The sequence below is a fragment of the Sinohyriopsis cumingii genome, chromosome 5 (genome assembly GCF_028554795.1).
Source record: "Sinohyriopsis cumingii isolate HCF-2022 chromosome 5, ASM2855479v2, whole genome shotgun sequence".
Classification (NCBI taxonomy): domain Eukaryota; kingdom Metazoa; phylum Mollusca; class Bivalvia; order Unionida; family Unionidae; genus Sinohyriopsis; species Sinohyriopsis cumingii.
The window spans coordinates 50,726,041-50,969,594 of record NC_142965.1 but is presented as its reverse complement, the minus strand read 5'-3'; the positions used below and the strand labels follow the sequence as shown (position 1 = coordinate 50,969,594).

The window sequence follows — 243,554 nt, the reverse complement described above, 5'->3', positions numbered from 1 at the left end:
TATTTTTGTCAGTACCTTCCTAGTTTGTAAATAATTATTTTGAGATATTCTTTTTTATTTTGTTATAAACTATACTTTGCATTTACAATGCACAGAAAGCAGCAAGTCTGAGCTACTTTATATTTTGTGGTTACTTACTTCCTGTTTTTATTGCCCACCCACACCCATGGTGGAAGCATATAGTATTACTCATGTCTCATATCCCTCATGAATTTCATTTGGCTTAGTATCCTTTAAAAAAAACTTCATTGATTAAAACCCTATCTGGCATGCAGTTTTGAAGTGTAAAAACCTAAGACAGTTTCTATTTTAACCAAATTGTATGGAGTTATTGCCCTTGTTTTGCTTGGAACTTGGCTCTCCTTAGAGAGGGCATCTGTGTCACAAGGTAAATATTTAAAGTTTGCTTAGTTTTTTTATGTGCATTCTAAACAGTCTCATTACATGGCATCAAGATACAGAACTTGGGAGTTTAAGGTTGATCTAGCGAGTAATTATCAACCACTCCATAAAAGTACTGAAAACACTGATGGCTTGGAGAATGAAGCAGTACCAATTTACACCAGAACTCAAATCCAGAGATATTGCTATTTAGGGTCTGTTTTACTATCATAAACATATTGTAATAAATAATCTGTGTAATACTTTATAAATATTCATTTTACATCACTAGAAGCTTTATATAAAATGTGAAACATTATTTGAGAAACTATGGACATTTCTATTTCAAAGAATTTTGTACTACTGTTTAATGTATTACCATCAGTTGAAGCTGATCCAGGAGAAACAACTATTAACAGGTTAAATAATTTACCGGAATTTGAATTACCTCCCTTGACGAAAAGTTGCTATAAAGTACCAGTGTATCCGTACTTTTACTAATTTTCATAAGACCATAAAGTTTGTTACTATTATCAATAAACAAATTAAATTTGGTAAAGATTAGACACTATACTATACTATATGCATGAAGGAGTTGAAATCCCTCCAAACCTTAAAAAACTTTTAAAATATCAGTTTTGAACAGCTGTCAGAAAGAAAACTCCATTTCAGACTCCAACTCCAATTTTGATTTCCAAGTAAGAATCAGGAAGCCATGGATATACCCAATTTTTAATGACAAACATTGCACAGATTGTCATTAAGAATAAAATAATTCTGACACAGCTGCAAGTAATAAAGTTATTTTCCCTGAAATCAGGCAAAGAAATCGTATGTTAGAAATCGTATTTTATTATTATAGAAATTATATCAATTTAAGGTTTGTTCTCGTTTTAATCTAAAAACAGATTACTGTCATTAATCCATACATCCAAACATGAAAAAATTACTGTTCTCCCTGTCCAAATAGTTGGTGTGCAAATGAAAATTATCTTTCTCCCAAATATCTTGTCTGGAAAATTTTGTATCATCTTCTGACACACCCAATATGAAAGTCGTCAGTGTCAGTTTAACACAGGCTGGGTAAACTGGGATGCATCATGTCCTTGCTCGCAAATAAAGAACACTTACTTGATAATGTTTTGTGCGTTTTCTTTCACAAATAAAGAAAACTGGTTGCAGTTCTGGTAAACATACTTCCACTGGAGAGTGTTCACAAATGTCTAGTTGTGTTGGATATTTCCAACTGAGCTCTTTTGGTCAAAGTGATATCTCATCTCTCTCTTTGCACATATGCCCCTGGAGTAAAAAACAAGATTCCCTCAAAGGGACTGATGCTTTACTGTTCAAATATTTTATTTAACATGAATTCAAGATCATTTCTTTTTAACTGCAGAGCGTTTAAACCATCTCATAATCTTGAGCTGCAAGATTTTCACGTTAGCCACTATATCAGTTGCAATAACAACAGTTTGTCTGTTAATATAACTATCCATTCAGGTGAAATAGTAGTAAAATGTTCAAGATAGCTGTTGTGTAATATAAATCCTAAGGCACCATTTTTATCTAGGACCAATAAGACATCAAAAGAAGTCTTCTGGTAAAAAAAACCACGACTTTATGTTCATCAGAATTGGCAATGGTGTTCAAGATGGGTGCTGTGGTGGCCATATTGGACATCAAATTGGTAACATTTGCATTTAGGGCTAACTGGACATAAAATATTTTAGTAAAAAGTCTTGTTGATATAAACAACCATTTAGAAGGAGATTTTCAAGATGGCTGCTTTGGTGGCCATATTGAACATCAGAGCAGCCTCATTTTCATTGAAGACCAACTAGGTGTCCTAAGTAGTCTTAGTGAAGAGCCATGCTGATGTCTGTCAATTCAGGATTAGTAACAGGAACAAGATTTTCATGATAACTAAAGTGACAGACATGTCTGAGTGACACCATTTTCATTTAGGACCAACTAGACTTCGGGATGAATATGTGTCTAGAGTTTCATGACAATCTCCAATAAGTTGAAGACAATGTTCAACAGACCAGCCATTAAGCTCTTCTTTTCTATGACCAGTAGAGAGAGGTGAATAGAACCAATGGGCCTCTGTCCCAAACATTTGATGAAAGTAGAAAAGGAATAGTTTAATTCTTAATGAAGTATATACTGAAAATAAACTTTTTTTGATCCTCTATGCATACTAGTTCAGTACTAGATACTGTTTTGACAAGGCAACAATTTGCAAGCATACTGGGGCCCCTTGGAGAAAAAAATTTCAGCTAGTTTTAAGATTTTAAAAATAACTGGCAAAGCCAAAGAAACTCTATAATTTTTGTAATCAAAGTAAATGGCTTCCCTCTGTTGTCTATTCAACTACACATTTTTGAGTATGAGCAAAATATACATTAATTTACATTCCAACTTTATCCTTGAGCTTATAAAGCAGAACTGAGTTTTTATCAACTCCAAATGATGCAAGGGAAAGCCATGGCAATATTTATTCTGAATATAGATTAGTAAGCAAATGTTTAGATTTTACAAGTTTATATTTCAAATTATTGATAGAATTAATAGAATAGCCTTGTCTTCTGCTGACAATGTAAATGGCAGCAATTGAAGATATGATGAAATAATCCCCGATTCAAGACAAATATGTGGAGTTCAAGAATTATTTGTCGATAGATAGTGCAAAAAACAAAATTTGACCGATGTCATTAAAGCATGAAACATGGGTTACAGTACCCTATTTTTGTGACAAGTTTAGTACTCTGTAGAATGTTTCCTCTAAGTTTGATGGATGTAGGTATAATGGTACATATACAGGGTGTGATACGGTATAACAGACATATACAGGGTGTGATAATCTTATTTGTTCATGACAAAAATTCAAAAACTTAACCCAAGATAATAAAATGTGAAATGTAGACCACAATGATCTTTTGTTGTAAAAGTGTCGAACTATTAGATACATTAAATCATCTGGTTTAAATATTATAACATGAACAGAGCTTGAGTAATAACTTGCAAGAAAAAAATGAACCAAAGTCAGTGAAGCATGAAATACGAGTCAGTTAACTAATTTGTGGCGAAGGCACAGTACTCATCAAGATGCATCAGCTCACCAGGTTTCATGATTATAGGTATAACAAATTGTGTGCTGTGTAAAAAGCCAAACAAAATGCAAAAACTTTTCCAAGAATGCACATGCAATATACAAAGTTAGCCCCCTCCCCAATGGAAAACCCACTCCAAACTTCTGACTGGGACCATGGAATAAAGAATGCTCGAGATCCAGTGAGGCTGTGTATATGTACATACTTTCCTTTGTGCACAGGCTGATGCTAATGCTAGGGGTAGTAAAGAAACTCCTCTATTTCATATAGGTGAGCTAAGAACAGCACGTTATTGTGGAGATATTTTGACTGGGTGATCTTGTACATTTTGATCTTTATGCGCTGCGTATGTTTGCCAGAAAGGTCACAATTTGAACACTATAGTGATGAGAAAAAAGAAGCTGTAAAACATTGTTAAGCCGTCTTTTATTGTCTCAAATGGCAAAATTAAGGTCAATATGTTAAAAGCTGATAAAATGTCACAAAATATTTTGTGGCCTCAATAAGAAATAAAATGAGTATTTATCATATGTTCAAATTTTGTTCAAATTCATCTCTTATGAAAAGGACATCAGGTAACAAAAGTACTGGAAAAAAAGAATTACTGGCCCCAAGTATTTTACCCATTTTAAAAATGTTAGAGTTGGAAATTGTACAGGATTTACCAAATTTTGCATTCTCAGCTTTTACTCCATAATACATTACTGCAGACTATGCACAAGAAACTTCTTGGAATATTTGCTTTTCAAATATATTCACTGAGATGGCACTTTAGCATCTTATAACCTACCTCTGTAATTGTAATTACACTCTAACCAGTCCAATAAAGCAAGTTTTACATCATTTCCATTTGGTGAAAAAACAAAAAAATGCAGAACAAAAACATTCTTTCTATCTTGAGTGTCATTAATGTTTTTGCAAACACTGTATCATCTAATGATAAATAAATGCAACAGACAATTCTACTGGCCGATTAAGAGATATTAACCTGTTATGTACATTTGATTTAATTCTATCTGATTTAATTGTTCGTTAAGTTTTAAAATCTTTTTATTTATTTTTTTAAATTTCATTATATATCAAAATAATGTAGTTTTGTTTGTTAGGAACTTAATACTTTTTTTAAAAAATAGTTTGACCTTGACTGTTCATTTTAGCAAACACCAGGTGTTGACCTAGACCGTGACCTTGATTCAAAATTAGTGGCAACCACGTAAATAAGTTCTATTTTTATTTTAAAATGATTGGTTGTTGTCAAGGTCATGATGAGACTACGTGGTTTAAGATGTAAACAATTTTGTTTATTTTATTTGTTAGAGTAAAATGATTGGGTCTTATCAAGGACATACAGGTGCTACGTGATTTTTTTATATACAAACATGACCACATGACCCTTATCTGGGGCTTAAATTAAAGTTTAAAACCATCGTATTAGATAAGTAAACACAGTTGGGCTTTTTCTTTACACTGAAAAGTGTTGTGTCATTTGGAGTTATTTCAAATTGCTTGGATTAAAAAAGATTTTAAAAATCTCCTGGAAAGTACATGTGCTCATGTGAGATTCTTGAACAAAGACAGCTGTTATAAAAAATTTATTCAGATTTCCAAAACCGGAGTGATATTTCTTGTTTCTATAAGGAACTGTAGAAGTTAACACTACAGGTTACAGCATACATCGTCTTCCATCTTGGATTCTTTGTTGGGACTCGAGCTTGAAATCAGCAGAACATTTTGTAATTAGGACTTCTAAAATTTTATTCATGGATTATTCTTGGATTATTTTTGGATTTGGTTCTTAAAACCGTAAGTTCATATTTTTTCAATTTTACAGAATTTTTCCAGGGAAATAAATTGTTATATTTTTTAAAGATTGTTATTTTCACTCTTTCTTGTGTTACTGTTTATTCGAGCCTAAATACGTAACATAAGAACCAATAAAACGAATACTTTGACAAAAAGAAAACATGGCCATTATTAATGCAAATTTAATTAAACCATTCCAAGTGCTTTAACCATTTTTATAAAAATGTGCAGAAGTTTTCACTGCAAACTTAGTCACAACATATTTAGGTCTCACTTGTAAGTAACAAATAATTGATGGTACACTATATGTACCCCCCCTCCACCACCAAATACAGCATCACCTCAAACACACATGAATTTCATAAGTTATCTTTTCTGCACTGAATAAAGTCAATTTATGCTAAAAAACCAATACTTTTTATATCTGAATTTTTTATACGATGTTTATAAAACTCTGTAAATAGGCTTGTATCATCACGCTCTCTGTCAAGTACACTTACACGTGATATTCAGGCATCCTGATAATGTAATCATACATCTGATTAACCTGTCAACATGCCAGCAACTATACTTCTGATCATATTTAGATAAAACTTGCTAAATATTCTATAATGAAAATATTACAACAATTTGATCATGAGCAAAATTTAACACTATAACTGGGGAAGAAATATTACACTAAAGACAAATACCAAATGCAATTACATGCATTCATCAATAAAAAAGTTTACCAGAACTGCCAGACGGACACCTGTTTAATTTGGATATAAGGACATTACTGACAAATGTTAGAGTACTAGGGTTTGGTTCAAATCTGGGGGATGGTTGGCAGCAATTTTGCTAGGTCTTTTGGGCAGCTAATTTTTGGCCTCATTTCCAATGCCAAAATTCATGTATATTTTCTCAATTTCGACAGAACAATTTCCAATGGCAAGGTGGTGCAGTGATAGCTCAGTGGTTAGCATACCGGATTCACAACTGAAAGGGTGCGGGTTTAAATCCTACCAATGAACCAGCCTGGATCAGCTACTATGGCATGTCCTTGGGCAAGGAACTTGACTCCAATTGCCTCAACACTAAATAAACCATCTTCCTGTGCAGTCAATTACCAAACCTAATGTAGAGAAGTTAGGTTGTGGAGTATTACTAAGCACACTATCCTATCTAAAATTTTAACAAAACAGTCCTTGCCAAACCTAAGACATGATACATAGTTAATATTTTTCTTCATCATGTACTTCTCATGCAAAATTCTCGAAAGTGATAAAGATCAATACATACTAGAAACAGTAGATATATACAAAACTAAAAGGGGCTCCAGGTGGCAGAGTGATCAAAAGTGTTTGCCTTTACCAATCACTGCCATCTCACCTCTACTCATGTGGGTTCGAGTCTCACACTCAGGAAATGTGGGTATGTAATAAAGTTTTGCCAGTACCTTCCTATGGGTCAGTGGATTTTAATGGGATTTTCCCAGGTTCTTCCTCCACCAGTTATACTGGCTGCCATGCATAGCCCATCTTGTACTGAGAAATGGTGTTCACCAAAAACAACAAAAATATTATCTTACAATATTTTGTAACAAATAACAAAGAATAACAATGCTAGTATTCTGATTATTCTTCTTGTTATCAATTCATACTTCATGCTTAAATATTGTGAAATAATGCAACGGAAATATGAAATGGAAGACAGTGATCGAATAAATTATCAAAAAAATTATACTGAAGTGTTTTGCAACGAAAAACAAATAAAAATCAAAGATGGAGTGATAATAGAAAAATAGACTGATAAACAAAGCAAATGTATGCAGATATAAATGTATCATCAAGACACAAATGAAGCAAATGTATGATTTAGACATTAAAAGAAGCAAATGTATCATCTAGATATAAATGGAGCAAATGTATCATCTAGACATTAAATGAAGCAAATGTATAATCCAGACATAAATGGAGCAAATGTATCATCTAGACATAAATGGAGCAAATGTATCATCTAGACATAAATGGAGCAAATGTATAATCCAGACATAAATGGAGCAAATGTATCATCTAGACATAAATGGAGCAAATGTATCATCTAGACATAAATGGAGCAAATGTATCATCTAGACATAAATGGAGCAAATGTAACATCTAGACATAAATGAAGTAAATGTATCATCTAGACATAAATGGAGCAAATGTATCATCTAGACATAAACGGAGCAAATGTATAATCCAGACATAAATGGAGCAAATGTATGATTTAGACATTAAAAGAAGCAAATGTATCATCTAGATATAAATGGAGCAAATGTATCGTCTAGACATTAAATGAAGCAAATGTATAATCCAGACATAAATGGAGCAAATGTATCATCTAGACATAAATGGAGCAAATGTATCATCTAGACATAAATGGAGCAAATGTATCATCTAGACATAAATGGAGCAAATGTAACATCTAGACATAAATGAAGTAAATGTATCATCTAGACATAAATGGAGCAAATGTATCATCTAGACATAAACGGAGCAAATGTATCATCTAGATATAAATGAAGTAAATGTATCATCTAGACATAAATGGAGCAAATGTATCATCTAGACATAAATGGAGCAAATGTATCATCTAGACATAAATGGAGCAAATGTATCATCTAGACATAAATGAAGTAAATGTATCATCTAGATATAAATGGAGCAAATGTATCATCTAGATATTATAATAAGGGTCTTATGATGGGGCTGTTGCTCTACTAACATAAAGGAATTTTTAGGAATTCCTGCCAAGTCCCTTTCTTCACTATTTTTTTTACTCCAGAGTACTGAAACCATTCCCATTATAGTTTAGAAATTCCAACATACTAAATGTGGAAACAAAAATATTTTCTTACATGCTTATGCTAACATGTTCATGAAATAACCCAAAACATTGTACATAAATCTTTGTCATGGCCTTTGACCCTGAACCCAGATAGAAGATCATGGAACTTGTCTCAGTTGACATGATATACCCCACATGCTAAATTTTGTTAAATCTACAGTAATTATACTTTGGATGAAAAGAAAATTTGCTGTAATGGCATCGTTCAATATATTCTTCAGATATATTGACACACTGAGTTTAATACAAATCTATACATACTTGTTGATGCTTTGTTCACAGTCTTGTGTTATCAAAATATTAACTGCAATGCAACTAAATACAATTGTGATTAAAATTCACTGTGTTCACAAGTTTGGTGAAATACAAAAGTGTAAGCCAGGGATTCTGAGGTGATTCCATGGTCCATTAGGTCTGGTTTCCAAAACTCCTTCACAAAAGTGTGGACACAACAGTGGTCGGATCCATTCCATTTTCATTCAGAAATATTGCTAGAAATGCTTCAACGAAAACTCCATATATCACTATTTATGCAAAAGGCATAGTGATAACTACAATTCTAATAAGGCCACTATGGTGCCATGTTGGAAGGCATATGAGTCTCATTTTTATTCAGAACCAGCTATAGTGTTTAAGTAAAAAGCCAAATATGTTGATATGATCATCCATTCAGAGGAAATAGTAATATGAAGACTTCCAGGATGACCATCATGGAAGGTTTTTGTTGATTGCATAATACCAAATCCTAACCTTCACCCTGTCATCAACTCCAACAAAGGAATAACTATGCTTCAACACTTTCAAGGTAGACAAAAACATGAGGCCCAAGAGGGTCTGTGATATCTCATGTAGCTGAAATCTGCCTTGAGAGGTTTTCTTCCAATTTGGTTCAATTCAGATGTTATAATAATTGTTTCGTGGTTGCTCTATTTTTTTTATCAAGATCTATAATTGATGGTAATCAGCATCATTTGTCTCATTTGAAAGCAGGCATGAGAGAATATTTCTTTGACCAACTTGTTCCGTGTAAATGATACTTTAAGTACTATTTTTCCTGCAGAATTTATTGTTCATGGATTTATGTAACACAGTCAATACTGACAGTTTCTATCTCAAATTAATTTGTTTCCAGTCAATATTCAAATGCTACAATTTCAAGAATTTTAGAAACTGACCAAAATGATGACACTGAGAAGTTATTTTGTTAAGATAAGAGTCTCTGATATTGTTTAAGTTTGAATATTTTCTTTCCATCCTTCAAAAAGTTTCCTCAGAAAGAATTTATACAAATGATTTTTTTTCATTCTGTAAACTGTAGTATGGAATTTCATCCAACAAGGGTAGCTTTAAAATAAATGGTTAATTGATGACAAGCTAGATTGTTATCTTGAAAATACATAATTTAACTTGCATTTCTGGTAAAGTCCAAGAGTAAAGTTTTATTTTATCTGGCTCTCAAAAAAGGTGGAAAGATGACAATAAAAGTTAGTTTTTGTTGCTAATATTTTTATTTTCTTTTTAGTCATGCCCTAGGACACACAATATAGTTAAAAAAGCACATAGAGTGTGGGATTGATGTTATATGTATGGTACAGACCCCGAGTCAACCATTTATTACTGGGTTTCTGATATTTCCAGGAGGCACGTTTTCACATCTCTATTGCCATCTGCTTTGTAGCGATAGATTGTTTAAACAAACTGGAAAACATAATTACCTAACTGACTGGAATAATTAACACCTTATGTCCAATCTTTGACATGTCCTGTTAGCCAATGGTTCCTCGAGTTCATTTGTTGGTCATGTCAAGTAAACAAAATCCCTGTTTGTAAGGTACAGTACTAGCCCCTCTGCACTGCCAAATGACCTTAATGACCTTTGTGGCCAAATGACCTTAATGCTCTTTGTGGCTAAATGACCTTACTGATCTTTGTGGCCAAATGACCTTACTAATCTTTGTGACCAAGTGAGACTGGGACCAGTATTTGTGTTCAGTTTTGACTAAGAGTGGCTCCTACTGCCCATGAATTCTACAGCTAAACTATATAGCTATATTCCGTCAAGGTTCAAACTACACAAAAGCAGGATAGGAGAATTTTGTCACAGAAGCACAGCTGTATGTAGTCAAAAAGCAAACATCCTTGTCAGTGTATAACAATTTTAAGAACTGATATGGTACAACTTAAATAACTGTTCTGAAACGCCCCGATTTTAAACTTGCAAAATGTTTACACAAAATAGGCCAACAACTTCATGCCAAGGCATTTTGATGTAGTCTTTTGACTCTGACTCATGACTAATGACTAACTGAACAAAGATGGTGTTCTTTTCATTCCTTCTAAAGACATCTCTACATTCTACACTGTCCAATTCAATATTTCATTATACTTGTAGACTTGAAACTCTTTGTGCTTATTGACTCCCTTGAATTTGTAAAGCTATTACTGTATCTTTTGTCCTCTGGAACACTTCCACTAAAATGGCAAATGACATTTCCTTCTTTGTGTGTCAGCATCAGATCAGGTGTTGTTTTTATATTTTCTTTCAAATAAAGACACATCAAATTTGCGTTTGCAGCCAGCGTAGTTCATGTAGCGGATCTTCCCGAATACCTCTCTCTCCGCCCAGCCCTGGTCATGGATACCGCAGATTGACCACATGCATCCTGCAAAGACAAGACCAGGTGCACAAAAACATGAACAAAAGAACCAAGTTCAAGAAACACAAATGCACTCCCCCAGAAACTAAAAGCAAAAACATTAAAACAGCTGAATGTACAGACAAATGGTCTGACAAACAAGGGTAATACAATATGCTCCTACAACATTCAAAGTCAGACATTCCAATCTACTGGGATGTATATACCATTATTTCCTTGTGCAGGATAATTAACAAAATGCTAGAAGAGTTCAGTATAATGAAGTAACCCTCATATAAGGACCCTCTCAAGATAAAAGTATCTCTCCCCATTAGACTTGTCAATGATTTCAAGCAATACTTCAATGACATTATTTGATAAATGTTTACAGAGGACAACTCAAATTATTATGGAAACAAAATTGGTAACAAATGGAAACACTACAACATTATAATATGTGCCTTAAAGCAAGCATATCAAATGGGGCAAATAGCTGAATACTTGATGGATTTAAGAAATAAAGGTCAGGCTAGATAAAAAATTATTTTCATCCATTCTATCAATTTTGCTACACATCTTTTTTAAAGAAATCAGCATGAATGCTAGAATACACACACTGGGACTAGAATACAATACAGACACTGGGACCAGAATACAATACAGACACTGGGACTAGAATACAATACAGACACTGGGACTAGAATACAATACAGACACTGGGGCCAGAATACAATACAGACACTGGGACTAGAATACAATACAGACACTGGGACTAGAATACAATACAGACACTGGGACTAGAATACAATACAGACACTGGGACTAGAATACAATACAGACACTGGGACTAGAATACAATATAGACACTGGGACTAGAAGACAATACAGACACTGGGACTAGAATACAATACAGACACTGGGGCCAGAATACAATACAGACACTGGGACTAGAATACAATACAGACACTGGGACTAGAATACAATACAGACACTGGGACTAGAATACAATACAGACACTGGGGCCAGAATACAATACAGACACTGGGACTAGAATACAATACAGACACTGGGACTAGAATACAATACAGACACTGGGACTAGAATACAATACAGACACTGGGACTGTAGATGTTCTCAAGCTGACTCGAGCTTACAGTACCATATTACTATTTTTTTAACAACAGAGATCCAATGCTTAATAAAAAAAACAAAGGTAATTTTTACATTTTTCATTGCAAACAATGCAGACAAAACAAAATTTTTGCAAGCATTAAAGCATCAGATATTAAAATTACCCATACTCTGACTTTCCTCTTTAAAAAGCCATTTTCTCCCATGAAGCCACCATTTCTGAAGAGGAAATCCACATTTTCGAAGGACTTTGCTTAGTGACTTTAGTTAACCAAGAGTTGTACAGCATGATAAATTGAAAGTGGAAATTGAGGCACATTTCCCATTAGATAGCAACATTATAAATGTACGACTTCAGCATACCCATTCTCCTGTCAGCTCTATAACTGTGCATTATCCCCAGTGTTGTAGTATAATATCACGATAGAGTAATGCCAGAGATGTTGCAGTACGTGTGTCATAATAATATTGCCACTGATGTTGCAATGCAATATGCATCACAAGACAGTATTGCAATTGATACTGAAATGCAATTTCTATCATGATACAGTACTGCCACTAATGTTGCAATACAATGTGTCATAAAACACATATTACACCAGAACTGTGCTAATTTTATGTGGGCCATATAATGAGCTTAACTTTTCATTACAATTTAATTACTACCTTAGCATATGCTGTACAACCAGTTGAATCAGTAAATAATGTATTTCAATGACAAATCAAGTCATAATATGACACATTAGTTTGTAAATCCAATAGCTTTGTAGACTTGCAAGTGTCTAATTTTACAAAAGAATTTACTAGACTGAAAATGTAAATAAGCAGAATATGCCTGTGCACCATGTAAGCAAGTGTGGTGGTCAGAATGAGACGTGATGGAAGTAATGACAAATCCTCAACAAAGACACATTGCTTTTTAAAAGAAAATATTAACAAAAAATTTCTATACAAGATGAGCTTAAAGCCTTTTTATGAATGGGCACAAGGCAATTAGGAATCCCAAGAGATTAAGAAAATCCCAGAATTAACCTTGGTAAACCCAGAAATTCACACATATATAAAACGTAAACACTGCCATCCATTTCTATATGCCAAAGAAACACTAAACTGTGTAAAGAAAATAAAAACACCAATCAAACACAACCAATTTGTATGATAAAATAACATAAAAGAAAAAAGACAAGTGGCAACAGATGAAGATAAATAATGAATTTTGTTTTGAAGGGAGAGAACTCATATATATCGCATGTTGATAGTTTACAACGAAGATTTATTTATTTATATTTGTCTCCTAATTCACAGCACCATTAATTATTTTTTATAGTGTGTGTACATTCTATGTGGTTTTAAATTAACAGCTAATATATCTTTCACTGAAATTATTATGCAGGGGAGCAGAAAAGGACAGATTCTGAGTATGAATTCCTGACATCAATCCAGAATAACAACAGAAAATTTAAGAATCTGAAATTAAAGTATTGTGCCATGCCAGATTCTACCTTCAGCATTCATGATGGGTGTTAGAGACAAAAAAGAAATCCCTGAATGCAGCATGGATGGATAACAAAATCCAGAAAGTTGAAACTCTGAATTGGGAAGAATTCAATATTTTATACAAAGAAAAATATCCTTGGTGTAGGTGATTCCATTTTCTTACATGAAATCACAAATACAAAATATTGTTCTGTTTTGTTTTCTCTTCAATTCAAAACCTCAAACATAACCCTAAAAGGACACTGACAGATAAACAACTACAATATATTTTGCACAACTGACATGAAATATCACGAGTCTGTGGCATGCTATCATTTTTGTTAAGTATCTTAGTCTTACATGAATATAATGTGGTATCAGTTAATTTTCTCACAGCTGGTAGCAATCAGCTTATTTATAAATTTATACGGACAAACCTTAAAAAGTGGGTGATAATGATGTTTAAATGTTTGTGTTAATCAGAACAGCAACAGAGCTTGTATCGTTGCTTACAATTCCTACATGAACTACATAATATTCTACAAGGAAGGACACTTCTCTCTTCCTGCATGGCCTATTTAAGAATCAACGCTGATATTTCAAGCCACACACTTTGTGTATCATATAAATTGGTAACCATATATGACTCTGCATGCCTATCCCAAGTTTGACTTACTATCATACCTTTAATGAATGCCAGACCATTTCATAGCTACTAAATCCCGAGTACAAAAATACTGATTTTCAGGAACAAATACTGATTTTTAAAACTTTAATGCACATTTACCTATGTATAAAATCTACAACCATAAGTAAAGTGTGTGTTTTCGATTTTTAACATAGCTTTAACAATGTTTCAGTCATATCACTACAATGTCTGCAGTGTGACGGTTTATAGTGATGTCTAGCACTAAGGCATCGTGCCGCAGCATGATGTCCCAGCCAGTCACATTATCCTGACACCAGGCCGACCAGTCCTAACACTAATCTCTTAATGCTGAATGCCAAACGAGGCAGCTGTTAGTACCATTTTTGTAGGAACAGTACCCGTACTTAATTATTTAATGTCAAAGCTGCATGTGTTGCACTCTTGCATCTTCTGAATGGAGAACCCTGTTCCAATCGGGTGCCCATTTAGAAGATGCAAGAGTACAACACACACTCAGATACAGGCTGTTTATATGATCCTTTTCCACACCTTGTTTTTTCTTCAATCATTATCAATTCCAATGTACCATCTTTGATTGATGATCTGAATTATGTGATTTTCTTTCTGAACTGTTTTTTTTTTTTTTCGTTTTAGCACATGAGTAATTCTTTGCGATCTTACTGTCTGGAAAACATGTGTGAAACAAATCGCCAACAACACTATAGTACCTGAAAGAGGAAGGTTCATTTCTAAATGAAATTTAGTAAACCCAACTTCAATCGAATTACATCAAGGTTCTCTCCAGTATTTATATAAGTTGCAAGTTCAGGCTGAGTTGTTGATGATGATGCAGCAAGTTGGTGTTAATTAACTTTCTCATGCTGTTTTATGTCATGGGCACCTCCATGCCAAGTAGCAAAATCACAATACACAATTTGCAAAATGTAAAGTTTTCTCCTGTACTATATGGTTTCACAAATCTACACAAGATGGCACAATTGTCATTCCAGTTGTTTTTTTTTCTCTCCTGTAGAAAATTCTGAATCTTCTTTCTTTTTTGACTTGTTCAGAAGCTGAATATTATGAAGATGATATAAAGTGATATATTCCTATATACAAGCAATACATTTCTGTCAGAACAGAACTGAGTGCCCGTCCTAAATAGAAAATTGCAATGAAATAGTTAATAATTTCTTTAATTAAAAAATGGAATTTTAACAAGAAAAATGTACATGTGTATTCAGATCCAAAATAAAGTACAAATACAGGAAAGATGGGACACTTGGCAGCTATGCCATTTTCCCATGCTATTGCTTGACATGGACATGATCACACCCACCTAATATGCAAGTGCAATGCACTGTTGCAATTCTGCTCCCTTATTTGTCAACTGAATATCAGATTATCAGGTGCAGTATGTCATTTTCAGTCAATCAGTGATTGCCATGTCGAGCAAAAGTGTGGAAAAATGGTCCATTTTGCAAACTTATTCCAGCCTTAATCAACCCATGGCAAATGGTTGGTGTCATAATTTTACTCCAGGCAGTTACAACCCATTTGCAAACTTCCATGTGCATATGGTTGCTCATACGAAATTATGTTACGGTTTGTCTGGGATAAAAGCGGCTGCAGGGTTTTCTAAATAGTTTTTACACATTTAATACATTTCTGAAGGGTATATGCAAGAACAGGTTATAGCCATGGGCAGGGCAAATGCGTGAAAATATAGTAAAGATTAATGCTTATGACTTATGACAGCACAATTTTTTAAATATGGTTTAAAATCCCAATTCTTTCTTGCACTCTATGCTAAACAATGAGGAATACTTTGGCCTGAGAGGCAAACAAGATTGTGCGTGTGTGTGCATATTTGTGTGATTTGGATTTTTAATGTGCATTTAACAATTTTTCAGTCATATCACTACGATATCTGCAGTGTGGCAGTTTATGGTGATGTCTAGCAATGGGGCATCATGCCGCAGACATGTAGCATGATGTCCCATCCAGTCACATTATCCTGACACCAGGCCGACCAGTCCTAACACTAACCTCTTAATGCTGAGCACAAAGTGAGGCAGCTATTAGTACCATTTTTATAAGTCTTTGTTATGACTTAGCTGGGGTTCAAACCCAGAACCTCCCACACCTGAGGCAGACTTTGTAATCACTTAGGCCACTGGAGCAGTCAGAAGAAACAAGACCATACAAACCTTTTGCAGATTCATAGGTCTCAGAAATGCTTAATCACTCATATCTGGATCCAATTTTTTTATCTGGGATGCAGAAGTCACTTACACAGGGGTCCTCTGTACGCATGCAATAGCTGGATGGCAAATTCAAAGGCTTTCCAGTCCAGTCCTGCTGCTGAGTGGGAAATTAAGTTGATCAATTGATCATTTTAGCTGTGCTGATATTTACAATTAGAGAATTCAGTGGCTGAAAAACCTCCAAGATTGACATGTTGCCACTGTAAGAGTACATCAAAAGAATATGACACAATAGCTGGGTGGTAAGTTCAAAGACTTTGACTAGCTGCTGAGTGGTGGAAAAATATGCTGATATTTACAATGACTGAATTCAGAGGCAGAAAGATCCAGTGATGTACAATTGTATAAGAGTATATAAAATGAACAACTTTAAGTTTCGTTATTGTGTTCATATCCAAGTGTAGCCAAATAAGTAATGCATGTGACCTTGAAAACAAGATACAATGAAACTGACAAAATGCTGTTTACAAATTTGGATAAGTATTTTGGGGTTAAACAGCAAATCGATGAAGATTGTAAGGAGATTCAGAAGAGTGCTAAAGTTGCAAGACTGATAGTTCACTTGGAACACTAGCCAAATGTAAGAAAGCATGTGATGCCTTGCTTAGTGCTTAGAATAAGACCTTTCCTTGGCCTGACATAATTCAGTCTCACTCTAATGGACAAACAAGAGCTATATATCAGTGGTATAAAGAATTTAGAAAATTAAACTCAATGGCAACCACTGGTTCTTCTCATCTGGAAATTTAGCTACTTCAGATATGCCCAATATGCTCTGGTAGGGGAATGCAACTTTTGCTGGTGGGACTCCTATTTTTTTATAAAAAAAACTCCTAGTTTTAAAATCATAGCGAGACCTCTGTCGTTCATTTTACTAAAAATGAAATCTTCTGGAAGAAAATGTGTGTAATATAATAGTAAGAATAATGCTGTTTCTTGATTCATATTTTAATCATCTTTGAGTATACTCACCTTTTGCAATTAATGTTCAATGGCATTTTACTTTTCTTACGGGTGATGTTCATCTATTCTCTATTATTACGAAAGTGACATAAACTTTGTGATACAGCATTTAACAAATATTGGTATTTTATACCTATAAAATAAATTTTGCAGTTGTTGTGAAATAATTTTGTTCTGTTATTTGTTTTATATCAGAGTACAAGACTATAAGTGTACCCAAAAAACAGGGACTAACTACATATCCTGCCAAAGATGTCTGAGCTGAAAGATAATGTAAGCTATTCAGTTCATCTCTACAAATTATACAAATTACAATTCTGAAGCTCTGCCAAAAGAGCTAACATAGCTATGAGGTACTGAACTTGTATATTAAATATATATTTCACTCAGATCACCTACAAGTGTGTTGCAACACATATTTATTTTGGTGGCAAGAATTGTTACCTGAGGAGGAAACTTCATGCAGCTCAAGAACTGATATCTGAGGAGGAATCTACACACAGCACAAGAACTGATATCTAAGTAGGTAACTACACACAGCTCAAGAAGTGGAATCTTGAGAGGAAACAACACACCTCAATAACTGATACATGAGGAGTAAACTACACACAGCTCAATAATTGTTATCTGAGGAGGAATTACACACAGGTCAAGAAATTTTATCTGAGGAGGAAATTTCACACAACTCAATAACTGGAATCTGAGAAGGAATCACAGAGGTCAAGAACTGTTCTCTGAGGAGGAAACTGCACACAGCTCAAGAAGTGGTACCTGAGGAAGAATCACACACAGCTCAATAACTGTTATCTGAGGAGTAAACTACACACAGCTCAATAATTGTTATCTGTGGAGTAAACTACACACAGCTCAATAATTGATATCTGATGTTGAAGCTACAGGTAACTCAATAAATGATATCTGATGTGGGAGCTACAGGTAACTCAATAATTGATATCTGATGTGAAAGCTGAAGGTAACTAAATAACTGATATCTGATGTGAAAGCTAAAGGTAACTCAATAATTGGTATATTATGTGGAAGCTACAGGTAACTCAAGCATATAATATACAATGTAATTCAAAACAACTATCAGCACTACCTCTAGACAACACTAACACAAGAAAACCAAAGATATGATAGACAACATTGTAACTACCAAAAACCATCAGATATACAACACTTAATTAAAGACAACCAACAGCACACAATAGACAATGCTGTAAATCAAGACAACCAACAACACACAATGGACAATGCTGTAAATCAAGACAACCAACAGCACACAACAGACAATGCTGTAAATCAAGACAACCAACAACACACAATAGACAATGCTGTAAATCAAGACAACCAACAGCACACAACAGACAATGCTGTAAATCAAGACAACCAACAGCACACAATATACAATGTTGCAAATCACGAAAACCATGGACAAAAATGTACATCACGAAAACTACAAGCATATGCTACACAACACTGTTAACTCAAGAAAACTATCATGTGATAGACAACACTGTAAATCATAAGAACCATCATCATGTGAAAGATAACACCACCTCAGAAAACCATCCGCATATGATAGACAACAATAACTTGAGAAAATCATTAGTATATCATCGACAAGGTACATAATTAAAAACAAACATTAGCATATAATAGACAACACTGTAAATATGAAAACCATCAGCATGTTTCAGACAAAACTGTATATCATGAAAACCAAAAGCATGTGATAGACAACACTGTAAATCAGGGGTCTCAAACATGTGGTTTGCATGCAGCATGCCAAGCCATATCCTGTGGCCCACAAAATGATTGGTGTCACAAGGTGTCATAAGAGATAACAAAGGTGGTGCAGCCCTTACACCATCGAAAATGACCTCAAGTGGCCCTGTGGGTGGTTTGAGTTCGATACCCCTGCTGTTAATCGTGAAAACCATCAGCATGTGATAGATAACACTAACTCATTAAATATCAGCATGTGATAGACAACATTGTAAATCATGAAAACCATCAACATGTTTCAAACAAAACTTTAAATCATGAAAACCACAAGTGTGTGATAGACAACACTAACTCATTAAATATCAGCATGTGATAGACGACATTGCAAATCATGAAAACCATCAACATGTTTCACACAATGCTGTAAATCATGAAAACTACAAGTGTGTGATAGACAACACTAACTCATTAAACCATAAACATGTGATAACCAACGCTAACTCATAAAACCATCACCATGTGACAAACAACACTGTAACTCAAGGAAACCACTATCATGTGATAGACAATGCTAACTCATTAAACCATAAGTATGTTTCAGACAACACTGAAAATCATGAAAACCATCAGCATGTGACAGACAACACTGTACCTCAAGAAAAGCATTATCATGTGATAGATCACACTAACTCCAAAAACCATCAGCATGTGACAGACAACACTAAATTCATTAAACCATCAGCATGTGACAGACAACACTAACTCAAGGAAACCATCAGCATGTGATAGCCAACACTGTAACAAATGAAAACTAACAACATATGACAGACAGCAGTCAAATTGTAAAGGTTGACAGGTCAGCATTTGTACCCAGGACGTGTATCTTCCTGCAGGATTGGGTAGGTAAAATAGGCCCAGTGAAATCTGCTGCATATTGCAAGAAGCTTCTAATTTAGGTATAGCTTGCATTATCTGTTTATCATCAGCAGCATCTGGTATGATGCTTTACTTATTTATTCCATTCACTCATTTATTCATTCATACCCACCTACCTACCTACGATAGGCAAACCTAATTTTAGAAAGTTTGATAAACCCTGATCTTACTTATAGTGAAACTCTAAAATCTGGCTCTTAACAACTCTTAAGGTGTACATACCAACATTAAGGCGTACATACCAACATTAAGGTGTACATAGCAACACTAAGGTATAAATACCAACACTAAGGTGTACATACCAACACTAAGGTGTACATAGCAACACTAAGGTGTACATACCAACATTAAGGTGTACATACCAACATTAAGGCGTACATACCAACATTAAGGTGTACATAGCAACACTAAGGTGTACATACCAACATTAAGGTGTACATACCAACATTAAGGTGTACATACCAACATTAAGGTGTACATACCAACATATCCATTTGGATCACGTCCATCTAAGCTGTACTTATCATTCAGATAGATGGATATTTCTAAAGCTTCCTGAGGTGTTTTGGTCCATTCCAAGATTTTCTTGGCCCAGTACATTCGAAGGAATCCATGCATCTTCCCCTCCAAAACCATCTGAATCTGTGAACATATATTTCTCTTGTTAATTTTTAAGTGGTAGAATTCATTATTGTTAGCAGACTATACCCAACTGATCATGAAAAAAAAGTATAAAATGTTATAAAACAAGTGGCCCAAGTAGTCCTGTTATTGCTCACCAATAGAAACACAACCCTGGCAACAAACTCAACATAAGATTCTCTCATAATTATGTGAACATCTTGCTCATAACAGAACTTCTTGAACAGTTGTTGTTGTTGTTGTTGTGGGGTTTAACGCCATTTTTCAGCATATGATAGGCTATATACATGGCGGGCAGTATTAATGGTGGAGGAAGAACCCGGGAAAACGCCGGGCAGAACCACCGACCCACGAGAAGCTACTGGCAAGCTTTCTCACACACCCACATTGGCCGAATCCTAGACTCAAACCCACACAGACAGAGGTGAGATGGCAGTGATCCGTGACGGAGGAACTCCTTGAACAGACACACAGAACTATTAAAAAAAGCCTGATCAAAATCTGATCATACTCAAATAGACTTGATATCATGTTGGCAGGCTCTGCCAATCAGATGTAAAATCATCGAATTCCAATGCATGGATCCCAATCATAACTGTAGTCCATTGAGATCTTGATCATATAATGTAAACCAAGTTATCAAGTTTGATCAAAATCTTATCAAACATAGTCTTTAGAATGGTTTTTAAAAAAACCAATTAATCTGGGCAATCAAATGCAAGATAACCTCATTAGTAAACACAGGTCTCACTCATAATAAAACTCTCAAAATTGGGTAAGAGTAGAAAAAGCTCAGTGAATCAAGATCATAGCATCATATATGCATAGGTTTCATGAACACCTTGATGACATAAGCCTATTTACCATGTTTGAGAAAATTTGGTCAAAAATGAGCAGCTAGAGTGTTGAGTGCTGTCAGTCAATCAGTGCAAGATCACACCATTAATATGTAAAGATCTCACTCGTAATTGTACTTATTCTACAGTTTGACAACATAAGCAGGGATCGTCCTGGGCTTCGCCAATGTCGCAAATTGCGATTTTTTTTCCTTACTGGCGACAAAAATATTCCATCTGGCGATTTTTTTGGTGACATACTTTATGGTTATTTAATTTGTACATACAATCATGGATTTGGACTGAATAAATTTAAAGCCAGAACGAAAGGAAGCCACAAACTTGACTAAGCAATGCATTGGAATCAATCTGTTACACAAACGATCCTTTGTTCTTATTGACAACCCTATCTTTACAGTGCATTGTTACATCATAATCTGCTTACGCTGACATCTGGGCTGAGTACTGTATGCTGCAATACAGTCAATCATGCTACCGCACTATACCTACAACTGACCGACTTCTGAAGACGCGAATAGAACAGATACAATTAATTGTATGGCTAATCCTTCTGGGTTTTTTTATACATATACCAATACAATAGTTTTGCTGAACCTTCATAGAAAACTGATAACCTTTGAAGTACCGACTACTGTGTATAAATACAAAGCAAATGGAAAAAATCTCAATCACAATTACATCTGTCGCCAATGCAGCATTTTACTCATTGATCTTTTCCCTTTGCCATCAGTCCCGTGTTACGGCTGCAGAGACTTAAACTCCGCAACAAGAAATAGCAAAAAAAAAAAACAGTTTTGCATAATTAATAATAATTATTTATTTCTCAAAACACAGGAGTGAAAGAATCCCTAAATTGGGTGTGAATTTAGGCTTATATATATGGTCCAATATTGCCAGGTGTTGACTCGTGTAAGTTTCATTCGTGGGAATGGAGATCCTATTTTTCTTGTCGAGAAAATTTATACAGCATTCAGTGATCATTCTTGGGATTTAGGAAGCAATTCGCTACAAGCTTTGTGAAGCTAGCCATAAAGGGGGAGGGGGGGGCTGCTGAGAGACTACTGGTGTCACCTGTCAGCACTGAGGACTGTGAACGTGGATTCAGTAAGATGAACCTCATAAAAACTGACATCAGAAATAAGCTCTGCATCTCATCTCTCGAGAATTTAATGAGAATCAGCATGTACAGATGTGAAAAATTAGACTTTGAAACTGCATTCAACAAGTGGGCAGCCCTAAAATCACGACGGATCTTCATGTAACACTTTGTAACATTTTGTTAATGCTTGTTGTAATTAAAGTATTAACTAATCCATCTTTTGTAATTTTCATTGCCTGTTACATTGATAGACTAAATTAACACTTGGAAAAATGTACACTACTTTTTTTGGCGACACTTTTTGAAAATTTGCGACAAAATATTGAGGTTGGCGATTTTTTGGGCGACAGCTTTTTAAAAGCCAGGACCATCCCTGCATAAGCCAACATATTAAGTTTAATAAAAACTGGTACTGAAATACAGTCCATTGATTAATAACAAGATCAGTTTATCAAATGTCAGGTCACCATATTACAATGTATAGATCTCTGTCATTATCAAATTGGTGCCATATCTAGGAGTTAGGCCCACATTCCAAGTTTGATCAATTACCAGATGGGAAATATGGGCCTGAGTGTCAACAAGCTCAACCAATTTCATCAGTATGCAAGCATCTCATTCTATTATATCAAACTCATCTGAAATCTTGATATTGGCAAGCCAATTTTCGAAGTCTGATCGATTATCAGATGGGAAATATGGGCCAGAGTGTTAACAAGCTCAACCAATTTCATCACTAAGCAAACATCTCATTCTTTATTTAACTCATCTGAAAGCTTGATTACAGCAAGCACTGTTTCCAAATTTGATTAAAAAAATCAGACCAGACAGAAGACCTCCAAAGTGGAAACATGCATTTATTTATGGATACACGACATTCAATGTGCTGAATCATAACTCATTTGGCCTTGGGGCTTTAAGCCCATATTCCAAATCTGATCCATAATCTCACAAAGAATATGGGCCAGTGTGGCTAAACCAATTAGATGCAAATCACCTCTTGTATACACAAGGATCTTGCTGTTTATCAAACCAGTTTGAGATCTTGATTGATACAAGTCCATGTTATGAGTTTAATTTAAAGTGAATCCGATGTAAGACCTGACGAGTGGAAACGAGCACTTATTGATATGGGTCATATCATAACTCACCTGGTCTTATGGTAAGGCAAGTTGAAAGTATTGAACACCCAACAATTATAAAATATTTACACCCTACAATTACCTTCTATTGGCATTGCTGTTACTATACATATGTCAAAGTCACAGAATACTGTATGCTAAAAATAGAACACATTTTACCTAGCTGATTCCATACCAACAGCATGCCTATGAAATTTCAAGCAGTTAGTATATATTCAGTTCAATGTAAATTTTGAAAATATTACTTTTCTTGTATATATCCATTATCCATGAAAAGGTTTTAGAGCACTGTCTTATCATATAACTGTAAAATTATGTTTCACTTAAAAAAATTGTATATGCTTTTTAAAAAGCATGAAAGAATTCATTCACCACCTTGTAAATGTATGTATGAACTCTGACCTCGACAAACTAAAAAAGTACAGGTTTCTTGTCCCTCTCTGTATCACTTAATTATTCGAACTTGATACATTATCAAAATCAATGCTGCCTACATCAACATTGGAGCCAATATCTGACATACAGAAACCTTCATTGTCATAACTCTCATCATCTGTACTCTAGAAACTGTCAAACGAAGTCCATGATTTTCCTTTTAATTAGCGAGAATCTGACCCAGTTACTATTTGTGAAAAGATGACATTATCTTAAACAGTACTATGTGATGTGACATACTGACTATTTTTCTTGATGCTTATAGTTTCTAATAGGGGGCATTCCCCTCTGATGGTGCAACGAAAACCACCTCAAACATGCCAATGTTTACTGCAGACACTAAACTGTGCTTGCATGGCGATAGTACACATTCAAACAGATATCAAATGTAGGCATGCACACAAAACTGAATGAAAACATTGAAATACACTTCCAGTGAAATGCAGTAGAGGTGTCCAAAAGTGTTAATGTGAGGAAAAGGCCTAATACTGTCTGTAGTAGCCCTTATCGATATAGCGATGAATGAAGTAAAAATGTTACAATTACAGAATTAACATATCTTCTTATGTATATAACATGTGACCAATAGTAATCGGCATACATGAAAATATGTTGTTGCATAATGGAAACATGCACATAATTTTTGCTAAATAAGTGGCAAAAGAGTGTAATCTGGGTTTAGAAAGTGTAACCTATATATTACATGCCTTATTTGAAGTAAACTGTATGAAAAATATACATTTATTTTTGCTATAAACCAGGATCTGCAGCAGGTCAAAAGGTCAAACATTTTGGCAAAAATGGGCAAAATCCATGTGGATTAGAACCAGAATACAAACACAAAACATAGTGACAAATTATTTATACTCAACACTCAACTACTCCAAATGTCTAACTTCCACTGAATGATTGTGAAGTCCACATATTCTTTTGTGCTCAATCCAAGTGATGTATTACATAACTCTCATATTCTTTTCAATTTTGTAAAGTGGCATTTATTTGTCCTATTTCTGATTGGACATGTTTTTAACTTTAAGATCCACCTGCTCTAAAACTTTTCATTCACAAGACACACCATAAAATCTTGTTTTGCTAAACATCTGGCACCCATTTTCTTTAAAGGTACAGACTGGTCTGCTACCTAACTTGATTATCAATATATTGTTGTTGTTGTAGGGTTTAATGTCATTTTTCAGCCCCAGATAGGCTATACATGGCGGCCAGTATAAATGGCGGAGGAAGAACCAGAGAAAACCCCGGAAAGAATCAACGACCCACAGGAAGGTACTGACAAGCTTTCTCACATACCTACATTGGCCAAACCCAAGACATGAATCCATGCAGACAGAGGTGAGATGGCAGTGATACGTAACAGCAAGTGCTTTAGACCACTCGGCCACTCAGGGCACTGATTATCAATATAACTAATCTGCAAGACAATCTTTGAAAATAAAGAAACCTATGTTTTCATGGAAATGGGCATGGCTTTACAATGAGATCAGGGTATGAGTATGGGTTTACAGAGACATCAGGGGATGGGTTTACAGAGATGCCAGATCATGGCTTTACACTGAGATGCCAGGGCATGGGTTTATACTGATATGCCAGGGCATGGCTTTACACTGAGATGCCAGGGCTTGGGTTTACACTGAGATGACAGGGCATGGGTTTGCACTGAAAACCAGGGCATAGATTTATACTGAGATGCCAGGGCATGGGTTTATACAGAGATGTCAAGGCATGGGTTTACACTGAGAAGCCACAGCATGGGTTTACACTGCGATGCCAGGGCATGGGTTTGTACAGAGATGCCAAGGCATGGGTTTACACTGAGAAGCCGCGGCATGGGTTTACACTGCAATGCCAGGGCATGAGTTTACATTGATATGCAAACCCATGAGAATGCTTCTCAGGAATCCTAGCATAATTTTTCTGGAATTAAGGCCACACATCCAAAACTGATGAAACATTCTTAATAAAGTAACAAACTTCTAAACAAATTTATTGCATCTTCATATAAGCTTATAAATAGCTGTATCAAGTCAATAACAAGTATGGTCCAATGAGGAAAACTATTCATTCCACCAGTCCATGCCATGAAGTACCTTGACATTTTTGGCAAAACAATAAAAGTTAGCTTTCTTGATGAATTATCTCCATCTTTCATCGATTTTGTTCTTTTTATTTTCTCCATCTCTGCCAATATTTTTCATCTATTACAATCGAATCAACTGGTTTCTTGAAATTTACTTTGCTTTTACATTGACCAGGAGCTGAAAATAAGGCCCTGGAAACACTCGGTCCTGAAAAGTGGCATGTCCTAGACTTTTTGTGGCAGGTCCTCAAACTATAGTCCGTGGTCGTCTGCCTGTATTTATCTATTTTCTATTTTCTGACACATTTTAAGTGAAATGTTTTGATCATACACTTGGTACTTTACTGACTGTTACCATTTTTTAAAACAACTGTTATACAGTTAGACATGAAAAAACTGAATTTCTAAAGCTCTTATTGTTGTTGCTGTAGTTGTTGTTGTTGGGTTTAACGCCATTTTTCAGCACACTATAGGCGATACATGGCGGCCAGTATTAATGGTGGAGGAAGAACCCGGAAAAATCCCAGAAAGAACCACCGACCCATGAGAAGCTACTGGCAAGATTTCTTACATACCCACATTGGCTGAATCAGAGACTCGAAAAAACTCTTATTGTTGTTGTTCGTCGAAAAGACTCTTACTGAATCATCATAGCAGGCACATGCATTTATTTATGTAGGCAGCAAAGAAATGCTAATAAGAAAACCCACTTTACTTCTGCAATTTGAAAACATAATGTAACTAACTCATGTTGTTTGAAAACCGTGGCCCCTTCCCCACCATTTCAATTCTCATTATCCAATCAGCATGCTCAGCCAATGATAACATACATCAACATAAAGAAGATGTTTCAGATTTGTTTGCCATGTATGATTTAAATACTTTTAATTACTTATCATTTAATAACCATTTTCAAGCAAAGTTTCCCTGTTGCTTCTACTTGTATCAAATATGACAGCTACACTTCCAGTGTGTCACACACTTCTGATTTGTAGTTATTATCTTTAAAAGTTCTGAGTAAACAATTATCACCAACCAGAACTAACCCTAGTTTATTCACTATGACACACTGGAATTATTGGCATTCAAGCTCAATAGAAATAGATACAAAGCAACAGAGTACTTAAATCATTCATGGGGAACAAGTGTATGTTTTTATTCCGAATGTGCAAACAAGATAAAAAAATTAACACAGATTCCAAACCACATGAGTTTTAGTCCCCTTGTTATTTTTGAAAAAGGAGAGTGGGTGTTTTTAATGAATTTCATTTTTCAAACAAAGAAACAAGTGTCTGTGTCTGCAGCTCGAGCCCAACAGACAGCTGATGTTACACGCAGGATGGGACGTTACTGACAAGGAGGTAACATATACTGATAACGACGAAGTGATGAACGACGAAGACGAATAATAATTTTGCGTCTACATGAGGCACAATGGGATGGATTTTGTTGTTAGTCATCTTCAGTCGCATACTCTGACTTGTTCTAGACAACATTTTCCTTCTACAAGGAAATTGAACTATTTCTTCTATTTTACATAAGAGTCATGCCTTCCAAATTCAACTGAAGACTATGGAAATGATAATGTTTTAAAAGAATTGATGCAGTGCAAAACAAAGGGCACAGTGACCAAAATCAGCCCAGAACCTGATCAAATGGAGCAGGCTGAAATGGCCTTAAAGGTGGAAGAAAAAAATAAATCACTGACACCCAACAGTTAGTCTGTTTGAAAGAACAGGATGAGAACAGGATATAAACAGATAATAGGTCTATGTTTGTCTCTAATCTGTATTCCATAAATACAACCAATATGTCAAGGCTTACAACACCATCTACTGAGAGCCTTTCTAAAGATTATTAAGGCCACTAAGTTTATGTGTGTGTATTGATAATGTTATCATGAATCATTTCGATACATGGCACAGGTGCATCCTTTCACCCCTAATTATTATATACACATGAAAACATTACCTGTGCAGAATTCCAGAGGTCATCATGGGTCTTGGCCTTCTCCAACTGTTCTCTGGTGTACAGGTAAGGCCGCTTGTCCTTTTCATGGTCCTTCAGGGTCTTCCGGGCCCAATCATATGCACCTGGGCACAAAAAAATAGCTTATCGTGACTTGCCCAAAGTTTAAGGAACAGAATTGGGAATGGAAATGCAAACAGATTTTCTACCTAATTCTGACCCTAAATCAATATGACTCGTCCCATATACCTTAAGTTCAAGCCTTCCACAAACTTTGTTCAAGATATGTTGTCTTCGTGTTATTATCTGACCAATCAGAATGCTCTTTACAATGATTGTCAAATAATATATGGAACAAATACTATTACAAGTGTTGTACATTGTACAGTTAAATTATTGTGGAATGGGGTTAGCTTATCTAAAAACCAGATCTAACATGATTTAATTAAAAAAAAGGAAAACATCAAGGAAAATTGGATTCAGTCAAGGAAAAATGAGGAATTCTGCTTTCAAAAAATAATAATCAGATATATAGTTATTATAAGCTGATTTGTTTTCTCTGTTAACTTTACATTGTCAGAATCGTGCAATATTTTATGATACTGCACACCTTCATACTGCACACACGTGTGCCCAATAGTGTATTAGAAACTACTTTGTAAACAAATCATGTACACTCGTGTAGCAGACACTTTACGTTTTGGTTGATTAAATTTGTTTCTGAATGAACTAAAGCAGATGTTTTGTGGACTGCCACATTTTGTAGAAATGACAAAAATACCAAAATCTATTCATTCCAGATCAAATGGAAAAGTTGTTGCAATGCACATTCATTCACAATATGACTCCAAATTTCAATTTTAAGTAGACCAAAATGCCATTTTCTTTTGAAAGGTATGTCTAGCATGTAACTAAGTTCAAATTTATCTGGGTGGAGTTAAGTGCGTATCAATAATGTTGTTGGTGTGTAATGATGAATCTGCGCTTGTGTATTTAGTTTGGAATACAGCATACATTCAGTTACTTTGTTTCCTGAAATGTATTTTTGTTTACATAATTTAGCCTTAGGTAGAATAAGAAAATGAGCATATAATAAAAAGGTTACTGCATTTGTATGGGAAAATACAAACTCGTTTTGTCAGATGGATATACTGCACTCCCAAGGTTGTGCAGTATTTCCATCCGAAAAACTTGTTCATATTTTCCCATACAAAAGCAGTAATTTATAATTACTTGACACTTTTTGGTCACTAAATTGGTCAATGTGAGACAAAAATAGAATCATTACTCTGGATCCTGGAACAATATATGACATTCTTCTATCCAAATATACATATTTATTGAGTAGAATTTCAAAGGAACAATTGGCATGGCTCCTGCAAAATATTTTATTTTGACAGATCTATTTATTAATATTTGGGGAAATTATCACTATCGTAATATTAACACACTATTTAGGGAAATTGTTCCAAGCATAACATTGACAGATTTTCAAAACTACAAAAGAATGCAGCATGAATTATTGAAAACCATTTGATGCACCAAGCAAACCTCTCTTCCATGAACTGAAATGACTAGATTGATCTAGATGAAAGGACTTAAGTGTACATGTCTCTTCAAAGAACTTCTCTGCAATATCTAGTTATATCATGAATCCTTAATCTGTTATCAGTAATAAATACTGGTTCGACCCCTTTCATTGGATTCATTAGGCGGTAGCAGCAAGCCGCAAGTTTATCCCTCATTTGCCACTTATTTCTGAGCAAGCTATTTTATTATTTAGGAAAATGTATTTACACAGCATTTCTGTCACCGATCATAACATTGCCACATTTGCAATCCTCTCACTTAAGATCATCATTTTATATATAAAAAAACTGTTATATCATTGGAGATATCTGTTTAAATTTCCCTTGCACCTTCTGGCTGTAGGCATCGGATCTGTCTTTTACATCAAAACCAACAAGATTCTCTCAAGTTTGTCAAGAGAATCAACACTCAACCTGCACCAAAGCTTTGATTTGATAAATTCTGGTACGAAAATCTGTCCACACACTCCACACTTGCCACTGGAAGTATCTGTGAAATTTCTATCAAATAAATCACATTCAGGTATGTCCTTTCATTGTAATGAGCTTGGTCAGTTGCTGACATTCCTCTATAATTGTAATCCTCTTGAGTTGTTTTACATAATGTACCAGAGAATCCCTAACTCATTACTTTATTAGCACTGATGTGACTCTTCTCTCCTGGTTGACTGGGGGGGCCACGAGTGGCTGAGTGGTCTAAAGCGCTCTCTGTTACGGATCACTGCCATCTCACCTCTGTCTGCGTCGGGTTCGAATCTAGGATTCGGCCAATGTGGGTATGTGAGAAAGCTTGCCAGTAGCTTCTCATGGGTCAGTGGATCTTCCCGGGGTTTACCCGGGTTCTTCCTCCACCATTAATATTGGCCGCCATGCATAGCCTATCGTGTGCTGAAAGATGGCATTAAACCCCATAAAAACAAAAAACAAAATCTTGGTTGACTGTAATGAGCAATCAGTGGACTCCAGATGATCATAACCATGCTATTGTTATGTCCTTTATATTTCAGGAAAAGTGTGCAGCAAAAACACACTGAATGCATTCAAATCATAAAGCCAAGAATCTATTAAACACATCTGCATGAATAATCCATATACACAGTTAAACTTTGGATTGTAAGTCATTGTTGTGAGACAAGCACTACAGTTCGATCCTTTTCAAGTGACCAATGTTGCACGTGGCTGTGCAAAAACATTCTGCAGAAGAACGAAAAATGGCATGTATCTCTTAAGTCCACAACTTAGAGATTTCACAAATCACCAACATGTTGGTTTATGGCACTCTATGGCAAATCCTGTCAATAAATAACCGCTACGGGTAAAAGCTTTCATACTTTATGACATGGTGATTAGTGCTATCTCAAGCAGTGAAAATGTAATTACTGTCTCAACGAAATAGGTATAAGCCTACCAGTTTAAAATAAATAATTAAGAATAAGAAACATGCATCTTTACGAAGAAGCTGTTTTTTTTAAATCTATGATACTAATGTTCCCTAAGGATTAAGCTGCCTTTCTTTGGCTAGCTGACTGTGAGCAGTATAGCCTTCAGACACAGAGACACCTTTAATGATTGCCTGAGCAAGAAACATGTAAACTAGACAAAGTTACCTTTGAATTAACTTTACTTAGCAAGATCTTTACAAAGAGCCTGACAAAGAAATGATCTGTAAAAATAGATATAATGACCTCTGAATTTTACATCGTTAGGGTGTGTATTTGAGTTTAATGTATACACAAATGAAAGTCAATCTGATACAATGATTTTTGGGATATTCTATGACCAATCTCATTGTTTTGAGTCTGTGCCAGTTAAAAGGTGAAATGAGACATGAACACATGAATGCACATACACACAAACTTGAAAGCAGCAACTTTCAATCTCTGTGAGACACTCCTGTATAGGTATGGATGTGATATTGGTAATACTACAGTAAATGATTTAGTTACTAGGATATTTGTTATATTTTCATGCAAAGTAAAGTGTGTGTGAGTCTGTGATTTGGATTTTTAACTTAACATTTTTCCAGTCATATCGATACAATGTCTGCAGTGTGGCAGTTTAAAGTGATGTCTAGTACAGCGGCATCATGTCGGAGACATGGAGCATGATGTCCCACCCAGTCGCATTATCCTGACATCAGGATGACATGTCCTAACACTAACCTCTAAATGCTGAGTGCCAAGCAAGGCAGATGTTAGTACCATATTTATAAGTCTTTGATATGACTCGGCCCCGGTTTAAACCTGAACCTCCTGCATCTGAGGTGGATACTCTAACCACTTAGGCCATTGGAACAGTCCATGCAAAATAAAACAAACAGTGAAATGACTATGACAAGCAATGCATTATATCAGATGGAGCAGCACGAAATGTCCAAAAAGGTCACTACCAACCAGCAGGTCACCTGTTTCAAAGTAATTTGCTTATTCTGTCAAGGATGAGAATGGCATGAAAGCAGTTTATAAATCAAAGTCTGTCTGCAATCTGTTACACAACTCTTCAGCATACTGGAATATGACCAATATGTCCACACATCCGAAATGGCATCAAACTAACACTGTCATTCCTTCTAAAGATAACAAGACCTTCAAAATGATATGTTTAATGATCACGTACTGTATCATAGATCATGCACGGAATTAAGTATCAATGTGTGGCCCAAGCACATCACTCCTATTTTTTACTTTCAAATATTAACCTAATCGTTAAAGCAGTGTGAATTTTTTTTTAAGAAGTGGATCCTCTCTCAATATCAGCTGTTTGTAAATGCAACAACCCACTACAATTTCTTAAAGTTCTAATAAAATTGAGAAATGGTCTTCAGAATATCAACAAAAAAAATTATCCACGATTTATGCATTCTGTTCCTTATCCACGATTCATGGATGCTATTCCTTATCCACAATTCATGCATGATGTTCCTTATCCACGATTTATGCATGCTGTTCCTTATCCATGATTTATGCATGCTGTTCCTTATCCACAACTCATATATGCTGCTCCTTATCCACAATTCATGCATGATGTTCCCTATTCACAATTTATGCATGCTGTTCCTTATCCATGATTTATGCATGCTGTTCCTTATCCACAATTCATATATGCTGCTCCTTATCCACAATTCATGTATGCTGTTCCTAAGTTATTTCTATCCAAGGCATTACACTTTTTGCATCGCTTAAATAACTAAGTACCAATTATTTAAGTATCACTGCTTCCTGCATCATCTACAGTGTCTGAACATCAGACCTTCCGTCTCCACTAGTTTTGCCCTTAGCAGACAATTTTTCCTCACCCTCTCTTATTAAAGAAATTCACTGCCATTAAACTCTAGAAATTTCCATTATGGCAGATCAATGGATCAATCTGCTATGCACCTCAATGACTCAATTTAACAGAAGCCCCTTGACAGTTCTGAAAAACTGATCTCAATCACAAAGGTGCCTGCATTTAATTTTACCTAATTATAGATTGATTGCGATGGACAAAAGAAAAAAAGATGATGATATGACAAACCTTTCCATTTCTGAACTTTCAAAAATCATCATGCACTGGCAGACCTGCCAACCCTGATGAGTCCGTCTCAGTAAGGCAGTTGATTTTTTTCCATAAGATTGACCCGTTTTCAGTAAGGTGTAACAAAATATCGAATAAATGCCATTGTAAAGCTGGAAAACATAATTAAAAGTTTGATGCAGCGATAATACACATTATGTTCAACAGAAAATGTTATAAAGTACACGCAGACTTTATTTACCACTAGTACAGTTGCACAAACTTTAGTTCCAAACCCTATGGAGCTCAAAGGCTTGTTGCTATCTCTCAACCTGACATAATTCTTGGAAATTCTTTTATCATTACACATGATGACGGCAATCATATCTCCCATCACGAGACATACTCAAATTGGCATGTGATGTCCTATAAACGTAACTGTGTCCTTTCTAGCTTTTATTCACAAGAATCTGAATACTCCTTTTTATTCTTCTGTGTTGATTATTAACACTTTTCAAGAAGCTTATTTTCCCTTTCATCTCAAACATGCATTGCTTTCTGGACGCCATTTAAAATTTTTTAGATAATCAACAGTTTTGACCACTCAGACACTTCACATGAACAAATAGGTGAAGTTTAAAGTGTCTGGGGTACTGTTGTAAAGTTAGTCTGGTTCCCTGACTAATTTCACTAATTCTAAGATGAAATCCGGATCCAAATCAAACAGGGACGAACTAATTATCCGGATTGTTCAGCAACGATCATTTTTCTGTAGTTTTTGCTTGTATCCCTCGAGTCCGCATTTTAAGGGTAATTTTTATAAGACTTACATCAAAATCAAAACAGTTGGCAGGTCTGCCATGGGTACAACAATGATGGGAACCATGGATAATATGTGTGATCTTTCCCATCTGATTTTGACTACTGATCATTTCTGCAAAAAACCCATGATCCAGAGGGCATTTATTGAGGCAAGTGCATTATTTTATAAAGCGGAATATCGTTTGCGTACTAAACCATGAATATAAGTGGTTTGACATATATGAATTTGAAATGTCCCAAATGTAAAACACGCGAGTCCTTTACGTTACATATTTGTGAACCATAAATTTTACATACACATCTCAGGATTCTGATACACATATCAGTTGTATTTCATATGTGATTCATAACGTATGGTATGTTTAAAGCATGCGTTGCTACAAACGTTGATCATGTTGAGCATATATATTTCAAACAATCTGATGAACGCTTTTAACACACACTAAACATATTTAACAGATGGTTGCTTTTGCTTCAGAGCTCTTCACAATAAAGTTCTAAAATTAATTTGGCTGTTTCTGCCACTTTTATATAGAAAGTGATACCTATCTCTACTGTATGCTGGTGGGACAAATAATCCATGTTAATTACAGAAATCTATAACTTGAAACTGCATTTTAAGTTCCTATACACAAGTGTAACAAGACGTATCCACAAGGTGCCCTCACTTATATGAAAATTCCAAAAGAAATACCATATGGTCCAGCTCTCTTAACTTTTACAGTACGCATGATCCAACATCACCAATTTAAACACAACACGTGCTACTCTGTTTTGATGGTAACATAAAAAATACAATGCAGAAAATTCTACATATAAAAAAGGTACTACTAAGCAACTTGTTTGACGTGTACGAAGTTTGGCTGAAATGCTCTAACTTTAACATTCTGAGATTTATCAAAATGCAAATCAAAATGTTTCTGATTTTTACTCTGTAAACCTAAATGTTTATGCACAGAGAGGCTAACATATTGATAGCTATATCCCAACATATTACACACTTGGGGTAGGGTTTTGTGGTATGTGGGTGGGGGATAAAAATGAAGTGCAGGTATAAATTTTCCCTACCTTCCACTTTATCATAGTTCTCATTGTAGTAGCAGAAGTTGTCTGCAAGTTCTCTCCTCACAACTGCCTCTTCAACAAATGCCTCAACTCCATCCTTGAAGCGCCCTCTGTACATGCGCACAATCAAAATGCACCTCTGTACTGATATCTGACCTAACAAGCAAATAATATAAATATTTTAGGACATTTATATACATGAGGACTGTGAATAGCACATTATATGTTTGACACAATTTTAATAGTCTTCTGCATAGATAATTTGTGCAAAAACATGCTCTTTTTCAGCCTGTGTCCTTGACCTTTGCCATTTTGACCAAAAATGAATAGACTTCTTCCTCAGTCTAAGTGCATGCTAAGCACAAAGTATGGGCTAGGTCAGTAATATCAAACTAACATTACTGTGCATAAATCTTTAGTCTTCTTTCAATGACCTTGACCTTTGGCCTTTTCACCATCAAATTAACAGCCTTCTTTGAATTCGTTTGCATGCATGGTTTCTACTGCCCATGATAATTATTTCTGAGGACTTCATTAAGTTTTTAATAAGTATATTTTCTTAAAGAAATTTAACTTTATCCACATGTTACTCTGTGTATAAGTGGATTACACTGTAAAAGAAAACTTTAACTGTACCACTAATGCAAAGGGATGCTATTACATCTGATATAAACCAGTGTCGTGTGCTTTTGATCAACTCAATTTTATTCTATTTTAATTACTTGGGGATGGGGTAGACATTTAAATAAACTTCTGAGTTTAAAAAAACCATAGAGTTGATTCAGTTTGTTATTTCCTGTATTGTCTCAGATAAATTCAATGGTTTTTTCAACAAACTCAATGATTTTGCATGGATAAAACTACCTTTTTCAAGATTCAAAATGTTTTACAAGGCAACAAGGATTTTGGAAGGAAATGTCTCAAATTCATGGATTTTTCAAGGTGGTACAAACCATGGCAAAGAAATTAATGTTCAATGCTTGTCAAAGATAAAAAAAAATTCCTTACCAAGATTCACAGACTGCGGAAGTATCCCATTGTTTTAACACAAGAATTGATATTGTAGAATCTTTAAATTTGTTATGATAGCAACCACAAATTTATGAAAAATGGCACCATACAAAAATATGACCTTGAAAACAACATCTGAGTTCTGACTATTGACTTATTTACTGCTCAAAATTAATCTGCAGATTTAAAAGTCACCATGTTCATGAGCCCAACAAAGCCGAAGAAGAGTCCCTAGAAGGGGCTAATGCTCTTTGGCCAAAGAGAATATCTAGGAATCCAAGACAAAACTACTTCTTCCAAGATAAAACTATTTCTTCTCTTTAACTGCTGAAACCTCTCTGATATTCTTGTATTCACTATGTTGATATGATCATCCCATAAGGAGTATCAATAACAAGATTTAAAGATGGCCACCACAGCAGCCATACTGGATGTATAAATATCATCATATTCATTTAGGAACAACAAGTTATCATAATACATTTTGGGGAGGAAACCCCATGTCAGTATGACCAACCAATTACATGCCTGCCAACCCCTAGACAGGTATAAGTGTAATCTGTGCATAAAAAGTGTACTTTACATCTCTTAATTACAATAAACGTATCAACCTGGATCTGCAGCTGGTTAAAGTTCTCATCTCAAATCTGAAAATCCACGTGGATTTGTCCATGTGCCTAACTTTCAAATGAGAGATCATAAAGTCAACTCAACAAATGCTGCAACAAGGAAGATGACTGCAAAACTTTAGCGTATTACATCACTTGCCTCGCACATGCTTGTATGAATTTCTAAAACACTTTTTATTTGTCCTTTATCTGATATGACATGTTTCAAGTTTAAAAAGATCCCTATCCATTAATATTTTTCAATCATTTAACGTGCATGAGTCACACTGAAAAGTCTGCTTCTCTTAACCTCTTCCATCATTATTTATTTACAGCATAGACTGGTTCTCTAATAAATTCTCTTTATAATATAAATGAATTTGCAAGACATGTTTTCAAACTGAAGAGACTCATCTGAATTATTAGCAATTGGTCATTTACAGCTGCTATAAATAGAACATGATAGTATTTGGACAGTATATGTTGGTCTATGATGGACAAGTGTACTTTTACCCTATTATTATGCAGAAGCCTTCTTTTATAGATTATCTAAAATATATTATGTGTGGGACTGATTTTTTAAATGGTATTTTTGGTGTGGTTTTAATGGCACTTTCAACACTCTTGGCTATATCATGCCAAGGTAATGGGAGCTAAGTGTCTTTCCCAAGAATACAGAGAGGCAGCCAACCCTGGGTCAAGTAGGTCTGGTTTTCAGGCAGCCAACCCTGGGTCAAGCAGGTCTGGTTTTCAGGCAGCCAACCATGGGTCAAGCAGGTCTGGTTTTCAGGCAACCAACCCTGGGTCAAGTAGATCTGGTTTTCAGGCATCTAACCCTGGGTCAAGCAGAACTGGTTTTTGGGCAGCTAACCCTGGAGTCAAGTAGGTCTGGTTTTCAGGCAGCCAACCATAGGTCAAGTAAATCTTTTTTTCAGGCAGCCAACACTGGGTCAATTAGGTATGGTTTACGGGCAGCCAACCATAGGTCAAGTAGGTCTGGTTTTCAGGCAGCCAACCATAGGTCAAGTAGATCTTTTTTTCGGGCAGCCAACCCTGGGTCAAATAGGTATAGTTTTTGGGCTGCCAACCCTGGGTCAATTAGATCTGGTTTTCAGGCAGCCAACCCTGGGTCAAGTAGGCATGGTTTATGGACAGCCAACCCTGGGTCAAGTAGGTCTGGTTTTCAGGCAGCCAACCATAGATCAAGTAGGTCTTTTTTTCAGGCAGCCAACCCTGGGTCAAGTAGGTCTGGTTTTCAGGCAGCCAACCATTGATCAAGTAGATCTTTTTTCAGGCAGCCAACCCTGGTCCAAGTAGGTATGGTTTTCAGGCAGCCAACCCTGGGTCAAGTAGGTCTGGTTTTCAGGCAGCCAACCTTGGGTAAAGCAGGTCTGGTTTTCAGGCAGCCAACATTAGGTCAAGTAGGTTTTTTTTTCAGGCAGCCTACCCTGGGTCAAAAAGGTCTAGTTTTTGGGCAGCCAACCCTGGTTAAGTAGGTCTGGTTTTCAGGCAGCCAACCCTGGGTCAAGTAGGTATGGTTTTCGGGCAGCCAACCATTGATCAAGTAGATCTTTTTTCAGACAGCCAACCCTGGGTCAAGTAGGTATAATTTTCGGACATCCAATGCTGGGTCAAATAGGTATAGTGTTTGGGCAGCCAACTCTGGGTCAAGTAGGTCTGGTTTTCAGGCATGTTCACAACAGCATAGATATGCTGGTCACTAGTTCATCAAAATTTTATTCTGGAACCAATTTCAAGAGGTGTTATAGTAAACACTCAATGACACCATTCATTCAAAAGGCTTAATTATTTTCTTCTGAGATAGCTTCCATTCAGGTCCAGAAACATATTGTTAAGTTTTTGAAAACAACAGGTTGATAAAACCTGCTGTTCATTAGATGAAGTAGAAAAAAACAACTGTCAAGATGGCTAACAAGGCAGTCCATTTGGCAGTTACATTTTAATATAGGACAAAGTATGCATTTCAAGAAGGGTTTAGTGAAAACCCTTGACAATTTGGACAATATTAAGAACAAGCAGCCATAATCAAATTTTCAAGATGGCCACCAGACATTTTATGAAGTCACACTGGCACCATTTTCAATTAAAAATAACTACATATTGCAAGACAAGTTTTAATGAAAACCACCATATCAATATGGAAAGAGATGAGATTGTGTGTGTGTGTGTGTGTATTAGATATTTTTAATGTAGCTTTAAAAATTTTAGTCATAGCGCTAGGATGTCTATAGTGCTGTAGTTTATAGCTGTCTAGCACTGGGGAACTGTGCCACAAACATGTAGCATCATGTCCCACCCAGACACATTATCCTGACACCAGGCAGACCAGTCCTAACACTAACCTCTTAATGCTGCGTGCCAAGCGAGGCAGCTGCAAGTACCATTTTTTTGTAAGCCTTTGGTATGATTCAGCCAGGGTTAGAATCCATGACCTCCTGCATCTGAGGTGGACGCTCTAACCAGTTAGGCCACCGGAGTGGTCTCATCATGTCAGTTAAATGCTAGACAACAGGTCATTGTTTTTCTGGTTCAAATGAACTTAACAAAATGGTAAGCAATTACTATAATACACATACCTTTCTCTCCCCAGCATCCTGCCCTACCCAATCATGGAAATGAGTCTACAGTAACCAAAGTACATAACTGTTCTGGAAAAAGTGAGTACAATGATTGGTCGATTTATTATTTTTTTGTTTTTGTTTTTAAAATCAGGCTGGATTCAAATCAATGAAGCCTGTTTTCAAAGATTAACATGAGTGAACCAGTAAGCGTTTTTATACCTTTATTGTCTTCAGCTTACAGTATGATACTGATGACAAATTTGATTACCAAAGTGTATCCATGGTGACAGGTTGCTAACAGCATTCTTGTTTGGATTGTTCCTATCACTAGCAAAGTACTTCAGTCTTTCTTGGCAGAATGACTCCAGCATGAGTAATCCACCAATGGTTCCAGGTTTTGCCCACGTCACTTCTGAAATACTGCGATCCACCTGCAGACTGGCCTCAGCTGCCTTCCAATCCAAGGGCTGTATACAAATCATATTGTATTGTATTCTGATGAGCCAACAGAAAAAGGTGACATTCTAATGTTATGACAAAACAGGTGACCTTAAATGATCCCTATCTTTTCAAAGCACATCAAAGAACTAGCAAGGCAAATGTTGTTAAAGAATGTTCATACCAACCTTTATTTCTGTGACACTGATGATGTAGCTGATGAAGGCATTTAAATGTACTGCTTGCTGTTTCAAGTGAGACAAACCTTGATTGCTGCAGTTGTTTACTCAAATATAAATGAATGTTTTACACTCAAAAAGATGGAAAACATTTACTGTATTTCTCATGTTTACTTCATTCTGAATTGCTTGCATCAAAGACCCTGTTCTGCCAGCAGGGGAAATGAAGCCTGGAGATCAAAGAAATCAGCACAGAATCTGATCTGTCAGTGCATGAGGATGAAAATCAGAAGCCTGGAGATCATACAACATGGCACAGACTATGATCTTCCAACACATCATAAGCAAGAAATCAGGGGCCTGGAAATGATAAAACTCAGCACAGACTCTGATCTGCCAGCACATCATGAGATAGGAGATCAGGGACCTGGTGATCATATAACTTGGCACAGACTCTGATCTGCCAGCATATCATGAGACAGGAGATCAGGGACCTGGTGATCATACAACCTGGCACAGACTCTGATCTGCCAGCACATCATGAGATGGGAGACCAGGGACCTGGTGATCACACAACTGGGCACAGACTCTGATCTGCCAGCACATCATGAGACAGGAGATCAGGGAACTGGAGATCAAACATTTCAGTACAAACTGTCTAACTTGCCAGCACATTATGAAATGGGTGACCAGGGGCATGGTGATCACAAAACTCAACTAGAGTCTGAGACAGAGTTTCCACTCCCAGTAAATCAGAAACAAGCTTTATAAAAGTAACATCATCCCTTACTGGTCAAATCAAAATCACAAGCCTAGTACTAGTATTGCACACAATAAGGGAAAATGCTATACATAGCTATGAAAACTAACTATTGTAAATCACATGAATTTTTATCAATATCTTTATGAATATTTCTACATGAGAGATTAAAATTAATTAATGTATGTATAAAAGATAACAGAAGAAACAAACTGATAAAGCTATTCTCAAAAAAAAATTCATTTTGTTTTCTTGAAGCCACTATTTTGGGTTAAAGTTAAAGCAACTGATTGTGCAGAAATCCCCCCTCACACAAGTTTTCATAGTAAAGAAATTATTTATTTTGCTAGCAGCCAATAGAATTCAGATGTGTATTCTTGTTAACATTTTCGTTAGTTCAAATGGAAAAAGGGAAACAAGATTTCAGCATTTCAAAATGTTATTCAAATAACTGGTCACTCATCATACCTCTGACTTGGATTTTGCCTTGTGTGGATGGGATATCACAGGGGGAAATTCTGTCAGATACTGGGATAATTTGTCATGAATTTTATTCCTGATGGTCCTTGCACCATACTCCAACTTTGGAGAAGTTTCCCAACAGGGTACAATATTGTGTGCATCCACCTGTAATGAAAATCCACATCCTGAAAGGCTACTCAAATTATTTTAATATCCTGAAAGGCTACCCAAATTAGTTTAATATCCTGAAGGGCTAATCAAATTATTTTAATATCCTGAAAGGCTACTCAAATTATTTTAATATCCTGAAAGGCTACTCAAATTATTTTAATAACCTGAAAGGCTACTAGACCTGCCAACCCTAACAAGACCTTCTCAGTAAGGTAGTCTATCATTTTCCATAAGACCGGTTTTCAGTAAGGTGTAAGAAAATGTAATGTACTACTATTGTCAATCTGGAAAACATGCATTTAACAGTCCAAAAGAAGTCTGATTCAAGACTGAAGAACCAATGGTAAACATTGTGTTCAACTCAAACATCTGAAAAGTTTATTTTAACCTTAATTACCTCCAATAGTTTCATAAGCTGCAGTTCCAAACCCTATGGAGCTCAATGGCTTCTTGATATTTCTCAACTTGACATAATCCTTTTTTTTAAAAAGTTACAGCAATCCTCTTTCCCACTATCTGACATACTCAAATCAACACCCAATGTCCACAAACATAACTGTTGCCCTTCCTGCTTTTTTTACCCAATAAGCTTAATATTCAATTTTATTCTGAACTATTAAAACTTTTTAAACCCCTTTCATCCTGACCACTCACTTGTTGGACACCATTTACAAACAGAAAAAAAAGAAAAAGCTTGATCATGTAGATGTTTTACATCACAAAATATATGCAGTTTAATGCATCTGAGGTACTTTTGTAAAGCTAGTCTGATTCCCTGAACAATTCCACTGAATATAACATGAAATCTGGATCTGAATCAAACACGGACAAGCCAGCATTCAGATTTAACAGTAAATAATGGCATATCCATAATTTGTGCTTTTAGTCCTTATTAAATAATATAAGTCCATATTTTACGGCTAATTTCCATACAAATTAAAGCAAAGTCATAAGAATTGGCAAGTCTGGGTTACTCAAATCATAATAATATCCTGAAAAGTTACTCAAATTTTTATAATATATTATTTCCCCACATATCCTGGAATCCTGCCTATTATCTGAACTATGTTATCAAACTTTACTAAATATTTCTAGTGACATCATCATGGCTCTAGAATAGAAAATCTGTTTTGCTTCAAATGTGTAAAGGCAACATTCCAATTTGGCAGAACATTTTAAAGCAGGAACCCGAGTATAATACTGAGATTATACATCTACTGTATTTTGTTTTGGGGGGGTACAAATTTTTGTAAAATCCTAAGGAGGCTGTCAAAAGCCCAATCCCAAAACAAATGGATTTCAAAATAATTATGGGATTTTATGAATGTTTGTACTTCTAAAAACAAACACACACCTATGAATAGTATTGTGTAAAAATGAAGAAAACCTTTAAAATTATAAGCTGGAATTTAAAGTTTCCCAGTAAAGGCACCATTCCTGTACATTAGTTTTTACTGATTCTTTCTGGGGTCTTCATGCATTTCCAATCATTCAATGTATATTATGAAGTCCTATGAACAAATAAGCCTCTTTTACAAGATGTTCATTTACCAATTGATTGACAGTTAATTAATGACATGTAATACTTTTTCTGATCTGCCAGCATGTCATGAGCAGGAAATCAGGGGCCTGGAAATGATAAAACTCATACAACCATAGTTTGACTGATACAAAAAATATAGAATGTAAAGATCAGAAAAATGGAAAGCAGACAAGCTAACAAAATATTCCCTTTGTTTTTATTTGTATGGCTTTACTGTTATGTATATTTAATTGTTTGTTTGTTAGCTTTTTTAATTTTTTTTTTCATTACATGATATTGTCATGTAACATGGTATGCTGGACTTGACCTTGTCCAAATTCGAGTTCATTTCTGCTTGACCTGATTGACTTTTTTTAAATTTCATTTTATGTAAACAACTAATACACAGCTAAATTATTCTCTCTCTGTATGGGTTTGATATCAGGATCATTATTGATAGAAGAAGTAAATATGTTTATTAGGGTCTAAGTTTAGTAATTTCCTGAGTGTAATCCAGGATCATTCTAGAATGTTATTTTCCATTAAGTAATGCTTTTCTTTAATATAGAAAATGCTAATTGTGACCTGAAGTCAAGTAGACAACTACATTATCTTGTAACTGTGAGGACTTGGTCATTTATGCTTTAACATCTAGCACTTTCAAGTTGTATTATGTTGTGTCCAGATGCAATCAATTATATTTCTTCAAATTATTGAATTCAAGTGCTTATTTTCTCTGGATTTATAAAAGTGCTTGAATAGAGACATTCACTGGAATTTATAGTGAATTCAAACCTGGAATTATATTTATGTGATTCAAGAAAAGACTGTTGGCACATCAACACACTAAGAGCTATAACAGACATGTCATCACCTTTGGTTTGGATTTATTCTCAGCTTTTACAGATTTTTATTCAGGACTTTAAATTACTAGAATCTGTGTCTGTAATTCTTCGATTATTTGAGCTTTTAATTTGCATTATACTAAGTTTTTTTCTAATTTTCACTTTGTATTAAGCTGAAATAAATTATTTGTTAAATTTTACAAAGCTTGTTGTCTTTCACTCTTTTCTGTTACTTATCTGAAGAGCAGAGACTCATAACACTGCATTTAAGAGAAAGAAAGAAACAATCAAATTAAGTTTTTATATGTGTTCCTATTTACGATATTAACAGAACACAACACTTTCCAGATGCTTTCTTGTATTTAGTGAGCAAAATTTTTCTGCTCTATTTCTTTTTCAAGGTCCTTCAGTGTCTCTTGTTTCACTTTTGCTGTCTTTCTGTGAGAACTGGATACAGTTAACAGGCTTAGGTTATTGTTTTCTTCAGCATTTCCAGTATTTTCATCTGCCAATCTGAGCAAGTGTTGCATGTCATCAATTATTTTTTTAACAAGGTCATCCAGCTGAGGATCTTTTCTATTTTTGCTCCTCTCACTTTCCTCCCACTTTTTCTTCTCATCATCCAGGTATAGTCTAGCATTTGAACCATAACTGTAAACATTTCCTTAGTGGCCTCACAATTTGTGACTTTAATACATCATTTGATGATGTATATGAAGCTAATGTTGACACAGGCGTCATCGAAACTTTAGATGACACTGAGGCTGAATTTAAATAAAATTAGAGATTGTGTTGTTCTGATCATATTCAATTATTTTACAATTCTGCATATGCTTCTTGATGGTGGAATGCTTTTTGAGGACACCTTCCCCTACATTTGCAATATCTATAATCAAATATCTCATGTATATATTTAGCTTCATAAAAATAAATAAATAAAGAAAATTCATACATAAATAAATAAAAGTATTGGTCTGTAAGGACAACACTCACTTGACCATAAATCTCAATTCAAAGAACAAAGGACGTAATAATATATAGATTGCTTGTTCATAGGTTACGTGTTTAGGCTCGAATAAACAGTTACACAAGAGTGAAAACAATAAGCATTGAAATATTGAACAAATAATTTATTTTCCTGGAAAAATACTGTAAAAATGAACAAATAAAAACTTACGGTTTTAATACTTTAATCCAAAAATAATCCATAAATTTTTTTTAGAAGTCCTAATAATGAAATGTTCAAGTGAATTCAAGTTCGAGTCCCAACAAAGAATCCAAGATGGAAGGCGATGACGTATGCTGTATCTAGTACAGTGTTGTTGTCTACAGTACCTTGTAGAAACACAAGAAATATCACTCCGGTGTTGGAAATCCGAATAAAATTTTTAAGAAATGCCTTTGTTCAAGAATTCTGCGTGAGCACACTTATTTCCAGGAAAAAAGAATTAATCCTTTTGAGTCCAAATAATTCGAATAAACATTAAAATAACTCCAAACTGACACAACAAAAGATCACCTTGACGCTAAGTGTTTTAAGCCCAGACTGCGAGATTTTTCTCTAAGCATCACTATTAAAACTAAGTAATGCCTGAATTATGAAACAGAGGGTCATGTAATCATGTTAACATATGAAAAATCATGTAGCCCCAATATGACCTTGATAAAAACCAATCATTTTACTCCAAGAATAAAATTTTAAAAAGTTGCTTACTTTATTAAAAACTATGTACAAGTCAGCCTTAATATCCCCACAATAAAAACAAATTTTTAAAAAAAGAACTTGATCATGTGACTGTTACTAATTTTGAATTAAGGTTGGGAACCAGGTCAGCCTCAGGTGTTTACAATTAGAGTTAGGTCAAACAGATTTTCTGAAAAAAATTCCAAATTAAGTAAACAAGATTATATTATAAAAGAATGTACAATAAAAATCAATTTTTAAAGCTGACAAACAAACAATAAAATTACAATAAATATGAAGTAAATCAGATATATGTAACATTGTAAAATAAATTAGAAATGAATATAATTATTTTGAAGAGAGAAAGTAATTTAAAATTCCTTAAATAATTATTACTTTCTGCTTAAATAAACTTTAAACAAAAATTTACTATCCAAAATATTGCTTCAAGTTACATAACTATAATAAACTAAACAAAACAAAATAAGAAAATAAATGAAACTCACAATAACTGTTATGTGACTAGTTTGGAAGCTGTTGGCTGCTGGCAGCCATAATGCCTTATAGACTTCTGATGAAACCCACAACCAACAATTAACCCACAACCAACCCACAACCAACAATTAACCCACAACCAACAATTAACCCACAACCAACAATTAGCCCACAAAACCCACAACCAACAATTAACCCACAACTAACAATTACCCACAAAACCCACAACCAACAATTAACCCACGAAACCCACAACCAACAGTTAACCCACAGAAACCACAAAGTTTGTTGGAATATTCAAACAAACATGAGCTCAACTGCATCAGTACATTTAGTCAATGTTCACAATGATTATACTATTTTACACATTACTACATGTACATTGGGAATGTATTACCACCCCACCCACCCCTGCCAATAAAATCTCTTTGTTTTTCGTGGCACATACCATGCTTACGCTGTTGCTCACAGAAATGGTTCGGAACATGTGTTAAGTTATGCACTCTTACAATATTACAAAGGCAGACCGCATGGCAAGGGAAGTTAATATGTGTTCGTAAAAAGAATAATTTAAAAAATCAAAAAATCAAACTTAAATGCAATGACACATACAAATATTAAACAATGGAGGCTATAAACACATTGAGTATGTATCATGGTTAACAATAAATAGTCATTAGTCAAATTATCAAGGATGCCAGCTGCTGGCATTGATACTCCCTATTTTCGGTAAATCAAAACATGTACACTACCACAGCTAACAATTATTCGAAGAAGTAAACAAAACACAGAATCATAGAAAATATTATACGTTAACTCTTTTGAGAAATTCACTGGAAATGCATGGATTAAAAATGAAAAACTGAGGCCAAATTGGGCGGCTTGTATGAGTAGTGTTTACCGTATATGTGCATGTATATTTCACTCTATAAATGCAGGTTATTACAGTACACTTTCCAAACATTTGTGATGATCACTCCATCATCGACTCCACAAATGAACAATCCTTGCTTGGTGGAAAAATGTGGTGAAGCAAAGGAGTGGATGTGAGTTAATAACACCATGTAACAGGGACATTATGACAATGTGACCATGGGAAGCAAGCATTATGCACAATATCCGATTACTTCCTATTAATGGCAGAACGGCTAGCAGATGATGGAAAATGACTTCAAAACAACATTTTCCCACCTTATTTTCTTTTCAGACAAAATCTTTAAAATTCAAGGACTTTCAAAAACCTTATACTGGGTGTAAAAATGAATGACTTTCAAGGACTTTTATGAGGTGTTCATTTTTTTAAGCAATTTTTTATGACCCTTAACGACCATGCAAACCCTGCAATCATTATATAAGAACTTTCAGGAACAATCCACCATCAAAGAACTTCAAACATGTTGAGTCCTAAATGTTACTCCAAACTTGGAAATCTTACTTATAATGTACAAATGCAGCAGGAGGCCCCAAGTGGCAGTGTGGTAAAAAGCGCTCACTTTTATCAATCACTGCAATCTCATTTCTGTCCACATGGGTTTGAAGTCTCAGGCTCAGCCAAGATGGATACATGAGAAAGCTTTCCAGGAGCTTACCAAGGGTCAGTGGTTCTTACTGGGGTTTTCCTAGGTTCTTCCTCCACCAAAATACTGGCTGCCATGTATAGCCTATTCTGCACTAAGCGAGACTGTCAAACAAAAACAAATGCACAAATCTGACTAAGCTCAATATTTGGAACACAGTAAAGTTTTAAGAAAATGGGGTCAAGTCTCTGGATCCAGATGTGACCGGATGTGAGTTCCATAACTTTTCAAACAAAACTTTAACTTTTGACTATGATGCAACTGGGCAATTTAAAATCTATAATAGAATGACCCCAAAATTTCAGTTAAATGTAACAAATGATGTTGAAGATATACAACTTTCAAAACTTTGCACAAAACCATAAACTTTTCACAAAACTTAAACACTGTTTATAATGATCAAGCATACTTTCTACTAAAAAGCAGGTGATATGTGCAAGACAGGAACTCCTAGCAAATCAGAAATAAACTTTTGACCTGTGATAATATTACATTAAAAGCTCAATTGATTTGTAACAAGTAATGAATCAGATAAACAGCTTACTAAAAATGTAACATTGTTTACAATAATGAATAAAGCTTTCGGCTTAGGCATTTGAGACAAGGCAGGATGTCCTGGCATAGAAAGCATAATTTTTTAGACCAATAGGAATTTTACTCAAACATGTCAGATGAATGTGAAGAAATGTGATTCTCAAAACGTTAAAACTGTTTTCTACAACGAAGCAATTCTCCTACATAAGCAGGCAAGACAGGAAGAATAGAAACTCCTTGCATAAATATTAGACCCATTGTGATAATATCACAGAATCTGATATGAATGGAGTAAATGACATACAGAATATGTGACTTTTAACAACTTCAACATTGTTAACACTGCTACCACTAGAGAAGTAACAACCATGCTTACTCTGGTTTGATAAAAATAATACTGCCAAAATTAAGTGTGCTCCAAGTATCTATTTCTTCTACAATAGGTGTATTAGATGAATGCAATCATCAAAATAGGGGCCCCAAGAGGCTGAGTGGTCTAAAGCGCTCACCGTTAAAGAGCACTGCCATCTCACCTCTGCATGGGTTCAAGTCTTGGGCTTGACCAATGTGGGTACGTGAGAAAGAATGCCAGTAGCTTCTCATGGGATGGTAATTTTTTCCTAGATTTTCCCGGATCCTTCCTCCACCATTTATACTGGCCGCCATGTATAGCCTATCTCGCGCTGAAAAATGGTGTTAAACCCAATAACAACAACAACAATTATCAAAATAAATTTTAAAAATATGGTGTACTTATTGAAGTTCAAACTATAATACCCACCTCCCACTTTTGTTCATTTTCATTTCTGCAGCAATGTAGCATTATGTAAATAGCTGTTTATGTATTCTGTATCTGCTTGTGTATGTTTATGTGCATGTGTGTAAACATATTTGCTTGCATGTGTGTTTATGTGCATGTGTGTAAACATATTTGCTTGTGTGTGTGTGTTCATGTGCATGTGTGTAAACATATTATTTGCTTGCATATAATATCTACATAACAGTGGACCTCAAGGTGGATCAGTTTACATTTGTAACTGAATCATGCTCTAAAAATAAAGTCTTTCTTAATATTTTTTAATAAACTGTGACACATAATTGAACTTTAAATGGTTATATCCACTTTCCATTATATAACTTACCTGACAAAAAGGAACAGATTTTGGCAGGGCATCACCAACATCTTTGACCCATTGTAGAGGCAATCTCATGGGAGAGAAATCTGTCACAACCCCTCCAATTTTATTTTTCTTCACATAGTCTGGTAGAACGTCTTTGGCATATCCAATCAATAAATTAAAGGAAATGCCCAAACTCCTGCATTCCTGGAAATATATAACCAAAATTTATCAACTGCAAACCCAGAAAATGCAATGAAAGAAGAGAAATGTTTCTCCAATACCCTAGCGAATGTTGCCTAACATTTATTACAGCTCCAGATCAGACCACTACTTTATCATGATTGTGAATTAAACTCTGAAGAAGTCAGCAACATATTTTGTATGCCACACTCTACAGAAAGATATCAAAATCCTTGGCATCAACGGAGTTCACCCAGCCCAAGAACTGTTTTGCTAGGACTTTTAAGATATTTTCAAGGACATCTGAAAGTTTTCAAAGAGTAATGATTATTGAAGAAGAAAATAAAAGACCTGACATTGATGAGAGCTCCAACATAGCTACATGATTATCAATATAAAATTTATGTGCAGTGAATGAAATTATGCTAAAAGCAAGATGCATGTATATGATAGATTTTAAATTTGTTTATGTACATGTGCACAGCATCAGACAAGTTCAAAACAGGAAATTTTAATTTATTTTCCTCCAAAAATATTTACCCCCATCACATTAACAATGGGAATTACTTATGTTACCTCCTAAATCCAATCCTCCCAAAGACTTGAAAATGTCTATATTAGCATAGATAAAGGGAAATAACCCTTTCAGATTACCTCCCTTTAACATGTTAGGTTGCACTCCACATACAGGATGTCATCCATTTCAGTTTGAGCATTGTCTGATTGTTGTTGTTGTTGTGGGGTTTAACGCCATTTTTCAGCACGATAGGCTATACATGGTGGCCAGTATTAATGGTGGAGGAAGAACCCGGAAAACCCCGGAAAGAACCACCGACCCACGAGAAGCTACTGGCAAGCTTTCTCACATGCCCACATTGGCTGAATCTTTGACTCGAACCGCCGCAGACAGAGGTGAGATGGCAGTGATCCGTAACGAAGAGCGCTTTAGACCACTCGGCCACTCGGGGCCCCGAGCATTGTCTGAGACAGGATGCTTGTTGTTGATGTTTTGGGGTTTAGCACCATTTCTCTGCAAGATAAGCAATATAGGGTGACCAGTGTAAGAGGTGGAGGAAGAAACTGGGCAACCCATATATGCATATAACACTGCTTACTAAATAATATATTTATTCCGTATTAGTTTTTTTTGGAACACATATGCTCTATGATATGTGTCTTCATTCCTTCTTTTAATTTAAAGATGGTAATCAATGTTTATATATAAGGTACATTAATGCCATGTGTTGGCTCATGTAAGTTTCATTGGTGGGAATGGAGATACTAGTTTGCTTGTCAAGAAAAAATCTACAGCACTCAGTGATCATTCATGGGACTTAGGAAGCAGTTCACTACAAGCAAAGCATTAAAGTGCAGCAAAAATAAATTTTTTAACTCTTGGTTGATGGAGATGTACTTTGTGACGCTAGCCATAAAATGGGGGGGGGGGGCATGTAATTATACATCACTTATCTTATATTGCAAAGTATGATCATAGGGTTTTAGTATTTAAATGTCATTAACTAAAGTTCCTTACAAAACTATTATTTGAAAAATAATATACATGACATAGATTTGCTTAATACCTGAATTTTCTATTAAAAAATGAGGGGGGGGGAGGGAGAGAGACTGTAGATGTCAGGAAAGTAGATATTTTACATTTGATAATGCATTTATTTCAGGTGATAACAGTAATACCTATACACTAAGGTGATGCGGGATGCAAAGACCATGAAAGTAGTGCAAAGCTGTCATGTATGGCTGTATTGCTTGTTGGCAATAACTATCCCATCTTTTTCAATTTTCATTGCCTATTACATTAATAGACTCTGGCTCAGCCAATGTGTGTATGTGAGAAAGCTTGCCGGTAGCTCTCGTGGGTCAATGGTTCTTTCCGGAGTTTTTCCCGGAGTTCTTCCTCCACCATTAATACAGGCCGCCATGTATAACCTGTCTCTTGTGCTGAAAAATGGTGTTAAACCCTATAACAACAACAACATTAAAAAGACCTGGAAAAATACTGACTACTTGTTCTGGTGACATTTTTTGAAAATTGGTGACAAAATATTGAGGTTGGAGATTTTTTGGGCGACACCTTTTTAAAAGCCAGTACCGTCCCTGAATGTTACTATATAGTCTTCAGGTAACTTATAATAAATGGGCTTTTAAGCATACATGATAATCTACATGATCATGAAGCTGCTGCACTACAGACATTGGCTCCATGCAAACTGACCTCTATCCCAGTCTGAATGATGCAAATTAGGACCATCAAATGATATGCCAGTAGTAAACTGGCATAATCTAAAAAAACCGATACACCCAGAGGTCTTGCTAGGATTTTAAAGCTAGGAGTCCAGGACCCCTTTTTTTGGGAAAACTAGGAGACCCAACAGCAGAAGTTGCAGTCCACTAATGGAAGCATATTGGGCATACCTGAAGTGACTAAATATCCAGATGAGAAGAACAAGTCATTGTCACTGAGTTTAATTTTCTAACTTCTCCACACCACTGACATATAGCTCTTGTCTGTCCATTGGAGTGTGAGTGAATTATGTCAGAACAAGGAAAGGTCTTATTCCAAGCACTAAGCTAGGTCACACACTTTCTTGCAACTGGCTAGTGTTCCATGCAAAACTAACAGTTCTAGCAACTGAAGCACTCTTCTGAATTTTATTACAATCTTCATCAGTTTGCTGTTTAACGCCAATATAGCATTTTGTCTAACTCTCAACATGTCTTTATTTCAAGGCCATGTGCACTAATTATTCGACATTTCATTGGTAATGATCACAATAATGAAAGCTAAAGTTGTTCATCTGATGTACAGTAGTCCCCCTCTTGAACGGCCCCCCTGACCAGCGGCCACCTGCTCCTTATGGCCAGAATCCGTTTGCACCGACAAGTTTGTGTTCAAAAGTATCCCTCACGAAAGGCCACCCGGCTAACATGACCAGCAGCAAGCATATTAGAGCAATAATATAAAATTTACCCCTCACAAGCGGACACATTTTATTTTGATATGTATCCAGAACCAGTATTTTATTCATAACGTGTGTTAAGTAATCCGATTTCTGTTTCCCGATGTCAGATTTTCATTACTGAAAGAAATGTTGACTAAAGTACATGTACCACTAAGGTTAATATTATATCATTTACGCCTCATGAGAAGCCACATTTATTCCATAAAGCCGAAAAAGACTCAAATTTTAATCCATACAAAAGGGTAAGTACATGTAGTCCAATTAGCCTTACTGCTTTGTTATCACAAGATGTCCGGTTTAGTCACTTCAGTAATTGTTAAGATTACAATTATTGAACAGTAGTAACAGCTGAGAAGTGGCAGCATCGAAGTACAACACACAAGTCAGCAGGAAAATGGTTTGATAGCCTTTATGGCTTCCCTTAGTAAGATGTTCACTTTGATAATTAGTGGCTATTACTACTGACAATAATTGTCAAAATTACAAATCCTAACGGCCGCGAAGTCAAATCTGCGAGATGTTAAATGGTACATATCAAAGCCGTTTTGGCTTCTATCACTTAGTGTAAAGAAATGTATAAAAACAATAGGGTACCAGACTGCGACTAACGAATCACGTGACAAGATCACTTCCTTTAAAAACACAAGGCAATTTGTTTAGATGCATAAAAAATTGTTTTATCAGTATTGTAGTTGACAACATGAATAACTTACTGCAAAAAGATCAACATGTCATCCAGGAAAAGTAAAATTCTCAGTTTAGAAGAGAAAGTGAAAGTAATTCAACTGACCGAGAGTTTCAGGGGGGTCGAGGATCCTTGCAGAAAACTAATGTCGGAAAGACTCAGATAAACAATATCGTGAAAGATAAGGAAACAATTCTGCAGAAGTGGGAAGGTGAAATGGACAGAGAAAGGAAGATCATTTGAGCCAGGAGATGTTTGTACCCTGATTTGAATGACAAGAAAAAGCAACAATTTTGTCAGTTGAATTGGGATATGATGACTTTACCGCAAGTAAAGGATGGTTGCACAGATTTCAAGTGCGACACAATATTAAGTGTTCTGTCCCTAGTGGAGAATCGGCTGATGTTAATAATGAAGTTGTCGAAGATTGGAACAAAAGACTAAATGATATATGCAGGGGATATGACAGCAAGGATATTTTTAATTGCGACGAGACTGGTTTGTTTTTTAGACTGTTATGAACAGAGTGACAGATGATGTGATCTGTAACATAATTATAAAGAAGTTTTAAAACTATATCAATGGTTATTCATAACATTCTTTTGAAAGTGTTGTTGTTGTGGGGTTTAACGCCATTTTTCAGCACACGATAGGCTATACATGGCGGCCAGTATTAATGGTGGAGGAAGAACCCAGAAAACCCCGGAAAGAACCACCGACCCACGAGAAGCTACTGGCAAGCTTTCTCACATGCCCACTTTGGCTGAATCTTAGACTCGAACCGCCACAGACAGAGGTGAGATGGCAATGATCCGTAACGAAGAGCGCTTTAGACCACTTGGCCACTCCGGGCCCCTTTTTGAAAGTGATGAAACAGTTTGTTTTGCATTTATTTCACAACATGCATGTGATATTTTAATGAAAATATTAAATGTTTTAGAATTAAATGTACTTGTGACTTTCTTCATATGTATTTACTATTCGCATTTGTCATCCCCCTCTAGAAAGGCCACCCTCGTTATAAGGCCACTTCCCTGCTGCAGTAGGGGTGGCCTTATAAGAGGGGAACTACTGTACTCCTAAATAAATGTACATCTCTGGGTCTTTCTGCCTCCTAATTCAGTCATTGTAAATATCACCACATTTTCCCACCACTAAGCAGCTAGTTGAAGTCTTTGAACTTGCCACCAAGCTATTGGGTCATGTTCTTCTAATGTATTCTTACAATGACAACACACACATCTGGAGGTCTTTCAGCCACTGAATTTTCTCATCGTAAATATCAGCACAGCTAAGATGATCGACTGATCAACGCATTTTCCTCTTCAGCAGGTGGTTGAAGCAATACTGCCAAGCCTTTGAATTTGCTGTCCAGCTATTGCATGCATACAGGGGACTCCTACATAAGTGATTTTCTGTGTCCCAGATAAAAAAAACTGCATCCAAACACACTTGATTAAGCATTTCCGAAACCTCTGACACCTAAAATATAAATCCAGTCTTGCATTAACTCACTGTAGGCCAAGTACATGACACAACAACCACTCTTCTTCAGTCCTGAAGGGTCATGAAGATGACCCCAGAATGAACAGAATAAAGAAGAAAGTGACTTCATGACAAAGGACTAACTCCCCTTTATCAACAGCCTGTTCCTAGCAACAAAAATAAGTCATAAAAAAACTTGAAACCACCAAACGTGAAACTGATGAAGTCAACCAGTAAGTAATAATGTCAGTGATTCTGCCTGACGTGACTGGGTAGTAGGTCTTTTACTGTGAGTCCTTAAACATGCATCTCTTTCTGGACACCAATTTTAATAAATTCCATGATCACCAGTTTGATCATGCAGATGCTTAGCATGAACAAATATGTGCAGTTTAAAGCATCTGATGTGCTGCTGTAAAGTTAGTCTGGTTCCCTGACCAATTTCACTACTTCTACTATGAAACCTGGATCCAAATCAAACACAGATAAAAAAACAATTCCAGATTTTTCGGTAATGATCCTTTTTCTGTAGTTTTTGCTTGTATGCCCTAAGTCTGTATAATAAGGGTAAATTTCATAAGACCAGGGCTCGAAATTAGCGGGATTTCCTGTTGGACTAGTAACATTTATAATGTTAATAGTCCAATGGGCTAGTAAGTCTCGGTTATCAATAGTCAGTGTTTATTTATGCCATTCCCTAATAAAAACTTGACTTAGCAGATGTTCTGTAGAATCAAAGCAGTGGCCATTGTAAACACAGTCATAAAATATTACCATGAGAAGATGAAGTCAATTTCTGCATAGAAAAGGTGCGTTTCTATAAAAAGAATCCATCCGATTTTGTGCATTTCACTTAACAGCGCAAATTATGGTCACGTCATTAACAACGGAAGTTAGGTAATTGATCCTAATTAATCTAATAACGAATTAAATGAAAAAATGATGTGGTATCACATTATTCACTAGACCACAGTAATAAACTACAATGCTGTATACCACACAAAAGAACACGGCAAAAACTATTCAAAGAAATTAGTTTGCACGTTTTTTTGTTTAAGGTTCTTTTTTTTGTGCTCGCTACCCAAATGCTCCAACAGTCACAAACAGGAAACTACATATTTTACATTTCCATCGAAATAATTATAAGAATTAGATCAATTTATTACGATAACATTATTGACACATCCTTTCCATACAACTACTTTTCTATGATGGTAAGAATAGTTTTTATATTTTTCCCTTACAAGAATGAACAAATAATTGAATACACATGGAGATATCCAAGCAGAATGCCGTACATTTGTTGGGAATTAAAATCTCTGAGCATGGGCATCTAAGAATTGAACATTTTCCGCATTATCATTAATTTCAACAATATACTGAGGTTCGATTAATTAGGAACAATTACCAAACTTATGACTTATGATACCATAATTGGAGCTGTTAAATGCAATGTGCCGCGTGTCAGATGGCTTCGTTTGATGGGAACACACCTTTTCCAAGCTGAAACTAACACTATCTTCTGATGCTAATATTTTATAACAGTGTTTACAATAGCCACTGCTGTGATCATGCAGAACATCCGCTGAAGTTAAGTCTTTGTTAGGGAGAGGCCATTTAATTGTGGGAGGGGGCAAGGACAGGTGTTTTGAAATGTGTTTCTTGCTCTGACTTTCTTATATAAAGGACACTGTGCCATTCCTTTTCTTGCTTTAAATAATGTGCATCAGCTATACAATAATATCTCGTATTTCAAAACCAGGCACAATTCCCTACTTATAAGACAGGCAAAATGTGGCATTTGATAGAAGGTGTTCAGCCACTGGAAAAAAGCAAAAGTTGAATGAGAATGATGAGGAATAATTCTTATGATAGGGAAAAGCATAATGGAAAATTTCAGAAGAAATGGACAGGGAATGGCTGAATTATGACAAGGAAAGGAACATTATGTGGTGTAACAAGTGTACGCAATTTGCAAAAACAAACACACAGAAAACATCCAGTTTTGTTGCGGGTTGTTCGAACTTTAAAACTGAATATGAACAGGACTAGTAAAGATCTGGCAGGACTAGTAAATTTCTCAATATACTAGTCCTTCTGGCTACAAAGAAATTTGTGTTAAATTCGCGCTCTGAAGACTTACAGCAAAATCGTAAGAGTTGGCAGGTCTGAATAAGGAATAATGTCAGTGATTTTGCCTGACATGATTGGGCAGTAGGTCTTGTACAAAAGGTGAACCAGAAAGGCTCTGACAGTGGCTGGTTCATCGGATGCCTTGTTTAGCCACACCAGAATCTCTGAGACAGTGAATAAGCCTAACCTTGTATTCTGTCCATGTTAGAATATGGTGATCACCAGGTATACAAGTGTTATCCTAGATCCAAGACAGACACCAAAAGAGCTGCTAGTGTACCTATATTGCAGAATTCTCACAAATAAGAATCAAAAGTAAAGCAACTTTTAAAATTCAATAGGTGAATAGAATGTTCAAGTTACCTCATTAAAACTGATACAACATATCCACAAGCCAACATCCAGGGCTGCTCTAATTTTAGATCGGGCCCTGATTATTCTAATTGAAGTGGCCATCAGGCTTTTTGAAGAATTTTGTTAAAAGACTAGTAAAAATAATATTTATCCCCATGTATGCCCCCGACCCTTATGAAGATCATCTACCTAGTATCCTACTTCTATTGGAAGTAAACTTAGTGTGCAAAACCAAGCATGTGACCTATGAATGGGAAATATATTGCCTGGGTTTAACTAACAGTAGTAGGGCAAAATACTGTTATTAAAGGGGACCAACATGCAAAACTGAAATTCGAGCAAACTTCATATATAATTTACTATATGTATAAGGTTCATTTTCTGAAAATGTTTACCTTTTATTCTTACTCGTTACGAAGAAATTTAAGAAAAACCGATCATCTCTCCCGATCCGTCTTGAATAGAACAACGCGCTTCCCTCCCCCTGTAAAAATAGCAGGTGTGACGTCATTTGAGACACTGTACACACTGGCATTGTTGATCATGAATTATGGAGAACTCGCCCTGGTTTTTAAGGCTTTTTTATTGTTGTTTTTCTTCAACTAAATAACTTATTAAATCTATAAAATTTGCAACTTTTCAACTTTTCCATTTTATCAACTCTGCTTCTGTACTTAACAAAAAAGAAGCGGATCTATCCCTTTTGCTCTGCTATTCAAATCATTATATGCATTTTAAATGGAAAAATAGAGCGGATGTAAGCATGATGTGACATCTGCAGTTTTATACATGAAAGGGCTCCAACCTAATAACTAAAGTCATCCTGAGACGACTTTATGGCATGGATCTCTATAACCCAAAATCGACTGAATTCTTACCGTCATTAATCCAAAGGGTCATAGTATCATCTCCCTAACTGAACAATTTAATCTGATTTTTCATTGAGATTTGCTAACCATTGACGAATGATACTTGAACTCTATAAAAACCATCGCTGACGCCTACTCAGGAAATCTGGTCGCTATTGAGTTCAACATCATGGCTAATGCACAGAATTCGGACGGTTTCTGAAAGCTATCACGTACTACGCCCCTCATTTAGCTTATTTCTTCTTTTTTGTCAGTGTTCATAATTTTATTATTTCTCAATGAAACTAACTATTTAAAGTTCAACGAGAAGTTTAAAAAATATTTCACTACTAAATTGCCGATGCACAATAATCATGATTACGTTATTTTATTATATATAACAATACCATGATCACGCGTACTAACGGGATTTTGTTACTTTAAATGCTTATTTGAACTGCTCAACGTACTTGGGACATAATGAGAAGATCATCTTTAAAAACAAATTTAAATGTCACATTTAATCCGAATCAGCTTCGAAGTTTGGAGAATCAGCCAGATATATGGGCCGAATCAGTCAGAGATTTGTACCTAATCAGCCTGGTCCGAGCTTGAGAGTAATTACCACATTAATGAATAATGTTACTATAATAGATTTATCAATCAAGAAAGTTAACAATAACATTTGTTTAAAAAATTGTTTAAAATATTGTATCGTGGTGTTCTGGTGTGTGTAGTTATAAGAAATCTAACAAGTTTATATGAACACACAGACTTTCAATTATAAGTGATTTATTTTTCTATTATCGACATTACACAAAAAAAGATGAATGCAGAATGGGAAGGAGGGGTTTATTATATAACGAGTGGAAAACAGTCTTAAACATAAGTGTGGAAGAAAAAATGCACATTCATCCGATGCAGTTACATACAAAATCAAACGTGCATAATAAATTGATGTTGGAAACATTGAATGAAAAAGCGTAAACATTTCTTTAATGTTATTTCATTTGGTAGATAATTTCTTACTTTTCAAAGATGGAGAAAGAAAAAAAAAGAGTAAAATAATTAAGGATTGTTCCAGAACTGATATTATTCGCGCAATTTAGAGCTGCACATTGAACCATCTTGTTTCTATTTAACACTTCACTGCACAAATTGAATACAACTCTTATATGTTAATCGTCTCAAATGACGTCACATCCTGCTGGTATTGAAGGGAGCTAATAAATTTGCGGCAGGTTCTTTCCATTTGATCTCGGAATACAGGACAATATTGTGTATGAAATGTTTGTGCAAATACAATAGACGCAAAGAAACAAATAGCCGGGATGGATTATATACACAAACTACTATATATCCTTCTATTTACAATAAAATTGTGCAGGTCCGGGTTTTCGTCCCCTTTAAAGCCATCTACTGCACATACCATTTAACAGTTGAGATCTACCACTTTTGACAATTAACATGTATTTTTAAATTGAAGAAAAAAAATACTTTTATGCATTCTATCAATGCACAATAGAAACCAGCCAGGTGGTGGGTACAGAAACTGTTCCCCCAGTCATTACAACCAGTACAATGATGCATGGCTAAGTAATGAGATTAATGATAGCATGTATACACAACAAGGTGTTAACTGATTATAGCAATGTTGTAATCTGGAGAGTGAAGGCCAAATGTCGAATGGTTATTGAGGTATCATAAGAAAGGAAGGGATCAAATGTTTATGATGAACAATAAATAATGGCTTTTGAGTCTTTGATTAAAAATCATCCATCCTCTGGCAAAGGTGAGATAAAAATGAAAAAAAAATGATTTGGGCAGAAACACTTGAGTAAAATATTTTGATTCTTTTTGTCTTATTTGCTTACTATTGCATTGTTGAACACGTTAAAAGTTAAAAGTTTAATGAATAATAACTGAGCTGCTCATGCATACACTAGTGTGATGCAAAACTGCATAAACACATTAGGCAGCGACTATGAGTAGCATCGAAATTGTGTAAAAAGAAACTACAAAGCAGGACATTCTTAAAAAGGATACTGAACATCAACACTGCTGATCCACCAGTATGAGTGTGTGTGTGTGTGTGTGTGTGACTTGGATTTTTAATGTAGCGTTAACAATTTTTCAGTCATAATGCGAAAATGTCTGCAGTGTGGCAGTTTATAGTGATGTCCAGCACTGGGACATCATGCTGCAGACATGTAGCATGATGTCCCACCCAGTCACATTATCCTGACACCAGGCCGACCAGTCCTAACACTAACCTCTTAATGCTGAGTGCCAAGCAAGGGAGCTGTTAGTACCATTTTTGTAAGTCTTTGGTATGACTCGGCTGGGGATTGAACCCACAACCTCCCGCATCCATGGCAGATGCTCTAACCACTAGGCCACCAGAGTGGTTGAGTACACTGAGAGAAACTGGAAAGTGGTTAACATCGTGACTTGGAGAAAAATAAAACTGCTCTACATGAAATATGTGAAGTCCTGAAGAAAAAAAACTCAGTTTAATAAAATATTTTTATATTTCTTTTCACATCTGAATTACAGCAATTGCAATGTTGTGTGAAAAAAAAATAACAAAAAAAATGGGCCAATTTGGGCACATGGAAATTGTGAGTCCAGGCTAGTGGAATCTGATTCAGGGCTTGTGATTTTCTTTAAAGTCACCAGTCCTGGTCCCATGTCTGAAAAAATTTCTCAGAGTGCTCAAAATAATGCTGACAGCAAGCCGACCACTCCTACTTTCCTATATATCCTTCAGCACAAAAGCTATAATGACTTGCCTTGTAATCAAACCTACCTCATCCACTTCCTCAAGGCCTTCAAAAATAAAGCTGAAAGGCCTGATGGCATAATGGTTACTGCCTCCAACTCTTTAAGGCCTTTAATCATGAAGCAGTAATGCCTTACCTCCTCCACCTCCTGAAGGCCTTTCAGCATGAATCCATAGTGCCTGATGTTGGCATCCAGGAACTTGGGAACAAGGCAAAAGCAGACATGCAGTGGCACCTGCATCTTCAAGGCAAGCTTCTGGGCATACAAGAAGGCCCAATTATCTGCACACAAAAATAAAGTTACATCTTATACTTTTGTCTCTGCTACTGAACAGACATTTCATTAACTATGGTATTCTTTATAGTGAGAAACACAGGAGTGTAGCTTCACCAGGTCTTATGATAATTCTTTTTAATAATGATTTACAATATCAAATGCTTTGAAAAACTTTCATCACTTGGAAGTTTGCACAGCATTAATATGAGATGAAAGTTCAGGCTTGGATGCTTCAAATAATGCAAATTAGGTTTACATGAGGAAAAAAAGTAAACTTTCTAAGCTAACCATGACCAGACCCGATCTCTACTTTCCAGTAACGCAATACTGCATAGCTAAATTTCTAATAGTGTGAAAGCTTTTACTGAATGACTCACAATAGTAAGTAAAAGACTACCTGTATATATGGCAGGGTTATTACAAGGCATTAATAAATACTCCATGCAATGCAATATCATTTCCTTCCCACAATCAAAGTCTGACAAATTTATTTTGTGTCATGTTATAACAGTGTGATACAAAATGGTGTTGTGTCATGTCAACTGCACCGGCTCCCTGTGGTTCAGCCATTTCATATTACATGTACATGAAGATCACAGATGGCAAGCATGGAGAGAAAATAAACGATACAAGATTCAAACTACAATGCAGATAGTTGTCTTTTTTATTTTGCTGCCTTTTAAAGCACAATAAATACACATTGGCTATGTCAAGCAGAGGAAACAGGACTATATTGCCTTTCACATGGACAACTGAGGGAACTGACCTGGACTGGAATAGGTAGGTAATGAACCCATGCACCTAGCATTACGAGTCCAACATTTCTCCAACTGAGCTACTGTAAGTAAAAATTCCAGCACATTTAAACCAACCAAATACTTTAACAATCTAGTACACAAAGTTTCAATAAAATCACCCAAATCACGAACAAATTTAAATTCCAAAATTCTTTTCTTCAAAGATTCTCTTTTGAAAATTTGTCAAGCAATTTCCTCCAAATTGGGCAAATGGAAAAAAAAGGACAACCTTACTGGGCACCTGCCTCAACTACATATCCAGTCTACAAAGTTTCTTTACAATCCTCCAAGCAGGTTGAAAAAAGGCATAACAGAAAGATGCATTCATGGGGCAAATGACATTATCATCCAAACGTCACAAAGATGCCAGAACAATTGCTGCTGGGCAAATAAATTTATTGAAACTAATCCATTTTTTTTTAAATAAAGACTCCTCACCTCTTTTGGTCAAACCTGCCTTTCACTTAGCAATGTAAAAATGTTAACACTGAGGTTAAACTAGTGTGCAGATGGACATGGAGATGCACGAAAGTAATTGTGGTGTTGACCTTCCACAAAGTTAGTCCAGTGGGTAATATACCAGTTTTTGCATGCTTTTCTGCTAGAGATTTAATATTTTGAATTGTTTCTCCCTTTTAAAGTCTGTATTTTTTTTAACAAAGCATGGATGCATTTAAAATATTTATTTCATGCCCATATGTCATGTTAACATACCTTGCACTCGCTGGTCTCTGGCCATCCAGTACACTATGCCATCACATGCATCTGGAAACTCTTCACACCTAGATATAATTCTGACCCGTTTCTTGTTATACTTAAACTCTTCCACCGACTTGCAGACATTCAAGCGAGCATTCTTAATCTTTGACAAAAAGTCTTGTTCTGTGTCTTGGGCTTCATCTCCTTTCAATTTTTTATTTTCTGCACATGGTTCGCCTACACCCTTTCGTTTGCTACCCTTTCCGTCAGCCATGATGATTCCAGTCCTCAGGTTCTTTTTCAGGATGTCAGAAAGAAGATGACACCGTCTGTACCTAACTGTTTGTTTATAACAAATATTATAGAATGTAGGTAGACTTTCTGTGAAAAGCTTAAAGACTTGGTCGAAAAGTGCCTCCAGCTCAACATAAAAACTGTAAACAAAACAAAAAAGGACTATATGATTACCAGTAGAATACAGCATGCAGGTAGAATTTGAACAAATTTTTTATATCAAATGAAAGGAAAACAAGAGAAATATGAACTGCACATTATACACCTGCCATACCATTAATAGCCCTCTATATGGGCATTAACACAGCATGGTCGACTCTGGAGATTATTGACCAACAGGTCTCAATGACCTGGGCTCTTGGTCAAGGTACACTAAAAGCCTGAACTAAATTTACTGACCAGAAACCATTATCTCTTATTGGACTCACTATATACATATATGCTTATAAGACAGGTTCAACTGCAGACAACACAGACCCTGATTTGCTATCACATAATGATAACTCACCATGCAGAGCAGGGTCTGTGTTGTTTGTTCAACTGATTACTCTTAATGAACTGCATAGACCAGATCTGCTGATGCATTACACAATGACAGATATGGGTCTGTGCAGTTTGCAGTTGGACTTTGGGGAATGTACCCAATAGCTGGCAGAAGAGACCAAGGGTCACAATGGTGAGGATGGAACGGTCCAACTTGATTTATGTATTGGTCTGTCAGAAACCTCCGAGCAATTTCCTCAATTGAAGAAGAATGAGAAAGGAGGAGGTCTGGATGAGGCTGAGCTCCCGAGATTTTTTCCATACTGGAAAGGCTCTTTTTGGACTGTGCAGCGAGTTTTGGGAACAAGTCAGTGGGTAAAAGGTGATAGACTTCATTTATTACCTTGTCGAAAGACCATACTTCCCCTTCCACATCTAACAAAGATGAAGAAGCAGGCGTACATGCAGGTGTCACTTGTGCTTCCTCCATGTTGAACTCATTAGAGTCTACTACAAAGGAAATAGCATCATCGAGGACACTGAGCTGGAGAGTGTGTAGGAATCACTAAATCAAAAGGAGGTGAAGAGGGTATAGGAACACTCTGCACAATGTCCCGTACTGCAGCACGGTGAGTAGGGGCTAAAGGAGTGGCAAGAACTGGAAAGAGACGAGAACATCTGTCATTCTTGGAAGAAGTCACACCTCTAGCCTTCCAAATGGTTTCCACCCAATGATGAGGTGATGGCAAGACATGAGCCACAGCATCACCTCTGTTATGAGAGCAAGATCCAAAAGCCCAAGGGCCCTGAGGTGTAGGGACCCACATCCAAGAGGGATTCACTGGCATAACAGTAAAGGTGGGAATTCTAATTCGATGACCTATCCTAGTCTGAGCCCTCTGGTTGTTCTCCCAATGTTCATAATGAGGTGGTAGAGGGTGGAGATTGGGGGAACTCAGTGTAAACCCTATTCCCATACTGTGAGGCCTTAGTGTGATGATCAGAGGATAGAGGATCATCAACTGATGCATCCCTAAGGGAGGTGTATTGCTGATCCCTCTTAGTGGAAGGGTGCGACACATTACCTTGGACAGGGTGGTGGTAGTGCATCTCCTCCTCAATGGTAGGCAGCAACACGCTATAAGCATATACCATAGCATGTCGCTACCAAAGGAGGTAGTGACATGCTATGGAACAGGCAGTGCATCTCCTCAATGGGAGGCAGCAACACACCAAAAGACGAGTGATGCATCTCCTCCACAATGCAAGGCAGCACCATACTAGGAGGTGAACAGTGAATCTCCTCCACAATGGGAATAAAACTGAATGGATAACACAAATAGGTATAACTACTAAGAGGCCAGGTCGGAATTACAGTCAGAAAAAAAAACAATCCAACAGGCAATTTTTCTCTGGTGCTTGGCACACATCTGATCACATCAATGTCCTTGAAAAAGATAAGCTAGCTGTGCTTGTTTTGTACATAACATAGCAGGGACAAAAGAGCTGTGATAAGAATTGCATCATACTGACAATTCTTCACTCTAAAGGTGGATGTAATCACATCAAACAGACGGTAAGTTTTTCCAGCATGAAAAAGAATGCTAAACAATAGCCATGGGTAAGCTACTGCTGCTATTAAAACTGAACTACTTCATTGTGCATGGATGTAAAAAGGCATCCAAGTCAGTACCGTATGACTAAAGCAATCTGTGCAACGGTGTCAATACTGGGTTCCAATATGTGATATGTTCTTTAATATTTCACCTACAGTTCCAACATGAACTAACATGGAACAATCTAGGCAGTGCCAATTGGTCAGGCAATAAGACAGACCCTATCCCCCAATCATGCATATCACAGCCACTGTCCTACATTGTAACACTATATATGGGGCGGCACTTTTTTTCACCAAGGAACAATCAAATTGCACCAACGATGTCCAATAAAAGTATTTTTATTTGTCTGGCATGTGAATTAATACTTACAAATTGAAAATTGGTAATTTTTATATAATTAATTGAAATAAAAAATTAAAAATTGGTAATTTTTATATAACTAATTCAAATTAAAAATTGGTAATTTTTATACAATTAATTGAAATTATTATAAAGTTTGGTTATTTAGATTTATATTCATGATTCTATACATTAAATTGTTGTTGCATAAATTTATAGGATTTGGAATGTTTAATTTTCTTTTAGGTTTTCTTTTATATATTGTTTGTCTTTATAATATTCTGTAGTTTTTATGTCCAGAAGAACTCGTAATTTGTCAACCATCCAGGTACCCCGAGTCATCGGTTAACCGACGAATCAGGGTGTCTGGGTGATTTGTCAATTTATTTTAGCTCTTTACTTGTAAGATTGACAATTTCGAAATTATATCTATATATGTTAAGGAAATAAAGGCAAATTAACTTAAATTAACTACTTTCATCTTGAAAGGTGCAATCTAATGTGTTAATAAATATGTGCAAGTTTATCTAATAAAGAATTCCAAACTTGTATTGTTTTTAAAAATTATGGAACTTATCAAAGAGAACTTTAGCAGAAACATGTCTTCACTCCAACATGTTATGATCCTGAATGTCATAATAGGTACTTAAACAGACAGATCTTGTCATGTTTTTACATGGTTGTGCATGACCTTAACCTAGTTATAATTACGTTATGGCTTTGAGGTGATGACAAATGATTTAATTATAATTGCTAATCTAAATTTTTTTTGTATGCTTATCAAAGAAATCTACTATATGATGAAAGAAAAAGTGTTATTTTCTTCTGTTTTAACTTTTTCTGTTACTTGAGAGAATATAAACCTAAATTAGATAACAACTAAGAAAATTTTCACAATTGTTTTACATTCGCAAGGATAACAAATGTATGTTTTACCTGTGATAGTTATACTATAAGAACTTGTAGCTCGATTTAACAGTTATTAAAGCAAAGCAGGGCTTCCACATCTGAATATGTCCCAATCTAAAAGGCACTGAAATGCAAACGCTTAATGATTTATATTTCAATTATATCTGTAAATGCGATCATTTTCTCATTCTACCTTATGATCGCAAGTTCATATCAGTAACCAATAACATAAACCAATCTTTTTTTTTAATTAGACAAAAATATCCACTATATGTTGCTTGTTCCATTAGATTAGTCATCCCCCTTTTAAGATTTGCACAATTTGTAAGAAGTTGCCCTTGTTTGTTATTGAGAAATCTCTCCACTTGTTAGGACAAGTCACCCAAAACAGGAATGCGAATGTCTGATTTCTAGATTTATGAAACATTTTTCGTTTTAATTTTTACATTTAATATCACTGCCAACGAATATGAAATAATTTTATTGGCTTTCATGTCTGAAAGTGTTTTGTTGTCTTCTGTATAGTAATTTGTTTGATTACAAACGAAGAGTAGCTTCCAGTGGCAGCTCTTTCGTGCATTATTCTTCCCATAAATGAAATACAAGACTATGTATGAAATACTTTCTTTTCCCCTGAAGGTTTAAAAATGGTGCCTAGTATAGTTTTTTGTGTTCTTTAGAGTCTTGGGGTATTTTATACCAGTCGTGATGTTTAGTCTGACTGGTCAATGCTATCAGTTAAAGCCGCGAGTTATCACCCAACTCTATAATTGTTTCAATCAATTATTTAAAAATGCCCTATTTTCACATTATGAAGTATTACTTAACACTCGAAACTACTAAAACTAATGTTATTAGACATTATTGGTGCAATTTTTTTATGTGTTCTGTGATGTTCTGCATTATTCTCTAGTACAAAGACATGTCTTAAATGGGGTGAGTGGGCAGCTGGACAGTATTGCTGTCCTTCCATCTGCTACATTGGGAACTGGAGGAACCATAGAATCTTGATCGTCAGACTAAAGTTTCTTGATGACATCCTCTATTTTGGTCACGCTTTTATCTGGCAAATTCCTATATGCTTTGTTGATCGAAATCAGTGAAGGAATCAGGTCGCTAAAGAATTGCACTCACAACAGTAGCTGCTTAAATGAATCCGACTCCTGTGTGGAAACTGTTTGCTGCCATACACTTCAACCAACCAGTTCTTAAATACGTGTTAAAAAAATAACAAAAAGAGGTGGAAAACAGTCTATTTGACTACTATCAATTTTAAAGACAAGCCATCAAAACTGTGCTGGAATGCTGTATTATCACGGTACCTAATGTTGTTATCAGAACGTATTAAAACTGTTTTGCTATTATTACTTACTTATAATTTGTAAAGTTTCTATGACTTTCCCTCTATCTAACCCTGTAAAAGAAATTTGTCAATCAAAGTGCATAAGTGTAAATAAAACAGCACATGGTGGCTGACCCAGATTAATGTACCATGGGGAACAACTCTATATTATTGCAGTATTTGCCTAACTTAGCTATTGTAGCACACACATTTTAATAAACATAAATTACAACTTACCTACAAGAAGGAATGTTCATGCTTGCACTGCCAGAATATTTCCACAAAAAACAAAAGGATCCAATGATTAAATCGAACACATAGATGTAATTAATGTTGAAATCCATGAACAACAACATTGACAATTTTTTTAAAAACCAAATATTATTTGACATTTTATGAATTTTAAATGCAATGTGGGATAAGAAATATAACAACATATAAAATTATTAATACTATTGTTATTACTATTATTTAAGTGCTACTGATTTAAAGAAAATTTAACTTATCGTTTTCCTATTTATATTTGATAAATATGATCACAAGCAACATTTTGTCAATTTGGTCCATATTAACTACCATGGAATAAAATTCCAACCTTGTTAGGATATTTATGTCACCTTTGGTATATGACCTAGAATCATCAAACTTGAGACGACACACTGAGTATATTTTGTAATCAAATCCAATGCAGGTATAGTAACATCGGCAGGAGTTTTGTATATGACAATCAACAGAATTATATGTACTTTACAAAAACAAATTGATGTTCATTGTTTGTCAATTTAAAGATTTTTAAAAATCTTGATATTTTAGAGGAAATTGAGCTATAACATGTTTGCATTCTTACTAGCTGTAGCTTTACATCTGTAAGCAACTGCTAAACAGCACATGTCCAAAATTAATCAGGAAATCTTGTTTGCCACAATAACATAGAGCCCACAATAATTCACACACGATTTTGGTATTCTACAAAAAAGCTGCAAATTTGAAAGGGGGGTTTGGGGGTCCTCCTCCAATGGGGTCTCAAGGGGCAGTGCCCTGAATCCAGGCATCCAGGGGGCCCCCAGCCAAAAATGCATATTACTATCATAAAATATTGCTCATAGTGTAACTTGTGAACATAATTTATAACAAAAAAATCATTTGAAAAACTAACAAACTTACCAAAAAATTTCAAATTGACTTGAACAATTTCATAATATTTATTGTCACATGAATTTGTTTTCCAATACTATTGGTGCTTAAGTTATTTCATGTGCATTTCAGTGTTCACATCATAATTTAATCACAATAATTGCTCAATTTTTGCAGCAAATATATTATACTTCTCTCATTTCATAACAAATCTGTAAAATAAACATGCAAGTACATCAACTATGTACAAATAATAACATACATTCACTTGTCTTTTTCTCCAATGAACACAACCTGTTGATATGCCAGTTGAGCTCTTTTTGCAGCTTTGGCAAAGATTTCTTTAGCCTTCCTTTTTGACTGACACTTTTAAACAGAATATTCTAGTGATAACTGCCTCCTTTCAAATGTTAAGCATTGCAGTATTTTATATTTGTCAATGTCGAATTCGGTATGTGTTGTGTGTCAATACTGGTGACGAAAACCTTACATGCACAGAATAGCCAGACAGCAGTGTATACTCCAGCGCTGTATTATTAACTTACTGCAGGCTCTAGATTATCGCTGTGAATGGGATTTTCCACTTAATTTTGGACACGCACTGTCTAGCAGTTGTTCCCAGATGTAAAGCTGTAGCCAGTAAGGACACAAATATCTTACAGCACAATAACCATTAAGGATGCAAGTATCTTATTATATAGCACAATCTTCTCTAAAATGTCAAAAAAATTTACGAGTTTACGATGAGAAAGAAAGAGCATCACTCTTTTGCAAAGTGCATGCAATTCCATTGATTATCATAAACAAAAGACAAGTCGACCTTGGCTATGATTACAAAATATATTCAGTGTATTGTCAATGTTTCATGATTATAGGTCATATAATGATGGTGACATACATGTCCTTACAAGGTCAATGTTGCAATTTCATTCCATGGTAGCCAATATGGACCAAAATTTACAAAATGTTGCTCATCATACTTCTCGTATGCAAATAAGAATATAATAGCAGTTAAACTCTTTTGAAATCAGTAATACTTCAATAATCATAATAATATTAATAGTATTTTATATAATTTTTTTGCCTACATTGCATTTAAAATTCACATAAAGTTAAATATTGTTTTTCATTTGCAATTTTTTTTATTCATGGATTTCCACTTTAATTATATTAATGTTATTAATGTGTTCGATTTGATCATTGCATCCCTGTGTTTATTGTGGAAATATTCTGCCAGTATAAGCGTGGACATTCCTTCTCATAGGTAAGTTGCAATTTATGTTGATTATAATACCTGCGTGCTTCTCGTGGGTCGGTGGTTCTTTCCGGGGTTTTCTCTGGTTCTTCCTCCACCATTAATACTGGCCGCCATGTATAGCCTATCATGTGCTGCAAAATGGCGTTAAACCCCACAACAACAACAACAACAACACCCTGCGTGCTATCACCATAGTCAAGTCAGGCAAATACTGCGATAATATAGAACTGTTCCCCAATGGTACGTTAATCCGGGTCAGCCATTATATGCCGTTTTATTTACATTTACGTGATTCAATTGACAAAGATTTTTTAGAGGAATAAAAAGAGGGAGAGTCACAGAAACTTTACAAATTATAAGTAAGCAGCAATAGCAACACAGTTTAATATGTACCAACAAGAACGTTTAAGTACCGCGATAATACAACGTTCCGTGCTATAACGTTATGTAACTTCGGAGCGCCTAAACTTCAGTTTTTACATTTTCTTATTAATCCATCCTTCCTATTACAAAACTATTTAAACTAAATTCTAACATATTTATGACATTCACTCTCCCTTTTAACTAATTCCGTCCTTGCTGATTGTCATTAACAACATCAACATATGCCGATATGAAATTGTTACACAACTTACATTTCGCGGGAAGTACTATCGGCACTTTCGGCACTTATCGTCGTAAATTTAATTACGTAAATTTCCTAACTGGTTCTCGACCACTTCTAGAAAGCCATATACTATTCCTTTCACCACTTGAGACGAGTACAATTCACTGTGTATACATTTTATCTAGATTGCATAAAATAAACTAACCGTAGAAAATCGTGCACAGATAAGAACGTTTTTCCGGTGAAACAGGAAGTTTAAGCGAATAATTTTCCATTGTTTAAACAATAACAGTGAATCCCCACTGCATGTATGGAAAATGAGAAAATGTTTAAAATCGAAACGAAATCTCTCACGCGATCGAGAGAGAGAGAGAGAATTAATGTATAGTATGTACGTTTTATCAATGATATAACACGAAAGGTATACATTTTTCATTAAAAGAAAAGAAGGCTTGCCGAGTTTCCTTTTAATGAAACATTTATACAACGATGGTATATCATTGATACTGCGTACATACTATGAATATATTTTATTTATATCACATACAATTACACATATTTGCCCTTTGCACGGAGTTAAGATTGACCACAGGCAACTGTGTATTGACCGAGTGAATGAACTCCTCACATCCCTGCCGAGTGTGTCCGCTACAAAATGTAGTTTTGTGCATTTTGTAGCTATTCACAATCACCTTTGCATATTGATATGTTGATTATGATATAAGCGGAATCCAAGCGAAAATCCTCTACGCTCGTCTTTTCATAGATTTTCGCCCGTATCTTGCTACGATGATCCAGAGAGAGAGAGAGAGAGACAGAGACAGATGCGGAATTTGGTCATTTTTCATGTTTAATTAATATCATTAATCGATTTGTATAACATTATAATAGGTTTAAAAAGCAACAACAACATCAATATAGCATTAAATAAATTACAGTATGTGTGCCTTGTAACCGTAATTTCCAGTATAGTTACAGTATATTGTCGACAGGATATTGCAACTTTGTATCATTGATTATATAAACACTGTAAATAAATCCCAAGAAAAGTTTTTGATATGGTTCGTCGTAACGGTATGTGTACACTTTCCTTGGGGTTATGTTTTGAGCCAATAGAATAAACAAATTCGATATGTATTATGTGTGTGTCTGTGTGTGTATATATTTCACATTGTTTGTCATAAAAGTATGATGAAATTACATTGTATCATGTATATTTTAGCCACGACATTGTCAATTTATTCCATAATTCCAATAATTTGCCTTGCACTCACTGACAATACATGCTAGTCCGCCGTTTGCACTCTTATGGTCAGCGAGCGCGATGCAGTCAGATTGGCCATTGGTCACATGGGCTTTTTCTATAAATAAGCACTACGTACGTATACTCGAGAGCATCAGTGATCAGCGTTATCATGTCCAGCGTTCGGAGCAAACGGGAGTAAAGCATCGGGGGGCCGCTGTACTCATTTCATCTATTCTATAATGTCTCAAACTATGTTAGATAAACATAGTCAAGTTGCAATGGCAAGTACTTAATGATACAATACAATTAAATAATGCATTATAGATTCAGCTAATAACAAACGGTGGGCATTGTTTTAATTTATACCGTTAATTTTGTATAAAGACACATTTTGCATAAATGTATATTTTTTTTAAAAAAGGCATGAACATATTCCGACCAGTATATATATTTTTCAGCGTTCGTAATTTACAGAACATTAAATGATACATTATGAATTTGTCCAAAAGGTCAATGTAAAAGTACGGGGACATTTTTGGACGCGGTCAACCTAAAGGTGTGATCCTGTCCAAACAGTATTTAATGTCGCGCGCTGTCATGTCACAAAAAGGCTACGCATGTGCCCCCCACCCCAAATTCCTACTACCCAATATTGGGGCTATTAAACTTGACGTGCTCTTTTCTTGACCCAGTTTCGAGCCTGGCCGCCATTGTAAAAGTCCACAGCGATCAAACATTTTCGTCTTGAAGTTAATTTAGTAGATCTACTGTGCTTGTCATTAGATAATCATGATTGAATAGACTTTGGTAAAACTTCATTAGTACTAAATTAAAGAATAACAATTAATATTTAATTTAAGATGTGTAAATGTGCCTAAATGACCACATCGACATATGCTCTGAATAATTGTTCACAAGTACCATATGTATTTTAGGTGTAGACTGGATATAGTGTATCAAGCAGTGTATACATACATACATACATACATACATACATACATACATACATACATACATACATAAAGTACGAATGAATAATCTTTCCGGTAACAAGATTATATAGTCTTCCACTTAACAGGTCACAATTAACATTTCTATTTTAAAAAAATACCTAATGGATAATAACCTTCTTGAAAGTTCTTAATGTTTGCAAAATAAAATGGTAGTTATTATTCGAAAGTCTGTTGCTAAAATTATAATATATAGCCTGGACAAAATTAGGTACAAAAGGCAAATTGAAGGAGAATTCCAATAACGTAGATCCAGACCCAAATCAACATGTTAACTTCATTCAATAATGATCCTGATATTGTTGTTGTTGTTGTTGGGTTTAACGTCATTTTTCAGCACACGATAGGCTATCTATGGCGGCCAGTATTAATGGTGGAGGAAGAACCCGGGAAAACCCCAGGAAGAACCACCGACCCACGAGAAGCTACTGGCAATCTTTCTCACGATCCTGATATTAAATCCATGCACATAGAGAATATTTTAGTTATGTATTAGTTGTTTATAGAATGAAAACAAAATCAATAATTCAGGTCAGGTAGAAAATAAACTTGATTTTGGATTAGATTAAGTCCAACATACAATGTTACATTACAATAGCATATAATGAAATTTAGAAGAAAAAAAATTAAAAAATAGCAAACAATGCAAAATTAAATATACAGAAGAAGGGTAAATATTCCACGTATATCTCGATGTGTGAGGGCAACATTGGCACTCTAAGTAATGTCTATTTGATGAAGCAAACAAAGTAAGTGCTAAATCACTCATATTTTACACTATCATTTTTGCTATGATGTACTAAATGACACTAATTAATTCATATTAAAGTCTCTCAATGTTACTGGCAATAATTGCATGTAACTTTGTTCCCTTAAAATACAAAAAATTTAGAGTTACACGGATATATTTTGTTTCGACATTTGGGGAAACGAACATATGTACAAACGTATATCTGCCTTTGCAAAACGTTGTATGGTGTGCTAAATATTTTGTGCATGAAGTGTCAGGACTTTAAATATCCCGCTGAGTTCCAAAAGAAAAACTCATGGTTGGATGACATGTGCAAAGTGTAAAAACGAACGAAATGTTGAAAGGAATTTCATGATTAGGAAAGAAGATTCAGTTTGCAAATGCAGTAAAATTGTGCAAAACCGCTATTTAAGGTCAAAGATACACAATCATTTGGTTAAACAAAAATATGGTTAACTGATGTAACTTTTGAATAAAGTATATGGAAATTATAAAGACTTTTTATACTACTGACGTAAAATATAAAGCAACATACGAAGAAGTATAACACTCAAATTTTGTCAAAATGTCACTATATAATTAGGCAAAACATATATAATAACAATCGAAAGAGTCCAATGAGAAAATGTTGTCCAAACGTTCAGCTATATAAATACAAAGATTTTTCACATATTGAAAGTATGAAACGACAAAACTCTCTGACCAGGCAAAATCACCAAATTTTGACATTCTCTGGCTCTAACCAACCCACAATTCGAATGCATACAAATGTTTCATAGACTATTGAGAATTAAGCTATCTCGACATTAAAAATGCCTGTATTATTGAAAAGTGTAAATGTAAATTCGAATACCATCAAGAAATTGATGCCTATATTACTTTAGGGTAGCTTCACCCTTTATGTTGCAGTGGCGCTCTCTGTTCTATCGATAAAGTTCATTATTTTACTGTCGTGTTTGGTTCATTAGGCAGTTGTGCTTTCGCATTAATAACGTAAATGTCTATTTATTATAATTTATGTTCTTTCTTTAACTGGTTCATTTTCTGTTTTATTAACTTATCTTGCATGTTTCGTTTATGCCTAATAAATTTTATTTGCATCTTTACTCTTTTGCATGATTAGGAATTCACAACCATTTTTCGCCATCGTTGCATTATTTTATTTTTTTAAAATTTATTTAATTATTTTTTGTTATTGTTGCTTTAGTTCAATTTTTTTGGGAGTGGGGACAGATATTCATAATTATGCTAATACAATGTGGCACGACCGCTCCGGTGGCCTAGTAAGACTATGCTATATTCGTTTCATTTGAAAACTTTTTTCCAAAATGTACGATCACAGTGATGTCACAGTAACTACTTCATTATTCACGAAGTAACCCAAATAAAGAGGAAGTGCCAGTAAATGAACTAAGTTCTTTATTTTTTAGACGCAAAATGACTATTTACAAGGGTAACCTCCAGAAAAGTGGAGATAAAGAGAAGGGGGGTGAATTTGAGGTCGTAATTGAACCACTGGTAAGTGAAATCCTTGCTCTGAGCTTTTACGTTTTAAATACTGGTTTTGTTTAATCCAGTATCGTTTGGTTAACAATCATCAATAGTACGGAAAGGTTAGTCCTACAGTGTAAGACGTATCACATGTTATTTTTGTTTAAGTGCTATCTCCCAGAACAAAAATATCGGGTGATGTGTCTTATGTTGTAGGACTACAGAAAGGTTAGCTATTTTGTGCCTTTAATTTGAGGCGTAATCGGAAGCGTTATTGCTCTCAGCAGCCATATTTTGACAAATGATAACGGTTATCCAAAGCCTTTGGCAAAGGTGCTCGATGCGAGCTTGATGTTGAGAAAAAAAAAAAACAATAGTTTGAAGTAAAAAAAATCATACAGAGTGACGAAAATACTTTAGATTACCCATGTGACCCGTTCTGACACAGGTCCCTCTCTATCTTACTATATAAGAAGGAAAATACGTAACTTCGAAATACTTGATTCCACCCATGACCCTCGATTTCCTTCTGATATTTCCGTCTTTAAAGGCACATTATCATACTGTATGGCTTGTTTTACTCCTGTGATATTTTTCTATTCATCAGGCCATCATTGACTTTTCTGTGTTGTACCTAACTGAAATTATGGGCTCCGAAACGTGCGATTTTCGCAAATTTTGCCTGCAGGGACAACGCTATGCTCATGTGATAACTGGTGGAAAGAGCTACATATCCCATGTTTGCGATTCAACAATACATCCCGTCTTTAATTACAGAACAGTGGTAGATGTAGCTATGATGTCGTAGCCTCAGCTTGATTTGTTGTGGTTGAGGCTACGAACTGATCCCATATCATGTAATGGAGTAAAAAAAAATCATCACTAAAGACAGAATATAAATAATGTAGAAAACTACGACATAAGTATAATGATGTTGAGAAAGAAGTTTGGCTTATTTTGAATTTACTAAGCCCTTACACGATAAAATAAATTGGCATGGTTACACTAACCTCATCGTCTGCCATGACAGATATCACGAGACTCTCACCATAACCCCATTTCTATATAAGGCTTGCCAGACCATATTTGGATATTCTACGTTATGTTATTATCAATCAAGTGGCGAATAATGGCTTCTAGGTGGAATTTCAAAAATACAGATAAACCGTATTTATTTTTAATGTGCAGAATTTCTGACTCAAACCAAGTCGTATTTTTAAAGCCTCAATATCCTTATATGGCACACTGACAAACGAGGCTAAGAATGGAAGTAATCATTATTTGAACTAATATGTGAATGATCTAAATGAAAATATAGGATAAGAAAGGTAAATGAGATTTTACAACTATTTCTACAATGATTTGCGATACTTCTGGTATTAAATAAGAGGACTACTCAATTTATTTCATTATATGCAAGGAAAGTGTTCAAATTGTTGATATTAGGCTAAAAAAGCACCAGTGTGAATCACATCCAGCTTGCTCCATTGACACATCTATGCTCATGTTAGTACCCTGTCCACGAGGTAGGAGTAGGGGTACTAATATTTGTACTATGGTAGATGCAAAAGTAAGTTTTTACTTACCATTAACTTGATTCAACTTCAGGAATCCTGTTTCATGGAAGAATTCGACATTGTCTTCTTCACTACACATATACCGCATACAAGCAGCTCTCCTTTTAAAAAACATGTTCACACTATGGGGCACACATGTCAATGGCAAAATGTGATTGGCTCAAAAGGTTATATTCTTAAATAACATCCATGCATCAGAGAACCATTTCACGATGTAGGCTATTTGTACCCAGGCAGAAATAGGTAATAATATGATCGCATCATGTTACGAATCATTTGAATGTGTTAAATTAATGAGAGGATACATTAAAGTATAACCTTTTGAGCCAATCATATATCGGTATTGACCTTTGTGCCGCATAGTGTACATGTTTTGAAAATGAGAGTCACATGTATACAATGTATGTGCATTGAAGAAGACAATGTCTAATTCTTCCATGGAACAGGATTCCTAAAGTTGAATTGAGTTATTGGTAAGTAAAAACTTACTCGTACATCTACCACTGTTCTGTAATTAAGGAAGGGATGTATTGTAGAGTCGCAAACATGGTACATGTAGCTCTTTCCACCAGTTGTCACATGAGCATGGCATTGTCCCAGCAGACAAAATTAGCAAAAATTGCAAGTTTCTGAGCCCATAACTTCAGTTGGGTACAATGCAGAAAAGTCAGTGATGGCTTGGTGAATAGAAAAAAATATCTCAGGAGTAAAACAAGCCACAGAGTATAATCATATGCCTTTAAAGACAGAAATAGTAGAAGGAAATTGAGGGTCATGGGTGGAACCAAGTACACCGCTCCCTCGATAACTCGCCCCCAGATAACTCACGATTCCGCTTATAACGCGGTGTCGGTCTTGGCTCCTGATTTTTTCCAAAGAAAATGTATTTAAAATATCTTTAAAATATGCTGAACATAAAAAAAATTACGATAAGAATTGATAAATTAAACCTTGATACATTGCTCGTTTTATCATCGAAAATGGTGATTAATGCCCGTAAAAATATAATCCATATTTTGAAATTTGCAAGTTCTAAAGAAGAATTAATTTCAGAGATCTCGAAAACGCTTAATTATGCGTATTTGGACGCCAATTTTTGATCTGGGACGCAGAAAATCACTGAGGCGGGAGTCCTCCGTACGCATGTAATTGGTGCACGGGAAAATTCAAAGATTTGCCAGTCCTGTTTCAGCCACCTGCTTTGTGGGAAAATGTGTTGATCAGTTAACTGTGCTGATATTTACAATGACAGAATTCAGTGACTGAAAGACTCTTTGATGTACTGTTGCCATTTTATAAGAGTACATTTGCCATTTTATAAGAGTACATTAAAACAAAAAGAATATGATGCAACAACTAGGCAGCTAGTTCAAAGGCTTTGACTGGCGTCCAAGTGAGAAAATGTACTGATATTTAGTGATTGAATTCAGAGGCAGAAAGACCCAGTTTTAAAATCCTAGCGAGACCTCTGTTTAAAGATATATATTATGTAAGTTTTTATGATAAATACTTGTCAGTATACTGTATGTAAACAGTCTGGTGAAATAGCGATCAATGAAAACTTCTGGTAAATGCTAACAGGTGGCAACAGAGAATGAAATAAACACCAATTAAACGTCTTCTGTGTGAAAGTCACGTTCTAATCCTTTAATTCCGTTTCAGTGTAAACATTATAATCAAACATAATCTGTTCATTGAAAACATGAAAAGAGCCAATCGACCGTCACATCGAAACCTGTGAGTACTTCTGTGAGAACCTAATTACATGTACATACCGGCTTTGTTTTGATCAACAACTTGGGGAAGTTTTGTTGCATTAAAAAAAATCAGTTACAAGTGACCTCGGGTGCTGGATTAAGGGTCTTGGAGCTGCCTTTGACGTAAAGCAAAACAGTAACAGAGACAACGACGATCATAGTGACTTCGAATGTTTCAGTGAAACTGATGTCATTAATGCCGAGGCTGTTTGGGAGAAATTCGTACAGACTCATGGTCCTGAGAAGGGCGTTTCTCTTGATGATATGGAGGAGTGGATTTGTGCTGACAATGATTGCCCCACAGCCGAATACATGTCAGATAAACTATAATTATTTCTATAGCAAACAAATTTGCAGCAGAAGACGATTCTAACTGGAGTAACACAAGTGTTGAAAGTGATGCAGACGCAGATGTTGCACCCCCCACCCCTCTGCACAGGAAGTAATCAAATATTTTGATATTGCCATAAGGTGGCTGGAGACTCAAAATGTTGACTACGTAAAGCTCATGCAGTTGAAAAATCTGAGGGATTTTGCTCGGTGACAGAGAAACCAAGGAGTAACACACACAAAAAAAATAACTGATTTTTTTCAAAAAGTGAATTGATATTTGTCAAGCGTGGCACAAACGGCAAGTATTAACTTGTTCTAATTTATGTTGTTTTAAATTTGTAGACCAATTAAATATGTTAGTACTGATTAACCCTTGTTTGTTTTTTGTTTTCCATTTTACTTCTATCGCATTCAAATCTATCTATCGTTCGATCGACACTGTTTCTCGAAAGAGTCGATCTTTTGTATCTAAAAAAAACGTCTAATTTGGATTAAACAATAAAACTAGAATGTATCCAACTCAGCATAAAAATTAGTGACGTAGTACACAATGTGTGAAGTGGTACACATGTTAAGCAAACGGAAACCACGTGGAATAATGTTTTCGGTGATTGCCTCTATATACTGTAATTTATCCTGAAATTAATGTTGTCCTATGAGGAAATAATAAAGTACACCGTTATGAAGAGATATTTATTAACAGTTAATCTCAGAACGATTATAAAGTGAGTATTCAACAGTATAATCTGCCTACCCCCCCCCCCCCTTTCTCCGTTATGTCGTCAATCACTTTATTGGTTTTGGGCTTATTTTATCGGTCCCTCGATAACTTGCGCCTCACTTATAGTGCGGTCGATGTTTCTGGACCCTGATGTGCGCGAGTTATCGAGGGAGTGGTGTATTTGGAAGTTACATACCTTCTCTCTTATATAGTATGACTGAGAGGGACCTATGTCAGAACGGGTCATGAGGGTAATCTAAGGTATTTTTGCCACTCTGTATGATTTTTTTCCTTCAGATTGTTGTTGTTTTTTTTCTTCTCAACATCAAGTTTGTGTCGAGCACCTGTGGAGTTATCCTTTGAATGCATTATGATTGTTACTTGGAGCTTGTGACATTTATATCCATAGTGCATCCGACCTCACCCATGTGTACACACCAGCAAGATACTTATGCTCCTCTTCTGACAATCGTATACTCATTATTCCCACTATGAAAACAAAGTCATATGGACAGTGTTCTTTTGCATACCAGGGCCCAGCAACGTGGAATGAATTGCCCACTGAACTTAGACACAAAGACACAGTGATCACATTCAAGGGGGCTCTCAAAACTCACTTATTTCGACTGCAAGAACAAACTTAAAGCCTAATGATTCCTACCTTAACCCTTTACCTCACAGAGCATAGTTACAAAGTGCAGCGTGCTATAAATAGAACACCTGTTACCTAGTTGACTCCATACGCATACGGTTGCCTGTGAAATGTTAGGCAATGTAGTGTATGTTACGTTTAACAGCAATTTTAACCATTTTACATTTTTGGTACACATCTATTATGTGTGGAAAAATTTAAGAGTAAAGTCTGATTGTTATAGCTGTGTAACTATTTTTCACAGAAGAATTTTTTATGTGCTTTAAAATCTTGAGAGAACTCGTTCACCGTCATGTCAGTGAGGCCATGTGACCAACTGTAGCTGCCATTTCTCATACTCGAAATTTACAAGTTTTTCGTCTGCATCTACATCACTAAGTCATCTGAATTTGACAATTTATAAAAACTATTGCTGCCTACATCAATATCAGAGCCTTTACCTAGGTTATTGAATCTTTCATAGTTGTCATTCTAATCATGAAAATTTCATAAGTACTGAATGAAATCCGTGACCACAATTATGGAGAGTGGAGATTACGATCCAGTTACTTTAAATAGCAGATATCAACCAGTGCATAAAAGTGACCATGTGATCTGACGTAATTGTCATTAGCAGAAATGAATGTAGTATCTAATAGGGGTTTTTCCCAGAAGGTGGCGCTACGAAAACCAGCTCAAAATGGCTTATGTTTACAGCCGACGTCAAAAGGCGCTTCCATGTGACTTTTGTAGAGGCGTCAAAAGGCGCTTCGATGCGAATGGTGTAGAGGCGTCAAAAGACTCTTGCATGAGGTAAAGGGTTAAATATTCTCAGCATGTTTTTTTTTTTTAATGTTTTCTAATTTCATGGTGTTTGTTTTTGTAATCATATTATATGTTTTTTATCTTATAGGTGTTGTCTAATGTTGTAAAGTGCTTAAAGCTTCTGAAGATTAGGCACTATACAAAGTCCTCATTATTATTATTATTATTATTATTATTAGTGTAATACGTTTCAGCCATGTCAGAAAGAAAAGGCAGATAAGAACTTTTTGGTCTTGACGTCAATCTAGGTAGTTATGATATGGTGCTTGTACTTAAATCCACCTTGTGCTAAAAATAGACGGTAACATCATTGTGCCCAGCTGCCGCCATACTGTTTTCGGACAAAGCACAGAGAGACGCTTAGTAACATGTAGTAAATCGCGACATATATGTAATGTTTTCATATATTCAACTATAATATGTGAGCATGTACAGTAATAATTTTGTACATTTTATTTCTTTATCATCCGTTTGTAGTTTTCAAATCTTCGTTTAGTAAAACTCTCCTATGTACATATTATATATGTATTTGTGTGTGTGTGTGATTTAGATTTTTTTAACGTAGCTTTAAAAAAAATTAAGTCATATCGCTACAATGTCTGCATTGTGGCAGTTTATAGTGATGCCTAGCACTGGGGCATCATGCCGCAGACATGTAGCATGATGTCCCACCCTGTCACATTATCCTGACACTGGGGCCGACCAATCCTAACACTAACCTCTTAATGTTGAGCGCCTGTTAGTACCATTTTTATAAGCTTTTGTATGACTCGGCCGGGGATTGAAACCCACGACCTCCCGCATCTGAGGCGGACGCTCTAACCATTAGGCCACCTGAGTGGTATGTATGTATGTATGTATGTATGTGTTCCAAATGAATGTGTTGAAACCAATAATATTTATTTATATGTACTTTGTTTTCTTTTCAGTTAGTGTTTGTGTGTAAAATATGTATTATTTTAAGGTTGGCTGTCATTAGGGACAGCAGTTTTTGTGTTGTTGTTTCCATGAATACATTGCAGAAAATTATACCTCCCGACAAAATTTAATTGTATATATCTTTTAATTAAGGAAATGTGTTACCCACGTAGTATAAATATAATCAACCAGTCCTGCTTTTTTCTGCACCATAACTTGGACGAACATAACGCATTCTTATTTGTTCTAAACTGTCATTCAAAATTAAGATTTGTTTGTAAAACAGTTAACATAAATTTACTCTCTTCTTTTCTTAACTTTGTTATAGATTAACACATCAGAATCAGAAAAGGTTAATAAAAAAATCACAAATGCATAATACCAACAAAACAAACAAACAAACAAATAATACCCCAAAACACACATTGATGCATTGCTTTTAAATATATGGAATATCTATGCAACATTTCTAGATTGTACAAGCATATCACATCAAATAAGCAGAGTGTAATTTTATGCGCTAAACAAAACGTAAGAAATGGTCACTTAGTATATACACCCCTCTCTATTTAAAACATGAATCACATATAAGAATACTTCATCGACATTATTTAATGGGGGGGGTGTTGGCAGTTCCCTTGGAAAATGTAATTGTATATAGCTTTTAATTAAGGAAGTGTATTATTCACATAGTATAAATATAATCAACCAGTACTGTTCCCTTAAACAACATAACTCTAATGAACATAATGTATTCTTATATGTTCTAAACTATCATTCAAAATTAAGATTTGTTTGTAAAACGGACATTGAAATAAACATATAAATTTTCTCTCCTCTTTTCTTAGCTTTGTTACTGATTAACACATCGGAATCAGAAACGGTTAATAAAATCACTAATGCATAATACAACCCCCCCCCCAAAAAAAAACCCAAAGAAAACATCGATACATTGTTTTTAAACTTATGGAATACATATTAAACATTTCTAGATTCTTCATGCATAATATTACATCAACTAAGCAGAGTGTAATTTTGTGCGCTAAACAAAATATAAGAAATGGTCACTTTCCTATATACATCCCTCTCTGTGTGTGTTTAAACATGAATCAAATATAAGAATACTTCATCGGCTTTATTTAATGGGGTGGGGTGGGGTTGGCAGTTCCTTTGGAATTTTCATCTCAGAATATTCAGGGTATCTCTATCGGTGATGAAATGCAAGCCATTTGTGTATTATAGTGTTCTAGAAAGATTCATCAAATTTGATTATATGATTTATAGTCTGCAGGCTTAAGCACCACTGTAACAAAATATTGGAATGCACATCTGTATTCAGATGAACAAATTTAACGTCTGGTCCATGGTTTTCAGCAAGAACAATAATACGAACAGTATCACAGAAAAGAACACTGAATGCCATTACACTGGTTTGCCTTGTCCGAATCACTATTTTTAGAAACTGATATCACTGCGTGTGACGTTTCACAGCGGTAAAATGTACAAGTGCCATTGAAAAGAGGGTGGAATTGACATTTATAGACTTGGCAAGTTATTATCCCATTGGTTTTATCAGTTTATGCACAATACTCACTTACAAGATGTTTACAGTGAAGGTTCAGATACTACTAGTGGAGCACTGGGAAAACTCATCCCAGGTGTCAGGAGAAGTTGCCCCACTGTGCCAGGAGATGTCACCCCAAGGATCATTGATACTAATTCTGAGATGTTGCCACATGGTTGTTACCGCTTTACTTATTGTTGTTTCTCTTCAACTTAATAACTTATACTTTTCCATTTGATCAACTCCGCTTCTTTACTTAAGGAAATAGGCTAATGTGGGTATGTGAGAAAGCTTGCCAGTAGCTTCTCGTGGGTCGGTGGTTCTTTCCGGGTTTTTTCCGGATTCTTCCTCCACCATTAATACTGGCCACCATGTATAGCCTATCGTGTGCTGAAAAATGGCATTAAACCCTACAGCAACAACAACAACTTAAGGAAATAAAAGTGTTCTCTGTCCCTTTTCACTCTGCTCTTCAAATCATTAGATGTATTTTATTTGGAAAATAGAGCAGATGTAAGCATGATGTGCCGTTTTTGGAGTTTTATATATGAAAGGGTTCCAACAACAAAAGCAATCCTGAGATGACTTTATTGCAAGGACCTCTATAACCCGAAATTGACTGAATTGGTGCTGACCAGAAGTCAATAAGCCAAAGGGTTATAGTATCATCTCTCTACTTGAACAATTTAATTTCATGGTGATTTGCTAACCCTTGACAAATGTTACTTGAACTTGAGAAAAAGCATCATTGACTCCTACTCAGGAAATGCGGTCGCTACAGAGTTCAACATCAAGGCTCATGCACAGAATTTAGTTTCTGAAAGCTCGCCTGCACTGCGCCCATCTTTGAGTTTGTTCTTTTTGGTCAGTGTTCATAATTTTATTATTTCTCAATAAAATAAACTATTTAAAGTTTGCACAAAGTAGAACAAGAAGTTTGAAAAAATATTTTACTACTAAATTGCCGATGCAAAATAAACAGGATTACGTTACAGTGGTACCTTGGGTTACGAACTTAATTCGTTCCAGAACTCGGTTCGTAACCCGAAACGTTCGTAACCCGAAACATTGAAATCAGTGAAATAGAGACAATCCGTTTCAAGATGAAAGAATTGTTCTTTTTTATTAACATCCGGTCGTTTACCTGACAAAATGCAAAGAATACGTGTACTTCACGTATTAAATAAAGAGAAAGAAAACAACCAAATAAATTAAATGTAAAATAAAAAAAGATTCAGTCCATCTTTCTTACCAAGAAAACGATCATGGGAAATTTGTCACTTTGTTTGCTATTCTGAATCATTAGTTTCAGGAGTTTCTTGGCAGCCAACTGGGAATCTTTCTGCACCAAGAAACTATCAAGGGAAATTTGTCGCTTCCTTTGCTGGAGAATCTTTCTGAAGTGGGCCATCGCGTTATCATTCATCAGGTTTACTGCCCTGTTAGCAACAAGTTTGTTTGGATGATGGTTCACAATGAAGTCTTCGACGTCTGCCCACTTGCTGCAAATTTCCTTAATCCTGGCAGTTGAAACGGTCACTGGCTCCTCATCATCGGACGACTGCTCCTCCTTTAATGTCTTTAGCTGTTCATTCTGAAGATCCACAAGCTCATCTGTAGTGAGCTCTCCACTGTGGTCCTCAGTCAGTTCCTCCAAGTCGTTGCCATCGACTTCCAGGCCCATTTTTTTGCCCAAAGACACAATCTCATCCACTAAGCTGTTGCGTCTGCCTCTAATCCTTCAAACTCTTCTCTCTCTGGTACACACAATGGCCAAACTTTCTTCCAGGCAGACTTCAAGGTACGGGTGGAGACATCATTCCAGACCTTGTCAATGAGGTTGATGCAGTGGAGGATGTTGAAGTGGTCTTTCCAGTAATCTCTCAGAGTCAATTCGGTGTCATTAGTGACCTGAAAACACCTTGAGAAGAGCTCCTTTGTGTACAGTTTCTTGATGTTGGAGATCACTTGCTGGTCCATGGGTTGAAGCAGAGGAGTGGTGTTGGGAGTTAGTACTGCGTGGCCTTCGTTTGTACTGTACGCGATCGTTTGTCTCCAACGTTAAACCTTGCTCTCTCTCTCTCTCGCCTTCGTTTGTAACCCGAGGCACTGTTCGTTACCCGAGACAAAAAATTTTCGAAGTTGTTGTTCGTTACCCGAGACAAAAAATTTTCGAAGTTGTTGTTCGTAACCCGAGGTACCAGTGTATTTCATTATTCATAACAACCCCATTATCACCAGTACTAACGGGATTTTGTTGCCTTAAATGCATATTGAACTGCTTGACATACTTAGGACATAATGAGAGAATCATTTTTAAAAACAAATTCAAATGTCACATTTAAATCCTGGACTAAACTGAATAATATTTCACATGGCCTGAATCAGCTTGGAAGTTTGGCCGAATCAGTCATTAATTTGTACAGAATCAGCCTGGTGCGAGTTTGAGAGTAAATACCACATTAATGAATAATGCTTAGTATAATAGATATACTAATCAAGAAAGTTAACAGTAACATTTGTTGAAAAAATTTATTGTGGTGTTCCGGAATGTGTTGTTATAAGAAATCTAACTAATTTATAAAACCACACAGACTTTCAGTTATAAGTGATATATTTTTGTATTATGGACATTACACAAACAAGATGAATGCAGAATGGGAAGGAAGGGTTCATTATACGTGTGGAAAACAGTCTTAAATGTAAATGTGGAAGAAAAATGCATATTCATCCAATGCAGTTCCATACAAAATCAAATTTGCATAATAAATTGACGTTAGAAATATTTAATGACAAAGCGTAAACATGTCTTTAATGTTGTTTCATTTAGTAGATAATTTCTTACTTTTCAAAGATGGCAAAAAAAGAGTAAAAACAAATTGAAGATTGTTCCAGTACCCAATGTAAATATTAGAGTTCAACAACGATATACAGTAAGGATTAAAAAATGGATACTTTTTGCTACCAATATTGAAACAGTTTTGCTGTATAACTGTCAGATATGTGCATTGATGGAAAACAACTGCAATAGTTCCCATATTATTCAGTACCAAGCGTTGTATCATCTAAGAGATTAAAAAAACATTCAGATACATGCTAAACATATTCATTGAAGGAAGAGGTATTCAACTATTTAACAATCTGAACCCTCTACTTACTCAAAAATGATGGTAACTCCTTAATTGTACGATCAAATTAATTACATTTATTTGAACATCGATGAATTTAAATCAGTTGCACACAGGACTTACATAGATTTTATCAAAATGGTTTTAGAACAAAAATGTTTATATCAGAGTTAAAAACAACGACGACTTGTGCTTTTTGTATGCAATTGAAACAGTTCTAAACACTTCCGTAAATGAACCTCTGATATCAACAATTTTAATTTTTAAACAAGTGTTCATGTTGTTTTCATAGATGTCTGATGAAATTATAGAATAATCTGATATATGATGTGACAGCCGGGGCTACATGAAATTCTTACCATCTTGGACACCACACAGATGATTATTATCTCGTTTTTGGTAACTTTTAGACAAACAAGTCTGATATAATACCTCACAAGGGTGATAGTTTTAAACAGAATCAGCAACAGCAAATAGTGATTCCAAAATGTTTGGTAATATTAGTCTGACATATACAGGGCTTAAATAAACACTTGAGATGAAAAACGTTCTTGTTGTGGTATATTTGAATTTCAGTGCAAATGTTAATCACGATGAATTGTAATCTCAATTAGTTAATTGAACAATTCAAAATGCGATTAAGTAAAGCGGTAACCACCATTTGGCAACATCTTTGTTGCTAACAGTATTGTTGTAAGGTATACATTTCTATCTTTTAAACAATTTATTTATTTACAAGATAAATATTAAATAGGTTTTCTGGGTTACAAGTTTTGGGGCGACTTCTCCAACCACCCAGATACGTTGGGGCGAGTTCTCCATGTAACCTCTGATATTGGGGGGGGGGTGCATGTGTGAGGTGAAAAGCAAATTAATTTTTTAGTACAGGACAGGGCCTGGAAATTTTGCTATGACCAGGTCCTGGTCCTGACCCATATGAGCCACAGACAGGTCCAGAAACCAAGTCAGATGAACATATTTACTACATTACATTAATGGGGGCCCCGATTGGTCTAAAGCGCTCTTCGTTACGGATCACTGCCATCTCACCTCTGTCTGCGGCGGTTCGAGTCTAAGATTCAGCCAATGTGGGTATGTGAGAAAGCTTGCCAGTAGCTTCTCGTGGGTCGGTGGTTCTTTCTGGAGTTTTCCCGGGTTCTTCCTCCACCATTAATACTGGCCGCCATGTATAGCCTATCTTGTGCTGAAAAATGGCGTTAAACCCCACAACAACAACAACATTACATTAATGTTAATGAAAGACAAAAATAATCAACAGACTTAAAGGAAACAGAAAATTCAGATAACAACTTTTGTATTGGTACCTTTGTGGAACAAACTATGGAGTTGATAAAAGCTGTACAGCTGTATGTGTAGACGTAATTTTGTCCCAAAACTAAGTTATTCTTTTGCTTAATGTTACAAGCTAACTCCAAGTCAGATATAGTTGTTCTAGTTCTAATCACCCTATATGCAGTATCCATTGTTTTTATGTGATGTCACAAAACGTGTGTACTTCCATATCTGCCATTTTGATCCCCCAGCCATGCACACCAGCACCTAACAACATTGTTCTTCCCACATAATTGTGAAGGTACATCTCATTTTGTGCCTAAGGAGAAACAAGTAGAAACATGTGATGATTTTCAATTTTTATAAGCTGAAATCAGTCACTGATTATCATTCAGGTTAAAAAGCCAATCGTTAATATATAGTTTCATATTTCTAAAAGCATTTCAAGAATAATTGGTTTTGACATTCGTCACAAAGTCATGTTCCATTATGCACATGTCTTTGTAATACACTGAAGATGAAACATATTTTAATGGTTATCACTTTCATTCATATTATTTTACGTCCATCATCTCCACCATAAATACAGTGTTGACAGTACTAATTAAAATCGATTTGTCAGCTGTCTTTGGCACATGCACTTGTTTTCTCAGAAGTATTTGTACTTAAAATTTCTGGCATAATAAACATGTTAAATTTTATTTCCATAACTGATATTGTATCCCAAAGATCACTGTATAGAAATAACTCTTTCAAAATAACAAGCTTAGGGACATTATATAAAATATTTTTAAAAAGTGTCAACATTGTCTGTCTATAAAAATTTGTACTGCATAGCAATATGTACAATTAAGGTCAACTTCACTTTTGTCTTTCGATATAAGCCAGGGACATTCCAGTTTTATTTTTATTTTGGTGCTACTGGGGCACTTAATTTCAACTATAATATATGTGTCATTTCGATTATGTAAATATCCTTATCGACCATTAAATCAGCTTCTTATCTTGAATATATGTGATGACTAATTTTAATAAAGGTTTGTAAGGGGCTCAGAATGGCAGAGCAAGGTGCGAGCGTGTTGCATTGTGGGTATTTGTGTAGACAATTGACATCTGTGAAAACATCCAATTGAAAAGACGTGCCTTTTCTTCATATCTGCAAACAGTTTTTTAAAGACAAGAGCAATAAGGGTCTTGCTAAGGACAGGGGGAGGTTGATTTACTTGCAGTAACCTTTCCGGTAGTTAATATTGTTTCATGTGCTATGAGTGGTCAGTTTTAATATTGGATGTGCCTTTGAATAGGGTACTGTAATAATTTACTGACTCTGGGTATGCCATCGTGCTAAATTTAATATAATGACTTTTTTCCATCATGCTCAACCATGGTCAAGTCTTTTTCCAATGATCCTAGTAAGTCAGAATACAGTTAGTTTGGGATTATGGTTTGCATCCTTTTTGGACCTGTGATGTTTGAGGTCCTGCAGTGCAACACATCTTGTAGCAGTCAGACTTGGTGTGGTTGATTCTTTCTCTCTGATAGTAGATCCATACTTAAATGAATTCCTAGTCAATACTGCTATAGACATGGTATCGGATACATGCCAACCATTACGCTTTTGGTGTAATCATTCCGCTTTGTTTCATTAAATTACGCCTTGTATCTGTATTCGGATTACGCGTTTTGTGTATATCCCCCTCCCAAAAAAATTAATTTGTTTTCTCATGCAAGCGCCTTTAGACGCTTATACTCCATTTGCATACAGGCACCTTTGGATGCCTCTACACCATTCCCATGGGAGCGCCTTTTGATGCTGTCAGATCACGTGGTCGCTGTTTATGCTCTGGTCGAAATCTGCTATTTAAAGTAACTGGGTCGTATTTTACACTCTCCAACATGGAGGTCTCGGATTTCATTCAGTACTTACTCAAGTTTTCACAGTTAGAATCACAACTATGAAAGCTTCAATAACTTAGGAAAAGGCTTTGATATTTATATAGGCAGCAATTAGTTTTTTTTATAAATTATCAAATTCAGATGACTTAGTGATGTAGACACAGACAAATTTCGAGTATGAGAAATGGCAGCTACAGTTGGTCACGCAGCTTCACTAACTTGACGGTGAACAAATTCTCTCAAGATTTTAAAGCACATAAAAAATTTCCGTGAAAAATAATTGCACAGCTATAACGATCAGACTTTACTCTTAAATTTCTCCATACATAATAGATGTGTACTAAAAATGTAAAATGGTTAAAAAAAACGTGCTGTTAAACGTAACATACACTGCACTGCTTAACAGTATGCATGGCAGTGCTGTCCAACCTGCAGCCTGCTACATAGTTGTTGCTTTTCAGTTTTCTGCTGTGGCCCATGGTGTCAAAAGGTTGGACAGCACTGATGTATGTAGTACTAATATTAGTGCCCTTACTCCTACCTCGTGGACAGGGTACTAACATAAGCATATACGTGTCAATGGATCAAGCCGGGTGTGATTCACATCTGGTGCTCTTTTAGCCTAATATCAACAATTTGAACATATTCCTTGCATATAATCCAATAAATTGAGTAGTCCTCTTATTTAATACTGGAAGTATCGAAAATCATTGTAGAAATAGTTGTAAAATCTCATTTACATTTTTTATCCGATATTTTTGTTTAGATCATCCACCATATTAGTTCAAGTAATGATTACTTCAGTTCTCAGCCTCATTTGTTTGTGTGCCACATAAGGACATTGAGGCCTTATTTGAAAACGTAAACAAATCGTAGTAAAAATTTGGCGTGGTTTGAGTCAGAAATTCTGCATATTTAAAGTAAATATGGTTTATCGTCAGCTTTGAAATTCCACCAAGAAGTCATTATTCCCCACTTGATTGATAATAACAGTGTAGAATATCCAAATATGGTCTGACAAGCCTTATGTAGAAAAGGGATCATGGCGAGAGTCTTGCGTTATCAATCATAGCGGACACAGTGAGGTTAGTGTAACCATGCCAGTTTATTTTATCATGTAACAGGTGTTCTATTTATAGTACACTGCACTGTGTAACTTTGCTACATGTGTATCGAAGAGCTAAAAAGCCTTGTACTCTTTTTTGAGTCTGTAAGAGACTTTGACAACGAAAAGGGCAAAGTTAGAGTGCTCTTTTTCATTACCAGAATTTACAGTAGATTCCACTGGAGAAAACATTTTTTTATTTGCTTGATAATTCTTTGAATAAACATAACTGTGAGAGATTGTTCAGTATTGTTAACATAAATAAAACTGGAATTCAGATCAAGGCTCAGTACCCAGCAGTTAGTGCTCTACTAGTGTGCAAAACATTCATAGTCTCACAAAGTGTTTTGAAATGCACTATGAGAGTCTATTGCTTTTTTAATGCTCAAAGTGTTTTATACGAAAACTTGAAGCAGTAATTGATGTTAAAAGTCCAGAGGGATAAATAATTCATTTTGTACATGTACTCATTGAAATTTTATCATGTTATATGTGGATTACTCATTTTTCTGCTTGGATTACTCTTTTTGTCCACTTGGATTACACTTTTTCCTTTACAGGGGTTGGCATGTATGCTATCCGCATATTCCATGCAAAATTTGATGATTTTTAAGAACATGTTACACCACCATGGATTTAATTCTGCTTGCATCAAGAGACATATGATTCTTTTAGGATGACTTAAGGATTAAAAAGCACAGTTTCTTAAATTTTTAGGAACAAGTAAGAAATATTAATGGTCTATAATTGCTAACAAATTACAGGTCCAAAGCTGACAAAAAATTTAGTTCTAGACCACTGACACCATAATTTTCAGGCCCTGCATTGGGTTTGAGAGTATGCAAGCCAGATCAATATTTTGGTGGCGCTCACCAGATAATATGTACTTTTGAGAGAGTGACGTATGTAAGGTGAAGTAGTTCGCATTTAAAACATGCACAGTGGAGAGAACGTTTGCATACCTCTATGCTACATTAATGTAATGTGGATGATATTTCTTTTGGATATTGTACTTTTGGAAATTTTACATGATTTAAGCACACTGCTAACTAAAATGACTGCTCCCTTGTGTTAAAAAATCAGTCTGAATTAGTCTAAAGTACACTATACATAGCAGCTATTAAAATAGGGAAAATGAATTTTGCCAGACTAGACAATACCAGCTTCTGAAAGTGCAATGAATGAATTACCAAATATATAAAATGTAAAAAAAGTTATCGGCTCTTTTTTATACAATTGACCTCTGAAGTTCAGGAAGTGAAAATGACCAAGTAGAGCTAGCACTTTTTTGAAAGGTGCACATTTGAAGTAAGGCCAAGCTGTATACTCTATAACCCATAGTACACCCATCAATCATACACCAAAATAAAGGGAATTAAAGGTTCTTTGCATTATACCTAAGATATACAAGGTCTTTTTTAAATAGCCAGTATAACCAGTGAGGAAAGCCGGGGACATTCTTTCTCTTTAAATTCCTAACCCTATGCAAAATGCGAAACTGTATAGCACCACCTTTATGAGGTCAAGTTTTTGATATATCCTTCTGACCCTACAAAATGACCCGATTACAAGTCGGTAATTCCAGCTGGTACATGCAAATGATGTAATGTATAGAGTTCTCAATTTTACCAAATACTGGTGAATCAAGTATTTATAATTCATATCTGTGACAGCACTATTTCAGGACTAAATAATTAGCTCAGATCGGTTCTTCTTGGAATATATTGGTTTTTTTTATTGTATCCTGGACTCCTCGCTTTTTTTCACAATTAAACACTTTTACTTTCAACTTTTCAGAAATAAACTTTTTTTAGGCATGCTGGTTATGTTGGTAGCTCCTTTTGAATAGTGGATTTGAATTTTTTTTTCCCAACAGAAATGCAGTTCAGTTAATTGTTTAAACCCTGAAACTGACTTAGATAAAAAGAGAATTTTGTTTAAAGGCAGTGCCAATACCCCTTTGCTCTACGAAAAGAATCAATATTATCCCATTTTCATATTATTTATTGGGGCCTCGTGTGGCTGAGTGGTCCTAGGCACATATCTTTTATAGATCACTCACATATTACCTCAGTCATTTTATGTGGTTTTACTCTCAAATTGGCCAGTGTTGGTATGTAAGAAATCTTGCCTGTAGCTTTTTGTGAGTTATTCCTCCATCAGACATGCTGGCGGCCTTGTATATCCTATAATGTGCTAAAAAGTGGGGTTAAAACCACAAAAACCAATCATTTTACTTATCCAACATAACCTTTGTCAGCAGGCTACATAATTGCTACTGTGCATGCTTTTAAAAATAAACTTGTCATACTTATATTAATTAGTGTGTTTTCAGTGATGTGCTTGATATGTTGTTAGATAAAAACAATCTTTTAAATTGTATATTTGCATCTTTCAGTTGTATTTTTGTATAAGCTGATGTTACATTTTGGCACTGCAGTTTTAAATGTATATTGTTTTGCTGTAAATATGTACTATCTTTGTACTTGTTTGAATTATGAAATAGTTTTGATATGTAGATTGTTGTATTGTCGTTTGATCTACTGTAACCATTGACACTGTAGTAATGTGTGTATATGTATATGTACTTTCTGTGTACCTGTCTGTTGAATTATGAAATACTTTTGTTGTATCAGCTGTTGTGCAGTCTTTGATTTTGCTTTTACCTTTATCGCTGTAATGTTTATCATTGTATTATTTCACTGTAAATATGTAGTGTCTGTGCACTTGTGTTGAATTATGAAATACTTTTGTTATGTCAGTAAATTAGGCTGTACACTGCTAATGTTTTGTGTAGTTTTACCAGCATTAAAGGTCACCGGCCACTTATATTGTACAAACGTGTGATATTATTATAGTTATAAACAAAACACATTGGTTATATATGCACACCATAAAAATGTTTAATTAGACTTAAAACTCCGCTTTATAAAATCAAAAAAATTATTCGTCAAGCTCCATAAATAATCGTTAGTTTCCGCGTACCAAAACTGGATATGACGTACATTTATCCCTTCTATTCAACCTAGCCATTCAAGTGCTTAATTTCCCCACGTAAATGTCTATGTGATATAGCGTACTATCATGCTTTTGTACAGCAAATATGGTGCTAACAAATATATGCATCTACACAAAAACATTCTCAGTTTAAGTCTTCCGGTCAAATTATCAATAATCATTTATAAAACAAAAATATGTAACAGATAATATTCTACATAATACGTATACATTTTGCTAAAGGTAGTGTACATGAGACATTATAACAAATGTACTTAATTTTAGGTTTCATGTTGTAACACAGCTGCATACAATACATACTAGATTACACAGAGAGAGAATAATGTTGAGCATTTTGTCAGTATTTAGTTGCCGCAATATGAAGCTTTTCCCAGTTAATTTTATTGTTTGTTTTTATTTTCAAGTTGTCTTAGTGTTTTTTCGCGTAAATTGAAAGCTTGTCATTACTGGTCAATATCGTCAATCATATTTGCTCCATTATTCCGTACAAATTAAAAAGGAAATAATTTTGTGTTTGATTTGTGCCCCCCCCCCCGACTCATGGTACAAAATAAATTGATAAACATACACTTGTTTGAAAATAAAATTAAAGAAATTAACCTTGCATTGTTATCATATATTCCTTCTTTTTTCATCATGCGAAAATTATTTTTAAAAAATATATATCCACGAACTCCGTATATGTAGCGGATGCCGGCTTGCTTATGCATCCTTAGTGTAGTGTGTATCACTTATCTCAAAAAACAATCGCAGATGAGATGAAAGTATCACCCGATTGCTTGAAGGCACCTGCCATTTACGCATGATAAGTTACTTATTGCAGTCCGACCCAGATTGTATTGTACCCATGTTAACTATAAGTCGGTATCTCGCAAATAAAAAAAATCATTATTTTAAAATACATTCAGTGTGAGTGCAAATGATAATCTTTTTGCTAGCATGGGTAACAAAAGTATTATTAAAGTAAGTTATTATTGTGTATAATATTTGCCCTGCAAACATCAATTATGATTACATATGGCAAACAAATAGAAGCCCGGGTGATAAACACAACTGGCATGGATCAATAAACTCATTGTTTAAACTTACTGACAGGATATCAAATACATAGGTTATTTTATTACAATGCAAACCAACCCCATAAACTTGACTTTGGTATCTTTTTAGTGTGCCGATTTTTTCTTCTGAAGTCGGCTGACAAAAGGAAGTCAAGTTTGGTTCCTTTGGATTCTTTAAGTGTGCCGATTTCTTTTATCTTCTTTTATTATAAAGTCTGCTGACACAGGGAAGCCAGCATTGATTCTTTTTACCTGTATTAATGGGAATTTTCAAAATAAATTGAAACAATGGAACAGTTTTGAAAGCGACACAATCTAGTGCATCGTGCATGCATACCGATATAAGGCTGAACAGTAAATTAGTTTTCATTAGTTTCATCGAAAATATTCCCTATCCATAGTTTATAGTGTTTTATTTTTCAACAAGAAGAAGCATGTACTTCGTCTTGTAGGGATAAATGTTCGTCATTTCCGGTTGTGTCCTCTATAGGTGGGAAATCGTAACTAAGGGGAAGTAACAGCGTTGTGTACTTCTATTTCGAGTAATTAAATTATTTCTTCTTTGCACTTGATAATTTTTTTGGGGTTTTTTTGTGCGAGTATAACTATTTTTAATCATGTAATGCAAATCTGATATAAATAGGAAAATGTTGGAGTATGGCCGGTGACCTTTAACTAAAACTTAATTTGTATCATAGTGCCTTTTGCTACATAATATTGGCATGATCACTGCAGCCGAGTTAACATGTACTTATTTAAACAAGAAGTATGTCACGCCTGAGGACTACACAGAGAAGGTAATTGAGGTCCAGTACGTGAACAGTGCGCGTGACTCATTGCCAGTGGCTATCATTGACCTCGATTCACCATACGTGAAGGGGGAAATTGAAGCTGCGTGCTTGGATGGACTATCACATGATGTCATACTGGGATATCATTATGTGTTGCCACAACTGAACCCCAAAACCTGCACACTGATGCTAATGAGTGCTGAGGAAACCAGGTCCAAGAGCTGATAGATGAAACCAATGGCGATCAAAGTTACGTCAACTTCAGTGAGTAACATACTTCCAGCCAATGAGGAAGCTGCAGCAGGAAGAGGCAACTCTGGCACAGTTATATAAAAACGCTGCAGATGGAACGGAGAAAAAAATTCTGAATGACACAGCGAAGTTCGTATACAAGAAAGGGATCTTGTATAGCCATTCCAGGAAAGGACATGAACACTTCAAGCAAGTCGTCGTGCCAAAGGAGAAGCGAGATGAAGTGTTGAAACTCGTGCATGAAAGTCTCATGGTAGGACACATGAGAATTGCTAAGATGCATGATCATCTTGTCAAGGAATTCTACTGGCCAGGGATCCAAGGAGATGTTTAGCGGTTCTGTCTCTCCTGTGACAAGTGCCAGAGAATGGCACCGAAAACAGATCATCGACCCGTTCCTTTGGGGAGTACACCCCTTATCAATGAACTGTTTCGACATGTCACAAAAGATTTGATCAGACTGATAAAACCCGCATCGGCACAAAGAAATCAGTATATTTCAATGGTTGTAGATTATGCTGCATGCTATCCAGAGGTTGTTGCGTCGTGTACAGCAGCCAGAAACTCTCTGCTAACAAGAAGAATACCATATCGGAGAGTGAATGCCTCGGAATCATATTCGGATATCACAGTTTGAGCGGTACTTACACAGGCGGAAGTTCATATTGGAAATCGACCACCAACCTTTCCCCTTTCTTGCGCAAGTGTTTGAGAAGGGGTTAACCCCATGCAATGCAGTTTTCTTGGGCTATCAAGGTTGTGTGTCATTCCCATGCATACAGTGCCCTTGGGCTACAGAGATGGTGGGTGTCGATTATGTTTTTATAAACTACAGACCTTATTGGGTCTCCTTCAGCCATGTGAAAATTCTCAGTACTAGAGTTTTGTTTGGTTGGTAGTGGAGTAAAGATATTTTTTGTATGGTCAGGACTCCATTATTGCAGTTTTAATGCATCCAAAGCTAAGAAGAGAATGTACATATATATACACAGTTTACACACAAATCCTGGCATCCCTGCTGGCCTTATATTAGTTTATTCATGTCAGGATGTGGGTCAGCCAGGGTAATAGAGGTATCCATATCAAGTTACTATAATAATGGTGAGTTTCTTGTATTCTGTACTGTATTTATCCCAATTGGAACTCAGGTCAGTGATAGTAATGGAGCTATCCACATTAAATTATCATTGTGATGTTTTTGTTTTATTATATTCCATGCCATATGCATACATGCCAGTGAGGGTAATTCAGCTATCCATATCAAGTCATCTTACTGATGGTGGTGTTTATATTTCATACTGTATTTATATATGTCAGGACACACAATACTAGTAATGGATCTGTCCATATCAAATTGTCATACTGATCTCTTTTTTTTTAAATATTCAGTATTTATCCCTGCTAGAACACAGATCAGGTTGATTAATAGTCATCCATGTCAATTTATTGTACATGTACTAATTTTGTGTTTTAGTAAGAGTCATAATGTACCAGAAATTCTGGGAAAATGCATATGAATGGTTAAGCTTGCGCCAGGAAAGGCTGTGATGTTTTGCACATTCTCCACTGAGTATTCAAAGAATGGGTTTAAAAGATGTAAATTGTCCTAGGAAACACACCAGTGATGGTGCTCCTTAATTCAGTAGACATGAGGATTATAGCCCAAGAGATTCCATCAAACTGGCATGCCAAGAAAGAAGGCCAGAGACTGGGCCTTATGGATGGATCTAGGTTTGATGTTGCATCAGAATCAGGAAATGAATATGTTTTCAACCTTCAGTGGGTCTTGTTTTTATGATATAATTATTAATTTGAGTTGATATTGTTGAATAATAGATGTAAAGTTTGAAACTGAACTGGTTTCTGTTTGATTTTAGCAGGATCAGTAAGTCTTTGATTATAGTGGACAAGTGGGTTTGTGAAAACTAATTTCAAATCCTGTTGTCAGGCACAGATCATTGAAAGTAATGCGATATCTGAATAAGTTATGCTGTTGTGTGGCCTTATTATTATTATGCTCATGCACCAAACTCCAGGAGCATTGAATCTTATTTTCCTTTGAATACTGTTGTAGGTCAGGGTCTTTGCTGTTCTACTTAAGAATGACTGCTATGTGAAATGTTGGAGTATTAAATATTTTAAAAAGGAATATTTTACATACTGTATATACACATTTATAAGTCCTGTCCAACTGCAAACTGCACAGACCCAGATCTGCTGTAGCTTAATGTGCTGGCAGATCTGGTTCTGTGCAGTTTGTAAGGAGTAATCAGTAGAAGAAACAACATAGACCCTGATCTGAAGGTGCATTATGCAGTTTGACTTATGAGTGAGTATATATGGTAGCTTAGGGTCCATTGAAGCCAAACATTTTTAAATAGGTGTAGTTTTATGTTTTGTATTCTCACTACCAGTACCCTACTGAAATATTTATCCCAGGGAAAATTCATTATGTAGAAAAGTTTGGGATAATGTACTATGTCACTAATTGGCAAAAAAATAAATGAATGAGTAGTAAAAAAATTCATCCTATTTGCTTGGACTGAAGATTGAAGATGAGTAGGTTTTTCAGTATGGCAGTTGGTATAACTTCAGTTTTCTGCAGCAGAAAGTCTGATCAGTCATAAATCATTAAAGATTTCCAACCTGGACTATGTGAAAAAAAATTGTTCATAAAAAAGAAGAGCCAAAACATCATTGCCTATGCAGAATTAAGCATATGATGGTGGAGGTGTTTGAATTTAAGAAAAGATCTCATAGAAGCAGAGTCTTTTATTAGAGAGTGGAGAAGAATGATTGATGAGGACACAAGCACTTCGTTTATGTATGATATCTTTATCACGAGAGAATTACACAAATGCAATGTAGAAACTGCTTTCTGTAGGTGAGAACCACTATTCATTTAGTAGATTAATTGTTTAATTTGTACTCTAAATTGCAGACTGGCAAAAAGAAGAAAGTAGTGGCCAGCCCACCAGCCCAACTACAGATCTTATTCACACCTGCACGGCGCTCACGGGCATGCTTCAACCTGTGTCTTATCCTGATTGGACTGCTAGTTCTGGCAGGAGGGGTAGTGGGAGCTGTGTTTCTGTACAAACACCTGACACTAAGGGTAATTAAAAAATAGCAAAGATACATTTAATCTATCTGCCCCTTTCATGTCCTCTGAGTGTACTGAAAACTTGATTCTACCTCTTCATATATAAATTTACAACAAAACAAAACAGGTATGATTGATTAGCAGTGTTTAAGCAACTTTTGTTTTCTTGTGTTTACTCAGTCAAGATCCTCACAAATGGTGGACTCTGATTTTAATCCATCAATTGATCAAATAATAGTAATGATTCTTTAATTTTTAATTGATTATACAGAGGATTAACCTTCATGTGCAATACAGTGTTTATAGCAAATCAATTACTTTAATTAATCTGTAATCTGTCTCTGTTCTGTTCATATTTAATATGATAAGTATACTATGATCACTGTAGAAGTAGTTGTCAATCAAGGCAATATTTACTCTGTTGGTTAAAATGAGTTTGATGCATTATTTTCACAAAGACAATAATAATGGTGACATAACTAAAAGAGAGACATTTTCAGCTGCATTGGGTTGATTGTTATCCCAGGCTTGAAATTATTGACTTAGAAGGACTGATGGTTTTGCATTTACTGTAAACAATATCCCAAACTTGCATAGATTGGAAATTCAGCCAGTGTATTTGTCAGTTGAACTGACAAATTCAGAATTTAACAATTTTGGGACAAGTAGCAAGTAAGGTAGGTCAAATGAATTTTCTGAAACTATTTCAAGGTATTAAAACATTTTTTTTTCTTTCTCAAAAATTACTATAGACAAATAAATCTAGATTGTCAGTGTTATTCTCTCTTGGTTTTTCAAGAAGTTCTGCAAACATGTTGCGATCATTTCCAAGAAATAAAATGTGATGGTAAGAGTTGTGTTATAATGGCAATTATAAGAAATTAAACAGTGAAAACAATAATTGTTTTTTGAAATTCTCAAATTAATTTTTCACTGATTCATGGTTTGATAAGAATTTATCAAAGCTTTTGCATCCACAGCATCAAATGTCTTGAATATACTTGACATTGTAATTACTTCAACTATTCAGTGGAACATCATTGTGATGTTGTTTTTCTCCATGGTGGCCATCTTGAAAATAATGTTGTGTCTATTTCTGCCAAATGGATAGACATATCAACATGGTGCGTTTATCAACAAACAAATGATACCTTGTTTGTGCTAAATGAGAATGGTGCCACTTGTACATTCATTAAGACAAACTGCTTGGCCATCTTGAAAAGTTTGTTGTCACTACTGATCCTGAATGGATGGCCAAACAACTTCAAATGGTATCTTCTTGGTTTTAATTGAAAATGCTGCCACTCTGACAGCCATTATGTCCACCTCAGCAGCTAATTTATAATTCTTATTGCAGAAGAATATTGGAGGTTGTTCCAACACTCAGCAGTGCAAGGAAGAAATAGTTTTATCTTGAATTGATGAAAATAATTTTTAAATCATTAGAGTGTCAGTCCCCTAGAAGAGACTCGTTGTTTTTGGTGGCCCCATTTTATGCTTGCATGGTAATTAAAGATTCGTAGGGATACATGAGTTCAGTAATGATGAGACAATTAGTCAACGAGGGAGGATGGCCTGCAGGTGCCAGTTCTGACTTATGATGTATTTGTTCCAGCATCATGTCCATCAAGAACATGTCAAGATACCACTTCACAAAACTGCAACTCTGATGAGTGAGACAACCCAGACACAGTCAGCTTATTACTTGGAGGAGGATGTGGAGATCGACATTGAAAGTAATACAGAGAAGCTTCAGGTCCCCGACTTTGATGATTGCCGGAGCTCCCTTGTCATGCATGATTTTTACAGTGTAAGTTATAAACCTGTCGTTTTATATATTCATAACCCCCAGTATTTGCTTATTTATAATGCACACACTATTGCCAACAGTGTATGTACCCCCCAGAATATGTTGTTGCAAATATAGTTTGCTATATACCTTTGACAGTGAGAATCCTGAACCTTCGATCTTCAAAATGTAGGGTTCTGTGTGTAAAAAACATGAGTCATTTGGTGGGCTGAAAATATTTCTTTCAAAGCAACACAATAAATCTTCATTAGAATTAACTGATTGATGCTTCATAGAATCTTTTTGGTTTAGTTTAATTTTTAGTAACAATATCTGGACTGGATACATTTGTCTATTGGGAGGGGGCAGCTGTCAAAGTGGTATTTTCCTTATCTGTTGGAAAATGTTCATCTGTGGGATTCAAAGCTTGAGAATATTGAGGATCATGGGCTAGTTATTAAGGGTTGTTGGGACGCATAGTCTGGAACACGCGGGGTCCAGGACTAGCATTTATGGGTCTGTATTTATAGGAGGCTCTTACAAAGAGCTTTGGCATAATGTGCTGGCTAAACATGGTCTGCAGTTTTAAACAGATAGTACAGACTTTTATCTGTTGTGTGCATTATACACAAGTAATACAATACTTTTAGAAGGATATGCACACATTGAAAAGGAATTCACAAAACTTCACTCGGGTATGTTAATTAAAAGTACTGTGAGTACTATTTAATATCAGTGTTCAATCTTTGAAACAATGTATCGTGTCTGCTATAAAAGCTTTAGCTAAGGACTTTACTCCCAGAGTATGCTGACTTTCAATATGTAGATGGGGGATCTGTAATCAAATATTCTAGAAGCTGGCACAGATTCTTTTTGGTGTAAATAATATTTCAGCAATTTTAGTCATAGATGGTATGTATGTGTGTGTGTGTGTGTGTGTGTGTGTGTATATATATATATATATATATATATATACATACACTCACATAAATATATATATATTCTAACCCCGATATAACGCGATTATTGGGGAATTAAAAAAATTGGATCACGTCAATATCGGGGTCACGTTAATGTTTTTTTTTACAGTATTTTACTTTTTTCAGAGAACAACTCATTGACACATATACGTGTATTCATGTCTAATGTATATGATGAATAGGGTATCAACACCGTTTACTATCGATTTACAATATTCAATATTTTTTCCTCGGATCATTGTGTCTGAATTCAACGTCTAATATATAGCATGAACAGAGTATCAACACCATTTACTTGCCATCTGATATTGTACCGTCGGGGCTTGAAATTAATCCTTAAAATATGTAATTCCATTGCAAAAATTGCATACATATTTAAACTATTAAATAATTTTGTCACACATCATTGTGTGTCTGAATTCAGTGGGAAAAATTAACAGCAAAATTAGGTTACGAAAGACGAAGCACGTGTATGGTTCATTACGATCCAAGGTCTATGAACCGTGTCTGTACAAATTTCATACTGGTAAAATGTTCTCATATGCGTTTCCGTGTACATTTATCCGTTGCAAATTTCCAATAATTAATGCTTGTATGCCTATTTGTTTGAATGACTACAACAAGAATAGGGGCCCCGAGTGATCTAAAGCGCTCTCCATTATGGATCACTGCCATCTCACCTCTGTCTGCGTGGGTTCAAGTCTAGGATTCGGCCAATGTGGGCATGTGAGAAAGCTTGCCAGTAGCTTCTCGAGGGTCAGTGGTTCTTCCCGGGGTTTTCCAGGGTTCTTCCTCCACCATTAATACTGGCCACCATGCATAGCCTGTTGTGTGCTGAAAAATAGCATTAAACTCCACAACAACAAGAATAATTACCAATCAACACATGCTTTCAGCGTGCATATAACTTTTACTTCAGGTTTTGTGAATATCAAAAGAAATGTTTGAAAACCACTATACTAATCATTGCGCAAAGTGCAGAGAATGATTTGGTTTGTAAACTTGCTTTTCCATAACAGTAAAATATTTTTTAAAAAAATAAGAAATTAATAACGAGTTCATAAACAAACAACATACCCATGTAAAACCCGAGAACCAAGTGCAATAGGCCTGCAATGGTCACTAGCCACTTTAAAAAATATTTTTTAAAGCTGAACGCATGTACAATTGCATAACCTTTCAATTTCCAGCTAATAAAGTGGACATTATTTACTGGTCTGCTGATTGTGTCTAATAACACCGCCAAGCCCAGCAAACATCTTGGCGGCATTCGTTTTTTGATATTTATTAAATTGTGAGAATCTTTTATCAACCACCGCATTGTCTGGCTATTGTTTGAGCCGTGATTGTATGCAGAATTAATTGAAGACATTCACAAAGACCACTTACTGGCTTTACTTCTGGATCAGTAACGTAACATTTCCAATAATATTTATTTTGGCATAACACTTCAGGAAACGGGAAATTGTTAAATTTCAGAAGCCAAGCCACGATTGTATTATATTCGAATTCATACTCTAACTCTTCCCCAAAATGATAGTAAATGTTTTGCACACTATTTCTCGTACTTTTAAAAAATTATTTTTCCGGGTACGAGAAAAATACACATACATTTATTTAAAATTTCAGGAACCATGCCACGATCGTATTATATATCATATATTGTATTATACTTGAATTCATACATGATCTCTTCCCCAAAATGATAATATATTTTTGTTGTTGCGCAAAGTGCAGAGAATGAATTGCGTTTGTGAACTTGTGTTTCCATAACAGGAAAATATTTTTATTAAAAAATAGGAGATTAATAACGAGTTCATACGTAAATCCATACACATGTAAAACCCAAGAACTAAGTGAAGTAGGCCTGCATTGGTCACGAGTCACTGTTATAAAAAAAAATTTTTTAAAGCTGAACTCGTGTACAATTTCATACCATTTTAGTTTCCAGCTAATAAAGCGGACAGTATTTACTGGTCAACTGATTGCATCTAATAACACCGCCAAGCCCAGCAAACATGTTGGCGGCTTTTTTTTTTTTTTTTTGTTTATTAAATTGTGATAATTTTTTTTCAACCGCTGCATTGTTTGATGCTTGGTTGTGTATACAGTTAAAGAAGAAACACATGTTGGCTATTGTTAAATTGTGATAATCTTTTATTAATCACCGCATTGTCGGCTATTGTTTGAGCAACGATTGTATATAGAATTAGTTGAAGACAATCGCAAGGACGACTTACTGGCTTTACTCATGGACCAGTAATAAGTAACATTTCTGATAATGTTTATTTTGGCATAACACATAAAGAACCTGGTGATATTGTTAAATTACAGAAGTGATGCCACGATCATATTATGTTAAAATTCATATGTGAACTCTTTCCCAAAATGATAATAAACGTTTTACACACTATTTCTCATACTTAAAATAAAATTTTTTTCCCAGTATGAGAAATACACACATACATGTATTTAAAATTTCAGGAACCACGCCACGATCATATTAAATTCGAATTCATACATGATCTCTTCCTCATAATGATAATACATTTTTTATACACTATTTAATGTACTTTGAACAAAAAATATTTTTTCATGTGCAAACGAATATACGAAATTGTGGAAGCCACGCCATGACCACGTTTTATCCGAATTCGTGTTATGGCAGGGCACGTTATAGCGGGGTTGCACTGTACATACATACATACATATATATATATATATATATATATATATATATATATATATATATGTAGACACACACACACACACACACATACATACAGGGGTCATGTTACCAGCTGTACCAGCTGAAGTGGGCAACAGAATCACCTAAAAAGTGTAAACTTTGCCTTCTGTTAGGAAAGCAAACTTGACTTCGCCCTGTGATTTCTTGAGCAGCGAAACATTGAGTGACCGTAGTTAGATGCTCCCTTGCCTTAACCAGGTTAGTTCCAGTGTTGTGCTGTAGCTCAAGGCAAAATGTAGGCATCAGGCCATCAGATATCTGGTTCCTTTAATTTGAAACTTTGCCTCACAGATTTGTTATATTGATAATCAAGTTTTTTAGCAGACCAGTCTGTACTTTTAAAGAAATGGCATCAGATATTAAGCAAAATGTCTTTTTAAGAATTTCCTTGCCTGATAGATAATGCAGTTTTCATTTATTGCTGCAACTTTGAAAATGTTGTGCTGCAATTATGCACAATCAGGTATAACTTATGTATGCACATACAATCGAGCATTGTATGGCATAATGGGAAAGCACACACATACACCCACACATCTCACACTCTGTCTGATTAATAAATTGAATGGACCAATGATGTGGCAATAAATTTGTTTACATGGGTCCCAGCATCTTGAGATAAATTATGCCTATAAAAATGAACTTTTGTGTCTGTCTGTCATTATTCAAAATGATTTACTTTTTCAGAACTACACAGCTATTGTAGACAGGAAAGACAGAGAGTGCTTTGTGATGAAACTGGACCGCAAGATCAGTCCACCCAAAAATTTCCTTGATTTGTTGTACAAATACAAGGTAAGCATTGCAGTTTACTTTCATAAAACTTTCATAAAACTATGGACTATAATATTTCATTTACAGTTATTAAGTATTCATGACATTGATATAATTACCCAGATCCCGTCAGTTTCCAACCACCCAAGTACTTTACATTTCATTATTGCCTCACATTCAAGCTGCTTTATAACCATGAGGAGAGACGTGAGCAATGCTGCATGTGAAATTCATGAACTTATGATTTGAGGGATTTTTAGTGTGGGAAAAAGATTCAGTATACAAGTTTAATGGACAGGAAAAACATAGCAGTTAACATTATCAGGTTTTTATTTAGCCTGAAGTTGGGTGTGAGAGATTTTGGAAAACATATCAATATATGGGATGGGATGACTGTGGAAAAAGAAATAACAGATGTGGGTAATCAAGTCAGCATCAAAACAAGTCTGAGTAACTGGATTATATGTATTGCAGTTTTTACTTATGGTATTTTTTGGGGCAAAGGGGGCTGCCTTACATTTTGATAAGGGTTGACCAGTTATATTTTGTATGCAAGTTAAGGGGGTGTTGGTATATGATATAGTGTGTGCGTATATATGTATATACATGAGATAGGTATAAGAAAATAATAGGCAGTCAGAAAATGACACAGACAGAGATATACAAGATGGGGACTAAAATGCTTCATTGATCTCTGTTACAGATAGAAAGCACTTGTATAAGTGAACTCGGTAGTAATAATATCTGTCATTCTGTTATAAGCTTGAAAGTGTGTGATTACATATCTCTTGATAAATAGATGCATATACAGCAGGTATGGCTCATTCTGCCATCTAAACTGTTTTTGTTGATACAAAACATGACACATCATCATTTACAGTAATCTGTTACATCATCTCATTTTCATTGTAAACACTTTGACAGATTTGGGGAAACCCTTGTTATGGCAATGAATCAGGCTCTCATTTGATTAAGATCTCCCAGTGCCATGCACTTGGCCTGTTTATGTACAGGGGGACACATTGTATTCCATGGAATCCCTTTGTTTGTATTCATTCGTACCAGAACAATTATGGCTTAAGGTATCCATTAGTACACCTTGCACACAGATAATCATCTCTTGGTGCTAATCATAGAAAAAAGGAGAAAAATGATTAGTTATAATTTTAGCTCAACTCTGTGAAGTAGAGGTAAGGTATTGTATTACTCCGTGTTGATGTTAGTGTTGACACAGATAGAAGCATATTCGTATGTATATCCTCACTGAATGTCAACCATTCTTGCTTCCTAGAACCCAGGCAACAGTTTGGAGTGGGTTCATAACACCTGGCCCCCAAGGGGATAGGACTCAGGGGGCTAAATTTTGTACATTAGTTGTGCCTTCACGATTAAATTATTGCATTAAGGACAGGCGCTTTGCACAATGTGTAAATACTGTCATACCTGGAAACATTAAATTTATTGAGGGGATGCATCTTGATGAGTATTACACCCTCATTCAAAATTTAATTCACTGTTTCCTACATTTCATGCAGCACTGACTTTGCTTAATTTTGTGACTCGAGTCATTTTCTCCAGCTTTGTGCTAGAATCATCAATTTTTATGATTGTATCAGTGTTCTAGGCAAAATTTGATTATCCTGTATATAAAAACAAAGCTTCAGTACATAATAATCATCTAAAAAATTATGTAGTAAGTGATATACATCTTATTTATGGTGTGTTATTTTATCCCCAGTTTCTGTGCAACTATTTTGTATATTTTTCAATATAATATTTTCTCTCATATGCACCATATAATTTCTCATTCATTATGTATTCCACATCAAAACAAAACTGACCACAGGGTCGTGTATCTGGAGCTTCAGTAAATACTGATAGTGATTTTGGAGAAAACAATTATGAACAAATAAAATGCTTTTTTGGAAGACCTGTTGTTTTTGAGTGGGGGGTTGTGCTTATTGTATAGTTGTGCTATGCAATTTTTCAAAATAATCTTCAGGCTGGGAAAGTCAATGTTTTTGCATGCATGATTATACATGTACCATGGGTATAAATCCTGTAAAGAACAGTTGTGAAATGTATTATAGCTTTACTGTTAATTTAAAAAATTGGACTTTACAAGGAATATTTAGGCTTTGATGCTTATAAAGTCATCTCTTGTTTTGTGAACTTTAAACAGATCCTCATTTAAGATGAACCACTTATCTCTGATATTCAAGTTAAGCTTGTGTGAGGACATAACCCTGCCACTTGTTGTTTAATCCAAGTAGACTATGATCTGAAATCAATTAGCAGCGATTCAAGATTGAAAAGCAATTAAAACAACCATTTTAACTAATAAGGCATGTGAAAGTGAGAATTTGCAGCTCAAGAAGGCAGAGGTATGTACTGAAAGGGCAGAGGGGTATGCAGCAGGGACTGAAGGTTGGGCCATTTGAGGGGCAATTAGGGATACCCATCTATTTCTTTGTTGCTGGGACACTGATTGTATGTGTCTTTATTAGTACATGCCACATCCTCACAATAAATAAAAGTGATTGACCTACAGTCCACATCTGACTAACACGTGTTATGTTTCTGAATTAAGGTCATGACCAGCTGTGATTTTTGCAAGCTCTGTTCACGCTAGACTCATCAGACTAGACAATTTATACATATCGTTTAGTATCATACTCTGAGTACAAAAGAATGTCACTGTGATCTGCATTTCATATTTTACGAACTTTTGCATTTAGCTCATGACCAAATAGATTTCGGGGCCCCGAGTGGCCGAAAGCGCTGTCCGTTACGGATCACTGCCATCTCACCTCTGTCTGCGTGGGTTCGAGTCTCAGATTCGGCTAATGTGGGTATGTGAGAAAGCTTGCCAGTAGCTTCTCGTGGGTCGGTGGTTCTTTCCGGGGTTTTCCCGGGTTCTTCCTCCACCATTAATACTAGCCGCCATGTATAGCCTATCGTGTACTGAAAAATGGCGTTAAACCCTACAACAACAACAACAACAAATAGATTTCAAGACACTGCATATATGTGGGAAATGCATTTTGATGAGCACTATTGTACACCTTTATTACAAAGTAGGTCACTGGGACTTGTATTTCATTCTAAAGTGACTTGGATTAAATTGTGTTAAAAGTTTTTATCTCAAGCTCTGTTCATGCTAGAATAATCAAACTAGATGATTGCTTGCATCTCTTTTAGTACCACAGCCATACTACAGAGGAATGTCATGTGACTTAAGTTTTGGAGTTAGCTCAAAAATAAAGTTCTTTCAGCACCCAGTTAAACTGTTATCTGAACCATCTCTTTGTCTTCAGACTGGATACTACATGCCTGACATCAAAGAAGTGCGGGAAGACTACCGTATAGTCACACCTGAATTGAAGGACCTCAGCTTTTTTGGTCCTTTCATCAAGTTTGAGTGCCAGAACTACAGTACTTTCATGATGGAGAAATTAGACAAGGAACAAGTCTTCAGTGAGTATACTTTGTCTTTATGGCTTTAATTTTAGTTCTGCATATTACAGTAAGTAATTTATATTTCCTTGTTGTATAGTTTCAGAATGTGATAATTACAAACTTTATCCCAGTTTTAGAAATGACACTTTAATGTCTGGGAACAAATACTGTCTGTATTGCTTCATTTCTATAATTTAATACCTCTGGGTCTTGTCTACAGTATCAGCTAGAACAATAATGAAAGGTTCCGAGTCAGTTCCTTCCATGTTTGCTCCCTGGCCTTAGTGCCATTTCAGCACATACATTGGTGTGGGGTTCATTCTAATCTGTCTTACCATTAACTTACTAATTTTATTTCCTAACCCTTGAATCACTGATGAATTGTTTTGGAAATTTTGCGTACATATATTGATAATGAGGTCTAGGTGGTTTTGAATGAAATTGGTGCTCTTCTAGCATTCAGTATGGCTTTGATATTGGCCATGTAGACATATTGATTGTTTGCCATGTTTCTTAAACCATGAGGGGGAATGCAAAGAAACTTTGCATGCACATTAGTCCATACATCTTGTTGGCTCTGAATAAAGTGTGTGCCTCATCAACATTTGATAGGTAGACATTGAATTTATTGTACCAGTATGTTGTTGTAGACATTGTTTAGATTTGTTTGGTTCGTTCATATTTTCAATTTGAGTGAACATTCATTGGTGAGGGTAGTCCATGGTAGTCATATTTAACAGTTTGATGTCATTGCTACCAAGTGGCTAAATGTCTTAACATAAGCATCGTATAGAAATGTTCTTTACAACATGTAGAAATAAGCTTGCAGCATTTATTTCACATGAAGGATCATACTTGCACGATGGTTGGGTGGTTTTTAATGGCACTTTCAACATTTTTTGCTATATCATTTTGAGGAGGTGGGAGCTAAGTGTCTTTCTCAAAGATTTCCAAGTCTGATGCTCTGTTAGTGAGCTACTGTAGCTCCCACATTGGTATAAAGCATACTACATAGTTTGGTTCATTGTCACCAAAGGCATGACTCCCTCTGATTTCAGCTTTTGGTTAATTTTTGTGTGGCTGTCATAAGGCAGAATGTGTTATATGTGTTCAATGCGTAATAATTCAGTGCTGAATTTTTGAAACAGTTGAATAAAACAATTAAATAATTTTCAGCTTTGCGATCCTTGTTCATTGGCATTCGGGTGAAGATGCTGCATCCTTCAGTTTTTGTCTGCGAAGAGATATTTCCAAATGCATGTTGAAGCAATATTGCACAATTAATTAAGCAGTAACATTTAGAAATTTATTTTATTTTACAACGTATAAGTCAAAGAAAAACTGTCATCCTGAATACTTTTAACATTTGACATGGACAGCATCATTTTTGAACACTGAATTTCCCATGGAAATTCATGTTGAAGCAATATTGCACAAGTAATTAAACAGTAACATTTAGAAATTTATTTTATTTTACAAATTATAAGTCAAAGAAAAACTGTCATCCTGAATAATTTTAACATGACATGGACAGCAGCATTTTTGAACACTGAATTTCCCATGGAAATTCCTGTGTGATGTCACATAGTTCACTCAGGTCAGGTCAGCTGAAGTAGTTAAGACACCATATGTGTGGAATTAGATAAGACTGGACATTCACCACAGGTACAGCATTGGTTACTGGGTGGAGAAATTGTACAAATTTTAGAGGTATTGCTGAGTATGGAGGGTATTTACAGGTTCTGATTTACATTCATATGGTGCTAGTGATTCCCAAATCTAATTTGTATGTGACTGTATTTTTATTATTTCATTTGGAAGAATACTGTGGTTGGATAATGTTCTATCAGTTGGGAGAGCATTTTTTTCCATTCTTTTTATAAAAGAGGAGAGCTTATTATTCCTGTAGGTTGAAATTTAAGCCATGTTTTTTGGCCAGGGGGTATATGGTGCAAGAGCCATACCATGTGGTAACGGCAATGTAAAGTTGACAGTCTCCATTATAGTCAGTTGCAGACTGTTCCGGTGACCTAGTGGTTGGAGTGTCTGCCTCGGATGCAGGAGGGTGTGGGTTCGATCCCCGGTCAAGTCATACCAAAGACTTACAAAAATGGTACTAACGGCTGCCTCACATGGCACTCAACATTGAGAGGTTAGTGTTAGGACTGGTTGGCCTGGTGTCAGGTTAAAGTGACTGGGTGGGACATCATGCTACATGTCTGCGGCATGATGCCCCAGTGCTAGACATCACTATAAACTGTTACTTTGCAGACATCTTAGTGATATGACTGAAAAATTGTTAAAGTTACATTAAAAATCCAAATCATACACACACACACAGAGTCAGTTGCAGGACATTTATCTGCATTGAGTCGGCGTGTTATAGTGGACATTGCATGATGTTCGGTTATTTCATATTTTCAGTTTAAATAAGCAAAAATCCAGTGGATTTACTCAGGATCTAGTTTTTGTTTGGCATTCAGGGATGTCTGTGCATGGTACATTTGCCATATTCCGACATGGAACCACTTGGCATATTGCCCATTGTTTTCTCCCAATGACCATTTAGCTATGTTTGGAAAGATGGCTGCTGTATTGTTAATAGTAATAGCAAACTAAAATGGTTCCAGAAGTTGGGGCAAGTTGCAGTCAAGCAGTAATGAGAATACTGCGCAAAGATTTCAGACCAATCCAATCAGATTCACAGAAAGTTATATGTTGACACATATAAAATTTGTATAAAGAAAATAATCTGGAAATAAAGTATGTAAATTGAACAGTCTTTGTGAAAACAAAGATACTATCTGTTTCCCATTTGTCCAACCCTCAATCCTTCTATCACCAAATTTGTTTCCGTACAATAACTTGGGTTGTCCTCCATCAACAGCTACCATTGTGGAAGCCTCGCACATGGGGTAAGGAAGTACCCTCTCAGTTTTGGGTTCAAAAGATCCAAGTTCAAGGTCACTGACTGAAAGAAGAAAAAATGGCATCCAAACAATAACAATAACAATTCTCCCTCTTCTGCAGTTATCAAATATTTTGATAATATCAATACTTGTTAGTATTTATGATGTGCTGTCTTTCAAGTCTTAAACAAATTCAAGATCACTAACTGAAAGAAGAAAAATGGCATCCAAACAATAACAATAACAATTCTCCCTCTTCTGCAGTTATGAAACATTTTGATAATGTTAGTACTTGTTAGTATTTAGGCTGTGCTGTCTTTCAGGTCTTAACCTATCTAAATGCAGCTTGTGAGAACGGTCCAAAATGTGCAGTGCTTTGTGACTTAAAAATTCAACTTATCAAAATTCCTTTGATGCACGTTGCTGATTTCAAGGTTCATAGGTGACTATTTGTAATAATAGAACTTGTTGAGATTTCTTTGATAGGTGTGTTGTAAATATATTAATGGCACTTTTCTCTAATGATAAGTCACACAGATTTCTTTAAAAGTGCAATTAATGTACCAATGTGAGCACCCACAAGCAATATTTATCATTTATTATGTGTCATAATTGAGACCTAAGTATTTTTGGTTATAAATAAATAATTACAAAAGGTCTAGCTTTCATTATTGCTGATGCTGTAGAGGAAATGAGTTTGGTTGTACATTTAGGCAGAGGAAAGGGAACTTTCTGTATTAAAATAATGAAAATAAAATTGACAGACAGAACGTATCATACTATGATGTCGTTCTCTCTGCCTAGATATTAAGGATGGTATGCACTAAGGGTAGGGAAATAGCCTATTCATTTTCATGTAAGAAGGTCAAAGATTAAATTCATTCTGACTGAAAAAGGAAAACGATTTCTGTGCAAAATTTCAGCTATCAGCAGAGGACTGATAAACTTGGGTCAGGTTATAATGTACCATTCATGATAAAAGTGTGTAAAACTTTCCAAAACCTCCAGCAAGGCCAGGACCAGTAAACACAAAATGATACTGGTCCTGTCCAGAACCATCTAGTCCAACATTTCATGATATAAGAAGATGCATAAACTCTGGTAAATGTAGGTAGTCATGAACAGTTGCCCTTAATAAGGTTATCTAAACAATGAAAATCAAATGCAAAGAAACCACAAGTAAGATATTTATATATCAAATTTATGAAATTTTGCTGAATTCAGCTTAACTTGGGTATTGTGTATTACCTAGGACAGTGCTGCTAACTACCCAGCTGGTCAAGATCTACAAATACCCCATCTTGAAATTGGACATCATAATCTGATGTTGACATTGATGACCTGTGTGAATGATAGTCACAACAGGAATCTGATTACTCATCCATTGACTTGTCATCAGTGACAACATCAGAATTAGTCCAAGCCTCCAACCACTTCAGTGGCCTGGTGGTTAGAGCGTCTGCCTCGGATGTGGGAGGTCATGGGTTCGAACCCCGGCCGAGTCATATCAAAGACTTACAAAAATGTTACTAACAGCTGCTTCACTTGGCGTTCAGCATTAAGAGGTTAGTGTTAGTACTGGTCGGCCTGGTGTCAGGATGATGTGACTGGGTGGGACATAATGCTACTTGTCTGCGGCATGATGCCCCAGTGCTTGACATCACTATAAACTGCCACGCTGCAGACATTGTAGTGATGTGACTGAAGAATTGTTAAAGCTATTTTAAAAATCCTAATCACACAGTCCCAGCCTCCAAAGATAGTGATGTGGTATTAAATTTCAGATGTCAGTGATATTTAGTTTGCAAAAAATTAGTTCCAGCTGTTAGTTGCTAGAACTGGATCCAATGCATCCACATCATCAAAATGCAGCTGAAGAGATAACATCATTATCTTGGTCTTATCATGCATCCTATTTCAGTGTGCATTCTTCATTTGCTTTAGGGTCGGTGGTTCTTTCCAGGGTTTTGCCGGATTCTTCCTCCACCATTAATACTGGCCGCCATGTATAGCCTATCGAGTGCTGAAAAATGGCGTTAAGCCCAACAACAACAACAACAACAAAAATCATTTGCTTTAATTTAAACAAACCTCTTTCATGTATGGAACTCCAGTCTGGTCTAGACAGGTTTAAATCTGTCCAGGTTTGAAGTATCCAATAATAACACAAGTTTTATGTTGTTATCAGAAGCAACTTGTGTCATTTTACATCACATAGCTGCAGATGAGCTTTTAAACTAGAGTTAAGTCTGTTGTACACAGATTATATGAAAGTTATTTATCTCCTCATCTCACCCAGCAGTAGTTCTTTAAATCATTATGGTCTAGTGTTAGTTTCTTCAGCAGAGGCTTTACAATGACAGTTTTGAAAAATGATGGGAATTTCCAGAATGAGAGAGAGGTATTAATAACATCGGTTAGTGAAGGCAATACTGGATCTAAGCACTCAAGCAGCAGTGATGTTGGAATTGGATCAAGTTCACATGACTTTGGTGCACCCTTCATCAAGATTGTACATATGAAATCCATAGAGACAGGTTCAAATGCTGCTAATGGTTGCCGCTCAAATTCTGTATCCCAACTGTATGGTGACAACGAGTCAATTGAAATTGTTGTATCAAGCTTATCTCTAATGGTTTGTACTTTGTCACGGAAGAAATTTGCAAACATGTCCGGAAGTTCGACTGGAGAGAAGATAGTTGGAAGTGGTCATAATCTGGAGATGCACATTTAGACAACTCACTATGCTCCTGTTGTTTTAGAGTGATTACCCTTTATAACTTGGCAGCTGATTTAGTGTATGAATATGTTGAATGCAACAAGCCCTAGTTTTGTTATTGATTTCCATGAAACTTTGTACTGTTGTGATCATCCTGTGAGGATTTGCACTGCTTATCTTCAAGTTTTTATTGATTGTTGTCAAACTTGAGACATATTATGACTTTCATGTAATGATCCATGTTTAGGCAAACCTGGGTCTTTGTATGAATTTTGTATGAGTTATGGCCATGTTTGACTTGCACCAGAATACATAACAGAAAAGATTGTGATTACAAGAACTCTTGACAAATTTTGAAGATTATTGTGAAACTTGGTACATGTTACAGTCATCATGATAAGTTATGCATATTGACTATAGTACAAGTCAGACGGGGGACGCGAGTGGCCGAGTGGTCTAAAGCGCTCTCCGTTATGGATCACAGCCATCTCACCTCTGTCTGTGTGGATTCAAGTCTCGGATTCGTCTTATCTGGGTATGTGAGAGAGCTTGCCAGTAGCTTCTCGTGGGTCGGTGGTTCTTTCTGGGGTTTTCCCGGGTTCTTCCTCCACCATTAACACTGGCCGCCATATATAGCCTATCATGTGCTGAAAAATGGCGTTAAACCCTACAATAACAAGAAGTCAAACGGGTCATGTAGGCATTCAACACCATTTCAGTAATGCATGTCATATTTTAGAATTTGATTCCATATTCCTTTGGAAGGTCATTATTTAGATGTCCAAGAAGTGCATATGGCAAAATCAATGTTAAAGTACCAAGTATTTTTTGGAAGAAATGAACCTAAATGTGTGATCCAGTACAATCCGGATTGAATGTTGCATGCTGTGATGTCACAATGAAAGTTGCGCATATTGATAAACAAAGTTGTACTACCTTATGTTGTGACGATTCCACTCTACGTGCACTTTTCTTCACTCAAGTTTAGTACATGGCCACCATTGTAAAGGACCATAGAGATGGATAATTTTCATCTGGAAGTTTCTTGATGACAGTTAAGGTGCAGAGCATTCCATCATCAGGATTGAATATATGTTGGGTAAAGAAAATCAGTGTTAAATTTTAAAAGAACAATTTATATTTAATTTAAAATGAACAAATGTGCATACATGACCCATGTGACTTTTGCTATAGTAATTTTACTTGAACTATTTTTGAAAGAGTTGTGCCCCTTTTGTGACTCGTCTACATCACGGGGTCTTGGCAGAATGTAGTCAGATTTGGATGTGACAGTACTGTCTATTAGTGCCACTGAATATAAATATTGATGAAAGGTCATAGGTCAAGGATAGTGAACAGTTTCTTATATTTTTTTTTTTTAATAAGGTCCCCATGAGAATGATTAAACTCTGCAACATGGTCAGAGTCATGGGGTGAATTATTGATGGTGGTTTGGAGCGAGTAAATTATGTAGATTTGTTTAAATGGGCTTTAAAATACATTTCCATAAATATATTTTTATCAGATTTTTGCCACATATTAGCAGAGGAATAGAGGGGTTAAGGTCAGAGGTTGTGGTCAAATAGTTCGCTCAGTCCTGTGTGAATAGAATAGCAGCCACCTTACCTTATCTCAAGCAAGAGATATAATTTATGGATTCATTATTTATTATTTTCTGTGTGATCTTTCTGTTTCAGCAATTGAGTTTCAGTTCAAGACTTATGGGTACTCAGACATGAAGACCCTCATCAAGGACAGAATTTTTAAGTGATCATAGAGTGTTGGCATGGAGTACGATTCAGAGTGACCTAGGCCAAGAAATTAATTTTTAGATTTTCATCAGCAAAATAAAAAGATGACAAGGAAAGGACAAAAACAAATGTTAGAAATTTATAATTTTTCTTGTAGACTAAATAGGTCACATAACATTTCATAGTTACTATTGAAAATTATGAGAACCATTTTATGTGAATTTCCTTCAAAATTCCCTTTCATAAATGTTAGAATTTCATTTAGTCCATCCACCTGTTCATCACCTGTCTGTTTGTTCATCCATATTCCTGTGGATGGGCATTCATGTTAGTGAACATGTTTCTAGTTCCCCAAATAAATCAAAGTTTAAAAATTTAAACATTTTGTAGAAAGTTTAGTAATTAGATTATTTGGGGTTAAAGAGATCTTTTGTCCCTTTAAATTGTTTTATCAAGAGCTATTTTCCTTGTTGAAATGGACGATGACAATCTAAAAATTTTAAATATTGGCCTATGGTAAGAGAGGACAATGGAAAAGGATTATATCTTTTTAAAAAATCAAATTATATCTTTCCTTTTTTATTTCATAACGTATATCACAGAAAATCTAATAGGATATGCTCTATGAATGCAAATATTTAAAGATGCAACACTGAATGATATTACCCTCTAAAGTTCTGAACATTGTATAACATGAGCATAGTAAGTTTTTTCAACTGGAAGCATTTTTTGTTCACATCATTTGAGAGGTGTTATTGTATATTATTATTGCAATAAATTTTTGCTGGTTCTGGCTAGTAACCATGCATACGAAAAACTTGTAGATTGCAATGGAGTCTAATCCTCATTCACATAGAAAAATTCCAAACAGACAACTTGCATTTTGACTGTTTTTGCTTTGTCGAAGAGTCATCAGCATAATTCTGTGTCAGTTTCTATACTTGTGTCAGGGTTTGCTTTTAGACCATGTATCCTATTAACCCCAATAGGTTTGGGAATGTAGAATTGGTCTAATGAGAGTTCTTGCAGTTTTGAGACCAGAGCTGCTTTGTCTCATTGGTTAGTATGCCATTTTGCGACAAAAAGAATAATGGATTGAATCCTGCCTTTGGATCAGTCAAAGTTGTTGACTGTGGTGTGTATATTGGCTTGGTACTTTGCTCCAATTACTTCAACACTAAGTAACTTTTGTTACTGTTCTGTAAAACACTAAACCAGTCTAATTTGTTATATGGATAGCCAGTCCCCATGTATCAGTGGAAAAGCACATTGGACATTTTCCATGATGGACACTTTGACCCTGTCATGAATGTACATGTTTACGAGACTTGTTAAATTCAGATAATATGAACAGTTTGATATTTTTGTATTATCCCGATGGTCTTGTGACGGCTGCCAAGAATGCATTAGCACAATAGGGCTTTATAACATCGCTACATTATTATATGTGCAAAATAGATATTTAGAGGTTATTTGTAACCAGTGTAGATGAATATTTATGTATTTTAAGACACTCCTATTTGATATTTCAATAGTTTATATCTTTGGTTCAATTAACTATTGTCAGGTTATGAATTAAGATTTATGCTTGACAGGCTGTTAAACTGAACATGAAATTCATGGAGTAAACGTGTTATATTTTGCAATTTTTTTTATCTTGATAAATTCTCATGAATTTTATAAAGGTCTTACTGTTTATTCATTTCCATTTACATATAGTTTCAGCCAATAATATATATTTTTTTCATCTAATCAAGTGGAATATCATTTTACATTTTCTTTTGATATGAATTGTTAAGATTTAGAAAGGGTATGTTTGTCTGGTATGCGTTTCTCCTTTAAACAGAATGAAGGAACAGTATTAAAAAAGATGCAGGACATATGCATTAATTTTATGTGTATTTATCTATGCATAATATGCACAGAACTGTAGATCAGATCCATATCAGACTAGAAATTATAAAACACTGATTGTGAAGTTGAGATTGAGTTTACAATATCAGCCAGTCAGGAATGAGTTTTCAATAATAGCCAATCAGAAATGACCAATCAGTAAATGAGTAATGACCTTTCAAAAGTAGTATCATTTGTGATTGGTCAAAACTGAATAGAAAGAGTTTTATGAATTCTAAGCCTGCTATCACATAATACGCATGCAAATCAACATCCACCTTACCTTTTTCTCCTTGCAATTTCTTCAAAGACTGTTTTACCTTATAAGTTGGTGCACTGTGTGATAACAGAATGGATCAGTGTTTGGCCATAACTGACACAGTATGTGGCAACAGATCAGGATCAGTGTTAGCCATCTCAGCAGACACAGTACATGGCAACAGATCTGGATCAGTGTTAGCCATCTCAACAGACACAGTATGTGGCAACAGATCTGGATCAGTGTTAGCCATCTCAACAGACACAGTATGTGGCAACAGATCTGGATCAGTGTTAACCATCTCAACAGACACAGTACATGGCATCAGATTTAAATTAATGTTTGGACATGTAAACTGGAACAGTATATGACAACAGAACAGGATCTTTGTTAAGCAATATTGACTATCAACTGGAACAGTAAGTGTTGACAGATCTTGATCAATGTTTACACTTTTAAGCTGGAATAGTATTTGATGACAAATCGAGGTCACACCTGCCAGTTATCCTGATTTACTTAAGATCATCCTGAATTTTTGTTTAAGATTTGGAAAATCCAGATTTCCCAATTTTTTGCCCCAAATCCTAATTTTTAAAAATGCCAAAACTATTTTAAAAATACTTTTTGATTCATGATGGCTGTGCAAAGAGAGAAAAGGTGATTTCGAAATTCCACAAGAAATACACTACAGTCATACCATAAAAATCTGTCACTGCTCCCATTTTCGTCTTTTATGCAGATATTTAGTATATTATGACTGGCACATACAATTTTATGTTAAGTAAATAGTATTAGACAGTAGAGAAGTCGGTCCTTTTGTAAAGTTTTTGTAAATATATGGTTTCAAACAGAGACCCTGATTTTATTCTTGAAATCTCAAATTTTTTTCCTTTGGTATCCTGATTTCCATTCTGCTCTAGATTGCAGGTCTGAGGACAGTGTTTACTCTTTTTAACTGGAATAGTATGTGATGACAGATATGGATCTGTGTGGCCTGCGGTTTTATGCTTATTATACATAGTTAAATAAATATGGTCACATTTGTTGCATTAAGTGTTGAATTGAAAATAATGTCCATATTTTATGTTCTAGCCTAGTTGCAAGATGTGGTTTAGTTTTAGACTATTTTATATATATATACCATTTCAGAATTTATGGTGATAACTTGCTTAGCAGACGGAATAGATATTTTAAATCTGATTCAGAGATATCTTCACTGACTGTTTACGGACATGTTATGTAATTATAGTCTCAACCTAGTTTAGAACTGCTCATTTTTCTGTTGTTTTCTCTCAATGGACTATCTTGGGGTCCCACACCGGTAGTATGCTCCTTGTGTAAAATAGCTACTGATTAAGCTCAATAGTTGTCGCTTATTATTCATGCAGAAAAATTATCCTTTTGTTTAGAATTTGCATGTGGCTATGAAATGTCATGAATTTTCTTTTGGCAAGATTTTATGTGAGAATAGTTTACATCCTTAGCAAAAGGGAGATGCAGTTCTGTTTTTAAAGGAACAGCATTGATATTTTTTAAATTTGAGAATTGCCGCAAAATTTTGATGAAATCTTGTAATGATTTTTGGTCTGCATCCTTATCTTCATTTTTAAAAAAGATGAGTTTAATGTTTTTATGTTTGACAATTTCTTTATCTGTAATTTCCCTCAATAAAGTTTATCAGATTTAAAATGCATCTGTTATATTTTTGCTGGAAATATATTTGCATGACTTGTTTTGGTTGTCCAACTTAGTCATTTCTGGTGGGGTATCAAAGGTAATATTTCATGACAAGTTTTTTCTATGACATAAATGACAGTCAGGGCAAATAGTGTTCCACAAAATTCATATTTTTATAAACCCAGTGTAAGGCTGACCATGTAATGTTATGGCAGTGTCCATCAGCCTATCAGCCATTAACAATTTCTTTTGTCAGAGGTCTTGGAAACGCTTCATCATGCGTATTTGGATGAAAATTTTGTATCGGGGACGCAGAAGAAAATCACTTAGGTGGGAGTCCTCTGTGCACATGCGGTAGGTGGGCAGCAAAATTCAAAGATTTGCTAGAGTTGCTTTGGCCACCTGCTCAGTGGGAAAATATGTTGATCAGTTAGCTGTGCTGATATTTACAATGACAGAATTCAATGGCTGACAAACCCACTGATGAGTATTGTTACCATTGTTAGAGTACATTAACAGAACATGATGCAATAGCTGGGCAGAAAGTTCAAAGACTTTGACTGGCTGCTGGGTGGGAATATGTGCTGATATTTACAATGATTAAATTCAGAGGCAGAAAGACCCAGAGATGTATATGTGGTCATTTTTTATAAGACTGCATAAAATAAACAACTTTAGCTTTCATTATTGTGTTCATTTTCGAGTATGGCTGAACAAGTAGTGCATGTGACCTCGAAATCAAGACATGTTGAGACTTCGACAAAATGCTGTTTGCTAATTTGGGTAAGTATTTTGGGGTTAAACGGCAAACTGACAAAGATTGTAATGAGATTCAGAAGAGTGCTTAAGTTGCTGGAACTGATAGTTTGGATGGGACAGGAGCCAAGTGTAAGGAAGTGTGTGATGCTTGGCTTAGTGTTTGGAATAAGCCTGTGACGTTCTGTCGTATTGGGGTGGAGTTCTCCCAATATAATTTAATTAAATTAAATTGAAAGTTCCACCCTGGCTCGTTAGGTTAGAAAGTTAAATTAGTGATGATGTAGATTTACAGCTCTGAGCCCCCAGTCAGCAATGCCAACGGTTAAATTATAGAGAACACGAAGATGAAATTCAATCAATAACAATTTAATAAATGTGATAATTTAAAAACGATAACTTCCAATCACTCGTCTTTCCCTCGACCAAGTGACAGCCTAATTCATCCCGTGATTTACAGTGTGAGTTCGATTTTCCCCCTGTCCTTGCATCTACTCATCTATTCCTTCCCGCTGATTCTTCCTTCTTTCCGTTCCTCTAACTCCTCCTTTGTCTCTGTTTCCCTCTCTACTATCTCCTCCTCCAACTTCGCTCCAGACTTCAACTTCTCCTTTCCCTCTCTATTATCTCCTCCTCCAATTCCGCTCCCAGACTTCAACTTCACCTTCTCCTTTCCTCCGTCTCTCTATCTGAGACAACGGGACCAAACTTTAACTGGTCTGTCCCTCAAAGCTTCCTGTGAAAAACCACAAGGCGTTAACAAATGTTTTATCGAACCTCACCTCACACTATAACGACAATTAACCATCAGATAGCTGTCACTGTTTCGGCCACGCATGCATACACATCGAAATTCCCACACACTTCTTGCAGGGTAAACAATGGCGTAATAACACAGTATCAGCGAATTGTTATACAGACATCAATACATTGCGTCACGTCAGTATATACACATATATATTTAATCTCATCGTACTACAATCTGACAAAATCAGACGCATGTCTGTACATTACAAATATTCAACAATGGCAAAATCTATAATCATATGAACATATGTGTTAGTCCACTATAAAATACCCACATAGTAAATTACAATATTAACTCTTACGACGGCTAGCAAGCTATATAATTCTTTACAAATATCAACTCATTTCTTCAAAATATGCAAACATATTAACAAAACAAAGTAATTCTTCGTACTACGATTCTAGTACTAATAAAGTATACATACGACCTACAATTAAAATGCAGTCGCATTCCACAAAGACCGAACAAATATCTACTGACCGTTTGAAGCTTTCTGTACTTAGACCTTCCCGCTCTAAGATTTTCCCGCCAATAACGAATGGCTATTCGGAGTTACGCTAACCTCTTCTCTGGGTAATTTCTCTCAGCGAACTAACTTTTGCCGGAAAACGCAGGGATATCATTCTACCCAAATCAAGGTCTCCCCCCATCTCGATTCTGATTGGGTGGCGCTGTGCCCCTGTCCAATCGTCTTAGCGGCCAGTTCAACCTGTCTGTCTGTTTGCAGGGGAAAGAAGTTAGGACACTCCCACTTCTTCAGGCAATTTCTTTTGATCTTGGAAACATTTCGACACCTAGGTGATAATTGGCTGTCTGTGACTTCGCAACTCCGATGTCCAGTTCTTCTATTCTAGCCACAACAATCTTACGTAACGGATTAGTGCTAGCCTTCGGCAATGTTCGACATCAAGCAATGACCCGTCAGAATTACCTTGATTATACATGTTTCAAACTGGGCTACTTTGGGTCGGGGTAAACATGACAAAGCCCTTTCCTTGGATTGACAAAACTGACAAAATTCAGTGGACAAATGAGTTTTTATGTCAGTGTTATAAAAAATGTGTAAATTAAACTAATTGGCAACCGACAGTTCTTCAAATCTGCAAAGTTCATATCTTCTGGAAGGGAACTGCAACTTTTCCAGGTGGGACTCCTATTTTTACCAAAATGGTAATCCTGAACACCTACTTTTAAAATTCTAGCAGGACCTCTATTTTATGTGCAATAACTTGAGTTTTGTAGTTTTAGTATGTAGTCACCAGTGTGTAGTGTTTTGTTTTATTTTGTCTGATGGCTTTTTGTACATCTATCATACTGCCTGACTAAGCATAGCTTGAAATCCATTCAGGTATGTTGAAGATAATGGCTTACTGTAAACTGATAATGGACTACCTTAACTTCAGTTTGTCAGGATTTCAGACTCGGAAGATTGAGCAATGGCACCGGGGTTGCCCAAGAGGAAATGGAGAATCCCATTGATGTGGGAGTCAGAAGGTCAAAGGACAATGTTGCTGTGAATGATGATGGGAAAATATTGTCTGTTCAGTTGTACCAGTTCTGCAATTTGTGGTTGCTGAAACCTTGTAAACATGCTATCTTTTAAGGTACAAACAACACTAATGTTACTGGGATCAAACGTTTGAAGGTCAAGGGCCATCTGAATAACAGCAAAATGATTTCCATGCAATAATTAAAGTTCTGTTTTGCATACCTTAACCAAACTCTACAGATAGTTTGCATTATAAGATAAAAGGATAAACAGAAGCCTATTGATTGGGGTCCAGGTTTCAAGGATCAAAGTTATTGTGATCCGTGAAAGTAAAATAGTTTTCATACAATAATTTGTATAATACTAAACATGCCTTCACTAAAATTTAAAATGTAACCCATGATGTGATGAAGATCTGTTGTTTTAATTTTACAGCTAAAGGTCGAGGGTTTAAAGTCATTGCAATCTGCAAAGGAAATAGTTGATTGCATAATAACATCAGTTCTACTGAATATAACCTTCAGCAAACTTCATGGGTGATGAGACTCGGAAACCTGTTTGTCAAGGATCTCAAAATCAAGGCCATGACATGACATGCACAATGTGTATTATATAATGCTTGTAACACACAAAGTTAATATTAGAGGATTTTTGTTGTACACTTACCTTTTGCGGTCATAAGTCATAACATTGCCTGAGTGTCTCAGCTTTTATAGTTCATGTACATGTAATGTTTGGATAGAAGGAAGTACATGTAACTTGAAACAGTGACATATTATTACTAAATTGTGTGTGGCAGACTGTATCAACAACTTGCTTGAAGTTTAGGGTTACATGAATTTAGATTCTTATTTGTTAGTTTGGAACTATTTAGTCAGGAGAAAGATTTTGATAAACCCCCTGTCAGATATACTTCCTTATTAGAAAATGTGTTAATAAAGCTTTAATTTGTTATTAATGGCTCAAATGTGAAGAACATGGCAATGGAAAATAGTTATTTTTTCCCTATTATTATGCCTTGCTTGAAGAGCAGGAGTATGTAAAATTCATTTTATTCCTTATATCATCCCTGTCAGTGATTGTGGAGATCAAACTGGCACCATGGATGCATTCAGTGATGAAATCATTTTATACACCAGACCCAATTCAAATCAAGCAAATTGAATGTTGGGTATATCAACTCTTTGTTGCACTGACACTCAACTAATCGTCAGAAAATTAAATATGCAGTCATAAAAATATAGTATACAGAACATGTTTAATTAACAGACACATTAGACCTACACAAAGACCAAAGCTTAACCAAGAAAATGGCTCAATGTAACCTACCTTCCTGGATTGGTTCAAACTTTACCCCAAAACATATATAGTAGATACATCTTTAGAACTTGATCAGTTCTTGTAATCAAACTTTAATTTTAATTTATGGTGGTTCCTGGAATGTATTGTCATGTTCTGAAAATGTGTAACTGACATTCGTTTCAAAGCTTATTGAAAACCCTTTGAAAGTTGCAGACTTGTGCCAGAGTCATGGGTGGCATGCAAGATAAAGCTCTTGAGTCTAGCTTAAGTACACTTGTAAGAGATTGGACCTATTATGTGGTGTCTCCTGTTATGTGTTTAGGATCTTACAAAACGTAACAAGAAAAAGTGAAGACAACAAGCTTTGTAAAATTTAACAAATAATTTATTTCCCTAGAATACAAGTTAAAAATGAGAAAAATTATTTTCAGTTTTACGAATTAAATATAAAAATAATCCAAGAATTAAAAATAGATGTCCTAGTAATAAAAAGGTCCTAATGAAAATGAGTTCGAATCCAGATGAAATCCAAAATGGAAGGCAATGGTGTATGCTGTGGTCAGCATCCTACTGATGTGTCAACAGTTCTTTGTTGAATCACAGAAAATAATATTCCAGTTTTTGAATTCTGTGTAAATTTTGATAAATATCTTTGTCTAAGAATTAATTTAGAGCACTAGTATTTCTAGGGAAAACATGACTTGAAATCCAAATAAATTGAAGAAAAAAAAATAATTATTTCAAAACTGGACACAATATAAAACACTTTAACTTCTCAAGTGTTCAGGCAAGAATACCTATTATTTCTCCACACGTCAGTAATAAATCTAACTACAATGCAAAACAGATGCCCAGATGTTGGTCAGTCCTCTAGAAAAACCAGAGTTTGTAATAATTGCTACATGTTATGTGTCACATTCTCCAAGTATGGCCTTGATTTCACTATATGAATCTTACTCTGAGAAAGAATTATAAAAAAAATTTAGAAGTTGTTTAGCACAAAGTATCACTGGTTCTGAATCAGGGTCAGTATCTAGGTCAGCATTAGATACAATCTTTCTATAAAGTTGTTTACGTCGAAAATACATAAAATCAGTCGGAACTGAACTCTACAATAGCAAGTAATGGAATAAAATATTTTAAACTTACAAAATATTAAATAAAATCAAATATAAATTAAATCAAAAATGCATAACACTTCCCCCCATAAAAGCAAAAGAAACATTTATATACTAAAGTTTTATTTTTACCATAGATTAATTATATATGAGGTTTAAAAAAAAATAACATAAGAACGCTTATGAATTATACAAAGGGTACATGACAACACGCGGGAAAGTGCATCTGCTATTAAATTATTTTTCACTTGATGTGCCTGATGTCAAGATTATATTCTTGTAACAACAAACTCCACTTTAATAGTATCTTTTTTTCTTCATCTTGCTGATGAAAGTAACGAGGTTGTGATCACTAACACAATAATCGAAGAAGGAGCTGCACTAATGGAAACTTCAAAATGTTGTAATGCCAATCAAAGCCAAACATTCCTTCTTGATTGTTAAATAATTTCTTTGGTGCTTATTTAATATTTTTAGCAAAATAGCACACTAGATAATCAATGCCAGTTTTATCTTCTTGAATAATAATAATAATAATAATAATAATAATAATGAGGACTTTGTATAACGTCTAATCTTTAGAAGCTCTAAGCGCTTTACAACATTAGACAACACCTATAACATAAAAAACATATATAATGATATTATTACAGAAAACAAACACCATGACATTAGAAAACATAAAAACATCATGTAAATTTTTAAGGTAGGGAACATTATTAGGTCTTTAAGTTTGTTCTTGCAGTCGAAATAAGTGAGTTTTAAGAGCACCCTTGAATGGGATCACTGTGTCTTTGTGTTTAAGTTCAGTGGGCAATTCATTCCACGTTGCTGGGCCTTGGTATGCAAAAGAACGTTGTCAATATGCCTTCGTTTTCGTAGTGGGAATAATGAGTATACGATTGTCAGAAGAGGAGCATAAGTAACTTGCTGGTGTGTACACATGGGTGAGGTCGGATAGGTATGTTGGGCTGGAGTCCATCAGTGAAACGTAGAACAGAGAACAATTTTTTTGTTTGATTCTGGATCGAATGGATAGCCAGTGTAGGGTACAGAGCAGCGGGGAGGTGTGATCTGATTGTGGTACTCTAAGTATGATCCGAGCAGCTGTGTTTTGAACTTTTTGAAGTTTCTGAAGTAGATATTGAGATGAACCAGACAGAATTGAATTACAAAAGTCCAGTCTTGAAAGTACTAATGAACATACAAGTGTTTTAGTGGCATCAACTAAAAGATATTTGCGAATGGAGCTGATGCGTTTCAGCTCAAGATATTCAGCCTTGCATATGTTCATGACATGTTGGTGCAACGTGAGTGTACTGTCAAGAGTCACACCTAGGTTTCATACTGACTGTGTGAATTTGATGTTGGTGTTACTGATATTTATTGTTTGAGGTAAAGGATGTGAATGAGGAAGTCTTTGTCTTGTAATCAGAATGATCTCAGTTTTATCATCATTCTTCTGCAGCTTATTACATGTCATCCATGATTTCACATCAGAAATGCACCTCTCTACACCTTGGATGGTAGGTAGTATCAACTTCAGTTGGGTGGCTAGATTTGTATATTTGGGTGTCGTCAACGTACAATTGGTGATACAAAGGATGATGATCTGTGACACTTGAGAGCGGCTGAGTGTATAGAATGAAGAGAACAGGTCCAAGAACAGCCCCCTGTGGAACGCCACGACATACATTAACTGGGCTGGAGTTTATTCCGTTAGCAGACACAATTTGTGTTCTGTTGACCAAATTGGACTTAAACCACAGTAAGGCTGTATCATGAATGCCAAATACATGCTGGAGACGGTGAAGTAACATAGCATGGTCAATTGTGTTAAATGCTGCATACAAATCAAGGAGGGTGAGGACTGTAATCTTTCCGCTAACCAAAGCAGAGAGAATGTCATTAACAACTTTTGGAAGAGTAGTTTCAGTACTGTGGCAAGGACGATATGCAGATTTACAGTGCTAAAAAGACTTTGAATTCAGATGAGATACAATTTTGGATAGAACAACCTTTTTTAAGATTTTTGATATGAATGGGAGATTAGAAACTGGGCGGTAGTTCTTTAAAACGTCATGGTCTAGTGTTGGTTTCTTCAGCAGATGCTTTACAATGGCGGTTTTGAAAAATTATGGGAATTCTCCAGATGAGAGAGAGGTATTAACAACATCAGTTAGTGAAGGCAATACTGGATCTAAGCACTCGAGCAACAGTGATGTTGGAATTGGATCAAGTTCACATGACTTTGGTGCACTCTTCATCAGGATTGTACGTACAAAATCCATAGAGACAGGTTCAAATGCTGCTAATGGTTGCCGCTCAAATTCTGTATGCCAACTGTATGTTGACGACGAGTCAATTGAAATTGTGGTGTCAAGATTATCTCTAATAGTTTGTACTTTGTCACGGAAGAAATTTGCAAACAGATCCGAAAGGTCGACTTGAAAGAAGGTAGTTGGAAGTGGTTTACATTTGTTCCTTGACATTAGATTGTTAGTAATCTCGAAGAGCTCTTTGCAGCTGGAACTTTCCATGATCTTAGTACTGTTGTGGGCTGATTTTGCTGCATGGACTCTGTGACGTTCTTTTTAGCGGCTTCATAGATTTGCTTATGAATATGAGTCTGGTGGAAAGCCAAAGCCTGTCATCTTTACGGCGGTCTCTTTTAGCAGTGCGAAGCTGGCCCCTAACACTGCTATACCATGGAGAACACTTTTGAATTGATACTCAGCAGTTGGTAGCTGGGGCATTTTTGTCGAGCAATGAACGCAGGCAGTTATCGAGTTATTGGGTGGGGTGGTTAACTGACTGTTTGAGGTTGAAAACAATGGAATTTTGATGTGTTTGGGTTTCCGGGACAGTCAAAGTGAAAGTTGAACTCTCCAATAATAATAAGGTTGCTACCTATCGAATTGTCATACTCCAGGAGATTCTGAAACTGCTCCAAAAAGAGAAATTCTGTCAGCTTGTTTTTTCTACTAGGAGGGGGGCGGTATAAGCAGAAAAATGGACTGACCTTTATTCCAGTGTAAGTGTGGTTTGGACTAGTTCAAACGATGTGTGGTAGAAATTGAAAGTTGTAGTGTGGTTAAGACGTTTGATCATGGAGTTCTTTGTGATGATAGCAATTCCACGTCAACGAGTGGCGGGGGAACGACTTAATGGAGTAACAGGTGGATGTTAGATGCGCGCACTTGGGCTCATCACCTGATGTTTTTAGCCATGTTTCTGTCAGGAAAGAGACGTCGATATTCTGATTGTTGATAAAATTAACTATTTCTGTTGTTTTTTCCGGTGGTCCTACAGATTGGGCATTAAATAACGCAATACTCAGAGGTATCTTGGATAGTTGACACAAAGGTTGACGATTTAATAGGGATTTGAATCAGGTTATCGAAATTAACGGTCGAATTTTTAAATTGTTGAGCCGGAAAGGGCATAAGGGAGATAACTGGAATTCTTCGTCCTGTTCTACGTCGGCCAGCTTTGAAACAAACGTTTCTTTTTTCGCTTCTGTTTACATTTAAGTAATGATGAATGTAGTCCCAGTTCGTTTAGCCTAGCGCACAATGTAGTGTGGAGAGCCAAGGAGTGGTCATTTAAAGCAGTTAATGAGGGTCCATCATAGCATAAACGGGTTGACTGGCGAGAATCACGTGATGGCGGTTTGTTCAACAACAAAGAAAGTTGTAGCAGTGGAGCAAGACAGTTGAGAAAAAGTCTAATTGTTCTCGTTTCCAAAACAAGGAGATGAAGAACCACATACGAACTGAACAGCCAATGCATAATGAACACAAAAACGTAGACAAAGACATACAACAAGCACATATATCATGAAACACGGCACAAAAAACAAAACAGCTGTTTCAAGCCGGTTAAGCGATAGCGGTCATCTTACTGCTCCATTCCTAACATCACTTGCATCAACAGACAGTTTAAAAGATTGGCTGAAATTTGGAGCTGTAAGAAGTGGTGCACTTCTAAGTATGGCCTTTAACTGATCAAAGCCTCCTGACATTTTTCAGTCTAATGAAACTTTGTTTTCTTGCTCAATCAATTTGTCAGGGGTTCACCAGTTATAGAAAAATTAGAAAAAAATTTCCGATAGTATCCAGCCATATCTAAAAATATCATCAGTTGCTTTTTACTGATAGGCACAGAGAATTCAGAGATAGCCTTGACCATAGCATCTGTAGGTTTACTTGTCCATGTCCCACCATATGTCCTAGAAATGTTACACTAGCACGGCAGAACTCACTTTTGGATGAATTAATTGTCATACTTGCAAGTCTGTCAAAGAATTCCGAATTGCCGCTAAATGTTCTTTCCATGTATCGTTGTAGATGATGACACATCGATGTAAACATCACAATTGTCTAGACCAGAGGTAATCATATTAATTAGACGTTCAAAAGTACTTGGCGAATCTTTCAACCCAAACGGCATCACTTTATATTGATAAAGTCCATCTGGTTTCACGAATGCCGAAATTCCCTTTGCTCTTTCCGTCAATGGAATTTGCCAAAATCCTTTCAGAAGGTCAAATTTGGTGACATACTTGGCATATCCTTTTTATCACTGCAGTCATCGATTCTTGGATATGGAAATGAATTTGGGTTTTTTCCCACACTGTTCACCTTCCTATAATCAGTGCACATACGGAAGTTTTATCTGGTTTTGGAACAAGTATGCATGGTAAACTACAGTCAGTTTTACTGGGCTCTTTGAAATCATTCTCCAGCAAATACTGAATTTCTCTTTTCAAGTATTCTGTTTGAGAAGGTTTATCCTGTATGTGTGTTGTTTCACATTTTGGAATTTGCAATTTCAACATTATGGAAAATTTTGATTGTTCTTGTAGGAACAGCTGGAAATAAGTGCTCATATTCAAGTAACAACTGTTTAAGTTCATTCCATTCTTTCTGTTGCAAATATGAAGTTTCTGATCCAGATCATTCGTAAATAATGCATTCTGAAGATTTGTCACTCCAAAATCAATAGAGTCCGATGATACTCCTTCACTTAAATCTTCACTGAGTGGGACAGGTACAAATAAGTTAATTGCACGATTAACCTGGCTATCTCTCTCAATATACTAGTACTCCTTTATGTAGTTGGATCCCAGGAATACTGTCATTATAATTTAACTCATTCATTTTCTTCTTAACGGACTGCTAAGGTGGCCTAGTGGTTAGAGCGTCCGCCTCGGATGCGGGAGATCGTGGGTTCGATCCTCGGTCGAGTCATACCAAAGACTTACAAAAATGGTACTAACTGCTGCCTCGCTTGGCGCTCAGCATTAAGAGGTTAGGGTTATTACTTGTCGGCCTGGTGTCAGGATAATGTGACTGGGTGGGACATGATGCTACATGTCTGCGGCATGATGACATCACTATAAACTATCACACTGCAGACATCGTAGCGATATGACTGAAAAATTGTTAAAGCTTCGTTAAAAAAATCCAGATCTTCTTAACGTTGTAAGGACCGTAATACCAAATCTGAAAAAAAAATCCCTTAAGAAGGATTAAGAGAGACAGAGCTCGATTACCATACTCGAAAGTTCACTCCATTGTAGTCCTGTCAAACCATAATTTCACTTTTGACTTGAATTGCTGACTGCCAAATTCAAGCATAATTAGATGGAAAATTACAGACATAAAATTTTACCCCTGATCAGATTGGACAGATTTGAGAAGACCAAATTGAGTATATAAAAAAAACTTTACCAAAGGTTTTACTATGGTTTTAAATGTAATATTCCTTAAAGGAATTGCCTCTGGAAACCTTGTCGACGCACACATAATGATCAATAGGTTTTGGTTGCCTGACTTAGTCTTAGGTAAGGGACCAACACAATCTACCAATATTCTGCTAAAGGGTTCTTCAAATGCAGGAATAGGTTGCAGATGAGCCTTAGATATCTTCTGATTGGGTTTTCCTACCATTTGACAAATATGACAAGATCTACAATATTCATCAACATCACTTTTGATTTTGGGCCAATAAAAGTGGGTCAAGATCTTGTGATAAGTCTTATTACTCCCTAAATAACCAGCCAAAGGAGTTTCATGGCCAAGACTTAGTATTTCCAGTCTGTAAGGTTTTGGAACTACAATTTGATAGTTCACTGACCATTCGGCATCAGCAGGTACCTCGGGAGGTCTCCATTTTCTCATAAGAATTCCATTTTTAATGAAATAACAGACATGTACTTCAGTGGTTTCAGTTTCATTAATGGCCCTTCAAAACAAACAGGAGATCGCAGGATCTTTTTCCTGTTCGACAACAAGTGATTGTTGTTTGTCATCCTGATTAGAATAAAGAGAATGAGTAGTTAAAAGAGGATCACTGTGATCAATACCTTCTGACTGATCCAAAGAAAGAGTGAAAGTGACCTCATCAAAAGCCTGACCAATACACATGTCAGCTGAAGGAATACTTTCCTTATCAACATCATTCTCAAGAGCTTTCTTTGCCATAGCTCTGGTAACTGCACAAGCTGGGAATAAATCAGGGAATTCTTTTTCAATTGGATCGACTTTCTGATCCAAACAAGGCTTGTCAGTTACAAGTGCATTAACCACAACTTTGTCTCCTGCTAGGCCGTTGCCTAGTAACAAATGAATGCCCTCAACGGGTAAAACGGAGGCTGTCCCGACTGTCACGGGTCCTGAGACTAAGTCTGATGCCAAATTTACACAATGTAGAGGAACATTAACAAAGCCGCACTCTACTCACTGAATAAGAACACTTTGATTGCAAGGAGACTTGTCAGAAAAAGGCAATGTACCTGAGAATTAAAGACTCTGAGAAGCTCATGTGTCCCTTAAAATTTCAATAGGGATAGGATTGGCCAAATCACCCAAAGAGTGATATAGAACCCTTCGATATGAATGGTTCATAAATTTCTACAATAAAATCAGACTGGGGTTTATTTGACCCAACAAATGACCTCTTAGAAATAAGAGCATTCGGAATATGTCTGTCTTGATTCTGTTGCTTATTTTCAATTTGTAGCAATCTGAAAGAACGTGTCCTTTCTTCTTGCATTAGGTACAAGTAGGAAGAGACTAGGATTTCTAAAGTTGTGCCAGATTGAACTTTAGAAGGGCATGTATTAGGCTGGAATACTTTTCTACCGGAAGACTGTTAAGTGACAGTCTTATTTACAAAAGAAACTGTATGAACTAAGAAATACTCGTCAGCAGGACGAGCAGCATTTTCCAAAGTTTCGACCATATGCTCATCCAAAAAAGTCTTAATGTCACCATGGACACAGTTCTTGAATTCTTCAAGTAATATAAGTTGTCTAAGATTTTCGTAATCTTGATTAACTTTCCTGGCTAAGCACCATCGATCAAATAAATGCACTTTTTCTCTTGCAAATTTGACATGAGTTTGTCCAGCTTCCTTTTTATAGTTCTTGAATTTTTGTCGAAAAGCCTCAGGGACTAACTCATAACCCTTTAAGATGCATTCCTTCACCAAATCATAGTCAGCGCTCTGCTGTACTGACCGGGATGCATAGATATCTCGGGCTTTGCCAAAAAGTGCACACTGTAATAACTGAGTCCAACGCTCCCTTGGCCATTTAAAATTTCAGCAACATTTTCAAAATAAGGAAAATATTTGTGTATATCTTTTTCTCTAAAAGGGACACCAACCTATAATTCTTAGTAATATCAAAACTTGAATTTGTATGTGAAATGGGGACGTGCACTTCACTTGCTAGTTCTATTTCTTTTATTCTAAATTGATATTCCCGCTCTTCCTTCTCTCTTTGCATTTGCATCTATCTCTCTCTATCACTCCTCCTTATCTAATTGCATTTGTTCTTTTTGTAACTGCATTTGTCTTTCTTTCTTCTTTCCTTATCTAATTGCATTTGTTTTTGTTCTTTCTGTACTAACATTTGTTCTTTCTCTTTCTGACGTTCAAGCTTTTTTCAAATTCCAATTCCATCTTGTATTATAATTTTTAAGTCCTTTACTTTTTTCGTCTGCGTTTGATACAGACTTACTGATATAAATCAAAGCACTTTTATCCAAAACATTCTTTTCCGACAAATTCTGGACCAAACTATTTTTTATTTGTTGCTTCGTTAAAGAAACTTTTTGCCTCAGAATGATCATATTTTCTTGCACGTTGAAGCAATTCATCTTTTTTCAAAAGGTCTAATTGTTCCTGGGTAAGATTTAAAAGAAAGATTTTCACTTTTGATGACATTGATTTCACTAAAGATTTCTAAAATGTAAAATAATACTTGGGATTTTAAAAAAATCAAAACGATGTGGAATTAAAATTTTAAACAACCCAACGTTTTCTTAAATATTTTAGCCAAAATTCATATATCCCAAGGACCAGCGCCCAATTTTCTTTGTTATTTGTTTAGGGTCTTACACAACGTAACAAGAAAAAAGTGAAGACAACAAGCTTTGTAGGATTTAACAAATAATTTATTTCCCTAAAAGCAAGTTAAAAATAAGAAAAAGAACTTTCAATCAAATCCAAAAATAATCCAAGAATTAAAAAATAGAAATCTTAGTAGTAAAAAGATCCTAATGAAAATGAGTTCGAATTCAGATGAAATCCAAAATGGAAGGTGATGACGTACGCTGTGGTCAGCGTCCTACTGATATGTCAACAGTTCTTTGTTGAATCACAGAAAATAATATTCCAGTTTTTGAATTCTGTGTAATTTTCGATAAATGGCTTTGTCTGAGAATTAATTTAGAGCACTAGTATTTCTAGAGAAAACTGACTTGAAATCCAAATAAACTGAAGAAAACAAAATAATTAGCTCAAAGCTGGTCACAACACAATGCACGTTAACTTCTCAAATGTTAAGTCAAGAATAACTATTATTTCTCAAAACCTCGGTACAAAATCTAACTACAATGCAAAACAGATGCCAGGATGTTGGTCATCATCATCATCATCATCATTGGCGACTCGGTCTCGAAAGACCATGCGAATAGCGCCCTTGGGGTGTTGTCTGTCTCTGTTGGCAACGTCTGCTGTGGCTGTGCAGGCCTATACGTGAGTGACAGTCCCTACTGCAGTTGGTGCAGACATACTGGAAAGTCTGCGTTACTGTGGTTGTTGTTGCGTTCTTCTTTCTCTTACGTTTCTCTGCCGCCAACTGGCCTCTCCTCGCATCAGCGACTGATATGCCATTGTTTACCATCAGTCTCCAGGTGCCTCGGTCCTCAGCCAGCTCTTCCCAGCCATCGGGTGAAATGTTGCATGCCTTCATGTCCCTCTTGCACATATCTTTGAAACGGAGTGAGGGGCGTCCGACTCTTCTCATGCCAGTGACCAGCTGTCCATATAAGATGTCCTTTGGCAGCCTTCCATCCTCCATGCGTCGGACGTGACCCAGCCATCGAAGGCGGCGTTTAATTAGCAGGGAGTACATGCTGGGGGTACTTGCACGCTGCAGGATCTCGCTGTGTGGAACACGGTCTTGCCAGCTGATTTTCAGGATGCGTTTTAGGCACCGTATATGGAAGGAGTTGAGCCGGCGTTCTTGCCTCATGTAGGTACTCCACGTCTCACTTCCATATAGAAGGGTGCTGAGAACGCAGGCCTGGTAGACTCGGACCTTGGTGTGCTCTGTCAGCGCGTTGTTTTCCCAAACCCTCTTTGTTAATCGAGCCATGATGGTGTTTGCCTTTCCAAGCCTTCTGTCCAGCTCCATATCAATCGAGAGAGTGTTGCTGATGGTTGACCCTAGGTAGGTAAAGCTGTTGACTGCTTCCAGGGTGACACCACTGATTTTGATTGAAGGGGCAATGGTGGTATCTTGCACGCTGACATTTGTTTTTTCCAAGCTGATTGTGAGACCAAACTGCGTGCAGGCAACAGCAAAACGGTCTCCCAGTCTCTGGAGGGCTTCCTCCGTGTGGGCCACAAGAGCTGCGTCATCTGCAAAAAGCATCTCCCTGATGAGCACAGCTCTCACTTTGGTCTTTGAGCGCAGTCGTGCCAGGTTGAACAGCCTCCCATCAGACCTGGTGTGTAGATATATGCCATCCGTGGACGTGTCGAAGGCGTAGGACAGGAGCAGGGAGAAGAAGATCCCAAAAAGTGTTGGTGCCAGCACACAGCCCTGCTTCACACCACTGTTAATTGGGAAGGAAGTTGAGGATGATCCATCATACAGGACTGTTCCCTTCATATCTGCATGGAAAGAGATTATCATGCTGAAGAGTTTTGGGGGGGCAACCGATCTTACTCAGAAGTTCAAAAAGGCCCTTCCTGCTGACCAAGTCAAAGGCCTTGGTGAGGTCGATGAACATCATGTAGAGTGGTTGATCTTGCTCTCTGCTCTTCTCTTGGAGTTGTCGTAGGGAGAAGATCATGTCTGTCGTCGACCTGCCTGCTCTGAAGCCGCACTGTGATTCCGGGTACACACGGTCTGCCAGAAACTGCAGCCTGTTGAGTATGATGCGGGCATACACTTTACCAACAATACTCAAGAGCGAGATCCCTCTGTAATTATTACAGTCACTGCGGTCGCCCTTGTTTTTGTAAAGGGTCACAATTGTGGCATCACGCATGTCTTGGGGGACTACTCCTTCCTCCCAGCAGCGGCAAAGTAGGTCGTGCAGTGGTTTAATCAATGCTGGTTTTCCACGTTTGATAGCTTTGGGCGGGATGCTGTCACTACCTGGTGCTTTGTCGTTTGGAAGGCAGTCGATTGCTTTGCTGAGCTCCTCTAAGGTTGGCACTTTGTCGAGCTCTTCCATGGTGGGCAGATTCTTTATGCTGCTGAGGGCTGCATCAGTGACTGACGTTTCTCGGGAGTATAGTTCTGAGTAGTGCTCCACCCATCTGGCCATCTGTTGCACACGGTCTGTGATCTTCTCTCCCGTCAGGGATTTCAGGGGAGCGACCCCTTTCACTGTAGGGCCTAGAGCCTTCTTGATGCCACAGTACATGCCTTGGATGTGTCCGGACTCGGCACTGCGTTGGATTCCTTCACACAGTTGTTGCCAGTACTCGTTCGCACACTGTCTAGCAATGCGTTGGGTGTTACTTCGGGCACTTCTGAGAGCAGCAAGCGTCCGTTCATTAGGGCATTTTTTGTAAGCTATGAAGGCTTTTCGTTTCTCCTCGATTTGTGGTTCCATCCTTGATAGGTGTGCATTGAACCAGTCCTGGCTGGGTCGTTCCTTCTTGCCAAACGTTGACATAGCTGTACTGTAGATGGCACCCTTCATGGCGTTCCACTTGGCTGTAGCGTCATACTCAGGCAGGTCCTGGAGAGCCTTGTTCAGGGCAGACACATACTCCTCCACCTTGGCAGGGACTGACATCTGTGCAGTGTTTATGCGAGGACGTCCTTTTGGTTTTGAGCGGTGTAGCGCGTGTGGCTGCAGTCGCACTCTGCTGCTCACAAGGGCATGGTCGGAGTCACAGTCTGCACTGTGGTAGGTTCTGGTGGAGAGGACGCTGTTAAGGGCAGAGCGCCTGGTGATGACCAAGTCGAGTTGGTGCCAGTGATGAGATCTGGGGTGTTTCCATGACACTTTGTGTTGTGGCTTACACTTGAAGAAGGTGTTTGTGATGCACAGGCCATGGTAGGTGCATAGCTCCAGCAGTCTCTGGCCGTTTTCGTTGGTCTTTCCAGTGCCATGATATCCGAGGCAGGTAGGCCAGGACTCCTGGTCCGCACCTACTCTGGCATTAAAGTCGCCGAGGAGGAATAGTGGTTCATTTTTGGGGCATCCTTTGATCTGTTTGTCCAGCTGCCCATAGAACTGATCCTTCACGTCTTCTGATGACGTGAGGGTTGGGGCGTAGACACTGATGATGTTGACAGGACCTGAAGTAGTGGTGAGGCGGATGGACAAGAGACGCTCAGTGCCCCCTGTGGGAGGTTCAACCGAGGCCAGGAGATTGTTTTTGATGGCAAAGCCCACTCCGTGCTGACGGGGTTCCTCAGGTTCTCGACCCTTCCAGAAGAAGGTGTAGTTTTCCTCTCTGAGGGAGCCACTAGAGGCGAGCCTGGTTTCCTGGAGGGCAGCTATGCTGATATTTAGTCTGGTGAGTTCTCTATCGATGATGGCCGTCTTTCTGGTGTCGTCCACTTCTCTGAGGTCGTCGGAGATGCCTGTACACATGGTGCGCACATTCCAGCTTGCAAATCGAAGAGCTGGAGTCTTCTTTATTGGTTTCTTGTTTCTTTTGTCTGGTGTGGAATTACCGTCTGCTTGTCATGCTGAAAAACACACTGAGCTCCAGACACCCACTGGAGCAGGCAGACGATGGCGGGTCAACACCTTATTGACCGGGGGCTGCCCGGCTTGAGGCGGGCGATAGTTGGCCAGTGGGACACGATGATCCCTCCTACCGTCAAAGCTGACCCGTGGCGCCCCTTCCCTACGCCAATCGGGTGGGACTTATAACCCGTAAACTGTCAGCTTCCGTGTTGTTTCCTCACTCAGTAGCGAGACTGGAGTGTCCTCTCCAGGGCGCAAGCCTGGGCGTGGAGTATGGAGATCCTGGGCTGCCCAGACGTCAGGATCCCCCTCTCGTCCTTGCTGGTGGGGTCCAAAGGAATGCTGAGCATGACATTTGGCACCAGTTTGGATGCAGGAGCTGCCGGAAGGAGGTCGTAGTCGACCCCCAGCCGCCTTAGGGGCTCCACTCCTGATTTTCTGTCTGGGTTTACTCCCATAGCCTTTCCTTCTCCCGAAGATATCCACAAGGCAGTGGAGCCATAATCCAATGGATGGGACTTGGTTGGTTTTGAATCAGAGTTTCCTTCTCCTAGATGAACTGCCTGACAAGGCTAACGAGCTTCATCTGCCCGGGTTTGGGGTCAGAGTTTCCCTTCTCTTAGACTGGTTGCCTGCCAAGGCTAATGAGCCCAGTCTGCCCACCCAGTTATACCGCCGGGTACTCGGTCGCGCCACACAGCAGGCTCTGTTAAAAACAGGGGGCACCGCGTGAAGGTGCTGCTGTGGACACATTAGTGTAGGAGAGGCCATATGCAAGTAACCTCCTGCCCCGCAGAGCGAGACAGTGGTCCTGCGGCGATCACTACACCTGGGAAGGAGAGGCTATGAGAGACGCTTCACTTTCCTTTGGCAAGCGGGACGTCAGGCCCAGGCCACGCACCCCCAGGATGTTGGTCAGTCCTCTATAAAAACCAGAGTTTGTAAAAAGTTATACATGTTATTTGTCACGTACTCCAAATATGGCCTCGATTTCACTTTATGAGTCTTACTCTGAGAAAGAATAAAAATAATTTTAAATGTTGTTTTCTACAAAGTATCATTGGTTCTGAATCAAGGTCAGGAACTGGGTCAGCATTAGATACAAGATTTCTATAAAGTTGTTTACGTTGAAAATACCCAAAAAAGTCATTCAGAACTGAACTCTATTCCAGTAGATAAAGTTACATTACAATAGCAAGTAATGGAATACAATATTTTAAACTAAAAATCAAACAATTGAATAAAAATCAAATATAAAGTAAATCAAATATACATGACACTGCCAATTCATTAACATTGGCGAAATTGATAATATAATTGAGGATATATTTAACATTTTCCATACCAAATTTTGACAGGAAAAAAGGGAATACATAAAGTGATATTTGACATTATTGACTATTAAACACTGCTAATTGATAGGTATCAACTGCTCAGAGGCAACTCTTGAATGGACCAAGAACAAGTAAGCGTCCATTAACGTCGAAAATTCGGATAATAAATATTTCTTTTATGCTGAGTAATCTGTGCTAAAACACTAAGTGATCATGAATATAGACTAGTAAAATAAATATCCATCTATACAGTCTTATGTATGGTACAACTAGAGGTAAAGAAATGTTTGAAAATGAATTTGATATATCTGTAAATAAGTATGAAATACTAGAAGTGGGAGATGGCAGAGTTGTTCCAGAGAAAACTGGATAAAACTACATCAAACAGGTAAGAATAATAGAGAAAGATATGCTGACATGATTATGTTTTAATGTTCTGGCCTATGACTAAAATGCTGGGGCGTCACTTTGTCGGAATAAAAGAATATTCAAACTTCGTGTAATCACTTTAGCAAAAAAAATTCCATTATTTATATAAAAAGCAAACAAATCATGATATGTTTCATTACACCAGACAAAATGCCAAAGACAAACGAATATTTTCTAATGTAGATACTTTATATGGTGCAGACAAAAGGTTCAGTAATGCCATTTAAAACTTATCTACACAGTGTTATTTATTTTGACGTTGAATGTATCATTGTGCCAAAGGCGCTGAACTAGAAGAGCCAAATCCGCCTTTGTACCTTGACAAGACTTCCCTGCGTCTATTCCAAACTGCCTGGACCAGCGGTGATAACATGGCTTTTGTGAAGTTAAACATGACTTTGGAGTTGATGGCGCGACTCAAGTTTCACATTGAACTGGGTGACATATTTGAAGGTCTTGAAATACAGTACAAGGCAAACGTTTGATTCTAAACAGCCAAATGAACTCTGTTGACAGTTGGCAAGGAATACTTTGTGTCAAATAAAGTTTTTTGACTAAAGGAATAGTAGGTACAGGTGGATTGTAATGGACCAGTAGATAGAGTTTTACGAGGGTGATGCCTGGAGGACATAAGAGGAAAGCCAACGACTATGTTGTTTCTTGGTGGTGATCAAATAAAATAAAAATTAAACCCTTGCATGTGGAGTAGTGTCTACGGGTGAGTGGAAGGTTCTGTAGAACACGAGCAGTTTGTGAATGTTTGCTGCAAGTACACACACATACGAAGCCTCCAAGGAGCTACATAAGCCGCCGCCACAGCTAGAATAGCGAGACAAATTGCAACTGCTGGAAACCCACACGAGCATCTGTGTTGGAGGTGGTCCAGCAGGCATGTGATGCGTTTTGGGCAATGAGGGCTTTGAAATAGCCCTGAAGTCTACAGCGTATAAGAGGTTATATACCTCACTATGACCATCTGCAACCCTTCCTGCTGCTGACTACATCACGGCGACTGGGCGGGTCACTATCACATTCCCTGGCCAGTTTTTATGTACTCTATTTATTTTTGGGCTCCCTAGCTCCCATCTTTGGCTTCGTCAAAGCAGTGAGATCTGCCATTGTTGTTTTGATTAACATTAGCCGTAAGGTCTATGGGGCGTGTTGTCGCTAAAGGGAAGCAATTGTCCTGAGATGCTAACATGACTCCCTCTAAAGAAGCCAGGACCACGTAGAATCGTAGTGTTCCGGCTGAACGTTTACCAGAGCTTAATATCAAGCGTGAGACTGCAATCCAGCGTGCTAACTGGTCTTCCTTTTACATAAATGCTTAAGGTGAGCTCATGGATGCCGATTTCACATAATCTTTGACAGTGTGATTTTTCATAGGAAACAATATACGTGTCCCCGCTTGACTAACCAACCACAGGAATAACTTTTACCAGGGTACTGGTTTTTTCATCAAAAATATTAGTTGTCATTATCTGACCGAGATGGACATAAGGCCGTTGGATGTTAATAAATGGTCGGCATTAGGTGCTACATGTATATTTTTGATGCAAACAGACGTCACGCTGGTTCTGACGTTTAAAGGCGTGTTACAGACCATGCTGTTTCTGTATGTAACGATAATAAGGAAACACGTTTTCCTTGACAATGTCGACATCTTGTCAGTAGATCATGGCAACAGATTAGAGATGAGTGTACACGAGAGCTACCCTATCTTTCCCACCTCACCAGACCAATTCAACTTTCAAATCACAATGCCCGTATAGGAATTATAATGTCGATATACCCAGATCTCGAAGACCAAAATGAAATTCGCCTTAAAAGGGTGATTAGGGCTCAAATGTAGTTGCAGGCTAAGGCTGAACAGGGCGAACACTTTTACAAAGAAAACAGACAAGTGGTAAACGCATTTCACGTTGACACTGCACTTAAGGCTATGTCTGTGTGCACTGGCGTGGTAGGCAATGCTATATTGTCAACAATCATTGTTACCCTCACCACAGTTGACTAGTAGATCACAGCTTTGGGAAATGGGTAGGTTTCCATAGCCCAAAAATTCATTTGCCGGTAGCTCTCTCTGGAGTCCAAAAACATGACGAAATATACATCTTCACCAACGCTTATGAAAGATGGCAAATATGAACTTTTATATATAAACCCTGACTCAATCTGTATATTAACAACTGGCACAATAATAAAATCAATAGTAAAATTATAATAAGTCAAATTATAGATAATCTATTGATAATAATTCAAATTAAAGATTTAAGAGCGTATTTTGATTATTTTTTTTTGCATTTGTTTAGTGTACCATATGACAATAATATTGTCCAAAGTTTGCCAGTAGCTGACTGTGGGTCGGTGGTTCTTCGCGGTGTTTTCCAGGTTCCACCTCCACCATGTACGCTAGCCGCCATGTAAAGTCTATCATGGCTGAAAAATGGCATTAAACCAACAAAACTTCAAACTACATTATACAAATGCAAGTAAATTAAAATTGTTGTTTCTTTTTAATTACTCTCTCTCTCTCTCTCATAATAATAAATTAGACTTTGACTTTCAGTGCGAAATTCTTACGTTGAGATATGAGAAGATAGATTAAAGAGGAATTTTACCTGGTTGATTAGCAGACATATTAAACGTCTGCCCTAGTCTTCATGTTAAGGACTGCTAGACCTTTGACTTGGGACCAGATTATTGGGCAAACCATTCAATATGGTTTGAGAAATGAATATGTCCAAACATCCGTTCTACTCGTGCTTTTTGCAATGATATTAGTATGTTCTCTTAATGTAAGGTGATTATTCTTCAAATGTGTATCTGACGAAGTCTAACACATTCCATTTAGAAACTTATATTTTCGATCAAATCTGTTTATACTCTAAAGATGGAAGTGTTCTTTCTCCTGCTTGCCTAAAATCAAGCAGGTTTCTTAATCACTCATAAATCTTTTCGTAATTCAAATACTTTCAAGCACAAACAGAACTTCACGTATTCGGAGTCCTTCACATTTTGTTGTATCAAATTTGATTCGCCAATTTTGGGACCAAGCAGATGGTTTGTTTAAATCATCTTGCAAGGTCTCAGTTTTTTTTTTGTTCTGATCTCTTTATAAAGTTTACTGTCATCTGGAGATGATTTTTTATGCTTAACACAAATAAAGATGAAGGGAGGTTATTTACAAAAGTTTAGAACAATAACGGCTCCAAAACGGATCCCTGTGGAACGCCGCTACTGACACCGGTCCACTTTCTTTTATTTTTTATATATATTTTTTGCTGTCCATTTCTTATTATCACCCTTTGTCTTGTACCCATGAAAACTTTATATCCAAGTACAAATATGGCCAATTATTAAAATACTCTGGTGTGCGACAGTCTGAAAGGTTTTAGCAAAATCAAAACATAAGACATCGGTTGATACCCTGCGATCAAAAGATTCATGCACATTTATCTTGTAATCTATGCTGTCCACTAGATATAATTGTTTTTTCTTTAAGAAGTTAATAAGCTGAACAGTTTTAATGATCTGAGTTGTTAAATTTACTGGCCTTGAGTCCACACATTTTTGACTGGATCCCACTTTATGTGAAATCATACCATTGCTGTCTTCTCTCCAGTCATGTGGTATAAAAAAACGAGTACACCGAGTGATTAAATCAATTGCACAGTGGCACTGATAAAGCTGGAAGTTTTCGTAATATCATCCGGCATGCTAAACTTGTGAACTTTCAATGCTTCGACTTTATTTTCTTCATAATATGCCATTTTGAAAAGGGTTTAAATGTTATATTATCTGCAAATTAACTGTGTGAATTAGGGTCTATTATATAACAGCGATTCCTCAGTTAGGACTGATAATAAAGGTTATTTAAAACTTCAGCTTTCTCAGAATAATTTTCAATTTTATTTCCATCTATGATAAGAGTATCATCCCTAGAAGAACTTTTCACAAATGCTCTGGTATTATTATAAAACCTTTTGGGATTTTCTTGTATAATGCCTACGACTTTGTTCTCATATCTGCCTGACATTGTTTTCTATAAATTTTCGTATACAATCACTCGTAACCACGTCAAGGTTCATCAATCTGTGTTTCAGATTAATGTTTTCATTTCTTCCCTGCCGATTTGCTATCTTCACATATTTAGATCTCACTCATTGCAGGGTCCAAGTTCTTATCTGATTTCATAAGTGTGATGAACATATATTTCACCCAATTATTCATATTTGTCTTTTAATAAATTCAGTTTTTATGTTACAGATTTCCGTTATATAAGTCATTCCAATGAATGACATCAATTACCTCATTGAAAGAGACATAGTCCCCTTTTCTATAAAGATACAAGTAGTGAATAGGGATAACGTAGCCTCAAGGGGACTTTAATGTTAAAATAGGAGGGTTGTACCCTAGCCTCTATGGAAATTTAACATGGGGAAATTTTTGATGGCTTATAGCCTCAAGGGGAATTTAACATGGGAATAGGATAGCATAGCCTCAATGGAAATTTAACATGGGGAAATTTTACTTTGTACTATGGCCTCAAGGGGAATTTAACATGGGAATAGATTGTGGGACTGTATAGCGTCAAGGGAAATTTAACATGGTGGGACTGTATATCGTCATTGAACGTGGGAGATGGATAGAACACAGACAATAGACAAAACACTGATACAACATTTAAAATTTAGGCATGAAAGTTAATTTCTTTTCGAGGCATATGATTGGCCCTGAAAAGGGCCTTTGGGTTTCTTCTTCTCCTTCTTCTATTTCCTCCACTTCTTCATCCACCCCCTTATTTTTCCCAAAACTCCTTTCTTCTTCTTTATTTCTGACTCTGGTAACCAGTCAGGATGACCCATAGACCTGAACTTCTCCTGTATCTTTATCCAATTATTATTCAACCTCTCAAACTCTTCCTGTTTCTTTAAATTTTCCTTTTCCTTTCTTTCTTTACTCCACTTGTCTTTGATCTTCTTGACTTCTTCCTCCATCATTTTTTTCATAAATTCTTCAGCTTTCTTCACCTTGTCCAGGCCTCTTTTTGACAAACGGCCAATCTGACCATTTCACCATTCCTTCCAAAAAAACACCTTACTTCTATAATGTTATCAAGAGCCTCTTTTAAAGTTCCAACTCCGACATAGGGTGGATTAATTGACCCTCTTAACTTCTTCACTTCTTCTTCTATGATTTCCTCTATCTTCTCCCTGGCTACTGTTAGTTTGTTAACAAAGTCCAGGCTGTTTCTTATCCTCTATTCTCGTTCAATTCTTTCCAGTACATATTCACTATCTATCATCCAATAGTATGTTTCCGTTAAATTGTTAAACAGGTCTGCTGCCATCTTCTTCTTTCAGTTATTCCGTAGAATGGCGCGAACGACGAATGCTATGCGTTCTTATATAAAAAGCGCGGATGTGAAGGAAAACATTCCCTACTTTTGTCATCTCATATTATCTACTATTCACACAATAATGACTAGACAAATAACATAACCATATTATACTATCCACACACGCAAAGCATCAAAATCAAACCCAAATATACTATCCACACACGCCAAGCAACAAAAACATAACCCAAATCTACTATTCACACACGCTAAGCAGCAAAAAAAAAAACAAAAAAAAAAAACAAAAATAAAAAATAAAAAATAACCATAATCTAGCATCCACACAAACTTGCGTGAGCGCTTACAAAACCCAATAATCTGCTATCCCCACATACGTACGTGAGCGCTTACAATCACACACACACACACAAACACACACACACACACACACACACACACACACACACACAAACACAAACACACACTCACACAAATACACACACAAATACACACACACACACACACATAAACACATACAATCACACCAAGAAAGGAGTGAGTGTTTATTTTCACACTACTCTGGGAGCGCAGAGGCGGGTTGACTTGTTTCAGAATCCCAGTCTTCACAATCTGGGACCCTGAAGACTTCCCTCTGTCTGTGCTGGATTCGTGGATGCTGTTGTGGCTGTGGCCTCGTTATATTTTCCACACGTACCTCTACTGGCCTTTGTACTGGTGGAAGATGTTGTGTATGTGGCTGTGGTGTAGCTACTGGTTGCGAAGGTACCCTCACCATTGGTTTCACCTCACTTTTTGCCTCATTATTACGTGAGGCAGGATCCCTTTCGTCTTTTACTCCTCTTCCTTCTGTCTTCTCTCCTCCTCCTCCTTCTTTATCCTTCCCTCTTCCACAATAGCCTCTGCGGCCAGCTCATTCAGTATGCGCCTGGCGTATTCCAGGTGGACGTGAAGGAAAACACCCCCTAAGACCCCCACAACTTAGTTAGTTAGTTGGATTATAGTGGTTTTCGTTCTTTTGAACATGTACCACTTGTTTATTCACGAAATAACTTGGTAAAAGAATCGTTGTCGGAAATGACTGGTAATTCGTTTTTCTTTATCATGGCCATCCTCATCTCCATGTCCCCGCCCAACATGTCCAACAATTCAGGACAAAATAAAATGGACATGATTTTGCCCCCCTCAGGAAATTTCATCAGGAAGCGGCGAGCTACTTTATAGTACTCCAGGGTGACATTTTTTCTGACACTCTCCAATGCTTTAAGAAACACGACATTAAACCTGGAAGCAATGGTGATTACAAAATGTTGTCCACTAAAATAATAGGTTGGAGGAACGAACAAGTGATAGGTGGTCGACTTTTGATTTTTTGTGCTCGGAGTTTTCTTATCATATTTTACATGGGTATCCAAGTACTGTTGCAATTGTTCGTCATGAACTTCCACTGAAAAAAAATTTTGATTGGGAAGGACATTGAGGACTTGGGTCGGGTGAATCATTTCTACCAAAGCCACTTCCCAATGGGCTTCGTGATCTAATTGGATGGCCTGGGGTAATTTGGCCGTGTAACAGCACAACGTGTTGTTGGGAAACACCTCCATGGAACTGTCACTGGGTAAGGTTAAGTAAAATTGGTTAGAGTGACTCATAATTCCAGAGTTCTGTGGCTGTCTGAGGTGTTACTGGAAGTCAGAGGAGTGTCTCCGCCCAAAATGGGGTTGTTGTTTTTGGAGTGGCGATTGACACTGGCACTGGACACAAGGTTCCCGTTGTTCCCGTTCGAGGAGAATTTCAGGGAGGGATTGGGAAGCAGGTAATCGATGCAACTGCTTAATAAAATGGTCCACAATTCTTTGTCTCCTTGTTGCAAACTCAAATTGGCAATGGCTGCACCGATGACACAATACACCACAAAGATTTGGCAGAAAAAGACGATTTGCTTTTTAGGCACACGTTCTCCACACCATACCCACAAGGGTTGCTTCTGTAAATCTTGCAGAGAAGAACTGGGTGAAGGAGTGGTCGCAGTAGCGTCGTCTGTGTGAAAGGGCATGATGGTCACTTCTTTTTATAGTCGATGACTTGCGAAGCGTCGATCCAAGAATCAAAACTGGGTGGATATCCTTTCCAACGTACTTTGACTTCTTTGACACGTCGTTTACCTTCTTTACGGGTTCTGCGTTCGAGAATGCTTTCTATGTCGTACACGTCGACTTCTTTTTTGGTGACACGTTGTAACTCGGGAAAGTAAAACGTTCCTTTTAACACTTCTCCGTTCATGTCTTCCAATTTATAAACGGCAGGATGACGGCCATGTACTCGTTCAGTGACACGAAACAATTCGGTAGTCCAGTTAGGTAAATAACCTTTGTCGAAAGTGCGTTTGGTTTTGCCAATGCGCAATCTTCTACGACCAACACTCCACTTTTCTTGGGGACAGCCCCCGTCGGGGACGTACCAAACAGACGATCAAAAACCAGCACTTCGTTGTCGGGAGTCACCTCTTGGGGGGGCACGTCCGATGCTTCGATGGTATGATTGGTTGTACGCTTGCACCAGGTGCGGTAAGATGTCGATGTACTTCAGAGTGTGGTGATGCGCAAAATATTTCCACATAAGTTCTTTCAAAGTGCGTTGAAAACGTTCCACGATGCTAGCCTTGGTTTCAGGATTCTCGGTGTAAAAGAAATGAATGTCACGTTTCTTTAATTCTTTTTGGAAAGCTTGGTTCAGAAATTCGGTACCTTTATCCGTTTGCCATCGAAGAGGGTGACGACCGCTTTGTTTCAACACCTGTTGCAGGGCTCGCACTAACTCGTTGCTCGATTTGGAAGTCAATGGTACGACCCAGGCAAATTTGGAAAAGACGTCGATGACACAAAACAAATATTTGTAGCCGCCATTGTAAGTGACCAAATGAGAGACATCGGCTAAATTGGCTTGCCATTGATGATCGATGTGGGTGCGACTTCTGGAAAACTTGCGTCGAATGGGTTTGTGTAAAGTGTATGTAGCTTGTTCTTGTAACCATCATTGCACTTGAGGTAAACGGAGACTCTTCAGTCGAGGTTTGGCAGCACGATACAATTTTTGAACTCCTCTGTAACTGCAGGATGGGATGGATCGTAGTAAATGCTGGCTAACACCTTCTCCATTTTTTTGTTTCTTAATAAGGCACCCACTCTTCGATGATGCTACTTTGGGCGGGACGAAAGGGTGGTTTGGAAACAGATTTACTGTCCGATGGGCTATGGGAGTAGAAGTCAAAGACAGTGATGGAGGTGGTAATGGAATGACTTTGGTCTTCTTTTCTTTTTTCACTTCTGGTTTCCCTTCTTTCTTTTTCACTTCTGCCGAAGGAGGAGTGGACATCATCTTTTAAACCCAAGCTTTCATTTCTTCTCGTTGGCGTGTGGTGGAAGGGGTCAACAAGGATGCTGCAATCTTACTAGAAATGGGAGCTGCTGACGGTGTTTGAAAACTTCTCGTATCTCTTCTTCCTCAGGCCTTCGTGGGGTAGCGTCTCTGGTGACCCCTGGAGATGGTAGTAGTGGTGGTGGTGTGGGGGATGGACTTTTCATCAAGGTCTTAAAATCTTTCAGAGTTGGTAAAGCTCTTTTGTCTGAAGCTTTCTGGTGAAAGAGTTGCAGTCGTTGCAAGAGCTGACCGTACTTTTGCGATTTTTCTGTTTCGGACAAATCTTGGCGATCCATCAAGGTTTGCAGTTCGTGTTGTAACTCAGACATCTCGGTAAAATTGGGATTGGGAGGTAAATGCGGGGTCCGCTGTTCTTGCCAACGATGGTACTCCATCCATCGTTTGTAAGGCACTAAAGCTAGTTTTCGTCCTTCCATTCAATGTCAAGGGTTACGTCTGAGATCTTGGGACTTCCGATGTTCTTTTTATCTTGCTCGCACGAGACCTCCCAACATGGTTCCCCAGACTCCTTTCAGCAAAGGGCCTAACAAGAGTGGCAAAATTCCTGCACGTTGGACCAACATCTTCTTCTTTTGGCGAATGGGGATTTTCTTTTGAACCATTTGAGGAAGAACGTGACGATGTTTGCCTAAGCATTGTTTCTGGTGTTTGGACAAAGGGATCGTTCCTTTCGAAACGTTTTTTTTTTCGTATGGGTGGAGAAGCTTTGGACAAGACAGACAACATGTCCCCATGTTTGACTAAACGAGGAGGCAGTCCTTTCCTTTTCTTTTCTTGGGGTTTAGAAGAGGGATTTTTTTGGAGGGTGACATCTTTGAGTCTTCAGGAGCACCAAAACACTGATACCCCTACTTTGTCACAGACCTTTTTTTATACTGGAATGCGTCGCCACTTATTGCCTTTACGTCGTATCAACTTGAGGACAGGCAACATACGTCGTAAATCGAGTCAGTTCTTGCTTGGACAAATCCAGTAAACTCTGTAACATGCCCGATCTTTCTTGGACTTTGATTTTGTGAGCTGTACTTTGTGAGTAGCTGCCACTGCCACTAAAGAGGAGGGTCCTACCACTGGAGAGGTTCTTGGTGTCATCAACGGAGAAGTTCTTGGTGTCATCAATGTCTCCAAGAACTTCTCAGTTCTTGGTGTCATCAACGGAGAAGTTCTTGTTGTCATCAACGGAGTAGTGGATGAACCTGACGCTACCAGAAACGCGGTCACCGTGCTTGCAGGTCGTGGTTTGCGAATGTAAGGTTGCGTCCTGGCCGAAGTGCCTCTCTTGCGAGTTTTCTTTGGGCTTTTCTTTTTCGGAGGACTTCTCTGTTTCTTTTTCTGTGGGCTTTTCTTTCTCTGGGGTGGTGGTAACCTGGTCTGGACACCGTTGCTCTTTTTCTTCTTGGGGCTTCATTTGGCTTTTTTCTTGGGGAGAACTTTGGGAGCATTAGGATCCCATCTTAAGAGAGAGAGAGCGAATGATGACACCTCCTATAGTACCGCTTCCTCCAGGTTTCAAAATGATTTGTTTTTCGGTTTGAGTGTCGATGCGGTGATCGGCCAGTTGGGTCAAAGCGACTTTGTTTTTATCAAAAAAGCGTTTGGTTTGATGAGGAATCTGAATGATCCCTTGTAGTAATTGACGTGCTGTCACCGTGAAACATCGTAAGTCTTCTTTTAGACTGGCTTCTAAGACATGAGCACGTATTTGTGGATTTTTCTCGCGACTGATGCCATACAAGGCACGAATCAATTTGACAGGAAGATGTGACTGAAGGGTCGTCATGTTGAGACTGTGTGAGACAGACGAAACGTTTTAAGGTTTTTATAGATTTTTGGGGGTTACGTCGAGGACGGAGACGTGTACAGGACAGGCCCTCCGTCTTGACACCAGTGGTGAAACAATTGGGTACGAAATCGCAAATAATCAGGGGTAGTAGGTTTCAAAACGACGAGTAAATAGGCGTGTGGAGTTTGAGTGGCATCGTCGTACGCCTGAGTGAGCTAAGGCGTTCCTAACTGTTTGGCAAAGACTTGCACTTGCGATTTATCTCGAGGGCTTTTAAACAAGACCACGTAATGAGCATTGAGACTGATGTTGTGATGGGCTTTACTTTGTTGAAACAAAATTTGAGTGATGTAAATGACACTGGCGTTAGGATGATGCCCTTTGCGCGTAAACCAAAGTTTAATTTTTCTTCGTCTTCTCCTAACATGTCGAAAATGACCAAATGGGTTTGACGGGAGTCAGAGACGATTCCGTCGTCTTCGTTAGGAATGCCTTCCACAAACAAGATGGAATCGCCTTGACTTTCTTGCAAAAGGCTGTCCGCCGATTGCCACTCTTTGTAACACCACACGATGCATTGAGGTGGACGATCTATCAAATGATGTTTATGTTCGATCAAACGTTTCACAAATTCGGTTTTGCCTGAACCGCTAGGTCCAGCAATGAGCATGTTAAAGGGATGGCGAAGATACAAAGCCTCCCAACTGGCACGATCTAAGTGTTCGTCGATGACTTTGAAAGTGGAGGAAGAGGGAGCAGAGACAGCAGAGGTAGCCATAGTGTCAGGAATGTTACTTGTGACACGAAAACAGACAAGACAAGAGTTTTTATACTTTTTTCAGGACACATTTATTGACGTTTTAAAAATGAACACGAAAGACTAAAATGCATATAAGCCAAAGGCTTAAGTACAACGATAAAATGCACATGAAAACGATCAACGTGAAATAGAAACAAGTTTCTGTACAACATGTTTTGGGTAATGTTCTGACCAGTTCAACAAGGGGTAAGGTCACACAAGAGTCCTCCCGAAAGGGTCTTTCAGGAATGTCCATGGCAGTCCTGTCCTGAGTGACGGGTTCTTCTTCTTCTTCTTCTTCTGGACTGTCACTAACACAGGTTGAAAAGTGACTTTTTTGTTTGAACGTTGAAAGAAAGGATCACAACTCTCGAGCATACTGGGCCACTTCTTGGGTCCAAGCCTCAAAACCCCATTTTTTCCAGGCACGTACATCTGTCCAATGGGGGTGTAAGTCACAAGCTACACATACATCGTCATACACGTCTTCGGTAGCTAAACGTTGACGAATATCTTTTTCCTGTAGAGGTCGAGAAGTATCCAGATGAAAACACAAGGCTTTGAGCAAAATGAGTCTTTCGTGAACATTTATGGCCATTTGGGTGGTAAGTACTGTTCGTAAAGGGTCCACAAGGAATCGGCTGGTAAACGAAATCCTAGAAAACAAGTCACTAAGACACACACCACTTGTCGACCCAAATTGAACGGAAACAGTTCTTGTAATAATTGATGGTAATGATACACGGTTTGAATATTGTCATTGAATTCCTTCCACGGAATCTGTTCAGTCACATGTGATAAAAGCTTTGGCATGGCGGCCTGTTTTTATATTCTCTTTTTTTGGGAAGCAATAAGTGTACTGCCTGGTCAGAGATGGTTTTACTCCAGTAGGAAATCTAAATCGTTCATTCACTAACTTGCACTTTACAGTTCGTTTAGAAGTTTCCTCTTCCACTAAGGTGACATTCTGTAAAAGATGTTGGTATTCTTTTAACTCTTCTTCCTCTGAAATTTGTTGCAGTAAGTCTACCTGGCAGCAAATAGAATCATGAGTAACAAAACAATTCTTTAAACGACGGGATAGTTGATGAAGGTCTGACCAATGAAACACTTTCAAATGAATCAGTCCTCTTATAGCATTTAGGTACCAGTACTTCAAACACCGGTGACGTAACGGATGCAATTGTTCTTTACGTTTGACTTGTATTTTGACCAGTTCTCGGTAAATGCGTTCTCTCAACTCCACAGGGAATGCACGAATGTTCTCTTGTAAAGTATCCATTCAGGGATTACTGATATTGTCCTACTAAAGGTAAATAGTGACAATTGGGAGACCATCGAGCATGTTCCGGGTAGGCCGAATCTTGTGGTTCCCAGTGGTGAAGTGACACACCGCAAATGAAGCACTTGACTTTATCCCCTTCGCCCAAGTAGAAAAATCCGGCTCTGGCTAATTCTTCGGGGGTTGGTCCTCCCAGATACTTAGGCCATTTTCCTTTGAACGATTGAAAACGATTTTCAAAGTTGCAGTATTCAGACAAACTCACAGGGAACGAATATTCGTCTTTCAAATGTTCGTTTCGATGAGGGCAGGGTTACATCGATAGGAGTTTTCTCAGGGCTGCATGCCATCCATAGGGTAGTAGACGTGAAGGTTGACATCCACATTGACCATGAAACCCAGTAAAGTGTCCAAGAGGACGAGTGGCATCGCATTCGCATCCATCAGGTTTGACACCTACAGCATCACTTTCCATGATAGGGGTAGTGAGAACAAAGTTCCCATGATGCTTTACGGCATCTCTAAGATCAAAGCGTACAGCATTTCTCACGTCGCAAGGCTCACAATCGCATTCCACTTGAGAGGCCCCAAACTTGAATTGTGCCTGTCTGAACTTGTTTTGTGTTTCTCTGAAAGTATTCATCTTGTTCGCTTGGTCTTGGTAGTCACAATGAACTATCGATCTTGCCTATGGTTCCTTTTTATACCGGTTGCAATGAAGTCTCATGCTTGTACATCGTTCTTTTTTATGTTTTGTTTTGGAAGGTATCGTCTCTAAGGTCCGTCATAATTGTACCGTAGTGTAATGGGTGGAAAGGCCATATAAAGGTAAGGACAGTGCAGAGACCATCGAGTATGTTCCAGAATAGCTGAATCTTTATAGATACATAGATCCATTCGTAACTTCAGGCACAAATGAAACACTGTACTTCGTATCTCTATCCAGTCTCAGGTCCCAAGTAGACAAATCCTGTTCTAGCTAAAACATTCGAAGTAGGTAATCCTTCTCTATCCGTGGGCAATTTTTGAAACGTTTCCAATCGACGGGCACAATCACAATAGTCAGGCAAGAAGACATGAAAATGGTAGATTTTGAACTTGGAGTTCTCATTGGGTTTCTCACTCGATTATTGCAGTGGCGAAGTCATTCTTCTGGTGAGTGGCTATCCTCTTACAACCAATGTTTTATACCAACATGTCCATAAGGCAAAGTAAAGTGATTGGGAAGACGCACTCGCTTCTGGTACACGATTTTGATAGACTTTTTTCAAGGGTCGACTGACAATTTGGTGAGTTGGTAAAAGTACAATCCTGTTTGGCTGGTAGGTAGTCACTTTAAAGTTTTCATCTTCTCTAGACTGCAAGGCTTCTTTCAATACACCAAAGTTCACCACTCGACTGGTACGATAATTCAGAGTCAATCCTTTCACTTTACATCTGAAAGTAGCGGGAAGGTTCTGTCAAATACTCCGTCTTGGATAAACACGGTCGTTGTGCCATTTTACCCCACAAGCAATTTAACATCACTTTGGCAAACGATCGCCTGCCTTCGTTGTTCTCGATGTGATCTAAAGTGATGCCTTCTTGTGACCAGTATTTCTCTTTGAATGTCTTTTGGTCTTCGGGAGTGTGACACCAGGAAGGATAGCCACTGGCTTCTTGTTTCAGTTTCAAAAAGGCATCCACGTAGTCTGCGAAAATGCCTTTCTGACTGGGGTCACCCTTGTAGTATTGTTGTGTCTTGGGAAAGTGACAAATTTCGTACACTTCTAATAGTTGGTATCCCATGTCCAGAGCTTTGAACAATTCCACGCTAACCCACGTCCCTGTCAAGGTGCGTTCTTCCTGGGTGTGCTGACAAGGCTGATATTGGTTGCACGTTTCGGCACAAGTACGGCACAAGGGAAACATCAGTTTTCCTTGACAATGGCGAGGTAACACGGGATGCTACAAGTCCGTGGGAGGTAAAACTTTGCACTTGAACAGACCATCGTATTGCCGAATGTTTTTCAGGTCGATGTGTTCCGTTAGTAATTGCGGGTGCCCTGCAGGAAAGCGACAATATTTGCACACGTAGGGATACAGCGAAGACACTTCCAAGTATTTGATTTCTTCTCCTTTCTCTTCGTCAACTTCGTACAGCAAACAGGTGGCATTGGTTCTTCCTCCGTACAAACTATTCCTCGGATTCAGGGGTCCATGAACTGGTAACTTTCCACGATGCGTTGAAACTCGGGATCGATTTTCAAACGGTGATCGTATTCGTGTTCCCACATTTCCACCACGTGGTATCCCTGCTGTTCTAACTTCAAGCGCCGCTGACAAGTGTCCTGGTACAAGTCTTCCATGGTTCGATGTAAAAACTGATTTTTAGTGCCTCGATTAGGGTAACAGACGGGACATCCGTGAAATAAGCAACCGTTAAACTCGTACACGATCTTGGGGTTTTCTAAGTCCCAGCCATCGACCGAATGCGTTCCAGTGGTCTTTTCGCCTCCTCCGTTGCGGGCATGCTGAATCCATTTGTCTTCCTTGTCGCACAAGTAATGTAACCAGCGTAAGGCTTTGACCGAGTATTGACGTTTGACATAGTTGGTCGTTTGAGGACTGATGACAGCCACGGTGTTTTCAGGCATGAATCGTTGTCGGTAGACTAAGGAACATGCTTTGGCAATGGTGCAAGCTTCTTTCAAAGGATCGACCCCTCCATGTTCCATGAACAGTTCTCGAAATTTTCCACAGCAACGCCGTAAAATGTCCCGTCGGAACGACAATACTTTAGCATTTCTTCCTGAAAGTCAAAAGTGTCTGAGGAGTGAACCTGGTACCAAGCGTAGAAAGCTTCTCGTTGTTCGGTACGCATGTTGTCGGAGTGTTGACTGGCTTCAGTATTGAAAAAGTGCGGAAAGTACCCTTTAGCCATTTCTGTCATTCCAAACCTTTTAGGCATTCGACTCAAAGGCATGGCCAAATAGCTCATCGAATCTTTAAACTGTACTTGTCCCAGTTGCATGAAAATGATTTTTGCTCCGTTCAAAGTGACTTTAGGACGCTCGGTACCATGTTCCGTATAGTATCTGAGAAGAAACTGTCCATCGTATCCGGAGAAATTGTGAGCCATCACTGTGGCATGACGATGACAATCTCCGTAACGATCGATGTCCTCTTGGCTCCTCGTCTTGTCGATGGGGTCTAAGACCCATCGGGCAAATTCGGCTAGCGTGTTCGGTCCTCGAAAGATTTTTTCACGTCCTCCAGGAATCTTGCTGTAGTGAGGGCAATGACTGAAGATAGGTTCTTGAATGCACTTCTCACGCGCTCGATGAGCCGCGCAGAAATTAGGAATGTGAATGCTGGTCTCTTGCATGCATTCGAAATCGAAAAAGATGAAATTGCCTTTCTTCTTCTTCTTGTGACCATCGTCTTTATCTTGTTGGGGTTGGTATTTTTGCATGTAGCATTGGTGTTCCATGTCCACGATTTGGTGACAATTGTGAAATTTTTTCTTTCTTCGACATACGTGTGCCTTGGTAATATTGGTACATATGCCTTGTCCACACGTAGGGCACAATCTCAGGAGCTGACAAATACATTTCTGCTGTGAACCTTGCGTCTTCAGATGTTGTTGGTAACAAGCAGGGCTGACAAATGTGCGCAAACAAGCAGGACAATGTACTTGTTCTTGCCCTTCGTCCAGACAGGGTTGAGAGGACAAACATCGTGAGCATTTCGATCAGCAATGTTTGTGTTGCTCTCGATTGTTATAGCCATAGTCACATTTCTCACAGTACTAACCATATTCCAGGAATGCGGTGATACTGGTAATGGTATCGAAATGTTCATCGCGATGATAGAGATGAATGTATTTCCATCTTTAAAATCTTGACCTCTAAACAGCAGAGGTCCGCGCACTTCTTGAGGGTACACTTTCAAGGTGTAGCGTTTAGCTAGGACATCTTGCAATTTTGCATTTCAGGAATGCCACAGGGTGTGTCTTTGGACAGACCGTCTTGTTGTAACAGGAGTTCTGCTTCATTTCGTTGTTTGGCTCCGTCCGATTGTCGAATAGTTTTCCAGGCTTTTCTCCATTCTGCCGACACGGCAGAATGGAAACGACACGTTCTTGTTGGCATAGGTTCGTCCCACCACGATAGCCCTGGCTAAACACATCTGGTCTTGAGAATTGTGAATTTGAACGGGGCTACGCTTAATGCTGCGAAGGCCGTTCAACAATAAGACCTTTTTGAGGCCAGTCCCTTGAGGAGGAAAGACGTGGGTCATGGACAGTTTCGCTTTTCCATCGGTGATGTCAAACTGGTCATTGGATTGTTTCACATGTTGAATCTTGTCCATGACTTTGGAAGGGGTCAGTTCTGCGGGACTGCTAAACTCGATCCAAACAGCGGATTTCAAACCGTCGTGTTCTATGGAAAGTCTCAAGCGATCGTATTCTTTGGGTTGACATTGTCGCTTGAGTGTGGTGAGCAAAGAATCCCACATCTCGATGATGAACCCTTCTGCTTTCTCCAATGGTACGTCGGCCTTGAAATCTTTAAACTTCACCCTGTAAGTGTAAGCCGTGGTTCTAATTTTTCTAGAGGATCGCTTTTCCGTCCCTAGAATGTGATAGTACTTTTCAGGGTTAACTGGGGAAGACTCTCTGGGTTTAGATTCTGGTTCACTCATGTCATCTTCAAAATCACTGGCATGAATTTGTGCCAAGACTTCAGCAATGGTACGAGGCGATATATCACGTTTCTGCCTCTTACTTTCTTCTCCTTTCTTCACGAATGAATTGGATCGTTTCATCTTGACTGCAAAAAGTCAAATGACTAAAATTTAAACACCATGTATTACTTTATATCCATGACAGACCAGCGTATATAAAGGGTGTGTGTCTTGTCCTTCCACTATTCATTTCACTCTCAAACCGAGCAGAACAGTGGAGGAGACTACACAGATCGAACCTTTCATCAGAGCTTTGCGAGGGGTTATCAGAAAATTTTCTTAAGACAAGCCGACGGACTACTCACCCTCCTTTCGAGATAAAAGTCACGATGCTCGCTATATTTGTAAGAATAAAGGACATTGGTCTTCAGAGTGTCCAGACCGTCAAAAAACAAAACAGGGGTTAGAAGAGACAAAAGTCAAGATACCTGTTATCATTGTCAAGAAAAAGAACATTGGTCTCCAGATTGCCGTAAGAAACAACAGGAGCAAGAAGAAGAAGAGGGGAGTTATGGAGAGGAAGAAGAGGAAGAAAGCAGACAGGTGAAGAAACAGAAAGAGGAGAAAAAAAGAGAGAGTGAACAAAGACAAAGAATAAGCCTATGAACTTTTTAAAGTGCTATGTTGTATTGTGAATTGAATTGTAAAATTTGTACCAGAATAGACAGTCTATAAAAAGTAAGTGTCTCTTGGTTTTGATTTTTAGAATAAGAATCTACACTCACGCACAAAACCATTCACACGTACTATATGGGTAAAAAAGGGGTTTTTGAGTTTTAATTGATGTTGGCAATTAAAATACTATTTCCTTTCGAGAGACATGGGTGGCCCTGAAAAGGGCCTTTGGGTATTTGTTGGTTTTAAACAACAAACATAGGAAGCAATCAACTTTAACTGCCTTAAGCCTTTGCCACGGCCAAGGCCTACTTCTGGACTGCACACTGTCGATGATGATGATTTGGTAAAAATCATTAAGGGTGGTATGGTAGGTGATGTCAGAGGGTTGGGTTTTTTTTAGCTCGGGAAGGTCTTTTTCTCTTCGGTCGTAATAAAAAAGTCTGATACATTTGTTTCAGACTTCTTAACTCCGCTAAAATGTCTAGCAGTATCGTAACCGTCTGACTTTCACCCTCTTGTTTCTTTGCTGCTTCTTCTTGTTGATTCTTTCTTACCTCTTCTTCTTGCTGTTGTAGGAGAAAAGCTTGTTTCGCTTCCTTTTGCTGTTGTATAAATTTCTCCAATTCTTCTTTCTGTCTCTGTTTAAAATTCTCCACGTGTGGTAAAGAAGGTGACGAAGGTACTGGTTCCGGAACAAATTCTTGCGAAAGAAAATCCACAAAATCCCAATTCACCTCTTCTGGAAGTAAGTCAGGGTTCACTTGGGTAGTCTCCACGGCCTGTGCACCCCAATTCATTGTCTTCTGACTTTCCGTCATGTTTTTGCTGTGTCGCATGGATTGACTGCGCACAAACGCTAGTGCCTCTGTATAGGGAATGTGACGTCAAGGACTGCTTTCTTCCGATTGGGCGAATGGTGACTGAATTTTGTAACACGTTTTTGGATTGGTCAATGAACTCAATCTGTTTCGATCCTTCCTTTCCCTATAAATAACCGCAGTTCGCTGCATTCCTTCACCTGTTCTCGTCACCAAGATGTGGACCGACGTGGAATCCTCTCTCTCGTCTCTTCAATGATGTTTAGAACGGACTTACCTATGTATGTCCGATCCTCGTGGACTATTGTCAAGATGACGGATACATGTGTGTGGAAAAGAGGAATCTACGTAGAAAGACAAGGTTGTTTAAAGAAGGTTTTGATTTACGGACCAGAAGTGAGACAGAGTTGAAGGAAAAGAAGGAGACCTAAGCGGTGCCCTCTGTGTTAACAGTATGGCATGTTAACATAAAACCAAAGGCCTTTTTCAGGGCCAATCATATGCCTCGAAAAGAAATTAACTTTCATGCCTAAATTTTAAATGTTGTATCAGTGTTTTTGTCTATTGTCTGTGTCTATCCATCTCCCACGTTCAATGATGATATACAGTCCCACCATGTTAAATTTCCCTTGACGCTATACAGTCCCACAATCTATTCCCATGTTAAATTCCCCTTGAGGCCATAGTACAAAGTAAAATTTCCCCATGTTAAATTTCCATTGAGGCTATGCTATCCCTATTTCTATGTTAAATTCCCCTTGAGGCTATAAGCCATCAAAAATTTCCCCATGTTAAATTTCCACAGAGGCTAGGGTACAACCCTCCTATTTTAACACTAAAGTCCCCTTGAGGCTACGTTATCCCTATTCACTACTTGTATCTTTATAGAAAAGGGGACTATGTCTCTTTCAATGAGGTAATTGATGTCATTCAGTGGAATGACTTATATAAAGAGAAATCTGTAACATAAAAACTGAATTTATTAAAAGATAAATATGAATAATTGGGTGAAATATATGTTCATCACACTTATGAAATCAGATAAGAACTTGGACCCTCCAATGAGTGAGATCTAAATATGTGAAGATAGAAAATCGGCAGGGAAGAAATGAAAACATTAATCTGAAACACGGATTGATGAACCTTGACGTGGTTACGAGTGACTGTATATGAAAATTTATAGAAAACAATGTCAGGCAGATATGAGATCAAAGTCGTAGGCATTATACAAGAAAATCCCAAAAGGTTTTATAATAATACCAGAGCATTTGTGAAAAGTTCTTCTAGGGATGATACTCTTATCATAGATGGAAATAAAATTGAAAATTATTCTGAGAAAGCTGAAGTTTTAAATAACCTTTATTTCAGTTTTAACTGAGGAATCGCTGTTATATAATAGACCCTAATTCACACAGTTAATTTGCAGATAATATAACATTTAAACCCTTTTCAAAATGGCATATTATGAAGAAAATAAAGTCGAAGCATTGAAAGTTCACAAGATTAGCAAGCCGGATGATATTACGAAAACTTCCAGCTTTATCAGTGCCACTGTGCAATTGATTTAATCAGTCGGTGTACTCGTTTTTTTTTTTTTATAACACACGACTGGAGAGAAGACAGCAATGGTATGCCTTCACATAAAGTGGAATCCAGTCAAAAATGTGTGGACTCAAGGCCAGTAAATTTAACAACTCAGATCATTAAAACTGTTCAGCTTATGAACTTCGTAAAGAAAAAACAATTATATCTAGTGGACAACATAGATTACAAGATAAATGTGCATGAGTGAGAATGTTTGAACAACTGGGCTGAATCTTTCGATCGCAGGGTATCAACTGATGTTTTATGTTTTGATTTTGCTAAAACTTTTCAGAGTGTCGCACATTAGAGTATTTTAATAATTGGACCTAGGTTTAGAATTTATTCGAGTTACACATTTTAATTGTTATGTATATTTAATTGGCATTGTTTGGTGGGTTTTTTCCCATGTTTCTATGTCATGTATAATTTTATTATGTAGTTGACCTTAGTCCAAAGTCACGTTCATGGTGTACCTGACTAAGGACATTGATTTTATAAAGAACATAACACACAGCTAATATTTCTCTCTCAGTATAGATTAAATGTTAAGATTGATCATTATCAAAAGATGTAAACGTATTTATCTTAATCTAAGTCTAAGACATTGGAATTCCCTCAATGATAAACCCGGTGTACCTGATGTTTGACATGTTCTTTATTATAACTTTAGTAATATACCTATCTTGTTGACAAATTAGAATGTTCTAGAAATGAATTCTGGACCCTCGTCCTGATTATGTTTTGTGTCATAGCATTTTATATAATGTTATTTAGTTCAGAAATTATTCTTGACATAACATCTTGAAGTAGAATCTGTCTTATTTTTTAAAGTTTTTCACTTGGGTGGAATTATTTGTTCAAATTATTCACTCAAAATACAAAGTGTTCATCAATACGATTCTCGGACCGGAACATTAATTTGGAATTATAGTGAATTCAGACAAAGACAGTCTTAGATTATATTATTATGATACATCAAAAGACTGTTAGCACATCATTACAATTTAGGCCATTGGCACATTACCACGTTTGAGATTGCAGGCACATCTACACATTCAATATTGGAACTTTTTAGAATTCTGCTGGAATTCAGTTGGAACTTTGTACATTCGCACTTGTGATAAAACTTTTAGGACTGTTTGGGATTAATTCACAATACTGTACTTTCTTTTTAAATGTTCACTTTGTATTCTAGGGAAATAAATTATTTGTGGAATTGACAAAACTTGTTGGTTTTCGCCCTTTTCTGTTCCTTAGTTTAAAACCATAGAGTCGTAACAAGATGGGCTGAAAATTTGTTGAACTACATTCATTTGGTCACCTTCTGGACTGTATGATAACCCAGTTACCAAACTAAACTGTGGAGATGTCGAAATAGTACACCATGAAGTTTCAGCGTTAGCTCTAGTCGTAGAGTATTCAATAGGATGTAAACTTTCCTTAATCATAAAAACGTCCTCATCTCTGTTCTGCCGCAGGTATGTACCCTCTGAATCAAGTTCAATATCTTTATCAAGGTGAAGAATTTGATAATTAAGCGTTGCAAATCCTGTATTATTAATGTTTACATCAAACCAAGTTTCATTAACTGCATCAATATTCAGTCCTCTGTTAAAATTAAGTCAACCAATTCTGTCAGCTTATTATATAAATACTGGGCTTTGGCGTTGTTGGATTTGACTGTTGCATATCACCAGATACGGAGGCCTCCATCCATCTTCGCAGACTGGGCTTACATTCCATTTTTCTTTTACTTTCCGTTTTACCTATAATCCTTCTCTTTTTGACATTTCTTAAAGTCAGATGAATAAAAAATAGCCTTTAGATACATTTTATCTGAATCATATCTCACAAGATTTTTGGAATTTACATACCTTTTTTTCTTATCAATAAGAAATTTCATGACCACTTTCATATGTCTCTGTTTTTCCTGTCCCCATGATTTTTTTCCTATGTTAACCAAAGCGCAGGCCATTTTATTTGTGTGCACATCTTCGTCCTTTAGCTATGATAAGCTATCGGTCTCAGGTGTGTCCCCTCCCCAGTCCATGTGCAACCTCCAGCTCTTTTACATTTGTAACCTCCGATAATGCATTGACCTCCTGTTTGCGGATTTTATTTTCCATTGCTGAAAGATTTTTATTAATTAGAATTCTTTCATTTATCGTAATTTCGTCGGGTTCTGTTACAAGGAACAATTTTTGTCAGACGCTCTTGCGAGAATAGATGCTAATCCATCAATTTCATTCTTGGATGCTATCAAATCAGCCTGAAGTTTGTCTATAATTACCTTATCAGGCTTTGATCAATCATGTCTTTCAAAGCTTTTGAATTTAATGTCACGTTTTCATGTATTTCGAATACCTTTTCTCAGTCTGTCAACTTTTATTTATTTCATATCTGGTATTTCAGTATCTCTTTTTTGTAATAAAACTAATTTTGCCTTTCTGACATACTGAATGCAAGAGTGTAACTTTCATCTATCACACTCCATTAGTTTGTCATTATGCACTCACACGACATTACATTTGCATGGGTCTTTATCTTCTGTGGAAACTCAGAACTTAAAAATTTACTTAATGACCAATATTTACAGTCGTTATGGAATAAAACTTTATAGGGTGTGTAACTGGAAAAGACCAAGGCTTACTAAATACACAAGTATTGCAATCCTAAATTTGCTGTTATTACCCTATGCAATATATTTAACCGGTGTTGGTTCGTATGTACATGTCGACAATAACACTTGGTCCTTTTCTTCACCGGATTTTGACACTCAGATTAACACTTGAAGCAGAGCCCTACATTTTTAATGAACGGTTCACCGCTAACAAAATGCAAGCCAGCCTTGATAAGTTTCAATTACTAGCTATGGGTAAAAATACATTCAGTATGAAGCCTGTACTAAACAAACGTAGTGCTGCCATAAATGGTGAGGAAATTCTTAAACTTCTGGGAATTGATATTGACTATCAACTGCAATTCGATTCACATGTGAAGAAAAAAAATTTGTAGGAAATCTACAAGGCAATTAACTGTCTTGAAACGTATATGGCCAGAGCTAACCAAACTGAACAAAATAACAGTCATATCGCCAGAGCTAACCAAACTAAACAAAACAACAGTCATATATATATTTATCCTCTCTAATTTCACTTTCTGTCCCTTCATCTGGCATTTCTGCAGTAACACGAACACTACTAGACTTGAATAAAAAAGAACAAAAAAACAAGAGTGAGCTCAGTGATTTGTGTGTGACAACTTAAGCAGATATCATAAACTCTTACGGCAAACGTGCAAGCCTTAAGGGTGCGCAGATTTCGGGTTTGGGCTCTAAAGACTTTCAAAATTCTGAATAAGCGTGCTCAGAAATGTTTTGGACAATTTAATATGTTTTAAACACAATAAATATCATGTCAAATATTCAAATATTTAGTTGTCACAGGAATTAAACCTCAACATTTGGTAAAATAAAAGTATTTTAGAAATGCAGCTGCCACTATGGAATGAGCAACCAATTCCCTTTAGAGAGCAATCCAATTTTATTTAATTTAGATCTTTCATTCTGTCTTGGAACGATAAAGACTGTAAATATAATATCTGTAAGTAATACCCACCCACCTCCCGGCCATGATAACGACAGCTATTTTTGTTTCAGCAGCCATAGGGTCCAATGCATACCTTTTTAAATAAGGCGTAAGCTGCATCGCAGTATGCTTTTGAATCAAAATGCGTCTGCATTTAATTTCAATTTTTACCAATAATTACTTCTCTTATGCTACCTGTTTAGGTTCGAATAAACAATAAGTAACAAGAGAAAGAGTGAAAACAACAAGCTTTGAAAACATATAATAATTTATTTCCATTGAAAAATTCTGTAAAAATGAAAATATATGAACTTACGGTTTTAAGAATCAAATCAAACAAAATAATCCAAGAATAATCCACGAATAAAATTGTTGAAGTCCTAAAAATAAAATGTTCTAATGATTTCAAGTTTGAGTCCCAACGAAGAATCCAAGCTGGAAGACGATGACGTATGATGTTTACATGTAGTGTTGAAGTCTATAGTTCCTTGTAGAAACAAGAAATATCACTCCTGTTTTGAAAATCTGAATCAATTTTTATAAGAGCAGTCTTTGTTCAAGAATTTCCTATGAGCACACGTATTTTCCAGGAAAACAAGAATTAAACCTTTTGAATTCAAGTAATTTGAAATAACTTCAAACAGCACAACAGTCACTTTCCAGTGAAATAGCCCAACTGTGTTTACTTCCCTATACGATGGTTTAAAACTTGAATTTTACGCCCCGGACAAGGGTCACGTGGTCATGTTTACATATTAAAAAGTCACGTAACCCCTGTATGTCATTGATAAGACCCAATCATTTTACTCTACGAAATAAAATTTGAAAAATTGTTTACAACTTAAATCGGTAGTCACATCATGACCTCGACAACAACCAATCATTTTAAAATAAAAATAGAACTTATTTACGTGGTTCCTACTAATTTTGAATCAAGGTCAGGATCTAGGTCAACACCTGCTGCTTACTAAAACGAACAGTCAAGGTCAAACTATTTTCTAAAAAAAAGTATAAGCTCCTAACAAACAGAACTACATTATTTTGACAAATAATGAAATTTTTAAAGAAAATAAAAAGATTTTTAAACTTAAACACAATTAAATCAGATATAATTAAATCAAATATACATAACACTTCCACCCTAAAGATAAACAAAGATTTATATGATAAAGCTTTCTTTTTACCACAGACTAATTATACATGAGGTTAGAAAGTACTCACATAAATTACACACAGTGTACATGAAATAATACATTACTATACACGGGAAAGTGCATCTGCTATGAAATTATCATTTCCCTTGATGTGCACGATGTCAAGATTATATTCCTGTAACAACAAACCTAACCTTAGTAGTCTTTGATTTATATTTTTCACCTTGCCAATGAAAGTAAGGGGGTTGTGGTCACTAAGCACAATAATCGAAGAAGAAGCTGAACTAAGGTAAACTTCAAAATGTTGTAATGCCAATATCAAAGCAAAACATTTCTTCTCGATTGTTGAATAATTTCTTTGGAGCTTATTTAATTTCTTAGAAAAATAGCACACTGGATGATCAATACCATTTGCATCTTCTTGAATCAAAAGTGCTCCAGTCCCACCAGCAGTTGCATCAAGAGACAGTTTAAATAATTGGCTGAAATTTGGAGCTGTAAGAACTGGCGTGCTTTTAAGTATGGCTTTCAACTTGTCGAATTCCTCCTGACATTTTTCAGTCCAAAGGAACTTGTTTTTCTTACTCAAAAGATTTGTCAGAGGTTCAGCAATTATAGAAAAATTGGAATACAATTCTCGATAGTATCCGACCATACCTAAAAATCGCATCAACTGCTTTTTATTAATAGGCACGGGGAATTCAAAGATAGCCTTGACCTTGTCATCTATAGGTTTAACTTGTACATGTCCCACGATATGTCCTAGAAATGTTACACTAGCACGGCAGAACCTAATTTTAGATAAATTAATTGTCAAACATGTATCTGTGAGTCTGTCAAAGAATTTCCGAATTGTTGCTAAATATTCTTTCCAGGTGTCGTTGTAGATGATGACATCATCGATGTAAGCATCACATTTGTCTAGACCAGAGGTAATCATATTCATGAGGCGTTGAAATGCACTTGGCGACCCTTTCTTCCCAAAGGGCATTACTTTATATTGGTAAAGTCTATCTTGAATCACGAATGCCGAAATTTCCTTTGCTCTTTCCGTTAGTGGAATTTGTCATAATCCTTTCAGAAGGTCAAATTTGGTGATATACCTGGCATTCCCGATCTTATTAACACAGTCATCGATTCTTGATAATGGGAATGAATCTGTTTTTGTCACACTATTAACCTTCCTATAATCAGTACACATACGGAAAGTTTTATCTGGTTTTGGAACAAGTATGCATGGTGAACTCCAGTCACTTTTACTGGGCTCTATAAAATCATTCTCCAGCAAATATTGAATTTCTTTTTTTAAGTATTCCTGTTTGACAGGGTTCATCTTGTACGGGTGTTGTTTGACATGATTGGAATTTACAATTTCAACGTCATGAAAACTTTTGTTTGTTCTTGTAGGAACATCTGGAAATAAGTGCTCATATTCAAATAATAACTTTTTAAGTTCATTTCTTTCTTGCTCTTGCAAATGTGAAAGTTTCTGGTCTAGATCTTTCATAATTTCTGAATTCCGAAGATTTGTCACTTCAATATGAGTATAATCCGATGATATTCCTTCACATAAATCTTTACTGAGTGAGACAGGTACAACTAAATTAATTGCAAGTTTAACCTGGATATCTCTTTCAATAGACTCTTTAGCATGTTTATGTGACAGAGTTGTTTTTGTTTACGCCTCCCAGGAGTATTTATGATGTAATTTAAGTCATTTATTTTCCTGTCAACTGTGTAGGGACCATAATATTTGGCCTGAAGAGGATTTTGTGGTATGGGCAAGAGAGTCAGGACTCTATCACCAGGCTGAAAGCTCTTTTCCATCGAGTTTTTATCATATCTTGACTTCATTTTGGATTGAGTAGAGTGCATATTTGCTCTTGCGACCTCACAAGCCTTTGACAACTTATATTTAAAATTAGAAACATGATAAAGAAGATTAATTTCAGAATCTTCATTAGAAAGAAGTTTCTCTTTCAATAACTTCAATGGTCCACGCACATTGTGTCCAAAAACAAGTTCAAAGGGCCTGAAACCTAAAGATTATTTAACTGATTCCCTAACAGCTAACAATAGTAAACGAATGCCTTCATCCCAATCTTTTCCCGTATCAAAACAATATGATCGAATCATATTTTTCAAAGTCTGATGGAATCTTTCTAATGACCCTTGTCTCTTAGGGTGATAGGCAGAACATTTAAATTGTTGGATGCCTAATTGGTACATAACTTGCTGGAAAATTCCAGACATGAAATTTGAGCCTTGATCAGACTGTACAGACTTGGGAAGGCCAAACTGAGTATAAAAAAAAAAATACGTTATCAAAGCCTTTACTATGGTTTTATAATTTTTATTCCTCAAGGGAATTTCCTCTGGAAACCTTGTTGACGCACAAATAATATCCAACAGGTATTGGTTACCTGACTTGGTTTTAGATAAAGGACCAACACATTCTACCATAATCTACTAAATCGTTTGCAAAGGCAGGATTGTAGATGAGCCTTGTGAATTTTCTGATTTGGTTTTCCTACCATTTGACAGGTATGAAAAGATCTACAGTATTTACCAACATCACTTTTGATTTTTGGCCAATAGAAGTGAGTTAAGATCTTGTGATAAGTTTTATTGATCCCTAAATGACCAGTCAATATAGTTTCATGTGCCAGACTAAGTATTTCTTGTCTGTAAGGTTTTGGAACTACAATTTGACAGTTCACTGACCATTCGTCATCAGCAGGTACCTCGGGAGGTCTCCATTTTCTCATAAGAATTCCATTTTTAATGAAATAATAGACAGGAACTTCAGTAGCTTCAGTTTCATTAATGGCCTTTTGAGACAAATGGGAGATCTCAGGAACTCTTTTCTGTTCGATGACAAGTGATTGTCGTTTATCACCTTGATTAGAATAAAGAGAATGAGTCGTTAAAAGAGGATCATTGTGATCAACACCTTCCGTATGATCCAGACAAGGAGTGAAAGTGACTTCACCAAAAGCCTGATCAATACATTTGTCAGCTAAAGGAATAGTTTCTTTATCTACATCATTCTCAAGAGCTTTCTTTACCATACCTCTGGTAACTGCACAATCTGGAAATAAATCAGGGAATTCTTTTTCAATTGGATCGACTTTCTGATCCAAGCATGGCTTGTCAGTTACAAGTGGATTAACCACAACCTTGTCTCCAGCTAGGTCGTTTCCTAGTAATAAATGAATGCCCTCAACAGGTAAAACAGAGGCCGTTCCAACTGTCACGGGTCCTGAAACTAAGTCTGAAAACAGATTTACACAATGGAGAGGAACATTAACAAAGCCGCACTCTACTCTCTGAATAAGAACACTCTCATTAGAAGAAGACTTCTCAGAAAAAGGCAAAGTACCTGACAATAAAAGACTCGGAGAAGCTACTGTGTCCCTTAAAATTTTAATAGGGATAGGATTGGCCGAATCACCCAAGAGTGATATAGAACCCTTCGATATGAATGGTTCATAATTCTCCATAATAAAATCAGACTGGGATTTATTAGACCTAACATGTATTGCTTTCAATACAAGACCGTGACCTTGACCTCTAGAAATAAGAGCATTTGGAATAGGTCTGTCTTGATTCTGATCCCTATTTTTCAATTTGTAGCAATCAGAAATAACGTGTCCTTTTTTCTTGCAATAGGTACACGTAGGAGGAGACAAGGATTTTGAATCAAGCTTCTCTGAAGTTTGATGTTTAGACGTTGTGCCAGTTTGAGTTTTATAAGGGCTTGTATTAGGCTCAAATACTTTCCTGCCAGACGACTGTTGAGTGGAAATCTTATTTACAAAAGAAACTTAATGAGTTAAAGAATACTCATCAGCAGCTCGAGTAGCATTTTCCAAGATTTCAATCTGATGCTCATCAAGATAAGACTTAATGTCACTATGGACACACATTTTGAACTCTTCAAGTAATATAAGTTGTCTGAGACTTTCATAATCTTGTTAAACTTTCTTGGCTAAGCACCATCTATCAAATAACTGCTCTTTTTCTCTAGCAAATACAACATGAGTTTGTCCAGCTTCTTTTCTAAAGTTTCTGAAGTTTTGCCGATAAGCTTCAGGGACTAAGTCGTAACCCCTTAAGATGCATTCTTTGACCGTATCATAGTCACCACTTTGTTGAACTAACAGTGAACGGTAAATATCACTAGCTTTACCAGTGAGTACACATTGTAATAATTGAGTCCAATACTTCCTTGGCTATTTCAAATTTTCAGCAACTTTTTCAAAATAATAAAAATATTTGTCTACTTCTTTTTCTCTGAAAGGGTCACTAATCTTATATTCTTTGCGAGATCAAAACTTAAATTTGGATTGGTGTATGAATGTGCTTTTCACTTGCCAGTTCCATTTCTTTCAGTCTAAATTTATAGTCCCTCTCTTCCTTCTCTCTTTGCATTTGCATTTGTATCTCTCTCTCTCTCTCTCTCTCTCTCTCTCTCTCTCTCTCTCTTCCTTTTGCATTTGTTCTTTTTGTAATTGCATTTGTCTTTCTTTCTCTCTTTCTTCCTTAACTGCATTTGCATCTGTTTTTCTTTGTCTCTTTCCCGTCTCTCTCTCTCCTCTTTCTCATATTGTAACTGCATTTGTTTGTCTTGTAATTGCATTTGTCTTTCTTTCTCTTTTTCTTCCTTCTGAAGTTCCAGCTTCCTCAACTCCAATTCCATCTTGTATTCTAATTCTGATTCCTTTATTTGTATGTCAGAGTCTGATACAGATTTACTGATCGAAACCAAAGCTTTCTTTTTATCCAAAACATTCTTTTCTACGAAAGTAATGAACCAAAATATTTCTTATTTCCTGTCTCGCTAAGGAAGACTTTATCTCAGAACAGGACAAAAGAATAGTCACTTTCCAATGTAATAGCCCAACTTCTCTAATACGATGGTTTAAAACTTGAATTTTACGCCCCGGATAAGGGTCACGTGTTCATGTTTACATATCAAAAAATCATGCAGCCCCTGTATGACCTTGGTAAGACCCAATCATTTTACTCTACGAAAAAAAATTTTAAAAATTGTTTGCATCTTAAATCGGTCGTCCCATCATGACCTCGACAACAACCAATCATTTTAAAATAAAAACAGAACTTATTTACGTGGTTCCTACTAATTTTGAATCAAGGTCAGGATCTAGGTCAACACCTGGTGTTTGCTAAAACGAACAGTCAAGGTCAAACTATTTTCTGAAAAAGTGTAAGTTCCTAACAAACAGAACTACATTATTTTGACATATAATGAAATTTTAAAAAAATAAAAAGATTTTAAAACTTACATAGAATTAAATCAGATATAAATAAATAAAATATACATAACACTTCTTTTGTGTTGTGTATGTGTGTGTGTGTGTGAAAATTATCCTAAATTGTTGTTTCATGTTATCCAGATACTAAATTTACTTTTAATCCATGCCTTTAAAATGCTTTGCCTGCTCATGTTGCAAGTTATGCGCTGTGTTTTGTTCAATTCTATCTGTCTGTGAATTATTCTGTTTGTATGTCTTGTAAATCATGTTTGTTTTACTGCAAATTTTTTGTAATGACTCATTTCTTTTGTTTAATGTCGGTAAAAAGCTCATTAAATCTCATGATGAATTGTTGTTTAAAATCGTGCCGACGTTAAATAAATCTTATCTTTGTTTTTGACATGTTAAGGGGGCGGGGGCGTGGGAAAATAAGTAAAGGTCTGTGTTACGATAAGAACACTGGCCCCAACAAGCATACTGAAGCAGCACATTTGTATATAGTAAACCGTACCATGTCTGGAGGGGCCCCGAGTGGCCAAGTGGTCTAAAGCGCTCTTTGTTACGGATCACTGCCATCTCACCTCTGTCTGCAGCGGTTCGAGTCTAAGATTCAGCCAATGTGGGCATGTGAGAAAGCTTGCCAGTAGCTTCTCGTGGGTCGGTGGTTTTTTCCGGGGTTTTCGGGTTCTTCCTCCACCATTAATACTGGCCGCCATGTATAGCCTATCGTGCTGAAAAATGGCGTTAAACCCCACAACAACAACAATAACCATGTCTGGATTCTAGTATTTCAAACTAAGATCATGAGTACCCGGCTAGTGGTTTATTTATAGAAGGCAAGTAGGTAATGGCATGGAGTTATTTATAGAAGATTTATTTTAGATAACGGAAAGTACCGTTTAGTTCCGACATTTAGGGATTTTCAAGTACGGGGATTGGTTGGATGAGAAGTAATTGGCACATGAAAAATTCGACTAAGCTTAGAATTGTGTAAGTCTCTCTCCTGATCTCAGTATATTATATTTTTTTGTCGATATATACTGGTCTGAGTATGGTAACGACTTTTTGAAAAAAATTGTTTATGTAGAGTTTATCTTCATAGTTAATAAGCCTTATGTACTAAAACAATGAGCAAACATACTTTTTAAAACCCCAAAACAACGCATAACCCCTATCGTCAACAAAAAAATGGACCTAATACTTCTCGCTGCGTGACGTGATATATGGACGGCCCCCATACGATATTGCTGGTAGTATACACCTAACAAATATTGTAAAAATACTAATGATCGTGTATCATACAGACTTCGATACGCACTTGGATATTAATTAAGGTAAGTGATTTAATGCATATGCCAGTTAAGACAGCATTGAACAAGTCCGCCCTAGTCATAGAGAGAACAGATAATAGTTCTTGATGTTATGCACACCCACAAGGCTATTCTATCCACTGTTTCGCATAAGTGGGTACCTTTCAGCGGCTCCACGCAAGTTTATGTAACATGGTCCTATCCAGAATTCTATGTTGTTGTTCACCCCAGCAGTTTACCAGGCAAACAAGTTGTTCGAGTTCAATTCAATACGCACACACATTTGCAAACTGCATCATTATTGGCAATGGATTTGCAATACTTGGATTAACTGAATGTTTTGGGTTTTACTTCACAGTTGTAAATGTGCAGATCAACGATGCAGAAGTTTTGATTTTGAGTTGTAAATCTTTATATTAAATAAATCATATCTTCCAAATATCTACATCTACTGACTAATTCTCACTTCAAAATGAGAATCAAATATTTATTTTGATGTTGTGCGCTGTTTCTAGTCATTTCCCTTACTATGCTGATCTTATTCCATAAATGCGGATAAAATTGAGCATTATTTTACAAAGTCCGTGTGGTCACTGATCAATATGTTTATTACATTCATGCATGATATTGTGATTTTAGAGAGAAATATAACAGCCAACCAGTCCGCAAAGTGACGTATCTTCATATGATGCATATGTGTGCGAAGTATATGTATGCAGAGCTATAAAGGATATTTTTTAAATATAAAAATAGATATAAGGAAACATTTCTAGAGTGAATTGGAAATGAGTGGCAAAGCTAAGAGTAACAATACAAATGTTTCCACTTCACAAGTGAAATATTTCCATATATCTGCTAAAATAAAGTCGATTTTCTTTTCATTATAAATTTTTCAAGCTAAAACTGTAAATTTGCATGGATTTTGTTCTCTATTCATTAGCAGTACAATTAACCACGACCATGCTACGTCGAGAAAAAGTTCTCTAATTACAATACTTTTAATGAAGTAAAATTTTAAAACTTTAGCTCGTACATATAAACTTTAGATTGTACATATAATGATTCGTTGATGTATTTTCTCAGATCGATGAATCCTTTCATTCAAGAATATAGATATTTTTCTTCGCTAATGCATTTTTTTATTATTGTTGCGCAGATTGATTCAGTGAACATTGTTGTGGGGTGGAAATTATAGATGCATCTCAGTGGCTGTACCCAAAAGACATCAGAGCGTAACACCTTACATGATCTTAATGATCATGAGTTTACTTATAAGGATTTTGGTTCTTTATCTTTGTTTAGATTTGCATTCAAATGTGAATTGTGTGGCCTTGACAATCTTGTAGTCTTGTTTCGAAACACACTGCACTTAAATCTTGATTGTCGCAATCAAGTCATCTAGATACGATTTCTTCATCGTGTTCATACATACTTATGATTGTGGTGATGAGAGTTATAATCCTACCATACCCTGACATCGTAGGAAATATGTATTCTTTTCTGCTGAATAATTGTCTAAATTATTCGGTGTTTGATCATCTCTTTTACATATTGATAATTGTTCCCCTAACTCACGTTGCATTGTTATTATGTGTGTGTGTCTTGAATTGCTCCTTAATAAAGGTTTAACAATTGTTAACAATTGAATGACTTACTTTACTATAGAAAAGATGAATACGTTTCTAGCAGTTGATTTCTTCTTTTACATTGTGGATGTACTGAGTTGCACATAGCAGAAACCATACAAACAACAGTTTAGTTCATGCGTGACATAATAAAATATTGCCGTTATTAGTTGTTTTCTTCCAGGATGATTTATTATGTCAGAAAACATTGTCAGGACAGTCTGTAGGAAAGTTTATCAACAAGACTGGCCATTAGGACACTCAACCAGACTGCCTCACTTGTTCAAGGTGCACCCAAAATAATCAATGTGCATTTTGCAAATTATGGTCTAATGAAATCTAGAGAGTAGCTGACGTTCCAGACATATATAGAAGGTGGAGGAAACATCCATTCCCTACCTTTTCAGATTTTTCAGTCTTCTCACTTTCTGAGCCTTCAGTTAGGAAGAGCACTACTGAGCCCCAGGAATTTATGGGACCAGTCTCTTCAAAGACAGGTCAGGCCCATCCTCCAGAAGGAGGGACTGAACATTCGAGGAGTAGGTCCACCTCAGGGTAATTGGTCGGTTATGCCTTCATGGACTACTTGACAAAGATCAAAGGTGATGCTGTGGCTTCCATAAAACCCTTATCTCCTCGTCAGACAACATCAACCAGGTAGGCTGGATGAATAACATCATCCAGGAAAGACGAGCTGTTGCATCTTCACACTGGAACTTCAAGCACAAACAGAGCCTCTATTCACGAAGATGAGATATGGCCAATGGGGCCAATTGCTTCTGAATCACCTCACCCACAAACCCCATGGGACATAGTGATGCCCAGCCAATATCCTATTTGGAGTATACTAGACGACAACGATGCCCTATCAATCAATCCTTGTTGACTCCAATGAGTTCGAGGTAGAATCATTTCCACTGAGCCTCCTATCAAGTCCACTAGTTCCTTTCAGTTGGATAGGACTAGGAGATCTGGTCTTTTTTATAGGCGGTAAAACTCCTGCTTCTTCATCATTCCTCCATTCTCGTGGGTCAGTGGTTCTTTCCAGGGTTTTCCTGGGTTCTTCCTCTACCATTAATACTGGCTGCCTTGTATAGTCTATCGTGTGCTGAAAATGGCGGTTTACCACACAACAACAACATCATCATTTCTCCATGGACTTGTCCTGGAACCATCTAACACAAAGTCATGGAAGATCCTTTCCATTTTGGAAAAGATCTCAGGGGCTCAAACACAACAAGAACTCCTGCTTCTTCATCATTCCTCCATTCTCGTGGGTCGGTGGTTCTTTCCGGGGTTTTGCTGGGTTCTTCCTCCACCATTAATACTGGCCATCATGTATAGCCTATCATGTACTGAAAAATGGCGGTCAACCCCACAACAACATCATTCCTCCATGAGCGAGGAAATCATAGAGAGGTTCTCTACAGACCAAGACAGCGCTCAGCAACGCAGAGGGAGTCTGTTCCTCCTCCTACGTTGAGACCTGTGATCTGTGCCTATGGTTAACGAGTTCCTTTCCCTGAAGTAGCCTTTTAAACCTCCCCAGTTGGACACTGGTTTGTCCGAAATGGGTATCTCAACTGTAGCCTTGGCAAGCCTTCCCATGAAGATTATTGAAGCTATTGAACAGAAAGCCCTGTTATTATTCACCTGAGCTTCTCATGCTGACTTCGTTTCAACTATCTATTCAACATGCTGAAGGAGACCACAGTAAATCCTTTCCTATCATTGCTTCTTCTGGAAGCTGTGGTCTAAATGTCACGGCATCTGCTTTTTGTCTCAATGGAGCTATTAGCAGATATTCTGCACATCTGTTATGATGACCTTCTAAATGCTGCTTCATTCAAAGCCGAGAGCCTCCTTGGACGATTTATTCCTAGCAGGCCTTCCCAAGATCTGAAAGACCATAAGCATAGATCCTTTATAACCTCTACCATTGCAATCGGCCAAGAAGCATTGAAGTTATTCTCCACAAACTAGGCCTCCTCCTCCTCCTTGAGAGTCAGATTCAAGGCGCGATCTCCTAAGAGCGCCTTGGAGGAAGGATTCTAACTCTCTTTTATATCCTAAGGAGGGAGGTAGCTATTTCAAACTTCCTCCTGCCTTGCATTCCTTGACCGACATACCTGCAGTTGCTCACCTGTGCCTCTTTTCAGAGATTTGCTCAAGCATCACAGATGGCAGGTGGGTTCTTTCCTTTGTGCATGAGGGTTACTGAGTATAGCTTCAGGAACAACCCTCTCTATCAAGGACCTTCACTAATTTCTCTGATGAATTTAATAGAAGATGTGCATGTCCTATTGCAGTCAACAGGGTCCAGAATAACCTTCCGCAATTTGCTGCCGACTCTACTTGGTCACCATGAAAAATGGGAAACTTCGTCTTGTAATTGATCTCTCCCCTCAAATCCCTTTCTTCTGGAAGAATCTTTCAAGATGGATGGAGATTGGATAGTCTCCATCGACCTACAAGATGCTTGCTTTCATATCCCAATATTTCCTCCACATTGTAAATATCTTTCAGTTCTAGTTTCTGCCGTTCAGAATTGCTTGGGTGCCCAGAGTTCCTAGCCCAAGTTATGGGAATAGTACAGGCATACTTCTGATTACTGAAGCATTGATTCTAAGTATTTTGACGCTATCCTTTCTACAAAGTTCACGTGCATGCCCTCCATAATGACCTGTTCCATTGCTGGTCTATAGTAACATGGTTGGTTCTTTTACCCATTTGTGAGAAATCAGAGTTCATCCCATCTCAGGACTTCATTTACATGGGAATAAATGTCCTCTTGAACTGGATCTTTGTCTTGGTCCTACAGGATTGGTTTGATTGAATCCTGGCACTTCTGGAGGCACTACAAGTGAAAGCATACTTGTCTGCTTGCTTGTACAAATCTTTATTGGGATCCTTGAATGCTGCTGAAGATCTGGTTCCCTGAGTACATCTATATAAGCTTGTCTATGGTTTCTCCTTCTTGTGAGGTGGAAACCAAATAGATATTCTCTCTCTAGGTCTGGTTCCATTACCACCAGTTTTCTTTCACCACTTGTGCTGATGGGTGAATCAGAAATGTTTCCTGGCTGGATTCCTAGTGCATGCACCTGAGCCTCACTCCTATGTGTTCGCTGATGCATCAGATTCTGGTTTGGGCTCACATTTATTGCCAGATGGAGTACTTTTCTAGAGTCATTGAACTCGGCATGTCTAGGGTCATTAGACTCTGGATGAATTGTCCCTCATTAATAAACTAGAAATGAAAGCTGTGTAATGGTACATCGATAGAGGGATGGGTCGATGTGTCATGGTCTCCTCCAACAACACATTTGTCATAGCACATTTCCAGCATCAAGAAGAAACACACTCATTCTCTTTGTTTGGAGGTTTGGAATATCTTTCGCTGGGCAACCTCAGAGAACATCACTCTCTACTTTTGTCACATTCTTGTGAAGTAGAATGTATTAGCAGACAGTCAGTGATAAACAACACAGTCCTCGCGGAATGGGCATTACAACGCTCTGAAATGGAATCTTTTTTCACACTGGCAGGAAAGCCTCTTGTGGACTTCTTTGCAACCAGGCTCATAAACAGACTTCACTTGAATATTTATCCAGCTCCAGACCAGAGAGCATGGGCATTGGACGTATTCATATTCCAGTGCGATTGCCATCCCACCGATGCGATTGATATCTCAAATTCTACATAAAGTCAGAACTTCCACTGCTCATATCATTCTCAAAACCCCATCTTGGCCCAACGATCGTGGTTCAGTGATTCTATAGACATGTTGATAGAGAAACCTATGTTCCTACCTGACAGGAGGGATCTTTTGTCACAGCCCAGGATCTCCCTCTCACACAACAACTCACACATTTTCCATCTTCACGTTTGACTCATCTCAGGCGTTCAGTCTGCCAGAAGAAGTTTTTGGGCTGCGTTTGCCAGAACAAGTTTTTGGGCTGCGTTTGCCAGTTCCATGATTGAGGCCAGAATTTTATTTACATCCAGGGTCTATTATGCCTGGTGGAGAATCTTCTCTAATTAGTGCAGTAGGAAACAAGTTGATCCTCGCTATCCCTCTGTTGTTGATTTCCTTTTCAGTATCGATTTTCAACCACTGTAATTCTCCCATCGTACGGCAGTCGGTCAGATTTGCACCTTGCTAATCTAAATAGTGTTTCAGCAGGTTTGACTTCCACTCTTTTGCGCCCAGATAGAATCCTTCTTGTGTTTTATGGTATTTAAACAAATACCACTATGAACCATTGATATAGGCTTCCTTTCAGAACCTCACACTCAAAACTGTTTTTATTCGCCTTGGCATCTGTGAGAAGATGGGAAGAGATTTATGCCTAGCATATCTGCACAGACTGTCTCTAGTTTAATAAGAATTACGAATCCATTTCTCTCATTAGACATTCCTATCATAGGCCCATCTTAATCATTCTTCCTTGGAGGATATCAGGAAGGCAATACTTTTTTAACATTCTACTTTCTCCGTCTACATCTGCTCTTTAGCGCAACAAAGCACGGCCATTTTTTTCTCTGTGACCATTGGTTGCGACACAATGCGTGGCCCATAGACACACCAAAATTCTGTAAAGTGGATCTTTCCCTTAATTGATGGGTGTTTTCCATTATTCTGTTATTTATTAGTTTCAACACATCAACCTACCCACCTAACTGACAAATCCTGCTATGTAATAGCGATGGGTAATGCATTCCTTTTATTAAAATGTTGGGTTGTTTTAGGAGGGAGGTACTAATATTTAATTTTGTATTACTTATTTGTTGCTATATACCAAATGCCCTCTTTCCACCTAGCTCTAATGTTTTGGCATAATCGTTGTCTGTGAAAAAGATTACTGTTTTGCGCATGAATATACGAGGGTGCACGAATAGATAGTGTTTTATTGGCAGTTTGCCATTTGGTGGGAGAATGTATTCACATGAAATGGACGAGGTTTTACAGCATGATAAAGTAACAGTATGCAATAGCAACAGGTTGCATAATTAAAACAGTCCTTCTTGGACCCCCTAAAACCCCAACATTTTAATAGCTGTATTGGACTACCCGTATCTATTGCATAGCATAAATTGTCCCCCTCTGCCCCCACCCCACCCCTACATGCCACATACATTTCAATCACTGACATGTTTTGCATGATCCAGGTAGAAAATTGAAAGTTGAAGCCTACTTTTTGTTTTGGAATTTGTTATTTTGCATTTCACATTTGTGCCTCCTCACGTTTACTGGAGGGTCTACGGTCTTGACATATATTTAAGATTTGATGAACCTGGAAAGGGGGGGGGAGAGGGAGAGAGACAGACAGACAGAGCAAAAACAGAAGAAAAATTAAAGAGACCAAATATGGAAATACGGGTTTTGATAAGAGAGAGGGGCAAATGTACTCCTAAATGGAAAATATTAGTTCCAAAAATTATATTGTCACTGTGGTGACACCATCATGGGCATCTGAAGGAGAAAGAGACAGCTGAACCTTGCCTCCTGCCAGATATTTAAAAAAATTCATTGTGCAGATAGAAACATTTTAGCACCTTTCATCCCTTTGATTTCAACTTGACACCACCCCCAGAAAAATTATAGCGGATGCCTGTGGATATCATTGTTTCCCACTAATACGTTTCAATATCTCATGATATATATATATATATATATATATATATATATATATATATATATATAAAGTATTTTTGTATCCAGTTGTTTATATGTACATCTATATGTTTAATCCTTTTGTCTCATATCTGATACACGAGGGGACAATTATATGAGAATGGTAGACAGGCAAGAATGTATGTATGTGTGTGTAATGTATGTATGTATGTATGTATGTATGTATGTTGGCAAGTAGTATGCATCTAGGTATTATGTAGGTAGGTTAACTCGCATATATATATATGTATTGTAAATGTAAATGTCTCTAAATCAAGGTAAATTAAGTTTAATAATCATAAAGTATCATATTTCTTGACAGAATTATAAAATGAGTGAGGACAAATGGGATGTTTATCTAGTGCACAGTGATGTTGATAGAGACTGTGCAGGGTACATCTACACTGCTCTTGATAGAAAAGGCTTGTCGTGTGTCACTACTGCTTTTGGGTACGAAGGACACTCGCTCTTAGAAGGGAGTTTGAACAAGATACACAACTCCATTACAACGCTTGTTCTTCTTACTTTGAGGTCATGTAACGAACCATGGCTGAAATTGGAAATGATTTTGGCTTTAGAAAAAGCCGTGCGAGAAAAGGCGCGTATATGTCTGCTTGTGGAAGGCAATTGGGGGAGTGGCCTCCAAAAACTGGGTCTGCTGGGGAAAGTTCCACGCCTGAGTTTGGATTTCAACCTTTCAAATTGGGAGAGTGAACTTGTTCGTAATGTACAAGCAGGTTTGTAAGTTTTTTTCTGTCTTTCTGTCTGTGTGTATTCTAGTTTGCCTGTCTCATTTGGTCTATTTTCTGTTTGTATTGCCTCCATCTATATTTCTGTTTGTATTGCTTCCATCTATATTTCTCTGTTTGTATTGCTTCCATCTGTATTTCTCTGTATTGCCTCTATCTATATTTCTTTCTTTGTATTGCCTCCATCTATATTTCTCTGTTTAACCATGCCTTTCTTATTATCTCACAAGCAAAAATTTTCTCATGTGTTAAAAATTGGGTAAAAGTGTCTTTGTTAAATTTGAAAGAAATCTCTTACACAGTGAAACATGTTTGGAGACAACAATTCTCAAAGAAATATATGGTCTTTTTAAAAATGATGCTTTATTTTTCAATTGACTTGAAGAACAAGATAACGTTTTTTAACTGGATCCTGTATGTTTTAGAGTTATTGCCCCTGCATTAATCTTCTCACTAAGGTGGCACTCTACAGTTTCATATTTTGCATAGGGTTAGAATTTTAAAGAAAAAAAAATTCCCAGGCTTTCCTCACTGGTTATACTGGCTATTTAAAAAAGACCTTGTATATCTTAGATATAGTTCAAAGAACCTTTAATTCCCTTTATTTTGGTGTAAGATTGATGGATGTAATATGGGTTATAGAGTATACAGCTTGGCTTTACTCCAGATGTGCACCTTTCAAAAAAGTGCTTGCACTTTTTGGTCATTTTCACTTTCTGAACTTCAGAGGTAAATTGTATAAAAACAGCCGATAACTTTTGTTTACATTTGATATAATTGGTAATGTATTCATTTCACTTTCAAAAGCTGTATTGTCTAGTCTGGCAAAATTCATTTTCCCTATTTTAATAGCTGCTATGAATAGTGGACTTTAGACTAATTCAGGCTGATTTTTTTAGCACGAGGGAGTGGTCATTTTAGCTAGCAATGTGCTTAGATCATATACAATATCCAAAAGTACAATATCCAAAGAAATATCATCCACATTATGTTAATGTAGCATAGAGGTATGCCAAAATTCTCTCCACTGTGCATGTTTTAAATGCAGACAACTTCACCTTACATAAGACTCTCAAAAGTACATAATAACTGGTGAGCACCCCTAAGAAGATATTGTAGGAACGTAAAAGTAGTTTATGATATCACACTTGTACCACAGGAGTTGAGCATTTGATCAATAAAATACATTGAATACTTGTGACAATACAAAATAACCGTATCAATTATATGCATGTATGTATGCATGTATGTATTTATGTATGTATTTCAGATAGGTTATTTCATGTTTTCAAAAATTTTCATCATTTTTTATTAATAAAGGTTAAAATGTCAGTCTCCTGTGCTTACCTGTAGGCCTAGCCTGGAACGCTGTATTATCGCGGTATTTATTGTTGTTATTGGTACATATTACAATTTGTTATTGCTTCATGGTTGTAAAGATTTTATGACTTTCCTTCTGTTTATTCCCATGAACCTTCTTCCCTCTGTCAAAAGAATTCATGAATGTAAAAGCACCGCATTTGGTGTCTGACCTGATTAACGTTCAGTGGGGAACAACTCTATATTATCGCTGTATTTGCCCAACTTAGGTATGGTAGCATGCACGTATTATAATACTTAACATATTTCAACCACTCTGGTGGCCTAAGTGGTTAGAGAATCTGCCTCGGATGCAGGAGGTCGCAGGTTCGAACCCTGGACGAGTCGTACCAAATACTTATAAAAATAGTACTCGGAGCTGTCTTGCTGGGCGTTCAGCATTAAGAGGTTAGTGTTAGGACTGGCCCGCCTGGTGTCAGGATAATGTAACTGGATAGGACATGATGCTATATGTCTGTGGTATGATGCTAGACATCACTATAAACTGCCACAATGCAGACATCGTAGCTGTATGACTGAAAATATTTTAAAGCTATGTTAAAAATCAAAATCACTAACACACACACAGACACACAGAGGAAATGTCTTAATGTTTTCATCTGGTCTGAAGTATAACAGATTACTATCGTTGTGCTGAGTAACTGCTTGAACGAAAGGGTGGCGATTTATCATTCCAGTTACTTCCAGCAGCTCATCTGCAATATTGGCCTTATTTGACTTGACTGTATTATCCTTTATCTGATCACAGTACCTTTAATTACACATGCTAGTATCTTGGTTGATCCTCTCAGCTTTTGGCTGAAGTTTTTCATCTGCACTGCTATTTTGTCAAATGTTTTAGGATTTTTTTGTACCAAGGTTTCTCTGCCATTTGAGTTACCGTTGAAAAAAAAATCCATTAACATTACTGTTATATAAATTGTGGATCAAGTATGTAATTGACTAAATATGGTATGGGCTGATTTGGTAGGCCAGTTTTGTTATGGGCCGAGAAAGTTAATGGGTCATCTCTGCTCCTGGATCCTGCAGTTGAATCCATGTTAACATGCATACAGACAAATAACAATAAACTTTATTGCGTGTGCATAATGAAATGAATATTGAAAACATAAAAATAATTATTAATGTAAAGAGGTACTAGATTCTGATATCAGTTGAATTGGATACCATTGCATATTTAAACTATAGCCCGGAACCATTTATTATCGCGGTACTAAATGTTCTTATTGGTAGATACTAAAACTATTTTGCTATTGCTGCTTACTTAGAATTTGTTAAAGTTTCAAGGACTTTCCCTCTTTCTATTCCCATAAAAAAATCATTGTCAATTGAAGCGAGTAAAGGTAAATAAAACAGCATATGGTGGCTGACACAGATTAAAGCACCATGGGGGAACAACTCTCTATTATTGCAGTATTAGCCTAACTTGCATATGGTAGGACACATGTATTATAATAACTGTAAATTGTAACTTACCAATGTGAAGGAATGTCCACGCTTGTAATGGCAGAATATTTTCCACAATAAACGAAAGGATCCAATGATCAGATCAAACACACAAATGTAATTAAGGTGGAAATCCATGAATAACAACATTACAAATTAAAAACAATTATTATTAACTTTATATGAATTTTAAATGCAATGTGGGTAAAGAACAATAAATATATATTACATTATTATTATTATTATTATTATTATTATTAAAATATTACTGATTTCAAGAAAGTTTAACTATTATTGTTTTCTTTTATATATTTATATATATATATATATATATATATATATATATATATATATATATATATATATATATATATATATATATATATATATATATATATATATATATATATACGCGCACACACACAGGCCTGACCCTAGGGCAAGAGGAATTAGGCAACTGCCTTGGGCCCCGCACTTTCAGGAAATCAACTCCGCAATGCAATTCTTTTGCTTGGGGCCCTGCTCATTGCTTGCTGTCTTGGGCCCCACACATCCTAGGGCCAGGCCTGTGTGTGTGTATATATATATATATATATATATATATATATATATATATATATATATATATATATATATATATAGATTGGTTGCAAAAGATAATTTTGTTTGTGCATGGCTGTATTTTTCTAGTTTTCTTGATTTAAATAAAATTATCTTTTGCAGCTGATACATTTTCTTTTAAATAATTCTCTGAATTTGCTTAATAGCCTATAATTACTAATAAAACAATGAAATATCCAGGATATAATTTGTGCTTACCTAAATTTACATAAAACAACAGATGTCGTTATGGCTCATTGATTTCTAGGTCAACAAAAAATATTTTCCAGCATATGCAACAAGTTGAAATAAACTAGTTGAAACAATAAATTTAAAGGTTTGTTCCCTGTAGAAACAGCCATGTTAAGTTTTTCAAACACAACGGTTTTTGTGTTTTATTTGTTTGTCGTGTCTATGTTTTGTATTTGCCTTTGAAAAAGACTCATTAAGAGTCGAAAGTGCTCAGGCTAGTTAGATACTAGTTTTGCACTGTTCGTTGTCAGTTTATTGCATTTATCTTAATCAATCCCTGGCACACATGATCCCATGCTGAATCCAGTGCACTTGAAAGGACTGTTATTTGCCATATGATTTGTTGTCTTTATATATATATATATATATATATATATATATATACGAGAAGTATGATCATAAACAACATTTTGTCAGTTTTGGTCCATATTGGCTACCATGGAACAAAATTACAAGCTTTATATTGTAAGGACATGTATATATCACCATCAATATATGACCTATAATCATCAAACATCAGACGATACACTTCATATATTTCATAATCAAAGCCTATGCAGGAATAGCTAGTTTGACTGGAGTTTTATATATGATAATTAGCGTAATTGCATGCAATTTACAAAAGAGTGATGTTCATTCTATTTCATTGTAAACTTGTTTTAAAAAAGGTTGACATTTTTGAGGAAATTATGTTATAAGAGTCTTTACTGGCTACAGCTTTATTGTAAAAAATGGTGTGTGTCCAAAATTAATTGGAAAATCCAGTTTGCTGCGATAATATTGAGCCTTTGATAATACAGCATTGGTATATATTTCATTTTAGAACTACTTCCATCATCAAATGATCAGTAAAATGCTGAAAGTTACAGATTATAATATGCATTATTTGTATTTCGCAAAACGTACTTTGATTTTTGTATAAATACGCCAATAACACAATATAAATATACTTATAATATTACATATTTTCACAATTTGAATGAAGCCACTGATGGCATGAATCACAAAAATGCAATCTGTAATGTGATTCACAAGGCCAGAATACAGTTCTTCTCGAACATGTAATTATGCGCCCTTTTGAACTCATTTTTCAAGGAAAATTATCTCGATACTACTTGCTGATAGTGGGCCTATAAAAATTCAACACTGAAAACTCCTAAATAAAAATGAAGTATGGTAAGTTTCTTTAACTTTATATCCTGCCCAAGAGAGGGTTTGGATGGTTTGGAGTGGTTTGGCATGTTTTGTGTAATTTTAATAAATTATATAAATAACAAGTATTTTTTATTTTATTTCTTTTTATATCTTGTGAGAGAGTTTGGGGGTATTTCGAGGGTTTGGGGTGGTTTGGGGTGTTTCAAAGGTTTTGGGTGTCTCGATGGACCCAGCTTGAAAATATGTTACATTGAATAAGCAAGTCAACTTCTGGACCAAAATCAGCATACCATATAACAATTTAATAACTTTCCAGTAGCTACTGGGCAGATCCTTTGGTTATATTTAGTGCTAGACCAACAAGTAGATCTCCGCTTTTTGTTTTCTTCTGACATTACCAGTACCAGTATAGTGTCAGAAAAATAAAAGTGGAGATCTACTTGTTGGTTTATTTTGGCACCAACAGAACATGGATTAACTCTTTCACCATCTTGACAGTGACTTGAGGACTGTTAAGTCTTAACTCTACCTATATAATTTACTACTCTATTTTCAGGTACAATAACGCTTGGAACTGAAACAATGAACAGTAAAGAGAATTTTAATTATTAGATTCACCTTGATTATGCTTTTGTTTTAGGTTAAATCAGGGCGAGGTAGATTCTAATATACAGTCGAGGATGATTTATCTCAAGTTACCTAGGGACACTAGTACTAATATTAGTACCCCATACATCGTAGACTGGGTAGCTCGACTTTATCTAGGCTACGATGTCATAGCTACAAATTATTCTCCATAGTTAAAACATGCAGACACATGTTTTCAATGTCATTTTTTATTCACTTGAAGAAATGTATGTCAAATTAATTTGGTTCAATTTTAAGGTTTTATAAAAAATGTTCAGAGCTTTGACATGGTTGTAATTCCACATTGCTGATGACAAAACTGCTGATCTCCAAATGGCGGATATTTTTAGTATGTGCTATTTTTAATTTTCAACATTTGGTTAGCTCCTTGCAAAATGTGTTAAGGTTGATGGGGGAAATACTAAGTTCACATTACTGCTTGAAAATTCATTTTTCAAAATAAATAGAGCTTAGTTATAAAAATGGCATGTATCACCACACATCAAGAATGAATCTTCTTTACTGTTTGAAACTTTTTAATTTTTTTTATTAACTTTAGAGATCCCTATTTTGGACAACCCACTTCCAGCTGGTAACCTTGCTTTAGGACAGGTCTACAGTGTGATTGTTGGATTCTACAGAACAGTACTACCAAGTGAGTAAGCCCATTTAGACATTTTGTTTTCATAGCGATCATTGCCATGACATCGTTGGGCATAGTCGTGTGAGGGGTTTCCTGGTCTGGTTGCAGAAAGACTATTCTTCTTCCATGTTTGATGGCTAATTGCTATGCTGAATTTTAATTATATCTCTCCTTCAGTAACTATCATTCTGTGTGGTCATACTAAGTACTTTATTTTAAAGTCAATTAAGCTGGTTGTAAAACTGAAGAGTCTTTGTTTCACCATTGGACTGAAGGTTATATGCTAAAACTAACTGTTGTTGTTGTGGGTTTAATGACATTTTTCAGGATGTGATAGGTTATACATGGCGGCCAGTATATCTAGTGGAGGAAGAACCCAGGAAAACCCCAGAAAGAACCACCGACCTATGGGAAGCTACTGGCAAGTTTTCTCACATACACTCATTGGTTGAAAATAGAAGGGTTGATTTGATTATAAATATTGATATTTGTAAAATGAAAAGAGATGGTAAAGAAGACTCAGGATGCATAATAGTATATTCCATATATCAAAATGACATCAACAGTCTATATTCATTGATCTCATCATTATTTAATGACGCTGCAGTCTATATTCATTGATCTCATCATTATTTAATGACACTGCAGTCTATATTCATTGATCTCATCATTATTTAATGAATTGCAGTCTGTATTCATCAATCTCATCATTATTTAATGATACTGCAGTCTATTCATCAATCTCATCATTATTTAATGACACTGCAGTCTATATTCATCGATCTCATCATTATTTAATGACACTGCAGTCTATTCATCAATCTCAGCATTATTTAATGACACTGCAGTCTATATTCATTGATCTCATTATTTAATGACACTGCAGTCTATTCATCAATCTCATCATTATTTAATGACACTGCAGTCTATATTCATTGATCTCATTATTATTTAATGACACTGCAGTCTATATTCATCGATCTCATCATTATTTAATGACACTGCACTCTATTCATAAATCTCATCATTATGTAATGACACTGCAGTCTATATTCATCGATCTCGTCATTATTTAATGACACTGCAGTCTATATTCATCGATCTCATCATTATTTAATGACACTGCAGTCTATTCATCAATCTCATCATTATTTAATGACACTGCAGTCTATTCATCAATCTCATTATTTAATGACACTGCAGTCTATTCATCAATCTCATCATTATTTAATGACACTGCAGTCTATTCATCAATCTCATCATTATTTAATGATACTGCAGTCTATATTCGTCAATCTCATCATTATTTAATGACACTGCAGTCTATATTCATCAATCTCATCATTATTTAATGACACTGCAGTCTATTCATCAATCTCATCATTATTTAATGACACTGCAGTCTATTCATCAATTTCATCATTATTTAATGACACTGCAGTCTATTCATCAGTCTCATTATTTAATGACACTGCAGTCTATATTCATCAATCTCATCATTATTTAATGACACTGCAGTCTATTCATCAATCTCATCATTATTTAATGACACTGCAGTCTATTCATCAATCTCATTATTTAATGACACTGCAGTCTCTTCATCAATCTCATCATTATTTAATGACACTGCAGTCTATTCATCAATCTCATCATTATTTAATGATACTGCAGTCTATATTCGTCAATCTCATCATTATTTAATGACACTGCAGTCTATATTCATCGATCTCATCATTATTTAATGACACTGCAGTCTATTCATCAATCTCATCATTATTTAATGACACTGCAGTCTATTCATCAATTTCATCATTATTTAATGACACTGCAGTCTATTCATCAGTCTCATTATTTAATGACACTGCAGTCTATATTCATCAATCTCATCATTATTTAATGACACTGCAGTCTATTCATCAATCTCATCATTATTTAATGACACTGCAGTCTATTCATCAATCTCATTATTTAATGACACTGCAGTCTATTCATCAATCTCATCATTATTTAATAACACTGCAGTCTATTCATCAATCTCATCATTATTTAATGACACTGCAGTCTATTCATCAATCTCATTATTTAATGACACTGCAGTCTCTTCATCAATCTCATCATTATTTAATGACACTGCAGTCTATTCATCAATCTCATCATTATTTAATGATACTGCAGTCTATATTCGTCAATCTCATCATTATTTAATGACACTGCAGTCTATATTCATCGATCTCATCATTATTTAATGACACTGCAGTCTATTCATCAATCTCATCATTATTTAATGACACTGCAGTCTATATTCGTCAATCTCATCATTATTTAATGACACTGCAGTCTATTTATCAATCTCATCATTATTTAATGACACTGCAGTCTATTCATCAATCTCAGCATTATTTAATAACACTGCAGTCTATTCATCAATTTCATCATTATTTAATGACACTGCAGTCTATATTCATCGATCTCATCATTATTTAATGACACTGCACCAGAATTATTTGTAATAAATAATAGCAATCCCGTTTGTAATACAAATAACAAACAATGGTTTGGAACTAAATGCTTGTAGAAACTACAACCATGCAAGAAATATATCTAACAATGACAACACAATCAGTCCTTTATTTTATTTAATGCCATTTAACTTTTGCATTTATTGAGCACATGTTTCAGTTGTAATATATCTGATTAGTATGAGAGTTCAGCCTGACCCTTCTCTGTCATAGTGGTTCTGCCAATCAGGGCTCACCCGTACAGAAATTTCTCATGGATTCCATATGGAATACTTATGGAATCTGCATGGAAGAGATATGGACTGAAAAACTTATGGAATCAGACAATTTATTCCATATCAATTTCATAAGTACTTCACAGCAAGTGAAAATTCCATATGGAATAAAGTTGCAACTTTAATCCATAAGCACTTTTTTCCATATGGAAAGCAGGCTTATGTATTATAGCATCATGGAAAATACTCTCTGAAGAATTAATAACCTAAACTATCTGATTAAAATAGAAATATTGGTGGGAGTTAGAGTACATATATATGTCAGTGTAGCTGATGTGGAAGGATGAATATATACTCATATAAATTTGAAGAAGCACATGTATGTCAGTTTTCTTTAATTTATTTCCACAGATGTTTAAAAACAAAGACATAACCAAAAACATAGGGAAAATGTAAACATGATCAGAAAATTAATATCATGTAGTACAAGCATAGAAGAATCTTTGGACTTAGAAAATTTGGTGCAAGGTGGATTTTGGGCTTGATCTAATGTTTAACGTGCTTTGTTGTGACGTCAGAAGGGGATTTTCCACTGATCCCTATAACATACAACACTCAGCAAAAATTGTCTTTACTTGTTATACATGTTGTTGTAAAATCTTAGTCAGAAATGTGTAAAAGTTTGCTATATGCATAACTTTATCAGAAACCATTGTTGAAGTTAAGGGTATCAAGATGCATCTAACAAAATGGTGCATTTTGTGTATGCAGGTTTCTTCAATGATCTACATTGGTAAAGAAGTGTATGCATGATATTGTGTTCTGTGTTGAAAAATGTTTAATACTTTAAAGCAAATGACCCCCCCCCCCATAAGATTAGAAAAATAAGGCCAAAATAAATATACATGTTTGTGCTTCCTATTGCACTGTTTTTAAAACTAGAGTATGTAGGCATTTTGTTTATAATAAACAATATATTATTATAATGATTAGAGTATACATACATGAAAAATCCTTATCAGTGTTATAGTTAAAGCATGGTGAGTTGTTACAATTAATACACATATGCATGTGCCAGGAGATGCAGCCATTGCATTTGAAATACTGATATGGAAGATATAACAGTAGTCATTAACTTGTCCATTACCTTTTGTATATTTGATGAAATTATATTTCATGCTAAGCATTTATAATGGATTCATTTCCTATGGGAAGCATCATGTTTTATTTGTTTCCTTTGGGAAGCATCATGTTTTGGTCCAATGGTGTGGGGGTGTCCTGGTTGTCTAGGGGTGGGGTTCTTCTTATCGACTTTAACGAGTTATGAGAAGTTCCCCTGGTCCTTATTCAGAAGGTTAATTCTGGACACTATATTATTTATTGACTAAATATATTTATGGCTACGAGCCCCCAGTCAGCAATGCCGACAGTTAAATTAAAAGAAATACAAAGATGAAATTTAAACAATAACAATTTAATAAATGAAATTTAAAAGAATTTAAAGTAATCAGTGTCTCTCTTTCACCCAATGATCCCTTTGATCATCATTTAAGTTCACAGTGTGAGGAGATTTTTCCCTTCTTGAGTGCTACTCATCTAAATCTCTTCGTTCCCTTGTCTTTCTCTCCTTTCGTGATCTCCACTTCCGCTTCCTCTTCTATAATCCTTGTTCCTTGCCGTTATCTTGACTTCCGGTTCCTCTTCTAGTATCCGGAACCCTTGACGGTATCCCTTGAGGTCACCGAAATTCAATCGGTATCTCTCACCGTCACCCGAAATTCTCTGAACTTCTCTCGTCCCCCGAAATTCTCTGAAATTCTTTCGTCCCCCGAAAGCTTCCTGATCGAAGCTATTTCATGAATTTCCTAAATTCCGCCAATTTTTACGAATGGCTAACGGAGTGTGTGTCACTGCGACTCTTAAACACCAACTGACGAATTTCAGGCTTGTACAAGTCTTATGCCGGTTTCTCGAATCAAGTCCCACCTACAACGCATCCCGATTGGATGGCGACGGACTCTGGTCATTTGATCGAACTGTCAATCATAAAAATGTCAGTCTGTGTGTCCCCATGTACTGTCCAGCCTACCATTGTCGGCTTCCGGCTCTTTGAAGTTGTCTACGTCACGTGTTCCCATGTACAAAGATTCCCGCCAGATTTCCACTCAAGAGCTCAAACAAAGACTGGGTTATGTAAGAGGATCAGCCAACTTAGGTACTTGGAAAACAAAGCTTACCTGGCTCCACTTACAGACTTATAAATACATGTATAATACAAGGGGTTGGGGTAAAACATCACATCCCCCCACGCTTGAGAATAAAATCAGGATTTTATTCACTCAAACTAAAAAAGCAAAAGTGTTACACGATATAAAGAACAAAATCAGCAAAATGAACTAAATGCTAAACTGAGTATGAACACGAAAATATAACAAATGATCTATATCATTTCGGCGCTTCTACTCATGAAATCTGCGCCTACGTTTTCAGATCCTTTCACGTATCTGATCTGCATCTGGTACTGCTGTAAAAACAGCGACCATCGCATCAATTGACCATTGGACAACTTTGCCTGCGCCAGATAGGCGAGTGGTTGGTGGTCGGTCTCCAATATGAACTTACGTCCATATAGGTATCGCTCGAACCGTGATATGCCGAACACGATTCCGAGACATTCCCTCTCCGATACTGAGTAATTCTTCTCTGCAGCAGACAACTTCCGGCTGCCATATGCGACAGGAAAAAGCGTCTTGTCATGCTCCTGGAGCAGTACTGCTCCCAGTCCCGTGTCGCATGCATCGGTGCGCAGAACGAATTCTTTATCCAAGTCCGGTAGACGAACAACTGCATCGGATGTAAGTCTATCCTTTAGCGTTTGGAATGCGTGCTCACACGCATCTGTCCAAACGAACTTACTCGGGGTCCGTTTCTTGGTTAGGTCAGACAACGGGCCCGCAATCGCGCTGAAATTAGCGACATACCTCCGGTAATATCCAGCCAGTCCCAGGAATGACCTCACTTCCGTTTTCGTGGTGGGGCGTGCGGCGTTTCTCAACTGCTCCACCTTCGACTTCTCTGGAGACAGCGTGCCTTGGCTCAGGGTATGTCCTAAATAGTTTAATGTCCTGAAACCAAGGTGACATTTGGAAGGGCGGGCTGTCAAGCCCTCCTGACGTAGCCGCTCCAAAACGTCAGCTAACAGAGCGAGGTGTTCACCCCATGTCTCTGTAGCTAACAAGAGGTCATCCATGAAGTTGTGGACACCCCTATCGCGCAAGGGCTCCAACAACTTCCGCATCATTCTGGTAAAGACGCTGGGCGCGTTTTGTACCCCGAACGGCATCACCAACCATTGGTATGTCCCGTCGGGAGTAGCAAAAGCAAGCTTCGGTCGGTCTTCTTTCCTTACCGGAATTTGCCAATACCCCTTGGACAAATCCAGTTTGCAAAAATATTTCGCTTTCGAGACCGAAGCGAAGATATGTTCGGGGTCAGGTAGCATTTCAACTTGAAATTCTGTCACCTGATTCAGCTTCCGGTAGTCGACGCAGAACCGATGGGTGCCGTCCTTCTTCTGCACTAAGACTACTGGTGAGCTGTACGGAGAGTCGGCAGGTTCGATTATTCCCAGAGCAATCATCTGCTCGATTTCTTCCCTTACAACTTGTCGTTTCGCGTGGGGCAAGGGGTAGGGTTTACGCTGAACTGGTCGGTCGTCAACCATCTTTAACCCGAACTCGACAAGCGTCGTCCTCCCGGGTTTTTCTGTTAGCACGTCGGAATATCCGGCCAGCAAGGTCTCTATCTCGTTCCGCTGCCCTTCAGTTAACATGGGGTCACACTCCACGTCCGACGGAGTCTCGGCCCTCGTTAATGGACAGCTCGGGACAGTGTTAGCACCTTCCGTATCGCCTTCGATATCCTCGGTGACTATCGCTGCGACAACAAAATTGCTGGCGGTCTCCCTTTCCCGGTACCTCTTGAGCAAATTGGCATGGTACAATTTCTCTTTCGTCGGTAGCTGTATCCGGTAGGTTTGACCTCCGACCTTCTTGGTGACGACGTATGGACCCCTCCAGGAAACTTGTAACTTGTTGTGTTCCTGGGGCAACAACAACAACACTTTGTCCCCTACCTCAAACTGACGTGGTTTTGCGCGCTTATTGTAATTTTTCGCCTGTTGCGCCTTAGCTCGTTTGAGATTTTCTTGCACGAGAGAACAAACCTCTTCCAGTTTGTTGCGCAAGTCCGCGACGTACTGGTAGGTAGTGCGTACTTCCTCTACAGCGTGGTCGTCTGTCCACAGCTGTCTCAGTACGGCGATTGGGCCGCGTACGGTTCTCCCGTACAAGAGTTCAAAGGGAGAGAACCCCAAACTTGCTTGCGGTACTTCCCGGTATGCAAAAAGCATGGCCGGAATATACCGGTCCCAATCCTTGGGGCGGCCTTCGCACAATTTCTTGAGCGTGTTTTTCAAGGTCCCATTAAACCGTTCGACCTATCCGTTACATTGGGGGTGATACGGTGTAGTCGTGAGGTGTTTAATCGACATGAGACGATTCACCTCCGCCATCACACGACTCATAAATTGTGTTCCTTGATCGGTCAAGATCTCGTCGGGCACTCCGACTCTTGACCAGATCGCAAACAGAGCTTCTGCGACGGTTTCCGTGTCAATGTTATGCAACGCAACGGCCTCCAGATAGCGTGTAGCATAACCGACAACCGTTAAAATATATCGATTTCCGTGCGCAGACGCGGGTTTTATCGGTCCGATTAAATCCATGGCAACACGTCTAAATGGTTCATCGATAAGGGGCGTACTCCCCAAAGGGATGGGTCGCTGATCCGTTTTCGGTGCCATTCTCTGGCATTTGTCACAGGAGAGACAGAACCGTTTTACGTCTCCCTGGACCCCTGGCCAGTAAAACTCTTTTACAAGACGGTCACGCGTCTTAGCAATTCCCATGTGTCCACCCATTAGACTCTCGTGTGCAAGTTTCAGTACTTCGCAACGCTTTTCCTTTGGCACGACGACTTGCTTGAAGTGTTCGTTGTGTTTCCTGGCGTGGCGATACAAGATTCCCTTCTTGTAGACAAACTTCACCGCGCCGTTCGGAGTTTCCCTTTCTGTTCCCGCTTCTGCGTGTTTGTGCAACTGCGCCAGAGTTGCGTCCTCCTGTTGCAGCTTCCTTAACTCCGCTGGAATAACATTACTAACCGGTGTCGATGTAAATTGGATTGGCTTTTGTTTCGGCTGTCGACTCATGGCCCTGGTTTCAACAGCACTCACTGGCATAGGTGTGCAGGTTTTGGGGTTCGGCTGGGGTAACACATAACGGCAACCCAATATGACGTCATGTGATAGCCCCTCCAAGCAAGCAGCTTCAATTTTCCCCTTCACGTATGGTGAATCGAGGTCAATGACAGCTACTGGTAATGAGTCACGCGCACAGTTCGCGTACTGAACTTCTATCACCTCCCCTGTATAGTCCTCCGGCTTGACATATTTCTTGTCGACAAGCGCGGGGACGCTACACCCAGTGTCATACAAGATGGTGGCGCCTTCACCATTGACAGTTGAGGCCGCAAGGTTGGCTGGGTTGCGACTCGCTTCCGGCACACATTCCTTCTTAGCTACGACATTCACCTGGGTCTGCCTGCCCTTGGGACAGTCCCTGGCAAAATGCCCCAGGCGCTTGCAATTAAAACATGTCGGCGGCCCTCGCCGACTTGCAAGTCCTGGTTTCGTGGGTGAGGCCTGTCCAGGTCGATAGGCGGCAGCCCTACCTGTAGGTGCCCCTCCGACCTTCCTGTCGCCCTGACGGTTACGGACAGCCGGCTCAACCTCCCCCATACGACGCGACTCAGAGGGTCGGGGTCGGTCAGCAACCCCGGAACCTCCACTCTTCGAGTGCGCCTGCTCGTATCGCTCCGCCATGTTAGCGATCTCTTCGAGCGTCCGGTGTTCTCTTTCTGCTAAGAAAACTGTCAACTCGCGACGGTAAGTACCCAGGACATGTTCCTTGAGTATTACCTCGCGTAGCCCTTCGTACGTGCGTTCGACTTCGGCCATTTTCATCCACTTCTCAAATAAACCTCGAACACGGTTGTGGAATTGAGAGTGGGTCTCTGTTACCTTTTTCACCGAGTCCCGGAAAAGTTTCCGGTAAGTCTCGGCGGTCAGCCGGTAATGGCAGAGAAGCGCCTTCTTGAGGGCAGTGTAGTCATCAGCCTCTTCTGCAGTTAAGCCGTGGTAGACTTCCCGAGCTGCACCTTGCAAAAAGGCTGAGACATTAATGGCCCAGTGCTGTTCAGGGACCTGATGAGCGCATGCGAGTTTCTCAAACTGGACGAGAAAATCGTCAATAGCCTCCTCCCTATCATTGAAGCGTGACATGTTGATCTGGACTATCCGGTGGTCGATGAAAGGTCGGCCGGTTGTTCCAGAGCTTGTACTGGCGTCGTCCCGTCCGTTGGTCCTAGCTTCAACTCTGACCCTTTCCATCTCCAGAGTGTGAGCGAGTCTGGCTAGCTCCAGCTCTTTCTGGGCGTCTCGGTCCGCTGCTATCTTGGCTAACTCTTGGTCCGCTGCTATCTTGGCTAGCTCTTGGTCCGCTGCTATCTTGGCTAGCTCTTGGTCCGCTGCTATCTTGGCTAGTTCTCTCTGGGCTTCTCTTTCCGCTGCTTTTTCGGCCTTCCATTCCTTGATCCTTTCTTCTATAAAGGTTGCCAGGCGATCTCCCTCGTATCCCAGATCTTCCGACCCCATGGCGCGGTATTCCTTTATCATTTGTCGTTCGGTAGCCATTATACTAATGTAAAGTGATACCTTGTCTCAAAATTCAAACAATATACAGATATTTGTAATACCAGTTTAAATACTTACCTGTCGACAACAACTAGTTTCGTTCAGGTAAGATATTTGTTCGATATCTGCCTCACACGTACTGCTATGAATGGAAGATCTACAAAGCCTGCACATATGACAATAAAATACAAGATGAGAAAATCACAAAATTTCAAATACAAAGAATGGAAAATATCTCACACTGTTCACTAATACTTCTACCAATAACTTTAAGTCCCAAAATAATATATATATGTCTAATTCATATCCCGGACGAAGCGCCCACTGTGGGGGTGTCCTGGTTGTCTAGGGGTGGGGTTCTTCTTATCGACTTTAACGAGTTATGAGAAGTTCCCCTGGTCCTTATTCAGAAGGTTAATTCTGGACACTATATTATTTATTGACTAAATATATTTATGGCTACGAGCCCCCAGTCAGCAATGCCGACAGTTAAATTAAAAGAAATACAAAGATGAAATTTAAACAATAACAATTTAATAAATGAAATTTAAAAGAATTTAAAGTAATCAATGTCTCTCTTTCACCCAATGATCCCTTTGATCATCATTTAAGTTCACAGTGTGAGGAGATTTTTCCCTTCTTGAGTGCTACTCATCTAAATCTCTTCGTTCCCTTGTCTTTCTCTCCTTTCATGATCTCCACTTCCGCTTCCTCTTCTATAATCCTTGTTCCTTGTCGTTATCTTGACTTCCGGTTCCTCTTCTAGTATCCGGAACCCTTGACGGTATCCCTTGAGGTCACCCGAAATTCACTCAGTATCTCTCACCGTCACCCGAAATTCTCTGAACTTCTCTCGTCCCCCGAAATTCTCTGAAATTCTTTCATCCCCCGAAAGCTTCCTGATCGAAGCTATTTCATGAATTTCCTAAATTCCGCCAATTTTTACGAATGGCTAACGGGGTGTGTGTCACTGCGACTCTTAAACACCAACTGACGAATTTCAGGCTTGTACAAGTCTTATGCCAGTTTCTCGAATCAAGTCCCACCTACAACGCATCCCGATTGGATGGCGACGGACTCTGGTCATTTGATCGAACTGTCAATCATAAAAATGTCAGTCTGTGTGTCCCCATGTACTGTCCAGCCTACCATTGTCGGCTTCCGGCTCTTTGAAGTTGTCTACGTCACGTGTTCCCATGTACAAAGATTCCCGCCAGATTTCCACTCAAGAGCTCAAACAAAGACTGGGTTACGTAAGAGGATCAGCCAACTTAGGTACTTGGAAAACAAAGCTTACCTGGCTCCACTTACAGACTTATAAATACATGTATAATACAAGGGGTTGGGGTAAAACATCACAAATGGCAATAAAATGTCCACATCCAATTAGAAGCAACACTGACTAAATGGATTATATCAAATACAGCAACTGTATATATTCCGGGTCTGAAAACTATTCTGCAACAAAAGAAATTGTATAATTTTAATTACTTAAACTTTGTCTGTGTTAGTCGGCAAAGTTTGAAGAAGCAGTAAAACATTACTATCCACATTTCTCTTAATTTTACAAACATAAAAGATCAGTGATAAAATATCATTTCTGTCATAGAAGGACCACAGAAACATTTGCATTACAGTAAAAAAAATAAACTTGCATGAACCAAATAAAATGGCTAGCAATATCAATAGCAATGGAAAAAAATCAGATCAGCCTGTCTCCGAAACATTTTCTGATAGATCTGGTAAAAAAATATTTGTAAACCCCCATATCACATCATCATTGTAATTCTTACCTGCATTTAAGGACCCCAAGTGGCCGAGTGGTCTAAAGCATTTACTGTTCCGGATCACTGCCATCTCACCTCTGTCTGCGTGAGGTCGAGTCCAAGGCTTGGCTAGCGTGGGTACATGGGAAAGCCTGCCAGTAGCTTCTCGTGAGTCGGTGGCTCTTCCCTGGGTTTTCCAGGGTTCTTTCTCCACCAGTTATACTGGCTGCCATGTATTGCCTATCTTGTGCTGAAAAATGGCGTTAAACCCTAGAACAACAACAACAACAACCTGCAGTTATATATAGACCAATCAACATGAATGTCTGTAACCTAAGTTATTGCAAAAGAATTTTTTTCTTAACGTATAATTTGTCATTACAAAGAATGTGACATGTTATAATGTAAAACTCAGTCTCAGAAAGGTGCTTTTATACTGATGAGGTCAGTTTGTAAATTCATGCAAAGAACAAAACTGTCTTTTAAAATGTGCATAACCTACCAAATGGATTCATCTAAAGAACAAAACTTTTAAAACGTGCAAACCTACCAAATGGATTCATATAAACAACCATACTGTCTTTTATTTATATTTTTAAAAAAATACAGATAGTCATACTGTCCAAAATACTTAATTTTTAGCATTCTACCTTGTGAAAGTTTTCATGGTGCAAAAGTTTTTTATCAGTAGTCAAAACTTTAAAAGAATCCTTGGTTAACCCCACTTTTAGATTCTGGTTGAGACACTACATACAGCAAGGAAAATCAATTCCAAATAACTTCCACACACACATGAAAATGAAAATATATCTGTTGTAGAAAAAACAAAAACAAATCGAAATATGACAAAATTAAAAAGGATGCACACAAGAAATCACGCGGACAGTCTTTAAGTTGATAGTTTATTATAGTAATATTTGAAACTGTAATAGATATAATTACTTTCAAACACATATTGACCACAATAACAACACACAAAAATTATGACAAAATTATACCTCTCATATATTTTTCAATTTTATTTTCAAACTTTTTTAAAAAAAAATTATATTTAAAGATGTGCATTTTTTAAGATTTTTTAAAATGCAGTTTCAAGAATAAGATTTATATTCTTATTAACAAAATAATTCAGAACTGCATGTTATAATAATAAAGTTTTTACATTGCCTTTGCCATCTCGTTAATATCTGTTGTGGGTTTCCTGCAAATAAAATGCTAATGAAAACCAAAAGGTGAAGAGTGACTCGGCTTGCATAGTTAATACTCATTCCAGGGCCACAAATTTGAGTCATATATGGCATTAGTTTCATTTCCCATTTTTGTTGTGTTTTCTTTGATTTGAATTTTAGTACTTACTGAAATCTATTTTTTTCATACATTTCTTAATCAATTAATGAATGCTATTGACCAGTTGATGATGTCAGGATCTCAAAACAAGACGTTGATAGGCCCTGAAAAGTAATAAAATTAGGACAGTTGATGATGTCGGGATCTCAAATTTAAACAAGCCATTGATAGGCCCAGAAAAGTAATAAAATTGGAACAGTTGGTGATATTTTCATGGTATAAGGAGTTGGTATAGGCAAAGCTTCATCTAAAGTGCACTAGAAACTGATTGGAACTGAAATGAGTCTTTGGAATTTACCAGCATGTAAAAGTTCCAAGGGTCACATGACTGTTCATATGCAATCACATTGCAGAAAATGTGGTCACTTCGTAACATTTAGAATTATATGCATGTAGATACTTGTATGGATTGGTAGATAAGCAAAGCTTCATCTAAAGTGCACTAGAAACTGATTGGAACTGAAATGAGTCTTTGGAATTTTACCATTGTGTAAAAATTCCAAGGGTCACATGACTGTTCATATACAATCACATTGTAGAAAATGTGGTCACTTTGTAACATTTGGAATTATATGCATGTTGTTTGGATTGGTAGATAAGGGTTTTGGAAATATATTGACAGAAAGATGTTAGGTTAGCTGAACAAATTAAACAACTAAAAAAAATAACCATGTAAACTAAATTTTAAATTTAAATTTTGTTTTTATTTCATCATTTACATTTCCACTGAAAATTCTCATATAGTTTTAATACCAATCCAGTAAGAAAATCCATAACTTAGTGAAGTGAATTTATGATTAGTATGTTTTTGGGGGGGAGGTGTTGTATCAACACATGCCTGTTTACATTTTCACACATCACCTTGAAATCAGTGACATGCATCAAAATGGTATATTTATTCATTTGCCAAATACTTTGCATCAGCCCCCTGTAATTAGGATGTAAGCAATAATAGATGATAAACATCTCATGTGGGTGCTACGTTATTGGTACATCATTTATGATTTTAATGAAATTTACTTGTGGGTAACTAATCATCAGAGATTATCGATGCCTCTCATTTCCAAACTTACCTGTGAAAGAAGCCTTTAAAGTTAATTAATTATTATCTGTCAGTCATCCTGTCATAAATAAAATTGATTTTTGACGAGCTGATTGTTCTCAGTCATCAGGCTCTCTCTGATCATGGATAGGTTAGGATGTAAGAGTTACCCAATCCTGTATATGTACAAATATTACCAGTAAAATATAATTATTTATTCTCCATATGTCAAAAGTTGTTTGGAATAGTTGCCATTGACTTCAAGATGGAAAATTGACAGGATATGATGTCAAATAAAGGATGAAAGAAACTTGTCAGTTAAATAATGGAAAAATGCAATAAATGGTTACCAAAGGCACTGATAAATGTACTGTGGCAAGATAATGTAAAATCTCAAGAACATAAAGCATTGTTTACTTGTTCATGGGCAAGAACCTTGAGCTTGCCGGAGCCAAATATGATTTTGTCCCAGACATTATTCCAGTAGATTTTTAAAGCCCCGTTACTGGTATCAATTTAATTTAAATGATCGTGTTTTCATGTGATTTCTAGGTTGTGTCTTTATTTACTTATTTTATTGTTTAGTGGATTCAGCATTAAATGTTTTGATTGTTTAACAGTACATACTGCCATTACGTACAGATATACTTTACTTAAACAGAGCTTAGATGTGTTCTTGAAAACCATCAGTCTGGGAACCAAAAGCTTGCTACGACTTCTACCAGGTTCTTCATTCTCATACCCTCAGATTGTAGAGTCAGTGACATTTGTAGCGGTGCACAAATTTCACATGTGGAAAAGATTTTAGTGGATACAGTTATACATGCTGGGAAGAAAAGAGATCAGTGGGTGAACATTTACAGTATTACTGAGGGAGAAACGGTAAGATTATACTATATATAAATACAACATCTTCAATCATTATAGGTTGGAATGAGTATTTCAGCTTTCTCTATCTCTCTATTATAACAAAATGAGTCTTTTAAGAAGAGTTGGTTAGGTAAGCCAGATGGCTGATAATTTTGGAAAGACATGATTAGAGCCTAAAAGACCAAGACAGTCATCATTAACAACTTTTTATTCATCTTGTTGACCGTGTATTATTTACCTTTGATTGAACCCTATTTTATTTACCTTTGATTGAACCCTATTTTATTTACCTTTGATTGAACCCTATTTTATTTACCTTTGATTGAACCCTATTTTATTTACCTTTGATTGAACCCCATCTTATTTACCTTTGATTGAACCCCATCTTATTTACCTTTGATTGAACCCTATTTTATTTACCTTTGATTGAACCCTATTTTATTTACCTTTGATTGAACCCCATCTTGTTTACCTTTGATTGAACCCCATCTTGTTTACCTTTGATTGAACCCCATCTTGTTTACCTTTGATTGAACCCCATCTTATTTACCTTTGATTGAACCCTATTTTATTTACCTTTGATTGAACCCCATCTTATTTACCTTTGATTGAACCCCATCTTATTTACCTTTGATTGAACCCTATTTTATTTACCTTTGATTGAACCCCATCTTGTTTACCTTTGATTGAACCCCATCTTATTTACCTTTGATTGAACCCTATTTTATTTACCTTTGATTGAATATTAGAGCTGAATATTCGGTAAGACAACATTTGTTTTATCAGATCATTAAAATGTTGTTAGGGTTCCACTAGAATCTTTTTCTTTGATTTTTGGGATGACTGCTTACATACTGTTGCTCAAAGAATTTTTTTTTCACATATAGGCCCAGAGCTAGTGACTTAAGAAGGTCACAAACACTGACTCCAATTTCCATTGGCCCAAAATTGCCCTAAATTTTATTTGCTATTTTTTTTTATCACACAGGGTGTTGTTGTTGCTCTGTTCATTAGCATCTGAAGTGTATTGCTTCATACAGTTTCTTTTTAGACTTTTGATGTTGTCCATTTGTGCCGCTGTTTGTATTTAAGCAGTTTTGATCGCTCCAACAAACTGTTAAAATTCTGAAAAATGACAAAATCTTTCAAACATACTGCATTTTCTCATGTTCATGAACTAAAATATTTTGCTATTTGTCACACCTTTGTATGTTATCTTTAAACAGTTTCATCTCTGCATACAATACTAAAGGAAAAACTACTTTTATGATGTACAGCATTGCAAACAAATAGACACAATGGTCTTAAAAATGCCACATTATGCATTTTTCTTTGCATAAAAATTTTGGTCCAAGAGTCCATCACCAGAAAATAGAAAGACCCTGTTAATGAAAGTAAACACTATTTCAAAGTGATCTACAGGTGGCCTAAATAATAAAACACCAAAAACATGTTTCAAAAATATCTACATTTCCTATAAATTTAACTGAAAAATGATTTCAGTTTTCTCAGACTTTTAAGGGGAGATAATCCAAAAGAATCTGGATCTCGAAATTTAAATATTGTTTTGAATAATAAAAACCAAAATACTTATTTTTCTTAATACAAGCATAAAAAGATGCATGTTCCAGTTCACTCGGTTCAGTTTAGAAAATGTGTACTAAATAATATACATTGCAGCATTTTGTGAAATATTTTACAAAAACAGAAAGACAATTTTCTAGAATAATAAAGATTAAAAATACAACAACAAAAAAGAATAGCTGTCCAGATACCAGTCTTGCTTAATATCTGATACAGTGTCAAACTAGAAAGATAAAAGCTCAGTGCCTGAAAAAGCCTAAAACAAAACATGACCAATGTAAGATAAATTGACAGACAAGTGTAACAATACATGGCCTTACACATTATCTGACTGAAAGTTTCAGGATTTTTCTCATGTCTAATGGCTCCTCATCTGAAAAATTCCACAAATGCTTTTAAATTGTCTCACCAACTTTACATGCAGTGTGCTACTTAGATGATTTCGACACAAGAGGTTGTGACATGTCTAATGTCTCTGATGAGTGCCACTCATGCTCTGAATCTTTTTTACTAACTTTACATGCACTGTGGTACTTGGATGATTTTAACACAAGAGGTTGTGACTTATTTAATGTCTCCTCATCAGATGAACTTAGTCACTTTCACCTGCAGGATTTACACCATCGATATTTCCCAGTGTGTTCAGGTCTAACTTTTAATTCTGAATTATAATTTGCTTCATGCATGAAATTTGTTGGGACCTTGACATACTAGTAAATCCTTTCATGCAATCAAGATTTTCAACATGACACAATCTACTGACTGACCTCCACATTCGAATTTGGTCCAATTGTTGTCATTTGTTCATATTTTTCAAAGCTCTGTGGTCTCTACACAAGTGTGTTCTTGCTTCTAAAATTTGCTCCTTCTGTTTTCGTTCATGTTCCACTCGCATTAGCCGATGTTTTTTAATTTTAGCATCCCTCTCGACCTTCCCTTCCTGAAATCTTAATGGACATTCTTCTTTCTTGGAAGCACTATTTTCGAATTTAAAAACGAAATCATAGTATCCTCTTCTGTATTTCTGTGAAATGCTTGTGACGCCTGTTGTACAAAGCATGAGGAGCCATGCCTTCTATCAGAGAATTTGTAAAATGACAAAGCGATATTGTTTTAATTTCATACCATAATGACCCACAAGTAGATTTTTTCTTGACAGTGAGGCTATAGGCTTCAAAGATTTTGGCAGTATGGACAAGGCAAAGAAATTGTCCTGTTGTGAGATTCTTAAAATAATCCAAAGTTCCAGATGACATAGGTGGATCAAGTGTGAGCAAATTTTCCAAAGACTGAAATGGCCAGTTTGGAATTGGATGACACGAGTCTTCAAACCGAATATCACCCTCTAGCAACAATAGTTGTGCATACATATCTGAATGATAATTTAGCTGAAAAATTAGTTCACCTGTATGGAATTAGTAAATATAAATTTTTACCATTAACATGTTTAAAGTGTCCTTTGAGTTTTGTCAATAAATGAATTTATGAATGTATAAAATTTATGTCGATATTCATATGTTTCTTCATTTTCATAAGGGCTTTAACATTATTTTAGCAATTTAAGCAAAAATTAGGGACAGGGTTGGGAAGAAATGCCAAGTCCTTATAATTATTATAATTGTAATTGCTCTAAATACAATGACGTTTTCAATTTTGTTTATATCATACTCACTAAAACTTCATTAATAAACCAGTAATGCTTGCTAACACGTATTATTACCGTGAATTTAGATAAAAGCAGAGGGGTGGGGGGCTGCAAAATGCCATCAAACCTTCAAATACTGAAATTGGTATATATACCGGGTTTTAAAACTACAGTAGTCTCCCTCTTATAAGGCCACCCCTATTGCAGCAAGGAAGTGGCCGTATAATGAGGGTGGCCTTTCTAGGGAGAATGGCAAATGTGAATAGTAAATACATATGAAGAAAGTCACAAGTACATTTAATTCTTAAACATTTAATATTTTCATTAAAAAATCACATGCATGTTGTGAAATAAATGTAAAACAAACTGTTTCATCATTTTCAAAAGAATGTTATGAATAACCATTGATATAGTTTTAAAACTGTCTTTATAATTATGTTACAGATCAAATCATGTCACTTTGTTAGTAACAGTCTAAAAAACAAACCAGTCTCATCACAATTAAAAATATCCTTGTTGTCATATCCCCTGCATATATCGTTTTGTCTTTTTTTCCAATCTTCGACAACTTCATTATTAACATCAGCTGATTCTCCACTAAGGACAGAACACTTAATATTGTGTCGCACTTTAAATCTGTGCAACCATCCGTTACTTGCAGTAAAGTCATATCCCAATTCAACTGACAAAATTGATGCTTTTTCTTGTCATTCAAATCAGGATACAAGCATATCCTGGCTCAAACAATCTTCCTTTCCCCATCCATTTCACCTTCCCACTTCTGCAGAATTGTTTTCTTATCTTTCACGATATTGTTTATCTGAGTCTTTCCGACATTAGTTTTCTGCAAGGATCCTAGACCCCCCCCACCTCTCAGTCAGTTGAATTACTTTCACTTTCTCTTCGAAACTGAGAATTTTTCTTTTCCTCGATGACATGTTGATCTTTTTGCAGCAAGTTATTTATGTTGCCAACTACAATACTGATAAAACAATTTTTTTATGCATCTAAACAAATTGCCATGTGTTTTTAAAGGAAGTGATCTTGTCATGTGATTCGTTAGTTGCAGTCTGGTACCCTATTGTTTTTATACATTTCTTTACACTAAGTGAGAGAAGCCAAAACGGCTTTAATATGTACCATTAACATCACGCAGATTTGACCTCACGGCTGTTAGGATTTGTAATTTTGACAATTATTGTCAGTAGTAATAGCCACTAATTATCAAAGTGAACAAGCTCAACATCTTACTAAGGGAAGCCATAAAGGCTATCAAACCATTTTCCTGCTGAACTGTGTATTGTACATCAATGCTGCCACTTCTCAGCCATTACTACTGTTCAATAATTGTAATCTTAACAATTATCAGAGTGACTAAACCAGACATCTTATGATAACACAGCAGTAAGGCTAATTGGATTACATGTACTTACCCTTTTTTTATGGATTAAAATTTGAGTCTTTCTTGGCTTTATGGAATAAATGTGGCTTTTCTTGAGGCATAAATGATATAATATTAACCTTTGTGGTACATGTACTTTAGTCAACACTTCTTTCAGTAACGAAAACCTGACATCAGGAAACAGAAATACTGGTTCTGGATACATATTAAAATAAAATGTGGCCGCTTGTGAGGGGTAAATTTTATATTATTGCACTAATATGCTGGTCGCGTTAGCCGGGTGGCCTTTCGTGAGGGGTTCTTTTGAACACAAACTTGTCAGTGCCAACGGATTCTGGCCGTAAGGAGCGGGTGGCCGCTGGTCAGGGGGGCCATTCAAGAGGGTGACTACTGTATAAACTAATGAATAACTGATTATATTAATTAAATTGACAGTAAATATCAATAAAATAACACAAAATAGAAGAATATTTATTCAGATTGATTATTCATGGTTATGTTAATTTATTGTGAAACATGTATTGCATATTCCCAGTAAAGTCACATCCCCAATTAAAGTTTAGAAACAACAACGTTTTTATTAACATAATCTTAAAGAGTTGTACAAATTGTTTCCATTAAAACTAACACACCTCCATGCACAGAGCAAATCAAATTGTCTGTTGTTTAAGAAATGTGAAGCTTCAATATCATTCATTCGCAGGTCACTGACCCGGCTGCAATGGACAGTCGTAGTGACTGAAAACAGATGAGTACTTATTTCAAACTCGTCCTAATTTCTTTATTTTTAAAGAGAAAATGATAAAATTTTCAAAAGATAAAGAATGGAAAGAGAGCAAGATGGTGGTGAAATGATTCTTTTGATGTTTCATGGGAAACTTATCAAAATTAAAGGTTAATTATTGGATTTTCACTGACCTGCCACTGATTACATATTATGATATCCATGGGCCTTTCTACCATTCATGTCACGACAAGAATGGTTAAATAAAAATTGTATACTTCGCAGAGCACATTTTCATATGTACAAATTTTGTACAATTAGCACCCTGACGGCATCTCTGCTTAAGTACTTACCACATCTTATGACTTTCCCCTGAAGTCTCTCAGTTGCTCTGCCAATATATCCTGTTGTCATGCAGAGAATAAGCTACATTGGTTTCTGATTGCTGGTTATTTTTTAACCTGGAGTGGAACAAGCATTAACCATAAATGAGAATTTAATGTAACATTTCAACGTGCAACACACTAGTAGCATAGTTTTCAAATTGATTAGATGAGTTACAATTCAAAAAAGTAGAAACTTTGCATGAAAGTGGTTGTTGTTGTTGGTTTTAACGCCATTTTTCAGCACACGATAGGCTATGCATTTGTGCATTTCATCAGTACGATCAAAGTTTTCAAACTGTTTTTTGACAGGCATGATGATTGCCTCACTTAGAATACAGGAGCGGCTAGATCTGAAATTAGATAGTACCTGATATTGGACTGTTGGATGTTTTGTGCACATCATGTACTCATCCAGAGAGAGAAAGAGAGAGAGGAATAAATAATACTGAGACACAAATAAAGCCTACGAAACACTAAGGGAAAGACAACAAATATTGTATTAAATGTATGACCTATAAATTGATATTTATGAAGGAACATTTGTATTGCAATTTACAATATTGGTCTTTATTTATCCATTATACTTAGTATTCACAAAAAGTGCCAATATTACATTGACTTTAATGGGAATAACTGTATGTTCCATGCAGTGTACTTCTTTTTTTATTAATCTGATATAAGGAAAATAGTACAAGGGATTTACTTGTAGCAGGTCAATAATTAGTGGATTTGCATTTTTTTTTAAAAATGTAATGAAAATCTACATAAAGATCCATAACAAATTGATTAGATGAATTATGTCTTTGTTGTTTTACAGGTATACTACTTTGTGGCAGAAATTCCATACGTCCTGAACACTATTTCTATGATGCATGCATCAAAAATAGTAGATGTGGACCTCCCCTTTGAAGTTGACAGATTTTTGTGGACACTGCAGAGTGTGCTTACGCATCGTGTACATGAGAACTGTAAAGACACATTCCATGTCATTAAATACAAAGGTAAAAGATACATGTTGTTCCACCTGAGACACTAAAAAAAACTGATTTGTAGTTACGTTGGAAAATAATCTGGTTTAATCAGTTTTCAGCTGGTCTGTCCCAAGCTTAATGTGACCATTTCAGTGTGTGTATTGCTATGCTTGAGTTCCATGATGTTCACCCGCTATATCTTGAGTAGATGCAATCACTTGGACATAAAGAATTTCAAATAGGTTGCATGTCTTTATTTGATATGTAGTCTCATGTGTGTCACTTTCAAGACAGAAGGGCAGGAAGTTAACATGACAAATGATTGAAACATCTTTTATTAGTTATAGATCATAAAATGCATGAAAATGTATAATTTTAAGGTAGGTTAATCTTCACTTACATGCATTCAGATCCTAATAGAGAAATGACTTTTAACATTTCAGTTTAGATTGCTACTTATACCCATTTCAGGGCAGGTAGATTGATACTCATAATTATTTCAGGGCAGGTTGGTTAATACTCATACTCATTTTAGGGAAGGTAGAGTAGTAATCATACTCCTTTCAGGGCAGATTGGTACTCATACTCATTTCAGGACAGGTAGATTAGTACCTATTTCAGGGAAGGTAGAGTAATAATGATACTCATTTCAGGGCAGATTGATACACATACTCATACTTATTTCAGGACAGGGAGATTAATACTTGTACCCCTTTTATGGAAGGTAGAGTAATAATCATACTTATTTCAGGGCAGATTGATACTCATACTTATTTCAGGACAGGTAGATTAATACTCATGCTCATTTCAGGGCATATAGATTAATACTTGTACTCCTTTTAGGGAATTTAGATTAATAATTATACTCATATCAGGGCAGGTAGATTAATATTCCTACTCATTTCAGGGCTGGTAGATTAATACTTGTACTAATTTCCATGGCAGGTAGATTAATACTTATACCCATTTCAGGGAAGGTAGATTAATACTCATTCTCATTTCCAGGGCAGGTAGATTATTACTCATACTCATTTCCAGGCAGGTAGATTAATACTGATACTCATTTCAGGGCAGGTAGATTAATATTCATACTCATTTCAAGGCAGGTTGATTGATATTCTTACTCATTTCAGGGCAGTTAGATTAATATTCATACTCATTTCAGGGCTGGTAGATTAATACTTGTACTAATTTCCATGGCAGGTAGATTAATACTCGTACTGATTTCCAGGCAGGTAGATTAATACTTGTACCCATTTCAGGGCAGGTAGATTAATACTGATTCTCATTTCCAGGGCAGGTAGATTAATACTTATACTCATTTCAAGGCAGGTAGATTAATGTTCATACTCATTTCAAGGCAGGTAGATTAATGTTCATACTCATTTCAAGGCAGGTAGATTAATGTTCATACTCATTTCAGGGCAGGTAGATTAATGTTCATACTCATTTTAAGGAAGGCAGATTGATACTCATACTCATTTTAAGGAAGGTAGACTGATACTCATACTCATTTTAAGGAAGGTAGACTGATACTCATACTCATTTTAAGGAAGGTAGATTGATACTCCTAACAGTTTCAGCAAGTTTCAGATATGTAAATATGAGATTGCACTACTTTTAATGAGCACATTTTCCTTTGTCATTTAAAAAAAATGCTGACATTAGTGTACTTAAAATCTGGAGATTTTGGCTGCTTGTGAGGGAACAATTTTCACCATCTTTTTCAGAAGTTGATTTATTTATATTCATAGTTAAACTTAAGGCTTGTGGAACATTAAATGTAAATTCTGTGCCTTCTAAGAATTCTTTATAGAAATCTGGTGTGGATTTTTGTTTTTTAAAAATTACCAGCAATAATTGATGTTATAGCAAGACAAGTGCCTATTTGATGGCATATAATGGGAATAATATATATCTGAAGATATAATTGGTGACTTGTGTTGTGGACAATGCTTCAAGTAGTGGTTTTGCATTAATATTTTCTTTATATTTGGTAGTTCTTTGAATAATGTTTAAACAAGTAGCACACAATCTATTTCACTATAGGTTTCCAAGGCATCAGTCACATGTATTTTTTTCTGTTATTGATTGAGATAGCTGTGTTTTTGTAAAGTTTGTATTTTTTCCTGTAATCTTGATCTTTTGATCCATATTCCAAAACCCACATGACATCCCCCATTTTATAATTTCTAGACGACTTTGTAACTTGCAGATTAAGAGTCTTGTTGATGACTTTGGTATACAGCTTTGTTTTAATGTAACCCGTATTTAATAATACAACTGTTTACAATTTTGATCCCAAAATTCAAACTTGGAAATATATTTTTGCTTTTCAATTCCTGACTTACTGGAATAGATTAATTATGGTTAACAAGTACTGTAGTGGGTTGATCTGTGAGACAAAAACATGAAAATGTCTCTAGGGCATGTGAGGTTAAAACAATACTTGTTACGCGTGCTAAAACAGATTAGGGATGACAAAAAGGCTAATCTCTCAAATCTTTGCAACGTACAAAAGATATAGTCTTAATCACATAATTAAGACTAATACTTTTCGTCTGCATACATGATCAGTAGGACATTGTTTTTTTTTAAAAATTGAATATTGGACTTTATTTACCAGGCACATGGCTTCTGTTTTATGTTTTGCTGATATAGACTGACAAAGCATTATTCAAAAGGTCCATTTTACTCAATAACTTACTCTGTAGTTTTAGATCTTATACCCTGATTAAAATATTTAGTAATTGCCAAGGAAGAGCTTTATTTCACTTTGGCACAAGAAATGGAATCATTAACACAATCAGCATCAGTTAAAAATAGAAAAAAAACCACAATGCTCCACACCTTCAAGCAATTCTCTTGAGCTGTGAACATTATGAATCATATAGAGTATTTATACATTGTCGAGTATCATTCCTAATTCTAATGGTTTTGTAGTAATAAAAGTATCATTTATCTGGTGTTTCTTGTGATAAGGACTATATTTCTATGTGGAACAACTGTATTTATTCATTTGACATGGTATAATTTTCATAAGTAATGCATATTGTTCAGCTAGTTCTTTATTTGTTACATGTACGTTTATTTTTTGTTTTTAAAAAATGGCAGCTTTCTTAATTTTGTGAAACTCATAACACACACAGAGACTGATGCACTCATAATTACATTTTCTCTCTTTCATCACATAAGCACAATGAAAGACTTCTTTTCACATCAGCAAAAACCCCAGTAAAATGAAAGTTTTTCAAAATGACCAAAAATGATGGTTCCCAAGGGTTTTCGGTTTTGATGGGTTTCACTATATCACATGATGAATGTAACCAGATGTCAAATTATTTCCTTTTGCAGTGTGGACTGTCTAGGGCTGTCACATGTATTGATAGTTTTATTTACAAGCACCCACATTTTATTTTCATGTTTTATTTTATTGATGTCTACTGTTATTTTTTATATATTGCATTGTTAAAATACAGCTATTAACATTGTGAAAGAGACATTTACAGTGTATCCCCTAGGGGTGCAAGATTATGAGGTAAAGCTCCCCTTGGTATGACAACTGAGGTTCTGAGTAAAAAAAAAAATTGATATCAAAACGGGGGATCAAATTAAAAATATAGGGATCTCTTAAGCACAGTTGAGAGTAAAGGAAAACACTGTTTAATAGAGTGGCATCATTAGTGTATATGTTTAATGTGTGATATTACATGCATTATAGATGAGGTTTATAAATATATTCATATTAAAAATATCAATATTTTGCAATGTGACTAAGTGGTCATATAGGAAAATAGGTGGATGATACAAGTGCTTGTCACCCACTTGGATTAAATATACATCACTATGCCTACAGCTTGTGGTATACCAGTATAAGACTCCAGGCAGATAATATGCATCTATATCAAAAGACTAACAGTCTGTGTAAACATCAAAAATATTATATATGTACATAATAAGAGTTTTTGTTTTCTTTTAAAACTTTGATAATGAAATGAAGCAACAATTGGTCAGAATATTATAAAATCTGTGATGTATACATGTAGAGAAAGAAGGTTGTAACAGGGTTTTCCATGTTGTTTCAATATGTTTCTATATTTGTGTGTTCTTTAATAGGTTTCTGTATTGTATCCTTTCTTATGCATTCCAGAGGGAACACTTGCAGATATCATTTTGAATCAAATCAAGAAGGATATATCTGGAACACAGGGCATGAATACAGGAGTAAGTTTTAATGATAGATTATAATATTTGCACTGCTGGATATTGTGGGCCAAACCAAAGTACATTTGGGTGATGTTGCAGACGACATGTGAAATGATCAACAATGCGTGTCTCTGTACATTTTACCTTATCAGTCACAAAGTATGTAAAGTTCATACAATTTGATGTTGACTTTTGAATGTTTAGTTAAAATTTATACTTTGATAAATGCTCAAAAATGATTCTTTAGCCCTTGTAGTTCCAATTTTCCACCTTTCTGTCATCATATCAGAGGATTCCATTCGCAAAACATCTGAGTTTTGAAGGCATGTAGTTTTCAGTTTTTTAGCCAGTTCAGATTGAACCAAATACCTAGTCCATCAGTCCACATTATTTATTGTCCATATGGAACCAGGTGTATCTACTATCCTTGGCAAAATACCTTGCCTGTAACAAAAAAAGCAAGGGTTAAAGAGGGTTACCGTGATTGCTTACTGATCTCTGATCCACTTGATTTGACCATGACCTGAAATAAAAGTAGATTGAAAACAATGCCAAAGCAAAAAATTTGTAAGTTAATAAAGGTACATTTTCTCATCAAGTATGCCAGGTGCATTGTTTGGTTGCAGGGGTGAGTGTTCAGGTGCAGAAAAAATATGCAGTTTGAACCTATAATTAGAGTTGTCTTGGTATGCCAAATTCATGCTAAGTTGCCAGGGGGGAGGGAGTGTTGTCTTTGTTGTTGTGATGTTGTCAGGACCTGATAAAGGCAAAGCTTGATTAGAAAAACACCAGAAACGGATTGGAACCAAAAGTATTCCTCAGAATTTAATGATGTGTCAATATCTCCTGGTCAGTATTACATGACTGTTTATAGTCAGCCACATGCCAGAAAATGCAATCAGTTCATAACAGTCAGAATTGTTCAATAATAAATTGTATTGCAAAATTAAAATGATTATAAATTGTGGGAAGAGAAATCTTTTTCTTACAATTTTATGATTGAATTGACCATCCTATGCATTATATGAAGTGGCATGATTGCACATTATGCTGTAATGTGATAGACCAACTGTGGCATTATGTTACTTGTATCCCAACGTAGTCATTTAGGTGCCTTTACTGACCTTAAATAAAATATTAATTGCTGTTCTGAAATTTAATTCTAAAGTGATTTTACCAGAGTCTGTTTATTCCTGATTATTGTGAAATCTGCACCATGGTTGTCATCACAAAACATCTAGATGAAAATTATCAATCTCTATGGACTTTGTACAGTGGCAGACTGGCGCTGAATTGAGTCAAAAAAAGCTGATGTACGGTTTAATCATTACCAGTGATGGGGTAGTTCAGATTCTGTTCCAAGCAGTGCTTTCACAGTGATAGCAGTGGATTCAGTCTAGTTAATATTAGATCAGTTTTGTTTGCCTCGTCTAGTAGTGTTGACATACTTTAACCTTGATTTTGTAATTTGTATTGCTCACGTTGTTTATTTAATGACCTTGATTTTGTAATTTGTATTTCTCACATTTATTAATTGATCCTCCATGGAATATTTATTGATGAAGAAGAATTTAACGTGAATATTTTCCATTTAAAGGCACATCTAATAAAATTCTAAAAATGACACCTATAGCTGGTAACGAATGCCCATATGACTTGTATTTTAAACAAACTGGTTGGTCCTGCATGTTCATGGCATCATCCAGTCAGTGCATGACGGTATCTAATACATGGATATAGGATCATCTCATGAAGTGTATTTGTACTGCACGCCATGGCTGGTTATTTATTAAATACATCATGGAGGAGTATAGTCCGAGTTTCCTCTGACCCTTGCCACCCCATTTTTGATATTTGGACATTCATGTTGGGGTGTAAGGTCAGAGTCCACTGCCTATTGAAAAGTTGGAATTCGCCGTCGCCATTTGGTGCCGGCTTAGGGTAGCCGCTTACTACCCAGTCTAGCAAACTTTAACAACCTTTCATTGAGATATACCTGAATGAAATTGACAGTAATATGATTTATTTTCTCAGACATTGTGAGTATAGCATTTGTTATATCTTTAATCAGCTGACAGACTAGCCAAAACTTTAGCGTTTATGAAATTTGACCTGGAACTAATTTTTTGCATTCCATGTCACATGACTACACAAATCTTGCAACCTACATGTCAATGACATCAGAGGTTCAATAGTCACGTGATATCAACAGTAAACCGTTTCCAAAGTTTTTGTACATAGAATTCGAAAATATTAAAAGTCATGTAATGTTTGTATTAAATATAATGCACACTTAATTTTCAACATATTGATTATGCGAACAATGATCAGAAATTTGTCTGTATCGCAGCAAGGTGGAGAAAACCAGATTCATCCAGTACTTAGCAAGTGTCAGCAATTTAATTTGTTGGTATCACATGACTATGTTGGTATCATTGACCTGTGCTCTCCGCTTGGTAAATCTGTTTTTTTCCCAAGTTACTGCAACATTAACGGGTTTCTGGTCATTGTTTTCAGAATAAATATTTTGAGAAGTTTATGTTCTTTTATTTCTATAAATATTACATGACTTCCATTGATATGTACGATATATTTTCTTGCAGCAACAGTAGAAATGGTTTATTGTTGATATCATGTGACTTCTTGAACTCTGTTGTTATTGACATGTAGATCGCAAGATTTGTGTAGTCATGTGACTATGAATGCAAATGACAAGTTCCAGGTCAAATTTCATCAACGCTATAGTTTCGGCTAGTCTGTCAGTGGATTAAAGACATAATGAATGCTATACTCTCAATTTCTGAGAAAAAAAAACATTCCTATCGATTTCATACAGGTATATCTCTATATGAAAGGTCGTTAAAGTTTGCTAGGCTGGCATGTAAGTGGCTACCCTATGCCGACACCAAATGGTGGTGGTGAATTCCAACTTTTCGATAGGCAGTGGACGATGACCCTACACCCCAATATAAATGTCCAAATATATAAAATGGGGTGGCAAGGGTTGGAGGAAACTCAGACTAGGAGGAGTATAAGCTGTATAGCTCAACGTGGTCAAGGTGGTCCAACATCTTCAAGGTGGTCCAACATCTTCAAGGTGGTCCAATATCTTCATGGTGGTCAAATATCTTCAACACTATGGGCCACTTGGACCAAAACTGTAAGGTTTGTGGATCATACATGATATTTGTTATAGTACTCTTACAATAATTTTATAACTGACCACAAAACTATTCCCCACTGGCCACATTTGGTCCATGGGACTGTACCCTGCACCACTCTGATATAGCTTATTTATGCTTTATATTATTTATTATACCTTATAAAAAGTAACCGCATTAATAATTGGCACCCATAATGTCATGTATCAGGGAACAAAACACCATGTGTCACATGCATGATTGTGCCTCACCTGATCATGTTTCCTAGTCATGTATAATTTAATATAATAAACAATTTATTGCCCTAGTTTGGGGGGAGATATGAAAATTTGTTAACGTTCAACAGTTGGGCTTCACTGTCATGAAATAATACGTATCATGACTTCCTATAAAAAATGCAGTGCATGCTATGATCCATTACATTTTCCACTCATTGTTTGTTGTCAAACACTTTTTGGGTGCTGTAAAAACTAAACAGGACCTAGTAAGTTTGTTGCCGCATGCATCATGGTTGCGTGGTTTCCAGTGCTTGTTTTAATAAATTACATTTTTCATCCTGATTTGGGTTGGGTGTCTCTTAGTCAGGTGTTAAATGGGAATGAATTTTTTTTAATGAAATCATTGACCTTGAATGTGTGTAATATGCATATTTATTTATATTGGGATATATTGTTACATGTCTAGGCTCAAATAAACAGTAACACAGAAAGAGTGAAAACAACAAGCTTTTCAAAATTTAACAAACAATTTATTTTCCTGGAAAATTCAGTAAAAATGAAAAAAGGAGAAGACCTTACGGTTTCAAGAATCAAATCCAAAAATAATCTAAGAATAATCCACGAATTAAATTACAAAAGTCCTAGTAATAAATGTTCTAATAATTTCAAATTCGAATCCTAATGTAAAATCCAAGATGGATGACAGTGACATATGCTGTAGTCAGTACTGTGCTTATCTACAGTTCTTTGTAGAAATACAAATAATGGCATTCCGGTATTGGAAATTAAACTTGTAAACAATGTCTTTCCAAAATTTGTGTAAGCACTCTTCAAATATTTCCAGAGAATAAAGAATTAATCCTTTTGAAATCCAAATGGTCTGAAGATAATTAACTCAAAATCTGGCAACAACAAAGAAAACAACTTGATACCAAGTGTAAAAGCCCGAAAACTGAGAAATCTCTCCCAAAACAAAGGTTATATTGTTTCATAAGACGCAGTTTCAAAATTCCCCCAAGTTGTGAAATCAGAAAGGGGGGGGTCATGTGATCATGTTTATATCATGTACACAGAATATGGCCTTGATTAGACCAATAATTTTCTCTAAGAAATAAAAAAAAATAAAAAAAAGTTATTTACATCATAAATGTAATCCAATCATGACCTTGGAAACAACCAATCATTTTAAAATAAAATAGAACTTTGTTTACTAATTTTGAATCAAGGTCAGAATTTAGATCAACACCTGGTGTTTATGAAAAGAATGATTCAGGTCAACCAATTTTCTGGAAAATATCATCTCCAGTGAATAAATTTTACATTATAATAGCTTATAATAGAATAAAAAATTTAAAACTGACAAACAAATTAAAATAAATACATATTAAATCAGATATACATAACAATATATATATATATATATATATATATATATATATATATATATATATATATATATATATATATACATACATACATACATACATGCATACATACATACTCCTTTTACTCCTTTACTGCAGTCTGCCATGACTCCACATGCTGCCCTTGCTGAACAGAGTTACCAGTTTGATGCAGCAATAGTCTTTAATGAACATGTTCAGAAGGATGAAAAAATTGCACAAAAAATTCAGGAGGATCAAACAATTGCTCTAGAAATTGAAAATGCTTTGAGAAGGAGAAACATCAGCATAGAGTCTGGCAGGCCAGGTGAACCTCATTTTAAATTCCTGGAAAGAGCACGCTGGAAAATCTTCATTCTATCTAAAGAGTCCTTTAACGACATGCTTTTAAAGCCTAAGTGCATCATGGCCCTGACCGACAGCATCCAGAAGGACAAAATAGGAGTGATTCCTGTATTGAATGGGATAACTGTGGATGAGATTCCTGAATTCATGAGCTGGATCTCATGTGTGTCAACAACTGACCAACACACCAGTTGTCTGCTTAATATCATCACAGGTAGGTAAAATGAAATTGGGTTAATTATACGTGAATTTTTTTTAATGTTATCTATATTTTAAGGTAATTTCTTAGGAAATTTGCAAAGATAGGACTTGTTTGTAGTTAATCCGTCTATCTTGCAATATATTTAAATTCCAGAGATATTTTTAACAAACTTTATCATTCAGGAATTGGAAAGAAATAATCAGTTAAGCAAAGTAAATTTTGATAATGAAACAACTGCACTTTTTCATGATCCAGAAATAATTTTGCAACTTTAGTGAAACATAAGTATAATGCTGAAAAATCCATTCTTGTGGTGAGACTGAAATAAACTTTGATAGAAAAAAATATACCTTTTATTTTTGGTAAATAATTTGGATATGGTTCATTATAGGACTACCTAAGCAAAAGTTTGTATGTTAGCTTCCTACAATGTCATGGGTTCCATGGCATTGTCATATTAGAAGTTTTTGGTATTTTAATGGCCTTGCCCCATTTTCTCAAACAGAATCTATATCTTCTTAAAGTTAGTATCATTCTGAAAAAATCAGTTAACTAGTTTGTCATGTTGTACTGTTCAGTGATGTTATAAAGAGTCAGATCACATGAGTACCATATTTGTCAAGAACCTGCAAGAGATTGAATCTGTTGTAGCAAAAGAGTCAAAATGTAAAGTATGGATGATTTTTGTTCTTTTTGTGGCTTTCACAATTGACAGGTGTTGATTTGAAAACTTTGTTTTACATGATTTGGAGTTGTTTAAACAGTCTGAGGTTGACATGTACTTTCATGCCCATGTTGGTCGTCCATTTGCAGTGGACAGCACAGTTGGCAGTATGGGTGCCATTGAAGTAGCATCCATTTTCAAATTGATTTACAACATATACATCAAGTTCCCAAGATTATGACATCTACATGGCATCTGTTTATTGATCATTTCCCGCAGTCATCTGATTTAATATGGAAATTAAATGCATTTTATTGCAGAGCAAAGAATAAAAAATACCAGTAGACATATAATATCTTGAAGGTCACTTTTGTATTTACTTATTCGCTGATCACAAACTTTAAGACCCAAGATACCATGGCATTTTGATATAATGTGTTGTATCAGTCGTGTGGATTGTAAAGTTTTTCACAGGATGAATTCAGTTTGTAATTTCTAACTTGTTGTTATTAAAGAATTTGTTTGAAGAAAAAGAATTGACGCTTACTGGCTTGAATTGGGAGTGGTACCGTAAGACATTGAAAATAATTAGACACTAGTTTACATATTTAAACCACAGTTGCTATGTTTTTCATCAGATATGTGAAAATAAATAAACAGGAAATTGTGGCTTGATAACTTGAGTATGTCTCAAGCAGCATGTAAAATCAACCAAAAATGCTGCAAGCTCACAGGACCAGTAACCTGAAAATGCACATGGTGCTGTCTGTAACCTAGCTGGTCCCACGTTTCATCATACAAAAGGCAAAATGTAGTAGGTCACAACAGTGGTAAATGCAGGTAGACAGGAATATCAGCCCTAAGTAGGTTGTTGTTGGTTTTGTTGTGGTGTTTAACACCATTTTTCAGCACAAGATAGGCTATACATGGCAGCCAGTATAAATGGTAGAGGAAGAACTCGGGGGAAAACCCTGGAAAGAACCACTGACCCATGAGAAGCTACTGGCAAGCTTTCTCACATTCCTACTCTGGCCAAACCGAAGACTTGAACCCATGGCAGTGATCCGCAACGGCGATTGCTTTAGACCACTCGGCTACTCAGGGCCCCACCTAAGTAGGTTTTCTGTTTCATGTGTAAAAGGAAAAACAAATAAACACATGATATTTATATCATATATCAATTGTGTAAATTTTCTTCAGTTCAGCATAACATTCACAAAGATACTTTTATAAGCAGGGTCAAAATTTTAATAAATTCAGCAATACATCAACAACAATGTTACTGTTTATTCCACTTTTTAGAAGTAGGTCAGTTTCTGCTACTGTCAAGTTGATCCAGATCCATGAGGTTGGGTATATCAGAATCTGTTGTTGCCATTGATGACCAGTCTGAGTCATAGTGAGAATAAGAATCAGAATCTGTTGCTGCCATTGATGACCAGTCTGAGTCATAGTGAGAATAAGAATCAGAATCTGTTGCTGCCATTGATGACCAGTCTGAGTCATAGTGAGAATAAGAATCAGAATCTGTTGCTGCCATTGATGACCAGTCTGAATCATAGTGAGAATAAGAATCAGAATCCTCATCAAATGACTTGTCATTAAATGACTTGTCCTCAGTGACAGAATCAAAACTGGGCCCATCGTCCAGTGATTAGGCAATGGTACAGCTGCCCATAAACAGATGTGTATTGCTGGAGCTGCATCGGATGCATCCACATTGTCAGAATGCAGCTGAATTGCTAATATCATTGTTATGGTTTTAGCAAGCATACTATTTTTGTATTCAGTCTTTATTTGCTTCATTTGAGAGAAGTGTTTCTCATGCATGGCACTACTAGCTGGTGGAGAAAGGATTAGATCCATCAGACTCCAAATGTTGGGGCACTGGTCTTTGTAATTGAGCTTTATGTCTGTTCATGCCGTGTCCTTGACCTTGTGACTGAAATTTCAGAAAACAAAATCACTGGCTAATGTTATTATTGATGCATATGCCTTCAGCCCAGTAGTACGGAAACATTTCATTTAAATCTGAAGAGTTTATAAATGCTTTGAAAAATAAAATTATATTTAACAGCCTCATATACTGTTATAGTTTGATGAACTTAATAAAAGTATAATTTGTCAAGCTGGTTTTATAATACATTATAAAATACATGTATCTCATATGCTATTTACAATACATTATAAAATACACGTATCTCGTAATATGCTATTTATAATACATTATAAAATACATGTATCTCATAATATGATATTTATAATACATTATAAAATACATGAATCTCATAATATGCTATTTATAATACATTATAAAATACATGTATCTCATAATACGCTATTTATAATACATTATAAAATACATGTATCTCATAATATGCTATTTGAACCAAAATGCTATATTTCCTGTATGATCTGATGTGCACTTGCTTATTGTACAGAGCAGTTCTGAGAAATGCCCATTGAACCTTTGCAATGTCTAGCTTAATTCCCTGGGCCTTATTGAACCTTTGCAAGGTCTGGCTTAATTTCCTGGGCCTTATTGAACCACTGCAAGGTCTGGCTTAATTCCCTGGGCCTTATTGAACCTTTGCAAGGTCTGGCTTAATTCCCTGGGCCTTATTGAACCTTTGCAACGTCTGGCTTAATTCCCTGGGCCTCATTGAACCTTTGCAAGGTCTGGCTTAATTCCCTGGGCCTCATTGAACCTCTGCAATGTCTGGCTTAATTCCCTGGGCCTTATTGAACCTTTGCAAGGTCTGGCTTAATTCCCTGGGCCTTATTGAACCTTTACAACGTCTGGCTTAATTCCCTGGGCCTCATTAAACCATTGCAAGGTCTGGCTTAATTCCCTGGGCCTCATTGAACCTCTGCAATGTCTGGCTTAATTCCCTGGGCCTTATTGAACCTTTGCAAGGTCTGGCTTAATTCCCTGGGCCTTATTGAACCTTTGCAAGGTCTGGCTTAATTCCCTGGGCCTCATTGAACCTCTGCAATGTCTGGCTTAATTCCCTGGGCCTTATTGAACCTTTGCAACGTCTGGCTTAATTCCCTGGGCCTCACTGAACCTTTGCAAGGTCTGGCTTAATTCCTTGGGCCTCATTGAACCTCTGCAAGGTCTGGCCTAATTCCCAGGGCCTTAAGAGCGATTTCAAAGTGCTTGACTAGGATGACAACACTGTCATCACCAAAGTCTTGGAATAGACATGGTGAGAGAAAATATCACTTCAAGAAAAGAAAAAAGTGTTCAACAGTCAGCAGAGTTTATTGTTGTCAGTACAAGTGAATACATAAGCTTACTTGGCAGTAGACAAGTGAATACATAAGCTTACTTGGCAGTAGACATGTGAGTACATAAGCTTACTTGGCAGTAGACAAGTGAATACATAAGCTTACTTGGCAGTAGACAAACGAATACATAAGCTTACTTGCCAGTAGACAAGTGAATACATAAGCTTACTTGCCAGTAGACAAGTTTGTTTTTTGCATAGATTAAATCAACAGGGGACAGGAAAGAAGTTTAAAGGTTCATATAAAAAGCACCAGTTCTAATTTAATGTTAGTACTTGTAATATTCAGATTGACATTTAAGACTGATTAAGATGAGCAGATTACTGAAGTTAGAATAGTTGCTTAATTAAAGTGTAAATAAAATTCAGCACTATGTTTGATATTAGTAAATATTCAAATTATAATTGAACTTGTTGATAAATTTGTTAATAATTTTAAGTTTTGACCTTTTTATGATTACATTTTTAAACATTGGGAATAACATCCCTGTTACTAATAAAGCCTGATCTGCCAACACTACTGAAAAAATCGGGAGAATCCCGATTTTTTGCCCTATCTCCCGATTCCCCGACTTTTAAGAAAAATTCCCGATTTTTCAACTCTTTGAGAAAAAAATCTGTATTTGGTTTTTTTTTTTACAGAAATATCATTTTCCGTTTTCCTGTTTCTGTATCTAGTTTTTCTCTGGCTGGTATGTTTCTTAGGGTTTCTGGACGTTTTGCCCCATGGACGTTTCGGCCCAAGACATTTCGCCCCACTTCAATGGACATTTCGCCCCACATGGTACATGGACGTTTCGCCCCATGGAAGTTTCGGGCCAGGACATTTCGCCCCACATTAATGGAAATATCGGACATTTATAGAAATTCATCAGCATTACACCACGTTCTTCATTTTACTTTAAAATGATCAAAAATATAATTAAGTGTCCCTTTTGATCTGAATTCTTTGGCATTATTCTAAATAGTTAAAGAGACGGCCTACTCCAGTCGGGAGAAATACAATTAAATAAAGTATGGACCCTCACTCGACTACAGCCTGTCTCAATATAATGGTAATGCGAGAAACGACACACATCATCAAACATACAAAACAATATGGTTTGTTTGTCGTTTAAATATAATACACCGTTTATTCGCCCAAATTCCAAATTAAATTTAAAATAAAAATCCCAAATTAAATTTAAAATAATAAAACAATGACAAATTATCATTGGATGGATTGTATCCAGTAAGAAAATATAATAATAAAACATGGATAATTTGATTTAGTGGCTGTCCCTTCCTCTAGCCAAGGTCAACTTGAAATTATGGGGAGGGATTTCGAGTAAGCTGACAAAATCCGGACTAGGATGAACAACCCTATAGATTACACCAGGGAAATAGATAAATACCCCGACAAAATTTTGAAATTTTTTTTTCAAAAATCTTTTATAAAGTAAACAAACGACATACCTTTGGGGAAAACATACACATATAAAACAAATTTATTTTTTTTATAAGTAGGGGTGCATGTGTCTGGTGCCATAAAAAAAAAGTTCTGGCGTTCACTATTGCTCCTAGCAAGTGTTAATAGGACTTAATTACAGCCAGGTAACTTCTTTGATCTTCATATTTAAATAATCTACTAAATGTGGTATCAAGGTAATTAAGCTGCAGCTAGGGTTTTGAGTAAGTCGTGTAAGCTTTTATGAAAAGGAAATTACAATTTAGCACAGATGTTATGGTGTTCACTAATAACAAAAACAATAACATATAAATAAACAACGTTTGATCTTAGTATATCAAAATCTGAGTTTTAGGATTAAAATTATGATTCTTCAAGTGCACTGTCCGACAGATCGTTTGGTATGGAAGCTCGTGCACGTGTTTGCATGGAAACTTATCAGTGGCTCTATAAATTGCAGTCTTTCCTTTTCTTGGTACTAGTTGTTTAAATATCACGTAAATCAATAGATCGAACAATGTCTTCGTGCATTTACTGCAGAAAACCAGTTATCCGTCGTCAGCAAGCCATAGATTGCGATATTTACGGCCTATGGCAACACAGAGCATGTGGAAATACTGGTAAGTTTATTTATTTATTTATTTCTACATCATATTACGATCATTCCGTAATTGAACGGGCATAACAAAATAAATACATTTTTTATAATATTGACTGTTAGAATTATAAAGCCCCCTTTTAAGTTGTGTCTAATTTACGCTCGCTGATTGGGTAAACGAACAGCATGATTGATAAGTGGCGATATGCCAATTTCCTACAAACGGTAAATGTGGTTTTCATCAGTTTGTGTAACAGCGAAAATAAAAGTACTGCCGTATAGAAAATGATCACTGTAAACGATAGATTAATTTTCTGATCAGTCTTATTACATAAATGAAGGGGAAAAAAAAGGAAAATAGTGTCTGATATAACGGCACGTTGATTGTAATTGAAATGGATGAGAGTGATGGGATTATGGGGCATGAAATTAAATCTTAACGGTAGGCTCCTAAAGTAAAATGAAGACAATGGTGTAATGCTTGTGAATTTCTATAAATGTCAGATATTTCGATTGATGTGGGGCGAAATGTCCTGGGCCGAAACGTCCATGGGGCGAAACGTCCATGTACCATGTGGGACGAAATGTCCATTGAAATGGGGCGAAATGTCCATTGAAGTGGGGCGAAATGTCCTGGGCCGAAACGTCCATGGGGTGAAACGTCCATAATCCGTTTCTTAGTACTTTACCACATCCGGTTTGATTTCCGGTTTTCATCCGCCAGTACATAGTGATTGTACTTCAGTATGGTTCTCTTTATCCGACCCTATCAGCAAATCACAGCAACATGTGTAGAAGTTTCTCAGCAAAAAGCGAAAAAAAAAAAAAAAAAAAAAAGAAGAAAAGGAAGTAAATGATGAATTTTCACATGCCAGGAAAAAGAGGCCTATCATGCAATCTGCCAGTGTTGCTTACGACATCTCTCAATATGATGTAATGGTCAAGATGAAATTAATATACAGTGCAAGCGTTGCAGATGTGTATAAACAATCTTAGTATTGTTTAAGGACATGGCCTTTTTCTCCAGCCGAATGGAAGAAATCGGCACTGGTGATCTGCATAGATAGTTTCAGCTTTACCAAGTCTACTATTTAGACGCAGAATTGAATGTGGAAAGAGCAGTTCATCAGTGGGTTGCTCTCAGGAAGAAAGAAAATAAAAGGATGGATCTGGCCAGCTGTTGTTTCCAACCCTTGGGAGAGTAATACTATCAATATTTTTTCAATACCGCATAGCAACAGCAATGCTGAAAGAGCATTCTCAATGGTCGGAAGAAAAGGAAAAAACCCCCCAAAGACAGTACTAGCCAAAGAGCCAGCCTGTCGACATCAACCCTGGAAGCTATTCTTGTTAGCAAATTTGGCACCCAAGGACAAATAAATGAACTTTTGCAGCTGCAACATACAAAAGACTGAAATGGCAAAAGTAGACATCTTTATCATGATCTATACACCTTACTCTTGTACCTCCTGATTTTTCACCCTGCCTCCTGATTTTTAATGGTGATTTTACTGATATTTATATTTCCAGTGTTGGCTGTTCTGAGTAAAGCTAATGTGTTTTCACAGCTAGAATTTGTTCCTTTGTGACAGGGCAAGAGTTGCAAATGGACCACTGTCTTCCGCGAGGAAATATATCGACAGGTCTTATGTGGGCATATATTTACAACTATCTTCCCATTCAGCTCCTCAGTAAGTACCCTCTTTCATCATCTGACAAATCTCTTGGTAAGGTATGTCGAGATAATGACCTGCTTTATGTAATAAAGTTGCAAGTTACTTGTGTATTGAAAATCTGTAGGGTTTGAGAATAGTCATTTTTACAATCTGACAAAAAAGGGGTTATGTTTGTTGAAGACTGGTATAAATTCTTTTGAAAGTATGAACAGAATTTTTGTTAAAGAGATCCTAAAATTTTGTTTTATTATCTGCATCCTTTAGTAAAGACCAAAAAGTATCTTTGTATGCATTCTACCATTAAATTTTATAAAAGGAGGTCTTCATACAATTTTATATATAATCTTGCTAGGATAGGAAACAGATGAAAAAAGAAACTGCCATGTTATTGCATCATGTTAGTGTTTTCAACAAAATCAATACATTTAATTTGACCCTTTCTTTCATTGAGAGACTGGTAATAATATACATTTTGTAATTTTATTTAGACAAGGCTATGGGAAGTGGTAAGTACAATCTTTGATACATTATTAAAGGAACAATACTAGGGATTGTGCAACTAGATGTCCAGCTGTGGTACAGCCTGCACAGAGAGAGAGAGATGGGCATGCATAACTTGGATAATATGTATTGTGAGAAATCATTTACAGGCAGTATATCAGGAAATCATCTGGTTTCTTGAATAAAATCTTAAAAAGCTTTAAATATTTATAATTTAGAGCACATAGTTGGAATAATGCTTGACATAGAAGGCCAGTTGTTACAATTAAAAATAGGTAATTAAAATTTAGGACTAAAATCTTGTGTTTGATTTAGACCACTGTTGAACTCGAAAACTAATAATGAGATGCAAGTTTATGAATCTTTCCATGATTAATAAATAAGGATGGAAGTACTTTATTAAATAATGAAGATGGAATTTTACTTGATTAAATAATAATGATGGACTTACTGGATTAAATAATAAGGATGGACTTAACTGGATTAAATAATAAGGATGGAATTACTGGATTAAATGATAAGGATGGAATTGCTGGATTAAATAAGATGGAGTTACATGATTAAATAATAAGGATGGAATTACATGATCAAAATAATTTGAGGAAAAGTGAAAAGGACAAAATCGATGGACTTGGAGCTCTTGATAAACATCATGACAATGAGCTATAAAAACTGAAAAATTCACTCTAAAATATTTTGGATTTTGTAAATAGTGTAGTGTAGACAGAGCAAATTGAACTTTCTTCAGTGATTACATTATTCTAATGTCCAGGTTCACTTCTGTCACCAGGTTTCAAAAACTGGCATAATGACGATGGTTTTATAAACGTTGAAGAACAGTTTTCCCTTAGTGATTTATTAAATAGTAAACATTGCATAGTGACTTACTAACCACAGAAGCTGTGCCCATAACCATTTGAAGAATTTTTTCAGGGGGGCCAGTAGTTTGCAGTTATATATATTGAAGTTTGTTTATTTTTAGTCATCATTGAAAATATTTTTTTACAAAAGTTAATTAGAACTACCAGTATAGATGTTCACTGATTAAGTTTTTAAAATAAGGTTTAGTAGGTCATTTAATTTATGTGATAGAGATATATATTGAACATATACTGTAATTTTAGTTATGTGTAACTGTTAAAATAGTATGACATGAATAATGTATTTAACAAGTTATTATTGACAGTTAAATTAATTGCTTACTATTGACTAACAAAGTAACTAAGCTGCCAACTCTTTCATCTGCTTGCTTGAAAGTTGCAACAAAGTTGAAGTGTACTAAAATAATTTTCTTTTACAGAAACACAACCTAATGGGCCAGGTAATTTTTCTTATTTTAAAAATTGCACTCCTTTCCTACTTTCAGTAGAGTTTAAATTCCTATGCAAATATCCTTTTCCTCATAATTTACCAATTTCCTAACTGCTATGAAAATCTCCAAACTATATTCACTTATTCTGTCTTCTATTTTGTATGTGATGGTTTAGCTTTGTTATATTTTAATTAATTGTCTGACATCTTGTAAGTCTTCCCCTCGATCAAATATATAAGAAAATGTTGCTGTGACAAGCCACAAATACCTACATATTCTGACAACAAGACACCTGAATGTCAACCCTTTTTTAAAATGCATAAGGGATATCGTGTAATAACCGGTCTGTCCATACAGCATGTCAACAACTTGACCTCCTCCTAGAGCACTATGTGGAAATTCACCAAACTTGGTACATTTTAGCCCATATTGGAATCGACTCTGAGAGGGCATGCAATTTAGGGACCATGCCTGGGTCTTGAGGGGTCAGTATTTTTGGTACCAATTTTTATATGAGCATTTGTAGCGGGGGTGGGGTGGGGTGCCCATAGGGCATGTAATAGATTTTGTGTTGCAACTCCTGGGCGATGGTCCAGAATGAAGGAGAATCCAGATGTGGGAGGTGGGGGATTTGTGCTAAAAGGTTCATGGCTATCCATCACAACAGTTAAAAACATTTTGCACATTCTTCTTTGTAGATTGGTGTATCCTATTATGGGGATATCTTTGAATTTAAATTTAATAGTTGTGCAGTGCAAGTACATTAAAGGATACATTCTCATTTGCTACATTTACGTAGCTTTGCTGCAACAAGATGTTCTTTTTTTTTTTTTTACATGCTTAAATATCGAAGGCTACAAAGGCACATATTACAGTACAATTGTTGTCGTAAAGGATAATTATCGGAGGGATATCATATTGTTCCCTATGACAGTTACATTTTCCTAAATTTCACTGCAATTTTATATCAGATATTTTTTTTTACAGTTTTATATATGAAAACTTGAAGCAGTAATTGATGTTAAAAGTCTGTTTGTGGATTACTATTTTTCTGCTTGGATTACTCTTTTTGTCCATTTGGATTACACGTTTTCCTCGTCAGGGGTTGGCATGTTATTTAAGCATGTGAAAAAAGAACATTTTTATGGTGTAGCGTGATGAAAATTTTACATAGAAACAAATAGATGCTTCCTCATATAAAATATGTGGTATTTTGATTCTTTGTCTAGAACACACCCTGAGCCTTTCTTATCCTTTAAGTACAATTTGCACAGCTGTTATGAGTAATTGAGAATGGTTTCATGATTGATCTTGAATAACACAAATAAGAGTTGGTTTGTTTCTTTTATGTTCCAATGACAATAAACATGGCAACCGATACTGAAAGTTGAAAAAAGATTTGTAGCTTGATACACATTTTTCAATGCTAAAAGCCCAGTCCAAGCACCTGCGTTTGACTACCAGTGTCATTGGACATTGTAAAGCTTCCTTTGTGTCGCAAACATTGAGGAACATTGCTGAACCATGTGACTGCATACCAGTACTGCAGGTATCCCACTACCCACACTGTGTACTCACCTGTGAATCTCGTCACATGCATTGAATCCAGAATACAAGTAATTCCATTGAAAAAATCCACACAGATTTAAAATGTTCAATAATTTTGTCACAGGTCATATAGGTCTGAATTCAGTGGATAAACATAGCGCAATCACATAATGAAATGATGAAGCACATTTGCTTTTCAGTACGTCCCAAGTCAGTGAAAGTTAGTTTGCGTTTTAAGCCGCCGTTTGTAGCATTTGTAAGCACAAACTTTTTCCCTGCAAAAAGGAAACTTTCACGGCAGAGTAAATGTGTTCCAGTCACGTTGGGAAATGCAAAAATCCATCAGATTCCATTGCTTTTATTTAAGTTTGGTACTGACTTTGAAGAAAAGTTTATTGTTTTTATTGAAAATTGTAGTCGGCTTTCCTTGATGAAATGTGCGTGTTATTGAAGTCTTATTGTGACGGCAACATCAAATAATTGTATTGCATGATTGAGACTGATTTTTTTCCCATTTGCTTAGTACGTTTTCATAAGTCGGTGATTCAAAGGTAATGTTTTCTTTGAAATTTCAGCAAACTGTTTCGCCTGGGTATATTGTTAAAAAAGGAATTGCCTGTCTTTTGGTCAATTGCAGTTACAGTTCCTACCTGTCTACTGAATAAACCAACAAGATATTTTGTTTTTACATTTGTGGTTGTGGATTGAGGCTGCCTTCACTCAGTTTAACAAGGGGTCAATGGACAGTAGAGACACAGGTGTTCTGGTCTGATGACAAGGATTAGTACAGAACATGTGGGTGTTCTGAAGGATTTAATTCTGAGTGGAAAGAAGAAGAATTTTAGATACCATCTACACAAAAATGTCAGTCTGTGTAAATATGTTAATTACTAGCGAGTGGCTGAAAATCTGATGAAAGATAGATTACGAGATAATGCCACATGCGGTTGATTTCCGCTACCAGAAATGTCAACAACAACGAAAAAAGTTGGATATCTCACAACATGCAGTACTCATGCTCCATGTCAACATAAGCGGATTATGATATAACAATGCACTGTTAAGATAGTTTGTCCATATGGACAAAGAAATTATGTAACAATAGATAAATTTTAGTGCATTTTATATCAGGTTTTCATGGGGCCTCTGAATTTCTCCACTCCAAACCAATGGTTATATATACAAGTTTAAACAGCCAGCAATGTTGCCAATAATAAAAAATCATCAAATGTTATATTTTGCCTCCAATTAGGAAAATAAAATCACAGTTTGCAACATTAGTGAAGTCCTACCCGATCCTATAATAAACATTTTGCACTTTATTTTTCGTACTTTTAGGAAGAAAAAACGTTTTTTCGTGTAAGAGAAAAATACATATTTCAGGAGCCACTCCACGATCGTCTTGTATTATTCATGCGCAGTCTCTTCCCCAAAATGATAAACTTTTTACGGGTTTTTTCGTACTTTTCAGAAAGAAGTTTTTATCGTGTGTGAGAAAAATACATGTACTGTATATAACATTTTGGGACTGCTTCGATGGCTTAGTGGTTAGAGCATCCGCCGCAGAAACGGGAGGTCGTGGGTTTGAACCACGGTCTGAGTCGTACTAAAGACTTACAAAAATGGCACTAACAGCTGCCTCGCTAGGCGCTCAGCATTAAGCGTTTAGTGTTAGGACTGGTCGGCCTGGTGTCATGATAATATGACTGGGTGGGACATTGTGCTACATGTCTGTGGCATGATGCCCCAATTCTAGATATCACTATGAACTGCCACACTGCAGACATCTTAGTGATATGACTGAAAAATTGTTAAAGCTTTGTTAAAATTCCTAATCACACACACATAAAATTTCGGGTGCTGTTGTTACAGCACTTGCCTTCTACTCACTGAATAGACGATACAAGTCCAGTATTTGTTATTATTGGGTTTTATTGTGCATTGATGTTGATAAGTGGAGACTGATACATTTCTCCTGCTTTGTTACACCCTACAAATACAATAAAAATACATTTACTACAACAATAAATAATACCGTCATCAGTGCGTTATTGTTCTGCATGTTTACATTGATTCTGTTTACAGTACATTCAATACGAATAACTTACTACACTATATCTTTATTTATTATCCATCTAGAGAGATAGTGGATCAAATAAACCTAAACTGTGTTTGAAGCAAAAGTAGAGAGCAGACAGACAAGCGTATAGACAGAACGATGGGCTCATAAAAGAACATGCAGGTTGATAACCTATTAAAAATGTACTAAATTACATCAACATACATTCCAAAGAAATATACAGAGTCGATATAAAATAAACAGTTACATTAACCATATTATAAATATATTTACCTTATGAAATGGGACAAAGGTGAAGTCACATTTTCCTTGATGCAAAAGAATCATCAGGCACCTTTCTTACTGCCAGTGCCATGGCCAGCACCCTTCAGAAGCTCAGGCACTAATTTTGCTGTTCATACTATGTTTATACAGACAAATAGCAAACTAACCAATCAGAAAGTTACTTACCACTTGTCATACAATAGAACAACCCAGCATGAACAGTAATCAGGGTAGCTTCATTGCTCAGTGAACAAAACTTGAACAGGTAATTCTGGTTCAAGGTTACCTAAATGGCTAAATATGTGTAAAATGAGAATAACACAATAATTGCAACTGATGACTTTATTTCCCTCATTAATAAACATTAACTACATAAAATAATAAAATACCTACTTAATTAAAACATGAATATATAAAATTATAAAATATATGCTCCTGCTACACTATGCCGCAACCGTGTTATATCCGAACTCGCGTTATAACAGAGCATGCTATAGCGGGGTCACACTGTACCGGTATTGGCCTCTCTTTATGTTAACATGGAAAGATTGAAAGGGTTTTTATCACTATTTTGTGGTTATATCTGAACAATACATTGAATTGTGCCAGTTCAGTATCTTCTTTGGGTATTTTAAATATTGACACTTATAACCAATCTCAGCATATAGGTTGATCTTGACAGTGTCGTAGACCATTTCATTGATCTTCTATCCATGATATCAGATTTTATGCTAAAGGCCATGATAGACATTAGTATTTAGAAATATCTGGTGATCGTGCTGATTCAAATGTAATGTTTTTGTACCAGACTTTGCTCGTTGGAATGTCACCAGAATATTGAGAAGTTTTCAATTCTCAGCAGTTAAAAAGAATAAAAAGATGGAAAGCATCTGTAATGGATTCCTTGAAATTTGTCTCTCCTTTTTATATATTTTTCTTGTAGATTTCGAGACTAGAATCAAAAAAAGATTAAGGGCCAGCAGTGTTTGTTGTGGTTGCATACAGAAGTTGTACATTCATGTGCCCAAAACTTGTAAAGTGTGTAAATTGGAAAATACAGAAGGAATAGAATGTGTTGGTGAACTTGAACCTGTGATGCTAGGTGAACGAACCTATGGATTGACTATGTACAAGATTACTTCACGCGATATTCCAGATGGACAGGTGAGAGTAGTTAGATGATGGAAAGGTCTGAACTATTACAATGTAAATAATTAGCCATGTAAAGTCATCTTCTCTCTCTTTCTATGTGTGTGTATGTGTATATATATATATATATATATATATATATATATATATATATATATATATATATATATATATATATAATGTAACTACTGCATTATTACTCATTCTTGATGCGTTCAGTGCAAGATCAATCAACAAATTGTAGAGATAATTGTTTTGATACTTTCCAGACTGGTAGGTTTTTGTAGACCAGATATCTAGTTAGGTACATGAATAATAAATTCCTATAATGAAAGGTATGCATTGAAATGACCTTGGATAACATGACAAAAATGCATGAAAGCACACTTCAAATTTTTTAATGTTTTTCCTGTAACTTTTGAATGATTATAATTGAAGACATCATTGCAGTTTCCATTGTCTCAAGTCATTGCTAATATTGCTTTAGGTTCTGATAGAGATTTGAAAGAAAATGGCTGGTCCATATTCCTCTACAATGTCATTTTGGACTGTTTTCTTACTGTATCACACTAGTCAACTACAGTAGTCCCCCTCTTGAATGGCCCCCCTGACCAGCGGCCACCCGCTCCTTACGGCCAGAATCCGTTGGCACCGACGAGTTTGTGTTCAAAAGTACCCCTTGCGAAAGGCCACCCGGCTAACGCGACCAGCGGCCAGCATATTAGTGCAAAATTATAAAATTTACCCCTCACAAGCGGCCGCATTTTATTTGAATATGTATCCAGAACAAGTATTTTATTCATAATGTGTGTTAAGTAATCCGATTTCTGTTTCCCGATGTCAGGTTTTCGTTACTGAAAGAAGTGTTGAGTAAAGTACATTTACCACTAAGGTTAATATTATATCATTTACGCCTCACGAGAAGCCAAATTTATTCCATAAAAACCGAGAAAGACTCAAATTTTAATCCATACAAAAAGGTACGTACATGTAATCCAATTAGCCTTACTACTGTGTTAGCATAAGATGTCTGGTTTCGTCACTCTGATAATTGTTAAAATTACAATTATTGAACAGTAGTAACAGCTGAGAAGTGGCAGTATCGATGTACAATACCCAAGTCAGCAGGAAAATGGTTTGGTAGCCTTTATGGCTTCCCTAAGTAAGATGTTGAGATTGTTCATTTTGATAATCAGTGGCTATTACTACTGACAATAATTGTCAAAAAATTACGAATCCTAGCGGCCGCGAGGTCAAATCTGCGTGATGTTAATGGTACATATCGAAACCGTTTTGGCTTCTCTCACTCAGTTTAAAGAAATGTATAAAAACAATAGGGTACCAGACTGCGACTAACGAATCACGTGACAAGATCACTGCCTTTTAAAAACACACGGCAATTTGTTTAGATGCATACAAAATTGTTTTATCAGTATTGTAGTTGGCAACATGAACAAATTACTGCAAAAAGATCAACATGTCATCGAGGAAAATAAAAATTCTCAGTTTAGAGGAGAACGTGAAAGTAATTCAACTGACGGGGGCGGGTCGTCGAGGATCCTTGCAGAAAACTAATGTCGGGAAGACTCCGATAAACAGTATCGTGAAAGATAATGAAACAATTCTGCAGAAGTGGAAAGGTGAAATGGACGGAGAAAGGAAGATTGTTTGAGCCAGGAGACGTTTGTATCCTGATTTGAATGACAAGAAAAAGCAAACATTTTGTCAATTGAATTAGGATATGACGACCGCAAGTAACGGATGGTTGCACAGATTTCAAATACGACACAATATCAAGTGTTCTGTCCTTAGTGGCGAATCGGCTGATGTTAATAATGAAGTTGTCGAAGATTGGAACAAAAGACTAAACGATATATGCAGGGGATATGACAGCAAGGATATTTTTAATGTGACGAGACTGGTTTGTTTTTTAGACTGTTACCAACAAAGTGACAGATGATGTGAACTGTAACATAATTATAAAGACAGTTTTAAAACTATATCAATGGTTATTCATAGCAATCTTTTGAAAATGATGACAAAGTTTGTTTTATATTTGTTTCACATCATGCATGTGATTTTTTAATTAAAATATTAAATATTTAAAATTAAATGTACTTGTGACTTTTTTCATATGTATTTACTAGTTACATTTGTCATCCCCCTCTAGAAAGGCCACCCGCATTATAAGGCCACTTCCCTGCTGCATTAGGGGTGGCCATATAAGAGGGGGACTACTGTATTCCTTCTTCCCTTATTGCATTATTGTAACTTGTTAAGGTGATTTTCCATCCTTTTGGATGAGTATTCCTACAGACAGATGTTACACTTTTTGAGCTATTAAGATTGATCTTAATTTAAAATAAAAGTGGTTCTGACTTTGTCAGAACTTTTTGTCAGATGTACGAGTGAGGCGAATTGGTGCCAAAATGCAATATGAAAAATGACATGGTCCTCCGGAGTGCAGGAGCATTGAAATGCGGAGTAGTGAGGAAAAGTAGTTCAAGGCACCAAATTAAGGAAAAAGTTGTTCAGCAGTTTTTCTAAATTCTAAGTGGTTATGTCACTGAAAGTAAGGATATTTCTTGTCAATATTGAGGAAGCGTGGTTTTAATGGGGTTAGCAGAGCACAACACAATATTTGTGCAGGACAAGAGATTTGTTCAAAACTCTATTATCTAACAACATTCTTATAATTTGAACAATTAAAACACCAGCATTCATACACCACCAAAATCAAAGTAGTTGAGAAAAGTGTATGATTCTAGCTACTGATGAATTCTCATACACTCAGTGTGATTCATTATTTCTCATACGGAAGGAAATGATGCCCATAAGTTTGCACAGCATATAAATGTAATTCCTTTACATGTATTATCTCTTTGACAAATTTTGTTGTTGAGGTCAAATGTCTCACCTCTAATGTCCTATATCAGGCATATCCAACCACAACAACCTCTAATGTCCTACGTCAGGCATATCCAACCACAACAACCTCTGATGTCCTATGTCAGGCATATCCAATCACAACAACCTCTAATGTCCTATGTCAGGCATATCCAACCACAAGAACCTCTAATGTCCTACGTCAGGCATATCCAACCACAAGAACCTCTAATGTCCTACGTCAGGCATATCCAACCACAACAACCTCTAATGTCCTATGTCAGGCATACCCAACCACAACAACCTCTAATGTCCTACATCAGGCATATCCAACCACAACAACCTCTAATGTCCTACATCAGGCATATCCGACCACAACAACCTCTAATGTCTTGCATCAGGGATATCCAACCACAACAAAGCCGTGTTGCTTTAAGTAGGGAGAACATGTTGCTGTTCATGTAGGAAATCCAATCCAATGGAATTACTTGGAAATAAAATTTAACAGCTGGTAAGATTTTGCTAATATGGATCCTAGAAGAAAGACGTGAAGAAAGTCCACCTTTCTTAAAATGGTACAACAGTAAATGCTGAGAGTGCCAGATCAGACACTTGTAAGCAGTAACTCTAGCTATCAAAAGTTTCATACTAGCATGCTGCTAAACCTTTTAGTGCAAAATATCTGATATAAATACATTTCATTAAATTTTAATTTTAAACAAGGTATGTTTCCTGGCGGAGCAAGCCGCACCTACTACGCACCTGTTTGAAATCTCCAATGTGTACAGGGATGTTGGTATTTCACCAAAAGAACTACACACACAAGTGAAGGACTTTTGTGAAAGTTGCACTGTAGCTGTTAGAGATGTTACATTTATTCAGAATGTGGGTGATCTAAACTCCATGTGTCGGTTTCTCTTCTACGATGGTAAGTGCAAGGAATTGAAGATATTTTTGTTAATACATTAAAGATTGTTTATTATGTTCTTGGATAAAATTAATTCTCCCTTTCAACGTTCCAGATTAATTTCCCCAGCCATGGTCATATTTGCTATGTATTCCAAAGGCTCTGTTATAACATTCCCGGCCAAGGTCCTATTTAGTATGTATTCCAAATGCTCTGTTATAACATTCCCAGCCAAGGTCCTATTTACTATGTATTCCAAAGGCTGTCTTATAACATTCCCAGCCAAGGTCCTATTTACTATATATTCCAAAGGCTCTGTTATAACATTCCCAGCCAAGGTCCTATTTACTATGTATTCCAAAGGCTCTGTTATAACATTCCTGGCCAAGGTCTTATTTACTATATATTCCAAAGGCTCTGTAATAACATTCCCGGCCAAGGTCCTATTTACTATGTATTCCAAAGGCTATGTTATAACATTCCCGACCAAGGTCTTATTTACTATGTATTCCAAAGGCTCTGTTATAACATTCCCAGCCAAGGTCATATTTACTATGTATTCCAAAGGCTCTGTTGTAACATTCCCAGCCAAGGTCCTATTTACTATGTATTCCAAAGGCTCTGTTATGACATTCCCAGCCAAGGTCCTATTTACTATGTATTCCAAAGGCTCTGTTATAACATTCCCAGCCAAGGTCCTATTTACTATGTATTAAAAAGGCTCTGTTATAACATTCCTTTCTTGCAGTGTTTGATTGGTTAAAGTGTTCCATTTGCAAGGTCATTGGAGTAAATGAGCTCAGTTAATATGATTTATAATCCGACACATAACAGAGGTGTGATAATCTGACCTAATTCATAATTGCTAAATAACGAAGGCATAACAAAGGCTCAAGGCAACACAGGTGCGATAGTCATAATAAATTTGTAATTGGTAATTTAGAGTAATAGGTTGATGGTTCATTTAAAGTAAAGGAAGAAAAGAAATGTGTTGTATTCCAATTGTTTTTAAAGAAAATAATAAAACGTCCTTTATCATTCTAAGCCGGTATGTTGATAAAATGAGTATGATGACTATTGACAATTTCTTTCCGACTAGTACATGTACATGTATTTTTAAACTTTTGTTGGATGGTAAAACTTGTTTCCTAAATGTATTTTGAATGTCATCCATACAAACACAAAAACAAAACAAACAAAAATGCTTATAACACCAAAAAAAACCCTGTGAAACATTCTAAATGATCTTTACTGTAAAAGTACTTTTAAAATGTGTATGTTACATATACATTCATTTGTTTCTAATATGGTTTATATAAACTCTGTTAGTTTTCACTCTGCAACAGAAGGTGAGGACATTTGTTTTAATGGAAAAAAATCTTTAAAGCAACACATATATCCATGAGGTGTACATTTTCATTTTTCATACAACTTTGAGGTCTGTTCAACTTGCAAGGTTTTTACATGTATTTACAGATGAAAGGCACGGTCTTTGCATTGCTGCTACTTTCCAAGACATTTGTCACATAGAATGTCATTTGAATCATTGTAATTTTAACTCTCCGAATTGTTTAATATATGAATTGTATTCTTTTATCTTGGAATATGCAACAGTATCATGAAATTCCTTTTATATACTTCACGTCTTGGATTTTACTGCTCTTATGAGGGGCCCCGAGTGGTCTAAAGCGCTCTCCGTTACGGATCACTGCCATCTCACCTCTGTCTGCGTAGGTTCGAATCTAGGATTCGGCTAACGAGGGTATGTGAGAAAGCTTGCCAGTAGCTTCTCGTGGGTTGGTGGTTCTTCCCAGGTTTTTCCTGGGTTCTTCCTCCACCGTTAATACTGACTGCCATGCATAGCCTATCGTGTGCTGAAATAATGGCGTTAAACCCCACAACAACAACAACCAACTGCTCTTGTGGCCTAAGTGTTTGAGTGTCCGCCTTGGATGTAGGAGGTCACATGTTTGAACCCTGGCTGAATCATACTATAGACTTATAAAAATGGCACTAGCAACTACCTTGCTTGGCACTTGGCATTAAGAATTAGTGTTAATACTGGTTGACCAAGGTGTCTGGATAATGTGACTGGGTGGGACATGAAGATACATCATAGTGATATGACTGAAAAACTGTTATAGCTACATTAAAAATCCAACACACAAACACTTGGATTATATTCAAACATTGGTAGCTCAATCTTAATAGAAAAGAGCATTTTGTCAAGATCATGATGACAAATTTTCATTGAGGAGATATTGTTAATGAGCCCAATTTTAAAATAGTTTGAAGATTTAAAAAAAAAATGATAAATTTTATTGACCATATAATTATATGCCAAGATTTTAAATGAAGGGTAGGGGCCATAAGCCAATTTTTTTGGTCAACTTTGTCAGCACATTTTTTTGAAATTTATGAATTTCCTACTGGCTTGTAATGTAAAGATATTAGATAAAATTTGATACATTTCCTTTCATTACTGTAACAGATGAAGAGCACAGCGAAACAAGGAGGAGTTTGGTGGATGTATTGACAATGGCAATCAAGGAGGACACAGAAAAGAAAGTTCCTGTAGTATACAGTTAACAAGTACTAACTTTATTAGTATGAACCTAATATTGCAGTGACTGCATTTTACGAAGACAATGTTTATTTTATAATTGAACTTCAAAATATTTTAGCATCCTTAATGTCATGAATCATGAAAACTAGTTATACGCTGCTTAAATAGCCACAGCTAAGCGAAATTTTACAATTATCAAGGATCTTGGTGGTCATAATGCTCTTTGGAACTCATTATGGCTGTTTAATATGCCAGCTGTCTTAATGTTCTCCTGAATGGATTGTTGTAACAATGTGGAGTTTTCATCTTATTATGTCTAATTTGATACGGAAGGAAGTTGATGCTGATTTTACATCTAACACACTTGTGATGGTGACCATCTTGAAAATAATTGTTAATGATTCTTTCTCCCGAACTTGTGGCCTCATCAATGTTGGATTTCACTTAAATCAATTCTTACGATATCCAGATAATATGCCTTAGAAATACAACACTCCTAACAGCTGGTTACATCCACCTTTTAAGGTAGCACCACTGCCACAATGCTGTAAACTTGATGGTAGAAAGCAACCTGAAGGGAACTGCTCTTAGATAACTTTGACACTTAATTTAGATTGCATTTCATTGGACCTTTGCTCTTGTGTCTCTTTTGTGTAGAATGTACAGATTTTGTTGACCAGATTGTGAGAAACCTCTTCAGGCACTACTTCAAGAGATACAACACAAGGCCAGTGATGTCACAAGTTGGTATGTGGGTGTAATATATCAAAGATGGTACAGTCTGATGCTTCTTTGCTGCCAATTTTGTCTGTTTTCTTTGTCCTATTTCTTAAGAGTATTTTAATGCATCCATGAGAATACTAGAACCAGTCTAAGTTGTTGTGTACTGATCTGCAGATGACATTGTGGGTCCAAACATTTGTTAAGGAAGTGAGTATCATCTGCCAGGCCTTCTTTTAATAGAGGAAATTGCCAGAAAAAAAGCAGAGAACTCTTAAGCAGTGAAGTGCATTAGGCAACACTGTATCTAAAGAGATTTACGATATACATTAGGGAGTTATGTAATGGAAGTGAACTTAAAAGTAATATGACTTTATTTAGACTTGAAAAGAGAACCTGAGTGATTATGGCTAAAGTGCAAGTCATACAGGTCATGTAGGCATGTTTCATCAATAGATATTTTTTAAATGGTGATTATTCAGTTTATTTTGTTGCTTGTTGACAGAATATTCCTTGAAACATCATTACAAAACCATCACATGAAAAGAATATGGCTAAATTGGTGTTATTGTATGTGGATGTTTTCATTATCGACCAACTAAGCAGTGTAAACTGGGTTGAATATCGGGCTTTGTCGCAATGTACATAGTAGATATAAATCTGTACTACCCAGCACTGGTAAAGGTTTCTTAACCTAGCTGTTATTATTGATGTCCATAGCAACTGATAATTTTATTCAGAAAGTTTTGAGATGACAACTAAAGTGCAGATCACTTATATAAAATAAAATTCAGTAAAACTATATTAGTATTCAGTTATAGAACAGCAGATATTTTATTTATACTTGAGTTTAATATGGTGCCATTACATGACCATGTTGACATGCACTTTCATCAGGAGAAAGAGGATGGAGCATTTTCAAGTTTGTTATTTCCCGTTTGATTTTCATCAAATTTTGATTTTATATTTTAGAGCATTTTTAACCAGTCTTTTCCGTAAAATAAAATTATAATCGTAAAATTTTTAACTTGATATGCTCTCCAAATGAGAATTGAAATCCACAAGAGTTGTGATTGAATGAATTAGTTTGTTGTATTTGTCCTGTCATGTAATAATTTATTGCAATAAAATAAAACAAATAGGGATTACATGGATGATCAGTCATGTCTCCTAGTCACATTACATCCATAACTTGTAACTTAACACAGGTCTATTCTGATTGTCATTAAACGTTGCCTAGATATTTGGAGGAATTTCCACTGTGTATCACTACATTGCCCTATCTGCTGTTGAAAATATGGTTTCCTCCCCCCTCCCATAACACAAATATAAACATATATACTGACAAGGTCACATCAGTGTACACAATTTTCGCAGAGATAATACCATTGATGCAAAAACCATTTTGTTTTTGTGGCCAAGTGACAATCATAGTACCGTGACAGATTTGTTGAGTTGCATCAACTTGTCCATCTTGAAGGGACATGGTGCAACAGCTTATTTTGTCCATTTTTTGGCCTTTGACCACGCATTTGTCCATTGATTTTACTTTTTTCATTGCATAACATCTATCTGTAAGACCAATGATATATAAACCATGTTTTTTTTTTCATTTTTGTCCAGGTGACTATAATAGTACCTTTCAGGTTTGTTGAATTGTTTGCCCTCTTGAAGGAACACAGTTCAACAAGATGTCTTGTCCATTTTTTGACCATTGATCAAAAGTTAGTCTCTTGAATTTTAGTTTGTCATTGAATGACATCAATCAAATCCTGTCCTTACATTTAATGTCCCGTCACCTTTTGACTTTCACTTCATCACAGAAATTTCCGTGCCATTCATCAGATGCCATGTGGTTTCAACTTCAGTTTAGCTCATCAAGCTAGAAGTTTCCATCCTGGCATCTGTAAAGACAGGCATTCACCAATTTCCAGTCCCATCTTTACATTTAATGTCCTGTGCTGATTTTAGACTGAGCCGACAGGATTTCAGTCATAGAGTCTACATGATGAAAGCAATTTCTTTGATCATACAGATACCATGTGGTCTTGACTCCAGTTTATCTGATCTAGCCAGGAGCTTTCCGTCTTGGTGACTTGAAAGGCATTTACCGATTTCCAGTATGTGACCATCTTAACTGCAGGTACATGACCTCTGTTGAGTCAAAGCCGGCTGTGGAAAAAAGTGATGGATATTTATATCAGTACTTGAGGATAATACACAAAATACAAACATGTATACTTATATTAAAATGCTAAATAACCTTTTTACATCTACAATAGATGAATTTTCATTTTATTTCTCACCATAATTAATACACTACTATCTTAATTTCAACCACCATAGCTACGTTAGTCGTCGTCCTGTTATCAACATTATGTTTTATTCAGCAGCAGATATCAATGCGGCTAGTAAGCACAGTATTATGTTAAAAATGTTATATGTACATGTGAAAATGTAATATTGAGAAGTTTGAATGTCAAGGTCATGAACTTCCTCTGTAATTTCTACATTTTTTAACAATCCATTTGTTAGCTTTATATTTTTAGAATCTTGGATGTAAATGTCTCAGTTTTTGGTTAAGCTCATTTCCATTCAAGACATAAACATAGGACTTGGGTTTGCATTCAAAGCTTTTCTTATTGCTATTTCAACATACAAGTCAGTCCCACCTGAATAATTTACTCATGACCTTTCCAGTTGTTAAAAATGTTATACGTACATGCAAAAATGTAATATTGAGAAGTTTGAATGTCAAGGTCATGACCTTCCCTCTGTATTTTCTACATTTTTTAACAATCCATTTGTTAGCTTTATATTTTTAGAATCTTGAAATTGATTCGTTTTCTTTCAGTGACATCAGTATTTATTATACATTATTATAATTTGTAAACCATGTCTGATCATATTGCACTTATGGTTGATGTAAACCAGTATTGGGTACTGAATTTGATGTCATAAAATTTGACATCTCAGACACTTTTTTAACAACAGATTAATGGTTATTATAATAGTCCATGTTAAAAAGATGATAATCATAAAACACCTGACAATTATTTTTGCAGTGTTTTGTGTAAAAATTAGTTGTGGGGTTCAACCAATGTGTGTAACATAGGACACAAATGAGATCTTTTTCAGATAGTTAACATCATCATTACAAAAATATCGAAATCTTGTCATGATTGTATTATTACAGAGAATGTAAAACAAAATCTTATTGTTGATATTAACTTATAGGTCAGGATATGGAAACCGTAGCCATATATATATTACAGATATAAAAATGATTTTATTTTTGCTTTTACATAAAAGATTGATCATACAGATACCATATGGTCTTGACTGCAGTTTAACTGATCTAGCCAGGAGCTTTCCATCTTGGTGACTTGAAAGGCATTTACTGATTTCCAGTATGTGACCATCTTAACTGCAGATACAAGACCTCTGTTGATGGGGTCAAAGCCGGCTGTGGAAAAAAATGATTGATATTTATATCAGTATTTGAGGATAATACACAAAATACAAACATGTATACTTATATTAAAATGCTAAATAACCTTTTTACATCTACAATAGATGAATTTCATTGTATTTCTCACCATAATTAATACACTACTATCCTAATTTCAATTACCATAGCTACGTTAGTCATTGTCCTGTTATCATCATTATGTTTTATTCGGCAGCAGATATCAATGCGGCCAGTAAGCACAATATTTTGTCGACAGTCATGTAGGTACTTTTACAGATTGTAAAGAAAATGTTAATGCAAATATAGTGATTAAAATTCTTTAAATTCCCGATTGTTGAATGCTCTGCACCAAGTTGTCATCACAAAGCTTCCAGATGAATTTTATTGATTGCTATTGACTTTTACAGTGTTAGCCATTTATTAAAGTGGATCATGGAAAGAGGGTTTTAAGGTCTAATCATTATGATTGCAAGGTGGTGCTCCAGTATGAAGTGATTTTGTTGTGACATCATAGCTTGACATTAATTCTTGATTGTATTAGATCACACCTATTGGTTAACATTATCCAGATATGTTCCCATACTTGAACATTGTCTACTGATATCCCCATATTTTAACATGTCCAAATATATCCCAGTACTATATCATTCATGTTTTGATATGTAGCTCGTGGGGGTATGTATATGTTTCTCAAAGGAACATTGATATCGAGGAGTGAAAGAAATGGAATAATTCAATTTTAAAGATGTCTGTAATCAAATTCAAAAATATGATACCCATTGCTGGCATAGTCCGTACCAAGCACTTATATGGCATATGACTTCTAATGAAAAAGTATTATTTCAACTGAACATTGGTCACATGGAATGATGTAATGCTGAATGATGCCAGAGATCATTTGTTAAAAGGGTATATGCATATACAGTAGGGCTGTGTACAGCGTTTGCTGTTTGAATTTTTATTCCCTAGTTTTTACAATATATTCTGTAGTTTACTGAATGGGACAAAAAGGTCTACTTAGCAGAGAAATTTTTTTCAGAGAGGGTAATCAAAGTTTATGGATCTGATCAATACATGAAGTGAAAGTTAAGTAAATTTTTGTTGGTAAAGCTGACAAATCATGATTATGTTATTACAGAGAATGTAAAACAAAATCTTATTGTTTATATTAACATATAGGTCAGGATATGGAAATGGTAGCCATATATATATATATATATATATATATATATATATATATATATATATATATATTGCAGATATAAAATGATTTTATTTTTACTTTTACATAAAAGATTGTGAAATGCAACAGGTGGCTCTCCAAATGAATAATCACCAATCTGAAATAGATAAGTTGACAAATTTTTCACATCCTTTTTTGTAGTTATATTGGTTTGTTGCTCTTAAATTACACAGCATATTTTTGTCCACAGTTGCTCAAAGACAAAGGTATCATTCCTCTCTTGGTCATTTGAAATGCTCATTGGTCTTTAAGACGTCCCTTATCATACAGCAAATGCAGGTTGTCATTTTTATACACTTTCTTTTCTTTGTGCAGGTGTCTTATTAATACACAAAATGGTTTTAGATGATGTCAAATGTATTTATACATTTACAAGTCTACTGTATGATATTAGATTTAGGTAAAATGAATGTATTTGACTCTTAATGCATGTATTAGATGGCTAATCATTGATACAGAAACCAGAGCAAATCCATTTTTTGTGAGTTGCAGAACATAAAATACTTGGATGCTAGATCATACAAGTTCTACTTTTATATGAATTGTTAGGATGCCAATTGTCTTTGTACCAATTGTGTTTTGTTATTGATACATAAGAACAATCAAATTTTACTTGGCCATGTTATTGCCACCTTAATTGTCCACAAATACAAAACAATTTTCCATGTTTTACAGCAGTTTAGGTTCCATGTGCATTTCTTATGTTCAGGTGGTATCAGATTATAAATTCAGCGAATGTTATTTAATAAACCTGAAAAACCTGTCAAAATCTGTTTTCTGTTTAATTTATGGTGCTTTTCATTGTTCTACAAGATGAGGATTTGTGCATCATTAGTTCTGCATGTGTTAGTCACCAGCTGTGTGTGTATGTGTTACATTTTCATCTTGCAAAAACACTTCAGAACTTAACCATGCATGCATGTAGTGTACTTTCATTCTTCAGAATCTAGTGTATTTCAGCTTAACTCTGCTTGTGTGTAGTGCATGGCAGCTTGTCTGTAGTGGGCATGATTAATGTAAGGCACTTGGATTTGCAGCTTTCAATTTTAACAGACTTTGAGCAAATCCTGTTCATGTGCTCATAACACATTACTTAACTTCTGTCATGTGCTACGGCATGCATATCACAAGGTGGCATGTCGAGAGGTTTTGTGTGGCCCACGAAGGGCAGCCAAAAGTCAAGAGGTTGTGTGTGGCACATGAAGGGCAGCCAAAAGTCAAGAGGTTTTGTGTGGCACATGAAGGGCAGCCAAAAGTTGA

General features: G+C 36.4%; 4 protein-coding genes across 5 annotated transcripts; 2 read left to right on the top strand and 2 right to left on the bottom strand.

Moving 5' to 3' along the window:
• Nucleotides 1–3,905: 3,905 nt before the first annotated feature.
• On the bottom strand, nt 3,906–62,863 carry LOC149799149 (deoxyribodipyrimidine photo-lyase-like). Its single transcript, XM_089958273.1, has 9 exons — nt 62,390–62,863; nt 60,738–60,883; nt 49,174–49,356; nt 41,210–41,368; nt 39,633–39,831; nt 35,167–35,319; nt 28,196–28,317; nt 20,437–20,596; nt 3,906–10,831 (listed from the first exon to the last, which is right to left on the bottom strand). Exons 1-9 carry the CDS (start codon nt 62,856–62,858, stop codon nt 10,686–10,688), a joined length of 1,737 nt encoding a protein of 578 aa, XP_089814399.1. The 5' UTR covers nt 62,859–62,863; the 3' UTR covers nt 3,906–10,685.
• Nucleotides 62,864–74,718: 11,855 nt separating this feature from the next.
• On the top strand, nt 74,719–119,798 carry LOC149799148 (integral membrane protein 2C-like). Its single transcript, XM_089958267.1, has 6 exons — nt 74,719–74,884; nt 98,666–98,839; nt 100,443–100,637; nt 105,033–105,140; nt 108,437–108,596; nt 115,904–119,798. The coding sequence occupies exons 1-6, from the start codon at nt 74,804–74,806 to the stop codon at nt 115,975–115,977; spliced, it is 792 nt and encodes a 263-aa protein (XP_089814393.1). The 5' UTR covers nt 74,719–74,803; the 3' UTR covers nt 115,978–119,798.
• A 50,767-nt stretch (nt 119,799–170,565) lies between these two features.
• Nucleotides 170,566–243,063, top strand: LOC149799146 (uncharacterized). The gene is made up of 13 exons (XM_089958259.1): nt 170,566–170,680; nt 178,625–179,039; nt 185,071–185,166; nt 199,516–199,736; nt 206,283–206,466; nt 210,587–210,660; nt 215,545–215,983; nt 223,563–223,661; nt 224,135–224,152; nt 225,448–225,468; nt 230,295–230,515; nt 234,110–234,314; nt 236,785–243,063. The coding sequence occupies exons 2-13, from the start codon at nt 178,634–178,636 to the stop codon at nt 236,880–236,882; spliced, it is 2,082 nt and encodes a 693-aa protein (XP_089814385.1). The 5' UTR covers nt 170,566–170,680; nt 178,625–178,633; the 3' UTR covers nt 236,883–243,063.
• On the bottom strand, nt 217,861–220,712 carry LOC149799147 (uncharacterized). Of its 2 annotated transcripts, none has more exons than XM_089958262.1 (2): nt 220,566–220,712; nt 217,861–218,577 (listed from the first exon to the last, which is right to left on the bottom strand). In XM_089958262.1, exon 2 carries the CDS (start codon nt 218,173–218,175, stop codon nt 217,945–217,947), a length of 231 nt encoding a protein of 76 aa, XP_089814388.1. In that variant the 5' UTR covers nt 218,176–218,577; nt 220,566–220,712; the 3' UTR covers nt 217,861–217,944. The 2 variants fall into 2 exon arrangements, with proteins under 2 accessions (XP_089814388.1, XP_089814387.1); XM_089958261.1 differs by lacking the exon at nt 220,566–220,712 and adding an exon at nt 220,387–220,557.
• Nucleotides 243,064–243,554: the final 491 nt, after the last annotated feature.

Excerpts from the sequence above, each read along its gene's own strand:
- LOC149799149 (XM_089958273.1), bottom strand. The coding sequence starts at position 62,858 with ATGCTGTATTCTACTGGTAATCATATAGTCCTTTTTTGTTTTGTTTAC. Across the intron at positions 60,884-62,389 it reads CAGAGACCAGCGAGTGCAAG|ATAATTGGGCCTTCTTGTAT; the intron begins GTATGTTAACAT and ends TTTTGTGTGCAG. Across the intron at positions 10,832-20,436 it reads TGATCCAAATGGATATGTTG|GATGCATGTGGTCAATCTGC; the intron begins GTATGTACACCT and ends TTGTCTTTGCAG.
- LOC149799148 (XM_089958267.1), top strand. The coding sequence starts at position 74,804 with ATGACTATTTACAAGGGTAACCTCCAGAAAAGTGGAGATAAAGAGAAG. Across the intron at positions 100,638-105,032 it reads TCATGCATGATTTTTACAGT|AACTACACAGCTATTGTAGA; the intron begins GTAAGTTATAAA and ends TTACTTTTTCAG. Across the intron at positions 108,597-115,903 it reads AGACAAGGAACAAGTCTTCA|CAATTGAGTTTCAGTTCAAG; the intron begins GTGAGTATACTT and ends TTTCTGTTTCAG.
- LOC149799146 (XM_089958259.1), top strand. The coding sequence starts at position 178,634 with ATGAGTGAGGACAAATGGGATGTTTATCTAGTGCACAGTGATGTTGAT. Across the intron at positions 199,737-206,282 it reads GTATTACTGAGGGAGAAACG|GTATACTACTTTGTGGCAGA; the intron begins GTAAGATTATAC and ends GTTGTTTTACAG. Across the intron at positions 206,467-210,586 it reads CCATGTCATTAAATACAAAG|AGGGAACACTTGCAGATATC; the intron begins GTAAAAGATACA and ends TATGCATTCCAG.
- LOC149799147 (XM_089958261.1), bottom strand. The coding sequence starts at position 218,501 with ATGGATCTAATCCTTTCTCCACCAGCTAGTAGTGCCATGCATGAGAAA.